Source organism: Nothobranchius furzeri, chromosome 7, assembly GCF_043380555.1.
Source record: "Nothobranchius furzeri strain GRZ-AD chromosome 7, NfurGRZ-RIMD1, whole genome shotgun sequence".
NCBI classification, from domain to species: Eukaryota; Metazoa; Chordata; class Actinopteri; order Cyprinodontiformes; family Nothobranchiidae; genus Nothobranchius; species Nothobranchius furzeri.
The window spans coordinates 49,664,732-49,953,089 of NC_091747.1; the positions used below are offsets into that span (position 1 = coordinate 49,664,732).

Sequence of the window (288,358 nt, forward strand, 5' to 3'; positions counted from 1 at the left end):
TCTCCTCTCAATCCTAAAGAGAAGCTGCTACCTGGGTTCATATATGAACCCAGGTAGCAGTAACCTTATGGCAGGTAACCTTATGAGTTACCTTTGAACTGCAGTTCTAAAATTTCTACCGACCGCAAAAACAGCGGAGTTCTCACTGCTTGCCGGCCGCATCAGTGATCAGTGCGTCACCGGATGACAAGTTGATGAGCCCCGCTTCACAGCAAAACGCATCAGGCGCAAATAAAAGACAGAAAACATCAAAGGAAATGAACCGACATGAACGATTGCGTGTTAAATAATTTGGCAACACCTGATTGTTACTGTGGCCATGCTCAGGAGGCAGATTACCGACCGCAAAAACAGCGGAGTGCTCCCTGCTTGGCGGCCGCATCAGTGATCAGTGCGTTGGAGGAACCGCGGTCAAGTGAGTCGGAGGACAAGGTGATGTGCCCCGCTCCACAGCATGCAGTGAAACACATCATGCGCAAATAAAAGACAGAAAACATTAAAGGAAATGAACCGACATGAACGATCGCGTGTCAGTACCGACGCACTGGCAAAGCGCGTTGCCCCCCCCCCACCCCCCACCCCCACCCCCCGAGCACAGGAGCTTGTCACCTGCTGTCTTTTCCGAGGGCTGCATCTTGCCGGTGATTATCACGTGACAGCGACTAGTCAACGAAAGGCATAAAAAGTCACTATAGTGAAGTCGACTAGTTCATACAACCCCTAATGCTCCCCAGTGTTCTGCAGCGCACATTCTTTCTGAACTTGATATCAAATTTTCGCCTCCTCTTCGTCTCCGCACGGTTAAAGTTACCCTCGCGGTCTATCACTGGCAAATCAAAAGTGAGACGATGACACAACCGCCCCCGTACTTGCTTGTTACCACACCCGGCCACAATAAGAGACCGGCCATTATTCACCTCCGCCGACTCTGACACCAGCCAAAATTGGAGACCCGGCCTTTAATTGAATACCGGCCTGTATTAGAGGATTTACGGTAGGCAATGCAAGAGGCAAGTAACAAAAACATTTTGTTTAATTTCAACATTTGAGTGAACATGAAAAATTATGAGCAGGTCACTGTTACAGTAATGGTAGTAAACACTACTTAGACAAAATGCCAGAAATTTACACTGTTAAATATTTCTGGAGTGTTGTGCTAAGTTCAACTTTATACAAAGATCAAGTGGATGCATGTGTGTGTGTGTGTGTGTGTGTGTGTGTGTGTGTGTGTGTGTGTGTGTGTGTGTGTGTGTGTGTGTGATACCTCATTTGTACAGAAATTTTGCCCTTCTGTCCTTCTGAGTGGCAAAGCTCTCGATGACCTTCTTATTAAAGTCAGGAATGTTTGTGACAAGCTTTTTTTCCATGGAGAGCATGGCAAGAGCATTCAGCCCATCCTGTGTCATGGTGTTCCTCAGGAAAGTCTTAATCCTCTTTAAAGTAGAAAAGCACCTCTCTGATTCGGCTGTGGTCATGGGTGTGGTGACAAGAATCTTCAAAAGAGTGACAGTCTCTGTGAACGTGCTTTGAAGATTGTTCTCTATGAAAAACTGGAAGAGAGTCAGTGCACCAGTGCAAGCCCTGAACTCATGGTTCTCATAGAAGAGGGATAGCTTTGTTCTGAGCTTAGCATTGTTCAGCATGGGGTAGGCCTCTACAGCGGTCGCCAGTGCTGCATCTGGGAACTGCGCTGTGTTGCACAAACAAGTCACTTTGTAGCAGAGTGGCAGCAACGAGGTGCTTGGTAAAAGAGAATGGCTCTTTTGTATGGCTCAGGATGGTGTCACAAACCTGTCATATGATAAATAAAAAAAACAACTGATAAGTACATAGGAAACACTTTCATAGGAAATAATGTCATCAGTATCCTCTTACAAATGTCATATTTCCCAGTTTTGGGGACAATAAAACATTTCTGATTCTCAATCAGATGTTTTTACATCTGAAGTAAAAACATCTAATTGAGAATCAGAAATGTTTTATTGTCCCAAAAGCTGGGAAATTTGTTTGCTGCAGCAGAAGTGTAACAAGTAAAATGGAATCAGATTGATGTATGTACAAATTTACATGAAATACACATTTACATGATTAAATATGTATAAGTATGTGTGTTGAAATGAGTTTTTACAGTTATTGCACATTAAACAATGTTATTAAACAAATGCCCCTGTTTGTGGGACAACCAAGGATTTCTGAATCTGATTGTCTTGTTCACATAAATGTAATGTACAGCTTACCTCTGCACCCAGCTGCTGTTGTTCTCCCTGGCCAAACGTCCTCCGTTTCTTCCGTTTCCCTCGTCGAGCTGCATGGCAATGTTAGCTCTGCCTAGCATGGCTAGCTTCACCGTGTTGTCCATGTGTGCCCGGGATGACTCGTGTTTCTTCACCTTCTCAGAAAAATGTTTCATGTCTGTAACTCCTGACACAATCCATGCCTTATCTGTCCCAGCCGTTTTGAATAACAAACACGGAAAGCAAAATATCGCATTAGCGTGATTGCATCCAGCTAGCCAAGCCTTCCTGGTGTACCAATTTCGGGAGAAGCCTCGTGTGTACAGTTTTCCCTTCTCTTTGTCCTGCTGGCTTATCTTTACTTCGGGCTGATCTGGTCCAAGCTCTTTGACATTAAGTTTTTCAACCATTGTTCTCCTCTCGAACGGATACTGGAGAAGAGACCAAACTGAATTCAGTGGCTGCTGAGATCCGGTATCCATGCTCGTTGTAGGCCCACTCTTGTCCATCACTGCATCTGCGTCACCACCAAATAAATACCTTGCTCGAGTCGAGCTCAACCCGAACACCAACGAACAGCCTTGGGCGGTAGCTCTATCGCCCTTCGGGCTTCCGAATCGACGACGCTGATTGGATGCATTCCCATTCCTATGCATTTGATTTTCTTGTCAGCAATTGGCTGGCTGCTTCTCTGCTGTTTGAGCGATCTCTCTGTCACCTCCACCGCTTGGCAGGGAGCTTCTCACCAATGATATAGATTAATATGTATGATTTGTTTATGTTACAAAACACACAATTAACTTAGAATATGTGATTATTGTTAATTTTATTTATTTATTTTTTAAAATAAAAATTAAAAACACTGGGGACAACTGGGGGGGGGGCTGCGGGGGGGGCGGTGCCCTATCGCCCTCTAGTGGCCAGCCGCCACTGTATATATATATATTTCTTTTTGTACACAATATATTGCTCGATGCACTGAGGGAACAAATGTGGGAAACTATCTCCAACAAACATGCTGAACCTTGCAGACCAGCAACCACTGGGGCCCAGCTTTACTGTCCTCCTGAATGACTAAATGCATCTAAATCTGTACACTCTTAAAAATAGAAGGATGTCCCTCAAATGTCACTGAAACACTTTCAGTAAAAGCTTCCTCAAAGCAGCATGCCCCAGGGAGGTCAACTCATTCTACACATAATGTGAAACAGATGTGCACAATGAAAAATGAACCGTCAACTCTTTAAACGTAAATATGAAAACAACCTGTTTCTTTTCTTGCTGTGGAAAATGTGAATTTATGTTAATGTATGGTTCCTTGTCTCTGTGTGCTTTCCAGCTGCACAGCATTTTCCCACCAAATAGCTGAATAATTAGGATAAATGTCACACCGTAAGATGTGCAGTTTTGAAAAGTGGAAGGAAAAAAGTTGTTTTGGCCAGTGCAGAAAGTAAAAAACAAAAATGATCTTGGCTTCTAATTGTACCTTGAATAAAGGTAAATCATTGCATCACACTGAGAACAAGGTGTGATACTAGTTTCTTCTGCTCTTGAGATTAAGTGTTGAATCAGCGCACTTAGACCGCCCAACAAAACAAGAATATTTGCACAATTATCAGCGATTTTATTCTCCATTATCTACCGTGGATTCAAGCTCCTAATGGGCGTGATACATGAAACGATCATTGATAGTGTTTATGCCCTTTTCTAATGTAATTAAACAAGCACTAGAGGCTAAAGGCTAATGAGCTGCAGCAGCAGGTGTGATGGAGATTAGCAGCCAAGTGAACACAGATATTAGGAGGAAATGAGTTGCCGGGCATGAACGAAAGAAGGCAAAAGGTGCACATGTGTGTTTGTATGTGCGTGCACCATGATCGGACCAGATGCACTTGGGGACTGATGCACGACAGTGTCACATGTTCATAACTATATGGCCCTTTTAATCCAATGAAAAACGAGAAGTGTGCTGTAACTTTGTTAAAAGTGGATAATGCAGCCAGGGGAATTGGATCAGGGGCCAGATTTGCAGGCCTCGTCCACATTCGGTGTAACGGCTAACCTGATTTGCAGTGTGCCAGCTATAATCCCAGTATCTGCCGTATCTCCAAAAGCCCATCAGGAGTGATTAAATAAACATGATGGACAGTTTTCCGAGGACCTCAGAACTGTGATGTCCGTTAAGCATCTACATGTTCTACGCTCCGACATGTATGAGCCTCCTACGCTCCTACTTCCTTTAGTAAATCATCTAGATTCTGTTCACAAACTACACAAGCACAGAGAGGGGGGCTGAAAGTATGAAAATAAGATGAGTGTTTTTCATTTTAAAGTCCACATGGAAGCCATCTGGGTTTAGCTCACATCAACTAAATAACGGGAGAGCGAGTGAAAACATCAGTGTTACTGCCAAGAGACGGGATTTGGTTTCTGTAAAAGTCTGGAAACATGCAACAGATTATCACCTGTCAGGTGCAGATTATATGTATGTGTGATGGGATGCTCCAACAAAGTGTAATTTCTGTGGCAGAGCCATTGTGTCATTTTAATTACAAATGTAGGCATTTATTCATCACAGAGCATGTAAAACAAACTTGAATAATTCTTGTTCAGGTTTATCCCTGAACAAACATAACTCTTCATTAATCTCATGTCAGAGATTATTACTCTACGTGGAACTGTATTCAGGTTTTTGTAGCTTGTGAGATGATCAGAAACCAGAGGTGTGGACTCGAGTCACATGACTTGGACTTGAGTCAGACTCAAGCCATTGTTTTAATGACTTCTGACTTGACTTGATAAAAACCTATAAAGACTTACGACTTGACTCGGACTTGAACGCCATTGACTTGCGACTTGAATAGACTTGCATCTGTTGACTTGATGATGACTTGAGATTATTTGATATTTTAGCACAAAAGTGGCACGACATGGACAAAAATCATAAATCATTCTTGGTTCTGGGTTTGATCTTGTACTGCTAAATGCAGCAGAACTTTGTTTATAATCAGTTTCAGTTGCACTTCCTGCTTGTTTGAGCAAATAAATGAAGCTTTATGAAGCTTTATGGATTTATTATCATTGTCATTAAATTGAAGTTGGACAGATGACTTGATTATGACTTGAAAATTCAAAGTTAAGGACTTGGACTTGACTTGGACTTCCACATCATTGACTTTGGACTCGACTTGGACTTGGTTGTCTTTGACTTGGATTTGACTCGAGACTTTACTGGAAAGACTTGTGACTTACTTGTGACTCGCAAAGCAGCGACTTGGTCACACCTCTGTCAGAAACAGAAGAGAGAAGAGAAATAAATGTGTTTTTGGTGTTTGGTGTATTTAAAACAGAATTATACTAGTCACTGTGAACAAAGCTGTTTTTTTTTCACTTACTGTGTGTTTCTCAATGAGTTGGGGTGCTTTGAGAGAACATTGACGTCGTAAAGCTACTGCATTTGTAACGTAAGACACCAGAATAATCAGAAAACAAGATGAAATTCCAGAATTACTGACAGTCTTGGTGACAGTAACAAATGAAATCAGGGAAGAAAAATAACCCATCTGACAGGTTTGAAATACACAAAAACATTTATTAAGATTTCCAAAACTGCTGATTGAGGCTGCCAGTCACATGGTGCAATAAGAAACAATCATTGGCTTTAGCTTAATGGATTAAAGATTCTGACATCGGGGAGAGAATTCTAGTAGAGCGGCTGCTCCTCCATATCGAGAGGACCTGGCTGAGGTGGTTCAGGCGTTTGATCAGAATGCCTCTTGGACACCTCTTAGTGGATGTGTTCTGGCGATTTCCTGTCTGGCATGAGCCTCTCAAGACCCGCTCGAGGTAATACATCTCTGGGTTGTTCTGGAAACACCTCACGGTCCCATCAAGGCAAGGCAGCTTTATTTACAGAGCGCTTTTCAAACACGGGCAATTCAATGTGCTTTACAATTAGCATGAAATGCCACAACAACATCAAACACGAGAAGACAAATTAAATATACACAAATAAAATTATAATTTAGAGCTAAAAGAAAAAGACAGAGTTAAAGTTGAGCAGTTACATCACAGATTACAGTGGAGACAATGTAGCATAAGAAACTATTCACATACATTAGGATTTTAAGTTTTGACTGAAACAACACTAGAGTTGGGGCAGATCTCAGGTCCAGAAGAAGCTGATTCCATATGTGAGCAGCATAGTAGCGGTTTGGTTCTGACCCGAGGTTCTACTAGCTGATAGTTACCTAAGGATCTCAGAGCCCTATTGGGTACATACAGGAATGAGATCTGACATGTATTTTGACCCCGTGCCATTGAGTGATTTATAAACTAGTAGAGGCACTTTGAAATCTATTGTGTAGTTTACTGGTAACCAGTGTAGGGATCTAAGAACGGGGGTGATGTGCTCTGTTCTCTTAGTTCTTGTTAAGACTCAAGCAGCAGCATTCTGAACAAGCATCAGTCGCTTCACAGCTTTTTTTGGGAAGACCAGTATTGAGACCATTGCAATAGTCCAACCAGCTGGAAATAAAAGCATGAATGACTTTCTCCAAGTCTGGTCTGGACATAAGACCTCTGATTCTGGTGCTGCAAGACTGTCTTGGTGTCCCAAAGTTTTTCTGCCCTCTCAGGTCCCTCGTGGCCCCAAGCAATTGCCTGCCCTGCCTATCGGCACACGGCACCTCTACAAATCTGTGGAGCTGATGAAGATTTGACGAGGACAATTTGGGACTCTCTGCTGGGGTTACCCCACCTGTGACCTGCACAGGTGGACAAAAAAGGAACAGACAGAACTCCAGTCTTGTGACTATATAACAATCAAAAGTCACGGGTGGATAAAACATTCATATTTTTAGAGTTTTTCCACGAGGTATTATTCAAGCTGCTCCGTGTCTGCCACTTGATATCTTCTGCTCTCTTTATGTTTTTGAAGGCGCAATGGCAGTGTTGTAGACGAAAGCCGCGTCCTGACCGATCACAGTTGCATTTTTCGTCTCATTAGGCAGATGTTCAGAAAAGTGATAATGGCGTTGCATGTCTCTGCACAGACGCACAAGCAGAAGTATAAACAAGGCTTAAGTAGGACTCGAACCTGCACCCCTCTAGTTACAGGGCGGTTCCTTGTCAGAGGATCTACAGCTAGCTGCTTAGATTGACAACAGGTGAGATTTCTATTCTTTAGAACATTTCCAAACCTTCATCAAAATATCCAAATGATTGTTTTAGTCAGTTAAACCAAACACATACCACTGGAAATCTTCCCGGGTGTAATTTCTTGATGGATGGACTAGGTACCAACTACATGAGAACCCTGAACAGGACAAAACAGGCACAGATAACAAGTCAGAATAAGTTATAGACCTCATCATAAACGTTTGCATGAAACATTTAACAGATTACTCATCGTAATTATGAACTGCTATCATCTATCCAATATCATAAATGGAAACCAACTACAATCTGTAAAAGTGGTGCAGAAAAATTCAGATTATGCTTCATTTATTTCTGCAATATTTCACCTCAAATATCTGAATTCTGAAATGTGAGCTACAAGACAAAAAACACAAACTACTATCAAGGACAAATAGATATTCCTAAACTTTGAAAACCAGCGTGTCCTGGGTTATTCACTGTTTACAGTTCAAGGCTATTGTGTACAGCGCGAGCACATGCTCAATTGAAGTGTGTCTGAAGACATGACAGGAATGCACACACTGTAGATATGGACTGAGTCCAAAATCAGCCGTGTGTCCGTTTGTCCAGTTACTCCCATCCCAGCCGTTATCCACTCCGCGGTGATTAATTAAGAAAGTGAGTAAAACCGGCCCATCAACAAGATGAGGGAGAAGATGAAAATATTTACAGAACTCCCGGGAAGGGATTTCATTAGGAGATGCCTCCGGGTGAGCGGCCTCCTCTCTGTTAATGCCGGCACGAAGGGAAAGTATGCGGAAACTTGACCCTGCACTGTAATCCGGTGGTAACGTTCGCAAAAAATCTATGAAACTGAATAATAGATGCTCATTTGTTTATTGAGAGAGCTAAAGCAAATAGCCGATGGAGATATTAGCACGTTCACTGCCTTAAAACACAACAAGCGCAGATCTAAAGCACATGATGGAGTATAATTGAAGCTACAGTGGGCACATTAACCATTCTTCCTCTCAAGGGTAAAGCCATCCACTCAGAGAACCCTGGGAAATTGGGGAGCATCAGTCTTTTGGCTAATGTTTGTTTCTCACTCTGTTGATTGGCACATAGGAGATACCCCGCTGCGGCGTTATTTCCTCCAGCCATTTTTCTTTGTCTTTTCACTCAGGCATTCCCAGCTGGGGTTTACTGACCTCAGAAACACACAGCACAAAGACCCATGAGGCAACCCAGGCCTCAGATTATCTGGAGGAAAGAAATACACAAATCTAATGAGCAAATTAGGCTTCCTAAGACTTTTTTATTCCCCTGTTTGTGGCTGCAACAGTGGTTATTGGGTAATCCGTTAGAGCCAGCATTTATAGGCTGGTGTTTAATAGGCCTAATACAAATATAGAAGATAAATTGGAAGTTTGCAAGGATGTTCAGGAAGATTTCTTAATATGCAAAACATCTGCAGTTCACATCATGGTCTGTTTTCTTCCACATATGAGTTCCAAGGGAAAACAAGCCATTAAAAACAGACTGTGTCATTTTGGATTTCTTCCTGAATCTCTGACTGAAACTCTGGAAGGAGGAGTCGTGATCCAGTGTGGTTGGGTGCATTTTGTTTACGAAGCAATCTGCCTGGGTAATAATATGGATTATCTGTTTTTAGAAGCAGACTGAGAAAGAATGAAGGTATTCTGTTGATTTGTTTTTCTAATGAGTAAAAAGTAACCTTTCACAGATATGTGAATATGTTCTGGAATGATCCTGCAGTCTGAGTTGCTTGAATTGTGGTTTTGGGTTTGGTGTCTTAACATTGATCAGAAACGGTTTTCATACCACAATCAGCCTTCGTGCATCTTCCATGCTTCCATTCATTTTCCATTGCTTACCCAAGGTCAGGTAACAGAGGTGACATGTGCAAAAGGAAAGCCCACACGTTCATCTCCATCTTCTTCTAAGGGTGCCGAAGTTTTCCCAGGCCAGAGAAAAAATATAATTTCTCCGGCCAATGCAGGTGGCTGAAATTCTTTTCTTCCACATGATCCCTAGGCTTAGACTTAGAGATAGGGAGAGAAGCTCAGACATAAGGGTGTTCCCTTAGAGCAGCGTCGCTGCTCCTCCACGTCTAGAGGAGCTGGTGAAAGTGGCCGTGGATATCAGTTTGGACTTCCTTTCTAGGGCTACTGCCCCCTTAAGGGGGCTTAGATGAATGGAAGATGGCGAACATGATTTTTGTGTGTACTCCGGGGACTACTACTAATAGACCAAGGTCATAAAATCTCCAAAGGGGAACCAATCAGGAAGCATCTTAAGCCCTTTTCAGATTGGCATTCTGGAATATGTGTGGACAATTCAGTCCGATTTTTAACCAGAACTGTGTTTTCAGACACACCACTTTTGTACCTGAACTTGTCCTTTCGGCTGCCTTCACACAGCAGGGAAAAGTTCCAGATGTCTGAGGGGGAGGGGGCGGGAAGGCTGTACCCGGATATTGTGTAAGCATAGTGCGGCGGGCGTACATGCGTCATTTACCCAAACAAAGCTATTCGGTCAAACATGGCCGACGAAGAGATAGAATTCCTCACACTGATCGGACTTATGTTAAGCATAATTCTGGCACACGAAGACTCATAAGAGACCTGGATGATGAAGCTCAATGGCTAATAAAGGAGTCACGGAAGCAGTGAGAAGCGCTCAGTGGCGCGTTTAGGAGACGGTACCGTAGGTGGCGAGCTGCCATGGTTTGCCACATACTACAGGAGCGAGCTATCTAGGTGCGCCCAGCGTCCCCCGGTCCCCTCCTCCTCCCTGTTCAGAACTCGACCTCACCAGTCTGAAGCAGCCACCCTGTCCATCAATCAATCAATCAATCAATCAATCAATCAATCAAAGCTTTATTTATAAAGTGCCTTCCGCAACCCTGTCAGGAAGCCCAAGGCGCTGAACAAGTCCGGTCCTGTTACTAGAGGCATTGTCTGGTTTAATTACGGAAAAAGGTTATCCAGATGTTTGTATTCAGACACAAAGGTCTTAAGGACAGAGTCCCGAACATTTCCGTTTTTCATGGCCTGTCTGAAGGGGGCTTTCATCAGATTTCCTACAAGCCTAGGGAATTATTCCTCACCTTGTCTTCAAGGCTGAACCCAGCTATCCAATGGGAAAAGGTCATGTCAGCCACTTGTTCTTTAATAACAATGATCATGATCAAGGGTAAGGGACTAAATCAAGACAGTTAAGTTAAAGAGCAAGTTAACCCCAAATCAACTTTTTTTGCTGATAAACAATATACAGTGGGGCAAAAAAGTATTTAGTCAGCCACCGATTGTGCAAGTTCTCCCACTTAAAATGATGACAGAGGTCAGTAATTTACATCATAGGTACACTTCAACTGTGAGAGACAGAATGTGAAAAATAAATCCATGAATTCACATGGCAGGATTTTTAAAGAATTTATTTGTAAATCAGGGTGGAAAATAAGTATTTGGTCACTTCAAACAAGGAAAATCTCTGGCTCTCACAGACCTGTAACGTCTTCTTTAAGAAGCTTTTCTGTCCTCCACTCGTTACCTGTATTAATAGCACCTGTTTGAACTCATTATCTGTATAAAAGACACCTGTCCACAGCCTCAAACAGTCAGACTCCAAACTCCACTATGGCCAAGACCAAAGAGCTTTCGAAGGACACCAGGAAAAGAATTGTAGACCTGCACCAGACTGGGAAGAGTGAATCTACAAAGGTTATGTTACAAAGTATTGACTTGAATTTTTGTTATTGACCAAATACTTATTTTCCACCCTGATTTACAAATAAATTCTTTAAAAATCCTGCCATGTGAATTCATGGATTTTTTTCACATTCTGTCTCTCACAGTTGAAGTGTACCTATGATGTAAATTACTGACCTCTGTCATCATTTTAAGTGGGAGAACTTGCACAATCAGTGGCTGACTAAATACTTTTTTGCCCCACTGTAAATGAGTGTCTAATCATGCTGTAGACACGTGTAGTCAATAATTTGACAAGCTAGTGCATCTTAGTTCAAATGTAAATATTCTGCCTAAAACTGTCAGTGTTGCGCCCTCTTCAGGTAAAAACTCTGCACTGCTTTTGAATTTAAATCTGCCATTGCAATTGGCTAAGAGGTACCCTATGACATTGGCTGGTACCATATGATGTCACAATGTCTTGATGTCTTCAAACACGAAGTGGGATTGGAGTAAGACTCTGGTAGAGGGTGACTTGCTCTTTAAGTAGAAGATTTACTTTTACCATGACGTACTGGTGCAAGACCCTGTTGCTGGGGGAATAGCAAGCTGGGATAGGTGCTTATTGGTCAGCATAGATTGAGCCTTGGCTGCTGGGGTTTGGTTGAGCCCATCCCAAAAAATTAAGTAATAAGCCACCTCCAAGTGCCCTTTGGGGAGAAGAGTCACGCTCACATGTATTATGTACCAGATGGGCAGCAAAGACAAGGGCCTAGACATGCAGGCAATGAAAAATGGAATTCAACTCTTATAGCTTGGTTTTCAGACCCAGTATTTTTGGGAATGACATCACCTTGCCAAATATCACTGCCAAGGTTACCATCAAATTTGTTTTAATGGCAATTGTTGGGCAAGTCCAAAACAGATGATAGAAATATGCATCAAGTGTTTAGAGCTAAATTAGTTTATTGGAATCTTTACATTTCAATTAACCCAAGAACTTACAATTAAATTACACCACTTATCCCACCACTTCTAGAGCTGTCACATCACCACAGCTGCTTGCAAAGCTGACCCTTTCCCATAAAGCTAATGCCATACCAACATTGCAAACACACCAACAACTTAGCTGCCCAAAACGGCCTCTCCTTCTGGGACTATGTGCTGATGAAACGACCTTGGTGCCATCAACAAACTGGCACTCGTAAACACAGCCTTGCCAAACTCCCACAGAAAAGCCACCTCTGCATAAAATGATGGGAACAAGCTTGCAGGTTACAGCATGTCTTGGACAGAAAAAGTAAACAGACACACCAGAGACTGACACAAAAATGCCCCATTTCACATGAACTTTGGACACATTTACTGTAAATTCAATGTGACGTTTGAGTTCAGAGTCAGAAAACTAGACGCTAGGGATGTACAGAGATGGAACAACATTCTTGGCCTGTTACTTACTTCAGGTCAAGTGAACTCCGCCTTTTTTTAGAGTGCCCAGCAAACTTGCAGGAAACGAATGACGAAGAGAGATGACTAAAAATTGCTAGTATAAACTAATTTGAGACTAGTTTAGTTTGTTTCTATAGAAGCTTAGAGCTTTGCAACTCCAACACAGAATGTTCTTCTAAAAGGTTATTGGCTCTGTTTACATCATTATGGCACACTGGGGACTAAAGTCTATAGAGGGATTACCAGAACTAATACTGGAGGGAACATAACAGTGTATTTAGTAGTTGTTTTTAAACATTTTTGTGGTTTTAGGCTCTTCAGCTGCATTTTGGAGTAATTAGAAGTAGATCTAATCATTACCATGCTGCGAGTAGCCAGTACAGGAAGGGCTGCAGATTGTGTCATCAGCACCATAATTCATTGGGAGTGAGGGGCCCAAAGTAGGCCAGGAAAACATTTCCCACATCGTTATACCACCACAAACAGCCTGCACTGCGTACAGAGTGAATTCAATAACTGACAGAATATTTGTCCAAAAAACGAAGTCAACTTTTAAAATTTCTTTTAGCTTTTTTATAAACGGTGTACATTGTGCAGAAATATTATATTCTATCTTCCACTGCTGGAAATGAGTCATGGGGGAACAGTTTAGGCAGAGATCCCCAGACTACCTCTTCCAGCTCACCCAGAGGGACTCCAAGACATTCCCAGGCAAACTGTCAGATGTAATTTCTCCAGAATCCCGGGTTTCAGAGCTGCTACCAGTGGGACATGTCTGAAGCACTTCCCATGGAAGGTAACCAGAAGTTGTCCTTAAATGTGTGGTTGACTGGAAAACCATTTTTATTTTCTGGTTCTAATCGGTCTAATAGGAGTTCGTCATGCAGGCTGAACATGAAAACAATCTCCTACACCTATCTCCTGCATTAGCTTTTTATGGAAAATAAATCGTGAAAATGTAGGATTTGACATTTTTCACAGATCTACATCACACTGTGACATTGACTCACCCATCTTGACTCACAATGAGCAATGGCGCCCCAAAGAAAAGAAAAATAATACAATGAGCAAAGAAATGATCAGAATAAAAATAATACATGTTTCTGCTGTTCATAATTTTAAAAAGGTTTTCATCTCCATTGTTTTTTGTGAACACAGCAACAGGTGAATTAAACAAAAAAAATCATTTTTAAATTAAAATTCTAACAAAATTTGAAATAACATTTGAAATAACTCAAGTATATGTTTCTGAAGTGTTTGTGTTTGTAAAATTTAAGTAAAATGTTTTGGATACGTACTGTTTTTTTTTTTTATAAAAATTAATTAAGGAGCAATGATATACATCGCCACAGGCTAAACTCTCCCAGAGTTACCACAAGGACCAATTTGGTGTGCCACCCCAAAAATTTCTTTGGGCCCGTCTGGCACCCCCTGTCAAAATTTTCTGGAGGCACCCCTGACAACGAGGAGGACATTGTTGGTTTAACGTCCAGGAAACCGCAGAGAACAATTCGGCTAGTTTAAGCTAACCGTTAGCATTAGCAACACCACCACACGGCAAAAGTTACTTCTGGCTTGTGTTGTTTGTGGAGATTAAACATCCACGTTGCAAGTCACAGTTAGGTTGCTGTTATCCAATCCTGGGTGAGATGTCCGAATAACAGACAAAAGACTCCGAAACTAAAACCTGAACCTCAGCTTTTTGATGCAGAGGTTATGTGACTCTAGTTCTACCCTCATCAGTTACTCATCACAAGATAATTGAACTCCTCCATCTGGTGGAGTTGGAAATCCATCCTTTTCTGGTCAAACGCAATACCAAGTAGACTCGGAGAAGATGATGCAATCAGAAAGCTCCTTAAACAAAAGGTGAGCAAAGGCAGTTGCAGTAGAGTGCAAAAATGACTGGAAATGGTGCAGAAATACTATTGATTACCCTTAAATTGAGTGAAATTAATGAAAGTTCATTGTGAGCTAAAAGAAGCGAGCGCACAGGCACGCATACTTAAATTGTGCTGAAGTGATAAAAGAATACTTTTCTGAATGGTCACATAAGCTGAGTATTCGGTTTTTAAGAGGCCTGAGTGTACAGATAATGAATTAAACTTCAAGTTGGAGGAATCATTCTAAAGGACCATTATTTCATCAATCGGGCCTTTATAGCAGCGCAACCAGAGTCTATTACTTGCTAAAAGGGTCACGACAGCCTTCTGACAGTTGATTAAAATAGCTTTCAAAACAAAGTAAGGAGGCTGAGTCCTGTGATGAAAGAAAGACTAAAGTATTTAGCCACAACACACAATACCTTTTCTATATAGAGAGAGGAAACCAAACACTGGGCATCATGCCATGAATACCATTCCTGTTGTCCAATCTTTTGAAGGTTGGCAGTTCAATCTCCAGACAAACTGACACATTCTCTGTTGTTCAAGAGTCCTTGAGATACTGAATTTCACTTGCATTCACTGATGCATTCATCTGCATGTGAGTGTGTGATGAGGAAAACAAAGTGCTGCTAGTTCAAAAGCATAGACTAATAAATGGACTGTAAATGAGCGGAGGTGAATGTGTGTAAAAGCATTTTGAATAAAGAATGCTAAGTGATTTACGAAGCATAAAAGGGTTTGAATAATGTTACGATTTAATGTAGAAAAAAATATTTGCTGTTTCCTTGAGACTGAAAGTTAACTTTTTCCCTTGAGATACCGGGTAGTTCTATTTTTTCAACAGAAGACAGATGAGAAGAATATGATGAAGATAAATAGTCCTGGCTGTATGGTGGAGCAGTTGGCAGCAGTTACCAACAGGGTTGCAGGTTCAAATCCTGGCTGATGCTAGCCTGGCAAGCCAGACTAATAAATGCATTATTTAGTCTGGCAATGCTCCATTGACGGCTTTCGGTCATGGGGCGGGTTCTACCGTTGTCTTTCAAATGATCTCCACATGCTACTGGACAATGAACAACATGACATACTCACCGCAATGGATGTCAGTAAACAAGGCAGTCCACTGTTGAAGAAGGCAACAATACATCCTTTTTACCAAATAAAGGACTTAAATACATCTATGTGCTCCTGATTCTAATAAAGCCCAAGTCCAAAATTGATGTAAAAGCTACTTCAAACAAGCTGTTGCCATCTTGTTCCACAAAGCACCATTGTGGACCAATCACAGCGCTCTATAGGATTGAAACCCCTATAGAGAGCTGTGATTGGCCGGCCAGAATGTTGCTAGGGGCTGCGGAGGTTCCAATGGAGCGTTCCTTGACCAAAGTTTGCGAAGAAAGAATTTGGTCTAGTTCACTAGGCTAGGGCTGATACCTTTCTGCGTGGTGTTTGCATGTACTCCCAGTACATGTGTGGGTTTTCTACAAGTATACTCTGGTTTCTTCCCAAAGTCTAAAATCATTCACGTTGGGTTAATTGGCTACTCTAATTTGTCCCTAGGTATATCTGTGTGTCCCTGAGACCTGTCCAGGTTGTCCCCTGCCTCTTGCGTGATGACTGCAGGTGAGTGACACCAGCTCCCTGTGATCCTATTGGTTTAGTAAGGGAGAAATTGTGTTCCTTGTCACAACTGGTTTCTTTATTAGGTATATCAGTCGTTATGTCATGAGATCATTTTTTATTTTTATCTATGACAGATGTTACTTGATTTGACATTTTCCAGCTGAATATTTTACCAGATTGGCTGTCTGAATTTGTGCTGAAAAGCTTTTCCTTTATAAATTGTGTATTTTGATAATGTTGTTAGTTATTAGAAAAACCAGCATTTTAGGTCAAAATAAATTAACATTTAAATTGTATTTATTAATATCTTTCTGTATAAAAACAATAACACAAAAACATATTTTTTAGAGTTGTCATCTCTTTACTTCTGTATAGTGGTAACGGAAAGTGCTTTGACTTAATAGAAAATCAGTAAAATAAAGAATATTTCACCCAAAATAGCCCAAGCATGTGGCAGAATTATATTTTTTAAATACTTTACAATGTTCATTATGTCCTCTTTTTTAATATGAAATGAGGTTCTTTTTGTTTCGGACATGAAGGTTTTTTGTATACAAAGGGCCATGACAAAACAACAAATCAACACAACCGTCAAACCTCACATGAAACTCAGACAGCTACTAGTACACCCAAGGACAAAAGAGAACCAGACAAGAAATGCAATGTAATCTATTAAATACCCTGCATGTCGTGCAATAAACATACATAGGGGAAACTGGCAGAACAAGTGACATAAGAAGAAAAGAGCACCAGAAGGAATGCGAGAAGGAAACAACATAAAGCCTCGCAAGAACAACAAAGAAAAAGCAGAGGAGCAAACCCTCAAGTCAGCCATCTCAGATCATTGCAAATGAAATAATCACATCATTGACTGGGATCAAGGAAAAATTATCAACACGGAGAACAACCGGTTCAAGCGTTGGGTCAGGGAGGCAATAGAAATAAGGAAACGTGAGCATTGGAACATGAATAGAGACGAGGGAGCCTAGCAGCTGTCTCGCACCTGGGATTCCCTTCTTCAAAGACCAGCCAGCTGAGGTGGGCGTGGCTGATCTGGTGGATCTGACGGATCCGAGTCGGTCGCGCCCACCAGAAGACCAACTGATAAAGACGCGTCACACAAACACCTGTGACATTTCTGAGGAAGACCGCAGACGACGGTCGAAACATGTCAATGTAACTCGAAACACCTTCATGTCCGAAATGAAAAGAACCTTGTTTAATATGTTTTTTGAAGACCATGTACAGTAAATGCCGTCTATTCAACAATAAAAAGACACTTTTACCAAATTTATAATCTGAGTCCTTACTGCTCATATTTAAAGGTCAGCTTTACTCATATTTTTACTATATTTGCAGTGAGCTCTGGTCGGAATGATTGTTTTGTAAGTCGTTCTCTGGGGGGGGGGGGGGGGGACACTGCTGTTAGAGGACATAGAAATCAGCAGTAGAAGAAAGTGGCAGAAGGCGGCAGGATTTAGAGTCTTATTTCCTGATATTTGGACATCTCACCTCGGATTGGTTAACAGCAGTGTGCCTTTATCACTGACTCAGATTGCTCTGCAATGTTTATGTTTTATCTCCGCAAATAACACAAGCCTGGAGGAGTTCTGCTGTGTTGTGGAGTTGCTATTGCTAACAGTTAGCTTCTACTAGCTGAGACATTCTCAGCTGTTTCCTGTTCCCTGTTGTGAGTTAAGATGGGTGGGTCCAAGAATGTTCAGTAACATTGTGACGTAGATCTGTCAGGCTTTTTTGAGCCAAGCATTTTTTGTCAATTTTCCATCAAAAGCTAATGCAGGAAATAGGGGCAGAAGACCGTTTTCATGGTGAACTTGGAGTGACTGATCATTTTCAAAAATAATGAGTAAAAATTATTTTCATGGTAAATCTGCTCTTTAAAGCCATACTTTGCAACTTTTTCAGATTTTTAAATAATTTTCTTGAGCCACTATGTGCTAAAAGGATTCTTTACAGGTGTCAAACTCCAGTCCTCGAGGGCCGGTATCCTGCATCTTTTTGTTGTTTTCCTGTTCCAACACAGTTGATTCACTTGTGCAGCAGTTCATCAAGCTCTCCTGAAGCCTGTTAATCACCTGCTGATTGAAATCAAGTGTGTTGAAACAGAGAAACCACTAAAACACGTGGGATAGCTGCCCTCGAGGACCGGGGTTTGACACCTGTGCGTGAGGATTAATGAAATGTCACTCAGACCCCACCACCCTCTGCGGTCAAAATCTCACTTGCAACTTCAGAGTGGCGGGCGCTCTGTTGGCTCTGTTGGGACTTAGACAAAAATGAGCTGACCTGCAGTCTGGTTCCAGCCAATTTCCTGCATGTTTTAGATCATGAACACAGCTGGTTTGTTTAATTTAGTGATGAATCACTCCTGTAGACACTAATGAAGGCTGGGGAGACATTTCAGCTGTTAGATTACGGTGTTAAAAAGATGAACGCACAGTGAGGAGACAGCTTTTGCTTTAGTTTTGACCAGGTGATGCTAAAAGCAAGCAAAACTGCCAAGAGTGCCTTTAAGCTCTTTCAGAGGTTTTATTAACTGTCTATTTGAATTTATCTACAGATTTCATATCATTTCAAATAATCCGACTAAAATGAAAGATTGGATAACCTCTAAAACTGTAATAAGACAAAACACACAGCTTTTGTAAATGTGCCCAATGTATATTTAGGTGTACATGTACATTGTTTTTGTATCTAGCCTCAGGTTAATCCCTGTTTGGTCGTTTTGTTTAGATGATAACTCTGCTAAATGTAAAAGTCATATCAACAGCAGAAAGTTTGTTTATTTTCCGTACCACAGAGCTGTCAAAGGATGAGTCATTTCCCTGAAACACATGCGTCTGAGATGAATCTGTTTGTTACAGCAGAACGGGGACATGACAGCGTGAGTCCTCCTGGAGGATGGGGGTGTTTATGTGGTCCAGAGGGCCCCAGGCCTATTGACTCAGCTGAGCCCAAACTCCCCAACACATCCACCGAGTCACCGGATGACCAGAAGGGTTCAGAAAGAGGGGGCGTGTACATGCTGAGGAACAGACATGAACTATTCAGTGAAAGATGCATCTCACAAAATAAATTTTAAAGCCTTTATTTTTAGGTAATTTCTTGGTGCTGCAGTTCTCATAAAGAAAGCCTAGAACAGGTTCCAGGACATCAGTGGTTGTGTATAACAGAGGTGTGGACTCGAGTCACATGACTTGGACTCAAGTCATACTCAAGTCATTATTTTAATAACTTCTGACTTGACTTGATAAAAATCTATAGAGACTTATGACTTGTCGGACTTGAACGCCAATGACTTGAATTGACTTGCATCTGTTGACTTGATGATGACTTGAGCATATTTGCTATTTCAGCACAAATTGGCATGAAAATCATAAATCATTCTTCATTCTGGGTTTGATCTTGTTCTGCTAACTGCAGCAGCACTTTGTTTAGAATCAACTTCAGCTGCACTTCCTGCTTGTTTGAGCAAATAAATGAAGCTTTAAGAAGCTTTATTTCTGGAATTTATTTATTATCATTGTCATTGAATTAAAGTTGGACAGATGACTTGATTATGACTTGAAAATTCAAAGTTAAGGACTTTAACTTGACTTGGACTTCCACATCATTGACTTTGGACTCGACTTGGACTTAGTTGTCTTTGACTTGACTCGAGACTTGACTGGAAAGACTTGTGACTTACTTGTGACTTGTAAAGCGGTGACTTGGTCTCTCCTCTGGTGTATAACTTTTCTATACACACTTGTTCAGGTTCAGGTAACACCATTTATAAAAGCAACCAGAGAGAACCACATAGGCGAACAGAAACACTTTTGGTTCTTTTAAGATGTGGTTCTGGAGAAAGGTTATGAATCGGTTCATGTCTAACCTAACTTAGGTAGCTATTTGGTAGCTTCAGTTTGAAGAAACAGTTCAGCAGGCAGGTGTTTTTGCTACTTAAAATAATTATCAGCTCTGCAAAGGTTTTAAAACATTTTTATGCAAACTTTATTTTAAACCTTTGCATCTCCATCAGTTTCTGATTACACAGGTTTTTACAGGGAGTTGCAGTAGTTCAATAATAATAGAGGACTACAAGGTGGCGCACTTTTTAGCACTGTTGCCTTGCATCAAGAAGGTTGTAGGTTCGAAACCTGGCTGCGGTATGTTACGGTCTGTGTGTTATTCCTGTTCCCTGATCCACTTTTCACTGAGTCTGTTACCCTGCAGGTGGGCATATCTGGAGAGCGGGTCCAGGCGACCTGGTTCTGCAATCAGCCACCAGGAGGATTTAAGGAACTGGCGGACACAACTCAGCACCAGATGATTACTCACACTGGGGAGTTTGCGTCACACTTGGACTAAGCCAAGAGTATCTTATGATTAAGATTCATGCTAAACTCAAGCCTTCATGCTATAAGTTTTGCCTAGACCAAGACCTTCATTCTGAGACCTACACCTCACCATGACCAAGGTTTCCACAACCACCTTCACTCCAAGCAATACTTCCTGGACTCCTGCCTTGTTCACGTTCGCCTTCCTCCTCTTGGCCTCCTGCTCTCCACCATCCACCTGACCCCTCTGGAACTCCTAGCCCTTCCCAACCATGAATTTGGATTCAGGCCTGGACCCTACATTGAATATCACACCGACCAGGACCTATCTCTCTTCGCCTCAACTTCCTTTCTGGTCACGTAAGCGAACACCTGTCCATCATCTATTGTTCTCCCCTGGATCCTGACTCGGAGATGCCCAGGAGATTCCTGCTCAATTCAAGCAGTGCTTTCAGTTTCCCGTTATAATAAATTATTATTTAACTTACCTTGTCCGATTCCACCTCTTGATTCTGCATGGCGTGGGTCAAGAAATTATCCCAAACCATGGCACGGTCTTTCTCTATGGAGTTGCATGTTTTCCCCATGCAGGAGTGGGTTACCTCCGGGTACTCCGGTTTCCCCCACAGATCACAACATGCCCTATAGTTTAACAATTGTACCTTGCTTTGGATAAAAGCTTCTGCCAAATAAATAAATATAAATATGTTGTAATAGATATTCCGGTGCAGCACAGAACACTTCCGGCAGGAATTTCATACATTTTCTACTGGGATGACCACACAATGTAAAGTTATTGCGTTAGATAAGATTGGAGTTGTTTTAAGATTGACTTTGATCAAATTTTCAGCTCAGATTAGCCATTGGCTCATTAGTTGTTCTACTTCTATATCAGGCTAACGAGCTATCCATATAATCTGTACAGAGCACAGAATGAATGTGGTCTGGTTTCCGTGTGACTTCTGGACGGACTGCCATTCACACTGACTGCAGTTTGTGTGCTGAACATTTCCAGAAATCTGCTCCCACAAGAGAACTAAATGATTAGAAATTTGACACGATGCGTTTAAACATATACCTGTAAAAATAACGGGTACTGTCATACATTAAACTGATATTACTGTCAAATAATAATAAAACAAACGCTGGCACAAATAATGCAACGCAAGTTTTCTTTTGAATTGTACCGGATGCAACTCACCAAACTACGTCTCAAATCCTGTTTGGCTCCTGTAATTTCTTTAACCCCATGACAATTTGCATGCGGCGATTTACGTCACACCAAAAAAATTGCATTCATGGTATCACTCACCTTGGCTTGCGACCGCAGAAGGCTCAGTTAATTTAGAATCCAGGAGAGAGTAGAGTGTGTCTGTCTAGTGGAAGCTAACCTTTAACAATAATAACTCCACAACATGGCAGAGCACTTAGGGCTTGTGTTACACAACAACGTTGCATTTTTTACCCAAGAAACAACTAAATGAAATGGGGCCAACAGAAATGTCGCTTTGCTGTTAGCCAATTAGAGATGAGATATTAACTCATCATGAATATTAATGTTCCTGATGTCTTCCACCTCCCATTTCCTGAAACAGGAGAGTTTTTTCCCACAGGAAACGATTCACAAGGCATTCAGTTTACTAAAATAATAAGTGCATGCCCTCTTTAATCATCTGAATTTGTACATGGGGAATGGGTTGATTGCACTATTCAGTTAGTTGATAAAGAAAGTTACACAATGCACTGATTTTACTGTGGAAAATATTGTGCATTTTGATTTGTCATATTATTTTCAGGTCATGTTGCAATACACAGATGGAAAAAGCTATTTGTTTTGGTGCCAACCCTCCAGATATCTCTAATGCCATAAAATAGGCCAAAAAAAATGAATACAACCATAAAAACAGTGGTAGAAATAGCCAATAAAGAGTCACACTCAGCACAGTCTTGGCCCCAAATGGAAATAACTCAAAACAAAAAGGCAATGGAGAGTCCTTCTAAAAACCCCTGTGGAAACTGGAGTGGACAAAGGTTAACCGATGTAAGAGCGGTTACTCAAGCACAGCCAACAAAGTCTCTGTAGGAATCGCTAAGAAACAACTGTTGCAAAACACTGACAGCAAGTCATCTTAAACTTGTAGTTTGATGCTGTTTTCCATAAATAAACACCATCACATCCCAGATTGTAGCGTATCAAGTTATGATTGGAGGTTTAGTCATTCTTATTGTTTGTTAGTGTTGATGGTGGCAAAGTTCAAAAACCACCAGCTTAAACAAATCACTCTAGCAGACAAAAACCAGACTTTGTGTTCACTTCCTATTCAATCAACCTGATCTTTATCTTGTGGTGTTCAATAACAGAGTACACAGGTTCGTTAAGGAGGTGCAAAACCACAAGACATCTTACTGCTTTTATCAAATTCAAATGTCACACCACTGATAAACTTCACCGCACTGGAAGGAAGTAGTTTTTATCCTCCGCTGATCTAATAAAGAACTTCAAATATTCATGGGAGAGGTTAGACTAAACGAAAAGTGGAAAGCCTCCCTCAATCCCCCCCTCCCCCCGGTATTTTCCCATCCCTCCCATATGTGTGAATGCAAGAAGGCAACCTTGGGGAGCTCAGAGCTAAACAATACGCCTCTTACAGGCCTTCCCGCTAATGTCCCTCCAATCTCTCACAAGCTTCCTGTTTGTGTAAAGGATTTGTTGTCTTTTACATATCTGTTATTTTGCTCCAAACTAAAGGAGTGTTGCCGCCACAAAGTTTGACATATCCAGGGTCGAGCTCTGGGTCAGCGATTTCCAAGATGTTGAGCAAGAATTGAAGCCACAATGATCACAGAATATACATGTAGTTCTGACCTCATACACTTGAGAAAAAAAAATATATATATATAAATACATGTGTGTGGGTATATATATATATATATATATATATATATATATATATATATATATATACATGTGTGTGTGTGTGTGTGTGTGTGTGTGTGTGTGTGTGTGTGTATATAATTTAAGATCCTCTGTCATCATCCTTAGTCTTTGAGTCACACATATGACTCACACTGGCCACAGTGCTAACAAGGCAGGTCCATTCAGACCAAGAGGTGCAGTAAATATTTTCTGAGCCTTGGGCGGTGCGACAATTGTCCTTGACAGCAATGCACTAGATTGGGAAAATAAAAGATCCGTTAGTAGTGTTGGGGTTATTAGGAGCGAACAATTCGTAAGCTTTAACTTACTTTTGGATTCTTCAATAAATTCTGTAAATATGGAACTATTTACTGATTTATTAATTAATTAAGATATTCTTAGATATCTTCGGGGCACCACCCTTTAATTAGAAAGGGAAATGAATCCAAAACTCTTATCAGTCTTTCTTGAAGTTCGTAGAATCCTCGGAGCAGAGACTTCTCTTCGACACAACAAAGCTACTGGACACAAAAATCTGAATTTTATAACATTTAATTAACAATTTGTCAAATGAATAAACAGTGGAATAGATGAATAATAACCGTGTGATATGATTGAAGATGGATGTGTTTGCATGTGATGGAGGATGTATGAATGGGGTCCTTTGTTCTCACAAAGGAGTAGTGTGTGTGTGTGTGTGTGTGTGTGTGCGTGTGTATGGATTCAAAATGGAGTCTTGAATACAAGATGGCTGACCCCTTTGTCTGGCTAAAGTGTGGGTGGCAACTTGCACTTTAACTTCCAAAGCACTTAGAATCAGTAGTAACTTAACCTTAAATCACTCAAAACATTTCAAAAGATCATGAAACAACACAAAAGATTAATCACAAATTAATATCTTTTAGTTTCAGCCTGGCCATGACAGAAACCATTTTAAGATACCAAACAATGATCAATAAGCAGTTTATTCTTTCAAAATGACCCGACGGACGTGTTTGGGACGAAAGAGGAAAACACGAAGCTACTTTTTAAGCAATAGCGCGGTTTTATTGCTTATTCTGGACTATAGAGTTAACGGAAGAAGAAGGAGAGAGAGAAAGAGATGAGTTGCTGATCACCAGAAGAGCGAGGCGTCCCTCCCTCTTTGATTTGACGGTTCTCCGTGTTTCTCCGCAGCTTTCGGCGTCGTCCGTCGGTTTGATGCTTTCTCCGTTGTTTGGCGTTCACGAGTGTTTCTCCACGGGCTGGACAGAGACAGCAAAGTTTCTTTCTGTGCTGAGTTATAACTTACAGCGTGCTTGATGGAGTTGTTGCTTTCCTCCGCAGTTCTGTGTCCTCAAACATCAGCTGGAGGGGAGCAGAAACGAACAGATCTGATGGGCTTGCAGTTTAGTTTCCAGCAGTTCCGTGGGCTCAACTTGTGCACTTAGAGCTTCCGCGTGCTCAAGGGAGTCGGAGCGTTGACAAGCGTGTCCTTACCGCCAGGTATCCTGGGCAAAAGAACGAGGATTCTTTGTCTCTGCTGAAGATTTATGGTCTTAGTTCGCGGGAAAAGCTCCACGGCTTCCCGCACATGCGCAGAACGTGTTTCTGGTACTAGGCGGTGACGTCATCACAATGCTTCCGTGTGCAAAGCATCATGGGAAATGAAGTTTCTTGGCGCTGATGTGATTATTTGCTTTTCAGAGCAATTTAAGCACAGTCATTTTGGAGAAAATCACTGCATAGTAATTTCCTCATGAGGTCAGACCCTCAACAGTAGCATTTGACATGTCCCTGTTGGGCCATCTGAGGATGATAAATCCTGTAAAGACTACTAGATGTGTTCAACTGTCTGCCTGTTCTTCACAAAGAGACATATGGTAGATGTATGTGGCATGACGGCGCTTTGGGATAATATTTATATCTTAATAATTATTCTAGCCAACAAAATATGGAATTACTCATTTCCACTGGACCACTAGCTGTATAAATTTTTACATAGACTGGTCGTCTATATTCAGTCAAATCACCAATGCTTTATCAATTACTCATTGATCTTTTGTTTTATTCATTAACCCAACAATAATTTAACATGAAATGGTCCTCTATTAGTTATCTGCTGACTTATTGGTTCATTTTGCCCAATCAAATTTTTGTTGACCACAATAAAATGTCCAGAACGGTAGTAAAATCTGAACTAGGCAAGGCAGCTTTATTTATGTTGCACATTTCACATGCAGAAGACATTTTATGTGCTTCCCAGGTGCAAGAACAGCAAGTTCATAAAACATAAAAATCAGAGTGACAACATAAAACAACAGATCATAAAATCATATTTCAAATACACAATTAGATGCAAGAATAAGGTAAAGGCTGAGAAGTTATAGTGCAGAAGGTGCAGCATAAGAAACATTCATTCAAAGGCTGATGATTGAAAGTTTTCAATTTTGATTTCAAAATTACTAGCGTTGGGACACATTTGAGGTCATGTGCAGTCCATTTGTGTGCAGCATAGCAGCTAAAAGCAGCTTCACCGTGTTTGGTTCTGAGCCGGGGTTCTATAAGCTGACCGCTTCCTAAGGATCGCAGAGCCCTGCCGGGCATTTACACAGGAAGGAGATCCGACATGTGTTCTGGCCTCATGCCATTGAGTGATTTAAAAACTAATAGAAGCACTTGACTTTGTAATTTTCTGGCAACCAGTGCAGAGATTGAAGAACAGGAGTGATGTGCTCTGTTTTCTTGGTTCTTATTATGAATTACTTGGTTCTTGCTATCTACTTACACAAATGACTATGCATTTTATGTAAAAAAGATGTCTACTGTGCAAACTTCTTCAATAAAAAGAACTTTCGTTAGCATCCATTCAGTGAAGCTTCAGAAACGTGGAAACCATTTTTTATAATTGAGATTCAGAGCAGAAACAAACAAAAACAATAAAAATATGTATAATAACTGACTTGTTAGGAGCTTGTCGCTTTATGGTAACACCTGGAGTGACTGAACTGTTTTTAAGTCTTTTATGCATAAAATGAAAACCGGAATTTTGTGCAGTTACAACATCTTTTTACCGTTTTCCCATGAAGCATGTTTTCTCTGAACAATACTGCAAATCCCTGTGGATCAACTGAAAACTCTTGGCAGCACCTTGTAAAGCCACACTGAGCTTTTCACACTGCTTACGTTCTGACCCACCAAAGTTGTGCATACATTGAAATGATTGCTGGAACGGTTTTTTTCACTTCCACCTGTACTTTTTGTCAGCCCTGCCAAGTCTAAATATCTTCAGTTCACTTGGGAGTGATGAGGAAAAACACACTTTGTAACCAGAACCTAAAACTCAGCACAAGGTAGAGCATGTTCAATGAAAACCCGATGGTGCTAATTAAGGGTCTGTCATTTATCTCATACATGATGCCTGTTTTGCTCTTTATGTGATGCAATAACATACAGAAGAGAGAACATGTTGAACTAATGTACACCATGTGCACAAAAAAACATGAACTTCGCGTTTCTGATTTGTTTATTATGATGGAATTTAACTTGACTTGTTCTTGAAAATTAAAAAGACAACTTTTTTTGCACAACATGCATTTGATAGAAACCATTCCACCATAACATGCCTGCCAGACTTGTGTAATTCCTTAAAACCGCTACTAACTTAACACCGATGAACACTTTATGGGTCTGCTTAGATACCCGTCTCGTCTCGTCTCGTCTTCCTCCGCTTATCCGGGTCCGGGTCGCGGGGGCAGCATCCCAACTAGGGAGCTCCAGGCCGTCCTCTCCCCGGCCTTGTCCACCAGCTCCACCGGCAGGACCCCAAGGCGTTCCCGGACCAGATTGGAGATGTAACTTCTCCAACGTGTCCTGGGTCGACCCGGGGGCCTTCTGCCGGCAGGACATGCCCGAAACACCTCCCCGGGGAGGCGTCCAGGAGGCATCCTGACCAGATGCCCAAACCACCTCAACTGGCTCCTTTCGATCCGGAGGAGCAGCGGTTCTACTCCGAGTCCCTCCCGAATGTCCGAGCTCCTCACCCTATCTCTAAGGCTGAGCCCGGCCACCCTACGGAGGAAACTCATTTCGGCCGCTTGTATCCGCGATCTCGTTCTTTCGGTCATTACCCAAAGCTCATGACCATAGGTGAGGATTGGGACGTAGATCGACCGGTAAATCGAGAGCCTGGCTTTCTGGCTCAGCTCCCTCTTCCCCACGACAGATCCGCTCAGCGTCCGCATCACTGCAGACGCCGAACCAATCCGCCTGTCGATCTCCCGATCCCTCCTACCCTCACTCGTGAACAAGACCCCGAGATACTTAAACTCCTCTACTTGAGGTAGGACCTCTCCCCCGACCCGGAGGTGGCAAGCCACCCTTTTCCGGTCGAGAACCATGGTCTCAGATTTGGAGGTGCTGATCCTCATCCCAGCCGCTTCACATTCGGCCGCGAACCTACCCAGCAAGAGCTGAAGGTCAGAGCTGGATGAAGCTAGGAGGACCACATCATCCGCAAAAAGCAGAGACGAGATTCTCCTGCCACCAAACTCGACACACTCCACACCACGGCTGCGTCTAGAAATTCTGTCCATAAAAGTGATGAACAGAACCGGTGACAAAGGGCAGCCCTGGCGGAGTCCAACCCTCACTGGGAACAGGTCCGACTTACTACCGGCTATGCGGACCAAACTCACGCTCCTCTGGTAAAGGGACTGAATGGCCCTTAACAGAAAGCCACCCACCCCATACTCCTGGAGCGTCCCCCACAGGGTGCCCCTGGGGACACGGTCATAAGCCTTCTCCAAATCCACAAAGCACATGTGGATTGGTTGGGCAAACTCCCATGCCCCCTCCATCACCCTTGCAAGGGTATAGAGCTGGTCCACAGTTCCACGGCCAGGACGAAAACCACATTGCTCCTCCTCTATCTGAGATTCAACTATCGATCGGACCCTCCTCTCCAGTACCTTGGAGTGGACCTTTCCAGGGAGGCTGAGGAGTGTGATCCCCCTATAGTTGGAACACACCCTCAGGTCACCCTTCTTAAAGATGGGGACCACCACCCCGGTCTGCCACTCCCTAGGAACTGCCCCCGATGACCACGCAATGTTGTAGAGACGTGTCAACCATGACAGCCCTACAACATCCATAGCCTTGAGATACCCAGGACGAACCTCATCCGCCCCCGGGGCTCCGCCGCTGTGTAGTTGTTTGACTACCTCATCAACTTCTGCCCCCGAGATCGGACAGTCCATCCCCAGGCCTCCCAGCTCTGGTTCCTCCTCGGAATGCGCATTGGTGGGATTGAGGAGCTCCTCAAAGTATTCCTTCCACCATCCGACTATAGCCCCAGTTGACGTCAGCAGCTCCCCATCCCCACTGTAAACAGTGTGAGCGAGTTGCTGCCTTCCTCTCCTGAGGCGCCGGACAGTTTGCCAGAACCTCTTTGGAGCCGATCGATAGTCTTTCTCCATGGCCTCACCAAACTCCTCCCACGCCCGAGATTTTGCCTCGGCAACTGCCACTGCTGCACCCCGCTTGGCTATCCGGTACCTGTCTGCTGCCTCCGGAGACCCACAGACCAGCCACGCCCTGTAGGCCTCCTTCTTCAGCCTGACGGTTCCCCGAACCTCTGGTGTCCACCAGCGGGTACGGGGCTTGCCACCACGACTGGCACCGGCCACCTTACGACCACAGCTAGCAACAGCCGCCTCGACAATCGCAGAGTGGAACAAGGCCCACTCGGACTCAATGTCCCCCACTGCTCTCGGGACGTGGTCAAAGCTCTGCCGGAGGTGGGAGTTGAAGACCTTCTTGACAGGTTCTTCTGCCAGGCATTCCCAGCAGACCCTCACTATGCGTTTGGGTCTGCCAGGTCTACGCGGCATGTTCCCTTGCCATCTGATCCAACTCACCACCAGGTGGTGATCAGTTGACAGCTCCGCCCCTCTCTTCACTCGGGTGTCCAAAACATACGGCCGCAGGTCAGATGATACGACTACAAAATCTATCATCGACCTGTGACCTAGGCTGCCCTGGTACCAAGTGTACCGGTGGGCATCCTTATGTTCGAACATGGTGTTCGTTATGGCCAAACTGCGACTTGCACAGAAGTCCAATAACAAAACACCGCTCGAGTTCAGATTAGGTGGGTCGTTCCTCCCAATCACACCCCTCCAGGTCAAGCTGTCATTGCCCACGTGAGCATTGAAGTCCCCCAGCAGGACAATGGAGTCCCCTGATGGAGCACTATCTAGCACTCGTCCCAGGGACTCTGAACTGATATTTGGCCCATAAGCACAAACAACAGTCAGGACCCGTTCCCCGACCCGAAGGCACAAGGAAGCTACCCTCTTGTCCCCCGGGGTAAACCCCAACACACAGGCAGAGAGTCTCGGGGCTAACAAAAAGCCAACCCCAGCCCTCCGCCTCTCACCCGGAGCAACTCCAGCAAAGTAGAGTGTCCAACCCCTCTCCAGGTCTCGGGTTCCAGAGCCAATGCAATGTGTCGAGGTGAGTCCGACTATATCTGGCCGGTACCGCTCAACCTCTGCCACAAGCTCCGGCTCCTTCCCCGCCAGCGAGGTGACGTTCCATGTCCCAAAAACTAGTTTTCTTGTCCGGGGATTGGACCGCCAAGGCTCCCGCCTTGGTCTGCCACCCGATTCGCATTGCACCGGACCCTTCATGTTCCTCCTGCGGGTGGTGGGTCCACAGTTGGACGAGCCCATGTATCCGGTTCGGGCTGGGCCCGGCCGGGCCCCATGGGCGAAAGCCCGGCCACCAGGCGCTCGCTCACGGGCCCCAACCCCAGGCCTGGCTCCAGGGTGGGACCCCGGTAACCCTCCGGGCCGGGTACTCCGACTCCTCGTTTTAACCGCCATGAAAGATCCTTAGATACCCGCTCTGTTAACCATAAGTCCTTCCTGCTCAATGATCTAATTGTCTCTAAAAACCTGGATTTTCTGTTTCTGACTGAAGTTTGGCAGCAAACATCTGATTATTCTGGTCTGACTGAACTCTGCCTGAGTGGTAATTCTTTTCTTAGCCAGCCTCGGGGTTCTGGTCGTGGTGGAGGCCTAGCTGTTGTTTTCAGAGACCATCTTCCATGTAGCTCTACAACCTCTGGTCACTTTGCTTCCTTTGAACTGCAGCTGATTAAAGCCGGGCGTAAGGACCCGTTCTACTGTGCTGTGGTCTATCGTCCACCTGGTCCAAACAGTTCTTTCCTTCAGGAGTTTAGTGACTTTCTATCCTCCACTGTGAAGCTGTCCAGACTGGTGATTGTTGGTGACTTTAACATCCATGTTGATGATCCCTCTGATCACTTTGCCATGAATTTCTCCAGCCTTATGGACTCTTCAGCTTTACCCAGCATGTTTCTGGCCCCACACACACCAGGGGGCACACTCTAGAGCTTGTTTTTACCCTGAGTCTAAATGCGGACAGTGTTTGTCCTGAGGACGTTTATATTTCAGATCACCATTGCATTTTCTTTAACTTGTCAGTTTCTGCGTCCCCACCTCCTGCTCGCCGTATGGTTAGTTCTCGTTTTCTTAATGAGAGCACAGCTAGAAATTTTTCTGCTGATTTTGATCCACCCTGTTCTTCTGATAACGACCCAGATTCCTTAACTTCTCAGTTTAACGAGCACTGCCTCTCCATTCTGGACAACATCTGTCCTGTCAGAACCAGATCAGTTCCTGCAGTGAACCCTACTCCCTGGTTTAATGACAGCCTTCGCAGCCTGAAGCGCCAATGCAGAAAAATTGAGCGTTTGTGGAAGAAAACCCATCTCCACGTCCATCTGCTGCACTTAAAGGATCTTCTGACATCCTTTAACTCTGCAGTCAGAGACGCTAGGGTTTCCTATTTCTCCAACCTGGTGTCCCAGAGCAAAGGGAACCCCAAGGTGCTGTTTTCAGCAGCATCGTCTCTCCTGCCTCTCCTACAGCCTCCATCCACTCTGTTGCAGACTGTGAGAACTTTCTGTCTTTCTTTGTGGACAAAGTCAATAAGGTTAGATCTAGCATCTCTCCTTCAGCCTTATCGCTGCCTCTCCCGACTCCAACCAGGCCCATCATCCTAGATAGCTTTGCTCCTGTTTCTTTGCCTGAGCTAACCAAACTAGTTAACTCTATGAAGACCTCTGCATGCCCCCTCGACATCTTACCCTCATCTTTGTTAAAAAAAGCTTTTCAGTCCATCGGTCCCAGCATGCTCTCTATAATTAATGCTTCTCTGGAGTCCCCTGATGGAGCACTATCTAGCACTCGTCCCAGGGACTCTGAACTGATATTTGGCCCATAAGCACAAACAACAGTCAGGACCCGTTCCCCGACCCGAAGGCGCAAGGAAGCTACCCTCTTGTCCCCCGGGGTAAACCCCAACATACAGGCAGAGAGTCTCGGGGCTAACAAAAAGCCAACCCCAGCCCTCCGCCTCTCACCCGGAGCAACTCCAGCAAAGTAGAGTGTCCAACCCCTCTCCAGGTCTCGGGTTCCAGAGCCAATGCAATGTGTCGAGGTGAGTCCGACTATATCTAGCCGGTACCGCTCAACCTCTGCCACAAGCTCCGGCTCCTTCCCCGCCAGCGAGGTGACGTTCCATGTCCCAAAAACTAGTTTTCTTGTCCGGGGATTGGACCGCTTACTTTAAGAATGCTGTAATCCACCCGCTTCTTAAAAAACCGAGTCTTGACACCTCTCTCCATAGCAGCTTCAGACCCATCTCTAAACTTCCGCTCATCTCCAAGATCTTGGAAAAGGTTGTGACTAAACAACTCACAGCTGCTCTTGATGAACATAACATCTAAGATAGCTTCCAGTCAGGTTTTTGTAGAGCTCATTCTACTGAAACAGCTCTTCTTAGGGTCTCTAATGACCTTCTGACTCACAGTGATGCAGGGGACTGTTCTGTTCTGGTCCTGCTGGACCTGACTGCAGCCTTTGACACTGTTGACCATCACCTGCTACTGGAGAGGCTGAGAGACTGGGTAGGCCTATCAGGATCTGCTCTGGAGTGGTTCTCCTCTTATCTCTCTGAGTGTTCCTTTTCTGTGGCCGTCTCCAAGTTTAGGTCCTCCACAACCTCCCTTACCCATGGTGTCCCACAAGGTTCTGTACTGGGGTCTCTGCTCTTCCTCCTCTATCTGCTTCCTCTTCAGCACATCCTGAGCTCCTTCAAAGGAATCTCCTACCATACTTATGCAGACGACATCCAACTGTACATCTCCTTTATGCCCCATGAGATGTCTAAGCTGCAGCTGTTACACACCTGCTTAGACTCTATCAAAACCTGGATGGCTGGGAGCTTTCTTCAGCTGAATGAAGATAAGACTGAGATCCTCATCTGTGCCCCAGACAAGCTGGTTCCCAAAGTCAGAGACTCTCTTGGTCAGCTTGCTTCTCACACCAAACCTTCTGTCAGGAATCTTGGCGTGACCTTTGACCCAGCTCTCACCCTGGATTCTCATGTCAGTTCTCTTGTTCGCTCTTCCTTCTTCCATCTCAGGAACGTTGCTAAGCTGAGTCCCATTCTGTCCCGCTCTGAACTTGAGACAGTTATCAACACCTGCATCTCCTCACGCTTAGACTCCTGTAACTCTCTTTTCACGTGTCTGAGCAGAACCTCCCTGAACTGTCTACAGGTGGTTCAGAATGCTTTTTTATATTTTTACATTTTTGTTTTTGTGAAGCGCCTTGTGATTTTTATCTTGAGAGGCGCTATAGAAATGATACTTTCTTCTTCTTCTTCTCCTTCTTCTTCTTCTTCTTCTGAAGCCTACAGACCTAACACAGTATTGTGTTTCTTCAGCAGGTGGCTCGCTGTTGGCTTGGCATTTCAGCACCTGTGTTGTTGTGCCGGAGAAGATCTGCCCTTCCCCGCAGTGCACCACGCTGCCAGTAATTACCTCAATTCATTCTATACCAGCTTAAGTGCTAACAAAGCTAATCTTGTTAGAATGATTTGATTAGCAAGAACATCACCCACTATCACACCTTCAGGGTACGAGCATGAAAGATGAAGCCTACACTACATGTCATGATCAAGATATTGTCCGTGCTAACAAATACTGGATTTAAAAAGGTGTCACAGCTGCCAGCCTAGGGAGTGAAAAGCAGGAGCCAGGATCACCCAGGTCTAGTGATCAGCCGGACACTGCCCCTCCTCCTCCTCTCTTCCAGGCTGCTGAGGAGCACAGCTGAGCTGAATCCTCCTGATGAGCCACACCTAGGATAAAAAGGCTGTGCCTTCAGCAGCCTGTGAGACAGCAGTGCAGGGGTTCTGCTGTTCTCCATTCTTCGTTTTGTTTTAAGCCCTTCGTTCGTTCGTTCGTTCGTTCGTTCGTTCGTTCGTTCGTTCGTTCGTTCGTTCCATCCTTCGTTTTGATGAGTTTAACATTTATAGTTGAATCTCTTTAGTGATCCTGTGGGATCTTGTGTTTGTGTGTTCATTTGTTTTAAAGGTTAACTTCATTTGTGGAAAATGATTGACTTCGGTTTTAAACACCTGTGTTTCGGTTGAACTTTTAACTAAGTTTTAACCAGGTGTTTTAATAGTTGATCATTCGTCTTTTAATGTTAACCTTTTTGAGAGTTTGTGTGTGTTGCATTATCTTTATAATGCTCGTCGTCTGTTTTGCTCGTTTTTAGAACCTTTTTATAACAATAAAACCCTTTTAATATCCACTGTCCAGTTTTTATGTTATCCCCATCCTTCACATTTTACCATCTCATGTCGGGGACGTAACAAAGGCCATGGAGAATATTTATCAGTGTTAGCTTATTTTGCATTCAAACTTTCAAACTTTATTTTTCTTTATTCTGTAAATTTATAATTATTTATTTGATGCTTTAAAAAAGTCCAATATGTGTGCAGGTGAGTGGGAGGGGCTTGTAGCCCAACATAAGAAGTGTCAACTCTGGTTTAAAAACACATGGTGGCACCTTTAAAGAGGACACTTTAACTTCATTTTTCAACATTAAATTAAAGCAGGGATGCCTGGTCTAACTTTATATGTCAGATTAGTTGATTAGCTAATGGCTAATCTATGCAGCGTTGTTAAAACTAGCCTAGAAATCTCGACAAACTAAGAATGTCAAAATATTTTTCTCTGCAGGTTGGTCAGCCCACTCTCCATTGTAGTGTAGCGTGGTAAACTACATACTAGGATTTAACACTGTTTGCTATCAGTTTGGTTAGATCCTGAGAAAAGCTCAAACAAGTTAACAAATGAAGCTTCTATCATATATAAATATCTAGGATATTATATATTCGATAGAAGTTCATATGCAAATGAGCTTGGTCTATTTTTAATCCAAAGATTAATTTTTAATTTTAAGATAATTAAATTTAATAGCAAAAGTTTATTTATTTAATCAGAAGTTTAAGGAATCTTTGCTTTTTCAATAACCAAAAATATACACCATTCTGTGCTTCATTTGAAAAAAGAGTCAGAGTTTTTAAAAAGTTAAGAATTTATTACTAACACTTTTAAAAATGACAATTTAGAAATGACAATTTTTAACAGCTTTGATATTAAAGCTTGTTTTTAAAGGCAAGCCTGTGACTGAATGGAAACTAAAATGAAACGTGAGTTTTTGGATGTGTGAATGAATCTCAGAAGGTTTCTTTCAGCGAGAGAAGCGTTCTGGGTGGAAATTTGTTTTGCAGCTAACTGAGTTGTTTCTTAGAACAGCATCAGACACCATCTGTGTGCTACCTCACCCAGCAAGATGACCCTCTGTGTGGATCCGGAGGTCAAGGAGGATGTTGTCAGCCTCAGGGGTACTCGGTCCGGTAGAGAAAACCCGAGTAGAACCGATCCTCTGGTCCAGAGATGTCGCAGGGTACACGGTGTCGAGTGTCTGGCTTAAGTCTGAAGGAGTTTTGCGTCAGTTGGTTACAGTTGCGTTTATTTGAAGCAAGACTATCGGCGTGACAGAATGCTTAGTAGAGACTTGGGCGGCCGTCCCTCGTCTCCTGGTATGGTTCAAGAACTGAACTTACAGCTGCGGGATTTGGTTTTAACAAAACCCTCAGAACACGCCCTCTCTGCGTCAGAAAGCTTGATGTTATGAGTAAAGACATGTGAGGTGTTTTAACTTTACCCTGGATACCCTCTGCATGAGGTGGTTAAACGTGCAAGATGACCTTCTGGCTTACTGAACACACATTACGGATTGTCATAAATAATTATGTTATTACCCAAAGCATAATAAGTCATTTCAGTAATTAAAATGCATTTATACTGAACCAAATTAGTATTATGATGATTGTAATAGACAGTAATAAAGTCAAAGAGTTTATTAAAATTATTATTTTAAATTATTATTGTAAAATCTTGAAGTGTCCTTCATCTTGGGACAGAACAGTAGCAGATAAAGATGTTTCAGCAGACATCACGGCTCCTGGCGGGTTAATCTGTGGGGCAAAGTTACAGTTCGACCCAGCTTGACCCAGCTGGGAAAATGTGACCTTTGTCACAAATTAGAGGCCATTCACGACGCTACAGTAGCCTCAGCAGGTCTACCATTAGCTCTTCTGAGTTTAGGCCGGGGCAATCGCAGTGTTCTATGTTTGTAAAGAGATGTTAGGTGGGCTTAGCACCATTATGGCAAAGCTTTATTTTATTTTTATAATGACACCTGAAGTGCAACGGAGCAAAACAACTACTACTGTAGCTCAGGAACGGTTTTTGTTAGAATCCAGTTTGACTTCAATTTTGGACAATTTAGACTTGGACTTTTCTTTGAGACATGAGTAAACAGAGGTACTTCTACTTCTTCCACAGTGTATGGCGGACTGCCTCGTCGGCTGATTTCTGTAGCAATGAATATGTAATGTCTGATTGGTCCTAGCGCTATCCAATTGCGGTCGGAACTTCAGGGTAAAAGCAATGACGGGGAAATGGACCAGGAGATCCAAAGGCCTGGTCCTAGCTGTCATGTCTCCATTTGCAGTTTGGCTCTGTAAGGAATTTGCTAAAATGTCAGCACATTGCGACCGCTCCGTTGTGAGTTATGTCATTGGTTGGTGCAGCGAATAAACCATCATTTCCGACTGAGTTATAACCAATCAGCAGCGTTCCCGCTCACCAACTGCACTGAGTTGTTTGTTACTCCAGGCTACTCCGAGTATCCCTGATCAGGTACACAAAAGGTTCCTGAAAAGGCTGTCCGGCCGGCCCGGTCAAGCAGAGACGCACTTGTCTGGAAGTTCCTGTAAATGTACTCTGATGTTCCGGTAACGAAAATGCACCTATAGACAACTGACATCTGTCTAACAGTTGTGGTCAGACTATATAATTACATTTAAAAAATGCCTTCCCAGGCTTTAAAACATACGGTGCCCGTCTGGTGACATTGACGAAAAAAAACGTGTGGCCACGAGATACTTAATGCATGGCAATGAGTTAACAAGGACTTATTAATGCGTTCCCACGACTTATTAATGCATTCCCATGACTTATTAATGAGTTACCACGAGTTATTAATACGTGGCTACGAGTTAACGACTTATCAATGCGTACCCACGAGTTATTAATATGTTCCCATGCGATACTTAATGTGTGGCAATGAGTTAACAACGACTTATTAATGCGTACCCACAAGTTAATAATGCGTGGCCACGAGTCATTAATGCGTGGCAGGGATGCTTAAAACAGGAATTTCGTTACAGTTCTGTTAGAATATCTGTGCCATGTGAAATTTATGGTTTATATTAGTATTTCCATAACTGAGGTGACGGTTTTTCAGAATAGAGTTGTTCCAAAGCCAGACTAATCTGTAATGTTGACCCTGCTTTTGCTAGCCGTTAGCTTGTCAACCCGATCCTAAAAAACACCTGTATTGTTGCCAAAATACAAGAAGTTTCATTTTATTGGTTCACGACTGTTCTTAAAGATTTCAACATTGTTTTCTCTCCACCAGTTCATGTCTGCTCGTGCTCTAGGGGTGCAAATCACTACTGCAGTTTCTCGGCTGTTGCAACAACATCCTGTCGCCACTAAAAAAAATACATTTGTTTTGTGGAAAATGCTGCTCCAGATTTGGTGCCCTGATACATAATCATCTCAGCGCTCTCCGAGAGGTCCCGTGGGTCACATATGAGTTGTTGATAGTTCTTTTGGCAACAAAATGTGCTGATAAAGCGATGCAGTCCTGACGCTCATTGCTGCGGCAGAAGATTGTGTTTGACTACTGGATGGATGACCCTAATCGTTTGCTGTAACTGAAGATAAGATGGATCATAAAGTGAGGGTGTGCCATTGCTGCACAACCCCACCCTTACTGAAACATGGCAGGCATAAAACTAAAGAGCCTTTTTCTTGCATGTCTTGTATTTCCAAACCCCTATTGAGATCTTTCTTTGTCCTTTGACCCCTCGCAACCTCCAGAAGGTTATCACCAATAGAAAACTTCTTAAACATGATTGTTGTCAAATGACAAGGCCGCACTTGAGGGAGTAAAACCACCAAACGGGCCTTTCGCCTTGCCCTTCTGTTTGTTTTTTCCTTTCTCTAATCCAGGTGACGGCTTTGTTCATCGCCAGCGCTGTTGGTTACTGAAACTGAAGGGGGGATTTAGCAGATGACAGCCAGGCAGCCTCTTCCATCACAATCCCCCTCCCAGGACGCTCAACAAGAGGTGACTTCTCAACACCTGTCAAGACCCTGAAAAAGAAAACAGCAAGAGACAAATAACTTCAGCGCCGAGCCGTGCTGGAAGCTTGTTTTCAGCACCTAAAATTAGACATTGTTTTGTAATACCGCCGGATTACAAATCAGACATTCCTCAAGTGTGGACGTTTCACATTCCTTCCTTTCAAGCTAAAGACCTGACATTGAATTCTTACTTGTGTCATGAGCTACTGTATTTTTCACTGATTTGACTTCTGACACGATGCACATAAACTCACACACAGTTTGTCTAGCTAATTAAAGCAAGGCAACATGCTTTGAACCATTTTTACTAGCAGATATCATCCCCAGCATTATACTTATGCTGTTATCCAATTTAACACTTGGTAATTAGATTGTTAAACAAGAAAATGGTTGATTAAATATGCATCAGTTGTGACCAATATTTAATATTTAATGTGCAAAGAATTTTAAAAAATGGATTTTTTTTTCATGCTTGTTTGTTCATGTTTTCTGCAAATATTTTAAATTATGTTGGACTTTATCTATTTTTTCAGGTTTTATTTGCTGTTCTTGTGTCTGGCAGCATACTGTGCAATTCCACTGATTGGTAAAATGGGAAGAGAAAGGACAAAAAAAGATTTGTCAGGATTTAAAAACCCCAAGATAAAACAAATAGAAAAGATATATAAGATAACTGGATCTAAGATAAGGATCAATCAATCAATACTTTATTAATCCCAGAGGGAAATTGGGATGTGGATGGGGTTCACCTTATCGGTGCTAAAATCTTCACCTTCTCACTATTTTTCATTGATTCAGCAAAATAACTGAAACACATTATGTGTTGTGACAACTAAGTGCCTTAAAAAGAGATTTAACATTTGTTTAAGTAAAGCATTTTCTGCTAACACTTGCTAAACTATGTAACATTGCTAAAATTCTAGATAAACAATGAAAATAGAAATAGTTTAAACCTAAATTGTGCCACCTATTTATGACTTTTATTGTTTTCTTGCTTTTGCATAAATTTTCTTTTAGGATTTGATGTTTTTTGTTTGATTTGATTCTTGGAGGACATCTCAAGACCAAGGGGCAGTAGTCTCAAATATGTGAGGCCAACCAGGAAGTGACTCAAATTGCAGTTCACGCCTTATCCACTAGGTGCTGGCTCAAAAACAGAGGAAATCGTCATTGACTCCCATGTTTAAAATGCCAGCTTCACAACAGGAATAAACATGTTTACAGCCTGGTTCGAAAACCATTTTAAGTTTAATAAGTCTAGTTTAAAGTCTGGGTGACATTTTTTTGTAACTTCCTTTCGGCATAATTAAATGATTGTAATTAGGAATCATTAGATTTGATTGACAGGCAGCATGAGCTGTCAGAGCTAGTGATAGCGGCAGTGAGTTGATGCATGCTTCACATTAGTCTCAGCCGCATTCCTTTGGCTAAAAGCACCCACAAACCTCTGTTAGCTTTGGTTAGCGCAGTTAGCTTGTAGCTTCGCACAATGGCGTACCCAGATCCTCAAAATTCTGCTCTCAGCTCCACCTCTCTTCCCATTTTATTTTGTCTGTGAATGTTGAGACGTGCGACACTGCCAAGATAGCGGTTATTCGAGCAGCCCGCTAGGCTTCAAGTCAAAACCTCAGAATCCTGTAGGTGACGTCGGGTTTGTCCATATTTTTTCAGTCATTGCTCAAGACCCTAAAATTAGTGTTTAATGACCCACCATGGGGCACTGACCCTACAAGGTGGGAGTTAAGGACCCGAGCTGTTGTTTGGTGTTTTAATTTCCCTGAGCTGTCAGGGATATACGTGTGATCAAACAATAGATAAAAAACTACATTTTTTCCCCAAGAGTTTTCATTTAAATCTTTCTGGAGACGCTTCTGCAGCAAATGAGTGCAAAAGAAGCCGAATTCCAAAGCAAAACTTCAAAAAAACAGTCCTGTGTAATTTACAGAATTGTTTTGTCATGTTTCGTTTAAAGAAAATTGCCCACAGTTCTTCTGCCTATTGTTTTTGTGCCTTGAGGAGAAAAAAGCTCATGAAAGAATCCCACACTGCAAAACAGGAAACGTTCCACGGACCCCCAGCAAGGACTGGAAAACCTAACTCTAGCTCCAGTTTGCCTTTCTAAAATCTATCTACCCCCCCCCCCCCCCCCCCCCCCCACACACACACACACACACACAAACAACACAAACCAAATTAAGCTAAAAGCCGGGTCATGGTGGCTATTATTACAAAGTGTTGACAGGTTCGGTCACTATCATTGGAACCATTCCTTTCATGATGAGACCAGGACAGGACACTGGGGACGGCTGGGGATGAGACACATTAAAAACAGTCTGTCTGCATCACTTTGAAGGACCGTGCAACAGGTCTGGGAAGAACTTCACCGTCTGTGTCTGTAGACCGTCGGCTAAACAGAGATGTGCTGGGAAAAAACACCCATGACTGGCTGCTGTAAAATTCATTCATCTCTTTGTGTGTGTGTGTGTGTGTGTGTGTGTGTGTGTGTGTGTGTGTGTGTGTGTGTGTGTGTGTGTGTGTGTGCGCGTGCATGCGTGTGTGTGTGTGTGTGTGTGTGTGTGTGTGTGTGTGTGTGTGTGTGTGTGTGTGTGTGTGTGTGTGTGTGTGAGAGAGAGAGAGAGAGGGAGGGTTTCAGGGGATGGGGAGGGGGCTGTTATGTTTGTCAGGCAGCAGTCCTGCTCATCTCGCTCCACAACTTAAGTTAAATCAGAGGTTTCAGAGGTAGTCACCGGATCACTGCAGTGGGCTCTCTTATCTCTCCATCTGTCCTCATCTGAGAGCATCATCCGCCTCCTGGTTCCACGCGGCAGGTAAGAGCTCACATCACTCCCAGAGCTTACGTGTTCCACTCACTTTTCATTTTCTTTGTGCAAAAACTTGCAAATATTTGTGTTTTTCTAAGAGCCAGATTTATCCATCAAGGCCTGTCATGGATGTATAAGTTAGTCACATGACTACACTGCTTTATTTAACACAGATCAACAAAGAAAACTTGATCCAATTCTGAATTTTGAACCAGAATCCTAAATGTAAAAGATTTACATCTTTTAAAAAATGATGAAAAATCATGAAACGGGATAAGGAGAGCAGATTCACGCCCTCTCCCTCTGATGTTTCTATATTTAAAACAGAAATCAGTTCTAAAGTGTGGCAGCGAGACAATCTTCCAGCATAAGTGGGTGATAAAAGTGTTGGAGTTGAACACAGCAGTATAGGAAACGTCTCCAGAGGCTGAAGTTTGACTCTTTAGGTCACGTGTACAGCAATAAACAAACAGCTTCTGGAGCCAATCGTGCTCATGAAGTCCATCACATGTGCTAATCCTTAAGTAACATGTGCAACTCTTTAGAAAGTTGAGACAGAACAAGAGAGCTGCAGATGAAATGCAGTCATGTAGTTCAAAAGCTGCCAGTGGCAATATATTTACTCTCCTGAGAGGAGTGAAGCAGCGCAGGATGTTGAAAGCCTCCATTGTTGCAGAACTTCCTGTTGACCAAACCGGCCTGAAATGACAACAAAACGAGGGAATGATCAGGAGGCTGGAAGTCGGTGCAGTGAGGTGAACCTCGCTTCGTAATGGGCCCGCATAAATCATTAACTCCATCAGCAGAACGCTTTAGTGGCCTTCCCTTTGCCAGATGGAGGTGCTCCAGACAGAGGCGGTTTTACCATTAGGCATAGGTAGGCGGCCGCCTGGGGCCCCCTTGTTTTGGGGGGCCCCCTAGCCCTGACGCCGGCATCCCTCTGTTAATGCCACAATATTCTTATTACCAACCTGTGGCCGCAGACGGGATTGGACATGCGCAATTCTCATTACCATAATTCCTGAACCGTTCAAGATATCATTAAAATTCTAAAAGTGCTGAAAAGATTAAAAATGGGGCTTTTCGTGCATATACAATGCATTACGGTAGCCACTGGGATTCCCTGTCTTGAGCGCAACGAATCACAACACAGATTCAGAGACGTGCTGTTTGTCATCCAAAATGCTCCGTTTTATAACTTTTGAACGGCTGATCAGATTCAAAAATTTCCAACGGTTCCTTCAAGTGCATAAGAGCAGCTTTCCAACGATCTATAGCATGAAGCAATCAGAGTTAGGGAAAATATCGCTAGGAGGGGAAATCCTGCTATACAGCCTGATTGAAACGGAGCGCAGCGCCGCGGTGAAAGCGGATAACGGAATGGGGAAGCTAATTAGCATAAAAAGCCAGCATGAAATTATCGAAATGCCTCAAAGAAAATCAACACGATCTATTAGGTGTCCCAGAAGGCTTATATTTGAAGACAGTGACCATGAAGAAGGACAGATCTCCGGTGAACCAGGGTATGAACGTTTGTTCAGTCTTTGTATTTTATTTTTTTATTTGAACAACCCTCAACTATTTGCTAATTGTAAGATTCAGCTTCATTCCAACATTATTTATCTTTTTACAATAAATAATTATTTTTCTAAAACAAGTTTTTGGTATAGCAGTGCACTTGTGCAAGAGAAACACCCCATGGCAGTATGAGGTGTGCAGGACTCTGCCTGCAGCTGGAGAGAAGCTGCTTCAAGGACCACCACATCAAATAAAAACGTCTGAAAGTTTACAAAAATAAATGGTCTTAAAAACAGCTAAAAAAGATACAAAGGTTCAAACTTTTCTCTAAGAATAGATGCATTACAGTTCAAAGTTTAAATTGTTTGCCCAGTAATTTAGAAGTTCCTGTTCAGTAATAACTGTAAAAAAATCAAATCTGTTTGTTGCTTTTTTCACTTTTAAGCTGATTTTTTAAAGGCTTTGATAGAAATAAATTCTAAATACAAACCATACACTGAAAGCTGAGGTTGTTCTGAAAAAAGGAGAGAGTTACACACACTTTGCACTTTTATTACAATCTTACAGCATAATATAAAAAAAATACCAGGCAGCCCTGTTATAATTATGGTCATAAGAGGGTTATTAAGACGGCGATGCACAAACTGGAAGTGGTTGGGAGTCATTCCACTCCAATCCAGTTGGTGGCAGTAATGCACCAAATTGTTGTTTGCTAAGTGCCATAAGACCACAAATAATAAGAAGAAGAGAGGCAGGGGCGTTCGTAACAAACTCAAAGCGATAGTCAAAACATTAAGCATGAAATTAAGATGTCCTAGTGGCTCAAATAAGAGAAAGAAACAGCATGCTTCATAAAAGCTTTTATTTTCACTTCTGAAAGTGACGTCATTTTTTATGTAAACATCAAAAGGAAGCAGAAAGGAAAGACAATGGAAAATGTTTCAAGGGAGGAATGAATGAATGAATGAATGAATGATCAATTTATTCAGTCAGTCATCTTAAGATAATGTACAATAACATGTCATAAAAATAGATACAAATACCATTTCTCACTAACATATGCTTTCATTTGTATATATGTATTGTATATAGGAAAACATGGACCAAAATGGAAAATAGAAAAAAAAATAACTAAGGCAAAAGCACAGGAGCACTGACAGGAAGAAGAAAGCAGAGCAAATATTGAAGGCACTCAAAGGGAGAGAAATACAGGAAAAAAGAGAAGGACTAATAAAAAGTGAAAATAACTCATGTCAGAAGAGGCGAGAGTTTCGCAAATCCAGTTAAAGTTAAGACTGTTGAAAATTTTGTGTAAGGGGCCCCATGTCTGTATTTGCCTTGGGCCCCCAAATTGCTAAATCCGCCCCTGGCTCCAGATCTGGGAGCATGATCGGAGTGCTTAGTTGGTGCAACTTTCCCCATTTCTCTTAAAGTTTTAAAGATTCCCATGATCTAATGCATGAAGAAGGGACACTTTAACAGCCCTAAAATGGGATTAGACATGGAATGCTGCAACTGTTGTGTCCGTCAGGGAACATTAAACTTCCTCTGAATGCGTATTTATCATCGTTCCTTGTGAGCAGCTTTTCTGTTTGCAATACACACGGATTCTCTTGAAGCTCTTTGTCTTGTCTGAGGATGCAGCTTGTGAAGGAGATGTTTACCTTCCTGTTCGGGGTCACCATGGGTTTATGGCTCCCACTCAGTAATGTGCCATCTCACTATAGCTCACTGGACGCAAGCAACACCTAATAACCTGCATGCTTCCTCCCGGAGCCACTTTACCTTTTTCATAGGACTCAGGCAGACATATGCACATCCGCACTATCAGCGTGGAAAAATACAGCCGTACAACTGTCCCAGCAACACATATGGTCGAATTTTTTCCTTTTATTCCCATTTATGGGCATCAAAACCAAAGGGATTTCCTTCATCTGATGTAAAATAATACATTCTGGTGCTTTAAGCTGCTCCTGTTTTTTTTTTTTTTTTTTTTTTGAGTAGTCTGAATGGAGTAAATGTGAGTGGCATCTGATCTAGTGCCCTTTTCCACAAAGTTGAAGTCTATGCAGGAAACCTGTTGCCCTTGGCACCCTCCGTAATCCTCTACGTCTGCAGCCGATACCGTTTGTTGCTTTAGCGTCCGCAGAACTCGCCCGGTGAAGGTGGAAAACGAAGAGATCCTTGAAACTACAGATAAAAATGTTCCACGTCAGAGCTCAGACTCTTTTAGCGCCAACCAAAAGGGCAGCAGGAAGGCACCCGGTGGAAGGGTTTTCAGTTTTGCAATCTGTTTTAAATAAAAAACATTCAAATCGTTATTATGCACTGAGATGCTTTCTGAGTTAGCAAGGAGGAATCTGCACGCTGGAAGAAAAATCATACAGTTGGACTGCCATCTGGTGGCAAAAACATGGCAAAGAACAATGTTTTGGCTTTTCTGCATCCCTGCTTATACTTGTTTTATTTTCTCAAATCAACCCATTTGAATTCGTATGAGATATTTGCATATTTTAAGTTTTAAAGTTCTAAATTTTGCCCAAAACGTGCTCAATTTCATGGGTTGGAGAACCCTAACCCTAACCCTAACACATAATTAGTAACAGAAGTCATCCTTTCAACTAAATTGTCCCTTCAGTTCCACTAATGAAAACCACAAAGCTATTATATTAAAAATAAAGACAATTAGCAAAATGGGACGATTTGCTTTTTACAACCATGTAACAACCTGCTCATAAAATGCAACCAAAAAAGAAAAAACGAAGCCCTGGGGCCAATTTTTTTTGCCGCATGCAGGTTTGGTTTTCTCACGGAGCGAAGTTTCCAGCGAGCTGAATCCCTGCTGTCCTGTTTGTTTAGGTGTGTGCTGATTAGCCGTTCCCATGTTGGGCACGATGTAGCTCCACACACCCAGGGTTTCTATCCTGACATGTCTTTTTTTTACAGTGACTGGAGCCTGAATCGCTCTCCTCCCTGCTTCCTCTGCTTTTAACGGCATTGCTACCCGAGATGGCGCTTCTGCACTCAGGCTCGATTGACATGAGGTGTAAACGATCTTCTGGGCCCTGTCACTCTGCCCGGACGGACAGAACGTTTCACAAACACCCAACGTTCATTAGCCAAGGGACGATTTAGAGGAAGCAGACGGTCTGAATAATGGTCTTTCAATAAGGCATTTTTGGAATAATGGATAACGTGCAACATCTGTTTCTCGTGGCTTGTTCATTTACAGAAATAACATAAAGCTTCAGGATGGCTTTAATGCGCAGGTCTTTAATGAGCTGGTGTTGGGTGAGCACTTTCATGGCTGCTCGTGTGGATTAGCGTTTATGGGCCATGCCAGCAGTAATGACGACTCCTCTTCCCAGACTGACTGTGACATGTTTCTGTTGTGTTTCTTTTATAGGACTCGCTGAGGCCCTCGCCCAAGGCCCATATCAGTCGCCACAGACGCGCTCCGCTTACTGGGTCCCCCTCCCTTCCCCAGCTTAAAAGTCTCAGGATTAGACACTAAAAAGGGGTAGGGGGAAATGTCGAACCTAACAGCGGGAGCGACAGAAGGGATAAACCTGACATGTGGCATGTCTGGAAGCCACGAGTTCATCTTCACCCTGGTACCCATCGTGTACGGCTGCAACTTTGTCATTGGCATCGTTGGGAACAGCATGGTGGTGGCGGTCATCTACTGCTACATGAAGCTCAAAACAGTGGCCAATGTTTTTGTCTTCAACCTCGCCGTGTCTGACCTCACCTTCCTCATCACCCTACCCATGTGGGCGACCTTCACCGCCACAGGGTATCGCTGGCCCTTTGGAGGGTTCCTGTGCAAGACCAGTGCAGGACTTGCCACCTTCAACCTTTATACCAGCATATTTTTCCTCACAGCTCTCAGCATTGACCGTTATCTGGCCATTGTGCACCCTGTGCACTCACGGAGGTTTCGTACAGTTGTGTACGCTCGGATCACTTGTGTGATGATTTGGCTGTTTGCTTTTGGGCTCAGTCTTCCTTCAGCCCTGACAAGGGATGTGATAAACATCAAAGACTCTAAGACCACCGTGTGTGCCATCCTGCACCCGTCAGCAGAAAATGCAGAGATGTTGAAAAAGCTCCTTCTGGCAATCAGCTTCTTGAAGAGCCTGCTGGGCTTCCTGGTGCCCTTTGCCATAATCATCACCTGCTATTGCCTCATTGGGCGGACGCTACTGCGGGCGAAACACATCCAGAAAACTTCGCATTCCCGGGAAGACGAGGTGCTGCGCATGCTCGCGGCGGCAGTGCTGGCCTTCTTCCTGTGCTGGGTGCCCCATCAGGTGTTCCACTTCCTGCAGCTGCTCACCCAGCTAAACCCGGGAAAGCACTGCGCCATCTTGGAGATCATCGACACCGCCATGCCCTTCACCATTTGCATTGCCTACTTTAACAGCTGCGTCAACCCCATGGTGTACGGCTTTGTGGGACGCAACTTTCGCAAAAACTTACTGCGCCTACTGCGCTGTTCCCCGAGGGGAGGAGCAAGGCCTCACCCGAGCATCAGCTCTAAGATGAGCGCGCTCTCTTTTCGGGCCTCTGAAGTACTCAACCTCACGGTGAAAAACAGTTCCACATATGATGTTAAATGACCAAAACGTGGTCAGAAGGCTTGACATGGGGATTATTCGTGTATTTAAGACCTCAACAAGCACCGAAACATTCAGACTGACTAATCCATGGGCCACGCCAGAATGTCAGAATCACTTCATTAGGAAAAAAAACGCCTTATCTGCTGGAAAAGACTACAAATCATTAAAAATGTGTTATTCCATCACATATAAAATGTTCTGCTGGATTTTGTCCCCATATTAAATGAATCTATTGTTCAGTTTTGTGCCTTTTGTTGGTCTTCCATTGGTTGGAATGGTGACCAAGTGCAGTAATCCACCTATGTTTTATTCTGTCATTAGCTGTACAGGGAAAAAATAAAAAAAATGTAGCTAATTATCATGTAAATATACCAAAATAAATAACGCCTGTATGAAAATGTTGTGAAAATGTTTATAAATGTAGTGAAATGTCTATACGTCACACCAACTGGTGATATTTGATGTTTTTGTGGTATTTAAACATGTTTTTTTACTGTCTAAGTGTTGTGAATATATAAAAAATGTAATAAAACTTTAAGCATCAGCCCTAAAATGTATATTTTTATCCTTATCAGTCGTTACTCACCTGAAACTTCTAGAAATGACATTAGATAATGTTTCTATTTTGAGTAATCTTGGTTAAAGTTTCCATGAGCTTCAATGAATCATTGACTATTCGTGCGTCTCCTGCTCCTCCACGTGGCACCAAAAAATGAAAAAAGTGTGAGTTTTTCAAGGGTGGATATGTGACATGGAGCTGCGTCGTGGATTAGGATTGGTGGATGGGCGTCAGGCTGAAGTTTATAAGCGATGTCCTCAGAATAGAGCGGCTTCACCACCAACATGAAGCTACTGTTGATATTTGGATTTGTGGCTCTGGCTCTGGCTGACGTCAGCCGCTTTGTGGGGTAAATGTGTTTATGTTTTACTACTGAAATCTTCCTGAGGATTAGGTGTATGTTTATGGAAGTATCAGAAGCTGGTGTGTTAATTATGACTACTTTTTTTAAAACTGAGAGTTAAGTGATTGGGGTAATATATCAAAAGTCTCATTTATTTATTTTTTGCTTCTAGAAAAACAAATTTTCTTGTAAATATTTGTGATTTTGATCCCTAGCTTTAAACATTTTAGTGAAGTTGTTTTTATTCCTTTTTTGTGTAGTTTTACCTAATTTTCATACAAAATATTCTTTTTTTTCCATTTTTAAGCCATTTCATGCAGACTTTTGATATAAAAAAAGGCATTAAAACTCAAGGGATGAGCCTCTTGCATCTACTCTGAGTTTTTAACAAATAACCAGTTTTTATTTGCATCTTTATACGAAGGAACGCCGGAAAAGATGAAAACACATTTTTATTTTGTTTATTCACCTACATGGGAAAATGACAAAGATGGCTAAGCAGTTGAGTCAACGTTAGAAACAAGATGAGGGATTATTTATTAGTGAGGATTATTTAGATCATATTTTTAATATTGATACATAAATATTAACAATGAACCTCTGAAACATTATTGGATGACATTGTTGCAAGGTGGGTTTCATCTCAAGTATGAGGAATGTCTGCTCACAGAGATAACACGTTATTTCTTTGTTGACTGTAGAAGTTCAGTCACGCACATGTTTGGAGGTATTTGAGAGTCACACATTTACTTTTTCTATATTTGTTTATTTCAATTTGATTTGCTCATAGTCGTAGAGACAAAACAGGATTTTATTTTTTTTTTACATGTTTTAACTTCATTTTCCTCATATTTTTGTTTGTTTTTTGTTTTACAGAGACAAAGTCTTCAGACTGAAGCCACGGTTGGACAAACATGTGACTCTCATTAAGGAGCTGGAGAAGAACATTAATGTAATACACACTGACTGTACATCTGCTATCATTACATTGGTTTGTGAACGTGTGTGTGTGTGTGTGTGTGTGTGTGTGTGTGTGTGTGTGTGTGTGTGTGTGTGTGTGTGTGTGTGTGTGTGTGTGTGTGTGTGTGTGTGTGTGTGTGTGTACGAGTGAATGACTGGTTGTTTTGTAAAGCACCTTGGGGGGTTGTAGAACTCTAGAGGACACTATATCATATACAGGCCAGTTGTCATTTACCATAACTAGTTGGTTAGCATTGAAAATTAGAACATTTAAACTTGGTTTTGAGATTTAAATGAATAAAGTTTTGAATTGTAGACACTTATTGCCTCCTAGGAAAACAAAAACTTCTTTTAGGTGTTCATACTGGAATGGTTTTTAAGTTGCTGGACTTTGGTGCCACCTGCAGGTTGATATGTGGAGTCCAGGGAGCTCTGAACAAGTCACTATTGACATTGATGTGGACATCCGCGTGCCAGCTATGTACCTTGACATTGTGTTCACCATGTTAGATCAGAGCGACATGGAGCATGAGTAAGTCACCAGACAGATGTGCAAAAAACAGGAGACATTACTCAAGACTTTATGACCATCAAGAAAAAATATTTCAAAGCTTTTTGATTATTTCGATGAATTTCTCTTTAGGATTCTGATTGAGGACGTTCAGGCTGCCGTTGATGGTCAGGCTGACAGCGGAGGGTCTCCTAGAGCCCACAGTTACACCAAGTACAACACCTGGAGCGACGTGAGACTGGAAAAACAACACAAATACCAACTTTCCTGATTATTTTGCATATTAATGCAGTCTTTTTCTTAAATTTCAGGTCCAGAACTGGATTAACTCCATTTCCTCCGCCAACCCTAGTCTAGTCAGCAAGCTGGTGATTGGAAACACATTCGAGGCACGCCCCATGACTGTCCTCAAGGTATTACATGAAGATATCAACATCAGTCCTACTTGTTCAGGAACTGTAGTTTATTGAGTAAATCTGCTCTACAGCTCGGTAAGGCCTCCAGCTCCACCAAGCCTGCTATCTTCATGGACTGTGGTATCCATGCCAGAGAGTGGATCTCTCCTGCTTTCTGCCAGTGGTTTGTCAAGGAGGTAGGACGGACAAGTAAATCTGAAATAAAGCACTACATTTAAGAGTTTTCTTGCAGAGGTGTGGACTCGAGTCATTATTTTAATGACTTCTGACTTGACTTGATAAAATCTATAAAGACTTATGACTTGACTCGGACTTGAACGCCAATGACTTGCGACTTGAATCGACTTGCATCTGTTGACTTGATGATGACTTGAGCATATTTGATATTTTTGCATAAAAGTGGCACAACACGGACAAATATCATGAATCATTCTCGGTTCTGGGTTTGATGTTGTTCTGCTAAATGCAGCAGCATCAGTTTCAGCTGCACTTTCTGCTTGTTTAAGCAAATAAATGAAGCTTTAAGAAGCTTTATTTCTGGAATTTATTTATTATCATTGTCATTACATTGAAGTTGGACAGATGACTTGATTATGACTTTAAAATTCAAAGTTAAGGACTTGGACTTCACTTGGACATCCACATCATTGACTTTGGACTCGACTTGGACTTGGTTGTCTTTGACTTGGACTTGACTCGAGACTTGACTGGAAAGACTTGTGACTTACTTGTGACTTGCAAAGCAGCGACTTTGTCACACCTCTGTCAGAAACAGAAGAGAGAAGAGAAAAAAATGTGTGTTTGGTGTATTTAAAACAGAATTATACTAGTCACTGTGAACAAAGATGTTTTTTTCACCTACTGTGTGTTTCTCAATAAGTTGGGGTGCTTGGGAAAGACTTGTGACTTACTTGTGACTTGCAAAGCAGTGACTTGGTCACACCTCTGGTTTCTTGTAAATGTATTCATTGTTTTAACAATATTTTTCAGGCTCTGTCCACTTATGGCAGTGATTCTCAGATGACCAGCCTGCTCGATGAGATGGACGTCTTTGTTCTGCCCGTCTTTAACATCGATGGCTACGTGTACACCCATACAAACGTACGTCACAGCCAATTCAAGTCCAAATTCACTATATTGCATAAACTATTCTATCAAGATTATGTTAAATATTTTTATTTGCTTTTGAATAATTTGGGAACTATAGAACAGAATGTGGAGGAAGACTCGTTCCAAAAAATCTGGATCCAGTTGCATCGGAGCCGATCCCAACAGGAACTTTGATGCTGGCTGGTGCAGTAAGTAGAAAAATTAAGAAAGAGTAAGGGGAGAACCAGATGAAATAAAAAAATAAACTCTAAATCAGTTCAGCAGATGCTGAATTATGTAGGAACATCATTAAAAACTTAGCTACTTAAACTTGTGAGCCACTGCAGAATAATACCTACAAAGTAAACGTTGTTCGAGATTTTAAAACCGCATTTACCTTGTCGTTGTTAAGAATGCAACTTGTGGTTTCCAATGTTGCATTCCAAAAAGCCTGTGCCGTCTCCAACCTGCTTTGTAAATTAATGATGTTAAAGCTGTAATAGAGAAACGGTTGGTTCTAAGAAAAGCTGCTGTAAAGCATCATAAGCATACACACCACCTTACTTTTATTTGTGCCGACCCACTTTGACTTTACCAATATATAAACATTGGTCATGGCTAACCACAGAGCTATGCTAGCCCAAGCCCAAGGGGGTCAGGTTTTTCCTTCGTGGGGGGTTTATTTGCTCGCCGCTCAAGGCTACCAGGGCGTCAGATTCAGATAACAAGAATTTGTTTGGGTCAGGCTGAGATAATTTTCCTGTCAGCCTTCAGTCTTTAAACTGGTCATTCCAGTCCTTCAGTGAAGCCAATTTTGGGTTTTTAAACCTGTCCTTACCGTCCGATGACTCTCTCCGAGATGACATCCATTTTGCGCACTAATACCGGTATCACAGCTAGAACATTGTCCAGCTTTCGATTCACCTCGAGTAACGTCCCAGTCTGAGAAGTCTCCACACGGACGGTGCTTTCCGTGGGTGCGGGTCGCCCTCCAATCGCTCCCGTCTTCCCAAATTTCCAGAAAACCAGATATTCTCCCACTCCAATCAGAAGAAATCCAGTGATCAACAGGCCGAATATCCACACATCTTCGATATCCTCAACGGACAGCTGGCTGAGGCATATGATCTTCCACTCCTTCCAGGAATCCAATATATACCCCACCGGGTGTGTCCCCTGTGGACATGTGGGAGGCCCTGCTCCGTTCTCATTGTAGAAAAAATCTTATCGATCGCATCGAATGACCAGTTTATCAAATCCATGGTTAAAAATAGAGTTTTTCAGAAGAAATGCAGAGAAGCGCTCTGTGGGCAGACAGGACAACGAACCTTAGGAAAAAAAGATAAGGGAGTGGAAGAGAGAAGCGTCTGTACTCCTCGAGTGCCTTGAAGAGAAAAAAAATTAAAAAGCACATTTGTAGTCCTGGACTTATTTTCACACAAAACCTAAATTAGAGTTTCCCCCTGTTTAAAAATAAGCGAGATCTTGGTATCAAAATGTGTCTTCAAAATTCACGGACATCATATGTGAAATCCATGGCACAAAACAAGTGGGATTAGAAAACAGCATTTTTAGTCCCGTTAACTTGCATTCATTTTTTCTGTTCTTCCGGGGACCCATGGTCCAGAAGTAAGTGGGCGTGACTTAGGTTCCCTATACAGCCATTTGGGTAAAATGGCCAATCAGACTGCAAATCATTTGCTTTTCATGTCCTGGCCGGGTGGGCGTGGAAAACCAGTCTTTCCATTTTCAGGCTTCTTATGGGGTTGTATTGGGCCATTTATCAGGGCTCCTGGGCCTTTTTGAGCCCCAACAAAGTTTCATACGCCATATAAATAAAGCAGTTTTAGAACATCGTTAGTTTCAGGCACCTTTCTTAGCTAGAACTGTAGAGGTATGAAATCACTTTGGATTGGATCGGGCCCCCACTAAAAGAATGCTGAAGGTCTAGGACTGGAAACATCTATGGTAATCACAGATGGTGCATTCACATTCATACCTCCACCCTACCCAAATGCATCTTTATTTTTATATTTGTCCTCTGTCTCTGCGCCTGTCCACTCCACATTCATGTCACAAGTTCAATAAAATGAACTATTCAACAGGAGGAGTACTTAGAACTGCTCCTGATTCAGAGTTTAGTGTTAATCTGCTTTGATATAGTGAAACATTCTGATCCACCATTCTACATGTTTAAGGTGTCGCTAAAGGACAGGGGAAAACAATCAAATTCATAATCTTCAGCTGGATTTGAACACTTGGAAAGCTTTCCGAATTCCAGGCAACAGGTCAAAAGAATCCATGAAACGGGCAAGAGTGCAAAAACAGGAAAGAAAAGAAAAATGAAATTAAACCAAACTTTTTTTAACGCAGTGAAAGTTTAATAGGAATTAAAAAAGGATATGAATGAGACAATCAGAAACAGACAAAAGAAGAACAAAATTTAATTGACAAAAATCGGAACTGTTTTAATCTTTTTGAAGCACGTTTTTCAAACTTCACTGAAAACTCTGAAAAAGCTGGTAAAAGACAGCTATCCAAGGACGTCCGGATGTCTCAGTCATTTTCCTGATGCATGATGACCCTCTCATTCTAAATAGGTTCACTAATTTGTCACTGCAGCTCTTGGAGCCTCCAGTAACCCCTGCAGCGACACCTTCTGTGGCTACAATCCTGAGTCGGAGATTGAGGTGAAGAATGTGGCGGACTTCATCCGTAGGAACAAGTCCATCATCAAGGCCTACCTCACCATACACTCGTACTCTCAGCTGCTGCTGTTCCCCTACTCCTACAAGTACGGGCTGGCTGCAGATCACACTGAGCTGGTGAGTCGAGAACGTATCAAACAACACGCCTGGATCTACACAGGAAATAACTGTATATTTGGGTGCTTTCCAAGTAATGCAACACATGGAATATCAGTAAATCTAATGTTTTTCAATGATTTGAGTGCACTAGACTAGAAACCAACTCTTATCTACAGGCCACATTAAACCATAGACTCCCTTCTCACAGATCTCCCCCTCACAGCTTTCTTTCCTCCCACTGGGGTGTCCGAGGCCTGCACAGTTAACGCACCCCCCCACTCCAGTTCTCTCACACTAACCGAGGCAGATCACACATCTCTGCCTCTTCTATTGCTCGCCTGGGATTTAGGGCTCTCTGCCGACACTTTACTGAACAAAAGAACCGCAGGGATCCATCGTAGCTCCTATGTGACCTTAGAAAAATCATTTCCTGCTCATGCATTGCTCTGGGGGTTTCATTTCCTCTTGCAACTCTTCCCTAAAGCTTTTATTTTATTGCAATAATGGAGGAAAATGTTTTATTAGAACAAGTGCAAATGGTGGTGGTCTAGTCTCAACTGCAATTATGTTTTGGAACATGTTACAAGCTGTAAACTCACAAACCAACATAGAAATGTCAAAATAACGAACTAAAAGAACTAGTGTTCTTTGATGGTATGCACATCACCCTGACCGTTTCATACCACAGTTAGAAACTAAGAACGTACAAATAATTGAGTTTTAGCTGTTTTGGCCAAAACTTGAAAATAATATTATACATAATATTTTGCAAACTGTTAGACCTCGTTGAATGAGTTACCATTGACTTTCAGTTAAATTTAAACAAAAAAAAACTGCAGAACTGACTGAGTTGGGGCCATTTTTGTGTTGGTTAACATAAATCCTCATCAATGGGTTGACTCCAAAAGTGAATCTGTTGTTGCTATGCGTCCGATGACTACTATGTAAGAGTCTCATTAAAATCCATGATGTAGTTTGTGAGGAATTTCGCTAACAGGCAGACAGGGTTTCCTCCAACAGTCATCCACATAGAAAAATGGGTCTGGCCCAGTTCTGGCCCACACCATTCCCACTGAGCCCAGATACCTCAATGAAGGACAGGCCAAGATCTAATTTTCCAAAAGTGGTGCACACATGGGCTTGATGCTGCCATAGTCAGGCCATGTTTGGCATGCCATCGTCTGGTTGACATACAACAAGCCAGTTTGATCTGGCCCAGACCTGTTTTCCATCCGGGCAATCACAAAGATGTAAGCAAGGGTCTTGGGCTATATGTAGCTCACGGAGTGTTGGGAATGACCCTCAAATAGCACTTGGGAGTATGTGTTGGGGATGCCACTTAACCACTATGACACCAACGTTAACTCAATCTCTGTAAAACTGACTATGTAGTGGTCGCCTTTGTGTTGGCTAAGGTTCATTGGCATTGGAGACAATCTTGACTTGGGTTGACCAAAACCGTAATGTATGAATGGCTATTTGAATGCATTTGATTGCAGCTGGACCAATGGTACATTGACATTAAGTTGATACATATGAGATATTGACAATGGAACAAAACGCATACAAATAAAAAATTCAGGCAATGCCAAAAGAAGAGTTCAAGGGTCCAAAAATCTTTCAGGAGAAATTCAAACAGAAACTTTAAACCTATTTATTTTTCTTTATTGAAGATGACAGTTGCTCAAGGAGCTGCTTCCGCTCTGCAGAGTTTGTATGGAACCCGCTACACCAGTGGACCTGGTGCCACAACTATCTGTGAGTGCATCAAAGAATACCCTATGGCCTATTCTCTAGTATTGTACATTTCACAATATCATCTTTATAGAAGTAGGACCCTCCAGAGACAACAAAAACCCCATCATTTATGGATGGAGCTCTCAATAATACCCTCTCTGCTCATCTGCCTCCAGATCCTGCTGCAGGAGGCTCCGATGACTGGGCCTATGACCTGGGAGTGAAATACTCCTACACCTTCGAGTTGCGTGACACCGGTCGTTATGGCTTCCTGCTGCCTGAGTCTCAGATCAAGCCCACATGCGAGGAGACCATGCTGGCCGTCAAGCACATCGCCGCCTACGTGCAGAAGAACCTCTATTAAAAAGCAGCCAGGACCCCTGCCAACGCAGCTTCTCTGAACCAGCACCACCCCCTCCTGCAGCCCCTTCCTAACCCTCTTAGCCATCTTCTGTTCATAACCATGGATACAGGCGCCACCCGCCATGTTTTCTCACTATGTTTGACAGCATGTCAGGATGAGTGCAAACAATAAAATCAATGATCCATCCCCATAGGCTGAATCAATTAGTTGTGTGTGTGTGTGTGTGTGTGTGTGTGTGTGTGTGTGTGTGTGTGTGTGTGTGTGTGTGTGTGTGTTACGATACACATAAAAGAAAATGCTACTGTAAATAATCGTTAAAATGTTAGAAAGGAGCTGGTTTGGGGGGATTTTAAAGAAAATATATCTGCATTCATCCAGTTTAAACCATGACAGTCCCTTTTGTACAAATGGCAACATGTCAATGGGGAAGGTCTGGCGGGGGGGGGGGGGGGTCTTTGAGGATTTCAGTCCAGCAGCTCAGAACGCACCAGGCTCTCCTTGGCAGCTTCTCCACTCTGCCACGCATCTGATTGAGTGTGAAGATGAAGGAGCCAATGGTCAGCAGGAGGGTCACTGGCGAACAATAACTGGGGCGAAAGTGTCTGAAAAGTTTGGTTATTTTAACCCTCTCAGGCTCAAAATAATTTTAGATAAAAGGACGAACAACGAAGTCCTTTAGGGGTACTTCTGAGTTTAAAATGCTCATGAAATACGTTTGTATTTCTTCTTTCCTGGCGGTCTGCTCCTGAAACGTTCTGACGTGTTTTCTTTTTGGATGTTTTGGGACTTTCCACTAGAGTCAACAAAGCAACAAGTTCCTCATTTTCACTCCCTCAAGTTTTCTGTCCTCTTCTTCTCTGAGATGGGTGTTCAGATCATCGATGATTTTGTTATTTTTTTCAAAAACATATTTCAATGCTAGTTCCACCTGACAGACAGCTTTAGAGATGGCTACATCCACGTGCACCACACCACACCTGTGGGAGGCCTTGCGCAGAGCCAAGCATGTGTCTCTTACAATTTTAATTTCAGTCTTGCAGGTTTTAAAGAAAGTCTGTTTTAACACCTTCTCAGTAACAAGAAATGTGCCCCCCCCCCCCCCTTGATTTTCACCTGATCTGTTTTATTTGTTTACTTTGCATAAAAAATAGATTGTGGCCTCATGTGAACTGAGGAAGTATTGTGATCATAATTTAGCCTCATGTTTGTATTGTGATGTGAGGAGCTCAATTTCCTTAACTACTGTTTTTCCTGTGCAAAATTACTATTATCGGCTGATATTTGCACGTATTATACATCAAACTCTTCCTCTCACTAAAAATATCAAAATATGGCATATATGAGATATAGATTTTAAAATAAATATATATGTTTTGTTTGGTCTGGCCTATACTAAATAGAATTAGCATTTATATTTTGCACAGATAATGTTTCAAGTTTAAGTATGCATGATAGGAGATATGTGATGCTATAGGTACCTAAAAGGATTTAGTTTATGAGAGAGGACCCTGCATATATTGGTGTAGCCTAGGTTTATATCAGTATCTGTTTGTAAGAGTTAGACTGTTCAGGTATATCAATAAAAACTGATATCAAACATCCCTGGTAAAATAAATGGTTTATTAGTTTCCTCCCAACCGCAAATGGTGTCCTGGCATTGAGCAATACCATTTAGAATGATCAGTAAATTTAACTTTTATGACTTAGGAACTAGTGATGCACCGATATGATATTTTTGGGCTGATACCGATATCCGATATTGAGATCACTGTTATGGCCATAACCGATATTTGCCGATACCGATATGCTGACATTAATGCTTCTGAAATCAGCAGATTTTGAATAGAATGAAAATTATTATAATACGTTATTATGTACACAAAACACACTTTCACGGTTCTGAGATGATTTCATCCACTGTTCGCATGACTAAACAATTACGCAAAAAAAACCTCACCCTCTGAAACAGGCAAACAAATGGAGACGAGATGGAAAAAATATCGGTTGTTAACATCGGCTCAGTTTTATTCATCGAACCGATATGTTAAAAATTGACTAACATCGGCCGATATTGATGCCAATATATTGTCTGTCCCTATTAGGAACCGAAATGTACCTTTTAGTCCCAAAAAAGACACACACACACACATTTACTTAAAATATTCAATCCACCCTAGAGAGTAAATAAGTCCAAAGTATAACTTAGTCGGGTCAAATATCTACTTCCTTTGTGCTCTTATTTTGACTGTACACACTTCCTCCTAGAGTAGGGTTATTTAGTCAGCTGTTATGGACGGTTAAGCTTTCTGGCATTCTGATTTAGCACTCAGCTGTGTCTTTTAGAAGAAAATGCAACTATGTCAAAGAATCACACTTTAAAAAATTCAATATATAACTTTTAGAGTTTCTCTCCTGTTCTTACTAGATTATGAGTCCCTAAAGTTTCTGATTCACCGTTTAATCTGACTCACAACGTGTTGTGCAACGTCATCAGGGTCAGAGATCTCAGCCACTGTGCAGGAACTGCTTGCTGTAACACCATTTCTCCACTAGATGACGCCAAACATTTAAATGGAACTTTTTCAAAATTAACTTTACACTCATTCCAGCCAAAAAAAAAAAAAACACCTACAAAGATAACGCCTCCCACCTAAAGGACTTAACATTTGTTTACTCTAAATAAGTTACATATTTAGACACTTTTGTTGATTTTAGAGCAGTTTAGGGCAACTAACTTATAAATATATAATTAGTAAAAGGTATCCTTTAATGTGTACATTTGGGGGTTGGTTGCCCCCCCCCCCCCCCCCCCCCCCCCCCCCCCGTCCCAAGGATCACATTAGCAGCAGGTGGGTGTGTGGAGAAGACCGTCACGTGACCTGGCTGTCACAGTGTTATAAATTCACCTCAGTCTGTCGCGTCAGTCCTTTTCTAGCCTCTCAGCTCGAAGCCGCTGTCTCCGAGTCTGGGACACCGTAGCTTCAGCCATGGCAGGTAGGTTCTGTTGTTTCACCTCACGCTTGTGTTTGTCACGCGCAGGTGCGTCTGCTCCAAAGTTTGTTTTTTAAGTCTAACGGACACTTTCTCGCGGATTTTGTGGCGTTCATGTTGTTGTTTGGGTTATTTTAACTTTTAAAAAGAGCAACCCCTAAAGAAATTTACTCTGTCAGCTCCACTTTGAACATTGTTATGCAGTATTTTTGTTTTGTTTTTAAAGCTAAGCCGTGCAATTGACTTAAAAATTCCAATAATGTCCCTTATCCTGAATGTTCCTGTTGAGAACTTGTTAGTTGATCAATTTGAATATTTGAGGTTACATTCCTGACCCCTTGTGGATCCTGGTCTGAGAACCACAGACGTTCTGCATTCCAAACCTCAAGAGCTCACTTCGGATATAATAAGTCTGGGAATTGTTCCTTCTCACTTGGAATTGGAGGAATCTTAAATCTGAACAGTCTCATCCTTTTTGCCCCAAACATGTCATGCTAAAGTCCTTAACACATCACTGCTTTCATCCAACAGAAAGTAGGTGTGAAGGGAAGGGGGTGTGATTCCTGGCATGCTCTGCTAATGGGAGCCATTGTTCTCAATCTGGCACTGATGTAATTGGGTTTCTGCTGTAGCCTGTCCTCTACCCATGCTTTGGTTTTCTTTGCTATGATTTTACAAGTAAAATGAACCTTAAGGAATTGATATTGGACGGTTTGCACGAACACTCCTGTTGCCGTGCTGACATCATCCAAGCTTATGTTCTCACAGGAGATCATTGTTGGATGCCATGGCTTGGCTGGTAGCTAGTTTTTCCTGCCATCAGTTTAAAGCGGTGCTGCAAATAAGTTTGTCATATTTCCAAATAAAAACCTTTTTTTTCCCCCAGTCTTTTTCTGAAAGGAACTTTTCCCCATATGTTGCACATTTGAAGCTTTAAGGTGTCCAAACAAGCTTAAATTTCCACAGATCAGGCCTTTGTGACACTGGCTACCAACGACAGCTATGCTCAGGGTGCCATGGTTCTGGGCAAGTCCCTCCGTAACCACAACACATCCAAGAAAATGGTGGCACTCATTGGCCCAATGGTGTCGGAGCCTTGCCAGTAAGTAAACATTCTTCACCAACGTGACGCCCGTTGGCCTGTCTGCTCTTGTTTTCCACCTCATTGGCACCATTGTCACTCATTAGGTCTGTGCTGAAGAGGATCTTTGATGAAGTGAAGGTGGTGGACGTGCTGGACAGTGGTGACACGGCTAACTTGGCCTTGATGATGAGGCCAGAGCTGGGCGTCTCATTAACCAAGCTCCACTGCTGGACCCTCACTCATTACTCTAAGTGTGTCTTTATGGATGCGGACACTCTGGTGAGCTTTTTCTTGTTGGAACTGTTCCACACAAGCATGAAATGGCTCTAAATCACAGCTGCACTCTTTTGGCTCCCTATCCCAGGTGCTTTCTAACATAGACGAGCTGTTTGACAGAGAGGAACTGTCTGCTGCTCCTGATCCTGGCTGGCCCGACTGTTTCAACTCTGGTGTGTTTGTTTTTCGGCCATCTTTGGAGACCTATGGCAGACTGCTTCAGCATTGCACAGAACACGGCAGCTTTGATGGTAAGCCAAGATGTGTACTTTATGTGCTGGGATGACCTGTCATTTAGACCAGGTCTGTTCCTGACTCTGAAAAGTTGCTTGAAGTGAGCAAAGTGTTTGTTTTCAAAATGTATCAGACTTTGAAAAGTTCATTACGGTAAAGTTATTTAGTTTGGCCCCAAGTTGATCACATTTGCTCTCAAGTCCCTTTCCTCTCAAATCAAGGATTTGATTGCTTTTAATCCCTCAGTTGTCTTCACCTCAGGCTTTAATGTGATTTGGGTGAGTCTTGGTAACGTGATGTAAAACCAGGCTTGTTTATCTTTAGTGCTGAGTAAGGTCTTTCCCAGTTCCTGAACACAAGGCCCTCCTGTCTGACTTTCTAGCTTTCCTGGGCTATTCTTGGAAGGCCTTGCCTCGGCGGGGTGGAAGTCGTGTTTGAGGCCCTGATTTGCAGAGTTCTGGTTTGTGTTTTCTCCTTGTAGCGATCGAGGCTCGATGATTAAACTAAAGCATCTGAACGGGAATATGAAGTCACTGCTGTGTTTGGTTCTAATAGTTTAGGAGAAATCTGTCTGCAGTGCCCGTGCAGATAACATTTCTCCTGGTACCTGTAAACCAAGTTAACTCTAACAAATGCATGATTCATATCACAAGTAAGTCTAAATGTGTCTTTCTTCTAAAAAGGGTCCTTCTACATGGATGTGTTCAGGCTTAGCGGTACAATAAGTGAGTTTTCTGGTATGTGCCTCCATGGCTACCGTAGAGTGCATGAGGTAGCAGGATGAGATTTTAAAAGTGCGGTCTACAATTCCTTTAGTCGGTAGCTTTATTTCACTGAAGTAGAAATGCAAACATGCAGAACAAGTATGAAACGATTAAACTCTAGACCACATCTACTTCAGCTCCTGATTTAAATCGATGCTTTAAGACTTCTGCAGAAGTTGGAAACTTGCTGAACGGGTTGCTCGGCTGATGGATCAGGTTAGAAGTGTGTAGGAAAGTGGTCCTTGACCAGAGCTTTACACTGACTAGAGTGTTGACTTAAACTGTCACCAAAAACACCAATAACAACTTTCTCACCTAAAGATGTTGCAGCAGATTTTTATTATTTGGAGTTATTATCTGCTCATGCAGCTACTGTCTCGGAGCTGCGTGTATGAAACGGGTTGAAGCGATGCCGTCTCAAGTCCTTGCTTACCAGTTTAACCATCAGTACTTCCATGTGTAGGGAAGGGCAGAGTTGGGTATGAGAGGATTTGGGTTGTTTAGCTAGTTGGGACAGGAATTGGAGCCTTGTTAGCGAAGGGAGACGGCGGTCCTTGTGATGCTGCGACAGACTCCATCGAGGTGATTTTCTTTAGAAAAACAATTAGTTTATGTGGGCCAGTTCTTTTCTTTTAGAGCACTGACCTGTTTCTGGGTGTAGCGGGCAAGCTGGCTGGTCATCTGCCCGCTGCAATCACAGCAACCTACAAAAACCTTTCATCTGCTCATCTTGTTTATTATGGGCTTTATTTTAAGCATTTCACCAGTGATTCTGCTGCCAGGAGACCCAATGGCACGCTTATTTATAGCCATGGAAGTTCTCCTCACGTGCACTGGGATATGCGTGCAGTTGCTTTGACTTTTTTTTTTTTTTTTAATTAATAAAAGTTTTACCTCTGATGGCTCGCATGTGCAGCTCCTATCTGCTGGATGACTGAATGAGAACAGAAGTCTGGACCTGGAGGCCGAAGCTGTACATCTGTGGCTTTCGTGCCGTCTGCTGCCAACTGAAAGCGATGGGGTTAGAGGCACATTCTTGCTGAGCTCGGCTCATCCCCTCAAAATGAACGTCCTCAGTCCTATATTAGGTTTTGAAATCCCCAGAGGAGACTATGGGTTTGAATAAACAGCTGTTTTCACAACTGAGGCACTCTTGAGGTTTCATGGACTTGAGCGGGTCAACAGGAGTGTTGTACATGCATCACTGAATGTTCTTGGAGAAACTCCGGCTGATTACCGTCGGGTATAAACGGACCCTGCTTACCACAGTGGGCAGTTCTTGGGTCTAAATAAGGGGCTCGGCCTTAACCTGAGGTGACTACAGTACAAAGGTTAAATTGAGCAGTGTTCTCCACCAGATAACCCGTCTCCTCTGATTATTTAAAGCTGACTGGGCTTCAACAGGGATGGGTGTCATTAGAAGTTGCAACACGTTGGTTTGGATTATTGTTAAAAAGATGAACAGTTGGCTTCTGGTCGATCAGCACTGCAGCTGTGAGCCAGGAGATGATCCTGGCTGCGGGAACATTTCTGTAGCCGAACACAAACATCTGGTTTTCACATGTCACTCCTTTGATTTGGCTCACTAAGCAAGACTAAGCATTTTTATGTGTATTCACTTAAAACCTTAAGTCTAAATATCTAATGGTGGCCTTGAGTTGAACTTAAGGATCTCTGAAAGCATCAGCGGAGACGGGTGGTGCTGTCAGGGTCTGGGTGAGGTTCCTCTCCTTCTCGGTTCATGTGGTGTAATCCACCATGTTTTAAACCTACTGAGGAACCTGGAAGTGTTCGTTTGTAGACATCAAGACTGTAGGATGTAATTTTTAATTAAGTCAGAATTCCTACAAATTGTCTGAACGTTGAATCAGACGTTTGTGTGGGGTCGAGATTTATTTTAAGCATTGAGTCTTTGGTTTAGTTCTCCCAAGACCAGTTCATGTTCCATCTTTCAGAGGATTTAATGACCGCACGTTCTCATGTCTCTGCAGGAGGAGACCAAGGTGTGTTGAACGGCTTCTTCAGCGACTGGGCGACTGCTGACATATCAAAACATCTCCCTTTCATTTACAACCTCAGCAGCATAGCGATCTACACTTACCTTCCCGCCTTCAAGCAGTAAGTAGTCTAAATGGTTCAATGTGGAACCTAACAAATACTGCAGCGGTCGGTTGGTGTGACAAAGTGTGCTCTGAGCGGAGGCGTAAGCGGAGACCTGATCACATGAACGTGTAGTCGCATTGTGACATGACATCGAGTTACAAGGGAGAGATGAGCGCTGGGATTCCAGACACTCAGCTGGAGCGTCACCCAAGCGGGCAACGGCTTTGGGCTAACATCATCCTGACTCCCAACAGCTGATCCCTCCTACTCCTAAAATAGAGCACTTTATTTAAAGACCAATGTTTCCATCCTGGTCTGGGCATTGTGTCCAGCCTTCAGCTCTCTCATCCACACCACTCTGCTCAGGAACAAATGGCATTAACGAGCTCCTAGGTTTGGTATTTCCTGCCATGTTGAGATCAGAGAGGTGGTAAACATGGTTTTTGTTGCTGGCTGTCAGCAGAAGTGGTTAGAAGTCAGGCTAAGGAAACAAAACCGTCTCCCAAGGGGCTGGGTTTATGTTCATTTGGCTGTCCGTGGCAGTCTGCCAGCTTTACAGTCCTTATCTGTACGGGCTTTAGAGTCCAAATCTACTTCAGCATCAGTTTTAGGGACCGCTTCATTCATATTGAGCCAAAAGCTCAAGATTCATGGCTTAAAGATGAGCAACAAATTGAATTAGGGTGTTTAAATGTTGCTTTAGTTTGGAACTTTAAAGTAGAGCTTTAATGTTTCATATTCGACACCACTCTGCAGTCGTCTGCTGACCAAAAAACACACTTGATGGCTTTGTGGAGCGGGTAGGTGTCCTGGAGGGAGCTTTACCCACTTTATGGCTGTTGGCTAGCGGTTAGCATATTAGTTTGCTAATCAATAAATAACTAGAAGCTTGCTTTTTCTGTTTGCATCATGGCAGAGCCTGGAAGGAGAAGCGAGGCCCAGTCCCAATAGTAAGACTTCCACCCGTGTGCGTTCACGTCCAGGTGTGGGTGCGTAGGGCAGGGCTATTTAATTCTGGGCCTCGAGGGCTGGTATCGGCTCTTTTTGGTTCATCAGCAGGTGAAACTGGCTTCTGCAGAGCCTGAGCTGCTGCACAGGTGAGTTTCAGTCGAAGCGATGCTCCCCGTCCCCATTTGGCACACTGGTGTACTACGCACTTAAAGCGTTACTGTGCACCTCTAGTGCATTTCACCGAAGGGTGTAGGGAACGGTGTGGACTTGGTGCCTAGTTTATGCTTCTGCGTCAGCGCAGAGACGGTCACAGACGTGCATCCCTGCTAGGGCTCTCCAGCAGACTCTCAAAGATGGATGGAGATGAGCCTGCTTTTCCAAACATCCGTTGAACAAGATGGAGAACGCAAGCTTTAACTGGAAGAGCAGAATCATAGTAGTGTGTTATTCGTGGATGGGAATGATGGAATGTGAGTGCATGAAGAGGTGGAGAAGCATAAACTAGGCAATAATATCTTGGGCAAAGCAGAGTGATCACGGGCGTGGCAGACACTGAAGGAGCACAGGGAGGCAGCAAAACCGCAGACTGATGGTGACCAGGCTTTGTTGCTACTGGACTTAAGGGTTTGTTTTTTGTGTTCGAAAGTGTTTCTCTTTACTTGGTGGCTTATTTAAATATTATCTGGCTCATGTTGGTGTGGTCGTCAGCACTAGCAGCAGCAGGGTTCTTTATGACCGTTGTAATTCCATTTTAAACCAGCAGGTGGAGGAGCAAGAAACTGCTCACTGTTACTTTAATGAGGAACTCTGCTGTGTTAAGGTATGGTGGAAATGCTAAAGTGATCCACTTCCTTGGGAGTACGAAGCCATGGAGTTGCACGTTTGACCCCAGCACTAAACAGATTTCCGGGGGTGGGCAAGAGGCCGCTGCACGCCCCTGCTTCCTGGTGGACTGGTGGACCCTTTACGCCAGCGCTGTGGAGCCGATGCTGCAGGAACAGTCTGAAGAGCAGCCTTTGCTCTCTGGCTGTGTGGAGGTGAATGATGCATGATTTCTGTTAAAGCAGGTCCAGCTTAGAGGGCCGAGCTGTGTTGCTGCTAAATGTCCAGTTTTAGTTTTTCTAGTGGCTGTTAAATGTGCTGTAGCTGCTTTTAAAAAATGGAAATGCAGTTGGACACCTTTTTTTTTATGCTGCAAGTACATCCTGTAATCCGTCTACCCCTCTTGTTTCCCAAAGTCCCAGCAAAGTGACTCGGTCACTACTGAGACTGTACAGGTATGGAGACCATTTAGTTTGTGATTAACTGTTTGGCACCTGGTTTAATACGGTCACTGCCTCTAAACTAAGCTTTGGTGTGTTTGCTTGTGACTGTTAACACAGAGAGGGTACACGTGGTGAGTTCTGAAATACTCCACTGGTTTTCTAGCCCCTCTAAACTAGTGTCACCTACTTCAGTTAACTGGGTTTCTTGTATTTTCTTTTTAGGAGGAGAGCAGCTCATCACATGCACCCCTGCTTCCCACGATGTCTTCAGAGGAACGCAAAGAGCAGTGGGAGCAAGGTCAGGCCGACTACATGGGATTGGACTCGTTTGACAACATCAAGAGAAAGCTAGACACGTTCCTGAAATGACATGGCGAATGAAACTGAATAATAAAGAGCACTTGCAGTTTAACACATGGTCACCATGTATCTTCAAGAAAATGCTTTCAGTGGGTTTCATCTTTTTCCCCCTCAACTAGAAATAAGACAGTCTCCTGTGAGCTCAAGATCATGCATTAAAAGTTGTGACATGGGTCTGAAAAGTTTTTACCCTGCTTCGCTATGAATGAGGACAAGTTTACAGTTTCACTGTACTGTTTCATATATCAAGTCTGTGCTTTATGTAGTGTTTTTTTAATTCAGTTTGTTGCATTTTCTCAGCTTCTGACTTTCAAAAATTAGAAAATGTTTACAGTACTGTTAAAGGCCTTTCAGTCATGAACTCAGAAACGTCTGTGCCTAATGAGATTTGCCTTCTCTGTTGCCTCCTGTGTAACCGGCTGCTTTCCAGTAGGTCAATGGGTTGAAATGTTTTGCATTTCAATTTACTACGTTAGCTTTATCAACACTTTCTTTCTTTTCCAATCTAGAAATAAAAAATTATTGAAGGTGTGGACAAACTGTTATTTGCAAATGAAAAGATTTGGCCGAGTTTCTTTACAACTGCACCAACTCGGACTTGAGCTGGCAAAAGGGAAAATACATAAAAACTTTCAGATCTGTTGACAGGTAATTTAAGTGTACATTTCTAAACTGGGCATTTATCAATAGCAATATGAGACATTGTGAACATTTTATAAAGTTTCAATTCTGATTTATTTGTGTATGTCTATTTGCATCATGGCTGAACTTTACAAGCAATATGCCGAAAACCGATTAACCGAAGAGTCGTTTAAGACAAGATGACTCTCAACCAGCTACTTCCGGTTTCACCACAGCCCACCTGCATCCTCGTTTCGGAACTTGACCGAAATAAACATTTACGTTCAAATAAAATCTGAAAGTAAACTTTATCCACTTGAGTTGAGGTTGAAATCTCATAATGCCAAAAGTAAATGTTTTCCTCCTACCGGCCGGAACTAACAAACTCGAGACTCAAAAATATATCCGCTACAATTATTTTGTTTTTCACCCGTTAATTTATGCAAAAAGTACTGCAAAAACTTGTAATTTTATATTTTCATAATTTTAGTACGCACAGGGGGCGTTATTTTCAGTGACGTCACGTCGCTCCGGTGGGTGACGCAGCCCCTTTTCTCAGGAAAGTAAACATTCAACCAAGATGGCTCCGCAGTCAATTACTCGAATGGTACTTCTGGTGTCATTTTCCGTATTGCTCACCGTCGCGCTGGGTTTCGGACTACCAGCTCTCCTGAACGCGCTCATGAGGCTGCTGGGACTACCGGAAACGAGTGTAACGGAGTGCATCGTTGTGATGTATTCGGCTTTCGTGCTGTATGTCGCTACACCTCGTATTCCTAGAGGCTCAGTGGAGGTAACGGCACAACGCCAAGTGTCCTGTTTCTGCGGGGAAACGGAATGTTTCCTGTTCCCGAATTCCTCCACAGGCTTAGTCGGGACTCAGGAATACCCAGATGTCTACTAAAATCCAAAATAGAGAATTCTAGAACTTAGAGCTTACAGAAAATCCTGTTTTAGGACAACAACTGAGGCTTTTTATTATACAACAGCATGCTACTTAGCTCAAACGCGTTGGAATCTCACCTTTTCCTGAATAATTTGTTGTCTGTGTTTAGGTGAAAGGAAAAGCTGTCCTAATTACAGGCTGTGACTGTGGCTTTGGGTTTGCTCTGGCTAAACATCTGCACTCGCTTGGCTTCACAGTCTTTGCAGGATGTCTGTTAAAGGTGAGCACACACTCCTATATGAATCACGGCTCATAGAACACCCAACAAAACCAAAATAACATGCTGCATTTGCCCTCAAAGTTGCTAAAAAAGATGCTTTTTAATCAACCTGAGTCCAATTCTGTGACTGAACCAGTTCCCGTGAATATATTCAGTTTTTATTTGTTTAATTGATCTCAAACATTTCCAGGACAAAGGCGGGGACGGCTCAAAGGAGCTTGAGGAGTTTCGTTGCAGTCGCATGAAGGTGGTTCAGCTGGACGTCTGCAGCGACGAGCAGGTGGGAAAGGCCGTAGAGTTCATCAGGGAAAACCTGAAGGACTCACAAAGAGGTAATCCGTTAAACTCGCAAGAATCCAGATTACAAGAAGATTGATTGAGCCATTCCCACATCTCTCTGATCCAGATCTGTGGGCGGTGGTGAACAACGCTGGTGTGTCGACCTTTGGAGAGGTGGAATTCACCTCTATGGAGACCTACAGACAGGTGTCAGAGGTCAACCTGTGGGGCACCATCAGGGTCACAAAAGCTGTTCTGCCCTTAATCCGTAGGGCAAAAGGTAAACCAGCAGGAAATGTAACTTAACATTCATGTCTAAAGTGCAAGAATCTAAGGAGGAAAAACACTAAGGATCTGTTTGTTTCAGTGTGTGTGTGTGTGTGTGTGTGTGTGCGCCCGTGCATAATCGGAGCACCGACCTAGCTATTCGCATCTTTCATGGAGCTCGTGATGGATTTTAGTGAAACTGTCAGAAAGATGTCGTTAGATCTGCAGCTGGTTAACTTTGAGTCAACTCCGGTCCAGAAAGGAGAAGTTCCCATTCACTCCTGTGTTAAAACACCAACAGCAGAAACAAACATGTTCACAGCCACACACTTTAGAGCCAGTAGGTCTAGTTCATCGTTATGAGGGGGATGAAATATTTTGTAATTAACTTGTTTAGGTGTAATTAAAGCTTTGAATAGTGAATACTTTGTGACGTGTCCTTTTGATTGGCAGATGAGCTGTCAGCGCTAGCTTCCTGTTTGCTCCAGAGATGGTGTCACGTTAAACGGGTAGCAGTCACTCATCTGTGGTTTTCTGGCTGAAAGCGCCTAACTCTGTTAGCTTCGGTTAGCTCGTAGCTACATCGGCTCTGCCCCCACACTCACAGCCCTGCTCTGAACCCCATTTTTGTTTTTTCTGGGAGTGGCACAGCCAAGATGGCGGTGATGGGAGCCGTCCACTGGGCTTCAGTTCAGCTCATCAAAAATCCACGAACCACGGCGTGGGGGTTCGTCCATCTTATAAGTGCAGTCAGCGGCTAAAGCACACACTCAGGTGCTAACGGATCACATAACAGAGTTCATTTAAAGTTTTTTTTTACAGCGTAAAATCATCACAATGCTGACGGGGGCAGGTTTTGTGCAGCTCAGAACACTCGGTGTTCAACATAACACACGTGCGTGTTGTCCCTCTGCAGGTCGTGTCGTGAACCTGGCCAGCATGTACGGCCGGATGGGCAACCTAATGCGGTCCCCGTACTGCATCTCCAAATACGGCGTGGAAGCATTTTCCGACTGCCTTCGCTACGAGATGAAGACCTGGGGGGTGAAGGTGTCTGTGATCGAACCGGGGAACTTCATCGTGGCCACCGGCATCCTCACCCGTGACATCGTCGTGTCTACGGCCAACAAGCTGTGGAGCGAGGCTCCGGCGGAGGTGAAGGAGGACTACGGGAAGAGCCACTTCGAGCAGCGCATGGCTCTGATGCGCTCCTACTGCAACAGCGGGCAGAAGGATGTGGCGCCCGTCCTGGACGACATCACGGACGCCATTGTGTCCAAGCGTCCGCACACGCGCTACAGCCCCATGGAGCCCCACTGGTGGGTCAGGGTGCAGGTGATGACCCACCTGCCTGACGCCTTATCCGACCTGCTCTACTTCTAGAGGAAAACATTCCTGGACTCTTTGGCTCAGTTAGCACGTTCTACGATGCCGATGTACAATCATTAACCTCACCTGGTTCTGATTTCCCTGCACTGGAGCCGTAATCTGTTTTCATCTTTAAGTAAACTGTTTTAGTTTGCTGTTCAAATATCTCTGGAAAAATATAGATATGCTTTTTTTTAAGTAGTGGTTACAGTTTTCCTGGCAAAGGTTTGTGTTTTTATTGGTGATGTTTTGCTTTAAGAGAACAGTTGGAAGCAGAAGACCTCCTGCAGACCCGGAACAAAGCCGAGGTCAGCTGCTTAAAGGGCCGCCGTGATATTTGGCCCAACATGCCACTAAAGTTACGCAACGACACAAGCTCGCTTTAGTCCCTCAGGCTCCACGGAAACAGATTCAAGAGCGGCTTAAGGGTAATAAATCATGTCAGGTGTGTTTTTTTTTATATTCAATTATGAAAATGTAGATTTATAGTTTTTAAAATACTAAAGCGATCGTCACATTTCTAAGCTGATTAAAAAAGTGACTAAAAATGTTTTTGTACGTGCAGTTTCACAAACTGTCACCAGGGGGCAGACATACACAAGAAAGGGAAAGATCTACAAATAAAGACCTTTATGGGTTCTTTCCAACAGAAGGTTCTAGATTTTATCTATAAACAAACATTTTATGAATACAAAAACAGTTAAAGCACTAAAATCTAGATTTTCTGAAGTTAAAAAGCAAAGACAAATGCTTTTTATGCTTTTTATTACAGCTTTTCAACACTCTAAAACTTCTAAGTTATTACACCTGAAGACAATCTTCCCTCCAATAAAAACAGTATTAAGACAAATTTTTCACAGCACTGCCTTTGTTTCATTCCACAGCATGGATCTGTTTTTAGTCTCAAACAGAAAACAGAAAGCTCCGTAAGACAAAGAACACCACAGAAATATAAGCAGCACATAAAAAGCACCAAAATCAAACCATGGGCCACTTCTCTGAATATTATCAAGACTTTCTCAGGCTTGTTCAGCAGACGGGGAGCCAGAGGTCCACCTGTACTGTAGTTTTCCATCAGGACCAATAATATTCTTTCACTGCAGACTTTATTTAAAACCGGTTCTGCACAAGGCTCTGCTCATGCAGCCTCGTTTTCCTCAGCATAAAAAAAGATCCCAGTAACAAAACGTATGCAGGGCGATGCTGTAGTTTTGTGTTTGAATATCAAGTTAAATATCTAAGGACTTTATTTATATATATTTAAGTGGCTAAACTGCACAAATGAAATCTTTACATAGACATAAAACCATGAAAAGGTTCCTCACAACCAACGTCGTGCAACTTTTACTTGAGGTGCTCGTACACGAGATCCAGGCCCTGATTAGATCACGACCTTGGGTTACATTTCTAAATGTACATGTAGGCGTCCACTGCTCATCCCAGAACACGATGAAGTCAGCTACGATAAGGTCACTTGAAAGGAAACGCAACAGAGGCTTCAAAGACGGGGCGGTTTGTGCACGGGCGTGACATCTTTTCAGAGTGATGGAGGCCTCGATCAGGAAATGCACTTTCCTACAAGGATGTGCTCACACCTGATCGCACACATGCAAAGCCTCCGCCAAAGCCGGTGATGAGAGAAGAGCGAAGCACGGAAAAAACATGGAAGCTTTGGTTGCCACAGAGAAGTGAAGGCACATTAAATTGAATATTTTAAAGTGAGGCAAGCTGAGGAAATATGGAGTTAAAATAAAAGAAAATGGTTGAAAGCTGATCATTACTCTGAGAGGTGGCGACACCACAGCAGGCAGGGACTGAAGGGTTAATAGGATCCTGGTAAACGGAAACAGGAACTAATGGTCTTGGCTAATAGAAATGCTAATTAATGACCTTTGAATAGCATTAATGGGATTTTCCACCCAGTTTGAAGCGTGCTTCTGTGCAATTAATGATAATTATGCTTAACTAGTTAGAGAGCTTCCTGAACAACCTCGACTGATTAGCTAAAAGCTAGTTCTACTTAAAGGTGAGCACACAGGTGAGCTAGTGGGTTTATCTCTGCACGTAGAGATTAAACCCACTGATAATAGCTTTACACCCACTAGCAATAGCCCTAAAGGGCTGCATCTATACTCATAGAATCTAGGATTATAGTATGCAACTAAAGTTTTGAAGTCAGCCAAGACCGATTTGCAATACCTACTTTTCCCAGTCACTCGTCATTGATTAGTGCAGGTTTATGCTAGGAATCATCACTTTTAAAGCTTTTCAAACATTTTAAGGTTTGCATTCTGTTGAAACCAGCCCAGATCAGCATCAGCAGGTCAGAGCAGTATAAGAATCAGAAATGGGCATCGGCCCTTAAAAACCTAAAGCCGTGCATTTCTACTCCTGTTGCTTAGGAAGTGCTACATTTTGCTGCCAAGTTCAAAATAACAATCAATTAAGGTTTCATTAAATACATTGCATCAGTCGTTTTCAGATGGCAGGAATATGCCACAAGTCTTGGCTGCACTCACACTAGTTGGGTGTAAAAGCTATTTCACCAAACATAGGCTGTTCAGGAAACACTACAATTCGTGTGAAACTAATTAGCTATAACCTTTACACATAAACACCCCTCAGAACAGCTAAAAGATCCCTTTAACACACGACTATTTAATCAATTTCCCTCTAGGATTAATAACGTATTTTTGAACTGAATTGACTGAAACTATTCCACAGTTTAATCTACATGTTGGTGCTTTAGGAACAGATTTGTAGATTTTTGGGAGTTGGAGAAAATAATGTTAAAAGTGCAGCAATAATAACCTCGCCCCAACCAAACTCTTCCATACATCAGCCTGTCTGTGGAGAACCGACTAGGCGTGGCCTTCCAGATTATCGCATACAGTGGAACATGCTCTCAAAGTCCCCCTTTCCTTTCCTCCTCTTTCACATCCCTCTTCCTCTTTCTTTTCGTGTGTGTGTGTGTGTGTGTGTGTGTGTGTGTGTGTGTGTGTGTGTGTGTGTGTGTGTGTGTGTGTGTGTGTGTGTGTGTGTGTGTGTGTGTGTGTGTGTGTGTGTGTGCGCGCGCGCGCGCGTCTACGGCCAGCCCACAGCTGGAAAAGTCATCACTGCAGGAATCGTGATCATCCTCCTCCTCCTCGTGCTGCTCGAGTGGCTCCCTGCCAACCCTGCAGCAGCTCTGGTCGCTGCCCTTCACCGCCCGGTCAGAAACCCTCTCTCTCCAGGCTCTTACTGTAAACATGTGCAGCTGAAAACATGGACGTGCTCTGTATTGTTTGTGCTCGTGAAGTGAACCTCTAAGGCATTTTACATTCGATGCCCGAATATCAGACAAAGCCATCTCAGACTGCCCGTAATAAGGGATTGTTTAGTGTGCCGGCTTAAGGAAGAGGGCGTCACTCAGATGATGTATAACTCGACCCACTAGTGACCCTCGCCTCCTCCGTTCCCTCTAGCAATCACCAACTCAGGAGTGGTGACATCATGTACCGGACTGCTTGGGCTGAACTTCACTTCCCCTGGCTCTTTTATTTTCCCGCTCTTACTCGGATCGTCCTTCATCCCAAAACCCGCTCCTTGTGTCTCGAGCCTCAGCTTTGAAACATTCACATGAGACAGCAACGTGTGCAACAAGCCGGCTGTTCTAGTTCGACTTCACACAAGATGGAGAAAATAAAAATAAAAAGCACGAGACGGTTGTGAGCAGAAATGAGAATTAATATTAATTGGTCACTTTGTTTTGTTTTGATTAGCAAAAGTTTGAAACACAGACGTGAGCTGAAACCTAGAATGGTGGGCATGAACGTGCTGTAGACACCTCCGTCGTGTGTGTGTGGTGTGATTAGAGAAAAAAAATCACATTTTACAAAAAACAAAAACAAAAAAAGATTATATATTATCAACAGAAAGAAATCTAAATGAAACTAATAGATATCATCGTGAAATACATGACCTAATGTGGATAATTTAAAATGTGACCAAGAGGTCTGTAGTCGCACTCTCGGGGGTCCATTGTCCTTCAGCCCCCTCCTTCATGTCTCTCCCAAACCTCCTCTTGGAATGCTCACAAGGTGTCCGTTAAAGTCCTGATGATGCTTCAGGCTTGGAGCTGAAATGTTAGTGTGGCGTAATAAGTATCTGTTATAAATGGAAGCCGTCGACGTGGAAGTGTGTGTGCAGGTGTGTGTGTGTAGGGGGGAGTCGGATCAGGAGGCGGCCAGGGCCTTGATCAGGTAGAGTTTGTCTCCCTGCTCGCTGGTAAAGATGGGAGCTTTTTTGTAGTGTTCCACAAGCTCTTCCATAGAGTTGAATTTGCGCTGTCCGATGCAGTAAAGGTCTTCCTTCAGCTGCACCTTGAAGTGCTTGTTCTTGCTCTGCGCCTTCAGGGAGATGGAGAAGTCGTTTGGCTGTGGAGGAGGAGGAAATAGTCACGGTTAGTGCTGCGGGCCTTCATCCCGCCCAGATTTTAGAATATTGCTCACTTCTGGAGACTAAACTCACGAGCATCTTGTGAGGTTTTATTAAGTCAGGTGGCAGAACAAAAGGAAAACACACAGGTGACATGCTTCACCTGCTCTGAGGGAAGGAGTAAAGTGAATTTTTCCTTTCTGGTAAATCTCCAAGCTTCCTAAAGCTAAAATTGTAATTTTTGCAAACTTACTCCCAGCTTGAACAGCTATGCTTCCATAGCTCTTCTCCGCTTTTGGAGCAGCACTGTATGTTTTGAGTGTGTGAGTGGCTCAGATTACCACGTCTACCTTGTGATTTCGAGAAGAGTTTAGCTGAGTAACCATTATGACCGGGTGAGGTACCGGCTTTCGTTACTTACTGATGACTCGCTGTCTCGGATGAGGAAGTCTCCCTCGGTGCCTCGCTGATTTAGGGCCACCTCCGCCTGATGGCGAGTCACCTTTCCGTAGTACCACTCTTTCCCCGCAAAGCGCCCGCTTCCTGAAGGTGAGATGTAGTCGCAGTCGGGTGTTGGAGGCCCGGCCAGTGCTGCTGTGGACTTCTGGGAGCCAGAGTCCAGCACAGTGACGTAGTTCTTAGGCACCAAGCCTAGCTGTCCGTCCATTTTGCAGCACTTCCACCACTCCGGGTCGTTCTCGGGCTTCTCTACCACCTCCATCACATCGCCCCTCTCAAAGTTCAGTTCCTCGTCGTTGCTAGAGCTGAAAGGGTAAAGCGCCTGCACCGTGTGCAGCACCCGATTTCCGTTGGCCGTGCTGCTCACCACAGCGGCTAGCTTCTCCGTCAGCGATCCGGCCAGGTCTCCGAGCCCGCCCCCTCCCCCCGCCGTCCCATCCACGTCCTCCGTCACATAGTTGGAAGGGAACCAACCAGAGCGTCCGTTGTAGCTGCCGCGCCACCAGCCGTCGCTGCACTTCTCCATCACCACCACCCGCGTGCCCTTCACCAGCGTTAGCTCGTCCTCGCGCTCTGCTGTGTAGCTGAACTTGACCAGAGCAGGTAGGTTAAGGTCATACAGCCTTTCGCCGTTATCTGTGCTCATGTCTGTTTCTACGTTGGAGGCGGCGTCCCTCATTCCTCCCTTTCTGCTCTTCACCTTTCCAATTCCTGCAAAAAAAAAGGAGAGATCAGGAAGTTAAGGTTTGCAGACGGATCACTGCTAACATGATATCCTGAACAAGGTGGAACAAATAGATTTTAGGGTAAATTAAAAGTCATTAGTTTAAGTTTCAATACAAAAAGCCACATTTGTTGATTGTTTTTGAATGAAAGTACCACAGAGTAATAATTAGGGTAAAGACTAGAGCTATGCTAAAATCCAAAGAGGGACTAAAGACCTCAGTGTTTAACCCCCCCCCCCCCCCACACACACACACACACACTTCAAATCCAAATACATTCTTGGGGATTAGGCCTAGATGCTGAGGAAACCAAAAGGCTGTGCTGGCACTGAGAAATAAAGACGGAGTGGGTTGAAAGCTTGTTTTGACTTGGACCAACAAATCCAGAGAAAACAAAACAAAAAAAAAGTTGCGTGGTTCTCTTTGTGTGCTTTAAGCCAGCAGTAAAAACAGTTCCTCTGAAGAAAAAGCTTCAGTCACATTTGGCTGTTGCTAATCTCACCGCGCTAATCGCCCTGGCTGCTCCCCCGGCACCTGAGGCTCTGTCTGCGCCGCGGCCTGGTTTCAGACACCCCTGGGCTGCTGCCAAAGCTGTACACGGTTCATTCTCCTGCTGACTCCAACACTGACCTCCCACTTTAGCTCCTAAACCTCAAGCACCACACTAAGATGAGCATTTGGCTTCAGGAGAACACGGAGAGGGCAAAAACTCATCATTTCTAATCTCCAATCTTAATTCGGTTTCCAAGCAACCACAAAGCTTTAGATCAACAGTAATGTCTTCATCAGCCACCATGACATTGTCTGAGGCCTTAATGAACGGACTCAACCCAACGCTTGTTCCGGGCGGCGCTGCCCTAAAGCCAAGCTCTTGTGGTCGACCGGACGAGAATCCCTACTCGGTATGCTGTTAGCTGGTTGAAACATGTAGCTAGCAGAAAATGAAAGATCACTTGGTTCCACTTTTTTCAGAGGCCTTAAAAGCAGCTCAGTCTAGATGTAATCACTACAGCGTACAGTCTCAGCGATGGCGTAAAAAGATGAAAAGATTCAAGCTAACCAGACACAGTGAACAGATTTAAACCGAGACCCTATTTTTGATTACGTTTGCAAGGCCATTGCTTGCACAATCAAAAGACAGCTGGGTGAAATTATACAGCGAGGCAGGGTGGAGCGCTGGGAGGACGCTCCTGTGTCTATCTGAGCCTCGCCACAGATAGACTGTTACTGAAAGGTGCCTCTGACTCAAGGAGAGCAGACAAATTTCACGGTAGAGCTCGGAGTCCGACGTCAAATTGCTTCCAGGTAGACCCTGTTATTAGTCACACCACGGTGCTTAACTACAGACTCCAGACAGGGTGTTAAGAGCTGATGTCTGTAGGCGGAGGTTAGGGATTGCACACATGCTAGTTATGCATCTTCACAGATGCACCAACTGCATGACACAGATATGGGTTTAAAACGTTCAGTGATGGTCAGGTCTCCATCCACCTGTTTTATCTCTCTGTGTAGGTAAAACTCTTATCAGTGAGCCTTCAGACACTGCTTTGGCTACATGAATGCTTTGCATTAAAAAAAAAAAGCAGTGCCACATTTGACTAGATTTGTGACGAGGTAAGATTTGCCTGTACAGCTACGGGGAGATGGTGAGCAGATGTGGACAGCTACTTCTCTGAAGGCCGTCGTGGGCAAATCAGGAGTCGGTTGCTTGAGTTGGAGCTTCTTTTTACAGTTTGGGATCTTTTTCACATCAAAAGCAGAATAGAAATGCCTTTCCAGAGGAGCACACGCGTGTGTGTGTGTGTGTGTGTTAACAAATGATTTTACAACATTCATGGGGAGAGTCTGAACATTTTAGTACAAAAAAATGTTTTATTAGATTAAAAACTTACAAATAATGGGAAAACAGTTAGACAGGTGCTGCATTAAACGCAGCAATGGCACAGTTTGCATCCTGCACCTGATGACATTCCAACACTGGCGACCAGGTGAACTTTGCTCTAGAAGGACACATGAGGTGTGGTGCTTTCAGCTTACCCTAAAAACCACAAGCATGGCTGCTGCAAGCAGATAAACGCTGACGGCAGAAATGACCAAATGCCGCTCTGTGGAAACTTCTCTCGTAAAACGTCACGCTTTTCCCTGCGTATTTCCTGAGAGATGGACACGTGGGAGGGAAATGATACGATGGGGGTAAATTACTGCCGACAATGACGAGGAGCATGTGTGAAACTCCTTTTCTTGTTTATGGATGATGTGCAACAACATGAGAAGAAGAAAGTCAGGGATTTGTTTTTAACTCCGGCCTGCCTACGCTAGCTGGCTGTCCATTGTCTGTCAGGACCCTTCCGACCCCACGGCTTCCCTCCATTCCACGGCTCTTCCTTTGTGGAGGACAACACCCTGCGTCAGCCTGTCTGACCGAGCCTTAACATCCCTTTTGCTTTGACACAGGCATTTTTCCTTGCCAGTACAAAACGGCCGACCAGCTATTCTGAAATCAGTTGCCGCCACAACCTACACTGCAACAGTTTGCTGCAATCCTCGTGTGGCAACGCTCATCTTCTGGTTTCTCGGGAAGCTGTGCATGTCGATAAACCAGTCGAGACTCATGACGGACAACAGAAACAGCAGCCCGGGGTCAGATTGTTTAGTGTGGGACGTACACATTAAATGAAATGACAGCATGTTCAGCCTAAGACACTGTGGCTCAATCAAAGGAGAGGCAACACACACACACTCACACACACACGAGGAGTGAGTTGGTGTATTCGTGGTTGGGGCTGCCTCTAAAGACCACAGCTTCCATCCAGCAGTAAACATGGCTGACAGAAACACAGGAAACGAGCCGCTCTTTCAACTCCAGTTGGCTGAGACCTCAAACGCAGGCAGCCATCGAAGTCGGTGATGGATCAGACTCCCGGAGAGGCTTCTAAGGCCTTTCGTTCACTTTGGTTCTGAACGGAGCAGACGAACGTTCAGAGGCAGCAGAAGGCTTAAGGCAGATGTCTCACCTGTTAGAGCGAACACGACAATTTAAACACGGCTGCCAACTGTCTCACAAACACACACACACACACTTGACTGTCTTCACACTCCACACCTCCTAAAGTGCTCTGCATCGACTCTTATCTCTCTGTCTGAGGTGTGACCTTCAGAGGTCATGACCAAGATGTGGGTTTGTGGCTGTAGAGGTGGAAGAAAGTTCATCATCATCGAACCATTTCAGGTTTTCCTCATTTCATGCATCCCTGGTTTTAGAGGGGCCATAATTAAAGAACACAGTTAACAGACAGCCATTGATTTCCAATGAACAGCCACATAAAATTTAAAGGTGTCTCTAGTAGGAATGGATGCCTCATAAGTCGTTCCCACAGGAAACAAATATACCAGTGCACCAAATCCAGAAACTAGAAGTGAGCCACATCACCGCTGAGCTTCAGACGGCAGGTTTTGGGTCTTACTTCCTGATATTTGGACATCTCGCTGCAGATTAGATAACAGCAATGCGACTCCTACTGACCCCAGCCTGGAGGATTTTCTGCTGTGTGGCTGAGTTGCTAATGCTAACAGTTAGCTTCCAGTGGTCGAGACACTCTCTGCTGATTCCTGGACGCTGAACAAACAACAGCCTTGCCCCTCTAAGTCAAGATGGGTGAGTCCATGAATGTAAAGACCGTGTGACGCAGATCTGTCAGGCTTTTCTAATCATTGAGCTTCACCGTCTATTTTCTACCAGAAGCTAATGCAGGAGACCATTTTCATGTTCAGCCTGCATGAAAAACCCCAAGTGACAGATTATAATCTGGAATATTCATGTTAAAATCGTTTCAGTGATCCAAGCTTTTAGAATGTTTGTATTCTCAATGAACGTAAACCGATTCAATCTGGTTAAATGAATAACAGTCTTGGACGGTTGCTCATCAGGTTAACAGGCAGACACGTATTATATGGAAGCCTATACTCTTCTTTAACAGCATGTTTACAGCTCTGGCTACCGTTCAACAAGCCCAGACCACTACTCACTTCCTCTGATGGAGACAGGAAAACAAACCGTAGACGACAACTTTACAGCAGAAACGTTTTAGACTAAAGTGACAACCTTCAATTTCCCTCTGGGATTAATAAAGTATTTTATAATTGAATTGAGTTGCTGCGGGCGTCCGACTGTAACCATGCAGTTTGAGTTGCTTTAGTCACACGGGTCCGAGTGGACAGGAGAGGAATAAGCAGGAGGGAGTGAATGAGATAAGCAGCCACAAAGTCCAACAGACAACCCGTTAAGCCATGATTCAAACTTCCTTTTAAACTTCACACTTCCTCTCTGGCTTGTACTTCTCCCTGGCTCGGAGAGAAATGTGGCTCAAATTAGAGTTTCCGCTCGCTGGGGAGGCTGAGAAACAGGAAAAACGGAGGGAGGGGATACGAGAGAGAAAGACAGAGGAACCAGCCGCTCTTCGTTTACACAAGCCAAATGTTTGTTAGCTCCTCTCCATCTTCTTCACTTCCCTTCTGAGGGTGAGCGAGCCGGTCCGGGGCCAGCAGCCAGGAGATAGCACTCAGCGGCTACAAGGTGAGATTACAGCGAGGAGTGTGAGAGAGTGTGTCAGTGTGACGGAGAAGTATCCAGTAAAGACATTCCTCTGATAACCAGAAGAGCTGCAGATGATACAAACCCAGGCCCCATCAATCATCTGGAACCCCGCGTCCTCCTGCTAGCACAATGACTACAGTGTCCCACATGAGAACCCTTCAGCTGTAGCTCATGACCGGTGGCGGGGTGTGTGTGATGTGTGAGAGAGGGGGGAGACCCTCTGAGAAACCGTGAGCCTGCCTTGAGGGTAGCATAAAAGAAAACAGCCACACGTCTTCAGATATGCCTGAAAAGAGAAGTTGGTTCCTCAAACAGGACGGTGTGGGATTAAAAAAGGAAGATAAAAGCTGGAAAACAAGAGAAAATCGTCGGATTTCAGTGTGTGATTAAAAGAGAAGAGTTCAGAGGCAATTACAGGCTTGGGCTCAGCAGAAGGCTTTTCCACCCAGCCGCTCTGTTCAGACACCCTCGTTAGTCTAAACACACAGCTGTCCCCCTCTGCTCAGATTTGGACACTTTCCTTTGATTAACTAGAGGCTGCAATTAATTTTTAACCAAAGTCTGAAAGAAAGAAAAAGTTGAGAGAACAGCTCAAAGTTCAGAGAGGAGACTTTCAGAGGGTTGGAAATCAACAAGAGAGTCAAAAAAGCTTCAACAAGCAAAGAAAAGGTAAAAACTCACGAAAGAAATGTTTGATTAGGTTAGCCATGTCCATGTTGGGCTGGCCGTCGCTCCCCCTCTCCTCTCTTTCACAGCCCCTGCTCTCTTCCCACTGCAGCTGTGGAGCTATTCCATGTGAACACCCAAAGAGCTGGGCGGGCCACGAAGAGGAACCGCCCCCTTTGACCATGTGGACAGGGGTTAGCCAATAAGGGCGCGGGATAAAGAGGCCTCCAGTCCAGCTCTGGAGGACTACAGTGGCCTCATGGAGAGGAGAAGGAGGAGGAGGGGGAGTCGAGGCTTAGAGAAAGAAAGGACAGAAATGAGAGTGGTGGGATTTTAAAAAGGAAAAACACACTTTTAAACTAATAATTACTGAATGTACAAGGAGAATGAGCCCAAAGACGCTGAATCATTTGGTTGTGTGTGGACGCAGCAGCGACAGTGACTCAGTGGGTGCTTGGTGTCACATAACAGCTGTTTGTAGAGACGCTCATAACTTTATAACAAACCCAGGAAACATGAGAGTCCTCAAACTCAGAAACGCTCACGCCAAACCCTCAGGCTAAGACATCCCTTCACAACCAACAAACACAGCAGTACATCATCTTTTCCTCCTACACACACACTCGAGTGTGATCTCACACACTTCCAAGACTGTCTGAGGTTCCAAACCAGGGACGGATGTTACAAACACAAAATCTAATCGTAATCATAAATAATGACTATTTTGCTTCCAGAATGTTCTTTAAAATTAACCATATTTTTATATCTGAAGCTGTGGTTCCCACAGCTGGGGTCGGGACCCCACTTTGGGTCAGAAAACAACAAGTGATGGTCACCAGATGAACTCCAGAAATTACATGAGATTTTAAAACTCAGACCATTTTGTACCATAACAAAAAAATAGTCATAAAATATTCAAATAATGCCGTCTTTGCTGTTGCCGTTTGTGTCGTCATTAAGCATCTGTTTAATAAAGTTAGCAGCTAAATTTGTAGCAGTGACAGTAACAGTGGAGGGCTAAAATCTCAGGTTGAAATGTTTGTAACCACTAAGCTAAAGGCTAGTCTGAGCACAACTAAAGTGTAAAATAGCTTTAGCATTTTGGCTAATACCATCAAATATGAGTGTAGGAGCCAGGGAGGGTCCATGTTGATCTAAATGTGTCTTAAAACATAAAAAATATATCAGTTTCCTGCTATAACTTGATGTTGATTGAACATACGGACACAGCAAAAACAAATGAGTAATTAGCATAGCCTCAGTTTCTAGTAGCATATGTTGCTAATTGATGATCAAAAAGGTTTATAAAACAGTAAATAAATGTTTTGGATTAGAGTCGTTTTAAAACTGCAGCGTCACATGTTGGTCTTTGTTAGGTTTAAACTAGCCATTAGCTCATCAATCCTAAAGATGTAAACTGTCAGAGGCTGTTCAGGAAGCTACCAACTGTTCTTCCACTTGTGAAAAGCCAAACTTTCCTTTCATGACGAATTTGTATGCTACTGTTTTATTAAATATCGTGTGTGTGTGTTTTTGCCTGGCGCCGGTATTCAGCACGACTCGCCCCAGGGCAGCTGTGGCTACATCGTAGCTCATCCCCACCAGGGTGTGAATGTGTGTGTGAATGGGTGAATGACTGTGTTGTGAAGCGCCTTGGGGAGTTGCAGAACCTAAGAAGGCGCTACACAAATACAGACCATTTTACCATTAGCACTGACTTGTTTTATTTAGAGCGTGCATCAAGTAAAACGTGTGTTTGTGTTAGGCAGCAACAGCGTGATGAATGGATGCAGACACACTTCTGGATCTGGTTCAACACAACCTCCCACACACACAAATACACATGACGCATAATTAGTCAAGGAAACCTGCACACCTCAGGGCACAGCGAGTTATACAAACTTCAAGTGCAGCAGTTCCTAACTGGTTCAAGCTGCAACAAACAGGAAAAGCCTCAGTAAAGGCACTGAGCTGCAACTACGAGAGAAAGTTCATCCTGTTCTCGTGCGCAGAAACTGCTTTAGTACTGAGCTCCTAAATGTGCACAAAAATATGAAAGGAAATGGGACGATGTAGTTCACATGTCCTGTGTGCAGCCAGATCTGCAGTACTTGTTATTAATATGAACCATGAGGATCTAGAGCAGCCACACTTTGACATTTTTAGGCATCTCATAAGAAGTGATAAAAACACAGTAAGGTGGTATTTAATGCCACAACAACATGAAGCCCTGCATTCTGCAGAGGGAGGTCCAACACTGAATTTATCCATAAACTGAGTTAAATGCTCCAGGCGGAGAAACGTTCGGGTGTTCAGTTTTCTAAACCATCAGTTCAGTTTATTTAGCCAGCTAAAGCAGCTTTTGTTTTGAATTTGTTTTAGTTTTGTTGATTTTCTTCTGCTAAATGTCCTTGCAGCACTTCTGTTGCAATTCCCTGGTTGGGACTCAGAAGTCCCAGTGCTCACCTCACATGGACTCAGCTTCAGCGGGCTACATAAACAAAGTACAAAAGTAAAAAAACGTTTAACAGTTTACCAATGAAGGGTTGAAAACATAAAACTGGAAAGAAGAAAACAGATTACTGCTGACGCGAAGAATCAAACCGGGAAAAGGAAAGGTTTGTTAAATTTAAAAGAGGCACATGTAATGACAACTTTATTGTCATTGCCCCAGCGTCCAGAAGCATGCGAACAGCATGCACGAACCCACCAAATCTTTACAAAAGGATGGCTGCTTACAGTAACAATGTGTAGTTTTAACCATTCATCTCTGGGAATATTCATCACAAAGTTTTTGTAATTGATTGAAATGATGCCCAGTTGTTGAAAAATGTTGGCGGTTTCATTACATATAACTATAAAAATCTGGTCTACAAGACACGGGTGCGGGTCTAATGGTGCTTACACAGGTCGGCACGGGCCCATACGGTACTGGACGGCACTGGAATTTGGTTTCACACACAGGTCCCATTTGCATTTTCGGTGCCGAGGCGACTCCTTTTCTCGGACCTACTCCCCAGCGGTCAGAGTGGAAGCGAGGCGACACTACGGACTGATTGGCTGGCTTAAATAAAGCCTACCGCCTTCGATCTGCAAGAAGAACGAGCCAGCGGGGGGTTCCCGCGTGCGCGGCTCATTTTCATACTGGATGCTGTTGAGTAAACTTCTGTCTGTAGCACGGAGCTGCCGATCCGGAGCTGCCATTAAGTGTGGGAACGGGAGAAAAGAAAGGGGAGAAATCAGTGTGTGTTTGTGTGTGTGTGTGTGGCACAAGATTATGAGGACACACACAGCTAATTAATAAAATAATGTGGTTCAAAGTCTTCAAAAGCAACGCAGCTCATGTCCGTCTTTTGTTTACCTATGGAGCGGACTTTCCTGCGCATATTAAGCGCCGCCCACAGGCTCGGGGATTTCAGCATTCTTGAGAAGTCCCTGGGATTTATTTGTGAAGACTACACCGCCCGTACCAGCCCAAACTCACGCCATCCAGCCCGACCAAACCCCGACCGTGCCGACGCTAAGGTGTAAGCGCCATAAGTCTCTGGGCGACGTCATATTGGATGCCATGTTTTCTTCTATGGAAGCCCGTGAGGACAAAATGCATTTACTGATTTGTAACAAATGGTTACAAAACTTTCCCCATTCATAAACATTTTAGAGCTTCAATCGTTGCCAGTGATGAAAGGGGATCTGATGTTCTTGTTGTTTTGCTGGAGGATGTGCTCCCAGCCATTTCTGACCCTAATGGGCATCTGTTGGTGAGGGCTTACTTGAACAAAAAAGTAATGCTTGCTTGCAATCATTTAGGTAAGTACTGCCCTCTATCACCAGGGAAAACACACACCGTCACTTTAAGACACGTCCTGTGCTGGCCATTACTTCAAGTCTTTACAGAACACAAGATTTTTTACAGGCAGCATTTGTCCCGAACGCAACCTCCTGACGTGATGTGATGATCATCTTAATGAGATGGGCCACAAAATAAAATTGCGCCTAAGTCACTCATGTGGCTAGCACCGGGCCGGGTGCGAGTGCATCAGGAAGCCATCAACCACAGAGCCCGGAAACCTTGTGCTGCGCGAGGAGGAAGTCCTACTTTAAGCCTAATAAAGTCATGCTTACTTAAAACAAACGCCACCTGTAAGAGATTGCATGGAAGTTTAGCCTGAGACAAAGATTTAATATTCAATTATTTGTCTTTAAATAGGTGACTAATCTCTAAACAACAATAATGTATATAATAATAACAGGTGGGCTAGTAGATGTGTGTGGCAGGAGAGTGTTACACCCCCCCCCCCCCCACTGTGTGTAAAACACGCCAAACTCAAAGCGGTGACATCAGAGGCAGACCTGATGCCAGACTATCTGAATGTGCTCCAGACTGGATGCCAGTGGTTAAAGTGAGTTTCACAAATTACAATGAAAATCTGTCATCGACGAGAGTTAAGCAAAGACAAACGGTAACCCTGGCTTGTGTGAAGACACTTGGCTGGGCGAGGCTTTTGGCAGACCCGAAAGAAAAGATGAAACCTCTTGAATTGTTTTACAAGCGCTACAGTCGCGTGTCGTCGCAGATGCTTAGAACATCTGAAAGGCTTCCTTACCTGTGCTGAACTGATGAATCTAAAAACTCAAACCCTCACATCAGAGAGGAGCAGCACAGATAGGAGAGTTTCAGTCTGAGAGCAAGAAAGTAGCCGTTTGGTTTTCAGCCAATCAGGTAACAGAGTGGTGACGTGTACTGTGGTTACTGCCACGTGTGTACAGGTGGCAGTTATGCGGTCAAAAGCAGACAGCGCTGCTCCAGATGACACATAAAAGAAATGCTTCTGAAATAAAGTCAAACAGACGTACCCCACCGAAGCTGTAGAAGTATTTAGTTGTCTGAAATATGACATCAGCCGTTAAAAAAAACAAGGAGTGTTTTTGTTTTTACCGAGCGTGTCTTTCAGGTTCTTGACTATAGAGGCTTTCCTTGCGCTGTTTTTCCTCTCCACGTAGTTGGACGGTACAAAACCCGTTTTGTTGGTGGCGTTGCGGACTCTCCACCAGGACTTGGAGTCGTCCAGCAGCCAGAGGCGCTCATTCTTCTTGATGTCCAGCTCCTGCTCCTGCTGGGCCATGTAGTCAAACTTGGCGATGACAATCACCTCGTCCGTCATCTTGCACTAAATAAACTGATGAAGAGAAGGGAGGCGTTAGAGAAACCGCTCTTATGTGGAGCAGAAGGTGCAACTGCTTTATTTGCTCCAGAAACAAACAGATGAGAGTACATTTAGAAACAACCTGGAGACGAGGAGCCGTACCTGCTCTGCATCAAAGCTGAAAACGTTGCAGGCTCTGATGCTTCTGTTGACCTAGAACACCAGAAGCGACAAGAACATTACAAACCGGCTCAAAGATCTCCTGATTATACTCAGAAGTTATCGTATCCATCTGTTTTAACTCAGCTGCTGTCACTGAAGGGGTAAACAGAATTATCCAAACTCCGTCTGAATCCTGCAGACATCTCCAGTTTACTTTCGTCGGACAGAATTTCCCTCCACCAATTGTGTCGCTGAAATAACGGATAAACTGCTTTTCCCTTCACTCTTCCACACCAACTGCTGTCATAATTCCTTGGAATTCACACATGGGATGATTTCATTTGACAGCGGTCCAATGATTGTCTTGGGTTGTTGAAACAAAAGCCAAGAGGATGGCAATGATTACAGTAATGGGTGGGAGTGAACTTAGAGCCAGGGAGGCGGCAGCATCCACTGGAAACCTGCAAAGCCTTCAATGGGATTCTGGATGTTTCTAATTTAAAGTTATTAAAACACATTTTATCTTATTAGCTTATTGAACAGCCTTAATTTGGAGAAATAGGGTTATTGTTGAGTAAGATGGATCTACTAATGCCTAGACCAGGGGTCTACATAATAATGGCTGTAGTTGCACCACCAAAATAAAAAAATGAAAAAAAAAGAACAAATCTACAAAACATGAATCAGAATCTGAATAAATCACTATAATCACTTAAGAAATGCAAAGAAAACATGTAATCTGCACATTTTCATATAATTCTAACTTTTACTTTTAAAAGACGTTGACAATACTTTAAATAATGTAGGCCACGCTGTTAAATTTAGCTCTTCCCTACAAATGTTCCTCATGCATGCAGCTGAGCTCTGAACATGCCCCGAGCGTTTAAATCTATTACTGTGGAAGTTTATTTACTATAAACAATGAACACATTCACAACAACTAGTCTTGTGACTCATCAGCCACCAACACAGCAGAAGCTAGGCATCACTTAGCTTAGCTTAGCGCTGCAGAGCCTTCAGGTCAGCACTGAGGTGGTTGCTTAGCTGCTCTGATGTCATGGGAGAGGATGAAGTTTCACCTCCTCCCCCCCCCCCCCCCCCCCCCCCCCCCCAACAGACTTCAGGGAGCAGACACTGACTTCATTGATAGAGAGCTCTTGGTTTTTATTTGGAGCAGCAGCAGCGTCTGGGTTTCAGTCACAGCTGGCCTTGAGATGGGAGCAGAACCTGATCTTGGGCAGACATGAGCAGACTAGCACCAAGCTAGCTTTCAGCATGACTGACCAAGGCCAAGAGGAACTTCAAAGATTTAAATGTGATTTTCTAACCAGTGCCACAAATAAAGGAAGCACAGAGAGCTTTGGCTGCTGTAAAGACTTAAGAAACATCCGCTGAACTCCTCTCATTAAATCAAACAAACAAGCGGGGGGGGGGGGGGGGGGGGGGGCTTAATGTACCAAATAACATTTGGGTGTACACTGTGGTTTAATCTTATGGCATGCTATTGCCTGCTTCTTTTCCATCAATAACAACATTAGTGAAGACTTGAGACGTGCGAGGGAGCGGCGCACAAAAACAAAGAGCTGATTTACTCTCCTCCAGTGTCTCGTTCACTCAAGACAAAAGCAAACGATCCCTCCACTCCCCGAGCTGGACTAAAATGCCGCCTGCCAAGGAGGCTGATGAGAGTACATGTGCCTCATCTCCATTTACAACATCCCTCCCTTACTGCAGGTTTTCCACTTAACACTCTTCCAACTATTTTAGGTTGGAATCATTTTTGTAGGGGGTTTCCTTTCCTGGCAATCTCTCTTTCTTCAGCCTGATTTCTACACCTTAATCACGTTTTTTGCCTGTCACCACTTATCTGTATCTGAAGATGGCTGAACACAAACACCACATTAAAGCCACAATGACTTACGACAGTGGAGATGTGAGAGAGGATCCCAACTTTTGGTGACAGATGCTCTGAGCTAATCACACAGCTGCAGACTGAGCCATGGCCGAAGAATAAATACCAGGACAGACGGGTCAAATGGTTCAATTTACACATGAACTATGAATCACTATCTACCAGTCAAGAGTTAACAGGTTGGTCAAATCCCTCCAAAACCAGCAGGAGGTCATCCTTACTGCTTTTGCAACCGTTTGTTTTGATTTCCGACACATAGTTATCTTCCTCTTTAGGTAAACAAACCATGCAAACATTTAAAGGCTGCAGAAAACATAAAAGAATCATCACCAATGCAAAATGAATAAGTGCAATATTATTACTGTGAATGAATTACTTGAGTGCAATATGTTATAATTTAAGAAGAAAGAGATGCCACAAACAGTCTTCAGCATTAATGTTTTAATCCTTTAAAGATGTTTTCCTTCATCCAGACCAGTTGGGCTCCAGAGTCAGTCACAGCCGTTTAAATTAATTCTTTAGATTTTCAACAAATACATAAATATATTTATTCATTCATGTGTTGCATTGTTGCAAAAGTATATTTACCGTTGATTATGAAATTATAATCGTGCATCTAAAAGCCTCTGAGCAAAACAAAACAGACTGCTGAACCACCTAAACCCTAGAGGTACATTTAAGATTACGTGGTGCTGCGGCGGCTAAAGAACAACGACAATGGAGCAGCTGGGTGTCAGCTTCTGTTAAAAGCACCACTAAGGATGCTGAACTTTGTAAATGTTGAATTATCGGAGTATCGCTTTGCTTCTGCTGTCAAAATCTGTTAATTAACTGGAAAATTTTAAATATCAGACTAAAACATTAAGTAACATCGGTACGTTTGTTAACAATTGAGCTCCAAAAGCTAACAAAGTTACATCAAATCATGTTTTGACATTTTTAAATGTCTAATCAACCCTGGGTAGTTATGTCCTTCTGAGATTTTCCATTAGAGCACGTGTAACGACTAACATTTAGCCTCTTGTTTGACTGTTAACCAATAACCCACATGTGCATGCTGATGGTGTAAAGGAGATGCACAGTGCAGCTCTACAGTTACTATAAAATAACAGCGACATGACTTCACCACATCCTGCTGTCTACAGCTGCTGCAGATAGGGACAAGAACAGGTCTGGTGAAAGAGCACACCTAGTGGTGGGTGAGGGGATTTAACTCGACTAGGATGCTGGTGGGCGTTTGCCACAGATGCAGAAATGATCTGATATCAGACAGATACAGGCTGAAAAATAATTTCTCCACACGGTGGGAATAAATGGTGTCCCGCAGGAATGCCGAGGCACTGAGACGGCAGCAGCATGAGCTCACAGAGGCGGACAGAGTAACCTAATCCCTGTGACAGCCTGCTAAAATCACAGGGCTCTGCTGCCTTCTGGAATGTGCTCTGTGTTCTAGCTGCTAACTCAGCCCCTCTGACACTGCAGCACTTCCTCCTACTTCCACTAAAATTGGTGTTTTTAGCCACAAGGAATCGGCACGCATGTCCGAAGAGAACCGGAGAGCGTGTGTTCCCTTCCACATGGAGGCATGTCAGCTGGGAGCCCCGTGAGACAGGAGTCTCATCCCTGCTGTCCGAGATTCTCTCAAAAAAAAACCGCAGCGCTGCAGCGAAGGGTCGTGGGAGACTTGGCAGGCCAGCTGTGAGACAGGATGTGTGGACACAAGGGTGACCGGATGATGGGAAAGTGATGCTATCTGACAGAGGAGTTCTGATAAGGTATCTCTGCACCGACGCGTGTAATGCTGCTAGTTAAAAGCTTCAGGACTAGTTTAAACTTCAACACCACCACGCTGAGTGGAGCTGCTCCTCATTAGAGGAGCGCACTAATTCAGGATCATATTAATGTTTCATTAGGGGCCCTCTGGTGTTTGAACTCAACATACAGAACACACTCATGACTGTGTGAAAGCGGTTGGTTATCCACCCCTCGGGATCACCCTCCGCAGCTGGGAAAGGCCCAAAATAGCTTGTGGTTCACGTCCTTTGAGAGCTGCCAGAAATGTACTCTCATAGCAGCAAGCAACAGCACAAGTTTCAAGCTTCCTTCCACTTCACATCAAAGGGCTCGCCCATCCTGCACTGCAAACACATCGATGCACAGAAATGCTTCTATCTGGAAGATGCTACTTCGATTTTTACCCAGAAAGCACAAAGCTGTGGAGCTGCATTTAACCAGAGATTATCTGCTGGTCAAATCTGTGACATCAATTTAAAGGGTTTGAATTTCAGTGGCACATTCAGCAGTGTGGAACGCCACAGGAATGCTCAGAAACATTCCGGTATGAACCAACTTCTGTCCTGGAGAAAGCACTCGGCTCACCCACTCCCATCCGGCTCAAGTCTACAAACCTCAGCTGATGCTGAAGCATCTCTTACTGAAAGTAGGCTTAAAGGTGACATAGGAGATGCTTTTTTACTTTTTGAAAATTCACAAGTCACAGGTTCTTTCTTAAGGCATCTCCTTGGCCACGCCCCCAGAACACAGGAACGTGCAATGCTCGGTTTTGAGGGTTTATTTTACATTTTCAAACCATTTTTGGACCTTTTCTGCCATTAATCCTAAAGTGATGCATACATAACCGTACCAATCTCAGGGTTTCAGTGAAGCCTTGCTTTTATTTAGCTAAGACAAAAGAAATCGAGCACGGAGACGGTGGGTTTTTGAAAGGTCCGAAACATTTCAGACACCAAGTCAACAAGGTGAATTTAGGCTAGAAGTGGAAAACAAGTCGTTTCTTGTAGGAGAAGCTGCTTCTTCAGCAAAATATTAGAAATTTTATGGATCTACTTAGCAGAAAAATAGTAAATATTACAGTTTTTTTTAAAAACTGCTGAAAAGTTTAAGAAAATGTTGAGTCAACTACTACATTTGAGCTGCAAGATTAGACATCAAATGAAAAAGCTTATTTCAAACCATAACATGGGTGAGGAGAAGAAAATAAAATACAACTCACGTCGTTGCATATGGCTTTAAAATATCACGTCCTTCGAAGGAATCTTAGTACAAGAATAAAGCTCGCCATTAATAGTGTCAAGTTGTTTCCTCTCCTATGTATAGAAATCACTAAGAAGTGGTAGCACAGCGAGAGATTTCCTGGCCCGGGTTCTCTTCTCCGACATTCTAATAATGCATTTCTAGTGAAATGTGATGGTGAAAAAAGTGATCAGAAGTCAGCTGAGGAACATTACCAAATAAAAACCAGTCGGGAGTGCTTTCACTTCCTTGTTAGAAGTTTACTCATCAGTAGAGTCCAAATTCCCCCGTCTGATCTGACCAACACGGAGACTCGTTATGACCTGGAGACAAGATGATATGGCAAAGAGTTCAATCATGCATGACCAAGTCAGCTTTCTGGTGTCTCATCTGCATGTCAGCTTAAACGATTAATTCCAACTCTTCAGGAACAACTTGCATACGTTCTCATAGTTATGCTCATCCATAGATGCTGCAGCTTGTGTTATAACACTAATGAGTGTAGAGAAAAACTGAATCACAACTCTCCTGGTGCTCAAAATGAAACAATCTGCTTCCTTTAGCTCTCAAACAATAAACACTGAGGTCCTCTATCGCTGGTGTAGACTCCACCACTGAGCTTAAACACACCAACACCTTGACACATCCATTAGTAGAATGGGTGTGCATTGGTAAGAATATAGTAATATGATAAATATCACAATACAGGGGAGACGATATGATGTATTGTGATTTTGAGGCCTGAATTTAACTCATTTCAGACGCTTAATAGACACACCAAGTGTTACTGCGAGATCTCGTTCATCCCAAATAAGCAGAAAGAAAAAAAATGTAATACTAAAAAGGAGATGAAAAAAAATAAAGCGCAAATTGCAGGTTAATTTTTTTTTCTAATTTAAATAAAATGCTGTCCAAAAAATACTATTTGAAATGTTTATCGTGGATATTTAATTTTAAAATACATAACGGCAGTTTTCTGGTAAAAAGTGTCCTTTCTCCGCAAAGCTTCTAAAAAGGCTCTTTTTTCTAAATGTGAACCTCTGACGTAACCAAAGGGAGTTAGAAGCTCGGCGCTGCCTCAGCTCAGTGTGGAGTGTGGCTAGTTTTAGGGTTGAGAGGTCATGTGGTCCTATGTGTGTTTACTAGTTTTGGATTGTGTTCATGTTGATAAACTATAGTTTGTGAAGGCTGTACCAACTCCAGCCTGTCCGGACATCGAGTCCCCGGGTTTCCAGATAAGAGAAACAACGCCTCTATCTCCGTGCCTGAGGAAGTTTTGTGCAGCTGAAAAGACGGACTTCTGTAGCCCGCATCGGGCGGTACTGGGACAGGGAGGTCAGCGCTGGGCTCCGGAGACCCGAGGCGGGGTTTATAAAATGAAATGTGGATTTCTGGAGCTCAGATCACCATCAGAACCAGGTCAGAACCGACCACCAGAAGAGACGCGCAGCTCAGCGGGCAAGTCAAGCTGGTTTCTGGGTCGGATCCAGCTCACAGAAGCCCACGAGCTCTAGAACCGGATGACAGGCGTGTCTCTCTCAGCTCAGCGGGCCAGTCGAGCTGGTTTTGGGGTCAAAACCAGATCAGAACCGCTCGGACCTCCAGGAAGGGTCCATGTGCAGCTTTTAAAACTATCAGCTCGACTGGCTTGCTGGTATCTGGGTCGGGTCCAGCACACAGAAGCCCGCATGAGCTCCAGAACCGGATGACAGGCATAGGGCTGGGCGATATGACGATTTTAGACCGTTTTACGATCTACACATCTAACGGTCTGTCATTTTTGAGAGACCGTTTTATCACGATTCACAGCTCTGCTGTTGAATTTCTGCCTCTGAATGAAAATGGAACTTACCTCAGGCGAATGACACGCCTTTGTTTGACCCTTAACCAATCAGAGTGAGTCATAGTAATGCATTAGTGCCCCGCTTGTTTTCACTTGTGTGTGAACAAACATGGCTTCGGCCGCGGCTGAGCGACAACGAGGTTTTCGTTCCGAAGAGGAACGCAGGGTTTCCTTAGCGCGCGGCGCTAACAACTTAGTGACGTGAAATGTCTCGGAGAAAGCGTAAAAACACGTTGGACGCTTCTTCTGAAGCAGGAAAATAACACTGCTTCTTAAGCAGAGCACGACGCCGCCTCGGCTCTGCCGAGCCGGTGTCGGTACCGGACTGAGCTCGGTCACTGGGTCGTTGAAGCTGCCCCGTGACTGCCTGATGGAAAACCAGCGGGTTTCATCAGACTCGTAGTTTCTTGTTTTTGCTGGGACCCCCTGTATTTTACCGCTCCCTCCTGCAGTCTTCCCCTATTAACATTTAAAATGATTCTGTAAACTCCGTGTATCAATAGAAACAATCTCTGCCTCTGCCAGCTGCAGTAAATGTAGTTTCCAAATAATAAGAGGTGCATTCATCTGTGTATCTCCTTTCATCCGCATTAGTGATATTTTCAGCACCAGAACAGTGAAGCAAAGAAAGATTCCTGAGTTTGTTAGTAATTTTATTTATTAGGGGCATCTAACCTGTTCTATTTTTCTCTGAAATGAGATCAAATCAGTGCTTCTATGGGTTGTCTCCACTCTGCACTGGAAATTTTTACTTTATTTAGAGACTTGTTGCAGAAAATATTCAGAATGCGCAGTTATTTGCTACCACAAGCGATCTCTGGTCCAGCCGCACATCAGAGCCGTATTTGAGCTTAACTATCCACTACATGAGCAATTGGGAGCTACATAGTATTTTGAACAAGTTAATGTTTGCACAATACGTTTGCAACTGACATGTTTGCGCTTTAAATATGTTTACGATTTTAATTTATGTGAAGTTACTTGAAAAACGAGAAAAACTGATTTTTGTAATTGTTTGTCAGGGCTTTTATCATCTCTGGTGTGAGTTTAAAATATAAGTGTGTTAGCACTGTGTTGATGATCCCTAATATGAATAAATGTTTATTTATTCAATGTTTCTCTTCTTTAATACACAATTGAAGTTATGCTATTCATGGATAAAAAATCGTGATAAAATCGAAATCGTGATAAAATATTGGAAAAATCGTGATATTCTATTTTTGCCATATCGCCCAGCCCTAGACAGGCGTGTCTCTCCTTCTCTCAAAGCGCTAAACTACGTTACGCGAACGGATATTAACGAGTATGAGACCGCTGACAGACGCTCATTAGTATAATATTATATTAACTGACCGATCCTATTTTAATTGTCTGGTACACGATAGTCTGTACAATATTGTGATGTGAGCACACGAGTTTAAGCTAACATCGTTAACTCACAAGCTGCTTCCCCGCTGCTCTCCTCACATCGCAACTCAATCTCTCTGCTTTGGCCGATCGTTTCTCCCTCTGGTTTGTCTCTGGGGCGTGAAGCAAACTCATAACTTTATTGTTTTGGTCCATCATAAGTAGAATTATAAACATTTAAAGTTTCCTCTGTCTCAGAGCCGGTGTTAGAATCCCTATTTTTCTCTGGATGAAGCTAACAGGACTCCCTCAGCTGACGTCACTTGGTTTGGCAAAAATAAAAAATTCTCACAAAAGCCTAAATAATTCATGTATGTGTAAAAAAAATTTTGTCCCGCAGCGCTCCTCTGTGACAGCAGGGGTGGGGTGGTTGCACACATTCCGCTGCTGATTCTCACCAGTATCAGCTGATGGAGGGCTCTAGTTTCATTGCGGCGTTCATGATGTCGTGTCAGCGGACACGGTAGGGTCGGGGAGGGGGAAGGGGCATGATGCTTAGACTGGCGGGTGGGCAAGTAAAGCCTGGCGAGCCGCCAGGCTTATAAAGCGCTGGGGGAAACCCTGGATTTTCTCTTATAAACCAGCACAAAGTACTAGAACATAATAGTTAAATGTAGAGGCCGACCGATATGTATTTTTTAAGGCCAATGCCGATACAGATTTTTAAAGAATTTTGTTGCAGACGGCCAATATCTAAAGCCGATTATTAAGGCAGATATCTAGATATCTATATCTATAGATATCTATATCTATAGATATAGATATCCAGGGATTTTCCTGAGTTCAAATTTGCGTGGCGGCCACCTCCAGCTATTTTTGTGCTGCCCCAGCCTGATTTCACTCTGCCCCCAGCTATATGGATGTTATTTTAACTGCAGTTGCAGAGTTGCGCCACTATAGGGGCGCTGTATCTGCAGCGGTGCACCGAAAAGCACTAAAACTGCTGCAGAAAGGAAGCAAAAATTGCTTTTCTCGCTAGTTGGTACATATCTATGGTTGGTGCTATTGTAGGCTGGCCATACGTCCTCTTTTCCCCGGACATGTCTACTTTTCACTCTCTGTCCGGGGCGTCCGGGGGAAGGGGGGTTTCCTACATTGATCAAAATGTCCGGTTTTTCATCGAGGAGCAGGGATTGAGTTATGGGGGGGCTAGATATCTTTCATGGAAAGAGTTTCTACCTATATTACAATATTTATGGACTCTTAGCGTAGTGGGGTTCTGTTGAGCGGAGAGGACGCAGAGCGCTGATCATTGGTGCGCCCGCTGTGTCTGGCGCATGATACATTCTCAAGGTGGCGCAACAAAACATTATTATTAACACATGATTGTTCATATCTGTTTAAATCCTCTGGTACTGTCTTTTAATCGTTCCTGACGCACTTTGCTCATCATGTGCTGAGGTGATTTCACCTCATTGACGCAGCATCGAAATGCGCACCACGCTTTGCAGTGAGGAGTTCCCTTTGATCTGCTCAAAAGTAACTGGTGAGGTGAAAAAGTAAGAATCCAGGCAGCAGTTTTTCTGGAGAATTTAGAAGAGATGTAGGAAGATGGGAGACAGACAGGACAGGAAAATAGTTAAATAAAAACAAGAAAACAAAGCTCGAAAGTCAAATGTAGGTAGATTTATCTCCACTATGCATTTTTACCTGTATAAAACAATAAGTTACACATGTAATATTTATACATTTCATTCAATAACTCTGTCACACACCCAGGGCCGTTTCAAGGCGTTTTGGGGGCCAAGGCAAAACGGAACACCCCTAACCCGTACATAACAGGCATGCCATCATAACATTGTTAGCAGCAGAAATTAAATGTTATTACCATTTCCAATACAAATGCATGTTAATGAAATGCATTACATTTTACTGGATATATTTGTGTTATTTTGACTAAGATGAGTGTTAATAATACAAACCTAAAATGTTACTGAAATGTAGGTCAAATATTTTAAAATATTTTTAACTATAAATATCAGATGGGGAAAAAGAGAACTAAACACTAATCTAATGGATATTACTGAGCCTTTTATAATATTTTGCCTTTAAAAAAGTGAGGCAGTTGAATGCACAGAGTATGCAAGTTGCATGTGCTGGCGCATGGTCAGGATGGTACCACCTCTGCCTCAATTTGAGCCTGGAAAAACCCTGAAAAACCTATCTATAGATATCTATATCTAGATCTAGATCTACATCTATCTATATATAGATATATACACGTTTTAGCAGCACATTGATTGTGAAAGACAACTGAATACTCACGGTGTGTAATATAAATTAAATAAGTCACTAAATCTGTTAATATTTATTGACTTTGTTGAAAAAACAAACTCAAAACAATAACAATGTGCAAACTGTTTCAGATCAACAGAAAAGCAATAGAAAATAAAACAGATTTCAGTTTTTTTTGTGCGTTTAAAATAAAGAAAACCATATATTTTTGTTGTGTTGTGAGGTTTATTATATGATTGTCATTATTATTATATTTATTTACTTAATATCTGTAGCAGCTCCTATTGAGTTTCATCACAAGCTGCTGATCTAGCATGATGCTCTTTATTTTAAGGGTTACAGATGAGTATTGCATTTGACTGTTGATGCTCCGTGTTTTTATTTCTGCAGCGAGCCTCAACCCTCACTCCACCCAGAGTTTCTTCTTTAAAACTCGTATTAAGTCTACTGTCTTGGCGCATTTTAACAAGCTTCCTCGGCACAGTATTTTTGTGGTAGGAGACAAACTTTACAACACTCACGGAGTAAAACCTCAGCTGCTGCACGCCTACAGTTTGAGGGAAAAGAAGGGAGGAGCGACGCGATGCTGCGTTCAGGCCAGGGTATCTCTAGGCTCCACAGTAGCAGCAACGGGTAAGCTGGTTTGACCGGCTCTGAGAGGCGTTAATTAGAATTTGCAGATCACATTTTTTTAACGAACATTGGCTGCGGATTATTCATCCGGTCGGTGGACTGGGCATCAAAACTAGAAATTGAAACTTAAAACTTTGAAGTATTCTGGGAAAAACGGACAGTAAGTACCGGTTCCAATGCCTTTATGACTTCATTTTACTAACAAACCACAGTAAATTTAATCATGCTGGCACTTGCCTTTGTTCCTGAATGGAGTGCTAAACAAACTAGCATCTGAAGCAAACATGTTTCAAGTCTAGTATGCTAAACAGGTTCCGTGACGAGTTTGATGACCACTTGATAAATACATTTAAAACCTAATCAACATTGCATCTTATTTCTTGTAAGTTGAGGAAATAAATCTTACCGCTTATAGGTGAGCTGGAGCACAGCGCTACTGAGTTGACTGGCTCACAGTGTTGGGGTCATTCGGGTCCTTTCTTCATTCTAGTAGTGGCGGCAGTTGGCCAAACAGGTGCCTGATTTTTATTTTTTATTTATCGGCTTTTAAAAATAATTTCAGCCGATGACCGATATACAGGTCCATCTCAAAAAATCAGCATATTGTGATAAAGTTCATCATTGCCTGTAATGTACTGATAAACATTATACTTTCATATATATTAAATTCATTACACACAGCTGAAGTAGTTCAAGCCTTTTATTGTTTCTAATATTGATGATTTTGGCATACAGCTCATGAAAACCCAAAATTCATATCTCAAAAAATTAGCATATTTCATCCGACCAATAAAAGAAGTGTTTTTAATACAAAAATAAGTCTACCTTCAAATAATTATGTTCAGTTATGCACTCAATACTTGGTCGGCAACCCTTTTGCAGAAATGACTGCTTCAATGCGGCGTGGCATGGAGGCAATCAGCCTGTGGCACTGCTGAGGTGTTATGGAGGCCCAGGATGCTTCGATAGCGGCCTTAAGCTCATCCAGAGTGTTGGGTCTTGCGTCTCTCAACTTTCTCTTCACAATATCCCACAGATTCTCTCTGGGGTTCAGGTCAGGAGAGTTGGCAGGCCAATTGAGCACAGTACTACCATGGTCAGTAAACCATTTATCAGTGGTTTTGGCACTGTGAGCAGGAGCCAGGTTGTGCTGAAAAATGAAATCTTCATCTCCATAAAGCGTTTCAGCAGATGGAAGCATGAAGTGCTCCAAAATCTCCTGATAGCTAGCTGCATTGACCCTGCCCTTGATAAAACACAGTGGACCAATACCAGCAGCTAAAATGGCACCCCAGACCATCACTGACTGTGGGTACTTGACACTGAACTTCAGGCATTTTGGCATTTCCCTCTGCCCAGTCTTCCTCCAGACTCTGGCACCTTGAGTTCCAAATGAAATGCAAAATTTGCTTTCGTCCGAAAAAAGTACTTTGGACCACTGAACAACAGTCCAGTGTTGCTTCTCTGTAGCCCAGGTCAGGCGCTTCTGCTGCTGTTTCTGGTTCAAAAGTGGCTGGACCTGGGGAATGCGGCACCTGTAGCCCATTTCCTGCACACGCCTGTACACGGTGGCTCTGGATGTTTCTACTCCAGACTCAGTCCACTGCTTCCGCAGGTCCCCCAAGGTCTGGAATCGGTCCTTCTCCACAATCTTCCTCAGGGTCCGGTCACCTCTTCTCGCTACACTTTGTCCTTCCCACAGACTTCCCACTGAGGTGCCTTGATACAGCACTCTGGGAACAGCCTATTCATTCAGAAATTTTCTTCTGTGTCTTACCCTCTTGCTTGAGGGCGTCAATGATGGCCTTCTGGACAGCAGTCAGGTCGGCAGTCTTACCCATGATTGCGGTTTTGAGTAATGAACCAGGCTGGGAGTTTTTAAAAGCCTCAGGAACTGTTTGCAGGTGTTTAGAGTTAATTAGTTGATTCAGATGATTAGGTTAATAGCTCGTTTAGAAAACCTTTTCAGGATATGCTAATTTTTTACAAAGGAATTTGGGGTTTTCATGAGCTGTATGACAAAATCATCAATATTAGAAACAATAAAAGGCCTGAACTACTTCAGCTGTGTGTAATTAAATTAACATATATGAAAGTCTAATATTCATCAGTACATTACAGGCAATAATGAACTTTATCACAATATGCTAATTTTTTGAGAAGGACCTGTAGAAATTTTTGAATATATCAGCCAGATATATCGGCCGGCTACAAAGATTTCTAAGGGAAACACTTCGGTCTATCACAGAAAATCCCAGTACAACATTTAAGTTTGTGGTTGTGAGGTATTAAAATGTGTAAAGGTTCATGGGGTATGAGTACTTTTGAAACACACTGTAAATCAGCTGCTCCTGCAGAAAACTGAAACCCATGTACTGAAAGCAGATACCTACCTGTACATGTAATACCTCTCTGAAAGAAAGGCCTTAATTTTCCTGCACCCCACCTAGATCTGCCTACACATCTTAACCCACACCCTGACCCTGGGTGGCTTGGTAAACCATTAGAGGGATTCATTCAGGTTAAATCCACAGGTGAATTTTCAAAATTAATCCAACTTTACATATTGCGGCAGAAGGATCCTGAATATTACATTCCAGTGATTTTAAGCAAATACTGGTTTGGTTTAATATACTTTCACCTAAAAAAAAACTAGCAGCATTCAGGAAACAGTATGAGACGATGTAAATGAAATCATCAATCAGAATGAGAGGACGGTGGAGGTTATGCGTGATTTTCTCCGGAGCGGTAGGTTTTTCTCTACTTGCATACTACTGACGCCACAAAAATCTAAACTTTGCACAAATCAGCATATACTAGATCTTTGATAGTAGACTCAAGAACCCTCACTGATCTTATGCAAGTCACAGACAGCCTACACACGCTTAAACAACAGGAAGGCTGTTCTTCACCAAAACTCAGCTTTTTTAGAAAGTCAACTACAGGAGAACAAACCACGTTCACATGTCGGACTGCGAATCATCCAATGAAACTTCCCTACTTAAGTTTTTGTGTCTTTCCAAGTGGTTCATCCCAGGACTCACACCCGAGGATCCAAAAAAGAACAGATTTAAGTCTTTTTAACACAAAATCTAAGTTTGACTTAGTGCCGACCCCCCCCCCCCCCCCCACCCACCCACCCACCCACACACACACACACACACACAAACTCAATGGTCTTTCAGATCTGTAGTTTTTATTTCCTGCATCTAAAAACAAAAACCTAGACAAACATGTTGGTCTCTAAGTACACAACTATTATAATGTGACAGTTGTGGTTTCACAAGTACTCGCATCCTCATTTTCAGTCTGCCAAACCCAACGACAGAAAAACCCTCCAACCCTAATAGACTAAGAATCACATAACCGAAACTACACTCTTCTTTTTACCAGGAGGAACAACAGGAGGAAGTCTGATCACTAACTCCAAATGAAAAATGTACCTCAACCGCACGCAGCTTACATGGTGAGGTTTTGCAGAAGTGGTGAGAATAAATGAAAACTAACAAAATCCATTTGCTTTATTCAAAGCTGAGCAGTCTGAGATCAAGAACTTCTTTGAATTTTCCTAAACAGTAGTAGAGCCCTTCCCTCCTAACCCTAGTGTCCTGTGCTTTTCCATAATAGTGTTCTTCATTCTGGGATGTTATAGTAATGCTTTTTCAAAAATAAAAATATTTTGAAATATCCATTACCTCCAAGAACGCAAAAATATTAAAATCTGGATTACTTCAGGGAAGAAAACAGGAGTGTTAAGACATGCAAGCACACATGGGCGGTCAAAAGAACACCTGACAAATGGAAAAATAGAAAAGAGGAAATGAGTAATTGCTTAAGCAATAACTAAGATTATGGAGATGACATGAGGAGAAAAACAAAGAAAATCCCCATTTTTCTCTTTCACAAGAGGCCTAAAAATCCTTCACAGACTTGGTTTGTCATTTATTGAGGGAAGCTTGGGCCAGCATTAGTTTTCTGGCCATCGTTGCATGCACAGTTGGTATTTTTCCTCTCGGCTATGGGGACACATTTGACTGCTGGAGGCCAATGACTGCACGGAGCCAGATACTGGAAATAGAGCAAGAAAAATACGTTCTATAAGGGATGATAACACAATATCCAGGATAAAATTCTGTTGTATCTTGTTACAAAAGCTGAACATCAACGGGAGATAAACACATTACGATCTCGATCTATAAGAGGGTGAAAGCTGTAGTTTAGAGGAAAACCACAATTGTTCGCCTGAGCTGGCAGATGACAGGTAGAAATTTTCCTAATCATGTTTCCCGACAGCTACTTTTGTAGGTGGATAAAAACTAAAATGTGTGCCTTCAGGCATAAATATGCTTGTGATTTCATCACAATGTTTCTGCAGAGATTACCAAGCCTTCTTGATAGAGTGCCATCCCCGGAGCAGTACATTTGCATATTATGAGACGTACGCCAATTCTGAAGTGGTCAGCTGTTATTGTCCAATAGCATGTCTCAGTCTGAGATGGTATGTAGCGGGATGTTCCACTTCTACCATGGTTATGGATGTCTGCTTGTATGAAATCACTACAGTAAACTTTTCTGCAACTTCTCAGTGGTGTGTGCTTCTTCGCAATTAAAATAGAAGTTGGGAAATGACTCATCTTAAAGTTAGACTGTTATGTTATAGTTATATTGGCATCAGTAATATCGCTATCAGCTGATGTTAGTCATTTTTAAACATATCGATTGGACTGATGGATGTCCATCCATCCTTTTTCAGCCGCTTATCTGGGGTTGGGTCACGGGGGCAGAAGCCTAGGGAAACCGAGACCCAGCCACTTGGGCCAGCTCCTTCAGGGAAATCCTTAGGCGTTCCCTGGCCAGCCGAGAGACTTATGGTGCTTACACATTAGTCTCAGTACGGTCAGGTACGGGACCAGAATTTGGTTTCAAACAAGGGTCAGTTATGCGTTTTCCATCCTGAGGTGACTTTTTTCCAGACCTCCTCCCCTGGGGTCCGACTGGGACCAAGGTGACACTACGGACTAATTAGCCGACTGAAATTATGCCTACCGACTCCAATTTGCGAGTAGAATCAACCAGCGGGGGTACCCGCATGTAGGGCTGTCGCGGTTGAGGAATTCCTCCTGCGGTGATTCAGGGTGGCTTAATATTGCGGTTTGCGATATTATTGCAGCCCTTTTTTATTGCAGTACTATCTAAACATAATGTTTACACATTTAAAAAAGGTTAAAAATTGCCGTGCCTTCTTTAATAACACTTTACTGAATGCAGATCAAAGGGCAGTAACAACGCAGATCGCAGTAACGTTTGTTTCTCCGACAGTCGGAGTCCGACTGAACTTAAAAACAACAAAATTCAGGAGGTTAAACTTTTAAATGCAAATTTGGCTGCAGCATCTAACAAATAAGAAACAAGTCCCCATTTTGTTTAGTTGTTTAAAATCAAGCATAAAAAATTACATGTACTGGGCGCGCGCGCGCGCGCCGGGGGGCGGGCGCACTATCATTTCACTTTCACACACACGAATGACGGTGATTTATAGCTCGGTCACGTCCTTGTTACCCACAAGGAAAACCAGCATGTTAACTACGGTTTGAGAGAGGATCTGAGAGGGGTGGCAACATTTGCAGCAACACTGAAAACCCTCTCAGATGATGCGCTCGTTGCACTAACGCACACGTACTTGCGTGCGACTCTGACAAGCAAAGGGAATCTCTCCCGGTTGTTGCTCCACCGTGTCACGGGGGTTTTCTTTAGGGTGGATGCATTCCTCCTGCAGGTAGCGAGTGAGCTCCAGCTCGGCTCAAACTCTCTTCGGGACGGCTGCAGAAGCAGTGCTTGTCCGGGACTTCAGCAGGTCTCCGCGCGTTTATTTATTTATTTTTGCTGCTGGTGGCAGCTCTGTCTCGGCCAAGGACTCTGGCTGCGCAGCAGCTGACGTACTGAAAACCAAAGTGCTCCCAAAGGAGCGAAGTAACGTTTCGTTTTGATACCAGTGCAGCCATCCTTCTCAACATGCATCATTGAGTTGAACCAAGTTCAGGAATCGCGGTGGCGCATGATGCAGCGCGGTGGGCTTCTTCATATTGCGATATTTCATTTTTGCGGTTACCGCGACAGCCCTACCCGCATGCGAGATTTATTTTCATGCTGGATGCTGTTAAGTAAACATCTGTCTGTAGCACAGAGCTCCGTGGGAAAGGGAAGAGAGAGCTGTACGTTCGTGTGGCCCTGTCCTCTGCGCATTGGAGCTCTCGCCCCAGCGAGCTGGCAGACAGCTGGGGCTCATCTGCACAGATTTACTGCATTTCTAGTATGTAGCTATTTTGACTCGTATTACTATTTATACTAACAACTCAGTGCTATTTAGATTTAAAATTAACATTTTCTTGCAATAATGCATCTCAAACTAGTCACTGCCTAGAAAAATGCCGGTTTTATAGAGCAACCAACTAAGTCATTGGTGCTAATGGGTAATGTGTACTACTTCAAAACAAGTCATACCATCTATAAAGAGAAACAGAATACTCAGCACACTTTAAAGCACTTACACCTAAAAAGTGATTAGTCTTTACCGTGGTCTTTACGTGCCATGCCTCAACTATGGCCTTTAGATCTTCAGCAGCTGTTAAAATATTCTTCATACAGTGATGTTGAAATTTTTATTTTAAATACCACAAAAATATGAGTGACAAGATCTTGCCAAATATTCTGCCTTATTGTGCTGCTGAAGCGTGGCATTTAGACTGGTGTGGGTTAAATTAGGTAGAAACAATGGTAGGAAAAAAACAGAGTGACCAACTGTTTAAAAATAAATAAATAAAAGCCACCAAAAACAGAATTTGTTTAAAGCAGCTGGTACATAAGGCTTCCTGTTATTGGTCTGTATTGAGCATGTTGTTCCCATCCTTTGATTTCCAGACATATTTAAAGTAAAAATAAAGAGATTTTGTAGATGTACTTTGTTTTAAATTACTGTAAACCATGGGTGTCAGAACGTTTTAAGATGAGGAGAAAAATCAACAAGTTACAAGTCCTTTTGTCAATTAAAAAATGCAAAAATTATTTTTATTGTGATTGATCTTATTTGTATTGCAAAAATAGGCCTCACCCTGGTCTTCGCAGGATACATAAGCGGCACATAACAAAATAGACTCATTTTGCTTGAGAGGTCCCTTCCCGCCAGGAGAGTTTCAGATTCAAAATGGCAGCAAAAGTTGGTTTTGAATTTTCATGCTCGCGATTGCCCCCTCAGGCCAAAAGCGTAACGGCAGCTTCAATAGTAGGCTTGTGCACGAGGCGCGCATGATGTACGTGCACACTCCTTAACGAAAATAACAGCTGAGACAGTCCCGTGTGTGTGTGTGTGTGTGTGTGTGTGTGTGTGTGTGTGTGTGTGTGTGTGTGTGTGTGTGTGTGTGTGTGTGTGTGTGTGTGTAGCCCGGAGGACAGAGGGCAGGAGAACGCACAGCTAATTAATTAAATAATTTGGGTTCTGTACCTTTCTCTTCAGCACAGCAGACAAAGGTTTATGATGGGTCAGTCTTCCTGCATGCTCAGATCATTCCCTTTCCTTTCTTGAAAAATTGTTCCAAAATGAAAGTTGAAACCACATCTTTTTTATCTGTGAATTCAATGCCGTTTGGCGAGTCTCAAATAAAAATTTGGGCATCTTACTGTAAAAAAATATACCATAATGTAAAAAATAAACTCTAAATAATCTATGTTCACACCCAGAATCGAACCCGGGTCTTCTGCACGAGAGTCTGACGTCTTACTAGGTGAACTAAAGCACCAGTGACATCTTTTGTACCTGTAACTTTTATATCCTTGATGATAGCTGAAACAACGTTCAAAGAACGGTTCTGAGTGAAAATGGCTATTTTGTTGCTAATTTGCAGGAAATATCTAGAAGAAAGTAGCTAAGGGTCCTCAGAAATGTAGCTACTGTAGGTTCATCACTAGGCGTTAGGAACAGCGACAAAGTCGCTGAGTTGGCACTACCTCACTCTCTGCTGCTAAAGCTACTGATAGCAAATGCTACAGGCGATGCCTGAGGGTGAACTCGCATGAAGCAGCCTGCTCGACCCGAGCAGCTCTCTTTTTCTGTGATTTTATAGAAAAACAGGCAATCACAGTAAAAATGCCAGGGCTCATTCTACAGGACCAGGGCATTGCAGGAGAATGTATGAAGAAGAAATGTTTTATTTCTATACATGTTTTGACTGTCAAACTTCCATAATGCCCCTTTAAAGTCCCAAAGACACCAGAAAACTGCAAGACCACATATGATTTTGGCAGTCATGCAATGATGAGCAAAAAGAAAAGAGTGCAGTATAAAAACACCTCTGATTTACTATTTTCTATAGAGGCTCACAGTTAATAGTGTAGTTTTTTTCTTAGCTAACTCGTTCACTGCCAATGACGACTAAAGTTGTCATTTGCATCTTTTTACTGTGTGGGCATCGGAACGAGCCCCCGCACTGTGAGAACAAACATCTCAGCTCTAAAGCCGATCTTCATCCGCATACATCACATGTCACGTGATCAGGAAGCAGAAAATCTGTTAGGAGATCGTTTTGGGCTGCTGCTGTAAAAAAAGTGAGTCGCAAACAGGAAAAGCTTCTACCGATTACAATTCAACAACGGATTATGAAAGAACGGATAACACTCAAACGTGCAGATTCTTCCTTATGTAAGAGGTGAGTCTACTCTTTGTTTTGGTAGTTTTGGCGTCGACATCATCCTAGCGCGCAACGTTCTGTGACTCTTAAAAAACAGTAAAAACGCTGAGAAACGCTGGCGGCAAACAGCTTTACCAATCAGAAAATGGCTGGCAGTGAATGAGTTAAGCAACTGGAAATCTGCATTCGACTTACTTTGAAAGTTTACGGATGTTTTACACTTCTTCTGTGTTTCACTTCCTGTTTGGCCTGACCTGAAATGCTGAGCTTGATGCCTCCTGGAAGCGCAGCACATAAAAAAATAGACTTCAAGTGTAAGCTACGTGTGCCTACGCTTATGGGACGCATCTAAAACACAGTGCTTTGTGTCTGGTGGAAATGTACCCACACAAAATTGCTGCGTACTACTTTGCGTACGCGGAAAGGCCTGGTCACACAAATAAAACTCTGAACACCAACAGCCTCCTGAGAAAGAAAATTGCACCATTCTAGAATATAGAATAGGGAGCCTAAGTCACGCCCACCTACCCACCCCGGAAGAATGAAAAATTGAATGCAAGTCAATGGGGCTGTTACATCCTCTATTGGTGGAAAAGGAGAAGGCCAGGGAGTAACACAAAGGCATGTGTTTCAGGTGTTAAAATGGTAAACAATGATTTTATTAAAGGATTTTAAAATGACAAAAAGCTCCAAATCAAAAAGTACTTAAAATACATTGTTAAAATGGCCATGGGTTTATGTTTAAAACAGACATCCGAACGCTCCCAAACATTCACAAAACAAAGTCCACTGACTTAAACACAAGTTTGGGAGCCAAGAGGAAACCAGCACTTAAGGATGCACCGATCAGGTTTTTTGCTGCCGATCACCCATACCGATATCAAAGAATGCTGAACACTGATACCGATCACCGATACCGATCACGTGGATTGGCCAGAAATTTTCTACAACATTATAATGAGTGCTACAAACTACATAATCTGGGAATAAAGGAAAGGTAACCTAATCTAAAATGGTCTGGCTGATCGGTCTGCTTTGATCTATTTTGAAAACTCTGATCAAAACCGATAGGGGCGCTATCGACCGATTGGGATCAAATGCCGATCCATCGGTGCATCCCTACCAGCACTCTGTTCCCTCGCCTGTTAAAAACCTCTAAAAGTTGTTAAGCTTCACCAAGCTTAAACACCATTTCCACCATTCAGACAATTAGCACAGGATCTCCACAGGGCTGTGTACTTTCTCCTCTGCTCTTCTCCCTGTACACAAACTGCTGCACCTCGAGCTATGACTCCGTTAAACTAATCAAGTTTGCGGACGACACCACCCTCATCGGGCTCATCTCTGACGGTGATGAGTCCGCCTACAGGAGAGAGGTGGAACGGCTGGTGTACTGGTGCAGCAGCAACAACCTGGAGCTCAATGCTCAGAAGACAGTGGAAATGATTGTGGACTTCAGGAAAGTCACAGCCCCATCTCTCCCCCTCGTCCTGTCGGACACCCCCGTCACCACTGTGGACTCCTTCCGCTTCCTCGGAACCACCATCACACATGACCTTAGGTGGGAGCCATCCATCAGCTCCCTGATCAAAAAGGCCCAGCAGAGGATGTACTTTCTGCGGCAGTTGAAAAAGGCCAAGCTGCCGGCCCAGATGATGGTGCAGTTTTACACGGCCATCATTGAGTCCATCCTCACCTCCTCCATCGCTGTGTGGTACGCTGGAGCCACAGTGAGGGACAAACATAGACTGCAGCACATTGTGCGCTCTGCTGAGAAGGTGATTGGCTGCAGCCTTCCATCTCTCCAGGACCTGTACGTCTCCAGAACACGGGGGCGTGCAGGTCGGATAGCAGCTGACCCTTCTCACCCGGGTCACAGACTTTTTGAGCCGCTTCCCTCGGGCAGGAGGTTATGGTCCATCCAGACCAGAACCTCTCGCCATAAGAACAGCTTCTTTCCATCTGCCGTTAGACTTGTGAACAGCTTATAAACACACAACCATGCTCGTCTTCGGTACTTGACATAACGTCACGTTATCTGCCATATTACCTTTACCTGCCATTTTTTATAGCAAAGTTTTATGCTAGTTTATTATATTTTATTCTACTTTATTCTGCTTTATTCTATTTTTTAATTATATTATTCATGGTATATGTAGCACGTTAGTACCGAAGCAAGTTCCTAGTTTGTGAATTGTTTGTTCACTGACAATGGCAATAAACCCTTTCTGATTCTGATTCTGATTAAAACACAAACAAATGGAGCGCATGAGAAAACTGGCACAAATCCAGTCTCCCCCTTCCTCCTGGCAGCTCTCCCTTTTATGCTGCTCAGGAGGCGATCAGCCCAAGTGAGTGCACCTGTGCAGGTATGAGGAGGAGGCAAAGCACTGATTGTCCTCTGCAGAGTCAGCTTTCTGGGACATCAGCAACAGCTGTAACAGGGGCTAAAAACGCTATTTTCTAATTCTGCTTGTTTTGTGCCATGGATTTCCCATATGCTCTCCGTGAATTTTAAAGACACATTTTGATACCAAGAATGTGCTTATTTTCTAAGAGGGGGAAGCTCTATTTTAGGTTTTGTGTGAAAATAAGTCCAGGACTAGAAATGCGCTTCACAAAAGTGACGTCATCGAACCAGACACGGAAAAAACTGAGGGGAAATGGCAGTAAATTCAGCAAACCACTCACAAAAAGAACCACCATAAATCTGGTCATTTGGTAAGTAGCAGCTACGTTAGGGGAGAGGAGATTATGTGGTGACGTCACATATGCAATGTGCCGATTTCTAGTTTGTAGCCATGCTAATTACAAACTTTTACAAGCTAATAAATCTCAAAGTACGTGACTGGCATGGTTGAAACACCCATCATTAGTTTTCATTTAAATTGTAATACAACAAATGTGTGATCCAGGGCTAAAGGCAAAGCGGATTAGAAAATTGTGTTTTTAGCCTCTTTGACTTGCATTCTTCTCAATCTTCCGGGGACCCATGGTGCGGAAGTAGACTTAGGCTCCCCTCTGGGGAGCCACAAGAGGCCCTTGGACCACACTTTGCATGTCAATTATAAACAACATTTAATTTTTTTAACCTGGCATCAACTTTGCAAACATTTTCACTGGCATCTTGTAGCTTGGTAATTGTTAACCATAAATGCCAACAAACAAGCAAAAATTGCTGTAAAAATAAAGATGTCTTTACTCATTCACCAGCTGTCTGTATTACTAGATTAATGCTGTATTAATTCACAAATTAAGAGCACAAGAACTGGAAAATACAAGCAGGGCTATGAATGCACCAGTATTGATAAAGAAGCTAGCGTTCGGACCCCACTGCGGCTCCAGTTGACGTCTTCTCCATTTTCAGTCTCAGACACGAGCGTGTTAAGGTGAAGCACATCACCACATTAAGTCCAATTCCGATGTACAAGCAAGAATCTTCTCAACTTAAGCCTGACAGCGAGTCAAGCCGCTAAACTTGGCTAACCTGTTTACATATATACACCAAAAACTGGCTAAGTGGTTACCAATTATCAAGTCGGAGCCCAATTAACCGCTAGCCCGCTCCGTTACAGTGCGTGTTCATTGCTACTGGCTGGTTTTGTCTCGGTTAGCGGCTAGCTTAGGTGAGCTTTAACGGTGACGTTACGCTGAGCGCGTCCGGTGAGACACTAGTGGTGCGGCAGCAGCCTGGGTCAGCGGCGATTCTGTTCAGTCATGCCACGTCTTACCTGACTGCTGATGGCTATCTCTTATTTTATCCTCCTTGCTTCTGGAAATAGGTGTAAAAACCGTCTGGAACAAGATGCCCGCGAAGTAAATCCACACAGCCCTAGCTAGCCGGCAGCCAGTTATGTTTTCCCCCCTATCCAAGATGCTAGCCTAGCTGATTCGATGCCGCCGTGCCCCGTTGGAATAGCATTTCTGCATCGGACCATGTCTGTAGCACAGCCAAGCTAACTGGCTGCAGCTAGACAGCAGTTCGGTCCCAGCTGCTCGTTCGTGATTGGATGTTGGAGAACTTGCTCTCTTCTGATTGGGTAAGATCACTGTCACTCAACCACACTGCAGCTGTTGATGTTAATAAAGCATAGCCTTGAGTTTTCCCCTTTTTTAAAGTAAAATATGCCATCTGTACTGTCAAATACTTGTAAAGAGGTAAATATTTATGCCTGTTTTTGTTAACATTATGCACTAAAAGAACACACCATGTTATCATCCGTACAGAAAACTGCCGTACAGAAAACTGCCCTGAAAATTGAGCAAAGATCTAATGAATTTGTTGATTTTAGGCAGTATCAGATTTTACAGCATTCCAAAGGGGGGAAAAGGTTATTTAATTAATTAAAACAAATTAAGTAACAAATTAATCAAACGATTGAATTAAAACCAGCTTGCATTAACATGAACTTTACAAAATCCTGGTTCATTCATATTTTTGCACAAGTCAGCACTACAGTAACAGTGGCTTTAAATGATAAATATCCATCCATCCTTCCATCCATTTTTATGCACTTATCCAGAGTCGGGTTGCGGGGGCAATAGCCTAAGGCGAGAGGCCCAGACTTCCCTCTCCCCAGCCACTTGGGCCAGCTCCTCCGGGGGAATCCCAAGGCGTTCCCTGGCCAGGTGAGAGACATAGTCCCTCCACCGTGTCCTGGGTCTACCTTTAGGTCTCCTCCTGGTTAGACGTGCCCGGAAAACCTCACCAGGGAGGCGTCCAGGAGGGATCCTACCCAGATGCCCGAGCCACCTCAACTGGCTCCTCTCGATGTGGAGGAGCAGCAGGTCTACTCCGAGCCCCTCCCGGATGACCGAGCTTCTCACCCTATCTCTAAGGGAGAGCCCAGCCACTCTTCAGAGAAAACTCATTTTGGCCGCTTGTATCCGCAATCTCGTTCTTTCGATCACTACCTAAAGTTCATGACCATAGGTGAGGGTAGGAACGTAGATCGACCGGTAAATCGAGAGCTTCGCCTTCTGGCTCAGCTCTCTCTTCACCACGACTGACCGGTACAACGCCCGCATCACTGCAGATGCAGCACCAATCCGCCTATCGAGACCCCGAGATACTTAAACTCCTCCACTTGAGGCAGGACCTCATCCATGACCCAGAGAAGGTATCAAGACCATGGTCTCAGATTTAAAGGAGCTGGTTCTCATCCCAGCTGCTTCACACTCTGCTGCGATCCGCTCCAGCAAAAGCTGAAGATCACATATGTGATTGCAAAATATAAAATCATTTAATATATTACTGCCTAATCAACTGCAGCATCAACTGAAATAACCCTGAACATTTCAGTGCAATAAAAAGATAACTTTATCTGAGTTCTCTCAGCCCCTCTTGGAAAATTGTGATACATCTAATAAACATGTCTGCGGTGAAGAGACTTGCAGAGTAATTTGGAAGGTTGTGCAGCTCGCTGCAGGATGCAATCTGTTTCCTGCTGAAACAGATGGGCCCTCGCTACATGTGCACTGCGTTTGCACCCAAAACCCCATCTGAAAACAAGCTTGTAATAAAAAAACTGTGTGGAATTTAAACTTTGCACCAGTTTTGTCTCACTTTACTTTAAAAACAATTAAGCTTTTTTTTTTTTAGAAAAATGCACAAAAAGCTGCAGCAATGTTGTTGCTTTTGTTAGAAATAAAAAGCTTGTGTGGATTGTGCAACATTTTCTTTTATTTATTGTGACAGTGGATTTTCATTTCACGGAACAGTTTATTATCATCAGAAAAAAACAGCTTTGGGTCTGAACTTCTCTTTTGTGCAAATATGACAAATTTATAACAGTCCAGTGATAGTGTGTACATCAGCAGTGACTGTGTGCCTTTACACAGTTTTTTGTGAATTAAAGAAAAAAATGGATCATCTGCTGGTAATTTTCACAAATGCCCATGATTTAGCTTCATAATTCAGTGAAACAAAACACTGGCTGGTTTTTTCTGCTGCAGTGTCAGAGGAAGGAAGTAGCTCGTGAGCGCCCCCTGCTGGGCTGTTAGTGAAGCACGCCTGTATGGTGTGGTTCCACGCCCTCTTTCTCATCATCACTGTGTCTCTATTTCATTCCATGGCTCTCGCTTTGCCTTCTGGCGAGATCTCAGAGACTGTTTATCTTCTGAAAAAGGAGAAAGGAGACAGCAGAGAGCTACGATGCAGGAAATAAAAGGCAAAAGAAGCAGATGGACTCGCGCTGTTAAAGGGGGGTTTAATTCAGTACACTGCGCGTGCCTCTGGGCATTAGTTTGACATTCACCTGAATGTAAACAGAAGCCAGATCCAGCGAGGTAATCACTGCTGCAGCAGGTTTTAGAGCTGCAGTTTCAGCAAAAAGACTTTCTACTTCCGATCTTCTCAGTTGCCCGGTGGTTGAGTGTCCACCCTGAGACTGGGAGATCAGGGTTCAAATCCCAGATGTGTCATTTCAAAGATCTTAAAAATGGGACCCAATGCTTCCCCACTTGACACACAACTTTAAGATGCTGGATTGGGGGTAAACAACCAAATAGCTCCCGAGCGCAGCCACTGCTGCAGCTCACCGCTCCTTAAGGGGATGGGTCAGTTGTGTAGATGTCATTTCACCAGTGAGTGATGATGACTAACGGGACTTTCACTCTAAAACTGGAGTTTTAGAATTACTCGAAGTTCTTTAATTCTTTGCCCCTTTAAATTTTTGTAAGAATTTAAAACATAATGAAGAACTGGTACCCTTTGTTCATGTGTTTATTTGGATGAGAATGAATGCTTTCTTGGCTGACATTTACACAAATTTGGCAGTGTGACAACAAAGGACCACGTTCGATCTTACAGTTGAGTTTTGACGCATTTTTTTTCTGCCTGCGATAGTTCGACATCGAAGCAGCGCCATCAGAGGGGAATGGTCACAATAGTACAACTGTCTTTTAATTCACACATAAATATTAAGACATCAGTTACACAAATGGCACTCGTTTGACAGCACAACATTACAAAATCAAAAGATCCAGACATTCTTTAAATTGCACAACCAAGCAACACTGTAAACAAGTAGACTGACGTGCGTCAGTTCATTTGATAGGCGAGTCCAGGATCTCTTGATAATCCTGCCGGATTGCTCGGCTCACTCTGTACAGCTTGACTCCTGTTAGAGTGAACACGCTGACCATGATGACCAGCCCTCCGATGACGTCATACACAGACGGGATCATCCTCAGCACAATCAGCTGCAGAAACATGGAGATCACGATCTCCAGGTGCTGCACGGTGCTAACTAAGGCTGGATGGAACTTATTCAGAGCATAATACACTCCGAGGAATGCCACTGTGGAGCAGATACAGATCCCAATCAAATAGCCCCAGGTCTCCCCATCCAAAGGGATAATAGGCTCCTGCATGACAAACATGGTGGAGGCTCCCCACACCGTGCCCGTCCACCCGAAGGTAAAGAGAGCCGTCCACATGCTGACACGCTCCTTGATGGCTCTGTAGATGATCATGGAGAGGGCCGCGGTCAATCCCGCCATCACTGTCATGGTGTAGCCAAAGGCCTCCTTCCAAAACCCCAGCCTGGACTTTTCCTCATCCGCTACATTCGGCACCATGACGAGGCACAGGCCGAACACGCTTCCCACCACCGTGACCACATCCGTGTAGCTCAGCCTCTCGTCCAACAGCAGGAAGGCCAGTATGCCGCTGAAGACCGTGGTGGAGGCACGCCACATGATGGTGCCGTTGCTAGGGGGTACTATGGCAAAGGACGTGTAGGCGCAAGTGATTGAGATTACGTTGCAGACACCGTAGAAGAAGAGACGAAGTCGGTAGCCTCTGGGCCCAAAGGGGGCCTCGTGGTAGTAGAGGACCACCAGGATGGACAACACTTGGATCACGGAGCGGATGAAAAGTAGCTCAAGAGAGGGGACTTTAGAGCGGTCCGCTGCTAGACGAGTAATCAGCGAAACACAGCCATGAGCCACAGCTGCCCCAAACAAGGCCATCCAGGTCACCCTAGAGGCCAAGACATTAGCCTCACCAAAGCTAGCCAGCTGGCCCTCAACCCCCTTGTCTCTTTGCACACTTGGCTGCTTAGGCTGAGTCTCCATGGTACCAAAGAAAGTCCTTCCTCCTTTAGCGTCTGACACCAGTCTCTTTCCAGCATTAGCTTCTGCAAAGGAACCAAAGTCCTCAAAGGATGGTGCATCATCGTACCCTTCGTCACCAGGCTGGGGGAAGTGAGTGGCGTATTTCACCGTCACCGTGTTTGGGTGGATCTTGACCTGCTTCTTTGATCCATACTGAAGTGAAGATGAAGCTCTGTCCATGATTTCAGAGTGTCAAACAGGCTAGTCTGGAAACACAGATTGCATAAAAACAGAATGGAGATTTTAGTTAAGTCTAGATATGTGGGCCACATCCTGCGTGAGCTCAGTTGAACAGCAAATACTCTGACGGGAATGCAGTGTGATGGGAATGAGATTACATAACAGGATTCCACGGAGAGGACCGATGTGGGCCACTTAGGAGATGAATGGAGCGATACGGGAGCTACTCCTGAATAAATTACTCAGTGACACTCAAGAATTTTTGAATACCTGTCAATTCTTCAAATAAATTAATTTTCTCAGCCTGTCATACCTAAAAATGCAAATGAACAACATTTTCAAAATAAAAGCCTGAAGCAAATGACTATATTTCTACTTTTCTTCTCATTTTTTAGCTGTCCATTCAAACACAGCAGGAATCTAAACCACCAGGGGGCAGATAGACACTCCTTTCTGGCTTCTCTGTCGCCCCCCCTCCCCCCCCCCCTTTTTTTCTATTAAAGATTAATTTTAGAATAACTATGCTGCAATAAATAAATGAGATAATTCTGACAGTTTGCTTTTGTAAAATGCATTTTAGTTTTTAGCAGGAAGTGAAGCTTATATGTTCTTAAAGATTTGTCTTTAGCTGCAGAAAATAATCAAAACGGAAATAATAATAGTTTCAGTTTATAACAAAGATTTAGCGACACAAATATGATATTTTAAACATTGAAATCGTTCATCTGGTTCTATTTTGTGAAATTTCCTACAAAATGTTGTAATAAAACGTTAATTGAGAGAGAAAATGATTGTTAACACCTTACCTTGTGTTCTTTAATTAGTTCCTGTGATGCATCTAGAAGAGATGTGTGTCATAAATGCGGATTTTGCCAGATTTGATTGCATTTGCCCGACTGCAACTCCCATTTCTCCATCTTCCTCCTCGAAGTGGAGATGGATCCAGTTTATTTGCCTTCCACGTCGTCGACGGGCTCTGCCTCTGCTCCCGCTGCCGATGAAGCTGCTGCTGAGGCGGGTGATGAGGATGAGGATGAGGAGGATGAAGAAGAAGCTGAAGAGGGGGGTGGGGGCTGAGGAGGGAAGCAACTGTCACTGTCGCAGCCAGCGGTTTCCTCTCGGGTCCTGCTCCCTCCTCTTCCTCAGTGGGAAAAAAGGGGAGAATCCTCTGCATGGGTCAGGCATCATCATACTAATGGGATTACATACAACTAATTATGCAAAGATTATTAATTTTAGTAATTCATTGGACTTCAAATATCATGCATTTTTGCATATTTTTAGCAGAAAAATCGGTTTGGCCTACATGTGACAAGTTTCATTCATTTTGCAGTCATTCTCATTTTCATAATCCTCCAGAGGCGATGCTGTCATTTGCTTCAACATGGCTCTCGTGAGACCAGCTGTGCACCGCTCATTTATTTCCCCACTTGCTCCCATCGGAATAATACAGCTGCTTTGATGCATGTTTATTAGATTTTTGCAAAAGAAAATAGCAAAACGAATTGATAAAACCAACTTCACATTTGTCCACCTTTCATTCTGTTGTATCAAGATCCTTTTATGTAGAGAAACTGTGTATTTAGTCTTTGCAATAATCCTTTTGCACTGTTTGTTGTTAATGACCCTCAGCTGCAACATTGAATTTTAGCCCAATATCTTAAAAACGGACTGAACTGAAGTCCTTTTTTTTGCATTTGTTAAAAGGTTAATTACCTATGATGGTCCTTCAGAACCAATGGGATGCTAACAGCTGATGTCAAAGTTTTAGCTATTTTGACACCAAATTCTAACTCAAAATGTAAAATATTTACAGAGTTCACCCCCTTATGGCTGATGTCGGCGCCAGCAAAAAATGGCTTCCTTACTTCCATTACCGTAACTCTTTGTGTTTTGACTGTTTGTGCAATCATACGTCACTCTAACCTGTTCCTAAAGCTGAGACTCTGCCCTCGCCTGGGATGTGTTACTTTGTGTTTTAAATTTGCATATGCCATAGTTACGTTAGTTTAGATTTAGACATATTTTAAAAAAACATGTTTTTGCTGCATTTGTTAACATAGATGTTTTCCACTGTAGTTCATATTTTTCTAAGTTTTATTCGATTTGTGTTAGATTTTGTAAATAAATGGAAGGAATACCACTCGGAAAATCTTCCAGAAAGAGACGACACCCCTCTAGATGTGTTGAGGAGGTTCCAGATAAGGACAAAATAATTTTGTCATTACAGCAGCTTTTTGCTTTTTCTCTGCAGACAACATGGGAGGAAAAGGAACTCTGTGCAAAAAAAAAAAAAAAATCTGCAAGGAGTGTAACATTGGGCTCTGTCTGCAGCTGGAACGCTCTAACAGGTTTAGGGTTAGGTTAACCTATGGCTAATTGACCTGCATGGTGACAGAGCTGGTAGCACTGTTGCCTTGCAGGTTGCAGGTTCAAGTCCCGGCTGCATTCTCCTCCCAATAACCAAAAACCTGCATGTGAGGTAAACTGAAGACTGTCAATCAGGGTTCTTAACCATGGTTGTCGTGAGCCTCAAAGATGTTTTAGGTGTTTCACTGCCTCAACACACCAGATTTTAATCAACGGGTGATCGAAACGTTTCTGCAAAGATTGATGACCTGCATAACAAGTAATTCAACCATTGAATGTGATGTGTTGGAGCAGGGAAACAACTAAAAGGTGCAGGACAGGGTTGCACACCCATGCTGTAATCCTGCTGCTTTACAGGACTCTTAAAATTAGATCAAACAAATAATGTCTTTAAAATACATCACAGTGGTTCATGTGAACCAAACGCAGATCCAGGCAAAAACATTCCCACCCACCTTTTTGCAGAAGGCGATGAAGTTAACTCGTTTGTGACGAAACCTAGAAAGTAATTCACATTCTCTTTTGGAGAACGTTGAGGACTCAAATGAGGTTTTGGAGTTTAGCCCCCAGGCGATGCAACACAAAGCCGAGCTGGTAATGGGGGGTGAAACTGCCACAGCATCTGCAGTGGGACTGTGACTTTAATTAACACGGAGCAACACAGAAGGTGAACTGGAACGCCGTGGCGATTAACTCTTATACTCCAATATTTGCACGGAGCTGCTTCCAGTTGCAATAAACCCAACAGCAATTGCTGTTTTAGGGTTGGTAAACGTAATTAGCTATGGGAAAGTAAAATTTGGGTTGAAATTTAATTTTGTTTTATATAGAATTTCTTAAGCTAAAAGGACCAAAATGACTCGGATCAGAATTTTATTTTTTTGTGGAACTTTTGTTTAATCAGTACATTTGCAGGAGTCTCTAGCAAGAACATACTCTGGGGAAGAAAACACAGCTGCATCATTTCCAGGAACTAGACGTGAGCCACATCATAGCTGAGCTTCAGACGACAGGTTTTGGGGTCTGGACTGGATAACAGCAACGCGACTATCACTGACTTGCAACGTGGATGTTTTATCTCCACAAATGACTCAAGCCTGGAGGAGCTTCTGCAGTGTGGTGGAGTTGCTAATGCTAACAATTAGCTTCTACTAGCCGAGACGTTCTTTGCTGATTCCTGGATGCTAAACCAACAATAGCCTTCCCCGTCGCCAGTCAAGATGGGTGAGTCCATAATTGCTAGGTGACAGTGTGATGTAGATCTGTCAGGCTTTTCTGAACCAGGCATTTTTTTGTTAATTTTCCATCAAAAGCTAATGCAGGAAATAGGGGTAGAAAACCATTTTCATGGTAAACTTAGGGTGACTGATCATTCATGGTAAATCTGCTTTTTAAAGCCATACTTCGCAACTTGTTCATATTTTTAAATCCTTTCTTGAGCCACTATGTGCTAAAATGATCCTCAGACTTTTTAAATCCTAGAGTTTCATCATCTATTTTCTATTAGACGCTAATGCAGCAGATAGGTGTAGATCACAGATTTTAATCTGCAATATTCTGTGAACCAGACCTTTAATAAAACAACCTACATGAAACTTTTCGAAGGAGATTTTTGTTTATCAATGCAACAGAATACATTTTATCTACAGGAGTCAAATGGAAAGTAAGTACCAAAGTCATACTCGTCTCAAGTTGAATCAAAATGAACTACTGGGGAAAGAGAAGATGAAAGAACTCCGATAGATGAACACCGTTACATGAAGAGATATTCCCTCATTTAAGGTTTTGATTAACGTGCCGAAGGGTGATGCCGTGGGTCCAAATTCTTCCATTTGTGGTAAATTGGTTCTAAACGTGGGTATCAAGGTCAAAGCATTGACTTTCATCATGCAGTGACCCCTTGCGCCCCGACAATAACGGCTCTCATGAGCAATGAGGAAAAAATATGAAGGAAAAACCAAATTAGATTTAGATATATTACCTGAGTTTTTAATATTATTAAATGACATCTATGCAATCTGGAACGAGCTGCATTTTCCTGCTCTCTGAAAGATGCACGATTTTCTTGAATATCGGTCATCCATCTGGATTTTGATGCTATCCCAGCGACCGTGGCAGTTTTGGTATCCAGGGATTGTGCCAGTATAATACATTAAGGCAGGATAAAAATCACAGTTGCTGTGTTGCTTCACAGCTCATTGAACTCCAAAGAAAGCAGGGAGGCAAAGGAGCCACGTCTTCTCATTTCACCATCCACGGTTTGAAGTGAGCTTTGATGATTCTGACTGCGGAGGTGTTAGAAGAATCATTCTGATCTAATAAACATCAGCAGTCTTCTTTGCAACAGTAATCCCAATTCTTTAGGTATAATAAACAGGAAAATCTATTTAAAAGCTGCATAAAACACTCCTCATTCTCCATTTTCTGGGGTCCTGGAATTCTTCTTGAAAATGTATCTTACATAGATGAGCCAAAGTACGGCTGAAACTTAAAAAAAATTAGAATAAGGTGCAAAAGTCCATTTATTTCAGTAATTCAGCTTAGACTGAGAGACCATCTAAAGGCTCGAGAACCCTTTGCAGGTATTTTGGATTCATTAGCTGATTAGAATGCGACACATCAAGCCTGGAATAATGAACCTTTTCTCAATATTCTAATTGTCTAATTTTGATTTTGGGGTTTTCATAATCTATAAACCATAATCTCATGGATTAGTTTGACCTTTTAAATTGGATTACTGTAATACATTATGTCTGTAATAATGAGAGCATCACTCTAGTCTGGTTTCAAATCTAAACATTCCAAAGTTGACGCCAAAGTTGTTTAAAACAAGTCGTCTCCATCTTTGCTTTTCTGCTCAGTCGCAGTAACCTCCACCCACCAAACCAATAGAGCGCTGTGATTGGCGAGACACAAGACCGATCAGCCCTGCTGATGCTCTGATGGAGCGTGGCTAGACAGACCGTAGCAGAAGCAAAACTATTTTGCCTTTTTCTGTCTAGATTTCTAGGCTCGTATGAAATGGCTGAGCTCAGGCTTTGAGCAGATTTGCCATCCACAGAGTCACTGCTCCTCTTCATCAGAAGGGTGAAGTGGTTCATGGCGATTAGACTTGTCATCACTGAATCGTCCAGGTCATTTTATTGAACATCACGGCGTGTGCAGGTCTCTATTTCAGCAGGCGGTCCGAAAGGATCACCTTCTGGTTCATTTGAGGGACCGACCGAGTACCTGAACTAGGTTGGTACTCAGAAGGGCCCCGTAGAGTCGCTGGGCAGGGCTTGTGGTTAACCTGTGCTGACTGGTAGGAAATCCAGCAGATGTTACAAAAGAACAAGCTTTTGTAAAACTGGACAGGTGGATCTCCTACAGAGCACCAAAAAAAAAAAAAAAAAACAACAAGGCTTTTTCTGGTCATTGAATGCAACATTTTAGAATAGAATAGAATACAATAGAATAGAATAGAGCTTTATTACATACACTCATGTGACACTATGTACAATGGTTGGATCTTGTTGTTTACATTGGTTAAGGATCATTGCAGCAACAAAAGACTTCTCATAGGGCACCCTGTAACTCCTCCCAGAGCTCAAGGGTTCAAACTGACAGGAGAGTGGATGACTTCTCTCAGTTCCTTTGTGTCCCTCGTCCTTTCAGCAGTTCATAAGGAGAAAGCTTTATGTGGTCTGCCAAGTATTTTGTCTTCCCATGAGAAAATTCATAAAAGTTTGGCCTTAGATCTGCAGTTCACATGACCAAACCAGGCCAGGAGATGCCGAGTGAAAATGCTCTGTATGTCACACAGCTGCTCTCCACGTCAGCTGATTAGAATAAATTACGGAAGTCATTTACGACATAAGATGAAGCTCTTTTAATGTTCTTGGATGCCTTTTGGCACTGATCTGAGATGTCGCTCACGGCCATAACAGCTGCGTTATGCCGATGTCTCAATAAAGTCCTGAAAGCACCAATTTTGTATGAAGACAACAGAGAATCGTTTTGTCCCTGTCCTCGTCCTTCCTCTGCTATAAGATATCTACTGGTCACCCTTTCATCGAGTTCTCCAAGCACACACCACGGATGTTCTGGAGGGATCACATATCCTCTCTGACGTGGGAATGCCTTGGGATGAAGAAAGTCTGGGCTTCTCGCTTGGATCTGTTCCATCCACATCCTGATTTTAGACTGCTGGATGGACAAAATCTTGTGCTTCTTCATGATAAAACCTCCCATTTTTTGCAGATATGACTCATAAAATATGAACTCAGATACTTTGCATTAAACCACTATTGTGAACCTGTTCTAGGCTGGCATTTAACATCCACCAGCACATGTTTCCCAAAGCTATTTTCTTGCTTTCAAATCTTTCAGTGAGGACTAAATTGCTTGCTGATATGGCTGTAACACCCTGCCTGCCGCCACAGCCAAATTATCCCTAAATGTGATATTTTCCACCTGAAAAGGATTTGTGTTTTTCCCTCTGCAGGCTGGTGGACAACAATAGGTTCATTTTGTATCGATCCCATGCAGGTCTCTTTTTCCTCGCTTGAACGTTTCCTCTTAGAAACGACAGAAATGGTGCTCATTTATCACCAATCTGCTTCTGCCATCTGCCATTAATTAGACACTATTTCTGTTTCATAGCAGAGGACAGAAAACCTTTTCCCAACGCACTGACATGAGCTTAGCTGAGCTTCAGCTGGTTTATCTGCTGGCACATCCCTCACGTTGACCTTTTATAGCATTCTTGAGTTTTCCGTGTTTTTACTGAAGCCAGAATCCAACAGGGCCTCGGTCAGGCTTCCACAGATCCTAAATAGGCCATAGCAACGCGTTGCTCTAAATGCAGCTGTTGTACATTATGAATGAGTGAAAGAGGTTTCCTCTGTGGCTGACCGAAAAATGACACTAGACCAGGGCTAAAAGTGAGTGATGCTATTGGTGCCTGTAGGAGTTTGTTGTGCTTTAGCTTCAATAGCAATGTTAGAATCAGTCTCGGATGTTATTTGTTAGCTATGATGAAAATACTTCGAGGATTCAATTGAGGTTCCAATGACACTCTCAAACATAATGTTGGTTTTTGTTCTAACATTAAATAAAAATTGTTTTGGGTTTTACTCCAAATAAAAATGGCACTGAATATTGGTTTTGTGAGGATGAAACCAGCGTTAATCCACTAGTTTCACTCTTTTGGATTCTATTTTTCTCCTAAAAATTTAGATTTTAATTTTTTTTTTAATTTATCTTGAATAATAAAATGTTTTGATTGTTGTACTGTATTCCAGCTTGATTAAAGACCAAGTTCACTGAGAGCTTGTTATTTTTAAATATAATTGGTCACTCTGAGTTTCACATGCAGGCTAAACGTAAAAATAGTCTACCCCTATTTCCTTCATTAGCTGCCCATAGAAAAAACTGAACTGCTGATTTAGTGTCCAGGAGACAGCATTGCACGTCTCAGCTAGTAGAAGCTAACTGTTTGCATTAGCAACTCCACAACACAGCAGAACTCCCCCAGGCTTGTGTTAGTTGTGGAGATAAATCATCAAAGTTGCGGAGCAAAGCGAGTCAGTGGCAGAGCCAAGTTGCTGTTAGCCAATCCGATGCAAGGTGTCTGAATATCAGGAACAAAGACTTCAAATCCTGCCATCTTCTACTCCCCTCTCCTCTGGCTAACTTCTACTTCTTAAAAAGGAGTACTGGAGCTTTTTTGCTACTTTAAAAACATTAATTTATACTAGGGACCACTGCAAATATATTGAAACAAAAACAATGAACTTGGTCTTTAAAAACTTTTAACAGTCAATGTTTATTAGTGCTAAGAATAAAATATTTGACTTGCTGCAAGTTGACTCATTGTATCCTCAAATTGATACAAGACACAGAATAACTTTTCAAATGATTATTTTATTGTTAGTATTTTCTGTGATGATTGGCAGAGAGATCTGCTGAACCTATCCCTGAAAGGCCACATTCCACTAATTCACCAGTTTTTGTTTTTATTAAAACCTATGCAGAGGTGAGGTCTTGGAACGTTAATGGACTAAAGAACAATTTTTAAAATAACAGAAGAACTTGTGGGAATGAAATATTATTTATTGCTTATAAAGGAGCATGAATGGAGTACCACAGGGAACTGTACTTGCACTGTTTCTTTTTTACCCATCACATTTATTCAGTACAGCTTTGAGTCCTGTCTAAAGTAGAGGTGTGTGTCTGTGGTGGTCCACAGACTGGATGGTTGAACAGTTTGTGGCTTTGTGTGGAAACAATCACTTGAACAGAACATTATTCAATCAATTATCGTTGTTGTACTTGTAGCCCAATTATGTTGAAGTGTCCTCTGCTTAGTGCTGTAAGAAAAACTAAATAACACACAAGCAACAAAAAAGGAAGTAAGAAGAAGAAGTTTTGTTGTTGTTCGATCTCCTCTTCTTTAGATTAATCCTGCAATATTTGCAGTAAATTGTTGCAAAACTTTAACAAGTTTGTAATTAAAACTGTACTTTTCTGTTGGGGCTTAACACTCTGCAGGCAGGCGTTGCAGATTTGCAACGTTAAAACTTACCTACCTGGTTTCTCCACATGCGTATTTCATGAGCATTTTTAAGGGTTAAAGCCAGCCTCAAAGAAACTAAACATTTTTTAACATAGTCTAAAGATGAAGGATGGCTTGCAGACCCATCTCTGATGTGATTCAGTTTGGTCTGTGAGCGTCGGAGGATTTTTCATTTATTTCATCTGTTAAAAATCACATGATGGTGTACTTTTACAATTCAGACAGACTTCTCCCACCTACTCCTCTCACTGACATGGTGTTTCTCACTCAGTGCAATTATCAGCTCATCAGAGCCACTGAGGCCAGGAATAATTGGATTCAGGAGCTCCAGCAGCTGCTAATTTTATTCATGCCGCTTTTCGCCGAGACTTCATTTGCCTGGGAGAACTATTTAAAATCCAATAACACAAAATTTGACTCATTGTAGATTTGAGTTCTGAGTTAACGTTCTGTTTAAAGTATAAAACAGTGTTCTGTAAGAAGGCGTGTGTATCTTTTTTCCATCAGCTGCTGACATTTCAGCTCGCTGTCTGTAATGCTGCTCCACGTTAAACGACAGCTGATGTTCTGCGTGGGCTCCACAAATCTAATTCTGCTGCCCTAAAAACATCCAAGTGGATGAGACATTTTCAATTTTGCATCGTGGATGGACGGAGTAATGTCCAGCCGAGCAGACGAGTGAGTGGCCGTGGGCGTTTAGCCTTAGTGCTCGGTAGAATGAGCGTTTGCTTCGTTCCATTGAGGCAGTCGTTTCTGGTTGTATGGAAAAAGTGGTTTCATAAATAGATGACATTTAGAATTAAGATGGAGCTGCACTTAATGAAAGAATGAGTTTTAATGGATGATTCAGTTTATTTACAGGAAATTGCAGCTAGTTTGAGGAGCTGTAAAAAAGAAATAAATCAGTTTTATTCAAATTCAGTTCAACTATTTAAAACCTCTTTTCATCAAATTTAATTCACATTTTAATTAAGTTTTTCAACTGTGGCCATTTCTAAAAAGGTTTCCTTGCAGGCAACGTGCGATCTATGCTGTCGTTCTGGAAATTATATTGTGACATTTTGACTTTAATCTGTCGGGATTTTCTAATCCCAGAGTTTCACCGTCTATTTTCTATCAGAAGCTAATGCGGGAGATAGGTGTAGGAGACTATTTTCATGTTCAGCCTGCATGAAAATCTCAGAGTGATTATAATCAGAAAGAATAAAAAAAAGTTTTTTCAGTGTTCCACACCTTAAAAAAATCAAAAATATTATTTTTATACTTTTTTCTCCATCCATCCATCCATCCATCCATCCATTTTCATCCACTTATCCGGGGTCGGGATCGTGGGGGCAGCAGCCTAAGCTGAGAGACTTCCCTCTCCCCAGCCACTTGGGCCAGCTTCTCCGGGGGAATCCCAAGGCATTCCCTGGCCAGATTAGAGACATACTCCCTCCAGCATGTCCTGGGTCTTCCTTTAGGTCTCCTCACAGTTGGACGTGCCCAGAAAACCTCACCAGGAGGTATCCTGACAAGATGCCCGAGCCACCTCAACTGGCTCCTCTTGAAGTGGAGGAGCAGCGGGTCTACTCCGAGCCCCTCCCTCATGACCGAGCTTCTCACCTATCTTTAAGGGAGAGCCTCACACAACCTGTGGATAAAACTAATTTTAAAGTGAAGAAATCTTAAGTATTGAAGCATTGGTTGTTGTTCCTGGAGGTCACCCTCACTTCACTGAGTCTGGCAAGAAAGCTTCTTCAGTTTTCTTGCTTGTTTTTATCGGTTTATCCCACCCCACATGCTGCTTGTGAAAGCCTTTGCCTTAGTTAAACCGAGCTACACAGAGCAGATCAGCACAGGAAGGGGCTGTCTTGTGTTGTGTAGCTGCCATCGCTCTGCATGCAGCAGCTTTTGAAATCTACAAGAAATGAGTCCACCGCTACACAAACAATGCTTCGGGACAATTAGTTGGTGCAAAACGGACCATTTTTCGAGAGCATAAATCACCTTGAGCATGAAAAAAGTACCACAGGCTCGGACTGTAGCTGATGGAGAAGCACCAAACAACAACACCGATCACCTGGAGTAGTGGCAGAGGCTGCAGGTTCTGCAGTGAAAAGATGTGTCTACTTTAGTAGTGAGACTGGATAGATGACTCAGCAGCTGGATCAGAGATGTTTACCCATCCATAAAATAAATCTGATGCCAAGAACATGTAATCAGGCTTTTTATAGACTAGATAATTAATCCATCATTTCAGCCTGACTTGCAAATGCATGTTAGCTCTCTGAACCGGATAAAAACGTAGTCAGTGTTGCTCACTTTGCAACTGATTCGGCTTTTGTTCTTGTAAAATTAAAATGTGAATAATATGCAAAAACATTTAACAAGAACACTTCACACACCAGTCTGTACTGTTCTCTTAACACTCTCTCAAATCTTTGAGGGCCAAGTCCAAATCAAGTCTCATGTTTGAAAGATGCAAGTCCAGGTCAGTCCAAAGGGTTTGAATGTTGTTGCTTAACGATGCTGAAACTACCGATGTTTCACCTTTTAGCACCTACGATGCAGCTCGGTCACACCCACCTGTATCTAATCAAAGCCACCATTCTAACACAATAGGACCTAACAACATCAATGAGTCGTCTGGGGGTATGGAGGAGGGGTATTCATAGGTAGTTTTAGCTTGTTGAGCAACAACAGACACTTCATAAGCTCGACTCTCCCTTTTTCCAGTCAGAAGTGACGAAGCTCCCCAGCGACGAGAAGAGAAACGTCTTCAAGAAGCCAAAGAATTCCAGTTGCCTTCATTTGAACCATTTGCATTACCACGACCTGGATGACTGAGAACCTTCACCAGCACAAATCCAAGTCAGGCCTCAATTTTTTGAGGGACAAATCCAATTCAAGTCTCAAGTCCAATTTTTTGTTATTCTTTGAGTTGAAAATTCAAAACAAGTCAGAGGTGTGAGTCCTAGACAGGTTTCAAATCTATACAAGACAAGTTAAATTCAGGTCACACGTCTTTGAGGTGCTATGTGTGTTCAAGTCAAGTATCAGCTTTTTAAGGGACATGTCCAAGTCAAGTCTCAAGTCTTTGAAGGATAAGTTCAAGTCAAGTGTCAAGTCTTTGAATTGCAAGTCCAAGTGAAGTTTCAAGTCTTTGAAAGGAAAATCCAAGTCAAAGCACAGGTCTTCAAGTTGCAAATCCAAAACAAGTCTGAGTTGTGAGTCTTATTCAGGTCTCAAGTCTCTGAGGACCAAGTTCAAATCAAGTCTTTAGTCTTTAGGGGCCAAGTTTATGTCATGTCTCAAATAGTTTAAATGAAAGTCTAAATCAAGACTCAAGTCTCTGAGGTGGAAGACCATATCAAGTCTACAATCTTTTATGGTCAAGTCGAGTCTTGAGTGTCTACAGTTGTTTATTTAAAACACGAGTTTCATGAGGACACTTCAAGTCTTTAGAAGTAGAGTCCTCATCAAATCAACCGTCTTTGTTTTTGCGACTGAGATGCAACTGGAGCCCAAGCAATAAGAGCTTGGCTTGATACTGACAATGAAGCAACACTGCCATGGTCCACGAAGGGAAATGAGTCAATAGAAATGTTTCTTTTACACATCAGCTGTATCAATGGAAAACCCACTCTGACGCACAGCGCAAAATAAAACCTCGAATGAACTCGATCTCACATGGAAATCAGATTGACTCTAGAAAATCAACAGAGTTGATGGTGTGTTCACAAAAAGATGCCCAGCCGGCCTCCATCATGTTCAGCACCTGTAAGAACGAGGGCAGAATGGACTCCTTGTGTTATGACTTGTGATGACTCCATCCTCATTCTAGCATCAGCGATGTGACACGCCACAGTAATTACAGCATCAGCTGGAGCCGGATTGTAACCTCAGCAGGGCGTATTGTTCGATAGGGAACTAATCACTATATGCAGCAGAGCAGGGTTGTCAGGAGACAGAGCAGAGGGAGTGAAGAAGGCCAGATCAGAGTGATTTATTATGGTGGCTCGTTGATTGACTGAAAACTATATTTGAAATGGTCTTCTTATAAATCCTCCCATTTATCATTCTCTGTGCTGTTTCTGCGTGGAAGGAGAAAACATGGTACTGATGCCTGCATAAGGAGGAGAGACATATGAGGCTTCGTGTCAAGGAGTGGTTTATCATGCCGGTTCTGAAAGTCAAACTTCTCATACGTGAATTATGTAACAAGTCATTGGCTCTTGTAGTAGCTACTATTGGATTACATCCCCACATTGAAAGGTGTGCTGAGATGGATAGATTAAAAGGAAGAGGGCCACATTGATTCTAAAGGGAATAAAACTGTCAACATTTGGCCTTTTATGTAAAACTAAAACAGTGTTTCTGCCTCTAATGCCTGTGTTAGATGGTTTTATTCTCTGGAGGAGATTCAATGATTTCTCCAATTGAGGCAAAGACTTGGAAAGAAGCGTTCAGCCCTTGAGGAGCTGAACCTGGCCTGCCAGACTCGTCCTCTGTTTAATTATGTTTATGTTTATTTATTTGGCAGACGCTTTTATCCAAAGCGACGTACAATTTATTTAACTTGTGGGGCATGTTGTGATCTGTGGGGGAACCCGAGTACCCGGAGGAAACCCACACATAAATGGGGAGAACACGCAACTCCACGCAGAAAGGCCGCAGCCAAGTTTCAAACCTGCAACCTTCTTGCTGCGAGGCAACAGTGCTAACAACTGCGCCACCATGCAGAGAGTTATTCTGGTTACACAGGCAGAGAGGCACATGAGGGGCGGGACTAGCCAGCTCACAAATAACCAATCAGAAAAAAGGTGGAAATGCAGACTATAGTGCTGCAGTTTTTTTTTTTTTTTAGCTGTAGTCAAAAATGGCGTCTGGCGACGGTGCAAACATCTTTCTTTAGAAGGAAGGTCTTTACAGCTTCTTCTTGCTGTGGTTTTAAAGGCATGTCCAAGTCATTTAGAACAGAGGAAAGAGCCTCGGCGAACTCCTCTTCAGACGCCGCCTTCGTTGTTTATGTGAAACTCAGCGTTGTGGTTTGTGACGTACGCTGCTCAGCACTGATTGGCTCAGCTAGAGCTCTCAAGGGGTGGGCTTATTTGAATGGAAGAGTTCCCAGACCTGGGCTGCACAGAGGAGCAGTGGTTAGCACTGCTGCCTTGCAGCAAGAGGGTCTTTCTGCATGGAGTTTGCATGTTCTCCCTCTTCATGCGTGGGGTTTCCCCAGGTACCCCGGCTTCCTCCCGCAGTCCAAAAACATGACTGTCAGATTAATTGGTCTGTCTGCGTTATCCTCGGTGTGAATGTGTGTGTGTGTGTGTGTGTGTGTGCATGGTTGTTAGTCTTTTGTGTCTCTGTTGCCCTGCGATGGACTGGCAATCTGTCCAGGGTGTACCCCGCCTGGCTACCCATTGACTGCTGGAGATAGGCACCCTGCAGGCAACCCTGCGTTGATAAGCGGGTTCAGATAATGGACGGATGGAGTTCCCAGGCTGGCCAGGCTAAGCTGAGCCTCCCTGAGCAACCTCTGCATAGAGACACAGTGGTCCCTCCACCAAGAAACCATCCTTTCCATGACTATACCTTGATAGGCTGTCTATAAGCAGCACACACAGAATCAAACACCCCAATGCTGCACAAATTCTTCACTTTCAGGTTCTAGAGGAAAAACACCATTACACATAGAGTTTTGCAACCAGATGAAGAATTCACCTCATGCTAACATTTTAATTTCCATTGTGAAGCCGAACCTTTTCATACTGGAATTTTTCAAGAGTAACTCATATCATGCAAAGCCTTGACTGATTAACTTTCTCACAAGGTTAATTGAATGTTAAAAAGAAAATGTGCAGCGACCTAAAACCCAACTAACCTCTGCACTAGTGATTTCACAGACTGTTTATCTTTCACTGTGAACAAAATAGACCCAGCTGCAACAGTCCATCACCCCTCACTTCACACATTTCCAGTTCAGCCTCTCCGATTGCACCTTCACCAGATGTTCTCTCCGTCTTTCAGTCTGGGGCCGGTTTCTTCAGATTTCAGTTGAAAGCACTGCTTTCTTTCAAGTCCTGCTTAATGCTCAGGTCAACCTCAAACATTTATCTCCGTAAACACAGTTGCCTTCACATAAAAGTCACAGCTGAGCTCATTTGCTCTAAGTGCTCAAGAGGTGAACAAAATTAGAGAATAAGAGTAAGGAAGCAGAGAAAATGAGATGTTATAGCCAGCGTTAACATCGAAAGGCAATCAGGAAGGGTTTCACCTGTTAAAGAAGCTGCGGTGCTTTATTATAACAGATTTTATTGCTGTTAAACTGCAGCAGTAGCTGTGTGCAGCCGAGCATCTTGATCAGTGAGTACTGAAGCGAGGGCATAACTGAAACAGTGGAAATGTTCGATTAAATGTGAATACTCAGTAAATTCAAAGCTTTAAAAAATGCTGCACTTCCAATTTTGCAGCAAGAAACTTTCCACATCGTGTTCTCAGGGATTTCTGCCAGGGCATTTTAATTATCCTAAAAATAAAGGTGTCTCAACAGTGGAAATAATCTTGGAAATAATTGTGAAGGTTGAGTTTTAAAGATATTGGAGTCATGCATTCCCCGCTGCTGTCCTTCCACCATTTATGACAGCACACTGTGTTTAACACTGCTCCTACGCCTCTGCAGCAGAGTCAGACAAAATTCCTCATCGACCTGTCCAACAAGCTCCTATTGACTTGCTACCCCTCTCAGAGGACCCTTTTCTTTACTGCCTTGGTACCAGATGGAGGCGGTCAACAGTGGCACACAAAAACACCCCGTACGCTCTCCCTGCGGGAACAGATGGACCAGGAGGAGTTGGACGATATCACATGGTGCAAGGATGCAGAAAGGACAGCTGAGGCTTACTGACTGAATGAAAGTGACAAAAAAAAGGACAGGCTGGACTGCGCTGCAATGAAAATAATACAATGTGTTGATCTGACAAACATACCAAAAGGCACAGTAAAGGTATGTTGTTTTATAGACTGATCACATCTTCAATGTACTAGAAAATCTTGGGTTCTGGTGAAGAACAACCTAACCAAATATGTCTTCATTTCGCCCTGATCTCAGTGGGGTCCATCTCCTGAGGACCAATCCGTGGTCCAATCATTCAGTCGGCCATCTGGTAAGCCCACAATGGTCAGCAAGGCTCATGGACGTAGTTTTGGGGGGGACATGTCCCCCCCACACACACTTTTTCCAAAATCAATTTTTGTCCCAAAAACAATATTGCGCTATATTGGATAGACACTGATTGAGCACTAGGACCAAGCAGAAGACAACTGCTTGTGTTGAAGCCTGTTTACCATTAGAACTTTCTGTAAAGACCCCCCACCCCCCCACCCTTCCCCAATCCTCATGCCGCTTGAGTCCCCCCTTCTAAAGTCAAAACTACGTCCATGGCCAAACCACATGCAGTCTAGAAGGATTTTGGGACTATGCGGAAAGTGCAATAATGAAAGGTGCTGCCGAGCAAACAACAGAGTAAGAAGATACTGAATCACCACAAGCATGTGCTGTACTCTGTCTAGTGGTTATTCTTTATTTTCATACAAGTATTCTGAGTCAAAACCCAAGAAGAATTAGCTCTTAAAGGAGAAATATTTTTCTAAGACTGCAGATACAAAATTTGACCACAGGATGTAATTCTTACATTTTGCACCTCTAACTCAGATGGTGATGTTTGTTGACCATTTAGATCTTGGGTCTTGTCCAAAAAAAGCTAAGTCCAGGTCACACGGCAGGATTTTGACATGTTGGCCGATTTTCAAAGCATGAGAGACCACACGTGTGGTGATAAAATATCACAGATAAGCCAGCTTTGGTCATACGGTGTTTGGCTTGCAGCAACTTGACAAATACTACAAAGAAACCGCTTTTATGACTTTGAAGTTAACAAACATGGTGGAGGAGAGGGCCGCATGCTTCCATCGCCTCGCTTTCTGATTAGCTACACGTCACATTCAACATGAAACAAGTGTGTTTGTCCCAGAAAATCAGAACGAGACAATCCAACATGGCTGAAAGCTCAGATTTATGACTTGGACGTCTTTCCAAGCAGACCAGAGTGCTCGTAACACACCACACATGGTAGAATTATCTGAAAAGATTATCTTTAGGGCACTTACAGTAATTGCACACAACCTCCTGGAAAAAACATTTTAAAATTATTATTTCTGATTGTAATCAGTCACCCTGAGTTAGCTCTAAGCATTAACTTCTGACAGATAATAGACGGTGAAACTCTTGGATTTGGAAAAACCTGACAGATCTACATCTCAACAGATCTAACATTCATGGATTCACCCATCTTGACTCACGACGGGGAAGGCTGTTGTTGTTTTAGCACAGGAGATGGCAGAGAATATCTCAGCTAGTAGAAGCTAACTGTTAGCATTAGCAACTCCACCACACAGCAGAACTCCTTTGGGCTTGTGTTATTTGTGGAGATAAAACATCAACGTTAAAGAATAAACAACGTTAGCGGTAGAGTCGCGTCCTGCCATGTTCAACTCAACTCTAATGTGAGTCCCTTCTAGTTCCTGAAACTTGTGCACCGGAGCTTTGTTTCCCCGGAGTGTGACTTAAAAGATGTTAACTTCCCCTAGAAATTGCTGCTAATTTGAGTAAAGCTGACCTCGGAGACTGTCAGAAGGGCTGAAGCTGGTCACAAACAGCATGATTGTCCTGCCGTATGAACCAAGCTTTAGCGACAAGCTGCGAAATCAGAAGTATCAAGCCACAGCTTCTCCTCATCGAAAGGAGTCAGTTGAGGTAGTTTGGGAATCTGATTGTCTTCTTCTGTGCTTTTTTTACTTTGTAGATTTGTTCCTTCATGCCTGCACCTAAAAATAACCTGATTAATTAGTCATTAAATAACAGTTCTGTGGTCCCATCTGTTTGAAAAGGGACTTGAGATAGAATGAAGAGATCAATAGATTTTTTACAATGAACAGAGCAGGAGAGACTGCTGCTGAAGTGTCTGCTGGATTCAGTGAAGCAGCACCTGCCATTTGTGGAATTATCTGCCACTTCATCCCAAAACACCCTCATTATGGAGGATTCTTCCCCAGCTGAGACGTTCCTTTTCGTTTTTGGATCTCGAACCACACAAAGACGAGTTTGCCCTCATTTCTGTTGCACCTCTTCTTAAACAACCCGTTAAATTGAGACAGATCCTCACCGACCTGATTCCACGCTCGTGTTTTTCCTCCATGCCGGCCTATCCTGGAGGATCCTCCCTTTTTTTTTTATTATTTGACAGGGCAGCTGTCAGCAGAGCAGCCTGCAGACTGCAGAGCATCTTGAAATGTGGAAAGCTATTTCTAGGACTTCACAGAATACACAATGAAAGCTCAGGAGGGAATAAGCCACACAGCAAACAGCAGAGTGAATGAGTAACCAGGTCAGGCTGCTTCATTGAAAACATCATCTTGATGTAGATTTTTGTACATTTTTGTCAACATAATTTGTCTTTTTTCCCCCAAAAAACAGTAGAAAACAGCACTTTTATGTTAAAGTGTTTCCAATGAGAGGATGGGGGGATTAGGAGGTGTGGTTTGAGAGAGAGAGAGAGAGAGAGAGAGAGAGAGAGAGAGAGAGAGAGAGAGAGAGAGAGAGAGAGAGAGAGAGAGAGAGAGAGAGAGAGAGAGAGAGAGAGAGAGAGAGAGAGAGAGAGAGAGAGAGAGAGAGAGAGAGAGAGAGAGAGAGAGAGAGTCAGGATGAAAAGAGGCATGAGTCATGTTCTCTGTGAAGTATGCAGACGGGTCATCAGGTAAGCAGCACCCATGTGTTGCATTCACTGACCCCGAGGCTGCAGGCAAGCAGAGGACGTGTCACCAAGGGAGAAGAAGATTGAATGTGAAAGCTCTCATTAATGAAACAAATTGCTTTCACGGACGAACCCATAGAGAAAAGAAAGGCTGCTTTTTAGCTTTATGATGCAATTTCTCCATCTTTATCGCAGCGGGTTTAGCTTTACAGCCTGCAGCTTTACTGTTTGGGTTCAGTCTCGCTGCCCTCGTCAACCTTTCCAGCAGGTTTATGAAGTGTTTTCTGACAAGGATCTCTATAAACCCCCTCCTGTGGGCAACATGTCCACCGAGACGGCAGTGGGAGACGGGTTTAACAAGTGCAGGAGCTAATAAAAACCTGCACTCAGCTAATAGTAAAGCTTATATTTGTTATTTATGGATGACAACATAACACGTGTTAAATGAAATATAAAACTAAATAATGACACGTATCAGGACATTTATTATTGGATGCTGCTTGTGAGATAATACAATAATGAACTGATGCATACAGCCAGATTGTTTATAGTCACCACATTTATTTATACACTGCCCGGCCAAAACAAAGTAAAGTTGATTCTGATTAATGTTTCACCAAGATCTTGCATTGATGATGGTAGTCTGACCTCTGCACAAAGCCTTCTCCAGCACATCCCAAAGATTCTCAATGGTCTGGACTCTCAGGTGGCCAGGCCATGTGTGAAAATTATGTCTCATGCTCCCTGAACCACTCGTTCATCTGAACCCAATGAATCCTGGCATTGTCATCTTGGAATATGCCCGTGCCATCAGGGAAGATGGAATAACCTGGTCATTCAGTCTATTCAGGTAGTCAGCTGACCTGATTCTTGTTGCTGAACCTTGACCTGACCAACTGCAGCAACCCCAGATCATAGCACTGCCCCCACAGGCTTGTAAAGTTAAAGTCAGTTAAAGTCCCATAGTTGGTGTGGTGAAAATCGTCGTCCACCTTTGACCCATCCCTGTGGGGAGCGATGAGCTGCAGACACGGCCACGCTCGGGAACTATTTGGTGGTTTAAACCCCCAAATACAGCAACTTAAAGCTGAGTGTCAAGCAGAGAGGCATTGGGTCCCATTTTTATGAACTTTTTAGTATGACCTGATTGGGATTTTAACCCCAATCTCCCAGTCCAAGGGCGGACACTCTACCACTAGGCCACTGAGCTGGTTAGTACAGTAAGTCTACGCATGATGGGTGCATCACTTCATCTGCCTCTCTTCTTACCCTGATGCACCCATCACTCTGGAACAGGGCCCATCTTAACCCAGTTTTAGTCGTTTCTGCAAACATCTTTCCCACAACCATCAGATGTGTCTTTCCACATGGTTGTTTAAGAAAGAGAAGCGACTCATTGCACCAATTGGGGTTAAATAACTTGGTGCAGCTGAAAGGAGGCTCATACCTGTTTGTTTAGTTTAAATCAGGGTAGCGACTTTTAACAATAACCATGTTACGGCTTAATTATTGATGTAAAATTGAGTAATATTGTTAAAAAAATAAATGTTTTTAACAAATTCTAATACATCAAGATCAACCTAAATGTTTAGATAAAAAAGCTAAATAAACAAAGGTCTATGTACAAAATTAAAATGAATCTGTGTGTTAATCAGATATTATGTTAAAAGTGTCTTTACATTTATTTATATTTCACCAATTTGGCTCAACTGTGTGTTTTTAATTGACATTTTACTATAAAATTTTAGATTTGGTCATATGTTTGGATTTGATTCTTAATTTAAAATCTATATTTTCAAATACATTGTTTTCATTTAGATTTGATTCTAAACATTTTGGTTGAACTTTGTATAGTTACATGATTTTTTTTACATTTAGATTAAATTTTATGATAAATTTTTTATTCCTAAATAATTCTGATTAGTTTAATATAGTTGGATTTTACTCCAAATATTAAAATTTATTTAGGTTTATTTCAGAAAATTGATAATTATATATATGTATATATATATATATATATATATATATATATATATATATATATATATATATATATATATATATATATATAGGTTTGGTTCTGCACATATAAATTTACATCATATTTTTAGTTTTAATTCTTAAGTAAATCAATGTTCACATTATTATTATTATAAGCGTAACATGATCAAGTATATATTTTTTAAAATAAAAAGAAATAAATGTATTACTTTCAAATCAGCTCCTCTTAATTTTCAATTCTGCATTTTGCGTGAGTGAAAAAAATGTTATTTGTTGGTGTCATTTTAGTTCAAAATGATTACATAAATACATTTTTATTTTTATTAAATAAGAATAAATCAGTGTAGTCTAAGAGAACAAAGTGAAGCCTCAAAGTAATGTTGTCTAGTTCCCTAAAACCACAGAAACGTGTCATTGTTTCGCTCTCAGTACATTTCCTGTTGTCCACGACTCTGATCTGTGAGAGATTATGTTGGAAAAGAAGTAAATGTGTGAAAATGGAAAATGAAAAGCAGCTGACTTAAGCTTGACTTTGATGTAGTGAATCACACGCTTGGATCTAAGCAGCTTAACTCCTCTGCAGAGCTCTCTCTGTAGGATGCTGTTTCAAAACAATCAGAAAGCTCCTGAATTTGCACATGTTCCTGTCTTCATATGCTTGCTGCGACTATTTTTAAGGATGCCATGTTTCATACTCTGCCACAGACATAAGTCCTATTTCCCCAGCGGCCGAGTTTGCACATGTGGTCTGTCGACATTACAGCCATTGTCTTATTAAATCAACAGACAAGATAAAAGGGTCCTGCGCTCACTGTAAGCAGCAGATGACGATAAAAGCCTCTGGCAGCAGCCTGAGAGCAACATCATCACAGAAGACAAATCCAATGGGGAGCAATTAAAGCGAGGTAGCTACTTTATGGACCGTAACCTCCAGACGATTGGATAGACTATCATCATTTGGGTGTTATGTGTAAGAAAACAATTTAGGTTTTCCTGATTTGGGTGTTTGGATGTTTGAAAAACTCTAGTATTGCATCTTTTTTTCATCACAGTTGTGTTTCTTTACATTTTTGTTGCTCTTTTATTTTGAAATAATGTTTTAAAAAAATCAGCTTTTTTTCTGAATCCTTTCTGTTTCCTGACACTTTGTGATTTTATCATGAAAGCAGAAACATGGCTACCATTAAGGAGTTATTCATTTCAGTTATGTTTTAGAGCAAACACACACTGTTTTATGTAAAACTACAAATACAACACACAAAAAGTGCCATTTTAGCAGCTAAACCCAGTGTGTCATCTTCCAGCTGCTTGTTTTAAATGTATGCTTGTTCACTCGCTTCACCACTGAGAGGCAGGCAGAAAAAGGACCACTTCGATCTGCCGGAGGCTATTACTTGAAAGCAGATGGATTCTACTGAGCATTTTTCGTTTGGATGATTGCTTTTGACTAGAACGGGCAGATTTTAGCAGAAACTGTGATGGTAAATGTGCTCAATTAGTATGTTCCGGAGTTGGAGGTAAACTATCTCCCAATAGGTTGAAAAATCATGCAATGTTCTTGGAATATTTTGTGCTTGCATCTATCGCAGCTCAGCATGCTTCTTATGATGGGAATCAGAGCAGCCGGAGAAAAATCAACATCTGCCAGCTGGCTAACTTCAGGGCACAACGATGTAGTCCCACCCACTGAATGAGCTAAAATAAGGTGTTGTGGAGAAAAAAAATTAAATGTCACCATTAAGACCATCTTCCACTAGATCAAAGTTCAGAATCTAAACAAGTGTTGTGCTAACTCGATCAGAACTTTGTGAAGAGTTCACATTTAAAAACATGACCAAACCTCAATTTCATGATTTTTAGACACCGCGCACAAGCCTGTAATCATGTCCTACATTGTAATTTGTTGTTGCCATGGGGATGTAGGCAAAGCAATCAATTATAGCACATGTGTTGGTTTGCAGGAGACAGAAGTTAAAGTAATTAGTTAAACATAAAGGTGGAAAGCTTTGTTTCTAAGAGACAAAGTGGGATATTTTTAGAGATTAAAGCGGGAACAGTGTTGAAAACCAAACACCTGAGTCTCATAATCCAATTTTTTGGCTTCAATTTTTGTTCATTGAATGTCTCTTTGAGAGTTTGGACACGCAGTTTGAGGTTTAATGGAGATAAACCGCCATGTTTGTTGATCATTTTTCCGGATTATCTCTTTTTATTTGTGCCCTGATAAAAAATACACGAAAATGAACAGAAATGCTAATATTATATACTTTTTTACGTGCAGCCAACTTTTCTTCTTTCTGATCGGCGTATGCGTGCAAGGATTGATGAAGTAACAGCTAGTTAGTTCAAAGTGGGATGCTGCTCCATTCAAACAAGTTGAATCATGCAAACACAAAAGAGATGAGAAAGGGGGCAGCACTTTGAAGCCATTGTGTTTTACTCTTCACAATGCATTCTGGGAATAGAGGATATATAAATTATATTACAATTTTAAAGCATTTTTTTCAGATATTAAAATATTGTCCATGTCTATTGTTTGATTCTGTGCCTCACTAAAATTACTTTTATTTAAAAAAGATGCTTTGGGAGCAAATTTTCATGAATGGTTGAAATGCAATTAATCTAGATTAATTAATTACAAAGTCTGAATAACTAGATTAATTTTTCTTTATCACCTCCTACCCCCAGTAAAAAGGAACTCCTTTCTGTTTCTCCAAACTGAGGCTATTTAAAGAGCTATTAAGATGTTAACTGTTTCTTCCTCAGAAATCTACTTACAAAGATTTGAACTATAACTTTCAGTTAATGTGTAATAAACCTCCAAATGCGATGGTTGTCATCTAAACCAATAAAGTGCTCCATCTTCTGCTGCAAAGCTACATCCCTGTGGGAGGCAGAGGTAAAATAATACATATTTGGAGACCTAAGTCACGTTGTCGGATGTCTCTGGAAAACCAAAGCGGAAACTTGCCATTAAATCCTGCCACCCACACGCGGAATCACACTCATCCAGATGCATGCAAATACTCCATGTTCCCTCCAAGTCATGAGGTTGGTGTTGACAGCTTGGGATATGCTGATGACTCACTGTCAGATAATGACTGGTTCTCTCTGAGTCACCTGAGTGCTCTGATCTTCATTTATCGCAGTAAGTGAGGTTGCAGGTGGAGGCAGGAAGCCACCTGCTCTTCTGTTTGCCTCTCATAAGGTAAACACAGTCTTCATTTAGCGGGTTGGTGTTGCTCTGACACATGCATGAAAGCTCTTTGTGTTCATGGACAGCCAACAGAAGAACTACCCTTTTGTTAATGCAAAACCTGCTAATTTCTATTACCTCCGAAATGATGATGGATGGCTAATTGGATTTAAAATGGACCGGCGATTTGCTGCACTTAGTGAGGCGGTTTTAATGCAGGTTCATTGGAAAACACTTAACTAATGTCCATGTGTTTAAAAGACAGCAGCAATCCAGAAGGCGGGGTGCACCTACCCACGCTCTGCAAAAATAATTGCACAAAGAGCAAATCTCAAAGTGGAGTGTTTGTTGCAGAATGTTTTAACAGTACACATAGTTTTGCATGGGGGGCTACTCTGATTTTGGCCGTGTGTTTCCTCTCAGCTCCTTTGCCACCTTTTGTATTTGCTGGTGTTTTTGAGCAACAGCAGAAGCAACCATTCTGCTTTTGATCTTCAAGCCTGAAAGGTTTTCTCCAAAAGAAGCATAATGCACATTTTTACTGGTTCTACGGGATCTTTTTGTTTGTTTTATTGGTCGGCGCCACAATCACTTTAATCCCTCTTTGAAAGTGCTTGAATTGATCTCCAAAAAGAGCAGAATATCCCTCCATCTTTCTGCTAATATGTCTTCGGTATGCACTTCTTCATGTTTAACGGATCTCTAGTGGTTCCACAAGGACACGGAGAGCAGAACCAGAAACGATTCAGCTGCTGGTCAGGGCTTCACCTTGTGCCTGAAACTGGGATTGACCAATTGAAATCTGGCACTGTAAAAGAACGAGGGTTCTCTTTATTACCAATAATGTAAAGAGCATCCATTCATCCATACAGAAGAACCCTAGAAGGTGCTATGTAAACACAGTCCATTCCCCATTTTTACCCTTTTATCCAAAAAGAAGGAAAACCACATTCCTCTCCCAAGCAACATTCCTCCTTCACTTCCTCCTGGAGAATTCTAAGGTGTTCCCTGGCCAAGGAAGAAATGTAATCCCTCCAAGGACTTAAAGGTCCATCCCCATGGCAGTGGGATATACGAAACCGACGTAGCGGTGACGATTAACTACATATTTGTTAAATGATCAATAAGATGTGAAATTCCATATAAATATGAATTATCAATCTGACTGGTCTTTGAATGTTTGATTTAACATTACCTTTAGGTCCTTTGACTATTCAGGGAACACACACTTCATATTAATTCAGACAGAGTCTAGGATATAGTTTATAGAAATGAATTTAATTCTATATTTCTAAACTAGTGATTATACAGGACAATGTATGAATGAGATGATGGTTGTACAGGAGAACAGACACTGATTGAAATGATGGAATGTAAGCTCGATGATTTTGTAGCAAAACCTTGTTAAGTGTCTGAGAGATCTTGTGATGTCTGGGTTGTAAAATCAGTTTGGCTGTATGGCTTGATAAGCTAGAGATTATTCATAAAACCCTCTGACACCATTTGTGCCGGGTCTACGAACCCTTTGTGTTGAAGGTCCTCATGCGATCCAGGGGGCCAAGCGGTCGGTGTGGACACCTCTAGGCAACGGAACCCATAGTTCAGCTCCGAGCATGACCTGTCTGGTCTGAGATACCCTCCAGGTGACGGTAGGAAGCTGGCGTATCTATTTTGCATCACAAGAGTTGCAGCGAGGCTTTGAGTTTGAGTCAAAAGAAAGGATGGTTCCAAATTGCTTAGCTCACCTGGGGAGAACTGAGGGATATCCATTTTTATCAACTGTTTGTTGGCAAATTTAGACAAATCAGAATTTGACAAGTTTAAAGGGCATTACCAAAATCCCTCAGAGAATCACTCCCTCACTTAGATACTTAGAGGGTAACTCTTAGTGTGAAGTTGTGGAGTTGTACCTAACACATGCATGTTGTCACGGGCTGTTTTTACTCTCACCATGTTTTAAGCCTGAGAGTCTGCAGGTGGGCATGTCTGGAGAGCGGGAGCAACGGCCAGCTGCAGCTCATCTCCAGTCATTCTCCAGGGGGTATTTAAGGAGCTGACTTCCTCAACACCCTTGCCGGATGATTACTCAACCTGGGTTTGTTTTTAGAACCATCTCCTCCAGCCATGTCCTAGTACCTCTTTCAGCTCCGCTTCACGCAGCTCCAACTCCTGGCTGTCCGCTCTCCACCAACCCCCTGCCGCCTGACCTTTTAAAGCTCACCACGCAGAATCTCTGGCTCTCGTCTTCATCAACCTGATGAGGAAATATAAAATCAACATTGTTTTACTGAACAATCACGATAATAAATCACAATGTATTAAGTGCCAACCACAGCCTTAAGACATGTGTTGAACGTGCCCAAGTCCATACTTTTGAGAGCACCATGTGAGCACCTGTGTGCGTACACGCGCTTGTATTTGTAAGGTTTCTCTAAAGGAGCATCCAATAGAGAGTGTGAGGGACCACAGATCTGCCACCCAAAGATGTGTAGGAGACGGAAGGAGCTCCAAATCTCAGAGATTCAGGAGCTGCCCCAGAGCGCAGGGACCCCAGGGAGACTGCGACCAGAAAAGCACCTACCCCTCTCGAGAGGCACAGAGTATTGCCCCGGAGGGCCACAACCAGCAGCCGGCAGAGTCCCGGGGGATATCAGCCTCCCACCCCCTAGCCGGCCGAGCCCGGAACCCATCGACCCAGGACCCAGAGGCGACCAGCCCCGCCGGGGACCCAACAGAGCCCAGGTACCCAGATCCCACCAGGCAGCCACCGGGATTAATCAGGCAGACGCTAAAAATCTTAAACCCCCTGACCCGGGAGCCGGAAACACTCAGGCAGACCAAGGCTCCACACTCCACACCAAGTGTGACAGGGGAGGGGAGGGGAGGCGAAGATGTATAGCAGCAAAAGAAGTTCCAGGAGAGGAGAGGAGTCAAAGGCCCCACCTGACATATACAGTCGTACACAAACACAGTCACACATTCCCTCCCTCATGCTCACACATACACACACAATCTAAGACTTACAAAAATGCTCTCCAGACACCCACCCATGCTCCCCATACACACCCTATTCACTCTGGTCCCGGTACTGCTGCACAAGGGTACACCATCACCGGTTCCCAGAGTTCAGCCCTTTCTGCTGGGGTGCTGATGAGCCCCCCCCAATGCCGAGCAAAGCGACCCACCACCCAGACCCCAGCAGATGGCCAGATCCCCCTCCTAGCCTCCAGCCCCGGGAAGCCAAGCAACAACAGAGGTGTGCTAGGACCCCTAGTCTCCCTCCGCCTGCTCCAATACAGTGTTGGTGCGTGTTGATGAGGTGTATTCATGGCTGTGGTGAGCGAGCAGTGCAGGCATCCTCTGGCCTATGCCAGCTGATGCCACCACACCACCCCTCTTCCCCCCACAGCCCTCTGTGTCTAAGTGCAGTTAAAAATTGGAAGTGGGCACCGGCACCTGGGATGAGGCTGAAATATCCCCTTGCCAAAAGCCGTTGATTGTGCTCACTCCCAAGGCCCTAAGTGTGTGTTTGCGTGGAATGTTGTTGGTGGAAGTGTTTAATGTACAAATAAAATGGGGGGGGCAGGTTGCCACAGGAATGCGGAAATGGGGTCCATGCCCGCACCCCCTGACTTGTCCAACCCCCAAAGTCCTATGTGCATGTTTGTGTGATGATGTGAGGGAGCAGGAGGAGAAAATTGTGTGGGGATGGGGAGGAATGGCTGGTTGGCCTAGGCCCTCCAGGGAGCCAGCTCCCCCACTGGCCCCAATAGGCACCTCCACTGCCAAAATGCCACCCAGGGCATGGAGACCTCAGCCCATCTTGCCAAGGCCCAAAGCAGCAGCATCACAGAGCTTCACGGAGTCAGAGGGAACCAACGCAGCCCCACCCCAGCAGAATATCTACTCCCATCCCTGCATTTGCACAGCTTCCAGAATATATAAGACATAGGACATCCAGGTATGGTTGGGTCCTCCCCCGTGATAGACAGCAGAGGAGCCAAGGTCTACCCGAGGCCCCTGTGCCCGGGCCAGACACTGCCGTATGTTCCCGCTTTCTTCCCGGCAACATACATGTCAGGACCCGACCCCCAAGGCCTCACCCAGATCCCCACACGGGGCTGGCCAACCCCACACCCCAAGCCCCCACCCAGACCTACTCAGGGGCTTTGCAGCCACCAGGCAGCAACCATGGCCACCGCCAAGTCCCCCAAGGGGCCCCACTCACAACCGCCAGTAGTCCACCCCCCAAGGCAACCCAAGCACCTCCAGAGAGAGGCAGCAGCCCCCCAGCCCCAGACACCCCCAGTGAACCCACCCTCAGGGAACGTCCGGCTACTCCAAACTCAGACCCTCCACTCCATCACCCACATCACCCCGCAGGACAATATCAATGACCCCCCATCATCGCTATGTGATGGAACCAATCAAAGGAGCCCAAAGAGATTGACTTGAAATGGAAGCAGAGGCTGTCCAAGTTCTAACAAATGTTTCCACCATTGTGAGGTTTGAGTCAACAGTTTGCATTCGTCTAACTGTGAATGTCATCAAATGTCTTGTTTATATGTTTTGGCAAAAGGAGTCTGAAACCAGGCATGTATTTGCTTGTTGGGTAACAGTTAAACGTGTGATGAGGTTCACTCTAAGAGACAGCTCCCTACAGGGTCAGAACCAAGGCAAGAGGGACGGTGGACACGTCACCAAATATGTCACAAACAGCAGGGAGGGTGCCGAGTCGTGCTTCTCCTTCCACTCATGCTCACCGCGTAACGCTGACCCAAACCTTTATCCGTCTGCCTCCTTTACTGCTTCTCACTGGAATCAGTTGCATGAGGATAAATGAAGAAAACACAATGCAAACATGGCTACTGAAAAAGCCATAACCACTGATGATGCTAATTGGGTCTTGGCCCAGGAGTTGAATGAATGTTAGGGTGAAATACAGAGGTCTTGGAAAGAAGACGTAACCCTGCAAACACTGAATACTCAAACCAACCCTCTAAACTATTGACATAAATGACTTTCATGGTTCTAGTGGAAACGGACTGAAACAAAACATTAGAGGCTAGTTCAGACACAGTGTTCCCTGTGGAAGCAGCACCTTAAAAAAACAATGTGGAAGTGATGAAAATCTGCTGTTTGAGTTGAACGGATGCAAACGGCCACCTAATGGATTCAGAGCCCTCAGAGCAGCGCTCCGGCTGCATAAATGAGTGTGATTACAGGTGGTGGTCCGACACGGAGGAGCACTCATTCCCAATATTCCCAGGCTCTGACGCACACACTGTGAAGACACATGGTGTGACTCTTTTATGCAAATCCACATCACAGCACTTCTAAATACAGCTTCCATGTTCCAGCTCCTGTGTGATGATGAAGGGGAGGTGAGGGGAAAAAAAACGAGTGAAAAATCTGGGAAGTTGTCCCCACACATATGGAGAAAATGGCTCTTTTTGCTGTGCTAAATCCCACTTTTATACAGATTTATGTCCATTTCACACCAAATCCACATCATTTAAATGTTGCCCAGGGACTGGCCTCCTTGCACCCAGATCTTACCCCTCTCTCTCTCTTTCTCCGTGTTTTTAAATGGTAGCTTCTCTGTTTCACGGTTTGTCATGCTGCAGCACGAGGCTGTGCTGCTGCCTGTGAACCTAGCCTCTCAGAGGGTTTGAGATAAAGCCGAGCTGACGTGTGGGTTCGGCTGCGTCACAGCGTCCTCTGAAACTGTTTCAGCAAAAGAGAGGAAAAAGAAGACGTGCTCCTCCTGATGTGGCCTCCTTGTTACTCACTTCCACGCTCCTCTTGACACACAGATGCTTTTTTTTTCCTGCTGGTGCAGAAAACTGGACAGAGGGAAAACACCCCTCCATCACCGTAGAGAAAAACCACAAATCCATCCCCTTCTAGACACTCTTTTCTTTCCCATGATGCCCATCCCCCCTACTGAGGAGTGCCCTGGTAAATAATTGAGGCACGTTTCCCACATTTTGCTTTTACTCAACCAATGTTTTGCCTGCAAATTCTACATTTAGGTAGATTTTCTGACAACACTTCCAATTAGAGAAGTAATCTCCAATCAGCGGGTTGAATCTATTTGATTTCCAACCATTCGTGTTTTTGTAGTTTATTTGCAAAATCAGCAATAAATGCACCGAGGTTAATTCTAGCAGACAAATCCTGCTGAATAAAGCGAGCTGTTATTTTGTTTCTGCAAACAAATCCCTTTGTTTCCAGGCAGCTGATGTGATTTGCAGCTTGTGCATCACTTCTGAGTCCTAATCTGTCTTCATTTCTGCAGCTGCAGTGAAGGAAAACCCGCTTGGATCCATGAGGAAATGTTTGCTGACACCTGCTGTCTGGAAGCGTCATTTCTACTAAAGTTAAGGATAAATCAGGTTTCATTTAAAACCCCAAAACTTCACATTTAAATGAAACATAAGTTACATTTTTTTTAATTCCTGTTGTTTTTTAAATCACATGCTGGTGGCAATGAGCTACAATTTAGCCAAGGCTGCCCTGGGCCACCGGTCCCTCTGACCACCACCAGCAGGCAGGGAGGGTTGAGTGTCTTGCCCAAGGACACAACAGCAGAGATCTCTGTCGGGTCCTGGGATTAAATCTGAAACTTTTGATTACTGGATGACCCACTCTACCTCTTGAGCTTCTGATGCCCCTCAAAAAAAAAAGAAAAGAAAAATCTGACCTTTTGATTTGTGAGAAAACAGAATCCTGAGATTAAAGTCAGAATTTTGAGAAAAAAAGTCAGAATTCCACGAAGTCAGAATTCTTAGATTAAAGTTGTAATTCTCAGATAAATGTCAGAATCAGTATCAGGTGTGACATTAAAGCAGAAGCTTTGATGCTCCACCTGAGGGTAACATCTGTAAGGCTTGTCACCAGCATTCATTCAGACATTAAATCTGTTTGCTTCACAGCCAGACAGGACAGGGGAAAAAAGAACTGATAAAACAAAAAGTGAGAAATCTGAGGTCAAAATTTTGAGAAAACAAATCAGACATTTCACTCTGAATTACAACTTTAATCTCAGAATTCTGAGATTAAAGTCAAAATTATTTTATTTCAGTGGACCTAATCTTTTTTTTTTATCTGAGAAAAAGAGAAAATTCTGTAAAAGATTTCAGAAGTCTGAGATTAAAGTCATTATCCTGAGAAAAATGTGAGAATTCTGAGAATAAATTCAGAATTGTTTTTCTTTTGCAGCGGCCCAATCCTCTTCTTTACTACAAATTTATTGAGATCAGCAAATAATTTAAATATCTTTATAATTTTGGCTAAAATTATTCTTATTTTATTAGGAATAACATGATGGGATTACTTTGGTTCTAATTTTGAGTAAATTTTATTTTAATGTATCACTGTCCACTGCTTGTTTAATCTCTTTACTTAAAGGAAGTAATTTTATTACTTTGTTACTTCTCCATAATTAGAGTAACTTTAAAAATGAACAAAATACATAAAATGATAATATTCTAAAAGTTGGAATTATTAAAGTAAACTTGATTTTAAATAGCACCTTATGATTATTTTTGAATCATTTAATTTAGAATAGATTTTTACACATTTAAAATAAAAAATGTAATAAAATGAAAAATAAACATAAAAAATGACAATCCAAGTAGATTCTTTAATCCTCAAACCAGAAACAAAATTTCACAAAAAAAAACTCTTAAAAAAAACAGCAGAAAGCCACACACACTCACCAATTTATAACGATTAAAAATCAAACATAGAATAAAGATTTTTTTTCTTCAATAATATTTAAAAGGCAGAAAGGTTTAAATATGCCTGAGATTAAAAAACAAACACATACATTCCAACGTGGATAAATTATAATCCAGACCCTCATAATAGTGGAAACATCAAAGCTGCATTTTTATTTCCATATTTAGACTTTTTTGTGCAAACAAGTCAGATATTTTCCAGTAAATAACTGAACTAAAGCTTCATCCAGTGTGTCTAAACCAAGAATACATTCAGTTTTTATTTCATCTTCATTTCTCCTGTGCTGGATAAGTAAAACATTCCTCCTAAATGTGCAACGTAGCATGCAGCAGCGGCACTGGTGGAAATAAAACCCTCTAAACAAAAAGTCCCAGTGATAAAAGGTTGGTTTTTTTTTTGCATCAATGATTTCTTTAAATCTTCTCTCACGCTTCTGCAGCATCAGCCTCCAACCTCTCCTCTAAAGTTTGACCTGAGCTGGAAGGTTCGGTGTTGCTCAGATCCAGCGTTTCTGGGATGTTCGCATCAGTGATGTCATCCGTAGCTTCTCTGGTCAGGTCCAAACCGGACTCTTCTGCCCGATGGAGGTCAGACTCCTCTGTTTTCTCTGGAGACGGAGCTCTCTGATCAAACGATGAATGATCTAATAAAGGAATATTAAATATTAGTTAGGATTGGTTCGAGGTGCTGCAGGGAGAGTGAAGGACGCACCGAAGATACACGGATCTGTGTCGTCTCTGCGATTCGCAAACATGGAGCTGTGGCCTTCGTCACCGATGGAATCGTGTTCAGTGAGATCTGGAGTCGTGGCTTTGGGTGCGTTGGAATCGTCTGACAACAGAATCACACAAAACCTTGTTATTTTCTTTTTTGTGTGTGAAAAGATACAAAATGATTGAGCTCGTATAAGATCTGGTTACCGATGTGCTGCGGCTTGGGAAAAACTGAACTCAGACTTTGCTCCTCCTCAATATTTGAGCCACTTTCAGCCGAGGAAGCCACCTAAAGAAATACTTGTTACATAAAAGTCTCTGGAAAAGAGGGCAGGACAGGAAGTGATGCTTACCTGAGCTTCTCTGAGGCCTGATGCCTCGTCACATCGGTCCAGCTGAGCGGGTCGTGTTGGAATCCTGTGCAAATAGCCGTAGCCGATCCCGCATCCTAAGCTAATAAAAAATAAAAGGTCATGCATGTGTTTAATGCACTTTCATGCAGGATTAAGTATGATGACCAACCTTCCCTCTCCTCCCCACGCTCCATTTGGCGTCACCACCACCTCCCTGCACTGATTTGTGTGTGTGTTGTACACCAACAGCTTCATAGGTTTCCCCTCATTAGCTTCAATCAAAGAGAAGATATCTTCTGACTGCAGGTTAGAATAAAAAGTGACTGTTTGTACAGCTGCACGGTTTAATGTTGAAGCTAAAGTGAGAGCTTACGTCTTGTAACACCTGGTCGGCTCCAACTATAAAGTCATCCTGTGCAATCAGACCAGCCAGTGCTGCAGGGGAGTCGGCTTCCACATCCTGGGGCAAAAAACAGGGATTTAATAAACATAATACCTGTATAAATTCCTGTGTTCTTTAGATCTCACCAAAACGTGCCACACGCTCTCATTGGCTCCCTCGAAGCTGCAGAAGCGAACGCTGGCGCCCAGCAAACCCTGACCCCCCCACATGTTGCTGGGCGTCACCTCCAGCTCCCTCACACGCTGGGTTTTAGAGTTGTACACTTCAAGTCGAACCGCTTTCTCCATGTTGGCCTTAAGGAGGTCCCTGAGCAAGTCGCTTTCTTTATTCTGGGGAAAACGTGCAGATGTATCCGACTTTGTTAGCGGGAGAAAATGGAATTCCTACAGAGCCACAAAACCTACTGGACTCTTAAAATTAAATCATCTATTTGTATAAAATACAGAAATAAATCATTTAGCTCTGTTTAAATGTATTATTTATTTTTAAATGTGAAAATGTAAAATAAAGAAGGTTGCAAACAAGAAAATTACATCATCTTGTAAAACATTGCAAAAAACTTAGAATATTTTCCTGTTGTTGTTCATAGTAACAGCTGCATGTTACTTGCAATTTATAAAAAATGTGCAAAATGTCAGATATGAACTGCAATCTTATTTTCCATTAATGCTGATTAATGGATTAGCTCTTAATTGGCATTAATCAATTGATAGTTTGATTGCTTATATTGACAACATTTAGCATACGAACTGCTCCAAGTAGTTTACTCACAAGTCTGGTGTTTCCTATCGAGAGGATGAAGTCAAAGAAAGGCTCCAGACCAGCCTTCAAGGCAGGAGAGTGTTCCTGAACCTAAAACATAAATAATGCAGATTCTGAACCGTTTGGAACACTGTCGCCCCCATGTGTCCGCTGCAGGTACCGCAAATGTCAATGTCTGCTAATTACGGGCACTGCTCGCCTTATACAGTTCAGTGCGCCACTTTAAGTAACTTGATTGTTTGTTTTAATTAGTTTTAAACAATCATATAGTTAAACTCCTTAAATTTATAACTTGTGCCAAAGAATTTGGGCGTGTGCCAAATGCCAACTCATTTGGGGCGGACACGACTGATAAATTCACAAGTTCAGCTTTTTGTGAAACAAATTGTTCAAAAATTTCGATCTGAGATTAGAGGAAATTAGCAAGTAGTCCAACTTTACACGTAATTCAATATTAATCTAAGACGGCTGGGACAAATGAACATGTTTAACCTTGTACCTTTTACGTACCCCATGGACGTGATATCCAGAGTTACTTCCGCCATCTGGCAGAAGCGAGCCTTGCACAAGCCCCATTGTTCCCCCCGGTTCTAATCTGGACTAAACGTCACTGAGGTAGAGATTTGTTAGCAGTCATTGTTGGTAAAAGTTACGGTACACCGGATTTTAGCTAGCTAGCCTAGCACTTGCATCACAGTGCAGGTTAACACAGAAAGGCATAGCGAAACAATAAAGATAACAGAAAAATCGAACCGCTATCCAAATTCTACAGAGCTGAGATTCGATACTTGATTAGTCGTCCTTCTTAGAGTTGTCACCTCAAAGTACCCCAGTTACTAAAAATTACATAATTATAATAATACCTAATACACATGCTTAATTTAAAGTATTTACATTACATAAATACTTAAATTTGTTAGCCTCAAGGACAACCTGCTGGCGTCATTGTCATTTATTGCATTGGACAAATGCTTCAGCTAAATACATAAACATAATTAAAAATGTTTTATTATTTTTCTAAACATACTTAAAGTTTAAATAAAAATAATACAAACAAATGCAGCAAAAATACAATGAAAATCAAAATCTTGTTATCAGACAACATCAAATAACATAAAGGTAATGTTTTATTTATTTTTTTAAGAGTAAGTTATTAATTAATGTTATTAAGTATGGCCTGGTGATGATTGTGACTTGTCTAGGGTGACTGCTGAAGATAGGCACCGAATTAGGGGTCATGGTTCAGTAAAAGAGTGAGCTAATAATACTATTTGAATTTTATATTATAGATAAACAGTTTTTGATCATTAATTGGTATAAAAGATTGAAGTCTTGATGTATAAATTACTATTTCTAAAATATCCTAATTTTAAACTTATTCAGTCTGCAAATGTACACAGTGTTCAAACTGTGAAGCTTTGGTAATTTTCCTAAAAAATAAAAAAACTGCTTTTTAGGTTATTTGTACTCTATCGTCTCTATGTCGAAGTATTTAAACATTTGACCATTTAAGCTTTTTTCACTCAATCAACATCAAAAAGTTTTCAAAACACTTAATTTTTGTACTTTAGTTGTACTTTTGCATGGATAAACACCACATATTTATCTTGTGCTGCACTGTTTTTTGAGGATTAATCTGAGGCCTGCAGGCTGTGGAACATTTTCCTCTTTACATTGGCAGATGAGCTGTTTGGAAAACCTGTGCGACTCGCACAATTCACAGGCGGCCTGGTTGACATGACACCAATGCACCTGTTATTTTCCCATCACTAGAATAAATGATACTGAAAAAAGTTCTCCTGCCTTTGATGTTTCTTAAAAATATGGTATAATTAACAGAAATGTTATTTTGAAAATGAATGTAGAGATTTGAAATGTTTGACAATGAAGCTGCATTTTAAAATCCATCTGTATATGTTGTGCTAATTCTAGAGCTGGTTTTGACAGGTGACTTAACACCTGTGTTTTGAAGGTCTTTCAGCATGAAACGGGTATAAATAGTTAATAGGTAACTGCATCTAGTCCTCATTCGTCCAAAATGATCTGGCTCCTGGCTCTTGTGTCCTGCTTTGGTAAGATCGCAGCAAGAAGTCCAAACTTTTCAAATTTTTTTGAATTTTTGCAAATTTTGAAGTTGCTGCTGCATCTTGTGTGTGTTTGTGTGTTCTCCAAAGGACTGATTTGTGCTGAAGAACCCTTCAGACACAATGACAGGGTGATAGGAGGAAGTGATGCTGAACCCAACACCTGGAAAACGCAGGTAAAGCCACATCCATGATTATCAATCATAATTCAGGATGTATTGATGCAGAGAGCATTTGTTTTCTCTTCAGGTTTCTCTGCAGTTTGACTCATCCGGTAATCGTTATTTCTCTCACATCTGTGGCGGTTCTGTTATTTCTAGCTTCTACATCATGACGGCAGCTCACTGTATCCTCAGGTTTGGGTTCTGACTGGTGTGTCATGTCTGCTAAACTGGATTAGTAGGATAATCGGGATTTTTTTTTTCTTGTTTCCTTCAGCACGGACGCCAGTCATTATCAGGTGGTGGTGGGCGAGTATAACCTGGCTGAATACGAAGGCAGCGAAGAGTTCATCTCAGTGAAGAGAATTATTGTCCATCCTGACTGGAATGGAGATCTCGGCAATGGGTAGAAGATCATCATCTTAAATTAAATCTCTTCAGTTTTTGTGTCATTTACAGCAGACTTCTGGTCAGGTTTTATTTGCGATGGTGGGAAACAACTTTCATGGCTGTTATAGGCATTTTCCACCTTCGTGCTAAAATGTCACTACATCGACGTCAGCTGAATCGGTTTTGAACACTGAATTTAACCGACTGTTAAATTTAAATTTTGTGCACTGATCAGTGTTAAAATCAGACATTTAATTAAAGTCAACCAAACAAATCAATTAACTGACTGAGAATAAATTCAAAACTGGTACATAAGAAATTTTAGTTGAAAATAATTTTTGGGAATTTATTATGTAGATGTTATTCAGGGATGTAAATGTACATTTAAATTAAATTCTGCAGCAGCACTTGGCTGTCCCGGGATGTGCCTGATCTTAAGAAGGTATATAAAAATGTTAAATATCGACTGGATCAATACCTTGATATATCAATATATTGATCTATCCTTACCTGGGCTCAATGCAAAATAAATAAATAAATAAATTGTTGAGTTCACTTTCACCTTCAAACCTGCAGACTTAAGAACTCACTTAAATAGAATCTGCCTGGCAACATGAGGTAGGCTGAATGACCTAAAAAAGCAACACATTTTGATAAATTTAAAGGAATTCATAAACAGTTAAATAATAAATGATGTGTGATCCCTGAGACTTTTGGCAAAATATTCAAGAATTGACTATACAAAAATAGAACTTTCTTAAAGGTGTGTCTCCCGTTCTATTTGGAGTACCATACCATACCATACCACACCATAGCATAGTTTATTTATAAAGCACATTTAAAACGCAGCATGGGAGCTGCCCAAAGTGCTGCACAGGCTAAAACAAAACACGACCAATCTAAGCAACTAAAACAGAAGATAAAAATACCGATCAAAAGCAGATAAAACATGATGAATACTAAGAACACATTAAAACAATGATACAATAAAACACTGAAATGAGTCACTGTCTAAAAGCCACATCGTAGAAGTGGGTCTTTAAACGAGATTTAAAAACCGCCAGAGATGGAGCCTGCCAAACTATAATGGGCAATGAGTTCCACAGCTTTGGGGCATCATGCACGAATGCTCGTTCACCCCGCGATTTGTAACGCATCCGCGGCATACACAGCAGCAAAAGGTCAGCCGACCTCAACGTGCGCGTGGGTACATAGGGAGTGAGCAGGTCAGAGAGATAGGGAGGTGCCAGGTCGCTGAGTGATTTAAATACAAAGTCAGTAACTTAAACTGTACTCTGTAAATGACAGGGAGCCAGTGAAGATGTTCCAGAATAGGGGTAATATGGCTACATCGGTGTGTATTCGTCAAGAACCTGGCAGCAGCGTTCTGGACGACCTGCAGCCGAGTCAGGACAGAGACCGGAACACCAACGAGGAGGGCGTTTGCGTAGTCAAGGCGAGAGGTGATGAAGGCATGGATGACTGACTCCAAATGCCTCCGTTTCAGGATTCGTCTGAGGCAAGTCAGGCGGCGAAGCTGATAAAAGCAAGACCCCACTACGCCGTTTATCTGTGGGGCCATTTTGAGTTCAGCATCCAGCTTTACATCGAGACTTGACACACACCGTTTGGGGTTGAGAGTTAAAAGGTCACAAACAGGGTGAGAGCCACGGTGGTTGCGGGGGTCAAAAACATTATACTCAGACGTCTTTTCATTTAACTTTAAGAAGTTGGATGCCAGCCAGCCCTTCACATCATCTAAACAAGCAGCCAATCGCGAGCTCACATTCTTCTCATCCATTTCTACATATAAACACTGCATATAAAAAAACAAGAATCCTACCAACATGGTGGTGGTAGTGTGATGGTCTGTGATGGAACCATTAATTCTGCTCTCTACTTGAAAATCCTAAAGAAGAATATCTGACTTTAAAATTGAAAATGACAAAATGCTTATTTTCTTTCAGGAATGATATTGCCATCTTGAGACTGGCTACTCCCATTTATGCTAACGGTTATGTGGAAATAGCCAACCTTCCCTATCCCGACCAGATGCTGCCTCACGGCTTCACCTGCTACATCACAGGCTGGGGATCAATGGACCGTGAGTATAGATGCACAAATTAATCATGCTAATTTCTGTAAATGTGTTTCTTTCATTCCATTTTCACGATCTCAGATTTTGGAAACAGCCCAGACAAACTGCAGCAGGCTCCTATCAACATTGTGGAGCATGCAGTCTGCTCTAAACCTGAGTGGTGGGGCAGCCTTGCTTTGAAAACTATGGTTTGTGCCGGAGGAGATGGAATCATCTCAGGCTGTCATGTACGGAGAACCAACACCGCTTAGTTATAAAAGAGTTTCCAGCACCTCATTTTTTTCTTCATTACTAATTCCTTTACTGCTTCTATCAGGGCGACTCTGGAGGTCCTTTGCACTGCTTCTCCGATGACGTCTGGAGAGTCCATGGCGTTGTTAGTTACGGACCAGCTGGCATGTGCAACCAAGTGTCCAAACCCACAGTCTTCACCAGAGTTTCATCCTTCATCTACTGGATGTATTCAGTAAGCATCCTAAAACATTACTGATAGCTATGTAAACCCAAACTAAAGACTGATTTCATTTTTCTGATCTTTTTCTTTTCAGGTTATGAATGAAAATTAATTGAATGCAGAGCTATAACTCCTAACTTTAACACGAAACAAATGAAATAAAATAAAATCTATGAGTATCTCAGACTTTCCTGTGTAACTTCTAGTTATTGAAGTGTCCAAATGATGGTGCTACCCAGGGGGGACCAGTAGGGGCTATGGCCCCCACTTTAAACATCTTGGTACACCCCTGGCTAGATGGTCATGTAATGGTTTTTAAATTAAAATCAATTTAAGATAGAAAATAAGTTGCAAATGGACTTATTTATGCTTTAGTCGTGTTTAATATCTTAATCAAAATAATGTTGGTAAAAAAAATGTTTTCAATTCACCTTTACATGAAAACAACACAATAAACTCTTGGTATAGTTTTTATTCTGCCATATGACCCCAAAGATTAATGGCTGCTTATTCCAAAAGTGCTCAGGAAGCACCCCAGCTCAATGCAAGCTGGTTGATTACAAAGCTGAGCTCTTGACCTCCTGAGCATGAGATGATGGAAAGTTCCAACAGATGCTTTAAATCAGAGATCAAGAAAACCAGCTTTTATCAGACTTAAGTAGCATGGAGGTAAATCTGTTTTTAAAAGCTGCTGAGGTAAAGCTAAGCCAAATGATTTGTGAAATGTTTGCCCAACAGGAACAAAATGTTCTTAACTGAAGCCAAATGTGAGTTTTATGGAGTCGCACTCTCGACATTGACTCCGTCTCTGGAATTTCTGGCCATGTGTTTGTGACAGTGCTCAGGAAACTACAGCATGACCTCATGTGAGGTGTTTTTCTTCTGAGTCTCAGAGACCAAAACCAGAGATAAACTCCAGAAGAATTATTTTTTTCTTTAAAGGAAATAGCTGATTATCCTGTGTTTTATATGTTCTGTAAGTAAAATTCTAACTTAACTGAATCTTTTAAACTCAAATAAATTAAAACCATCATTTAGCTCTTAGCTCTGATCTTTTGTTAAAAGATATACAATAATGATGTAGTAGAAAGTTATTTTTTTTCTTTAAACTGAGAGGAATTTACTGTCAGCTTTAGATAACTTTTAACTAATTTACTGCCATTGATGATTCAAGTCGTCAATTGCATGTTTTAATGGGGCGGGCATGGGAACGCGCCCCCGTACCATGAGAATAAATATCACGTCTCTAAAGCTGATCTTCATCTGTGTATGTCACACGTCACGTGATCAGGAAGCAGAAAATCCATAAATTAGGAGAATTCTATTAACTTGGCTTGAGCTGTTGGTGTGCATAACTATCTCCATGTTGGACTGGTTGTCATCTTGAATGACTGCATGTCATTTTCAGCTCCTTTCCACTGGGGTGTCCCACAAGGCTCTGTGCTGGGGCCCTTTTTGTTTTCATAATATATTGTCTCATTGGGAGATATTTTCAGAAAGCATGGGATAGTACCACCTCTTATGTTCCCTTCCAACCTCTAAATTTCCTTCAATCTCTATTTGATTGTTTTTCAAAAACATCAAAGCGTGGTTGGCTACCAATTTCTTGCACTTAAATGATTCAAAAACAGAGGCAGTCCACTTCTCCTCTAGGTGCACAGTGTGGTTCCTTGTTCTGTTCTCATTTGCTCATGCTTTAGCAACTCAGGTTGCTAATCTAGGGATTAAGTGTGACTCCTCCCTCCTTATGGACCACCTGGTAAATTCCACAGTGCAGTCCTGCTTTTTACAATTGTGGCAGATTGCTAAATTAAAATCTATGTTAAGCAAACAGCTTCTTGAAGCTATTAGCCATGAACTAATCTAACTCCTCTTTAATCAGCATTAAGAAAACCACTCTTGCCTCCAGCTAGTCCAAAATGCGGTGCCAAGGTTTCTGGTGCCAACAGGCATCAGCATGTAACTCAGATTTTATGTTCTTTACATCAGCTCCAAGTTTGTTTTGGAGCAATATCTCCATTTTAGCTTCTGTTTTAGATGTATTTCTGCAATTGTTTTCTTGTATTGACTCCTCTCTGGGTTGGTGTTAGCATGTTAGCAACTGCCTACAGCACTTCCAGCAGATTTGTTTTTGCCAGACAAATAATTGCAATATAATGGAGGATGCAAAGGTTTAAAAATAGCTTTGCATGCACACTTAGAATATTTTTGAGACTGGAGGTGTTTTAAGATGACATTTTACTTGTTAAACTACTTTATCTAGGGTTAGGGTTGAGTACAACTCTTCTCCAATGCCTTATGTTTTCAACACACCACAAAAAATCTAACCATCAAGCATTTACAAAATGATTTTTGTTTTATTATCATTATTCAGAGGGACAAGCTGTCAAAATGGCTTGGATGAAAGAAAGTTGTTTTTGAACAGCAGGTTAATGTGTGAAAATATGTAAAAAATAAAGCAGCTTTGTTTGCTCTGCAGGACCTTTCAAGCAGAAATATGCACAACACAAAAAAGGCAAAGAAGAGAAAAAAGTAAGACACATTTTGCCTGAAATAAAAAAATTGTACTGTAGTATATTACAATGATAAACACTCACTGTTGACATTTCTTCATGAGACTGGATGTTTTGTACAAGAGAAAAACATTTGCTCGCAAATAATATGATAAAATTAGTGCCATCTTTGTGGCGTACGAACACATATAAAATAGATTTAAAAATATTCAAAAAAGGCAAAAAGAAGCAAATAATACAATTCCAATGTGCACTTTGCACGTTTCAAAGTATACAATTAATCAGAACAAGTTTTAACAAACAGGACCTGCATGCATAATTTCTAAAGGGTCCAGAAAGGCTGTTAAAACAGCTGTAGGGAGGGAGAGATATGTACATCAGCTCTTCACAATCACCTCTGAAAAGGTCGTGTTTCAAAATTAATGAAGCAACTCTTCAAATTAAACCAGGGTTTTGATTTTCTTCTTTACTCTGGATAAAAATTGTATAATATATGCAATTTTTACCCGCAAAAAACCCTTCAGGTGAGTGTTTCATATTATTTTCTTAACCCAAGTCACAGACTTCCAAATACAAATCAGAGTACAATCAAGTTGATTTTTTTTCTTTTGCAATTTCAGTTTTAGTGGCATTTCTTAGTTAATCAACCATATGGCTGCCTATGAAAATACTTCAGAATGCTATAGAGAGCACTACCCTTCATAATAATACATTTCTCTATAATTCATATAGTACAAAGGCAGTCCCAGATTGAAAATTACTCATTTAAATTTCTTAATAAAATATTCAATTTATCAGTGATTAGAATTCTTTCCTCATTCTACATAAATTAGTTAGAAAATATTAGTGTAATTTTTCTATGGTTATATTAGAGGCAGCGATACAATAGACCCATCCTTTTGTTTCAGTGATTAGGGAGATTCCACAGTTTTCAGTCCCAAAAGCTTAAATGGAAGCACTGTGCAAACACATTCTTTCTTTTACACACACACACACACACACACAGCTGACAGGCATGGCTCCCCCTGATAAACAGGCACATCCAGTAAACCTCACAAACGCCCATGTTATTGCCCAAAAGTCTTAAATTAAATAACTAACGAAATAAATGACAGAATAACTTACAACAAAATGTTAAACACATATTAAATACTTTCTGATGGACGTGTGGTCCCGTTTCCCCTTGAAAATACCTTAATGAGAGGTGGAATGAAAGAAAACAAAAGAAGATTGCACTTTCTGGTAAACAAACCACAGTGCCGTTTGAATGAATGAAGGCTTTTTCTGAAATAAATAAACCATTAAGGAAATAATTTAAAGAAAACACAGATACAGCTTTTGCTTTTAAGAGTTATAGCAATGTAGTTTCTCTGCTCATAAATAAGAAATTCCATAATTTAGCGTTGAGTTGTTGGCTCCATCCCGAACGACCATAACAATGCCTATGCATACAGAGCTGTTTTCACAGATAAAGTGCTGATCGAGGAACTTTTAGAGGGATTTTCTTTCTGCCTTTCTTTACATTTTGTTCCATTTAAGACCCTTGGGATAGATCCTGAGAAGCACTAGCCTTAAAGTGCTAGCACAGATCTATTTTTGTTGTTAATAATCACCTTACCTGTCGCAGATAGCTCTTTGAACCAGAAACAAGTTTATTCTTAGAAGTTTCATACTGATTCTTGCCATTTGTATTTGCTAAACTCCACTCAGTTTCTTTTTAAATGGGTATTCTTGCAGAAATGTGATGCTAATCCACCAGAATGTGCTACAGCTAGCTACTGCTGCTACTTGCATTAGCAAGTGTTTACCACATCAACAACTTAAGTAAAACTATCACCGATAGATCGTGCTTACAAGAATTTAATGAAAATTTTTTATTGGACCTTAACTTGACCTTAGCTTAGCTCAAACGAGCCATTAGCTCCACAATTGGGGTGATTCAAAAAGCCATCTGCGATAAGAAGATATTAAGTGTGGTATGGTTTTAGGATGACTAAAGCCAGAGCGCAACTCTCTCAAGTTGCAATGTGAGGACACAGACAGAACTACGTTGGACTCGGGTTTCGTATGAAGGCAATCACAGCAATGGTCGCCACACACTGCCTCCAAAAGCAAGAAAGCTAGAAAAAATTATCCCTGAGGCGCACATTCAGCTGTGTTGAGATTCCCAACCTGGTTGGTGATCTTGGTTTGGTTAAAAGTGCATTCTTAGGATAGGAGAGCCATCATTGGTTTCTACGGGCCTGGTCACACTGATCCGTTCACTTTTAACCCCTAGCTGCCATCTCACACAGCGATAATCCCAAACTGCTTTGCTAACATTTTGAAGGCAAATCTGGAAATCTGAACATTTATTAGACGAGAGAGAAATCACAGCTTCCTCCAACACGTTTGACATCTTATGTGCATTTTCATTACCCTTCCAATACCGCCCCTCCTCTTTTTTTTATTTATTAAACACTGTTCACAAATGTTGTCAAACTTTCACAGACTCCATCACTGACAACTTCATGGCTTCCTCCATCAGCTGATTGTCCGTAAATGTGGCGGGGGGTTCTGGGACGGATTCCGAAACGCCAATCAGTGACTCCAGGAGACAGGTCCCGTGGTCGCTCGCTGCAGGGAAACTGGGGTAACTAGGCAACTGAAACTGGAAATAATTGTCCATGTGCTCATATTCCTTGAGGGAGTTGTAAAGTGAGCTGGGCCCCAAACACGGGAAGCCATCAAAGAACTCCAGGTCTGACTCAGACGAGAGGCTCAGGTCCATGTTGTAGCTCGCAGAGCGGTCGACAGTGGGGGAGGGTGTGTGTGGAACGCTGCTGCTGCTGTGGAACAGAGCGTTCCCCTGGTTGGCGTTCTCATCCAAAAGTTCCGACATGGCTGCAGCTTGATTGTCCGTGTGACCGTCCGCAGAGTCCAACAGTGCAGCGTCTATGTTGTCATTTTCGTCCGCAAAGTCCCCCATGCTAAAGCTACGGAACGCCTCTGTGGCAGGCTGCTGCTTTTCCTGCTGCTGGTCCGTGCAACGAGTGTTTTTACCGTTCCTGTCCTCTCCGCTCTCCGTGTCGCTGAAACACAATATCCGGCTCAGGCCGTTCTCGTCCACATCCAGCGGGCTGTTATGCCGGATCCCGCCTAGCTCCGATTCCTCACTCTGGCCCGAGAAGTCTGATAAGTCTGTCATGTCGCTGCTGCAGCTGTTCTCTCCAGCTGCTGCCAGCTCCGAGCTAAACGGGAAGGAGGGCACTGCCGGTAGGGAGTTGGCTCCCGCCTTCTCCTCCTCCGAGCTGGCCTGCTCCTCCAGCCTCTTCTCCAGCTCCAGCTTCATGAGAGTGTGAATGTAGTGCGTCTGGACACGGGTGGAGTTGAACTCGATGCGACCCTCTGTGTTTCCACAGCCGTCTTTGGTGCAGCCACATGGGAAAGATGAGTGGTCCATCTACGAGAAGCAGAAGAAAATGGTGAAATCTCGGAAACTCTTACCTTAGTGCTTCAACTTTTCGGGAACTTTTGACGCCTTACCTGACACTTGATGCCAGCAAGGCTGCAGCTGCACGTCTCAGGCTCGCAGAAGCCCTGGCAGTCGCAGCCGCAGTTCTCCCTGGAGATCCTCAACTCGTGGAGCTGCTTCTTCTCCTCCTTGTCAATCTTCTTCACACCAGTTGCTTTGAGCAGTGCATAGCGCTGTTTTGATGGGTAAGGCTGAAGGAAGGAGCCTTCATCCAGGTTGGCTCCACTGATGTCGATGTCCTGTTCTGGGATATCGTCAACCGTCAGCCGGTCCGCCTCCTCGCTTTCCTGCGTTCCATTCCTCGTCAGCTGAAACGCACGGTCACGTTTATTTGCCATGACTCACAGGAGAGAACATTTCAGCTCGAATGGTTTTAGGTTTCCTCACCTTCCGTTTTAGAGCCTCCAGCTTCTCTTCCCTGAGTCTGCTGAGAAGTTTCTCCCTGCGCAGGAGCCGCTGCTCCAAGGTGAACTCTGCGAGCGTGTACGTGCGGAGCTCACTGTGGCGCTGCACCATGCCTAGAGTGCACCCCCCTCGACTGGGAACGCTGGTGAAACCCTGGCACCGAGGGAAGAAGAACACCGTCACCTGGTCGAAGGTCACATTACTTCGTCTTGCTCTTTTGGATCTCTTGAGGATGGATGTCGCTATAAATGGACAAAGATTTGGGTTTAGAACACAGACCATTCAAAGTTGGATGATGCTGTATCTTGTCCCTGCCACTAGATGGCAGCATGGACCACTTTTATGTGTGCATGCTGCTGAATAGACTGTAAAAAGACACCCCTCTGATGTACGCAATTAAATGATACTGCCAACAGGAGTCCAACACACTTACATCCTGTTAAGTGAAACCTAAACTGCCGGGGATACATTTAGGTTTTCTTTCTTGTTCCAGTGTGCAACTAATGCCGCCCACTTCAGGAATTTTCCCTCCACAGACCAGCGAAGGAAGCAGCAACTCATAAAGCATTGTGGAAGAAGTAAAGCCATCTCGTGCCCGTCCGAGCCACTTGTTGAGCTGACGAGCTTCAGAATCCATCAGAACACACATTCACCGCTTGAGAATTCAAGTGGAACCATGTGTGGAAAGAAAATCTTCAAAAGACTTTCCCGCCAAACTCAGGCCTCTCTCTCTCTCTCTCTCTCTCTCTCAAGACAAGCAGCGTTTCCCAGGCTGTGATCGTGTGGTTAAAGGAAAATCTAGCAAATCCCTGTTATGTGGTGAGAATCCCCTCGGAAACCAAAGTGTCTTCGAACGACCGGCGTTGAGATTCACAAAGGTGAGGAGAAAACGAGTTCACCTGGGGGCGATAATTGAGACCCAAAGGTTATAAAGAATAACACAAACCCTAACAAGCAAACGTTTGCCTTAATAGCCATGCTATGTGGCGTACTCTGCTTCTAGGGGTGATCCAGACGCCAGGTTCGGCTTCACATCCATCACGTTCAGTCGGGTTTATGACACACACGTCTGTCTGCCGCTTCTAAATGAAACAGCTTTACAGGCTGTTCCCCTGCCTCCACTTCACAATGGCAAACAACTTTCAGTCCAACACAAACACTGGATCATAATAGTCCACTCCATCAGCTCCTCTAGTTGTGTGTGCATGCCTTTATTCTTGATTGCCCACCCTTTCCCTCCTCATTTTTTTAGTCCCTTCACCCAGATCCTTTCAGCACCTGTGTTGGGTGCACGCCCAGGTTTCAGACAAGGCGCTGTGTGTTCCCCAGTCTTGGCATCATGCCACGCTTCTCCTCCTGGCTTCCTGCCCCACCATCCTGGAAGGCTCACAACGTCCGCCCTTCTCTCCTGCAACACAACCCCTGTCCAACTCGTCCCTCCAGTTCCCTTAAGACCGACTGGTGTGCCCAGGTCCAGACGGAAACCCTACGAAGGCTGCATGACCTAAATCTCTAAGGCTAAAGGTGACGCACTGCAAGGTTGGAGATGGAACCAAGGTGAGCGGCCCCTGCGTCATGCAATTATCCGTTCTGCAGCTTTAGGGCATCAAATCAAAAGATGTGTTTGCTGCAAATGTCTGAAATTATTTCAAAGTGTTTCAGCCAGATAAATTGCTTAATCTCTTCCCGGATATTTGAAAGCAAGCATCTATTATCGGCTATTCGACCACAGAGAGGAGACACCCACTTTTGAAGTTGGTTGCTGGGGAACTGGGGTTGCTGGGAGTGGAGTCCAGAGTGTCGGAGTAGCAGCTCTCCCCCTCTGAGTCCCAGCCCGAGCAGGCAGAGGAGAGGGAAGAGGGTGAGGAGTAGCACGGGTCCTCATCCACCTCCTCAAACTTCCTCTTGCGAAGCCCACTCATGGCGTCAGCTAACAATCTGCAAGGAAAGGAGCAAACACAGAGGTCATTAACCAATTAGCCTCACTAAAGAACCCAACAAGCATCGGCACGCTGCATCAGAGCTTCTGCATACAGGGGACTTGAACAGTTCTCATGCGAGTCTGCAAGCATCTGAATCTGGTGCTGAGAAGGAGACTCAGGCACGGCACAGGAAACAATCAATCACTCCCATTTGCTTAAGTCAACAATTAGTGGAACCTTCAGCCCCTCACAAATCCCATCAGCTCAGCAAATGAATTGATTAGAGAAGAGACCAAACAAAGGTGAGCCAATCATCCAGCTGCAGACGTTTTAGTCTTAAAGCAGACATCATAATTAAATAAAGCAGGCTGCACACACACACACACACACACACACACACACACACACACACACACACACACACACACACACACACACACACACACACACACACACACACACACACACACACACACACACACACACACACACACACACACACACACACACACACACACACACAGGAAATCTGGTTTTCTTATTCAACCCATGCATTCTGCCTCCATGATCAAAATATAAAATGAAAAAGCGAGACAAAGCCTCCCTTTCCTCTTCGTTTGTTTAGTAAGTGAAATTAAAGCAAAAATTTCATGCATGAAAAATTATGTTCCGAGTCATGTTTTTTCCTGTTTCTATTCACTTTTACTATTTATAAAAATTCTGTTGCAAAAAACAAAAAGACATTTTTGATCAAAATCACTAAACGGTCTTGAATGACAGAATGTGTGTTTTATTGATTCATTCATAAAAACTGAGCTCTGTTTTTGCAAACAAACTCCTCATACACTGTAAAACCTGATTAGTTAACCTGACTTTAAAAAACATGCAAACCAATTGCACTTAAAACTAAGTAAAATGCACTTAAATGCAAGACACTATAACTAAGACAAACCAATATATAACACTTGGAAATTTGCATACTGAACTTGCATGTGCCTGCGTCTTAGTACTTCGTTTTTCTTAATAATTTGCATTTAAATGCATTTTATTTTGCATTAGTAGCTCCAACACATATTTATCTATTCCTGTCTAAATATTATTTTTAGTGTATTATATTATAAAAGTTAAAAATCTGATCTTTTTAAACAATGAAAGAAAAAAATTACAATTTATCCTCAATTTTTCTAAAAGATATCCTCATAGCTGCACGATGAAGTATTTACTTCTTATTTTATTCTGTTACCAAGTAGCTCAAACCTCAGGGGGTTCCAGGAAAAGAGTCGGGAACATGCGATGTGGAAAAACTAACATGCTTTACAGAGAAAACGAGTACTGCTCGTTTGCTTTATTGAGATAAAACTGGCCATAAAGTCTGAGAAGGCGACTGGCTGCCAGACAGGTCATCGCCTGGGATGGGAGGAGTGAGGAAGGAGGTGAGGGGAGGCAGGACTGGGCTCTGCTCCAGGACGGACACTCCCTCCGACGGTGTGGGATGGAAAAGGAGGCATTTACTTTTACCCATAAAGAGATCATCTCACCAAATCACTCTCAGCTGCTGCAGCTCAGTCTGCTTTCAGCTGTAAGTTGGGCTGCACTGTTTCCTCAAGGCAAGACTCGACAAAACTCTTCCAGTGGCTTTACAGGAAGTTCCACTTGGTGCATGACCTGCTCAGGCTTGCTCACATGTTATGTGAAACTCAGCACTTTAAAGAAATAAGAGGTTTGTTTCCAGCATCCTGCAAGGGGTGATTATGCAAGAAAAAAAAAGGCAGTGAGAGAGATAAAGATGCTGGAGTCAAGGGCAAAAGGCAGACAGCTTCATACCGGAGTACTGTTGGGTGGAGGGAGGGGGAGGGTGTATTGTTATTGCTGCAGCATGATAAATGAATCACCTTGCAATAGGTCAGGCTGGATCACACTCCCAACAAAGAAACAAAAGAACAGTAGCCGCCACCGTGTGTTTTATATCGCAGATCCCAAAAAAGAGGGAAGAGAAGCTTCTAAATTCTCAATCCACAAATGCACTCAAGCGCTAAATAATCCCCAAATGCCTTCCAGAGCTCCTCGCGTCACAGCGGGGGATTTGCATTGAAACAATTTACAAACACCTGGACCCAGCATCTGTTGCCCTCGCGTGCTCACTTATCGGACATGTGTGTCCCACACTCTTCCACGTGCAAAAATAAACACACACACACACAAGGGCTCACCTTGCCATCACTCAATTTTTTTTACAACAACAGAAGAAAAAAGCGGAAAACAAAAGCTGGGAGGCATCCTCAAGGGAGTACACAGCGCCAACTAAGCAAAGTCTTTCTAATTAAAAGCTGCAGTGAGACAGATGAGAGGAGGGGTGTGTGTGTGTGTGTGTGTGGTGGTGGTGGTGGGGGGGGGGGAGTAGTGGTGTCAGAACTGGGTCATTGTCTCTTGACTGCAGTCTACCTGACACATTGATTTGTTAATCCTGTTCAATGGGCAGAAACAATGGCGAGAGGTTAATCCTGGCAAAAGGGGGACGGCTTGCAGTCAATCTGGAGCTGCTCAGCCTCTGCAGCCACACACACACACAGAGAGGAGAGAGAGAGAGAGGAGAGAGAGGGGACAGAGGGGAGAGAGAGAGGAGAGAGAGAGAGAGAGAGAGAGAGAGAGAGAGAGAGAGGACAGAGGGGAGAGAGAGAGAGAGGAGAGAGAGAGAGAGAAAGAGAGAGAGAGAGAGAAAGAGAGGGAGAGAGAGAGAGAGAGAGAGGGAGAGAGAGAGAGAGAAAGAGAGGAGAGAGAGAGAGAGAGAGAGAGAGAGAGAGAGAGAGAGAGAGAGAGAGAGAGAGAGAGAGAAAGAGAGATGACTCATTTGCAAAAGGGTGGAGAAGCGATAAAAGGGAGACTCAGAAGTCTTTGAATGTCTTCCTTTAAATGGAGAATGGATGTGATCGGACAGCTGAGCCAGAGAGAGGCAGAGCAGCGTGTTTTCATCGTGCACTAAATTATGCATCATTGTCATTCCATCAAGTGCACACACACACACACACACACACACACACACACAGAGAGATAAAGGAGGCAGCCACTGAGGTGCTCCCCAGCCAGTTGTCGCAGGAGTTGGGAAGATAAATCTCCGGCGAGGAGATTTGTCACCAGGAGTACTACACCGCTCCAACGTCTGATGCGTAACTGTGTCAGTCGAATAAGATTATCTGGAAATAAGAAGCTACAGGCTGTTCACTTCGGAGTCGCTTGCACCTTATCTCGGAAACAGAACCTGCCGTCTTTATGAAACGGGATCTGGGAATTATCGGGACAAACGATAATCAGGAGGTAAACAAAACAAAACAAAACAACTTCCACCGTTAACAAGGTAATCAGAGCAAATAAAGGCTAATGAAAACTAAACAGGAAATGTTAACACTAGTGTCTGTGGCTCATTAGGGTCACCATGGTAACCACACACCAGGGGATTAAAGAGAAAAGCAGTGATGGAATTTCACAGGGATGAAAATCAAAATCCTCTTGCATGTGTGTGTTTAAACTACCCCCCCCCCCCCATACCCTTTGCAGCCCAACAGAGCAAGTCACAGTTGACTTTGCCCCCTTCGTGCTGCCTGTCCAGCCTCCTCTGCTGCTGATAACAGCGTGGGCGGGAGCAACAAGTTGTGCTAACCTTGGCCCGCAGAGAGCGTTTACACGGCACGCTGGCAACCTCGCAGTGTCTGAGCGACTGACTGAGTGCTCATGTGATAATGATGAGCCAGGGAGTCGTCCTGCACGTGCGCAGTCATGTCCAGGCAGCTCACACACACCTCTCTTAGGCTTTGAGGTGTTGTGCGTCTTTTATTCTCCCACCTCAAGAGGTAATTGATAAGAGCTGTCGGGCCGGAATTTCCTGTTCCCGCACAGCTGGGGTTTAAAACCTCACCAGCTGTCATCCCAGAGTGCTCCACCTGCTGGAGCCAAAGCGCGTGTTTTCCCCTCTATGAGCCTGTTGTTTTCAGAGCTCGCCCGTGACTGTGCCACAGAAACATTCTGTTCTTTAGCCCCGTGCACACGCAGAGTCCAAAAAAAAAGTAGAGAGGTAGTGGGAAGGAGAAGAACGGATCGTACAGAGCAAATAAATAATGTCATGTCTCCAAGCCGCAGGAATTCCACTCTGGCAGCGCCGCTCCAGCTGTAACAGTGAGAGAAGAACACAGGCTCTATCTAATCCAGATGTGTTTTCTGCTGCTAACCACTGGAAAGTCTTACTCCCTTAAGGCATTTGAGCCTTCTCCTGCAGCCGCACCTGACTGGGTACAAGCCTGAATTCCACCTTAAAAAACACTTCTGTAACGAGCTGTTTTTGTTTTTAACCTGAGAATGTAACCTAAGGATTACTGTGTGTGTGTGTGTGTGCGTGTGTGTGTGTGTGTGTGTGTGTGTGTGTGTGTGTGTGTGTGTGTGTGTGTGTGTGTGTGTGTAGGAAGGGAGGAGGTCGCCGGTTCAGGGGTCGTGCTCCAGTCTGGGACACTTGCTGTATGGAATGCTGGGAGAGGACAAAGCCAGATGGGAGCTCTCTTGCTGCTGTGTTCAAGACTATCAGCAGGCTCCCTGTTCCTACCCCCACCTTCCTCCTCCTCCTCCTCTTTCTCACTACGCCAGGCACAAAAGTGTGGGGGCCATCCTGCTGACCGAAATCAAGCAGACAGCCTCGTCTGAACCCAGCTTTTATTTATTTTTCCTGTTGCTACCGCTGCCTCCTCTCCCAGCTGGGAGGAAAGATACCAAGTGTGCACCAGCTTCCTGAGGTTGTGAAACAAAAAACACAGCAGTGCACAGGAAGTGGCCATCCAGATTATCAGTCTGACAGCTGAAGGCACCACAAGGTTAACTGAAGACAAGATCACATGACGGACATGAGGCTGTTTAAGGGGGGAGATGTTTGTTTTGGTGGAAAATTCCCCTCAAGCATTACAGGGAGCTTTTGTTTCCTTATAATAAATGATAAATCTAAAAATGGGGGTAACAGAGTGCTATACATGAATATGTGGAATGCATGCCAGATTACATGGAAGTGCTGAGTGGCCTCACAGTAAACAAAGGATCAGTCAGCTCCATGGCGCCTGATTCAGGAAATTCCAAACATTATCCGGGTGAGGTCGCGCTAGAGACGTTTCAATGATCCAAACCTGGGAAAACAACGCATCCATGCACAAAAGCTAAATTATAGGCTACAAAAATATATATTTCAATTACTTTTGATTTAGGAGAAAAAACGGTGGTTTTATTAGAAGAATAATGATAATCCCAACATGTGTGATCAAACAATACATCTGGTGCGCGCACCTGGCCACCTGCGCAAAGGTGTGTATAAAGGCATAAATAATCAATACGAAATCAGTGATCGGATCCGATTCGGACGTGTTGATTCCTCACACTCCCCTTCTCCCACACAAACACACACGCCTCCATCTCAGCTGACCCGATCATTCCTCATGATTAATCCTAATGACAGCAGCCCTGTCAGCTGTGCGCTCAGATGTAGTTCCTTCAGGAGTTACAAGAGGCGCATCAGCACCGCGTAAGGTGAACAACTCCAGCACACGCGCGCGCGCGCACACACACACACACACACACGAGCTCATCAACAGTTCAGAGAAATCATTCCTAAAACACAGAATGTTGTTTGAACCAAATCTCCTCACTGCGCGCGTTAAGTTTCCTAAAATAAAATGAAATGCAACACAAAAGCCCCATCATATAATAATAATAACAATAATCACAATAATAATAATAATAATAATAATAATTATTATTATTATTATTATTATTATTATTATGACTAAAACGATGGTTGTTATGAAACTTCTGAATGAAGCAACAACTATTTAAGTCGCGTTTCTCCCCTTTTACTGGGTGAAATAACAATAAACCACCTTAAGCCACTTAAACAAGCGTGTCAGCGCAATAAACCTCCAACTTCTAGCGGAGGTCAGAACTCCGGCACAAAAAGCGTCTAAATGAACACATGGCGTGGTTTCTCACAAGTTAACGCGTTTAAATGACAGCAACACAATTAAACACTCTCAGACTACTCTGCTGTCCTCTTCGGCTCGGGTCAACATGTAAACTAGAGCTCATCAACAGCGACTACCCGGTTTTAATTAATACTCACCACCAGTTCAAGTATCCGATCAGCATTAGGAATCACAACAGGGTGGATGGTGGAGCCGTGGGATTAATCCAGAGGGGTAGATTTGTCAAAACATAAAAAAGAACGAGCGTTTATCCTGGTGTGTGTGAGCTCCAGCAGCTCTCGGTGCTATTGTCTGTGACTGTGTATGAGAGAGAGAGAGAGCTGGACGGAGCTCCGCAGCAGCTGAAGCGCTTCCCTTGTCTGTAGCAGACTAGCGAGAAGCGCAGCCTTTTTCGTCAGTGGAAAACTCCCTCCTGGCGTCTGGTGTGACGCAGGCGGTGACACAGGGAGGCTGCTTCACCCACGCTGCTTCCTGCCTTACTGTACCTACCTGCGCGAGCACACACACACACACACACACACACACACACACACACACACACACACACACACACACACACACACACACACACACACACACACATCAATAACCCAATCCACTACAGATAAATATTTTATGATTTATTTTATGTGATAAGAAGAAACAAACAAACAAATGAATAAATAAATATTATTTTATTAGAAACCTGATTGTTTGAAAAAAGATGTTGCTGGTGTGTCTTATTTCCAGTGACTAAACAGAACTGACTCACTTCTTCTCTCTCTCTCTCTCTCTCTCTCTCTCTCTCTCTCTCTCTCTCTCTCTCTCTCTCTCTCTCTCTCTCTCTCTCTCTCTCTCTCTCTCAAACGGAACTAAAGTGTCTGGTTTCAAAGGAAACGCCATCTTTTACCATAACTGTGTCAGACGGCTACTTTATGTGACTAACTGGGAGTTTTCTGAAAAACAAGAACCAGTTGGTTATAGTGACTCTGTAAAATTTAGAATGTAAATTACTGACTTTATTGAATAATAACAGTATTAACAGCAATTCACTAATTGTTTAAAGGTGTAGGACACTGAAACCCCATTTTTTGACGATTATTCCTGATTATAATCGGTCTTTGTAAGCTTTCTGTACAGGCTGAACATGAAAATAGTCTTCCACACCTATCTCCTGTCGCTTCTGATAGAAAATAGACGGTAAAACTCTAAAATTTGAAAATCCTGACAGATCTACGTCACACTGTTGCTCACGACGGCAAAGGCTGTTGTTGGTTTAGCATCCAGGAAACATCAGAGAACATCTAGACTAGCAGAAGCTAACTGTTAGCATTAGCAACTTCACCACACAGCAGAATTCCTCCAGACTTGTGTTATTTGTTCATATAAAATATCAGCATTGCAAAGCAGTGGTAGTGTTGCGTTGCTGTTATCCAGTTCAAGATGTCCAAATATCAGGAAATAAGACTTCAAACCTACAGCCTGAAGCTCAGCTCCTGTGGGTCACTACTAGTTCCTGAAAATGCAACACCAATGTTTATTTTTTCTCCCCCAGAGAATGACTTACAAGGCGTTCATCCCCCTTAGAGACCACTGCAGATGTATTGATTAAACAAGTGAACCAAACCTTTAATTTACTGAATCTCTAGTGAATTAGAACTGGATTGAACTGAACTCTGTATCATTCGTAGAAATAGACCGAATGAATTGGACTGAATGGAATTGGGATGTAAATGAGGAATTGACCCCATCCATCATACTGCCTGAGATGATTTCTGTTGTAAGAAAAAAGTAACTGAAGTGAAATGGAACTGAGTTAAACTGAATCATACTATTTGAATCAAAATGAATCAATTTTAATTGAACTGAATCTAATAGACTCAAAATGATCCAGATTGCTTTTAATTACTCTTTGAATCGAAACTATAAAATGAAGAGACAGTGAAATAATTTCAGTTGACTGACTTGAATCAAACTTGTAATCGAACCAATTCAAATCAAACCGAAACAGGATGAAACCAAATTAAATTCAATCAAATCAGGGTGACTTTAATTTATTTGAATCAATTCAAATAAAATTCAACTAAAATGAATCAAATATAACCCATTGAGACAGGGATTCAATTGAACAGCACAAAATAGAATTTGAATCAACTGAACCAAATCAGCTTGAATTCAAATTGATCGTATTTGAATCAAACTCAATTCAACTGAATCAAACTGCTTCAAATCAAATGAAGCAGAGACAAAAATAAGCGACTTTCTGAACAAAAGACAGAAGTGTGAAGTGAATGAATGAAAGAATCCCTTCTAAGTCCCTTCCTTCTAAGGAAATAAAACATGCTTTGAACATAAATCACATTTAAACATTAAATACGGTTCAGGCTGCATGTTTACAGGAAGAAAAACAAAAAAAAGCAGCTGCTGTGTCAGTGACACATAAAACAGGAGTTTTCGACCTCCTTTCTGCGCCTCCTTCCTCATTCTTCATTCTCACCACAACATCTGCAGCGTTTTCAATAAATACCTGAAACGAGAGGAGCAGCAGCTGGTTTTCTTCCATACATTTTACTTCTTTGGACTGAAATGTTACTGATTTGTTTTGGAATGTATTTGCTGTGACAGCCCAGCAGTACGTGTAATATTTGCAATATTAGAACACTGCTAGTGTGCAGCTCTGTTTCCACACTAAACGCTAACTGGAGAACCACAGCCCTAATCAGCATGCTGTATCATTTGTTTAGTCTCCATGTAGGAATTAAAGGACCAAAATAACATGTTTAATGTACAGCAGCTGGTTTGCATGTTTAAGGTTTACAACTAAAACCAAATTTGCTTTCAGGTCAAAGAAATGTTCCAGTTTCGTCCTGCTGGACGAGTTTGAAGCCAGTTTTCAGAGGAATATCATAGAGGAACCTTTGAAAAAAGGGAAAATGAGATATTTTTTTAAGTTTTGAATGAGGTTTACACAGACTTTGACTCTCAACCTCAGTATCTCTAATCTTTTGCTACTATCAACAACCCTGAAGCTATTGACGCCATCATCATGAGTGAAATTTAACTCCAAAGTACAGCACTGATTTCTGTCCAGCCCTTAAATGTTTTAAATTCCTCTGTGTTGCAACAACCGATGGGATCCATCTGGGACCGTTTTTTTCCGTGGAAGCAGAAGCAGCGACACACACCCTTACACACTCAGGTATTTATGAGTTGAGCTGCCCATGGAGAGTCCTTTTGAGACGCTTCAGGTTCTTTCTCAGCAGGAACTGGACTCTGCCAACACCAACACAGGTGCTCCTCTCAGAGACTCGGGGGAGAGCTGTGTGATGCTAATCGTCCCCTGGTAATTGAGGGCCCTGTTCTCACATGAGCCGGGGGATTTCATAAGAGGCGTCACCCAGAATGACTAAACAAGCAAATCAAGCTGAATGACAGCAGATATTTACTCCCACCGGACCTGCAGTCGCTTTTCACATTAGCGACTGACACAATCAAATAATGTGGCAGCAAGAGGATTTTCTACGTGTCAGTCGTTTGCTCTGCTAGTTTCACCGGAGACATCAATTAGCATTTAAACAAGGCTTTGTGATAATGAACGTGCGAGATGAGATTAAATCTGCTGTGCAAAGGGTGAGAGTGGGAGAGACTTTACAGCCAGTGTCTTACCTGCTGTTGAAAATCAGAGAAATTTTATTTTTTTCTGACTGATGAGCTAACAGCTAGTCACAGAGGGGCAAGACATGAATGAATAGTTGCTGATGGATAGCAACACACACACACACACACACACACACACACACACACACACACACACACACACACACACATATATATATATATATATATATATATATATATATATATATATATATATATATACATATATATACATATATATATATATATATATATATATATATATATATATATATATATATATATATATATATATATATATATATATATATATATATATGTATGTATATATATATAATGGAAGATGGAATAATCTGGTCATTCAGTATACTCAAGTGGTCAGCTGACCTAATTCTTGGAGCACATCCTGTTGCTGAACCAACCTGATCAACTGCAGCAACCCCAGATCATAGCACTGCCCCTGTTTGTACAGTACGCACTAGGCTTGATAGGTGTGTTACTTCATCTGCCTCTCTTCTTACCCTGATGCACCCATCACTCTGAAGCAGGGTCCACATGGCCTTCTCATTGCTGTTCCGTTCCAGTCCTTTGAGTTCCCTTTACGCTGTGCGAGTGGAAATGCTCTTACTTTCATTGATAAACATAGCCCTGAGTTCTACTGTTGTTTTTCTTCAATTTGATTTCCAGAGGTGTGGACTCGAGTCACATGACTTGAACCGAGTCAGACTCAAGTCATTATTTTTAATGACTTCTGGCCTGACTTGGTAAAATTTATAAAGACTTACGACTTGACTCGGACTTGAACGCCAATGACTTGCGATTTGAATCGTCTTGCATCTGTTGACTTGATGATGATTTGAGCATATTTAATGTTTTAGCGCAAAAGTGGCATGACATGGACAAAAATCATAAGTCATTCTTCGTTCTGGGTTAGATATTGTACTGCTAAATGCAGCAGAACTTTGTTTATAATCAGCTTCAGTTGCACTTTCTTCTTGTTTGAGCAAATAAATGAAGCTTTATGAAGCTTTATTTATGGAATTTATTTATTATCATCGAGAGGAGCCAGTTGAGGTGGCTCGGGCATCTGGTCAGGATGCCTCCTGGACGCCTCCCTGGTGAGGCTTTCCGGGCACATCCAACCGGGAGGAGACCTAAAGGTAGACCCAGGACACGGTGGAGGGACTATGTCTCTCACCTGGCCAGGGAACACCTTGGGATTCCCCTGGAGGAGCTGGCCCAAGTGGCTGGGGAGAGGGAAGTCTGGGCCTCTCGACTTAGACTACTGCCCCCGCGACCCGACTCCGGATAAGTGGATGAAAATGGATGGATTTATTATCATTGTCATTAAATTGAAGTTGGACAGATGACTTGATTATGACTTGAAAATTCAAAGTTAAGGACTTGGACTTGACTTGGACTTCCACATCATTGACTTTGGACTCGACTTGGACTTGATTGTCTTTGACTTGGACTTGACTCGAGACTTGACTGGAAAGACCCTTGACTCACTTATGACTTGCAAAGCAGTGACTTGGTCATACGTCTGTTGATTTCACCAAACTTTTAAGCAATTGATGATCACAATCACTCAGGATTTTTTTCCAGCCACATTTCTTCCTCGAAGACGATGGGTCTCCACTATCCATCCAGTTTTTAATAATGCGCCGGACAGTTCTTAACCCAATTTTAGTAGTTTATGTCACCTCCTTAGAGGTTTTCTCTGCTTGATGCATGCCAGGGATTGGACCCTTCTCAAACAGACTACAGCCTGGACTGCACTATGCGTTTTCGGCCATCACACAGGACGGCTCACGCCACACTGTGAGGACTCGCGAGAGGTGGCACCCTGTATGGCTCAAGATTTCAGTGAGCCAAACTTCACGACTTCTCACTGACACTGCGCGCCCTCCAAAAAGCTTCTAGTAGCAGACAGCTAACCAAAACAACAATGTCGTTACTGCATGTAGCTTCCACTGTTGCTAGTAGGGATGGGTACCTTTGACATTTGAATCGATCCGGTACTAATTCCCGGTACCTACGAATCGATACCGGTACTTAACGGTACCAATTTTCGATACTTTTGAGTGTTTAATATTTTTAATTCTCTTTTATAATTAAATATATATTTTTCTCAATATATAACCATATTTGATTAATATCACGATAAATAACATACAACTGTTTGTATTTTAACATCGTCCTTGTAGTTTTATAAGTTGATAATTAAACTGAAGCAAACATCTTTACTGTGAACTAAATTTACTGTGTATCTTCATTTTTGCCGTCCTTTTTCAATTGATTTTTCCTACTGGGAAGTTAGAATTTCCGAGGATAAAGCGAACGCACCATTAGATGATAACAACGGTGGCAATGGAAGCTAACATATCAAGCTAACGTTATCTTAAACAGTTTATTTAACTGCTGGAGCAGATTTAAACAATGACGCCTCACACTTAAATCGTTGTCGCTGGTTTCATCTTCACCCAATCACCCATCGCATTTAGTAAAGTGAAGCCAAACTAGAGCGCGTTCATGTTCTTCTAGTCGGAGTTTCGGAGTTCCGAGGAGAAAACAAATGCACCATTAGTGAAACGGAAGCTAACAAATCAAGCTAACGTTATCTTAAACATTTTATTTACCTACCGGAGCAGATTAAGATGAGGATGTCTCACTTAGATCGTTGTCGCTGGTTTCACCCAGTTACCCGTCACATTTAGTGAAGTGGACCCAAGATTTAGCGTTCGTTCTTTCTACCCATGCTGCTCTGTTTACAACTCGCTCGCAGCGATCGATGACATAACGCTCTTGCGCATGCGCAGCTGTCTAGGCAAGTTCTCGTTGTGAAGGACGGGTACCGAAACGAGGCACTGTTTCAAATGAAGTGAATCGGTGCTCGGTCGGTACTGTGGAATTCGGTCGGTACCTTAAAAAGTACCGAATTCGGTACCCATCCCTAGTTGCTAGCTTGTTAATTCTACTCTTGTTTTGTACATTTTTTTTACTAGTTGTTTGCGTCAATCCCTGGGTGTATTTTCATTGGTCGATCGCAGGCGAGAGACGTAGGATTTTAAGGTGTGCTTGAAGTCTGTTGGAGGCTGATTTGGTCGTGAGGTTGCTCAAAAGGCTGTCGCAGAACCGGTCACACTGGACAGCCTCTGACGTGGAAATCACTCTCATGTTTACCGTTTTTTTTGTCACGATTCTGTTCACGACAAGGGATTTATCCAGAACGGCTAAAAAACGCACAGTGTGGTCCATGCTTAACATATTTTCCACAACCATGAAATGAGAAGCAACTCATTGCACCAGTAGGGGTTAAATAACTTGTTACCAGCTGAAAGATAATCACCCGTGTGGTAATTAACCAATAGGAGGTTTCTATTTGCTTAGTTAAATCCAGGCGGAGACTTTTCTTTTAGCCAGGCAATGTATTTAATGTTGTTTAGTCGTAGTCGTTTAAAATATGTTTCAATTATCTTCCCAAAGATTAGCCGAGTCCTGCGATATAAAACCAGACCTTAATAATGCTTTATTGGCAAAAAGCATTTTAAAAATATAACTCCTGTACTTGTTAAAGAGTTTCAAGAGTCGTATGAGAGGATGAAAAAAGGAACAGGTAAAATGTTTAACACAATAAAAAACGGTGGACTTATTTTAATGACATTAATCCCCCTTAACCAGTCAGACTAGTAGTTAGCTCATCAGTCTGATGCTTTTGAATTAGTCTTTATTTGTAAGTGCTATTTTAACAAGCGAGTAAATAAGCATATCATTGTGTCTCCACCTAATTTGACTTGGATCAGACTACACGCGCTGATAATAGCACTGTCTAGGAGCTTGTTTTTTGTTTTCCAAGGTGTGTCACGTAGAGTAGGTGTGTGACATAGCAATGCTGCAGCGAGAGCCTGCCAGGGAGCCTGTGTGTCCAGACAGACTCCACCCGATCCGCTTCCCCTCGTCGCCCCGGCAACTCTTTAAGACAAAACAATGAACCATCCATAGCCTAGAGGTGCAGCCCGACAGTCACATGAACGGCAGCAGTCACACTTATTACTGAGGAATTCTGTTCACCCCACACACACAAAAAAAAAAAACAACTAATAATAATCAGTGCTAACAACTAGCCCTCTGTTCCCGACTGCTACTTCTGTGGGTTCTCTCCTGCCTAATTATAGCAGCGGAGTTGGCAAACATCAGATCACTCGCTCACGTTTAGCAAAGTTGTTTCAGCAGACGTGTTTTACTCTGCAACCAGGCAAATCTGGGCAGCATGAAAGCGTCCTGCACAGTTTGAGAATGTTTGATGAAGCGTCCTGCACAAAGTTCTCATGAGATAAACAGGAAACGTCTTGGCTGTAGAAGTCATGCCTTTTTATGCCGCCCTTTGAAGTCCCCCCCCCCCCTGTCAGACCCATCAATTCCCTTTCTGATAAACATGGAAAAGTTCCAGGGAAGGCTACGACTCACACATGTTTACCCCTCACTTCCCTGAAAAAGTTATGCAAGTGTGTGTGTGTGTGTGTGTGTGTGTGTGTGTGTGTGTGTGTGTGTGTGTGTGTGTGTGTGTGTGTGTGTGTGTGTGTGTGTGTGTGTGTGTGTAGAGGACGGGGGGAAGGGAGTGCTAAAGCCACTGTGAATCTGGCCTGAATACATTAAGGCCACTCTCTTTAAAAGTGTGCCAAAGAGTTCATGGTGGAAGACGCCCCTGAAAGAGCACAATAATGGGCTTCAATGCTTTCCATCTGCAGGGAGAGAAAGGACTGCGACTGCACGTGTAGTGGCCTCAACAATGTTTTGCTCAATGGCCATCAGATGCATCATAGAAACAACCTCTTAGATAATCTGTTGGAGAGCAAAATCATCAATACCTGTCATAATTTACAAGTCAAAGTTCAGATGTTCAAAAAAATGTAAACAAAATCTGACCTTGTGCACATCGATCAAGCTAATGGCTAATTTGACCAGACTCCATTTTTACAGTTTTGAAACAGCCTCAATGACAAAATGTGTAACGGTGGATCATGCTAAGAGCTGAAATATACTTGCTGTTTAACGACACGTACGCATGTTTAAAATGGCTGCCACGCATAGCTTGCTTTGATTTGAAGCGTCGTTTTTGTGCGTCCCTTCCTTCTTCCATCTCAGGAAGCTGAGTCCCATTCTGTCCTGCTCTGACACCTTCATCTCCTCACGCTTAGACTATTGTAACTCTTTTCACGTGTCTGAGCAGAGCCTCCCTGAACCGTCTACAGGTGGCTCAGAACGCCTGTGCTCGGCTTCTGACCAAGTCCTCCAAACACACCCACATCACCCCGCTTCTCCTCCAGCTCCACTGGCTGCCAGTCAACTTCAGGGTTCATTTCAAGATCCTGGTTCTGGTCTATAGGGCCTTACATGGACAAGCACCATCTTACATTGGTGATCTTCTTAGTCCCTACACCCCCAGCAGGTCCCTGAGGTCCAGTGATCAAAGCCTACTGGTTGTGCAGCACCAGGCTAAAGACCAAAGGTGACAGATCATTTGCTGCTGTGGCCCCCAGACTCTGGAACTCTCCCCCCCTGAGCCTGAGATCAGTGGACTCAGTGGACTCCTTTAAAAAGCAGCTGAAGACTCACTTGTTCAAGCTGGCTTTTGTATGACCTTCTTCACCTCTCTCTCTTTATTCAGCTCTCCCCACCTATTCCACCTTCCCCAGGATCCACTGATTTCCCTCTTTGCTGTTCACTCTCTCTCTTTCTTTTCATTTTTTAATCACAATTGTCTATTTTTTGCCCATTTTAAATATATTTTTAACCATTTTCTAAATTCTTTTTTATATTTTTACATTTTTTGTTTTTGTGAAGCGCCTCGTGATTTTTATCTCTAGAGACGCTAAAGAAATGATATTTTCTTCTTCTTCTTCTTAAATCTTTTAAGGGTTTTCTGCCTGCTCATGGATTGTTTATGTAATTAAGTGTCAAGTGGGATTTTTATTAGTATAATTATTGTTGTATTATTATGGAATTGCTTGATAAATTTAATATGAAAGTTAATGATTGTTATATTATCATTACCAATAAAATGTTTAAAATGTTAATAAATGTGAGTCTTCAACTATCGTACAAACGATTTTATTGCTAAAACTACACAAGTAGATGATACAGTTAGCTCTGTTTCAGTGGACATATTTATGTGTTCTACATCCTTCTGTGACTAGCCGTTAGCTTGCCAATCTGCCAGATTAAAACTCTCTTTCTGCAAGCTGAGGTTGTTCAAATCTGAGCTAAACTGAATTTAGTTTGATTCAGCCAACTTTAATCTCAAAGAAGACCCTCCACATACTTCAGCAGACATCCAAACTGTTTTTGTAGAAAAGGAGAGATTTAAACCGCTAATCTGACAATGCAGGAGATAATAATCCACATCAGTGCTCTCCCAGGAGCAACGCCTGTCCAGATGAGGTATGGTTGTTGTTGGGGTGGTCAGGTCGAGCAGACGGACAAAACCGGGCTGAAACGGGGGGGGCTGATTGATGGCTCCAGCTGTCCCAGAGGAGGAGGAAGAAGGGTGGGCGGATGGGGGCACTCGGGCAGACAGCTGGTCACCTGTAGCCCCAGACATGAGTGCCTAGAGGTCAGTCTGACATGCACATAAATATTCTTTTAGGAATTCTTCACATGCATGGAGACTTTCCTTATTCCTCTTCCTGTAGATTGTTTAGATGGGAGCGACGGCTCCAGTGGTGCGTTTTAATCCCAAGGAGGAGCAGAGACACATTCATGAGCTGTTCAGCTCTGAGACAGGCACCACTCACACATTCAGATACTTGCCTCTGCTGTCTTCCTTTGTCGCCACTCCGCCGTGGCAAGAAAACGTTCAGATCTCAAAGCTCCTATTCACTCCCAAACAAACACTCAGTGTGTCGGGGCTGCCCTCGCTGCATAGTGTGTGTGTGTGTGTGTGTGTGTGTGTGTGTGTTTATGGCTTTAGGGTGGGAAAAAAAAGCTGTCAGTTTGGGTTTTGTTTACTTGGCAACGTCACAGAGCTGTCTGACTAATACACTCTCTCAGAGGAAGCTTGTTCTATGTTTAATTCATTTGGTGTGATGTGATATGACCCCAACCCCACCCAACAAAATTTTATTGATTTCTATTAAAAGAAGGTCTCAAGAAATCAGCAGCTTTTGTGTTTGTTCATAAAGAATTGAATAAAACAACAAGGAAACCAGAAACATTAAAGGCAATCTGCTGCTTGGATTGTTCTAATTTCATTTTGCATCATCATATAGAGTAACCTGTGATCAGCTGATAAAAGTCTGATCAGTATGTAAGACAAATGTTTAATACTCTTAGAGTTATTATTTTCAAAGAAGTCTGGATTTGGTTTATTTTTAGATAAAGGGAACTTTTCCTGAAACCGTGAAACTACATAATGTATGGAGGACTGATGCTGCCAAACTGACAAAACAGTTAGGCGTTTGTGGATTCTGAATCTCGTAGCTGACCAATGACAGTTTAGTCCAGCGGTGGAAACACCCACCTCGTACACAAAAGTAAAAAAAAAAAGTTGTTATTTTCAAAATAAGTTTGTTAAATTACATTCCTTCAACTTTGTTTTGTTTTTATTTATTCAGTCATTCATTATTAACAATTCTGGCAGGTTCCTTCCCCTATAGCAGAAAAAAAAAGTTTTCAGGATGATAAATAAAGTTTTAACTCATGTTTGGCCTTCATTTGTTCATTATTTTAGCATGCTTTAAGTCTTTGTCCAAGGGTTAGGGTTGTGAGGTCACAATCTGGGAAACTACAACAGAACCACTGCTGGAAGAGCAGCAGTTCTACTCTGAGCCCCTCACAGAAATGAGAGCTTTTCAGCTAATAGCAGCCTGAGTGGGAAATGGGTGGGTGTGGCCAGCTCCAGCTTTTTTCTTCAAGGAACAGAGCCCTGAAATGACTCATTTCGGTAGATATGGAAAATGTCCAGGAAAATACAACTGAAATTGTGTTATATCAGAGAGATTTTGTGCAAAGAACTTCATAAGCATGCTTGTTATCAACCATAGAATGGATATAACTTCAGAAGAAAAGTTGAAATGTGCATTTTAACAGACACTCAGAAAATCTAATCGAGCAATTTGCAGGTAATTAAAAATGGGAAGTGGCTTGAAACTTTTGCACAGACTGAACAGTACCTAAAACCTCAGAAAACAGTTAGCTGCTTCTCCCGTTCTGCACGACACGCTCTTGTTCTCTTGATGATGACCGATGCCTCGTCCAATTACGTCTCTCGGCGACACCGCCGGTCATGATTCACAGAACGCAGCTAAACTTCACTGTCCAATAACCCACTTCATCACAGAGACGTTGCGATCATTATATACCTCTAAGCTGTCATCACACACTCGCCGACGGCTCGGGCGGCGGTGGTGCTGGGACACTCACGCCTTCCAGAATTTACGGCCCCTGATGGGTCCCTGAGAAATCAATACGTGGCGGCTCGGTGCTTTACGGCTACACAACAGCTCTGGGAGATATAGCTGCATGCTCGCAGAGATATTAGGTCAAACAGAGCCAGACAGCTAAAAGCGAAACCACGCATCAGCCTGTTTTTCCTTCTGACAGCAGCACTTCCTGGCTGCAATGTTTACATGCAGTTCACATGCTTTCAAAGAAAAGACAGAGGCTTTTATACTGCTGCAGGAAAGATTCCCTCTAGAAATCAGATCATGTTTGTTTCTATTTAGTCGCTGCAATCTGAACTTTCCCTCACTATTAATGTATGTTCTGTGGAATCAGACTGTTACGAGATAAGACTCCACTTTATGGTAACGGAAACCCCTTTTCGTCACGGTCTCTCTGTCACAAGAAGAGGGAAATCACTCAGTGGCGTTTCCCGTCACAAACTGAGCACTTCCTTTTTTTATTTGTTCTCGTCTGTGAACAAATTTCAAAGTAGCACTGCTGGCAAAAATACCCTGAGACTAAACACCCAGAAGAAGGCGATTATTCACACAAAGGAAAGCTACCATCTGACTTTAACTGATTGGAATCACTCGTTTCATCTTGCGTGATTCGTTTGTGTTTAATAAAACTAAATTAATAAAAAGCATCAGTTAATCATTTTAAAGCCCTGCTTAACTGCAAAAAGCATCAGACTTCTTCCCTTTGGATTTTCAACACACCTCTCTCCTGCCAACTCTGCAAATGCCGTCGTTTAACTTAATTTGCTTGTGTGTAATTCACTCATTTATGCTCCTGCGGTGTGATCACCCGCTCCTCTGCGTTGTCGTGAGTTGAAATTTCATCTTTCGGCGCAGCAGTCGGCAAACAAAATCACCACCTAGCTGCTAAAGAGTGATTCTCTTTCTCCTTTACTCTGGGAGTGATGGAGGACAATGGTGTGCCGGTAATAGGGGGAACAGCAGGGGAGAAGCAAGCTGGAGGGGGGTGCTTGGAGAATCAGCATCACGGGGAGTCACTGTTGCCACGGATACAGAGACAAGCAGGCCAACTACAGGTGCCCAATTTCAACAGGAAGGTCCAATTAGAGATCCTAGGAGTAAAATATACAAGTCGTCAGTTAATGAAGTAGAATCAGACTCATTTAGGCTGAATTCCAATTCTGTCACTCCTTAGGCCTACGCCTATGTTTGCTGAGTCTACTCCAGTGGCCATGGTGCCCCGATTCTTTTGGTGATGCGAAGAGAACCAATAAGCACACTCAATGTAAACAGAAACAGGACATACTAATGCAACCAATAGACTTGCTGCATATGTTTTAAGCCCCGCCCCCTCCATGAGAACAAATGGACATTCTTATTGTTGACTTCTGTTGAATAATGCATCTCTTTTTTACATTTTCAAATATTTATTCTTTTATTATATTTATACATAAATAGTTAAACGATGCTTTAAAACCACCATAATTATGTGTTTGAGGTGGGCGGGGCTTTTAGTGCCACAGCTGTGTCCCTTTCCAGGGGCCAAATCCTTCAAAGGACCAGATCAACTTAGATGGACATGAAATCAGACGTATCTATGGATGGACCTCCAGGTGTGTCCCGTTGCCACTCAACTGTGACAAAACTAAACAAAAGCCAACGAAAAGGGAGCTCAGAATTCTTTGGAGCTTTTTTAACAAAATTTACAAGTTTGTGTAAGTGGATTCAATAACAGAAGCCAAACAACACAGCTTTTAATTTCTGTGTAGCCAGATTTTAAAATGTTTACATTTGAAAATGTAATCCCATCCCACGTCATCCGCTATTGGTACAAGAGCATAAATCTCCCATTCAGGCTGCAATGAACACTGGGTAGGGTAGGCAACAAAGGATTCACCAGACCCATCCTTCAAATCAGGGGTAAAGAAGGATGCACCTGAAGGAACCTTTGATTTAGGATAGCTTTCATCGCATCACTGTGACATAATCAAACTTCAAATGCAGACTTCGAAGGACACAGCCCACAAATTTGGACACAGCCCACATCAGGGTATAAAAATACAACATGGCAGCAGTAATAAAACAAGAAATGGTGTCTTCATGCTTGTGCAACAGAAGAATGTGGTCCATGTTCTGTCCTGTGCAAAGACCCAGTTTGAACATCCTACAGATGTGGTATGGACCGACAGACTCAATATAGACATGATCTACACGTCCATACGACGTTGACTCATTTTACAAAGCTCAGTGGCCTAGTGTAGAGTGTCCGCCCTGGCACTGGGAGACCAGGGTTAGATTCCCAGTCGGGTCATACCAAAGACTTTAAAAACGGGACCCAATACCTTCCTGTTTTACGGGGTTGGATTGGGGGTTAAACCACCAAATAGTTCCTGAGTGCGGCCACAGCTCCCCTCCAGGGATGGGTCAAATGCGTAGATGAATTTCAACAGTGTGTGATGATGACTTTGGGACTTTAACCCTCATGGGCTGCATGGTGGCGCAGTGGTTAGCACTGTTGCCTCGCAGCACGAAGGTTGCAGGTTCAAAACTCGCCTTTCTGCGTGGAGTTGCGTGTTCTCCCCATGCATGCGTGGGTTTCCTCCGGGTACTCCGGTTTCCCCCACACATCACAACATGCCCTACAGGTTATTAAAAAAAAAAAAAAAACTTGTACGTCGCTTTGGATAAAAGCGTCTGCGAAATGAATAAACATAAACATAAATATGGGAATCATGATTCTCCAAAAGGCAAGATAACGGTTCTTTGGATTTTTGAAGGAGGTATCCTTTCATAGTTGAATATTTTAATGGCTACCTTTTCTGTTTTCAATTAAAGGGTTGAGTGGAGGCACTAGGTAGGCGTACCATAGAGGTGGTGGTGGGGTATCACTGAGAAATCATTATTCATAACAATGACTTGTTGGATGTCAGAAAGAACAAAAAGTGGGAAAATATGTAAAAGATTTCCTCAAATTTCTTTAAATCCTCAGTTGTGATTTCATTTATTTGAGTTGTTTCTCAGCCCCCTGCCCAGCCAGTGTGCAGCCTCCGGGCTAGCCGGTGCTGAAAAGCCTCTGAATGTGAGAAAGGGACAAGTAGCTGTGTTTACCGAGGACTACTGTCCACACATCCGTTCCCACAATGGCCCCATTGAGGGTGGGCCCAGGTTAAAGCCCATTTAAAAGGCTTGTTTAACACAGAGAAGAGGGGCCGCATACCCTAACCGCAGGGAGGACGGCGGGGCTCCTCCACTCAGAAGTTTTCCTCACTTTACTTTTCCTCCATCTGTTTTTTACTGTGTTTCTGAAAAATGGAGTTTTCTCCACACGTGTTAGAAAGGATGCATGTGAACAGCGTCCTCACCACGCAACAGTGAAAAGGAAGGGGAAGAATAAAGAAGCATGGATGGGCAGAGTGAGGGAAGGAACGTGTAGAGGACAGCAAGAGAAAAAAAATTCCCTCCGCCCTCCCTCCTTCCCGCCTTTCTCATGTGAAGGACAAGCCTGGCGGGGCTGCGGTCTGGCCCGGTGATTGTGTACGGCGCCTAGTGGTGCCTCACACAGGAACCCCATTAATCACTGGAGCAGGTCTCTCACTCCTGGACACAAAGACCCCACACGCCGACACAACTGCATACACTTGCTCATGCAAACACAATGAATGCTTAGGAACAAAAGAGGAAGACTAACAGGACTGAAAAGAGAAAGAGAAGGAGGAGAATCCAAAAAGCAGTCGCAGAAGAGCACATAATTATTTCTAAAATGTTTTGGCAGCGTTCAACAGAGAGAGAGCGGGAGAGCTGAGAATGGAATGCCAAACTGGAGTCACACCAAAAGTGCAGACTTGAAATGGTTTAGGATTCAGTCATGGAGTGAATTTAGTTTCTACAACACGGTGCAGCCCTGATATTTAAGGCGTTTAAACAGCTGTGATCTCACGCTGCAGAGAATACCCGTCTCATATGAAGCCCAGCGCTGTAAAAACGTGCTCTGATTTCATTACGCCTGTGTACTGAAATAGTAGATCAGCGCACGAGCGTGACAGACACGTATTCTCAAATAAGTCGAACAAATCATTTTTTCCGAGTCATTTGATGGAGAAATTGTTTCAGCAAGTGTGTTTCAGTTAGAGTCACTGAGGTCACTCCCATTAAAGGGACACTTCAGATGTTCTAAAGAGTGGTTCTGTTAACATCATACCTGCTGTAGGAAGCTCTTTCAATGACCTCAGTTTGAAGAAATAGTTCAGTCCTGACCAGACTGACAAGCTAACGGCTAGTCTGAGTGGAGCAAAGGCCAAAGTGGATTGCTGATAAAAAGTAAAAGCAGTTTACGTGATTGCAAGCTCACAAACCTTAACCTTGATTCAATTTTTGAATAAAACTTTATTGGTATTTGGAAATGAAAATGAGCAGTTAGCCGTAGCTCATCTGGTGCCGCCTGGAACACATCCTGCTTGAATATCTTATTTCTTCTTATTTAATAATCATAAATAGGTATTTAAAAATAACATAGCTTTTACTTAAACCATGTGGTTACAGCTATTTACTTTCATCTCAGTCCTGCTTGATTTAGCGGTTAGCGTCTCCTATTTTCATCTGCAAAAACCACCACAAATCCATACTTTGCAACTTTTTCACATTTTTAAATCATTTTCTTGAGCAAGCATGTGCTAAAATGATCTATTACAGGGTCAATGAAAAGCCACCCAGCCCATATCGCCCCCTGTGGCCAGAATAATCCAGTTGCAACTTCAGCCTGGTGGGCTGCTCTGTTTGGGACTTTAAAAAACTGGAGCTGACATACCTGGCGCTGCAGTTTACTTCCAGCATGTTTCCTGCATATTTTAGATCACGAACACATCTGATTTGATTAATTTAGTTATGAATCACTCCTGTAGACCCTAAAGAAGGCTGGGAGATGTTTCAGCTGTTAGATTAAGGTGTTAAAAAGATGAACGCACAGCGAGGAGATAGATTTTTGGTTTCGGTTCTACAAACAGACACTGGGGGTGCTAAAAGCAAACCAAACTGTATAATTCCCCTTTAAGATGGCAAAAATCTATCCATGTGTTGAGTTTGTTGTGAATAGATGTTAGCTTGTCAACACACTTTGATTTACTCTCTATTTCTTCAAACTAGGGTTGATGATAAATATAACTTGATGAAAAATTTACCACAGAAAGCCACATTAAGAGATCTGAACCATCATGTGTTTGTGTTGTTCCCTGAAAAATCCATTTTAATTATTATTTCTGATTATAACTGGTTACTCTGAATTTTACATGCAGGCCGAACATGAAAATAGTCTCCTGCATCAGCTTCTAATAGAATATAAACAATGAAACTCTAGGATTTGAAAATGCCCACAGATCTACATCACACTGTCACTTAACTTCCATGGACTCACCCATCTTGACTCACGACAAGGAAAGCAGTTGTTGGTTTAGCATCCATGAAACAGCAGAGAACATCTCGGCTAGTAGAAGCTAACTGTTAGCAATAGCAACCCCACCACACAGCCGAACTCCTCCAGGCTTGAGTTTTTTTGGGGAGATTAAAAATCCACGTTGCAAGCCTGTGGGGGAGTTGCGTTGCTGTTATCCAATTAGGGGGGAAGATGTCCAATAATCAGGAAATAAGACTCCAAAACCATATGTCTGCAGCTCAGCTCTAATGTGGCTCATTTCCAGTTCCTGTAAATGGTGCGCCTGTGTTTTCTCCCCCCAGAGAACAACTTACAAGGCATTCATTCCTACGAGAGATCACAGCAAAAGTATTGATTAAACTGGTGTCCCACACCTTTAAGAGTTCAAAGGTACATGTTTGTGGAAGGGATTGAAGGAATATATTAAGTTAAGAAAAGAGATGTTCAAAGTGGGCCATGTTTGGCTCTTAGGGTGATTTAGTGTGATTGTAGAATTTTTGGCCGCCATCATAGACTGTTGGTGCAGGCAGTTCTTCATTTTAACTTAAGAGTTTTACTTATCTAAAACATATTTTAAAACACTGATAGTAGTACTTATGAGAACCCTTCATACAATAAGACTTTTTTTCTCATTAAAATGTAAAAAAAATCAGTAAAAATTGAACTTGTGCTTTCCTCAGCAAGGCAACATGCTCCTGATTTCTCTGTATGGATACAGAATGTGTCCGTTGCAGCATTAGAATGAGCTAGGCGCTTATTCAAATCTGTGCATTTGAAGACATAAAACACAAGGACCGGAAACCAGATTGATTGATGGCACAATCTGCAGGTGGGGAAGAAGGAGCTGTAAACCGTGGAGTCGTCTGGCATCCAAAGAGACAATCATCTGTGTGTGTGTGTGTGTGTGTTCCTCTACTCTACATGCCTCAGACCTAATCCCAGCCCAGCCACTGTAATTTACTGCCCGTCCATGTAACTAGCCATCGACAGGGAAGGAGATGAGGAAGAGAGAAGGGACGGCAGGAGCTGGAGGCAGGCTGAGGGTCAATGGCTATATCGAGCACATAAACCCCCATGTAATGAGCAATATTTGTGTACCAGGAGGAAGGTCGTCAGGGTGAAATAGGGAGGGAGTTGCACAGCACATGCAGACGTGGGACTCCATTTATCAGGAGCTTGTGTAAACTGTTTTTGTTGGTGTAAGCAAATGCAATGAAACAACCTATCCAGACGTGGTAATTAAGCACAATTTATTGTGCATCATTCTGTTTTCCCTGTGATGCCAAATGCCACCGAGCTGCAGCAAATCTAACATCTTAATGCGACTAATCTAGATAAGCAAAGATGAAGCCGAAAACAAAAGTCTAAAAGAGCTGTTTGCCGCCCCCAGAATCATTTTCCTAATTATGTGTCATTATATAATCAATGTGTATTTGGTGATAAAGTAGATTAGCCTTATCTAAAATACATGCCACGAGGTAAAAATGCAAATGAAGGTTGAAACGGCGGAGCTGACTGTCCATCAGCCCTTTAAATGCTTCTGCCTTTTGGGTTTAATATTTGCTACGTAAAAAAAACCACAAAACAAAGTCGATCAGCTGACCTCAGCTTCCGTAAACACAGTTGACGTCTTCAGAAGGAGTCAGAGGGCTCGTTTTTTTTTTTTTTTTGTTCATGGAAAAGCTGCCCAGATTAGGGCTGCAGATCCCAGTGATGTGTTTGAGATTTGAAGCGGGTTGTGGCTACTTTAATCATCCCGGGCCTTGAGTGACATCACACTGTACCAGCATATTTTACATATGTGTACATGAAGTCATCCGGCCCCTATGTACTCATCTGCTGGTGGTGCGAGGGCATCCCCCACCCTTCTCTTCTGGGGCCGGCCCAACATAAGCCCGTCTCTAACTGATGGGGCTCAGGGATGCGAAGCGACTGCGTGTGTTTTATTATGATTAAACGCTGTGAGAGGAGCTCATCATTGACTGAGACATCACACCTCCAGGCACTGTTAATCATAAACAGCTTCTATCCCCCACACAACCGATCCAAATACATAAATCTATTAGCCGGTCGTCACTTATGGTAACAGCTGTAGCACCATTGATGAAGGGTGTTTGTTTAGTGAGAATTGATGTAATGACCGACAAATGAAGGGGTTGGCAGATCAACATCAATGTGCTAAGTACTCTTGGATAATTACTCTGGTACGTAAAGATATTTTAATTTATAGCAGACATTTTCCTGGTCGTTAAACTCCGATTTTTATGTTCCTTTATTTTCAGCTTTCAAGAGGTTTCTCCTCAGAAGATCATAACTGAGTCTGAAGACATGTCTTTATAGCCTGGTAAGCCATCCTATATACAGTACTGTGCAAAGGATTTCGGCAGGTGTGGAAAAAATACTGTTAACAAAGAATGCTGTCAAAATGGAAGTGTTAATCCCATAGAAAAAGCTCAGTCATTGGACGGGATTTACTGTTGTCTTTCAAACTGCCTCTGCATGCTATTGGACAACACTAGGACCAATCAGAGCAATGAACAGTGTGACATATTTATTACTATCAGTTGATGGGGCAGCCCGCCATCAAGTAGAAAAAGAAGAAGGAAACACATCCTTTTCTGGAATAAATGACCTAAATACCTCTATCTGTTCATGTATCAAAGAAATGCCTAAATCATCCGAACCGGATTCAAATGGGCACTGTTCCTGAGCTGGAGCCCTCTTTGTAGTTACTCTCCATCACAGCTCTGGGGCTAAACCTACCCAACAAACATAGAGTACTGTGATTGGCAAGACACAAACATGTTTGGGCCAATAGTAGACTTGCTGAGGCTGCAATATAGCATGACTAGAACAATCCGGAGAGATAAATCTTTTGCTACTGCAGCAGTTGGTCTAGATTTCTATGTCTGTGTCTTTACAGATTGACACAAGACTTTGTTATTGGGCTAATGTTGGCAACTAGTTGAAGACACAAAAATTGTATGAATATTTACATATTTTCAGTTGGACTCTCACAGGAAACACAAAACACTTTCGCAACAAGTTTTATACAACCTGCAACTTATGTTGTCACAAGATCTTCTTTTGAATTTTCAGTTTGTCTACAATTGGCCAACCCCTTCCACATTTGTTCCACATTTCTCGTACCCTCTGATGGAAACTAAATTGAGGAAAATTTAAGGCAGGTTCCAAAGCTCAGCAGCTACAATTTAGAATATGTTAAAAAAACACAAGAAAAGCACCTTGCGACTTAAGAAAGAAAGTCGAGAAGCCTTGAGAACATGTGAAGACATTTTAGAAACTCACTTGTGAATGCTTTTTGCTGTTAGCCGCTGCCCGGGTATATATATGTTTACAGATAACATTGTTAACTTCAGAGAGCAGGCGCTTTTGGACCACTTAGTCGTCCTAACCATTAGAGTTATTTTCCATCTTGGACTGCCATTTTTTTTTTTACATTTTCAACTATATTTTGGGTCGTTTTTTATTATCTTGAAAGTAAACTGAAAGTCTTGACTTAAAAAGTATAATATCCCAGGGGTTCCCAGCCCTATACAGTAAGCCCATAGACGTTTTCTAGCTAACATAAGCCTCTTTTTGTAAACAACGCCGCCAATTTGCCGCACTGCTGAGCCGGCATCAGGGAGCCTTAGGTCGTTTACATGTGGTCAGACCTTGGCGGTACTGTGTATTACTCATGTCCTTTTTACAAAAGATTACGCGATGGCGGTACAAAAGCGGTATTGGGGTGGTCTCTGTTGTTGCAGACTTCTGTTTATCTTGGACATAACTTGCTTTTTACTGCGATCGAAGCCGCGCACATTAAATTTTTTTTGACAAGAAGCTCCTAAAGGTGTATGTCTTCCACTGATCACAGGCCAGGTGATCTGAGCTCTGCATCGCTCCAGTTTATCATCTCCAGCCGAAGTTCGGCAGTTACTACCTACGTAATCATGACACCACCCTCTGCTGCACCAAAGCATAATATGCATTCACAAGTCCAGCGCTGCAGCAATATCACTACCAAGCGCGTAGATACGAATGCCGCAAAAATCCCGAATTGCCATTCTGCCATGGCACGTTCATAACACACAATGGCAGCAATATTATGCTGATTTGCCAGCATAGTGTGTCTTTTAAAAAGAGCTATAGAGATTCAATTCCTTATGCATGCCCTGGGTTGACAAAGGGAACTCCTGCTGGCAGGACATGTCTGAAACATCACCCCTTAGAGGAGTCCAGGAGGCATTCTGACCAAATGTCCGAACCACCTAAGCTGAATCCTTCAGATGAGAAGTAGTGGCTCTGCTCTGAATATCTCCCGGATGTCTGAGCTCCTCACACAGTCTGTGAGATCTCCTACAAATGTATCAGAATATTTGTAACACTCTTTCAAACTCAGCGTTAAAAATTAAACCAAAGACCCAACAGTTCTAATTACAATGACTTGTGCTGTTGGTGAATTTAAAGGGTATAAGTGTCATGGGTGAGTTCACCGTAAGGAATCTCAGCGTTCTCTTGCAGGTGTGAAAGCAAATATGAAGGTCTGTTTGAAGTTTTTAATAACTGTTTGGTCCAACGGGTTTAATAGCAAAAAAGAATCAACTTTTTAGGAAGAGACACGCATTAAACATTCAGCCTTTTCCAATTTATTACCGAACAGCTTGGAAAATCTTCATCTGGATTAAATTTAACAGTACAATTCATTTTGAGATGAATCAATAAGACATAAATTTTGCATTGTCTAGAAGAAAGAAACCAAGCTGAAGAATTCAACAACAGTGGCTTTGGACAAGGGGAGAATTATAGAGAATAACATGTTTCCGTTCTGTCTGATTAATGCATCAGTGACAGATGCTGAGGGGATTACTTCTAGATTAGTATCCTTTCCACCGAGTCTGTTTTCCTCTGCCACAATGCCTTTCTAGTGGTCCTTTTTAAGAAATAAACAGGATCGGTTTTCCTTGTTTTTCTCCCTGCTGGTTATTATTGTTTTATGCTGTTGTTTTTCTCCCATTGATCTTGGACAACAGATTACCGGTATGTTTCCCAGCCTGGCAAATTGACCACTGGAGCAGTTTTAGACTTCATGTTGGAGCATCAAGCTACATAAATCCAACTAAATACCCTTCTGAGTATTTGCTGTATTTTCCAGGCCTGATTCATCATTTCACCTTTAATAAAGAAACTCATCGGAACACTTCCTGATGCAGGAAGTTACGCTTTTCTTGGTGAAGCTTGGATGTGCCACTTCTGAGCTCATTGCGATGCCTGTTTTGCCACCAAGAGATAAAGCTATCAGGGACAGGCTCTTTTCTTTATTGTGGAGGGGAACACTCAAATGAAGTGCATGTAAGTGGAATAAAAGGAACCAGGGTGTGTTGCTTCCCCTCCAGACCAATGGAACAACACTTTTCCCGGTCCAGCCTGAAAATTGCATTCAGAAGCAGATGTCTCTGGCAGGGCCTGCCAGATAATGACAAAGGATTTAATCGGCTGATTCCCACACCGCCTGCCCAACGTGTTTGTCTACCCTCTTTAGCCTCAATTTATGGGCTCTGCAGAGCTGAGATAGATTGACTGCTGGAGTATAAACCTTTGAGGAATAAAGAAGGGAGCTAATCTGGGAAGAATAATTCATATTCAAGGCAGTGATTTGGGATTAATGAAAATGCAAATTTACTAGTGTGATGGAATGATCGTTTTAGTTTCTGTTTAGAAGCTGTCAATCTTTGTTGCATCTCAAGTTCTATATACAGGACATGCTCTGATCTGCTTTGGCTTCACAGGTTGTGTGTTTTGTTCTAGAAATAGACCAAAAAAAGCTAAAATGGGATAGGTTTGGAATTTTTATTAATGGTTTTGGAAGAGCTAGATTTAACCTAACTGGGAAAAATTGAAAGGCTTTATTCAAATTAAATTCATGTTTATATATTTCTAATTCCCAACAGCAGAAAATATGTCTTATATCAGGACAGAATGGAATCCTTTAGCAGAAAAACATTTAGTCCATGTGATACGTAATTGGGGTTTCTAGAAATGTAGCAGCTACATAATTGTTTAGAAAGTAGGCAGACTAGATAATAATGTAGTTGTTACTGAACTGGAAATGGTAAATGGCCTGTATTTGATATAGCACCTTCTAGAGTCCTGGAACCCCCCAAGGTGCTTTACAACACAATCAGTCCTTCACCCATTCACACACACATTCACACACTGATGGTGATGAGCTACGATGTATCCACAGCTGCCCTGGGGCGCACTAACAGAGGCGAGGCTGCCGAGTACAGGCGCCATCGGTCCTTCCGACCACCACCAGCAGGCAAGCACTTAACTCCTGTGCCACCGTCGCCCACAAAATAAAGAAATAAAGCAGGTGACATCAAAAGAGAAGATCAAACGTAAGACTGCTCGGTCATGAGTCATTTCTTGTGTCTATCGGATTTTACATTTTATTCTAGCGAAGGATACAACGATGTTTCAATAGAACATAACACAAATCAACCTTATGTCAAAATATTTTTGACGCAAAAAAGCAGAATTCCCAAGATGGCACCACAAAGACCAGCATCTTTCCTGGCCAGCTCATCCCTGGTAGGGCCTTCCCTATGTCATAGCTCATGAGAGCTTCTGTCCACTGAGGTTGGCCTCTACTAGATCGCTAGGAAAGGAGATGTTCTTGTTTACATCTCTTAGATTGGATATTGGTTGTCTAACAGAAACCTGGCTATGACATAGTGTCACGCAGTTCTCAGAATGTTTCCTTCCCAGTTACAGGTTTTTCCAATTTCCTTCAATCACAGCTGGAGGGCTAGTCTTGCAAGCTGTTGTTATCTGATGCATTTTGTTAATTTTATCGTATCAATCAATATTGCAAGGACATAATACCCCCCTGTATCTGTTTTTGATTTTTTTTTATAGATTATTATTTATGCATTTACAGTAACTCTTTCATTTGATATATACCTGTTCTATGTGTTATCTATTATGAATGTACTGATTTGTTGTGCCAGTTGTATGTTTACGTGTGTGTATGTGTGTGTGTGTGTGTGTGTGTGTGTGTGTGTGTGTGTGTGTGTGTGTGTGTGTGTGTGTGTGTGTGTAGGTGTGTGTGTGTGTGTGTTTGCTCTCGTCCCATTAAGTTTGCTTGGAAGTGTTTTGTATGTCATATTGGTTTTTAATTTTCATTGAAACTTTCAGTGGAGGACCCACTAAACAAGACAGTTCATCTCAAGCGGCTGATCCTCCTTAAAGATAAGTAAGTAAATAAATTAATTTATTCCACTCACTAAGACACAAACGCTTAGCCTGACTACTAACAGATAAAACTTGGCAAGGATGAGCCTTTGCTCAGCCTAGCTGTGTTATGGCAGCTCTCCCTGGGGTAAGCTAACACTAATGTCACAAAAGCAACGTGATATTTCGTCAGAGAAAATTTGTCAGTCAAATGAAGGCAGAGGAACCACTGATCTGATATCTCTCACAGAGGAAACCCCTAATTCTCTAAAACTCATTGTTTTTATTTCTCTCGTTGTCACGAACATTTGTGAAGACAATACTCACATTGTTTTATTTTGGACCAACCAACATCCTTGCAGATTTATTACTTTGCAATAAAAACTCAAGTTATTTGCTTGGCTGGAGTTACATTATTTTTTGTCTCTTTCCTACACCCAATGATTTGCTTAGAGACAGTCAAAATTATGTTCAGGCAAACTTCTAAAAAAAACAAAACATAAACGCAACAAAGTCATTCACAAATGGCAATTTTAAATCAAAACATAGATTTTTTTTGAGGGGCTTTATTTGAGAAATGACGGCAATTTCTGTCTAAACAAGGCTGAACACACACTGCTTATTTCCAGAGGAAGATTTGTGTAGTAAACCTGGCAGACTATCATTTGTGTGTCTTTTAATGGAGAGTCCTACTGACTGCTGTAGCTTTGCGGATTACCCAAAATAACACTGTGTGTTTATCATTTAGGGATAATGTAGCTGGCTGGTAAAAGGCGAGCAGAGCAGCAAAGCAACAATTACAGAGCTGTTCTCATCGGCTTGCGAGCACGACGCGAGCGGAGGTCGCTGTTTACATTTGGTCAGCTTTGCTTAGCCGTAGTAGAATAATCAGCCAGCACACTGACTGTAAGGCAACGGCGTTCCGAGAGTTGTCATCAGGACGGCATATTTAGGGTTAGAGTCTATCAGTGTGAAATTGACTATTTGCATTTTTTTTCAGTCTACTTTCTGTCTGAAATTTGTTGATGTAGATTTATAATTAGAATAAGAGGCAACACTTTCCGCCAGTTTGTGTGTGTTTGTGTGTGTAAAAGCAAAAATCCTGACAATCCCTTTCTTTGTTTGCAGTAAACTACAGCACTCACCTGTGACTGCAGTGGCATTGGCTGCCATCCAGATGTGTGTGTATGCATGCATGCATGCGTGTGTGTGTGTGTGTGTGTGTGTGTGTGTACAAAAGACTGAGTGAGGGCCAGTCAGGCGCCTGTGTGGTGGTTTGCCTGTTTCCACACAGTCTGGACCCCAGAGGAGGATTTGCAGACCAGATAGGATTAGGCTCCCTCTCTTTACACAACGGTGTTGAGGATAAGGAGTCTGCAGAACTCAGGAGTACTCCAAAGCCCCATTAACACACAGCAGCATAAACACCTTAAACAGCTAAACCTGCTCTCTCCATCTTTGGTAATTTCTGATGCTACACCATTGGATGGTTTCACCTACACGGTGCAAAAAGACAAACTAATAGAAATGTGTATTATTATAGGGAGTCAAGGTTTAATGAAAGAAAGATCAACATCATATCTTAGCCAGCCCCTGAGTCGAGCCCTGACAGTCTCTATTTGACACTTTTGCACTAACTTTCTCTTAACATTTACAATTTGATTAAAAATTTTTTTATCATTTTTACGGCCCTTCACCAAAAGGCAGCAGAGTATATGTTTCCCTATTTGGGTGTTGCTCAGCAATATAACGCATAAATCACAGGGCAGAGTAACAGTAATAGTGAAATAAAATTAGCCCTCACCATGTATGAGACTGAATATTGCAGGTTTGTGATTAAGGTGCTAATACCAGTACTCCAAACTGGGCGCTTCATACCAGGTAGATTGTCATGTGGCAATGGTCCACGAGGAGTTAACTTTTTAAGTTACTCTGATTGAAGATGGTCCTCAACGCAAATCAACATTAGGTAACACAAAAATGTCAATTTTGGAGTCATAGTAGTTGAATGTTGCATTGTGGTGATGTAATGTTCAAGAATGAATCAAACTTTTTGCATACCTGCAAACTCGGAGAGTGTGAAAAAGTTTTCTCCATGTCTGGTTTGATGACGCCACTTTTGTGAAGCGCATTTGTAGTCCTGGACTTATTTTCTCACAAAACCTAAAATAGCGTTTCCCCCTGTTCGAAAATAAGCACGTTCTTGGTATCAAAATGTGTCTCTAAAATTCACGGACATCATATGTGAAATCCAAGCGGAATTAGAAAATAATGTTTTTAGCCCCGCTGACTTGCATTCATTTTTTCGTTCTTCCGGGGACCCGTGATGCGGAAGTGACTCAGGCTACTTGTTTATGCTACTTCCTGGTACAACGGCCGACCATAACTACGTTCTTCAATCTGCTCCATGTCTGCTGCATGTCTTTGGCACTCGTTTAAATTTTTTTAGAGGAGGAAATGACGGTGCTGTTGATGAAAATAAAGGAAGCAGCATCCTGACCAATCACAGGCTTGCGGTCTCCGTCACTTTTGACGGACAGTTAAAAAAATTGGTCATGTCTCCATAACCCTCTGCGGGCACACCATAGAGTCCTTGGGTCGACATATGATGGCGCCGCGTGTCTCTGTACCTCGGGCTTACCTCCAGCATTAATTTGACCCCTTTAAAGCCCGATACATGAAATAACATTTAGAAAAAAAAAGTTTTTTCACTGATCTATTTATAGGGTAATGTTAATGACAAAACTACATAAATATTGCAAACATTTCATTAGGTAAATACACTAAAGTCACTTTTCTCCTTTGATCTTTGTCTACAACTGATTACTTTTTGGAGTCAGTCCTACTAAAGATGGCTTCTCCAACTTATCTTAGCAAACACAAATATAAATTTGTACAGATATCAGCGACAATTCGATGTAATAGTAATTTTGCAATGTTGTAAGAGGTCATGTTTTACGTTAGCTAAAGCGTGATAGATTTTCCCAAAATGACTATGATTCCATCTTTTCCAACATGAGGTGATCTTAGTTTACAACCCTGCATAAAAGCTAAATGATATATGTTCCTTTAATGCTAGGCTAGTTATTTTAAATTATTTTTTATTCACAAAAACAGGATTTCCAAATAACTGACCCATATTTCAAACTAGCAAACCAATCAATGGACTGTCCAGTAGGAGTCTATATGTTAGATGTTACATGGACCAAGTGGGTCATTGGTGCTCCGTGGGGGGTCAAAGAGCTCTAATCTCATTAAGACAAGCCACTTATTGCCAAGTTCACTCCAACAGCAAACTGATCTCAGATCTGATCAACATTCAGATATGACTAAACACAATATGTTTGTCATCTTGCTTCAATTTGATATGTTGATAATTCTTCTCATGGGTTTCAAGAAAGCCCCTTAAGAAATACTTCATTAGAAGTTTCACAAATTCAATTTTAGAAGAAATTTGAGATTAAGTTGTAACCTTCTGATTATCCTGCTTCTGCAAGCATTACCCTCATCTATCTAATCTTATCCTAAAGTGTTTTTTTGCTTATCTCCTTCATTTGCTGCCTCCTGCAGAGCACACAGATCTCTACACAATCTACAGCTTAATCAGTGTCTGCTGGGATTACTGTACACCACTGAAAGTTTAAAGAGGGGACAGATATTGTTAAGCCTGTTCATGAACATAGATTTTATCCAACATTTTTGATGGATTATAATTCATCAAGTTTATTGCAGCTGCGGATTTCTTACATAAATAAAACCGGTAAAGCTAAACAAGAAAATCTGTTTCAGAAAAATGCTCACGACTCTGTTCAAGATTTTACATGATTGCATGTGATACAAAAGTATTCTTTTGTATTAATAAACCCACACACAACTGCTATCCTTCTTTGTAGTAGAGTTGTTTTCAAGGGGAAACATTCTTGAAATAGTCATACTTACTGACATGTAAAGCCTGATTTATACTTCTCTGTGAGCTTCGCAATGGAGAGACGCACACGGAGCGCTGGAAAAGTTTTCACATTTGAACTTCTGTTCAGGCAGCTGAGTGTTGCAAAGCCATTCCCCGCCAGGACAACAAAGGGCGTAGCATTTTTCTGTGGTATTCTGCCACCATAACACGTATGTATCTGGTCCTCGATTGTGTATTTACTAATGTGTTTATATATTTCAGAGATTTTATAACATGGAAATTAAAATTTTGGGCATGCCACCCTCTGTGAGCCCGTGGAAGAGGATTTTTTGTATTGTCATAAACCAGCAACTTAAAGCTGCAATGGCTAATCGACAAAACAAGCTAGCTTTTAAGCATAAACACAGTCACGTAACTCTCACCTCTACCGTTGGCTATTAAACCACCAATGCCTGATTCGGGAACACACATAGCCATGGTAAACGAGATAACACAAAACACCAGTCACTGTTTTCTAGGTCCAAACGCCTTTTTTCCTCCATGACTTCAAATGGTGATTTTCTTTTTGGTACTCTGGTAATTAGTCTTAAAATTTAAGTGGTAGTAGATGGCTGTTTCTTCTCTGATTTATTGTGGGCAGCAGTAGCTCAACAGGTTGAGCGGGTTGTCCAGCAAACGGACAGAGAATGCTGCTGTTGTGTCCTTAGGCAAGACGCTTAACCCACTTGGCCTGCTGCTGGTGGTAGGAGGAACCACTCTGTGAGTGCGCCCCAGGGCAGCTGTTGCTACATCGTTGCTCATCACCATCAGTGTGTGAATGTGTGTGTGAATGGATGACTGATACACTGTAGTGTAAAGAGCTTTGGAGTCCTCTGACTCTGAAAGGCGCTATACAAGTGCGGGTCATTTATCCATCATTTATATTACTGAAGGGAGAACCTCTCACACCAGCAGTGTTCTGCTGAAAATGCACAAGCTTTTAATGAGTGGAGGACTCAAGTAAATGTGAAAGTGTGGTGACCCGATGAAACAGACAGCGTGATGGTGTCGTCGTTGGTTTTGGACCGAGTCCTGTTATTGGCTGAGGTTTTTAGACAAATGCCAGAAAACTACTTCTCTAATTTATTTCCATTTTTAAATCTCCATATTATAGTTATAGCTACAGTATAGTATGTTACAATGTTGTTAAGAAGCATGAAGAAATGTTTTAAATTCATTTGTTTTGCATATTTGCTATTGTATGTTTAATGGGAATAAACTGCTGGCTACCGTGTTAGTCACAATTTGGCCGCCAACCTCTCCCCCGAATGACATTTAATTCCTCGAGATTAAATTCAGACAATGAGGAAATTTTTCTTGGCATTTATTTGAACAATGGCAGCAACAGAAGAATGAGGTTCTGCGACTCGTCCAAGGAAACTTAGAAACATTGCAAACATTTTGAGACATTTTGGAATCATTTTTGCAAATACTAGTAATTGGTGACAGCCCAAGCCGAGTGAGAACTTGCCTTGATTTACCGGTAGTATTGCTTTGTTACTAATCAGGTTTTACTTCAGAAGCATATGATAAGTGGAATTCTCATACTGGACTTTATTATAGTTTATACTTGTCGTTTTTGTCAGTGGCAAAATGCTAGAAATTAAACTTCTGAAAGTTAGATAATTATTCATTTTATTAATTCATTTTCAAATTTGAACTGGCCAAGCTGGCATAGCCGACTTTCCGATATATTCATAGCTTTGCTGATGTTGATTAAAGTGTGCACATATATTTTAGTTTCTGCTATGCGTTACCATAAATAAAGTGTATTTGTGGCTTTTCTTTTTACAGAACTCCAAAATCTATCTGCTAGCTTTCAAAACAATTCAGGAAAGATATTATATATTAAATATACTAAAACTAAAGAAACAAAATTATACCCATGTCAAGTTAAGTTACCCTGTTTCTATTTAAAAACATTTATTTTTTTATATTTAGTATGGTGATGTGATGGGTTTTTTTAACCACAGCCTCACAATAAAGAATGAATCTTATCTCTATATATCAGAGGTGTGGACTCGAGTCACATCACTTAGACTGGAGTCATACTCGAGTCATTATTTTAATAACTTCTGACTTGACTTGATAAAAACCTATAAAGACTTACGACTTGGCGCGGACTTGAACGCCAATGACTTGCGACTTGAATTGACTTGCATCTGTTGACTTGATGATGACTTGAGCATATTTGATATTTTAGAACAAAAGTGGCACAACATGAACAAAAATCATAAATCATTCTTGGTTCTGGGTTTGATTTATAACCTGTTTCAGTTGCACTTCCTGTTTGTTTGAGCAAATAAATAAAGCTTTAAGAAACTTCATTTCTGGAATTTATTTATTGTTATTTTGACTTGAAAATTCAAAGTTAAGGACTTGGACTTGACTTGGACATCCACATCATTGACTTTGGACTCAACTTGGACTTGGTTGTCTTTGACTTGGACTTGGTTGTCTTTGACTTGGACTTGACTTGAGACTTGACTGGAAAGACTTGTGACTTACTTGTGACTTGCAAAGCAGTTACTTGGTCACACTGCTGCTATTTATCTTCTACAGGTTATTTCAGTTTAGGGCTGGAAGTTCCTCTGGAGGCTGCAGAGATCACCGGAGTATCTGGTGAATTCACTTACGCTGCCAAATCATCTGGTAAATTTCACTGGAGTACCGTGTGAATATCTTTAGATACTCCAGTGAATACTCTGGTAAAACTCCGAAGACATGCAGAGAATACACTGTTTTTACCAGAGCATCTGATGAATTGGTAATGTGGAAGCATTGTCATAGGCCGATTAGAAATTCTTGAAAATGGTAAATGGTATTTGATATAGCGCCTTCTTTTAAACATTTTTGAAATCTTTTTATACTTAAATTTTTTTTGTTTTTGTTTTAGCGAAGCACCTCGTGATTTTTATCTTGAGAAGCGCTATATAAAAGATCATCTTCTTCTAGAGTCCTGGAACCCCCCGAGGTGCTTTACAACACAATCAGTCATTCACCCTTTCAAACACTGGTGGGGATGAGCTACGATGTAGCCACAGCTGCCCTGGAGCACACTGACAGAGGAATTCTTGAATAACAAAAAAACTGCATTATGTTTTAAAACTGTTAAAACTCCTTTTTGTTAGTTTTATGTTAATTTCTTAGCAAGTTTTATATTTTAAGATTTTGTGTAATAGATTACTAATACTTTTTACGTTTACTGTTACCTGAGAGATTTGGCCATTTGTTTTATTTTTTAATGTGGTACATAAAATACAAAGATTTAACTTTAAACTATCCTTAAAGCTGCTGATACTAGAAATTATATGTAACCAGTTATTTTGCCATGTTTTTTAAATATAAATGTCCTCAATAGTTGACCATTATTGCTAAAAGGTCTCTTGACTGTTCGAATGAGCAGAAGAAAATCTAATTATGGACTGCTTAATCTAAGATTTCATTTCGTAAAATGACTTTTTAGTTGCCAAGTGCTGATGCAGACTATTTTTCATGATTCAGCTAAAGTCAAAGATGTTGACATGCACAGAGAGCACTCTTGAGATAACGGCTTCTCTCCAAGTATGTTTTGCAATTTAAAATTAAGAAAAGAAAAAAACTGCCAACTGGGGTTCCAGACGGCGTTAACACCCAGCGATGTGCTCAGGACTTCATTTCAGCACTTTTTCTTGGCGTCTCTCTATCAATATGTCAAAGTCTGATAGTGAAGCTCCGCTCTGGATCCGGAAGAAATTTCCAAAGAGAGCCATGAAAAGAGGAGGGAGGTCATAAAGAATGCTGTTTCCGACATCACAGATCCTTTTTTTTTTACAGAGTCTCTGACATGGAGGTGGAGCTGTGAATGTGTATGAGCGGGGTTAGATCACGGTCATGGGCATTTACAGATAGATCAAGTCAAAACAATGACTTGCACACAGTCTAAAGCTGAGAGCTCATTAAAACTCACAGCTGCAGGGAGGCAGAAGAACAGTAAATTATCAAAATGGACCAAAGGGAGGTAACTTTCACTGTCTGTTCTCTGTTCGCAGACCTGCAGATGGAGAGGGGTGGCTCCATTTAGGAGACGCTTCCTGTGCGTGGGCCTCATGGCGCCGAGCGGGGGGGACAGGATCCACAATCCAACTTGCTGTCTCCACAAAACACCCTTTGCTACAAAACACACACCCTCTGGCACAGATTCTGCTCTCAATTTCCTGCCTGCAATTCTGGCTGCTGGTCAGAGAAAAGCTCCTTCCTAACAGTGGAGGAGCCCTCACCCTCATGGATCACGTGTGAACAATCATGCTTTATGATACAAGAGGGTCATTATGTAAGAGCAAGAGGGAACAGATGTAATCTGATTAAAACATAGACTGATGGAAATGTGAAGTACTAAGGTACTATTTATCAGCAGACATTGTGATTTGCTGTATAAAATCATATATAAAGAAGCTGTAGATTATTTTTACCAGATTACCCTGTTCTATTATTCTTGTATGTCGCTGCAGCTTCAGTTGTTTAGACTTGGTTGTTTTATTCCATTTGAGTTTTATTTGTTTACAACTGTGCAGCATTCATGAAATTTGAACACAATTTGTTACTTTCTGCTATCTTCTGTGAAAATATTTTTCATACTTGTTGCAGCTGATGAAATTTTTTTTGTACTTGAAAATTTCGGTATCAAGATTATTGGCAAGTTTATAGTTGTTTTCCTTTGGCCATTTTCTTACTAGTTAGTAACCAGATGCTGGATTATCCCAATTATGTGCAAAATTCTTGCCAAAGTCTTGCTGTCCATCCATCCATTCATTTTCGTTCATTTAATCGGGATTCGGGTTGCGGTGGCAGCAGCCTAGACTAAGAGACTTAGACTTCTCTCTCCCCAGGCACTTGGGCCAGCTCCTCAGGGGGAATCCTAAGGTGTTTCCTGGCCACCCGAGAGACATAGTCCCTCCAGTGAGTCCTGGGTCTTCCTTTAGGTTCTTCTTCCAGTTGGACATGCCCGAAAGTCTTCACTAGGGAGGCATCCAAGAGGTATCGGAGCAGCAGATCAACTCCGAGCCCCTCCCAGATGAACAAGCTTCTCGCTCTATCTCTGAGGGAGAGCCCAGCCACCCTGCCGAGAAAACTCATTTTGACTGCTTGCATCCAAGATCTCGTCATACCCAAAGCTCGTGACCAAATAGCTGATTGAATTACCATAATTCCTCTTTCTATGAAGGGTACCACATACACCACTGGTGTTCAATCCTGTGTGTTTTAGATGTTCTTCTGCTCCAACACACCCAATTTCAATCAATGGGTGACTAGCAAGGCTTCTGCGGAACTGTGGGACACAATAAACTTAAATTCAGTCATTAAATCAGCTGCAACAGAGCTGGGAAACAATTAAAAGATACAAGATAACGGCCCCAAAACCAGAAATGGACATCAATGATAAATGATCATGTTGGCATAAATTCTCCAAAGGAGACAAAAATGATTAAAAAAAATGAAGTTTGATCTAAGAGACTAACTCATCCATCCATCCATTCCTCTATCCATCATCCATCCATGCATTCACCTATCCATCCATCTATCCATCCATTCTTCAATTCAATTCAATTCAAGTTTATTTATATAGCGCCAAATCACGACAAGAGTCGTCTAAAGGCACTTCACATAAACATTCCAATACAGGTCAGTTCATTAAGCCAATCACTAAAATGTTTCCTATATAAGGAACCCAGCCAGTTGCATCAAGTCACTGACTTGTGTCAGCATCTTTACAGCAATCCTCATACTAAGCAAGCATTCATGCATCCATCTACCCATCAGTCCATTCATCCATCCTTCCATCCATCCATCCATCCATATATCCATACATCAATCCATGCATCCATCAATCCATGCATCCATCAATCCATTCATCCATCCTTCCATCCATCTATGCATCCATCCACCCATCTATCCATCCACTCATCCATCCTTCCATCCATCCTTCCATCCATCCATCCATCCATCCATCCATCCATCCATCCATCCATCCATCCATCCATGCATTCACCTATCCATCCATCCATCCATCCATCCATCCATCCATCCATCCATCCATCCATCCATCCATCCATTCTTCAATTCAATTCAATTCAAGTTTATTTATATAGCGCCAAATCACGACAAGAGTCGTCTAAAGGCACTTCACATAAACATTCCAATACAGGTCAGTTCATTAAGCCAATCACTAAAATGTTTCCTATATAAGGAACCCAGCCAGTTGCATCAAGTCACTGACTTGTGTCAGCATCTTTACAGCAATCCTCATACTAAGCAAGCATTCATGCATCCATCTACCCATCAGTCCATTCATCCATCCATCCTTCCATCCATCCATCCATATATCCATACATCAATCCATGCATCCATCAATCCATGCATCCATCAATCCATTCATCCATCCATCTATGCATCCATCCACCCATCTATCCATCCACTCATCCATCCTTCCATCCATCCTTCCTTCCATCCTTCCATCCATCCATCCATCCATCCGTCCATCCATCCATCCATCCATCCATCTACGCATCCATCCACCCATCTATCCATTCATCCATCCTTCCATCCATCCATGCATCCATTCATCCATCCACCCATGCATCCATCCATCCATCTATCCATCCACTCATCTATCCATCCATGCATCCATCTTTCCATCTTATCATCCATCCTTCCATCCATCCATGCATCCATCTTTCCATTTATCATCCATCTTTCCATCCATCCATGCATCCATCCATCCATCCATCCATCCACCCATCTATCCATCCACTCATCCATCCTTCCATCCATCTATGCATCCATCCATCCATCCATCAATCCATCCATGCATCCATCTACGCATCCATCCACCCATCTATCCATTCATCCATCCTTTCATCCACCCATGCATCCATCCATCCATCCACCCATCCATCCATCAATCCATGCATCCATCCTTCCATCCATCTATGCATCCATCCACCCATCTATCCATCCACTCATCTATCCATCCATGCATCCATCTTTCCATCTTATCATCCATCCATCCTTCCATTCATTTAAGCCTCCATCCATACATCAATTTTCCACCTTTTCGTCCATCCAAGCATTCATCCATCCATGCATCCATATTTCCATCCATCCATCCTTGCATCAATTTTTCCATCTTTCCACCTATCCATCAATCCATCCATCCAAGCATTCATCCATCCATTCTCAACTTTTTTGGAAAAGTTGATTGCTAGAGAAATGTATGGGTATTTGCAGTGAAAATTAGCAGTGCAGCTATTTTTGTGACTTCTGTTTCAGCATGCTCAACATTTCTACTGGAATGATCTTGTTATGCCAAAATTATGGTTACTTAATGATTTTTAATAGTAAGTTTGCTTTAAGCACTACAGATTTTTTGAGGATTACAATTTTAAAATGTTAGCTTGTTTGTAGACTGAAGCTATCTACAGCAGATGATAATAACGACTTTTTAATCTTTCTAGAGAAACCATCTTTCAGAGCTCAGAGCTAAATCTATAGTTAAACGTATAACAATACCCAGAAGAAAAACACTCAATAATGAGAGGCTCAAGATACCAAACCTCTAATTTGCCTTTGCTCTGGCTCTTAAAACTGATAAACATTTTATTGAGCGCAAGTCTTATAATTAAGCTTTGTTTCCTCATGCTATAAAACAAACTTCGTTTCCACACTGCTTCTAAATTTACACACCAGCGGTGACCATCTCTTCACAAAACAATTCCTAATTCACGGACATTAAAAGACCCAGAGGATGTTCCTGATTACAGGGCGCGTGCAAACCAAACCGAGCCTGGTTCCCCCTGCAGGAGTGAGACCACGGCAAGTTTTATTATTGTTGCCAGGGCTGAAGAGAAAAAGGACGGAGGAAGTCCTAAATCAATCCCACTCACCGAGGGCCCGCAGTAGGAAGGAGGCTGTCATCAGCAGGAGGCGGATCTGTCACGATCAATTACAAATCCATGGGGAATAATGTTAATGAATTTAGAATCCAACATTTGCTCCATTTCTTTAGGAACTTTTAAGTTATAGTATGAACTAGAAATACACAAATCGTGCATTAATTTGCAAATAATTCATATCATATAAATGCACTAATTAAGTCTGCTTTGCAGCCTGCTAAACAGGTTGTTTCATGGTATACAGCCGCACATTAAACACTTATAAACTATTAAGTAACTGACAAGAAAAATGCAATTTATTCCAGTCAAATGGATAATTCCTCAGCCCATTGCAAGGACAATTGTAGTGTATTGATTCTGCAAAGGCTTATCAATGTCCCCCTGAAATTTAGGTCAATAAGGCTGCAGACTCGCTCAAGTGCAGCCACAGTCAGATATTTAGGTCACACCCCAATTACAACGCAGCAGAGATGAGCTTTGCAGGAGAGATATATTTATGGAATGAAACCATTTCTTTTGAAATTTGAATTTTTTAGAGTTATTCTGTGGCTGAGCCCTGGCAGGGGCTTAAAGCAACAAGCAGGGGTAGCAGAAAGACGACAGCTCGGGTGATTGAGTCTGAAAGTGGACATGTCTGGCCCCTATGCTAATGCTCTGGCTCCGAGACAGGCTTCTGCTGGCAGAGTGTGTTTGGGAACAGCGACATAAAGGTGGTGTTGTCAGTTCATACATCGTTCGGTGTGCGCTATTGTTCCTTGGAACAAGACGATTTCTCCATTTGCATGTTGTCACCACTGCTAAAAATCGAGATGCACATCAAAACAAATCCATGGATTCTTCCAATGTGCTCTCACACACACTGCGAGGTTTTGCAAGAACCAAAATGAGTCTGCCAAACCCTTTTCTTTCCATCTCTCCAAGGGAAGTCCTGGGAGAGTAAGCAAGCTGAAAGTAAAGTCAATACCATCATACACAAGCTCTGCATGTGGTCCACACCAGATCTGAGTTAGCAGAGCCGCTCAGCAAGGGGGCTAATGGTTGGGTGTGTGTGTGTGTGTGTGTGTGGGGGGGGGGGGGGTAGAAATTCTGGAATACACATAAAAAGTTGAAGCATATATGTTGTGGATTGTGAAAGCGACCACTGCGGGTGGTGGGAATTAACTAAACCTCATTATTTAAACCCTCTGGAGGCAGGCGTTGCACATGAGCAACTTTAAAACCTACCTGGTTTCTCCACATACGTATCACATGAGCATTTTTTAACTCAGAAGTGCCCCTGAAGGACTTAGTTGTTTGTCCTTTTATCAAAACTTATTTTGAGCCTGAGAGGGTTAAAAAACACAGAGAAAAGCAATGTGATTAATCTCTTAAAATCTGATTAGCAGGACAGATTTAGCAAATTAAAAAAACACCTGAAACAATCTTGATTAAGGGTAACGATTAAATTAGACCTCAATAAAAACACTATCATGTTAAAACAATGTAATATATATATATATATATATATATATATATATATATATATATATATATATATATATATATATGTATATTTACTGTAGTAGTTATTTTATCTAATCTCATTTGCATCGTCGTTGTCGTCTTCCTCCGCTTATCCAGGTCCGGGTCGCGGGGGCAGCATCCCAACTAGGGAAACTCGACACTCCACACCATGGCTGCGCCTAGAAATTCTGTCCATAAAAGTGATGAACAGAACCGGTGACAAAGGGCAGCCCTGGCGGAGTCCAACCCTCACTGGGAACAGGTCCGACTTACTATCGGCTATGCAGACCAAACTCACACTCCTCTGGTAAAGGGACTGAATGGTCCTAAACAAAAGGCCACCCACCCCATACTCCTGGAGCGTCCCCCACAGGGTGCCCCTGGGGACACGGTCATAAGCCTTTTCCAAATCCACAAAACACATGTGGATTGGTTGGGCAAACTCCCATGCCCCCTCCATCACCCTTGCAAGGGTATAGAGCTGGTCCACAGTTCCTAGGCCAGGATAAAAACCACATTGCTCCTCCTCAATCTGAGATTCAACTATCAATTGGACCCTCCTCTCCAGTACCTTGGAGTAGACCTTTCCAGAGAGGCTGGGGAGTGTGATCCCCCTATAGTTGGAACACACCCTCTGGTCACCCTTCTTAAAGATGGGGACCACCACCCCGGTCTTCCACTCCACAGGAACTGCCCCCGATGACCACGCAATGTCGTAGAGACGTGTCAACCACGACAGCCCTACCACATCCATTGCCTTGAGATACCCAGGACGAATCTCATCCACCCCCTGTTTGACTACCTCAGCAACTTCTGCCCCAGAGATTGGACAGTCCATCCCCAGGTCTTCCGGCTCTGGCTCCTCCTCGGAATGCGCTTAGGTGGGATTGAGGAGCTCCTCAAAGTATTCCTTCCACCATCCGACTATAGCCCCAGTTGACGTCAGCAGCTCCCCATCCCCATTGTAAACAGTGTGAGCGAGTTGCTGCCTCCCTCTCCTGAGGCGCCGGACAGTTTGCCAGAACCTCTTTGGCGCCGATCGATAGTCTTTCTCCATGGCCTCACCAAACTCATCCCACGCCCAAGATTTTGCCTCGGCAACTGCCACTGCTGCACCCTGCTTGGCTATCCGGTACCCTTCTGTTGCCACAGACCAGCCACGCCCTGTAGGCCTCCTTCTTCAGCCTGACAGCTCCCAGAACCTCTGGTGTCCACAAGCCGGTACGGGGGTTGCCACCACAACTGGTACCGGCCACCTTGCGACCACAGCTAGCAACAGCCGTCTCAACAATCGCAGAGTGGAACAATGCCCACTCGTAGTCGATGTCCCCCACTGCTCTCGGGACGCGGTCAAAGCTCTGCCGGAGGTGGGAGTTGAAGACTGTCTTGACAGGTTCTTCTCCCAAGCCTTCCCAGCAGACCCTCACTATGCGTTTGGGTCTGCCAGGTCTACGTGGCATCTTCCCCTGCCATCTGATCCAACTTACCACCAGGTGGTGATCAGTTGACAGCTCTGCTCCTCTATTCACTCTGGTGTGCAAAACATACTGCCCCAACCCCAACCCCAACACACAGGCAGAGAGTCTTGGAGCTAAAAAAAAGACAACCCCAGCCCTCCGCCTCTCACTCGGAGCAACTCCAGCAAAGGAGAGTGTCCAACCCATCTCAAGGACTTGGGTTCCAGAGCCAATGCTATGTGTTGAGGTGAGTATGACTATATCTAGCTGGTACCGCTCAACCTCTGCCACAAGCTCCTGCTCCTTCCCCACCAGCGAGGTGACGTTCCATGTCCCAATAACCTGTTTCCTTGTCCGGGGATCGGACCGCCAAGGCTCTCGCCTCGGTCTGCCACCCGATCCACACTGCACTGGACCCTTCATGTTCCTCCTGCGGTAGTTGGGTCCACAGTTGGATGAGCCCATGTATCTGATACGGGCTGGGCCCGGCCGGGCCCCATGGGCGAAAGCCCAGCCACCAGGCGCTCGCTCAAGGGCCCCAACCCCAGGCCTAGCTCCAGGGTGGGACCCCAGTAACCCTCTGGGCCAGGTACTCCGACTCTTTGTTTTTACTTCCCTGAAAGAGCTTCTGAACCGTTCTAGGACTCACCCTTCACCTAAGACCCATTTGTCATGGAAGACCCTACCAGGGGCACAAAGTGCCCCAGACAACATAGCTCCTAGGATCATTAGGATACTCAAACTCCTCCACCACGATAAGGTGACAGTTCAAGGAGGAGTAATCTTATTTGCCTTCAATGTAAATTTTAATTATTTAAACTTCCTTGATCCATGTCACGTTTTTTAGTTTCCTAATTGTTTTCTGCTCTGCCTTTTTTTTTTTCTTTTACATTCCTTTGACTGCTTTCTACATTCCCATATGCACAACAGCCAAATATGCAAATGAAGGTGGCTGGCTGTCAGGGTGTCATGAGAGGAATGCAAACATTGCAACCATGGATTGTATATATTAGAACTAGACAGGGGAATGCAGGCAGGAGTTGAATCGGACGCAAAACATCCCCCTAGTGGCTGGTTCCAGTACACACCTTTAGCATCACCTCCTACATTCAAAATCAAATCATCTTGTTACAAATGTTGACTTTTGCTGAATAACGTAGCGTAAAAAGTTAAAATATAAACAATCAAATATATTTAAACGATATTTTATGATCAAATTATGTAGAATATTTCATGTTCTATGAATGGTCAAACTGATTCTCATTTTGAAAGTTAAATATGTTATGGGCTCGACACATGGGAGGCGCCAAACAACCGCGATCAGCGAAATTTGTCGCTGTCGCTTTTATTACCTGACACACAGGAGGCGATCCGCGGCAGCGGCAAAGCCGTCTACGCGTTCTGTTCCATGGTGAAATCGAAACTTCCATTGTTTTGCTTGGCTGTGTCAGGTTGGAGGGAATTAAGGTTATTTAAGCGGTTCAGAGTTAAAAAAGTGGTAGATATGATGTTTCACAAGGTGCTGCTAGAGTTACGTGAAATCTTACTTCTGATTTTACTTTATAAAACATAATGATAATCAACTTCTTCTCCATGTGCGCTCGGAGATGTACGGAGCATCATGCCCGCTCATTGGTCAGTGAATGAAACGTCCGTTGATTGGTCCTCGTCCGAGCGACAGCGATGAAAAGTTGAAAATATTTCAACTTTCTGGGATCGCGTCACTGGGTCGCCTGTGCACGGCACGTGCATGAGCGCAAAATTTCACACGCACGTTTTTAGCGTTTTGCTTAGTAGGAAGGAGACCCGCGATTATCGCTTTGTTGCACATGTCTCATTGAAAATGAATGGAGGAGAGGCGATGTCGCCTCTCGTGTGTCGAGCCCGTTATGATTTTTTGCACTAAACCCTTTTTGTCCTACAGATTATTTTCTTAGACCGGCTGCTTTTTTAACATTATACATTTTTCATACCTGATGCTTTTTGTCTACCACCTTATTTTCTGTTACCGGCTTCTTTCTGTCTGCAGATTGTTTCTGATACTTGATGCATTTTGTTTTTTTTCACATTTTTTGATACCTTTTCTTTTTTCATAATCCCTCACATCTGAGACCAGTTGGAATGACGTGTTTTGTTTGTTTTCTTTATACATCTAAGGATATCTTTAAATGGACACCTCATGTTTGCATCACTTTGGGCCACCTTGATTGGTGGGGTCAAGATGCTCTATAAAAAAAGACGATGATGATCTATTTATAAATGTATCTATGACTGCAAGAATGGTCAACTGTCCTCCTTTAAGCCCCATGAGATGTATAAGCTGCAGCTGTTACTCACCTGCTTAGACTATTAAAACCTGGATGGCTGGGAGCTTTCTTCATCTGATTGAAGATAAGACTGAGATCCTCATCTGTGCCCCAGACAAGCTGGTTCCCAAAGTCAGAGACTCTCTTGGTCAGCTTGCTTCTCACACCAAACTTTCTGTCAGGAATCTTGGCATGACCTTTGACCCAGCTCTCGCCCTGGATTCTCATGTCAGTTCTCTTGTTCGCTCTTCCTTCTTCCATCTCAGGAACATTGCTAAGCTGAGTCCCATTCTGTCCCGCTCTGAAGTTGAGACTGTTCTCCACACCTTCATCTCCTCACGCTTAGACTACTGCAACTCTCTTTTCATGTGTCTGAGCAGAACCTCCCTGAACCGTCTACAGGTGGTTCAGAAGGCCTGTGCTCGGCTTCTGACCAAGTCCTCCAAACACACCCACATCACCCCGCTTCTCCTCCAGCTTCATTGGCTGCCAGTCAACTTCAGGGTTCATTTTAAGATTCTAGTTCTGGTCTATAGGGCCTTACATGGACAAGCACCATCTTACATAGTTGATCTTCTCAGTCCCTACACCACCAGCAGGTCCCTGGGGTCCAGTGATCAAAGCCTACTGGTTGTGCAGTGCACCAGGCTAAAGACCAAAGGTGGCCGATCATTTGCTGCTGTGGCCCCCAGACTCTGGAACTCTCTCCCCCTGAGCCTGAGATCAGTGGAATCAGTGGTCTCCTTTAAAAAGCAGCTGAAAACTCACTTGTTCAGGCTGACTTTTGTATGACCTTCTTCACCACTCCCTCTTTATTATGCTCTCCCCACCTATTCCACCTTCCTCAGGATCCACTGATTTCCCTCTTTCCTATTCACTCTCTCTTTTCTTAACATTTTTTAATCACAATTGTCTATTTTTTTCTCATTTTTAATATATTTTAACCATTTTCTAAATTCTTTTTTATATTTTTACATTTTTTGTTTTTGTGAAGCACCTCATGATTTTTATCTTGAGAGGCGCTATTGAAATTATATTTTCTTCTTCTTCTTAATTGCTCAAACAGCTTGAAAGAAGTAACTTTTTCAAAGTTAACATTTTGTAGACAGCTCCAAACAACGACATATAACCATTACTGAGATCGGCTTGTGTTGAGAACGTAAATGATTGCAATTAATTTAATAAAATGTTGATTTATGTAAAGTAGAAGCAGAGTTAGGGGAAAAAAAAGCTATGCTACAAGTTTGACTGTCTTATGACCAGGGGTGGGTCCAGAGGAGGGGCACTGGCCACCCCTCCAGAAAATACTCTTGACCCGTCCCTGCTTATGACAGTTTCAGTGGTAAATGGCCTGTGTTTAGCACCTTCCTAGGGTTCTACAACCCCCGAAGGCGCTTCACAACACAATCAGTCATTCACACATTAACTTGCTAGTGATGATGAGCTACATTGTAGCCACGGCTGCCCTGGGGCGCACTGACAGAAGCAAGACCTGCTGTAAACTGGTGCCTCCAGTCTCTCCGACCACCACCAGCAGGCAAGGTGGGTTAAGTGTCTTGCCCAAGGACACAACAGCAGTATTTTCTGGTGGGAGCCGGAATCAAACCTGCAACCTTCCAATTACTGGACAGCCTGCTCTATCTCCTGAGCGACTGCTGTCACTGTTTTGCATTCTTGCATTCTTTCATGCCCTCCCTAGTTAAAATGAAATCTAAGTAAAAAGTGTGCCAGAATGTAAAAAGAGAAACAGAAAGTAGCGTTCTCAAGGAAGCAAACTATTCATTAAAAATACAAATACCTCTAACAGGTTTGAAATATTTAATTAAAAATGACATAAAATAAGATCAAAAATAGGGGGGAAGGTTTAGGGGCGTAAACATGCATGTAGCCTTTTCTTGTTATGGAAACCTGGAAAAATACATTTTAGTAAGAAACTAGAAAGTATGGAATGACAACTCATAACTCAATGTAAACAACTAGGGGGTGTTTGTGGGTTTACAGTGGGATTTTCTAGTTGTTTATCTAGAAGTTTGCCTCAGATGGACTGGTTCTGCTCTGGCTTAAGGCCTTGTGGTGTGCAGATGTGAGCTGATAAAATAAAGTAGTAATATCCTACAACAAAGAGTTGATTCATTCACGAGGAGATATATTGTAATTTGTGCAGGAAACATTTTTAAAATGTTCATGGGAAGTATTTGCCCATTTATGTGCTACAAACATAACTTAGGGGAAGTCCCTGTGTGTTGGTTTTCAGCTGGATTTCCTCTCAGCTGAGAGCTTTGCTTTGAAAATGAAACTGAGTGTTTGGTTCATTATTAGTGTTTTCATTGCTGTCCTTGTTAGCGGGGTGGCTGGTCATGGCGGTTGCGTTCGAGGGGATTGACAATGGTTATAATTTGTAGAACACACATTTTAAAGGGAAAATATTTCAAGAGTTATCATTTTTCTTTGACAACAAAACACAAATTAATGTTCAGTTGTGTGTCAGCTAATATTTTGAGGGTAAAATTCCCTTTTGTAGTTCACAGAAGAAGAGTTATTCAGATTTGAATTTAGAACTGAAGAAAAGATAAAAGATGGAGGCATTTTTTGTTGTTGTTGTTGTTGTTGGTTTCTTTTGCAAAGCAAGAACTTTTTTTTTCTCTGCTAAAGACAAATTAACAGTTTTTTACATGATAAAATTAGGTATGGCCGAAAAGCAGCCTGAGGGGCATTTGTGGTCCATGGAATGATTTTGTGTGGCTCCTGATGGCATAAAATGGTAGAAATATGTGGTTAATGTTGATCAACACTTTTTAACATTCTTATGTTCAAATATGTCTCCTACACCTATATACCTCCTGCATTAGCTTCTGATAGAAAATGGACAGTCAAACTCTAGAAATGGACAGTCAAACTCTAGGATTTGAAAAACTGACAGATCTACGTCACACTGTCACGTAACATTCATGGACTCATCTTGACCTATGATGGTGAAGGTTGTTGTTGGTTAAGCTTCCAGGAAACAGCAGAAAACGCCTCAGCTACGAGAAGCTAACCGTTAGCGTTAGCAAACTCAACACATGGCCAAGCTCTTTCAGGTTTGTGTTATTTGTGGAGATAAAACATCAAAGTTGCAAAGCAAACAGATTCAGTGGTAAAGTTGTGTTGCTGTTATTCAATCAGAGGTGAGATGTTCAAATATTTAAATAAGACTCCAAAACCTGTCGTTTGAAACTATTTTCTCCTCAAGCTGAATTCCCCTTCCGTAAAATGGTGCACCAGAGCTTTTTTCCCCAGAGTGCTACTTACAGGGCATTTATTCCACTATAGACCACCACAAATGTATAAAAATATGGGCGAAGGACCTCTTTAAAAAAATCACAATTTTTATGTCCAGCAAGGACTTTTAATTTGAAGGTTTTAACTGTCGTCTTGAAAAGTTTTACTTAAGGAACTTGTCTTGTAAATCTGTGATTCTCAAAGTCTGAACTTTGGACCAAAGGTGAGCCAATCCAGACCTGGGGTCTCATTTATCAAACATTGCGTAGAATCCTTACTAAAACCGTACTTAAGCTCAGCAAAAAAAAAAATGTACTTACACCAAGTAGGTTAGTGATCCATCAAACATGGAGTACGCACAGCTGCACACAACCTCCGCTTCATAAATCCGAGACTAAAGAGAATGTTTCTCATCTGCAATTTAGTCACATCCCGCCCTCACCACGTCCACTTACCGCCATAAATAGTCAATGCAAAGTGCCTTGTGGATCTCATGCATATGCATAAGTAGGCTGTTGCAGCGCTCCGCCAATGACATGGCGACCGTAGATCAAGGAAGCGCAATTTCACAGAAGCAGAAATTGAGGTACTTGTGGGTGAGGTGGAGAAATGAAAGGAAGTGCTTTCGCAAAACAAATAAGAGAAAATCCACGGAGTGGCACAGCGTTGCTGAAGCCGTCAATGTTGTGAATTCTTCAGAGAGACCTGTGGCGGATATAAAAAAAATGGTCCAATCGGGATCTGATCCCCAGACTCCTGGGTGAAAGTCACACGCACTAACCAGTCACTCAAACTTAGATCTCCCTTATCCAGGTAGGCAGGGTGCATGATCAACCAGGTCACAGTGATAGGACACACACTGTCAAAGACGCATGACATTCTGTCTGAATATGTCCCCCTACTGATTTTCTGCATTCCATATTCTGCGCTTCAGGCTGTGTGCGTGTGTGTGTGCATGCGCATGTGTGTGTTTGAGTATGAGTGTGCGCACATGTGTGTGTACATGCGTGCGTGTGTGTGTGCATGTGGGGGGTCTTGTTCTGTGTGAAAACGAAGCAGTACAAGTGATAATGTTGCAGGATTTCATATTTTATCCTTCTCAGCAGCAGCACTGCAGGTGCTCTCCATGTCCAAAATGTGTGTAAGTAAGGTCCTTAGTCAACTTAAAGTTGCACACATTTTTTCACAAAGTTTTCTTTCATAAATCCCAAAGTTTGAGTGGAAAGTTGCTTATGCAGTTTTCCGACCCCGTTTTGTGCGTAAGCAAGCTTGATAAATGAGGCCCCTGACCCTTGAGATGAGCTGTATCTGTTTCCTGGGTTACAGATCAGGCAATTGGTGGCAAACCTTTTATTGTACTGTGGTCAGTTTTACTTGCTACGGATGTCTTATTCTAGTGAAAATGCTGATAAAAAGTGCACACAAACATTAATACCAGGCTTTTTGGTTGAGCATCTTTATTTTCCCAGTAGTGATAATGCAGAGATAAAGCTTATTTCAATCCCTTCACAATAAGAGTCCCACTCAGATGTACTAGGTGCTTAAAGCCTAATTTATACTTCTTCGTCTGCGTCGGTTTGGAGACATGCAACACCATTTTGCATTGGCACAAGGGCTCTCCGACAAGCTCAGAGAGGCTGACAGAGACATGTCTAATCTTTTAACTATCCATCAAAAGTGACAGAGACCGCAAGCTTGTGATTGGTCTGGACGCCACTTCCTGTGGTTATTTGCCTCATTCGTCAACAACATCACCATTGCCCCCTCAAAAAAGATATTTAGTTGCAGACATGGACCCGATTGAATAATGCATCATGGAAAAAGTCTGAAAATATGAACGCTTATTCACCCGGGACTGAAGGAGAACAAAGATACGCAGCAAACATTTTTATTTGTGGATGGAAATGGAGAGAAACATGAGTTTAGAGTTGCCAATAGCATGAAGAGGTGGATGGGGGACAAATTTGTCCATGTTCAAAAGTCACTGAAATACATTAAAACAATTTAAACATAGTAGTAAATACTAGGGATGTGTATTGGTGAAATTCTGGCGATACGATACGTAACACGATACAGGGGCAATGATACGAAATATCACGATATAATATGATACATTCAGCCAGACGATATTGGTGATTTTTTTTAGATGTTTAGACTGAATTTACTGTAGAATAAACAGCCCAAACTTATACGTAACATGTTTAACATGAGGTATCTGAATCATGGTAAAGGGATTTACATTTCTATTGTAGAAACACGACCCATTGCCACTGCTGCCAACTAGCGGTCTGCGTTTGAATTGCACCAAAGAAAAAATAAATACACAATGTTTGGATGTAAATTCTTCCAACAATTCAATACACAGCTTTTGAATATTGATATAATATTGCAGGAAAGTTTATTACGATATTACGATAAAATATTTCCTTACATCCCAAGTAAATACACTATCGTGGATCAGATATGTGACTTTAATGGTGGCAGGATACCTCAGAATAGAGCTACGCCCTCTCTTGTCCTGGCGGTAATATTGCCGCAGCGCCAGACTTGTGAAATGCATATTACTCCTTGGCGCAACAGAGGGTGGTGTCAAGATGACTTGGGGAGTTACTGCCGAGCTCTGGTCGGTAACTATATTGAAAATAAAAATAAAAACGGGCCGTAAGTTTCAGAATCAGCTGAGAAGATGCAGAGCTTCCCTCCGTTAGAGCTGGGGGTCAGATCACCAGAAACCAGTGGCGGATTTAGCAATTCGGGGGCCCAAGATGAACACAGACATGGGCCCCCCTGACAATAAATTTTCGACAATCTTATCTTTAACTGGATTTGCGAAACTCTACCCTCTTCTGACACGTGTTATTTTCATTTTTTATTAGTTCTCCTCTTTTTTCTTGTCTTTCTATCCCTTTGAGTGCTTTCTTCTTCCTGTCAGTGCTCCTGTGCTTTTGCGGGTTTTTTTCTCTCCCTATTTTCCATTTTGGTCTATATTTTCCTGTCTTTAAAAGTTTTCTATTGTCTTTCCTTTTCTGCTTCCTTTTGATGTTTACATAGAAAAACAACGTCACTTTCGGAAGTGAAGATAAAAGCGTTTATGAAGCATGCTGCTTCTTTCTCTTATTGGAGCCACTAGGATAACTCCATTTCATGCTTAATGTTTTGACTACCGCTTCGAGTTTGTTACGAACGCTGCCGCCTCTCTTCTTCTTCTGCTGCTTTTTCTTCTTATTCTTATTTGTGGTCTTATGGCACTTGACAAACAACAATTTGGTGCATTACTGCCACCAACTGGATAGGAGTGGAAGGACTACCAATCACTTCCTTTTTGTGCATCGGCGTCTTAAAGGAATAGTCCATTGTGGCATTAACAGCGGCGTGCCGGTGGTCAGGGCTAGGGGGCCCCCCAACATAAGGGGGCCCCAGGCGGCCGCCGAACTATGCCTAATGTTAAAACCGCCACAGCCAGAAACTGCACACGGACTGTGGCGGACAGACACTTTAGGAGTAAAAAAAATACTTCATGAGCATGGCTTCAATTGCAATAAAAAGCAAGTCATGTCCAAGTTAATTGGAAGTCCTCAGCAGCGCAGAGACCGCCCCATACCCACTTCATACCACCGTAACCGCCACGGTCTGACCACCTATAAACGGCCTAAGGCTCCTTGATGCAGCCACAGTGTTGCAGCAAATTGGCGGCACTGTTTTCTAAAAAAAGCTTTGTTGTTTTATTCTTCTCTTCCTGAAAAAATCCTTTAGCAATAGAGGTGAAAATAGCAACAAATACATTTCTTTCATTTATATAAAGATTTCACTGAACTCCGTGTTAAAGTTTCCCAACAGTGAGCCAATACATATGTGACTGACTGTTACCACTAGTAATAAAATAATAACTAAAGTAAAGTAACAATTTAGCTAGGAAACCCCAGTAATGCTAAAAGTAGGAGAGCGGATCAGGTTCACAAGCTAATAACTGTAGGAAAATCAAGTTTTAGTTTTACGTTCAAAATCCATTAAATTAAGGTGATCTGCCTCATTAGCAACCAGATTAGCACTGTTTAAAATAATGTTTGAGAATCCCTGCAGTAGCTATTCATTTATTTAAAATTCTTACTGGGGTTTCAAAGGTTTCCTCCAAAGTTGGAAATTCCAAAAAACTAGCCTACTCAAAAAATAAACTTACAATATAAAAGAAAGTAAATCAACAGAAAATTAAGTTTTTACTCAACTTTTGCACAATTGTTTAGCAGCTTGATGGGGATGTTGATCTTCCACAGGTGATGCACCGCCTTCCTAAAAATAGACGTGAACACTCCACAATCTAGCGCCGAATCATGGACTGTTTTTCTGTTGCGTAACCACACATTCAAACACATTGAACTCTATAAGAAGAAGAAGAAGAAGAAGAAAAGATCTTTTCTATGGCGCCTCTCAAGGTAAAAATCATGAGGCGCTTCACAAAAACAACAATGTAAAAATATAAAAAAGAATTTAGAAAATGATTAAAAATGTATTTTAAATGAGCTAATTAAAATTAATGATTAAATAATCAATAATAATTAAAACCTACCTGAATATATCATTTGTGTCCTCAAATAAGCAAATAAATAATGTTTTTTCTGCAAGCACAGTGAATATTTTTCACTAGTTTCCTGTAAAAAAAGCCGTACTAAGATTATTCTACAAATCGTTTCCTTAGGCAAAAATGGGAAACAAGGCTCACTGAAAGGTTTTCCCAGTGCCTTCTTGGAAATCTTGACTATATTTTTATTGGCATTAATCGAGCTATTTCAGCTGTGATATCAAAGCAGCACAAAGAGCTCAGTACTTTCCTTTTTCAACACAAATGGGTGATGAAAAATCCTTAAAAAGCTAAATTACATCACATGGATTTGACAAGTTCGTCGAGATTGCTTGTGTGACGAGGTATGTGTCAGTGGCACATAATTACATGGTTAGATCACCCGCACACACTCACAAGGAGTGTGTGTGCTTCAGGAGGTGATTTTCCCAAAATGGAATGTATGATGTCAGTATTCAAACGAAGGGTAAAACCATAGAGTGGGGGGAAAAAACCAAGCCCTTAAATAAGTGAGAAGTCAACAACATGACAAGCGAGGTGGGGTTTTCCGACAAACATTCCCATACTCATTTTGTTCCCAGTTCTGCTGATGCAGTGGAAACATGAAAGAAGTCAGAATCTGAGGAGAAGGAAGAGGGAACTGTTTTGTTTTCCTGCTACCTGGTAACTTGGTGGACTTCCAAGGAAAGGAAGCCGAGTCTCTATCGTAGAGGAGGTAACACCTCATTCAGAACTACTTGTGCCCTGATTGTCTACTCTGAATGTGAGTCAAGCCTGAAAAAGCCTGAAATGATATTAATATATAAAAAATAATTTTTAAAACTGGCCAACATGAATCCAGCAATATAGTAGTTATATTTTAACATTTCTTATTAATTTATGAATCAACACAATAATAACATGTTCATTTTTTCAGCTCTTGTAATTATATGATGATTTCTTAAAATGGGTAAAAAAAAAAAAAAAAGCTTTTTGGCTGCAAAGTCAAACACATTGTCTAAAAAGTAAGTAAAATTTATTAAACAACAAAATTAGGGAACAAACATGCAGATCTAAAATGCAACATGTTCTAAGGCTCTGGAAATAAAGGAAAATTTAAGAATATAAAATTCTGTTTATCCATTTTAAGAATATTTATGACACTTTAACTCCTTGTAGACTACTGTCTCAAATTAAACTACTTTTGGCCCTAAAGCATGCAGAGTGAGTTTTAGTATTAGGGCCTTCATATTAGCCTAGAAATCTAAACAAATTGTAGCAGTAGCAAAATATTTTAATCTGTAGATTTGGTCTAGTTTACGCGCTATTGTAGCATCAGCAGGTCGACCACTGGTACGGCTAAATTTAGGCCGGCCCAATCACAGCACTGTATTTGTAAAGGGACATTGGGCAGGCTTAGCACCAGAGCTGTCATGTGGTAAAACAACAAAGATGGCGGCATCTCTGGAATGGCACTAGTTTAAAACAGCTGTGGCATCAACTTTGGATAATTTAGACTTGGGCTTTTCTTTGATTTCAAATCAAATCAAATCAAATCACTTTTATTGTCACATCACATGTGCAGGTACACTGGTACAGTACATGCGAGTGAAATTCTTGTGTGCGAGCTTCACAGCAACAGAGTTGTGCAAAAATACAGTAACGTAAAAACAAGCAAAATATAAAAATGGCTAATCTAAGTAATAATATGTATAGTATGTAAGGTATATACATTACTAAATGTGTGTGCTAGTATTTTTTTTCTACGTGTGTGCGTGTGAGTGTGTGTATAATGTGTATATGCATGTTTTACAAATGAATAAAGTAAACAATAAGATAAGAGATATAAAATATACAGAGGTTGGTATGTGTAAAACTGTGGCATTAATGTACAGTATGGATGTGTAATGTTGGAGTTTCAGTAGTGAGGGTGAGGTGTCTGCGAAGTGTTCAGCAGTCTGATGGCCTGATGGAAAAAGCTGTCTCTCAGTCTGCTGGTTCTGGACCGGATGCTGCAGAACCTCCTTCCTGATGGAAGTAGTCTGAACAGTTTATGGCTGGGGTGACTTGAGTCCTTGATGATCCTCCCCGCTTTCCTCAGGCACCGCTTCCTGTAGATGTCTTGGAGGGAGGGAAGCTCACCTCCACTAATCCTTTCTGCACCCCGCACTACTCTAGTGAGAGCTTTGTGGTTGTAAGCGGTGCTGTTGCCATACCAGGTGGAGATGCATCCAGTGACAACATATATGATATATGAACAGATAGAAGTACTTGAGCTTCTTTTTTATCTTCGAAAGACCGCACCATTGACTGATTTTTGTTGCTATAAATATGCAGCTCTGATTGGTCCAAGCGCTGTCGAGTTGTGTGCAGAGATGAAAACGTTTGTTTAGAATAAAAAAGTATCACTACTTCAACAACCACAGGTGACTTTTCAGACCTTGACCTTCAACAAACTGTTGTAGCGTAACATTCACTACCCTGTCTATCCAAGACTTTCTTTTAGTTAGTCTCTAAAGTGCCACTGATGGCAGGAAACACCATCATTTTAAAAGTAAACACGACATAAAAAGCCTTCTCGATTACACAGAAAGCAATGGGAACGTCTTGGCTCGCTCTCAGCCCCATTGTGCAAAGAAAACACCGAAAGGCTTTCTCCATCAGGCTGCATTTCTACGCTCACTCAGCAATGGCATTCAAGAGAAGTCATAATGACTAGCTTAACGATAGAAACCGGTGATTACTGAAATGTTAGTACAGCCACTGTGGCAAAGGCTGGCACATCTATCACGCTGCAAAAACGAATGTGTGTTAAACAATTTCTTTATGATGAGATAGCCCTCCATTCATTACTCACACAGACACCGAGCACCCTCATGTTCCTTTGATGCCGCTTCATACAGGCAGATCAAAGGGAGGAGACCCGGGAACGTTGGTGCGTCAGGGGTAATCAAGCTCCTCTGTAGACAGGAAGAATGCTTCACCAGGTTACTTATTTTAATGAACTCTACCATCTTCTTTAAAAACATATTCTTCTATTATCCCACTCAATGAAAGGAAGTAGGAGTACTGCTGCTCTTTGAGTTATCATTTAAATATAATTTCACTTCCAAGGTTCTACGTGTAGTGCAACCCAACAAAATGTAAACAGAACATCTGTTTATCTGCCTCTTTTATCTCTCTGTGACAGCTGTGTGAACCCAAAATGGTGGGACCAAAAGGAAAGGAGGCCGTTAAATGGAGACTCGACAGCTTGCGCCAGGTCTTCTGAGGGACCAAAGTACAAAGTCAAAGTTTGTTTTAACCCTGCTGGGTGACTCTGCTCCTGCTCCTGAAACATGGAGCCAAATTTGCAAATGCTTGCATCAAGCCAATATAATTACTTTTCCAAGCTCTTCCAGGTTTCACTTTCCCTCACAAAGCCGTGATTCTCAGATCCTGACACTTGTGTGAAACTCCTGACTGAGGTCCCTTCCTTTCTCTTGGATGAAGCTGGTGGTTTCATTGGGTTTATTGACACACTGACTGAAACAAACCAAAGCAGAATTTCCTCTGTTTAAGAGGAATAAGACCCCTTATCAGCCTACATCACGACCCATCACATTGTGCTCTACTGTGCATACCCTAGCGTTAGCTTTGAGCTGAGCTGCTATCTCGCCATCATCTTGTTGTGTTGTGTGTTGCACAAACCGTTATGCTAAAAACAACAAGGTTAACCGAATTCCATCAACTCGGACGTCTTTCAAGGTTAGCATTACACTAACGCCGTGGTAGACTCAGCCATGCTAGTCACTGCTAATGATTGTCTGTCACGTAGCTCTCCAGGCTCTCCCAGGGATAGAGACTCGGTGTGTTGATCAGGTAAAAGTGGATATGCGGCCATTGCAGTTTGGGCCATTTTGTCTCGTCGTTTATCCACTCTCCTGCATGTAATGCGCAGGGGTCTTTAAGTTGTTTCCCATTCACGAAAGTTAACTTTGCTGCATAATCCTTCTGGTCACTTGGTGACAAAAGGCTGTAGTATGTTGAAAACATTGTTAGCTAATAACTCCAACACAATGACCACTGAAAATAATACTGTCTTAAAGGGCCGGCGTCTCTTTCTGCCTACGCGATGTGCACGCATCCGCCGTGTTCGTAAACAAATACAAGGTACATAAAATCCCAGCTAATTTTCTGCAAAGCCACACAATACATTGTCTTCTGACTGAGCGAACACTCAGCTTCGTGTAAGTCTCTCATATGCAACAATGTACCTGTTGAACACAGCCTTCAGGCACCCTCATAACACTAAAAACAAAAGCCTGTGATGGCAACTGTTCCAGAGCTGGGGTGTTTGTCCTCTAGCTGCTTGTCCCCTCTCAGATGATGCCAGCGGCTTCAACCTTCTCGAGATGAATAAAACACATTCAAATATTAATAAGATAAACCCCAAATGTCTAAAATCCCCAGGTGTCTCATTTGGATGGGTGGGACTTTTACTTTTCAAAGAGCACCAGCTCCTCCTTCCTTCCATTCTAAACCTTTTGTCTTCCTCCTTCTGCAGGTTTTGTAAAAGCCGGTGAAAGTAGCGAGGGAAGAAGGAGCCCCAGTTGGCACGAGGGGAGGTTGAATCCCAAGCAGCCTGTCGGCTCCACTCCCTGACGCTCTTTCGCCTGCCCCACTGACTGAGATTTTAATAAATGATGGCATGCGGTATAAATAAACCACAAGGCAGTGCTAGTGCCAAAAGGCAGAGAGAGATACCAAGGTAACACAACAAGAGGTGATAAATAAGTCAACAAAGACTCATTTGCTCTACTTGGTTTCTATCACTGTCATTCTGGCCTTGCAGTCAATTGGATGTGAGAGGTAGCAAGTATGTCACTGCATATGTTTAAAATCCTTCTGGTGCAAAAGCAGCTAAATTATGTTTTACTTTCACAGGACTGATAAATATAACTCAAACAAAAAGAGCTTCGCCCTTTTGGTCTTTACTTTGTTCCAATCATTTCTGCAAATTAAAGCTCTGGAGATTCAGAGTGGATCTAAGTATGACATCTCTCACAGTCGCTGCACTGACTAGTTTAAAAAGGATCTTTTGTGATGCAAATACAAATGATGCAATAGCTTAATGCTAATTATGTGACCTTACAGGTAATTTTTAATTTAATAACTTATAATAGATCAGATGTGTGTGTGTGTGTGTGTGTGTGTGTGTGTGTGTGTGTGTGTGTGTGTGTGTGTGTGTGTGTGTGTGTGTGTGTGTGTGTGTGTGTGTGTGTGTGTGTGTGTGTGTGTGTGTGTGTGTGTGTGTGTGTGTGTGTGGTAAAGCTACATGTCACGCATATGCATGGCAAATAATAGTAATAAACAGTTAAAGCTCAACATGCAAAATAACTTTTTTAAATAAAATGTTTATTTGGGTATTACAAAATTCAAAGCCCGTATTTTGAAGACCTTTTTTTAAATTAATTATTTGATTGATTCATTCACGAAACACTCACCCCTCCCCTCGGATGTCTCCATTAGTTCTGCATCCTCCAGAACCGGATACCCATATCTCCTGAGGAAACGGGACAGCGATAAACCCCAGTTGCCGTTTTCTAGGTCCAAACAACTTTTGTTGTCCGTGACTTCAAATGGTGTTTTTCTTTTTGGAACTCTGATCGTTTTTCCTAAAGTTGAAGAGGTAGCAGCTGGTTGTTTCTCCTTCTCTGATATTACTGAGCAGAGAACCTCTCACATCAGTGGTGTTTTGTTGCAAAAAGAACAAGCAAGTAAAGAATGGATGACCCAGGGAGGTGTGGCGATACCGTACGTCCGACAACAAGATGGTCCCACAGTTGCTTTTGGTCCCAGTTGGTATTGAGGACAGTTTTGTGTGTAAATATTCTGAATGAACGATGACATTGTCCTAATTTACTAATAAAGTGTTTTAAGTGTGTCCCAGTTTGTTCATTTTTCACTTCATTTCACACAATTTGGTCACCAAACTCTCCCAAAGTTGTCTCATTTTCCTTGCACTCATCTATGACAATACTGACCTTTTTTTTTGAGAACTAAAAATGTAGCCAAAGTTGTTTGCATTAACTAATCGGACATTTTCAGTAACTCAAGAGGGAGGCTTGTACAGGTCATGTAACAAAACTCTTGAGAACATTTTGAGACAGTTTGGAAATACCTTTGAGCCAACAGCTGCAGCCCAGTAAGCTGTACCTCCTATGATTTACATTTATACAAAAATGTAACAGAAAACTCAGGAAAGGAACAGTTGAAATTAAACCTTTATTTAAAAAATCTGCTTTATTGAACTAATTTTCAAACCTCAGGATACAAATGGAGTGTGGTCTCTGCCACTGAATTAAAAGAAAGTTGTCTCACATAAAAAACCTCAAAAGGCTGTCTTTTCTGATTAATGACATTGTCTAACAGTGCAAAAATACAGAACCTCTGTCATTTTTGCATCCCTTCTCTTGCATTAAGTCTGAAACTTGCAGTTGACACATTCAGTTTTATTAGCAGGATCCTGTTTTACATTTCAAGATGTAGTCAGACAGCGCTGACCTCTTTATCTTTGGCAAAACAATAGAGTTGTGCAACGCGACTGCTCTCTACTCCAACTCTGTCTCTGCCACTTTTGCTCCAGTTATGTTCTGCAAATAAAGACAGTCCTTGTCCTAGATTCTGCAAGCTGGTACAGAGTGAACTTTAAAAAGTAGGGGAATTTAGACTTTGTTGTCTATTGGTTTTTCACCACATCATCCACTGGACAACAGCAACAAGGAGCCATGGGAGTCAGGTTGTAGAGTAAAAGAAGAAAAGAAATTATTGGGTTTTTTAATTCCCATCTTATGCTTACAAACATCATAATATGTATTTTTTTTTACATCATGCAACAATTTTTTAATAAGTAAAAGAAATTCTACCAGACTGGTCACTTTTGTTTGGCCAAAGATGGACAAAGCCAAAAGCCAAGATGAATCGAGGCTCAAAATTGCGTAGCGTATCGAGATCCAGCTTTTGTTGGTGGAGCTAGAATGATGAAAAAGATGATGAAAGGCTGGAGTGAAAAGCTGAAATGCAGGTGGGGGGTGGGTGAGTGTTAAAAATGTCCTCCATTTCATCAAAGTGATTATTGGGGGTACTTAGTAGCTTTCATATTAAAATGATTAAGGTCTCTTTGAAAAACGAAGCGCGGGTGGGGCTTCAGTTGGTGGGAGGCCTGGAATGAAAGGTTCTGATGGCAGGAGAATTATACGGCTTAAATACTTTCCAGAAAGCACACTTTTCTTTTCCTGGTGCTGATTCGGCTTTCTTTCAGGTAGCTTCTAGTTTAAGAGTGAATGCAATGGCGTTCAAACTATCACCATCCGTCTAAAGACAATAACTGAATGTTAAAACTAAGAAAAAATTATTTCAACATTTTATTAAAAGAAAGAAAAAATTGAGAGGCATTGAGAAAAATCAACTGTTGGATCATTTTACAACAATCATTGACAAAGGGCAACAGATCATTGGTGTTGTTGGGTATTAAAAGATCATTTGAATAATAATCACAGAGTTTTATGCTAAATGCTTTAGATTAATATTCAACCTGTGGACCTAACTGTGGGTCATCAAACAAAACAGATGGTCTTGACGTGAAATCTCCTGCTTTACTATTAAAGACCTTTAAAGGTGTTGAGCACTTGTTTAATCAATACATTTGCAGTGCTCTCTGGTAGGAATCAATACCTTGCAAGTCGTACTTGGGGTGAAAAAGCCCAGAAGCACATGGATCAGCATGGACAAGTCTGCTGCAGCAGAGAATGGCAGCAGACAGCAGGATTTGGAGATTTATTTCCTAATATTTGGCCATCTTGCCTCCAATTGGATACCAGCAACACAACTCCACCACTGACTCTGTTTGTTCTGCGACATTGATGTTTTATTTCCACAAATATCACAAGCCTAGAGAAGCGTCTGCCGTGTGGTTGAGCTGCTAATGCTAACCGGTAACTTCTGCGAGCCGAAACGTTCAATGCTGTTTCCTGAATGCTAAAACAACAACAGCCTTCCCCGCCGCAAGCCAAGATGGGCCAGTCTAAGCAATCATTAGACGCAGGGTGTTTCTCAATGCCAAGGAACCTTGCCTTGATGTCTTGGCCCCGCCTCAGTTGCCTAGGAGATACGTCATCGGGAGCCGCCAAGACATGTTCCAATGTTCATGTTCTACCGAGGCGTGTGTTCTCCGTTTGTTAACCGTTTAGCTAGCTGAGCAAGGATACACGGGATGTGTCTTGTAGCCTAGCCTAGGTCAAAAATTACCCAGAGTACACCACGGTATTTTCTAAAGGATGGTGGATCAAAACCCAGCAGCTACTTCGGGGGCAAATTTCAAGTTTAAAAGTAAGTCAACCAAGTAAAAAAAATTTTTTTTAGATCCAAAGAAGTTATCTATTGTTGGTTAGTTGCTTGTTAGTTGCAGTTTCGGTGGCTAGCTGGTAGTAACTCACTTATATATTTTATTTAACAAATATATACACAATTTAAAAAGTAAAAGGCTCGTTATATATTTATATTGAAACTAATACGTATAAAATTTACTGTTATCTCCCGTGTCACGTGACGTTACGTGACCGCCATGGAAGCCGCGGTCAAGTGATGCAAGTCTGTTCCATTTAACCGTTTTCTTTGACCAAGGAAGGACAGTGTCCTCGTAAGTAAGGCGCCTTGACATTGAGAAACGCAGAGTGACTGATTATAATCAGAAATAATCATTAAAAATAGATTTTTCAGTATTCCACTCATTTAAGGATAAACTGGGCATGAACAGCAGTCACATAGACTCCGGGACGATTAGTAAGTAAGTAAGTAAGTAAATTTTATTTATATAGCACTTATCACAGACATAGAATCACAAAGTGCTTCACATAGATCAAAACAAAATAAAACAAAGTCATAAAGTCATAAATGGATGAAAGATTAAAAAAAGATTAGCATCTAATGTGACTTTGCTCGGCTGAACTTTAACAGTAGTGAACTTTTCTGTGTGAAGCACAAACTGAAAATCTGTATTAACATGTTTCATAAAATAGCTGGCTTCATTTTAACAGGAGAAATTAGGCATAATATCTGGGCGTGATGTGACCGACACCGGATAACAGATTTTTTATAAGCCGTAAAATAAACCAAACAAACGGTTCCTGGAAATGCTTTTAATAAACCATCTAAAAATGTAAAGTTCGCCCCACAAAACATGACATGGTGTTTTTTCCTCTCTGCAGGTGGATTATGGGGCTTGGAAATGAAAGTGTGTAGAAATAATAAAATCCAACCTGGTGAGGAGGAAAGACGTTTCGTTGAGTATTCACAAAAAAGTGGTGTTTAATATAGTTGCCAAGTCCCACTGAGAGGCAGTAAAAGTCTTACAGGATGAAATTTATAATATTTGACAATGCTTCTCAGAATGTAATCCTACTCTTTTTGTTTTATTTGATGCTTATTTAGAGGATTTGTCTGCTGTGATGTCCAAATGGTCTTTTAGGCAACATTTCAAATGATAATTTTGTACTTCTTTTCACACTTTAAAGATCTCAATAACTGAGAGACTGTGTAATAATATTTCTTTTTCAAATATGGTCGGTCACACCGAGTTGCATATGCATGCTGAATGTCAAAATTGTCTTCAAACTCTATTTTCTGCATTAGCTGTAGAAAGGAAATAGTCGGGGAAATGGTCGGGTCAGAAAAAGACAGTTTTATTTCTGTCTTTAAGCCCAAATCCACACTGGAGGCATCCGAAGCGCAGAACGCCGCTGCTTCAAATGCAATCCATTACAGAGTATGCATGTCAATTTCCACAGTTAACAGCTAGACAATAAATCACACACGGCTTCAGTGTAAAACGTCCAGTAATTTTCAAAATAAAAGACTACTGCAGAGATGCGATTTCTTATCTATGTAGATTACGTCAAAACATTTAACATAAGGGATTATTTACTCCCAGCACCTTTCAGAAAGTGCAACACTGTGTTTATTCCTGGCAGTTATATGTGACATCAAACTGTGATATTAATTGTGATCTTCTTAATGGCTTAATGGCATATAAACAAACAGTGATCTTTGAAGTCTTGAGGGATTTTGTGATCTTGCGAGTCCAGGAAGGAGGATGGCGGAAAAGACACTTTGTGGCTGAGACGCTCCCCCGGTGTAGATTGACAAACCACGAAGCTGTCCCACTATCATTCTGCGCCGCTGATGCCTCCAGTGTGGATTTGAGGTAACATTGTAGAATTTGTATCCATAGTCTTGGCTTGTGACTACAGAGAAGCCATGTTCATTTTGCGAAAAGGAGAGAGAAGATAACGTTTTGGCTTGTAGAAGTTAACCGTTAGCATTAGCAACTTCAAAACATGAAGAAAAAAGGTTTAGGTTAGGGTTATTTATGGTGATGACACACCATCGGTGGAGGAGGAAACAAAGGCAGCAGAAGAGTTGCATTGTTAGCCAATCAAAATTAAAATTATTGAGTTAGACTACAAATTCTGCCCTTTTTTACTAGCCGCTTGTCTAGTATTCTTCTACCCTTTTTCTTTTCACTAAAAACTACTCACAAGGCAGTCGTTTTTGTTGGAGATTACAGCAAATTGTTTTGAAAAGACACATGTATGACTCCTTTAAAATTAATCTTCTGAGTTTACTTTCTTGTCTTTTCTTACTTGGGGAATACTAAAAAGTGTGACTAATAGAGAGAAAACAAAATCCAGTATTCCAAATCACTTTGTCAAGGACAAAAAATATATTTATGATGATAAAGAAATCACTGATGAGATTAATGATTTTTTTGTAAATGTAGGTAGGAGTTTGATGGAAAACAAACCAACAATAGAAGATAAATTTACCACAATGTTTAGAACTGACAATAGTATTGTCCTTGACAAAGTAGATAAAGAAGAAATACGAAACATTCTAAAAAACTGTGGAAACAAATGATCAACCAATTATCAGGACCTGGACATGATAACTGTTAAAACCATCATAGAATCTGTCATTGGACCATTCACTTACATTTGTAATCTATCACTTTCTACTGGAAATTTTCCTGACGCAATGAAAACAGCGAAAGTCATTCCTTTGTTTAAGAGTGGTGATAAACATAGTTTCAATAATTACAGGCCGGTGTTACTGCTTTCACAGTTTTCTAAAATATTGGAAAAAGTATTTGTATCAAGGTTGGATAAATTCATCGAAAAAAATAATATTTTAAACAATGAACAATATGGGTTTAGAACTAAACATTCCACAGCAATGGCAGTAATGGAATTAACGGATAAAATATCAACAGCAATTGACAATAAAAATGACCTTATTAGTGTTTTCATTGATTTGAAAAAAGCATTTGACGTCATTGATCACTCAAGGTTACTTCGAAAATTAAGTCAGTATGAAATAAGAGGTGTGGCTCGTCAACTGGTAAAAACTTATTTAGAAAAAAGGAAACAGTTTGTTCAGATAAAGAACCATAAATCAAAACTATGTGAAATTAATGGTGGAGTGCCGCAAGGGTCGGTCCTCGGACCAAAACTGTTCATTTTGTTTATTAACGACTTGGCAAATGTATCTAAGACACTTGGTACCATTCTATTTGCAGATGATACCACACTGTTTTACTCAGGATCAAATATTGAGGAGGTGGCTAAAGTGATAAATGATGAACTGATTAAAATTAAAAACTGGTTTTATATAAATAGATTGACACTGAATGTTAATAAAACAAAATTTACACTGTTTAATGATAAAAAGAACAGTGATGTGTCATTGAAAATAGATGGGATTGAAATTCAAACAGTAAAAGAAACTAAATTTCTTGGAGTTCTTATTGATGAAGACTTGACATGGAAATCCCGTATTAGTTACATAAAAGGCAAAATTGCCAAATCCTTAGGAGTATTACAGAGTCAAGTTTTTACTGACTAATTCTGGTTTGTTGGCATTGTAGAATTCACTGATTGTTCCATACTTGACTTACTGTGTAGAAATTTGGGGAGCAACATACAAAAACTATACACAACTCTTATTTGTTTTACAGAAAAGAGCTCTGAGAATCATCAATTATAGTGGCTGTAGAGATCCATCGAACCCATTGTTTATTAAATATAGATTACTGAAATTTCATGATTTAAAAGACCGGAAAATCTTACAAACCATGTATAAAGCCAGTTTAAGTACTCTGCCAACAAACTTTCAGGGGATATTTGAAAAGAACACTAGTAATTACATGCTGAAAGAAACTGATGTGTTTACAAAACCTAGATTTAAAGCTAAAATTAAGGAATGGAATATATGTGTAAATGGTGTTAAATTATGGAATAACCTTAAAAGGGAAATAAAAAAAAAACTCTGTCATTTAATATATTCAAAAACTGTACCAAACTGAGAGTACTAAATAATTATGAAAATGTAAATTAAATCAATGATCATGATCGCACTGGAATTTAGAACAGGAACAAGTTTAAAACGAATCTGTATGTGTGTCTGACAAATGGAAATTGTATATAAATTGAAGAAGAAGAAGAAGAAGAAGAAGAAGAAGAAGAAGAAGAAAATATAACTTCTGTAGCGCCTCAAGATAAAAATCATGAGGCGCTTCACAAAAACAAAAAATATAAAAAATAAAAAAGAATTTAGAAAATGATTAAAAATATATTTAAAATGAGCAAAAATAGGCAATTGGGATTTAAAAGAAAAAATGTTAAGAAAGAGAGAGAGTGAATAGGAAAGAGGGAAATCAGTGGATCCTGAGGAAGGTGGAATAGGTGGGGAGAGCAGAACAAGGAGAGAGTGGTGAAGAAAGTCACACAAAAGCCATCTTGAACAAGTGAGTCTTCAGCTGCTTTTTGAAGGAGACCACTGAGTCCACTGATCTTAGGCTCAGGGGGAGAGAGTTCCAGAGTCTGGGGGCCACAGCAGCAAAAGATCTGTCACCTTTGGTCTTTAGCCTGGTGCGTTGCACAACCAGTAGGCTTTGATCACCGGACTTCAGGGACCTGCTGGGGGTGTAGGGACTAAGAAGATCACCAATGTAAGATGGTGCTTGTCCATGTAAGGCCCTATAGACTAGAACCAGGATCTTGAAATGAACGCTGAAGTTGACTGGCAGCCAGTGAAGCTGGAGGAGAAGCAGGGTGATGTGGGTGTATTTGGAGGACTTGGTCAGAAGCTGAGCACAGGCATTCTGAACCACCTGTAGATGGTTCAGGGAGGTTCTGCTCAGACACGTGAAAAGAGAGTTGCAGTAGTCTAAACGTGAGGAGATGATGGAGTGGATAACTGTCTCAAGTTCAGAGCGGGACAGAATGGGACTCAGCTTAGCAATCTTCCTGAGATGGAAGAAGGAAGAGCGAACAAGAGAACTAACATGAGAATCCAGAATGAGAGCTGAGTCAAAGGTCACACCAAGATTCCTGACAGAAGGTTTGGTGTGGGAAGCAAGCTTACCAAGAGAGTCTCTGACTTTGGGAACCAGCTTGTCTGGGGCACAGATGAGGATCTCAGCCTTATCTTCATTCAGCTGAAGAAAGCTCCCAGCCATCCAGGTTTTGATAGAGTCTAAGCAGGTGTGTAACAGCTGCAGCTTAGACATCTCATGGGGCTTAAAGGAGATGTACAGTTGGATGTCATCTGCATAAAGATGGTATGAGATTCCTTTGAAGGAGCTCAGGATGTGCTGAAGAGAAAGCAGATAGAGGAGGAAGAACAGAGGCCCCAGCACAGAACCTTGTGGGACACCATGGGTAAGAGAGGTGGTGGAGGAACTAAACTTGGAGACGGCCACAGAAAAGGAGCGCTCAGAGAGATAAGAGGAGAACCATTCCAGAGCAGCTCCTGATAGGCCTACCTAGTCTCTCAGCCTCTCCAGTAGCAGATGATGGTCAACAGTGTCAAATGCTGCAGTCAGGTCCAACATGACCAGAACAGAACAGTCCCCTGCATCACTGTGAGTCAGAAGGTCATTAGAGACCCTAAGAAGAGCTGTTTCAGTAGAATGAGCTCTACAAAAACCTGACTGGAAGCTATCATAGATGTTATGTTCATCAAGAGCAGCTGTGAGTTGTTTAGCCGCAACCTTTTCCAAGATCTTGGAGATGAACGGAAGTTTAGAGATGGGTCTGAAGCTGCTGTGGAGAGGGGGGTCAAGACTCGTTTTTTTAAGAAGCGGGTGGATTACAGCATTCTTAAAGTAAAAAGATTGATTATTTCTTCTGGAAAAGGGCGCAGAAATTATAAGTTGTTTTTCTTCATTCTGCTCCTTTTCGTTCAAATTAGATTTTTTGTTATGTATTTCTTATTGTTTATACGTTTTATTTGTTTTTATTTTGAACTAAATAAAAAAGAAAAAAAAGACACATGTGTGACTCCTTTAAAATTAGTCTTCTGAGTTTACTTTCTTGTCTTTTCTTTCCCTGATCTGTGTTTTCAGATTGTTGAGTTCACTCTTAAAATTCTGTGTAATCTGTCATCCAGTAATTTTCTTGGTTAATTTTAGCAAGCTGCTTCTCTCCAGTATCACGTGTGACTGGTAACTCAGTCTAGGTCCCTGCTAGATGTGTTTTATAGATAATAATGATGTTTAACTGCACTCAGAAACCCTTATGAGTACATTAGATCTTAATGCTGACATTGTTTGTTTCCTTCGAATGCTTTTTTATGAACCCTTACCTGGGCCCTCATTTATCAACCGTACTTACGAGCAGATCTGTGCGTATTCAATGCGAAGGACCGATTTTACGCGTTGTGCGGTGTTTACCAATTTCTACTTGTGCGTGGAAATGTTCCTAAATATAAGAACAGCTGTGACCATGCGTACGAACAGCATCTAGTGGCAGAACGAGGGAACCGCAGTACTGAATGTGTCAGGCGTTCACATTTGTTCCTCATCCATAGTAAGTATTTTACCAAATAAATAATTATGTTAGTGGAAAAACAGCTTTTTCACATAATTATTGCTAAAACAAATAAAAGATACATGTGACCGACAGGAACCGGACATCATATCACGACTGTTTCTTTGTTGGAGGACTTGGCAGGGCGTGCACTCTGGAGGGAACGTGCCCTTTGTGAGCGCACTGATCCCCCAAAGGAGATCCTTCTGGAGCTGTGCTGTAGGACCCTTAATGGCCTCACGAATCTGATACCAGTTCATATTTTCTTTTACAACTATGGGATTTCTCCAGAACCTCCTCTTTCATACACGCCGTGTTGTCAAGGTAACTTAATGGCAGCTCAGAAGAGGCTGCACTCTCAGACAACATTTCAAAATCAAACTAAATCCAAACAGAATGATGTAAAATGTGATGTTACTCTACAATTTAATTAAATTCTTTATTTATTCCTGACAGAAACTTCTCCTCTGTCCCAACCGCGTTTAACCTGTTTGGTTCTCTTGCGCTTCAGCAGCCAAGTCTCGATCTCGCTTTAAATAAAAATATTTTTTGGGGGGAGGGGAATTCCCTCACATGCTGAGGACAATCATGGTTAATTGAGGGTGTTTCTGTATGTAAATAACAGAGAACGGACACGAGCACCTGGGTATGTCATCAGACGATTGCGGAGGAACATGCGTATGAGAGGCCACCGCATGTTTCATAGATCAGGATTTTGACTGGTCATACACACATTCTAAATTTCATTCGTAGAAAAGAATATAGGACAGTTTACGAACCTTGGACAAATGAGGGCTCAGGTCTTTCACTTCTCAAGGATTAAGAACCTCCTCTATGGTGGGATTGCTGCTTCGTATGGAAGGATTCTTCTCCCACGCATCTGGATAATATGAACTAGGGTTGTTCATCTCTGGTCTGTGGCTGATACAATAATCCGATTCGATACCGATACACCACATGATTCAGCTCAATTTCATGATACAATTCAATATGTGCTCTTCAAACATAAACGTATCGCTGCTTTTTAGTTTTGTTGGTATTTATTTAAAGCAAAAGCAAATCTATAAAACTACGTCCAGATGGGATAACAGATCAGATTTTATTGTAATGCCTCTGGATTAAATCCCAACGTTTGGTGCAGGATTGTAAAAAGGTAAATTAAAAAACGATTAATATTTAAATCCTCAGAACAAACCCATTCACAAAACCTGTTAACGTTATCAAAGTAAAATTTCCTTGTGCAGTGTGTTTTGCTGTTACGTACATCTGCTCTAAAACAGAAAACTGGGTGAAGGAGATTTAACTATTTGGAGCTGAGAAGCAAAGGTCAGTTAAAAGAAGCTTCTTCATTCCAGAAAATGTCAGACCTTTAACCAGTGTTAAAATGTAATGTTTGATTTAATTAAAACAACAATTTTAGAGATAAATCTGTAGCTAACAAACATAATAAACCCAAAGAAGCTTAGCAGCTACCAGCAGCTGCTGTAGCTCGAGGGGTGATCCGCAGGATGTCAGAAAGCTCTGGGAATCAGAGGGGCTGTGTGTTGTCCTCACCTCGTCCATACACACTCATATTCTCCCTGGGGACACAGAGACGATCAATCATCCTTGGCAACTAGGGCATTTTTTTCCCTACTTCACCCTCTGTGGTTGGATGTAGGATTTGGCTTTGGACCACAGAAGTGGAAACACGGGGAGGGGAACTGTCCTCAAATAGCATCAAGTAAAAGAGATGGCTTTGGGACATGGGATGTGTGGAAAGACTATGAACAAATAATATCTAACCTGTTGTAAATTACCTCAATTTAGAGGGTTTACTTCTGACTGGATTGATGAGCTAACGACTAGTAAATCCCCACCACTCAAAATCTTGGTCAATTTGAAACTTCACACTGAAATTTTATTGTTATTCATGCTGGAATTTCCTCCGGCGGCACCATGGGAGCCAAAACAAGCTGTAAGGGTGGGTCGTGGGTCTTCGGTGCACCAGTTTCAGGAACTAGAAGTGACCCAGATCAGAGCTGAGCTGAACGTGAATGGATTTGGAGTCGTATTTCCTGATGTTTGGACATCTTATCTTGGATTGAATAACAACACAACTCTACCACTGACTCTGTTTGCTCTGCAATGATGATGTTTTATCTCCACGAATAACACAAGCCTGTAGGTGTTCTGCTGTGTTGTAGAGTTGCAAATGCTAACAGTTAGCTTCTACTAGCCAAGACGTTCTCTGCTGTTTGCTGGACATTTAAACAACAACAGCCATCCCCTGTTGAAAGTCTAGATGGGTGAATCCATAGATGTTTAGGGACAGTGTGACGTAGATCTGTCAGGCTTTTTAAATCCTAGCGTTTCACCGTCTATTTTCTATCAGGAGCTAATGCAGGAGATAGATGTAGGAGACTATTTTCATGTTCAGCCTGCACGAAAGACTCAGAGTGATGGATTATATAAACAATACAAAATATGTTATCCGTGAAGTACCACTTTAAACATTATCTGTGCAAAATATGACAACTGACATAGATCATTTTCGATATTTTGAAGCCAATAACGGCCGATGATAATGGACATGACGTAAGGGAATAATGTTTAACTTTTAATGTCCCACAAGTATTTTTACCTTTGGGGAGTTTATAGTTTTCTCTTTTTAATTGAAGTTTAATCCATGTTTTAAAAAGGTGTGTAAGCTAAAATGTGTTCTATTACAAGGTTGACTAGAACATCAAAAAGTTGAAACCAAAATCCTTATCCATCTATTTGTCTTCATATTCCTCTGACTAGCCGTTAGCTCATCAATGTGGTAAGATTTCTGTTTCTCCAAACTGAGGTGTCATCCATAATCCTTCTAGAGAACACCACTGTTTTGGTAGCCCTCCTGCATATAATAGCAGCAACATTAACGAGACTGGGCCAGCTCTGTCTTAACGTAGCAACTCCATTTATTGCCAAGCTGCAACTACCCAATGCACACACGGCACAACCACCACCAGAGGTGCTGCATGAACAATTGAATTAGTCCTTACCATAACATCCCCCCTTCTGAGTACATTATAAACCATGATGTTTCTGTATTATCCACTTTTATGTCAATACTAAAATTACTGCAACTTAACTTGTAGCTGGGTACTCCAAAGCTGTTATCTTAACTCAAATCTGTAACAAACATTTGTTGCGTTTACTTATAACTATTATTTTATTTAACTGTGTGAACTTATTCTAACTATGAAGGGGGGGGGGGGGGGGGGGTAGACAGCCCCGTCCTTCAACTGAGTGAGGGGATTATTCTGCCCCGAGCTGGTCACTCAGGTGCTCGTGAGTACCTTCTACCTAAATCAAAGTCCTTAAGGTACCTCGGTGGGTCTCTTTCTCTTGTAGGATATCTTCTTTCAGTAGTCTGCTTACTTGGTGGTATAAGAGACTGCTGAACCTGGTTTGAAACAGGGCTGCTGCTGTTCTCTGGCAGGAGGGACTTGTTGTTCAGTTGGTTCAGTCTTGGTCCCTTTTAGGGTGATGAGATGGCTCCTGTTTCGACGTAGAAGCCCCTTTGGGGTCTCAACAAGGTAAGACCATGGCGTATCTGCTCTGCCTGTTATAGTCCCATTTGTTTTCATATCTGTGATCCAAACTTGATCTCCTGGGTGTAGTCCAGTGAGGTCTTGTGCTCTGTGTCTGTTATTGAACCATATCCTCTGTTTTTCTCTCTCCTTCCCTTCTCTCTCTCTCAGTTTAGCGATATTTGTCCAGCCTGGGTTGAGGCAGGATTTAAGTATGGGAACTGTGGTACGAAGTTTCCTCCCCATCAGAAGCTCTGCAGGGCTATGTCCATTGGCAAGTGGTGTGGCGCGATATGCCATAAGAGCGAGATATGGGTCTCCTTCTTTCTGTAGAAGGCTCTTTACCGTTCTCACTGCTCGTTCAGCCTCACCATTGCTCTGAGGGAATTTCGGGCTGGAAGTGGTGTGGGCAAAGCCCCACTCTGAAGCAAACTTTTGAAAGTGTTCTGAGGAGAATTGTGGGCCATTATCCGACCTTAGCTCTGTTGGTATGCCGTGACGTGCGGATATGGACTTTAAATGGTCAATCACTGCTGCTGATGTGGTAGAGGACAGCTTAGCTATTTCTATGTACCGTGAGAAATAGTCCACTGCAACCAAATACTGGCTGTTACTCCACTCAAAAAGATCAGCACCAACTAACTCCCACGGCCGTGTAGGAAACTCCGTTGGCATAACTGTTTCTCTGGGTTGCTGTCTTACCTTTGCACACGTCTCACAATATGCTACCAACTGTTGTAGTTGAGAGCTCGTGGTACCCTTGAACTCGTGGTGGCAGTTCGTCTAAGTTCTTGGAGCCCAAAAGTGGTACTAAAGGCTTGTGATCTGTCTCAACATGGAACTCAATGCCTATAAGAAAATCAGAGAATCGCTCGCATGCCCAGGTTATGGCTAACGCTTCCTTCTCTATTTGAGCATACCTTTGTTCTGTGGGGGTTAATGCTCTTGAAGCAAAGGCCACTGGCCTCTTGTTTCTGAAGTAGCACCGCTTCTAGTCCATAGGAGGATGCATCAGCTGATACTGTTGTTTGTGCCTTGGGGTTGTAGAGTGCCAAGTTTGGTGGTTTACTCCGTTATGCCTTAATGTTGTCAAACGCTGTTTGTTGAGCCTCACTCCAACACCACATGTTTTTGGTACTGAGCAGTTCTCTCAATGGCTGTGTTTTCTCTGCTAAGTGGGGAAGGTACTTGCCTAGATGATTAACCATTCCTAGGAATCGTCTCACTCCACCCACATCGGTGGGTGCCTCCATGTTGCTGACCACTTTCACTTTTTCTGGGTCTGCTTTGACTCCTGTAGAGTCAAGGATCTGTCCTAGGAACTTGATTGAGGTCTTTGCAAACTCACATTTCTCGCTTTTCAAAGTCACCCCTGTTTTTGTGAGCCATTCGAGGACTGCGACCAGTCTCTTGTCGTGCTGGGTCCGTGTATCCGCATAAACCAGAATGTCATCCATCTGGCAGACAACTCCGTCAGCCCCTCCAAAAGCTGAGACATTCATTTTTGAAAATGTTCAAGGGCTGAGGATATGCCGAAACAGAGTCTATTGAAACAGTACCTTCCGAATGGTGTGATGAAGGTTGTGAGAAGAGCTGACTGCTTGGACAAAGGTATTTGCCAGTATCCTGAGTTAGCATCGAGTTTTGAGAACACCTTTGCGCCCTCCAGCTGTCCTAGTGTGTGCTCATCTGATGGCAACATGTGTCTCTCTCTTTTCACAGACTTGTTCAGTTTGGTCAAGTCCACGCACACACGCACTTCATCTCTGTTTGGTTTAGGCACTGGAACCATTCCTGCACACCAGTCAGTAGGCTGCTCTACTCTGGAGATTACTCCTAACTCTTCCATACGAGCAAGCTCTCTTTTGACTTTGGGCAATAGGGGAAGCGGGACCCTTCTGGGGGTAGACAGGGCGAATGGCTTAGCGTCCGCTTTAAGCTCAATTTTGTATTCCCCCTTCATTCGGCCTAACCCGCTGAATAGTTTTGGAAACTGCTGCTTTACTGCCTCTACTGAAGTGAGGGACACTGCTTCTACTCTGGCTACTAACCCAAGTGCTACACATGCTGAGCAGCTAAGTAACCCTCCCGTCAGATCTGCTACTACATACACAGGCTGTACTGTAGTTTTGCTTGGAGTGCTCAGGTTAGCAGTAAATTTCCCTCTAACTGCTAGTGGAGACATTCCTGCCCCATACAGTTTCAGATCTGTGGGTTGCAGCTGTGCTAGAGCGTTGTACTCTTTTTCAGGCAAGACAGTTACATCCGCTCCTGTGTCAATCTTGAGCCAGCGGTCTACATTGTTAACTTTTATTTTAGTCAGCCACGCATCCTCAGTTCTCTCTGAGGCTACTGTTCCCAAAAATGCTACCTCTCTTTCTACACTGTCACCCCCTGCTGCACGTATTTCTCCCACTGCCCAAGACCTGCACACTCTTGCATAGTGACCTTTCTTTTTACACTGATTGCAGAGTGCCTCTTTGGCTGGGCACAGGTTCTTGCTGTGAAAGGGTGTCTTTCCACATCAGTTGCATTGGCTTTTCACATTCTTCTCTGTGTTTTGTGGCATAGTCTTTCTTGGTTGACGTGTTTTACTTTTGCTTTAATGATGTCCACATTACAAAGATTTTCCTGCTTGAAGTTGTTTTTAAGAAGATCCTGCTGCTTCTTAACAAGCTCACTTTGACAAATCCGTATCACTGCTTTTTCTAACGTGAGCTCTGCGTCCATTTGCAGTTGCTCCGAGAGCCTCTTGTCTCTTATTCCGACCACGAGTCTGTCCCTTATCATTTCACTGTGCAGCGCCCCATAGCCACAATGCTCAGCCAAGGCATATAGGGATGTAATAAATCCATCTGCAGTCTCTCCCGTTTCTTGCTGCCTTTGGTTGAACTTTGCACGTTCAAAGATAACATTTCTTCTGACTACGAAGTGTGCCTCAAGTTTATCTTTGAGAGTGTGGTACTCACTCGTCTCCTCCTCGGTCAGGTTCAACAAAGTAATCACGTCTTCAGCTTCATCGCCCATTGTATATATCAGAGTGATAACCTGGTTTTCGTCCGATTGTAGCTTAAGTCCGGATGCTATCCTGAACCTCTCAAAGCGTCGGATCGATTTCGGCCACTCTTCTGGCTTTGAAAAGTCGAACTTTGGTGGCGGTGATACCTGGAAGGCTGTCGGCGCGGCTGCCATGCTGCTAATCGCGAGATGCTAGTTAGCGTTTGCTAATTTGTTAGCTTAGCTCTTACTGTGGCTGTTAATGCCAACTTGCAAGGTGAGTTCTCTCCGGTGAGAAAGCTTTCGTTGTTTTGACGTTCTTCCCTCCAGAGTACTTCTGACACCATGTTTTGGTAGCCCTCCTGCTTATAATAGCAGCAACGTTAACGAGACTGGGCCAGCTCTGTCTTAACGTAGCGACTCCATTTATTGCCAGACTGCAACAACCCAACACACACACTGCACAACCACCAGGGGGTGCTGCATGAACAATTGAATTAGTCCTCACCATAACAACCACCATAAATGATCTGAACTATTGCTTCAAGGGTTCCCATTTTCCCATGGGCCCTTGGCTACACAAAAGAATAAAACTTCTACATGTCATTTCAGCCACGAGTAATTTCAGAATGAATGTGTGACAATAACAGATGTAAAATGCACAATTCACATAGTTATTTTAAATTTTATTGCATTTGCATACATTTTTCAATAATATTGCATAAAATAATGCAAAAATATTGGGGACCTCCGCCTTGCGGAGAACTTTTTTATTTTTAATTTCCTTTAATCTGGCTATTAAATGCTAATTACTTTCTCTGTATTTAAAAATAATCCAGATTTTAACCATTAAAATCTTTTTACACTGACTTTAGTAACTTGATCTGAAATGTAACCACTTTCGTTACTGTGACCCGTGCCAGACTGCGACCAAACCTCATCAATAAATCAGACTTTCCCTTCAGAATTTCAAGTCTGGGATCAAACCAAAAAACTTAACTTAAAGTGAGGCCATTTCTACCTCCAACAAAAATCTATTTATTTTCAACATTCTGGCACAAAGCAGAAAAATGGAGAAAACGTCTCATCTCTGGTGCTTTTCCACAGAGAGCCTCGACGATCGTCTGGAGACGGTGCAAAGTTCTTCTACCAAGGCTTATTAATTCACTGCTCTCATCTCCCCGAGCTGGCTATCATTACAGCCCTATATATAGAGCCACGTAGGGAATAGTGAAGGATGCACACACGCATTAACATTAATGACTTTAGGCTCTGCTCGTGTGCCGTGTGTGTGCACAGACGTACTCACATGTGCAACTGTTAAAATCATTTTTGAAAACGTGCTCACGTCCCATGAAGTAAACTCTGCTTTGTTTACAAACAAAAGAACGACTGGTTTCCTTTTCACGACCTTATCAGCTCTCGTTTCACTACTGATTGTGCGTACGATTACGCTGCAGGGCGAAAGCCAAGTCCAGGATCTTGAGCGGATTGGTTTGACTGCAGGCTCCTACTGAGTTTTCCTAATGAACAATCATCAGAGCCTCCCCCTGTGGCTGTTGTTAAGGACTAGTGCGCTGCTGCATTGTGAAAGCAGGATTACGGCGTCGGCCCTTCACTGGTAATTCTATCCCCATCTCAGCAGGAGCCCATTTCATTTTCCACTTTGTGCTAATCAGGATCTAATGTCCAACGTTGCTACTCTAGGTTTTGTGCACAGATCGGAGCACATCTTATTGAACGGTTTATGTTCAAACACCCCCCAACCCCACAGCTGCCCTTCCTCAGGTCCTATCCTCGGTGACTCAGTAGTGGGACAGCAGATGGTGATCATAGAGAGGGAGGGGCAAAGCACACATACTCCTGTCCCCCAGCCCGAGCCTTTTAATGGGGGTGGTGGTGTTTGCAGCGTAGCAGGAGTTTTTACCCAGCAGCAGCAGAATGTGACCCCACTCCCTCGCCTGCACTGCCCTCAGGCCTGAACACGGTCAGCCACGCAGAAATCAAAGACAAGGCCAATGCCTCCCTCCTCAGCAAACACAAGGGCTGCAAGGATGGGTCGATTCCCAGCCATCGAAGATCCTTTCAGTGTCTCCTGCATGGGTGTCGCTCACACGTTACAGCAGGATGCGTGATTTATTGGGGGGGGGGGCTTTGCAGTTGTCAGAGATGGATGGCATCAATAGAGGTGTTGTCCTTGTTGATGAATCAGGCAGTTTGCTGCTTTAAACAAATCTATCCTCATGCTGTTGTACGAGCAGGGAGAGGAGGCAGGTGAGATGAGAAATAACTGGATGCACGTCACATTGCTCCACTTATGCAAATGGGAGCCAGCTGATTTGGGAGTATGTGGAGGATTAAAAGCTCTCTGTGGGGAGTTTAACATGCCACCAGAGCCCAGTGGCATCAACTGCATGTCTCCAGGTAGGAATGTGAGGAAATAACTGGTGTTTAAGATGCCAAATAATTGTTTTCTGAATACTCATAATAAAACATTCTTGTTTGTTAAGAGTTTCTTATTAATTAGTCATTTAAATGCTTTTAATTTGGCTTTAACGTGTAACCTCTGCTTATAGATTTCCCTTTGGGATTAGTTGACTAATTTTACCCAGAGGGATTATATAGATTCAAATAAGTCTGTGTTTAAATTATTAAAATACTAGAATAGAGCGCGACAGATGAGAGTTCATTAGATAATTTTACATATTTTATTTGAAATATTTAGTTTAGGGCATACAAACATTTAAGATGAGACAAAAACACTTAAATAAATTAATAAAATTTATGACGTTAAAGGAAGAATATTTATTGGATGGCTAAACATTTTTCAGACACAGATGGAAAGATTTTTAAATGCTACTTGTTAGCAACTTCTGTGGTGTAGATGAATTTTTCTGAATATTTAATGGTAATAGAGTCTCTCAAACAGAGAGAAGCTGATAAAACAGCAACAAAAAATATTTTTATTTAAAAAAAGAAGCAGTGACAAGAAATGTGTAGAAAGTGCAACTGAAAATGAGTAAAACTATCAATAAAAACAGCTGAACCTAAAAACAAATATGCTAACAACAGAAAACCTGGTTATAGGAAAACTATATGTTACAGAAAAGTTTTTTAAAGAGTGGTTTTGAAGGTAACAAAAAGAATCTAAGAAAGAAATAGCAGAAAAATAACTAACTAAAAAAATACTAATTAATAATAAAAAAGGGAAAAATGTTATCATAAACCTTGAAATAAATTCATAATCAGAAGATCAATGAAAACAGCAACTAAAATTGGTAAAATTATTTTTTTAAATAACAGAAAAGCTCTAAACCCGGTCAATCTCCGCTCCAAAGGGGCTGGGTCCTGAAAAGGTTCTAGGGACTAAAAGGTTTCTACAGTCCAAAAGCACCTATTGTCTATGGTCACGAGCTTTGGGAGGTGACCAGAAGAATGAGATCGCAGATACAAGTGGATGAAATAAGTTTTCCCCGCAGGGTGCCCTTAGAGATAGGGTGAGAAGCTCGGTTATCTGGGAGGGGCTCGGAGCAGATCCGCTGCTCCCCCACATCGAGAGGAGCCAGTTGAGGTGGCTCGGACATCTGGTCAGGATGCCTCCTGGACGCCTCCGTGGTGAGGTTTTCCAGGCACGTCCAACCAGGAGGAGACCTGAAGGAATACCCTGGACACGCTGGAGGTACTATGTTTCTCAGCTGGCCAGGGAATTTCCCTCTGGGATTAATAAAGTATTTTTGAATTTGAACACCTTGGGATTCCCCCTGAGGAGCTGGCCCAAGTGGCTGGAGAGAGGGAAGTCTGGGCCTCTCTGCTTAGGCTGCTGCCCCCGTGACCTGACCCCGGATAGCGAATGATAATGGATGGATGGAAATCCCTCAACATACCAACAGAAAAACAGTTGAAAAGATAACCAAAAAAAGAAAAAAATAAGTAAAGACAAAACCAGTAACCCTAAAACATAAAACCAGTACAAAAGACCATGTTATAAACAATAACTAAAACATGGGAATAAATCAACAGATAAACTAATAAATGAAAAATCATTAAAAACAATCTATTTGGTTAAAAAAGGGTTCAAGTTGCTTCAGACACAACTTCTGACACGTGCAAACCAGACTGTGCAGTCACCGCTTCCCTACATTTATGTGGCCCTTTACCTTAAAATCATCCTGTATACATTTTAGATTTTTCATTCAAACACACAATTTATCAGCAGAACAATTGAGTTTTTCTAAATATCCGTTAACGTGGTCAACGCTTTCATCCAAATGAGTGAAACAGGAGGAAAACGGTGTTTCTCGAGGAGTAACATGACTTAAACATGAGGGTTTGATTTAATCTACATCATCCCACAGCGAGCATTAGATTGCAGTGAGCTGTGCAGAGTACACGCAATAAGCTGAGCTTGTGTTTTCCTGGAGGCGCTCTGCATGCTCTCGTGTCAGCCTCGCTCACTGCTGGCAATGACCAAATCCATCATGACATGTGGACAACAAAGACCTACAAGAATGCACGCCTTATTGTTCACACTGCGTCTCAGAAGGCTGCGTGCGCCGCACTATCTCCCCAGAACACGAGCCTGTCCCCATTGCGACGGGGAGCACAACATGTCACGGAGCACGGTGAAATCTTTAAGCACCATATCCAAACAGACCGTCCCCACTCCCCTCGTGTCGAACAGCTCTGCTCGACATGAAAAACGGTGAAGCCCACGATGGTGGTGGGGCTGAACCAGTCAGCTAGTGTGGGAATTTAACGGATAAAGCTTTCTGTTAGGAAAGCAGGGAGAGTCCAGTCATCAGTATGTTCCAGGCAATTCTGTAAATTAGCCCGAGATTAGGGAGTGCACGGTGATTAAGCTCATTTGAAGTATTGAGGATCCGTCTGGGCATTGGCAAAAGCCACACTTTAATTAATCTGGTAATGGATGAGAAAAAGAAGCACTCTCATATGCACATATCAGCGTTTTGCTTAACAGGAGGAAGTAGGGGGGGCTTTTTAAAGGCAGACACTGAGAGTGAAATGGAGCATGTTGCCTACAGGGAAATTAGCACTGAGTGTAGTCTGATGAAAGCACCATTGTATCTACGCTATGAGGGAAACGCGGGATTGTGCGGAAGGTTTTTCTTGTGTTGCGCCGAAGTTTTCCCTGGAAACAATGAACGTGTGAGGGTTCGGCATAATTTAGAGAAGCGCTGCACTGCAACATTTTAACTATCACAACTGATGTGTGGCAGAGAAACTACGGGGATGTGACTGCTTTCACTTCGAATGTGTGCTCTAAAAATAACCGAGTCAGATTTATGCTGCTATTGACCTACAGAAACCTTATCCATCCAGTTTGACACATTTCTTCTCCTCTCTCTCTCTCTCTCTCTCTCTCTCTCTCTCTCTCTCTCTCTCTCTCTCTCTCTCTCTTTCTCTCTCTCTCTCTCTCTCTCTCTCTCTCTCTCTCTCTCTCTCGCTCTCTCTCTTTCTCTTTCTCTCTCTCTCTCTCTCTCTCTCTCTCTCTCTCTTCAACAAGGCTTGACAAAATAGCTGCGTGTGCAAAGACAAAAGTGACATTCACTTGCATGGTCTGTGAGCCAAGCTGGTGCTTGTTAAATTACTGAGCTCTGGGGAGGAAAAATAAGCCCTGGAAGAGGTTAACAGAGACTGCAGACGTCGTGGTGTTCCATCATGGTGGTCGGGAATCTGCCAGCACCAAGGCTTCTCGCTCAGCACTGCCCCGGGAGTGGACTTCTTCAACTAATTAGGCTTCCGTCCCTTTAACATTTAATAACGGCCAGCTGGATCTCCAGTTAAATATTTAATCCGAGTCGATACTGAGGGATTTCGCTAAGATTATTGGGATTACGAGACAAAAGAGTATCCCTTCCTGTTTGGGTTTTGTAGACACATAAATATAGCTCCACAACTCCTACGGCTGTGCAAGCAGACATTTTTAAAAACAAACACGATTACAGTTTCTTGTTGTCATGCTGCAGGAACTCGGACATCAGCGACGAACAGATGCACGCTCTGCGTCACGCAGCCGGTCGGATCTGCGCCAGAGTTGTGGAAGCTATAAAGAGCAGCGAGTGAGAGATCTTCTGAGACGCTGTCCTAAAAACCCTCATCACATATGGGGAGGTCAGGGGACCATCTGCTGACTGATTGTTATCTTAGACAGCTTTCACCCATTCAGTGACATCAGTACTCTGAATATGTTTCTCCAATGCAAGAATAAAAGTGATTTAAAAAAAGTTCATCAAAAGAAACTATAGTGAGATTTTTTAGGAAGATTTAATAAAAAAGTATTTATTTCCCTGAATTGTTCCTCCCAATTAAGCTAAATTTACACCCAAATCAGCAGTTTACCTACCCATCTGGATTAGGCTACTGTCGATTTGGTTTCCAGATAAACGAGTCGTTGCCTACTTGTTCATTTCTGCCTTTTTCCTTTTCACTAATGTTGAGTTTTAAGTGAACCAGGTGTTTTTCAGTCACACCTGATTCACAGCTCTTTAGTAGCTTTGGAGTTACAGTATGTGCTAGTCGTGTGTGTCCAGCGTGTGTGCTAGACCTCACCACGTTGGTTCAACTCTTGGCTGAGTGATGGCATATGATTCCACAGGAAAATGGGATCAAATTGGTGATACAAGCTATTGTGGCTGTGTGTGAGTCTTCCACATGCTACTGAGAGTCTTAAATGAATAAATTGTATGTAGAATCATCCAATCCACCAATCAGCTGATAACAGGAGTAAATACCAAAGTGAGAAAAGTCAGAAACGTGCAAAACTAGACAGAGGTACCGGTATGTAACTCAGAAGCCGAAGCTGAAAGAAAATGGCACATCCCCTAGTGGCTGGCTGCAGTATAGGTACATATTTGGTGTTTTTAAAAAAACAACAGGATGATGTGCAAGTGAGTAGGTGTGACCTCTAACCCTTGAACCAGAGCACAGAGTCACACAGCAGTGCCTGTAAATGGGATATTTTGATTTAATTTTTCAACAGAAAAAGTAGGCAGCAACTTTTTGTCTATCTTCACTTATGTCAAACACTTTTAACCCTCTCAGGCTCAAAATAAGTTTTGATAAACGGATGAACAACTAAGTCCTTCAGGGGTACTTCTGAGTTTAAAAATGCTCATGAAATTATATGTGGAGTAACCAGGTAGGTAGGTTTTAACGTCTCAAATCTGCAACGCCTGCCTCCAGAGGGTTAAAATCATAAAATTACTCGTAACTAATCATATTCCAAAAACTCTGTGATGGACTGGCAACCTGTCCAGGGTATGCCCCGCCTGTTTGCCCCAGAGGCTGTTGGAGACAGGCACCAGCCCCCCACAACCCTGCGTAGATAAGCAGGTGTAGAAAATCGATGGATGGATTAGTGAAAAGTTAAGAACTGTGGAACTCACATAACCTTTTTGTATTTGTATTTAGACCGATGTCTCATCTGTTTACGTCAAGGGGGTGGGACTTAAAGCATGTTGCAGCTCATCATGCAGCTTAGAGTTACAAGAGCTAAGTTACATTGATTTTAAATGCACTCTTTAAAGTGTTTCCTGTAAAATAAACACATTTCAAGCAAAACTTACTGTTTTTGATACGGAGAGCTGCCATGTTGGATATTGAGGTCGGGGTTCTAAATATTTTCTGAATTTCTGACTGGGAAGTCCGACTTTGGGAGGCATTTCAGTTGGTTTATCCTATTCGGAAGTGTGAATTCCTGAGTTTTGAGGACAAATTGAACGCACCAAAAGATAAACGAAACAATTTTAAATAACAATAACTGGTCAATATTCATTTGAGATAATCCACTAATAATATTTGCAGATTTTTATGATTTCTTTGTTCATTTGTTTCAGACTTCATTCCCAAGTTTAATATTTTCACTTGTTTTTTAAGTAACCTTTTTTCATGCAACTCTGAAAGTGACATTTCAAAGAATAAGTCACACCAAAGGTTGTATAATATCCCAGATCTTTAGAGTGCAGAAAAAGTTTACAGTTTCTGTTTACAGACAGTACGTATGGAAAAATGCCCCCCCCCCCCACCCCCACCCCCCCACCCCCCCAGTTTTTACAGAAGCTGGTTGCACCTGAGGATTTGAGATTATCAGTTGAGCTCTGTAACCACAGGACCACGGACCACAGAGCTGTGACCACTAATGCTGAACAGATGTTCATCAGCTGCTGGAATGGGATGGGCTCCTCCTGCCTGGTGGCTGCTGGCTTCACTGTGGGTTTTATCTGCATTAAGGCATCGCCACAGTTTATTCTCCTGCTACATTAAAAATCACACGAGTTAAACGGTCATGACTCTAATTCAATCGCCAATTCTGCAGCATTTGAAATACACTTGTAACACATGAGGCAAATTCGTGAACAGGAAGTGTGTGTGTGTGTGTGTGTGTGTGTGTGTGTGTGTGTGTGTGTGTGTGTGTGTGAGGGGTATTAGCATTAGGTTGTGTGATGTGCCTGTGATTTGACCGAGATCTGGGAACTGATTCACTCTAGAACCGTGAAGTAGGTTTGATCCTGTGACCCAAAAAGAGGTTTGAGCGGTGACTAAACCAGATGGGCTGTGTGAGATGACAAGGCTAACGGATTTCTGGATAAGATAAGAGTTTTGGTTTGCCCAGAATATAGAATAACCTCTGCTTGTTGTCTTTTTCTTTTCTGTTAAAGGTTCAGATAAGCAGTTTGGTGTCTGGAGCCTAAATAACGATTGAAACAGGAAATTATTTATCAGTCCACACAGCAATCACTGAGGGGTGGGGAGAAAATCCTTAATCAACCAGGAGATCGGAGGACATGTGGTGGTCTGATTAAACAAGCACTCACCTGCTGAATTAAGACATCCCCCCCCCCCCCCCCCATTAGGAAAGGGACGGCATCCCAAGTGTCTAAACACAACCACCTACTTATGGTCAAAATCCTGTTTTTAAGTCAGAGTCATGTGACATGGAGACTCAGATCAACAACTGTGACACAAATGTAGGTTATACTGGGGTGTGTGTGTGTGTGTGTGTGTGTGTGTGTGTGTGTGTGTGTGTGTGTGTGTGTGTGTGTGTGTGTGTGTGTGTGTGTGTGTGTGTGTGGTGTTTTATACAACAGGCTTGTTGTGGCTTTGTTTATGTAAGCAGCCCAGGCGGCGGTGTGGGTCAGATGACCTAATCCTGATTGTGGCGAGTGGCTGTCTTATCCACGGCCATTTGATTGACTTGCACAGATCATTTGGTGAGGTGACCCATAAAGTAGCTCAGGTTGACTTACTTCCTTTCATATAGGCTTCCACATAGACGTAACATTGACTGTTCCTTCATCTTCTGCTTCAGTATCAGAATAGAAACTCTTAAAAACAGATTTTTTCATGCTTTTGTTTTTTGTGTTGGAAAATGGAACAAGAGCATTCTTCATTTATTTGTATAGCTAATCCAGTTTTTGTAACATTGGTTTTGTCAAGCTACAAAAATGTTTAAAATTGAATTTAATCTAAGTAATAATAAATACTCCTCAACAATCCCCAGTGTGACCTTTTCTGGACTTGAGCCTGGTTCTCAACATTTCTGACTCTGACGGTAAATCTCATGAGATAAAACGTGAATTTGAAGTAAACAAACATGGTGGACGAGTAGCACGTGCATGCTTCCATCACCTTGCTTTCTGATTTGATATTGTCACATTTGTTAGTCAGATCCACCATGTTTATTAGCAGAGCGGTCTCAACATCCATCCAAGCATACTAGAGTGCTCATAACACACCACAAAATGTAGGATTATCTTACGCGATTATCCTTAGAGCCGTTACAGTAATCGGGCACAACCTTAAGAAGGGGCTGCGTGAACCGGGCTTCAAGCTAATTAGTTTTAGGTTGGTTGTCTGACTCCAACTATAGGAGTCAAAAACAGCAGAAACAAGTTAGCTAAGAAGCTGTTTGGGCTCTTTTGGATCTTGGTTTGTGTCACAGTTAACATTCCTTAACCCAAGTTTGAACAATAAGTTAAAAAAGGATAAGAGCCATCTTGTTAGCTGATTAGCTAGTTAGCTGATTCTTTAGCAGCTAGCTGTAAAAGAGCTAACCTTGATAGACATGCTTCAACTGTAAAACATCAGTTAAGTCAAAAAGTCTTAATTGTGTCCGTGCATGAAGAATGGACGTCCTGTAGGACACGTTTTACAGCATTAAACGCTTCTGCTACCATTTCTCCTGTTTAGCTGTACCGGATCCTCATTACAGATACCTGCTGGTCAAAAAGAGAACTGCAGCTGCAACATCACGAACCAATAGAATTAGACCAAAAATAGACTTTCAAAAGTGAAGAAAATGTCTTCTTGTCACATTATGGTTATTTGCTACTTTATACGGAGGATTTCTTGGCTTTATTTTCACGGTAATGGATAAATAAATCCATGTAGACACAATGTGTTTCTTGGTCAAATTTCTTGCTATTGTTCCAATATTCTTCTTCAGCCAAACCCCCAGTTTCTGCTCAGGGTTTTATTACTTCAAGCTGACGATCAAAGAAGCTAAAAGTGTTTCTGTCCACAGGAGCTCAGATTGTTGCAGCCAGCGGTCTCATTTTGTTTTTGTATTTTTGTTTATCTGTGTGTCCGGGGGTATAGGTGAGCATTCCCGTGTGTGTGTGTGTGTGTGTGTGTGTGTGTGTGTGTGTGTGTGTGTGTGTGTGTGTGTGTGTGTGTGTGTGTGTGTGTGTGTGTGTGTGTGTGTGTGTGTGTGTGTGTGTGTGTGTGTGTGTGATTCACACATTCCACAGGTTTTAGGAAAGGTCACGATGAGCATATTTCTACACTGGTGTGGTTCCTCCTTGTTTGCGTACCAGACGTGTTTCGGCCTCAGTTGTTTCTGCGTCACACCAAGCCCTTGGTACATTACAGTCTTCTAATGTGAAAACAAATGATCCAAAACAAGAAGTTTAAAAATCCCACAGTCTCAAGTGGACGTTTAAGTGTGATGGTTGATTAATTGACTTCATTTATTGCTAAAAAAAGAAAAACAGCTAAACAAAAAACCTTCACATACAGCAAATGTTTTACTTTTACTGTCTGCTCGTGACAAACACGGCTTTTTCCCCTCATGACCAGGGTTATTGAAAAGTTAGACTGACCCTTGGTTGAGACGGGCAACCTTTAGCCTCTTTGAACCCTGACACCTGACCTGCCTCTTTGTGATCAGCTAATTGAGAGATTCGGAGGAGCGTAAAAGCTCCCATGGAGGATGAGGACAAGCCTTCAGGCATGGAAAGGAGCCGGTCCATTTCAGGAGGAAAAAAGCCTGAATAATTCCTTTGTGCAGTTGCGACAGATACACACACACTTGAGGAACAAACGTGAAAATCATCCATGCAGGTGGGGTGCCACAGGCTGCACAAGATGACTCAATAAAACAGGCAGCCGACAGAGTTTGAAACATTTCCGTCATCAGTATTCAGATGCTCTGCACAGATTTATGAACCACAAGACTGCAATACCTTTCACAGGCAGTTATCTTATGAATAATACACACACGGGCCATATTTAAGGAACCATCTACAGGCAGTCATAAAATGATTTTATATGCAATGCAGAGGCTGGTCTGTAGTGGCTGCACTTCATAAAAATGGGATCTTCTCTCCTCTGCCTTCGTGGAGGTAACGGCACCATTTGGATAATGGCCCACTAATATTTTACATCAGCGAGGGAGGGCTGATTTACTGCAGTGATGCTGGGAAGAATCTTATGCAATCAAGGCATTGTTCTTCCTCCCACCGTGTTACTTGAAAGATGGCTATGAAATCAGAAACCTTAGCACCCTGAAAGTGGCTTGGTTTATTTTTACTTGCAACTGCACCAGCAGGTTCTGCTTGTGTAAAAGTTTGTGTTTTTGTGATGAGTGGAAACATGTGAACTTTCCATGTCTTTTTGTAAAACCAAACACACAACTTTCAGTAAGAATGGAAGGAGCTGGGAAAAAAGATGCATTTAGGTGCAATAAAATAAGCAAAATAAGCAATTTATAGAGTGATAGGAAAAGTTCTAATACAGTGATCTGAGGTATGTTATGACAATCTACAGAATTATTCACCATTCATCTAATTTAAACCCAGTTTTTATTTGATTTTTCATGGTTTGCATCATTCTGCATCATGCAAATAACCTATCTGACCTTTGACAGCAAAAGCACACACAACCTGTTGATGATCAACCGAGTGTGTGTTTAAGATAAATTATCCAAAAAAGTCTCCAAATGTCCACTGAGTAAAACAGCAGGCAGGTTGTTTCAGATGTGCTTTAACATTCATTAACTAGATGACTCTGATCGGAGTGTGTGTAGCGTAACACAACACACACGTACACACACACACACACAGGTGCAGATGTGGGTGAAGGTGTGCACATGTCACACCCAGCTGTAGCCTGATACAACTGGCCTAAGTTGTGAACTTTGATCTCCAAACTCGTAACAATCAGCTTGACCTGCTGCATGAACACATAATCTAATTATCTTATTTTGAAACATAATTTTTAGCACCAACACCTTTAGGTGAGCAGAAGATAAACATATTTCTTATTTGCTGGATCATTTTGATTTGAAGACGACATCAGGAGCATCTGAACCTTGAAACACCTTATGAGCAAAAGAACTAGGTACTGATTGGGTAATCAGCAAATCAAAAACGTTCCATTCTTTCTTTTTCTTTGCTTCTTTTTCATTGTTTTACAAAGTAAAATTCTAATTGACAGGCTTAAAGGTACCTTAAAGGGACAATGTGTAGTTTTTATTGTTAATCTCTGGAAATATCCATCAAAATGTTGTTGAAAATGAAATGAAAGATGCCCAGTTATTCAAAAATATTGGCAGCTTCTTAACATGTAACCATAAAAATCTGGTCTAAAATGCATGGGAGTGGGTCTAAGTCTCAGGACGACGCCATATTAGATGCCATGTTTCCTTCTACTGGAGCCCCTAAGGACAAAATGCATTTACTGATTTGTAACAAGCAGTTACTAAACTTCACCATTCATGAGTGTTGTTACATTACACATTCACCTCTTTACTCATTACCAGTGATGAAAGGGAGTCTGATGTGCTTGTCATTTTGCTGAAGTTTGTACTCCCCAGGGCTTTTTGACCCTAATGGGCATCCATTGGTAAGGTATTATTCCCACACAAAAATACAGCTTGTTTGCAACAATTCAGATATCTACTGCCCCCTATCGCCAGGAAAATACACACTGTCACTTTAAGTAAGAGGGAAATAATCGGTCTAACGTCTGTCATTTTGGAAGGACGGTAACAAACAGATTTCCTTCTCAGGCTAACGTTGCAGCGCTGGAATTTGTCATTTTGATACCAGCAATCAAAACGCAGCAGCATTTTGTAAAAAGCCAGTTGCTGGAGGGGCCCAGATATTATTTCTTGTACCCCCATTAAGCCACCGCATCTTTTTGATTTACTCTATTACTGTATAGAGTAAAGTAGGCTGGAGGCTAACGATGAGCTAACAATACAATGCTAACGGCTATCTGCTCTAAATCAACTCAAATTACTTTTTCAGTTACTAACACTTCAATATTACAGTGAAATGTTTAAGTCTACTTATTAAGTTATTGTTTATGACTTGTCTTCACTTCATCTGGTGTCATCTAGAATCTTCTGGACCTGAGCCATGAAACTCCTGGAACGTCACTTGTGTGTTTGGAAAATGGTCTGCAGTACCGAAATTTGACCAACGGATGTCACCATTACTTAATTTCTAAAAGGATGAACCTTTAAATTTTTGTCTGTAGACCAAAAACAAGTTAGATTTTAAAAATCTCTACGTTGCTAACTCAGTTTGTGTGTAAATGTTCAACATAAAACGTAACAAAAATTGCAGTTTTGAAAAATATCTGTAGGAATGTTGCCAGAGTTTAACCTGAACATGTTGCACTTGTACGCGTTTATTTGCGTAAATGGCAGATGCTTTCATCCAAAGAGATTTACAAGTTACCTAGTTTCTCATTGTACTCATTTTACAATTTCACAAAGCATGAAGCACTACACTTGTATTGATAAAAAAAATCACAGATATACTAGTTTCGCTTCCACAGCGTGAAGTGTGCAGCAACTCAGCAAAAACTACACATGAATCTCTGTCACTCACAGAAAGTTTCTGTTCAGGCGTGAAATCTTGCTAGGTTAAATGTGACCTCAAAGTAAGCAAACATAGTGCTGTATGCTTCTGTCATCTTTCTTTCTGATAGGATAAATGTCACATTCAACAGGCAGAGCTTGTTAGTTTGTCCCCCCAAATAGGACCAAGAAAATCTAGCATGTTTGAAAGCCTGTATTTCGGAGCGGTCCTGATGTCCTTCAAAGCGGATCCGAGCATTCTTAGCACACCACACATGGTAAGATTATCTGATAAGATTATCTTTAGAGTTGTTATGGTGATCGTTCACAATTTAAAGATTATCATAGTGGCGGGGCTTGTCAAAAAATGCATATTTATTCTGTGAACAGGACTTAACATGCAGGTTTTTCAGAAGTACCTGGAGCATACCCAAGGAGAGTGAAAACTCCTCACAGAAAGGCTGTAGCTGGGATTTGAACTTGCAAACTGATTGCTGCAAGGCAATAGTGCTACCAACTCTAATGCCACAGCTTGTCATCATAGCAAACAAATATTTTTCTACAATACGGAAATTCATTGTGCCATGCATTGATCACCAAAATTGATTGGCTGCACCTGGCGGTAAGGCGTTTCCTGTTTCCTGTTTTCAGTGTTGCACTACGTGTAGCTGTTTGGTGTTTGGGGCTCGCTAAAACTGATTTAATTTCTCTGTACTAGGATATCTCTGAGTTATTGTAGCACATAAGCATGCTAAAACACACATTTTCTGTTGTTCCACCTAGCTTTTAGGGAACCATTTGAGTTCGCACGCAGTTTATTTGGTGTAGAACAGTTTGCTCGTCCAGTTAGCTTGGCCTCAGCACGGCTATGGCTACTTTTGTCTCTGCTTCTCCGTCTCCTATCTCTTGCTCTCTGTGTCAGATGTTTAGTTACTCCTCTGCCTCCTTTAGCAATAATGGTACGTGTAATAAATGTAGCATTTTTGTAGCTTTGGAGGCGAGGGTGTCGGAATTGGAGCCCCGGCTCCACGCTGTTGAAAAACCCGTAAACAGCCGTAGCTACTTAGCTAGCGTGGGGCTAACTAGCTCAGAACCACCCCGTAGCGATCCTCCAGCAGAACCCAAGCAGCTGGGACCTCAGGCCGGCTGGGTGACAGTACGCAGGAAGCATAGAACCCAGCCTGTGGGCCACCACCAACCCGTTCACGTTTCTAATAGATTTGCCCCGCTCAGTGACGCACCCACTGACAAGCCGACACTGATCATTAGCAGCTCCATAGTCAGAAACGTGGCATTAGAGGCTCCAGCAACCATAGTTAAATGTTTACCTGGGGCCAGAGCGGGCGACATTAAATCTTATTTGAAACTGCTGGCTAAGGATAAGCGTAAATACAGTAAGATTGTTATTCACGCTGGTGGTAACGACGCCCGGTTACGCCAATCGGAGGTCACTAAAATTAATGTTGCTTCGGTGTGCAAGCTTGCCAAAACAATGTCGGACTCCGTAATTTTCTCTGGCCCCCTGCCTGATCGGACCAGTGACGACATGTTTAGCTGCATGCTGTCCTTCAACCGCTGGTTGTCTAGGTGGTGTCCTGAAAACAACGTGGGCTACATTGATAATTGGAAAACTTTTTGGGGAAAACCTGGTCTGATGCGGAGAGACGGCATCCATCCCTCTTTGGATGGTGCAGCTCTTCTTTCTAGGAACATGGCCAGTTTTATTAGTCCTCCATGACTACCCAGGGTCCAGACCAGGAAGCAGAGTCGTAGTTTAACACACCCCTCTGCAGCTTCTGTACTGTTACCCACCCACTACCCCATAGAGACTGTGTCCGGCCCACGGCCAAAATCACACAGATTAAATATCAGGCTTAATAGAGCAAATCATGGAAATCTCATAAATATTAGAACAAATTCAACTGAGCAGAAAACTAGAAAAATTAAATGTGGGTTGTTGAACATTAGATCCATTTTTTCTAAGACTTTGTTAGTTAATGACTTGATTTGTGATAATCAGATCTCTTTGCTCTCTCTCTCACAGAATCCTGGCTGGAGCAAGAGGACGATGTTAGCTTAAACGAGTCGACTCCTTCAAATTATTTAAATCATCATATTGCTCGAAGTACAGGACGAGGAGGAGTAGCAACCATTTTTCATTCAGATTTATTAATCAGTCCCTTACCAATTAATAGCTACAGTTCGTTCGAACATCTTATTCTTAGTTTTCCTAATCCAGATTGCTAAACTGTAAAACCACTCTTGTTTGTAGTTTTATATCGTCCACCAGGCCCTTACTCTGAGTTTTTGGATCAGATCCCTGATTTTTTAATCTCATTTGGTGCTAAATACTGATAAGGTCATTGTAGTGGGGGATTTCAGTATTCATGTGGACATTGAGAATGATAGCCTCAATGTAGCCTTTAGTAATGTCTTAGACTCAATTGGTTTTACTCAAAGAATACATAGCTCCACCCACTCCTGCCATCATACATTAGACCTTGTGCTGACTTATGGCATAGAGTGTGAGGAAATAACGATCTTTCCACATAATCCAGTCCTCTCGGACCACTTTCTGATAACCTTTGAGTTTTTTATAACTGAGTTCTTGAGACATGAAAGTAAATTTCACTATATTCGGTCTCTATCTGACAACGCAGTTGCATCTTTTAAATCAACTGTTCCATCTTTACTGTCCTCAGCATCTAAGAGGCATGTAGCAGAGGGCAATATTTTCAGTTCTAGCCCCTCACATATTGATGCCTTAGTTCGTCATGTTAATTCCTCTTTACGTGTGGCATTAGATGATGTTGCCCCTTTAAAAAAGAAGGTAATAAGGGACAGGAAGTTGGCTCCTTGGTTTAATTCTCATTCACAAGCCTTAAAACAAAACTCTAGGAAATTGGAGAGAACATGGCGCTCTACGCACCATAAGGAAGCCTACCTACCCTGGAAAAATAGTCTTGTGCTTTATAAAAATAAGCTTCGACAAACTAGAACTGCTTATTTCTCAGCATTAATTGAGGAGAATAAGCATAATCCTAAATTTCTTTTCAGTACAGTTGCTAAACTTACACAGAATCATAGCTCTGAGCCATCTATTCCCTTAGCCCTCAGCAGCAATGACTTCATGGGATTTTTTACAAGTAAAATGAATTCTATTAGAAACAAAATCTTTAGCATCCTCCCTAATGTGATTTCTTCTTCCTCAGTAAGTGAGGCAGCATCAGAGGTGACTGTAGAACCTCATCTGTGCTTGAACCGTTTTGATCCAGTTGAGCTTTCAGAGTTATCAAAAATATTAGCTTCATCTAAACCTTCAACTTGCATTTTGGATCCAATCCCAACCAAATTATTTAAAGAAGCATTTCATTTGGTTACTGCCCCCATTCTAGAAATAATCAATCTATCCTTAGTAAATGGATATGTACCACAGGATTTTAAGGTTGCTGTAATTAAACCTTCACTTAAGAAGCCTTGTCTGGATCCAGATGATCCGATGAATTATAGACCAATATCTAACCTTCCATTTTTATCCAAAGTCCAGGAGAAAATAGTGACCATCCAAGTATGTGAGCATTTAAACACTAATGCTCTGTTTGAGGAATTTCAGTCTGGTTTTAGAGAGTATCACAGCACTGAAACTGCGTTAGTGAGAGTTATAAATGATATTCTCATGGCGTCAGATAAGAATCTCGTGTCTGTTCTAGTCTTGTTAGATCTCACACAGTTGATCTCAATGTTCTTTTAGAAAGGCTTGATCATGTTGCAGGGATCAAAGGAACAGAGCTAGGCTGGTTTAAATCCTACCTGTCTGACAGATTTCAGTTTGTAAATGTACATGACAAATCATCTTCATATTCCAGGGTTACTTGTGGAGTACCACAGGGTTCAGTGCTTGGACCAATTCTTTTTGCTATGTATATGCTCCCAATTGGTAAAATCATTAGATGGCATGGGATAAACTTCCACTGTTATGCTGACAATACTCACTTATATTTATCCATTAACCCTGATGAAGCTAATCAGTTGGGTAGATTACAGTCTGTGTCTTGAGGACATAAAAAACTGGATGACTCTAAACTTGTTGCTTTTTAATCAAGACAAGACGGAAGTTCTCATCTTTGGACCAGAAATCCAGAAAAGTAAATTGCTTAGTCAATCACCTGACCTGAATGGCATTACATTAATCTCCAAGAACAAAGTAAGGATCCTTGGTGTTATCTTTGACCAGGACATGGCATTCAAATCCCAGGTTAAACAGGTTTGTAGGATTTTCTTTTTCCACCTTCGGAATATTGCTAAGATTAGAAGCTTCTTTTCCAGGAGTGATGCTGAAAAACTAGTTCATGCATTTATTACATCAAGACTGGATTACTGTAATTCATTACTCTCAGGAAGTCCACAGAATGTAGTTAAAAGTCTTCAGCTTGTCCAAAATGCTGCAGCTAGAGTTCTGATGAGAATTAAAAAGAGAGATCATACCTCTCCTGTCTCCTGTCTTAGCTTCCCTACATTGGCTACCTGTTAAATTCAGAATAGATTTTAAGATCCTTCTTCTCACATATAAAGCTCTTAATAATCAAGCTCCATCATACATCAGTGATCTGATTGTTCCATATGTTCCTAACCGAGCACTTCACTCTCAGACTGCAGGTCTACTGGTGGTTCCCAGAATATCTAAAATTAGGATGAGAGGCAGATCTTTTAGTTATCAGGCTCCTCTCCTGTGGAACCAGCTCCCAGCTTTAGTCCGTGAGGCAGACACCTTGTCTACTTTTAAGACTAAGCTTAAAACATTTTTATTTGATCGGGCCTATGGTTAAAATCTGGTGTTATCCTAAATCTGGACAAGTGGGGGAGTAGAGGGAGGTGGAGTGTACAGTCGGTAAAGATGGCTCTCCCTTGCCCTGCCGCCAACATGCCTCCATCTAAATAGGATAGATTATCCAGAGTTATCTCTGTAGTTATGCTGCTATAGGCTTAAACTGCTGGAGGATACACTGACCACTTTTCACACTCTACTACTTTCTTCTACAATCTGCTCTTTAACAGTATTATTTTCTGCAATTTCAGCTGTTAACTTTATTTTCTCTCTAAGTGTTTTTCTCCCCAGAAGAAGCTACAATGATGTTCTGCTGAGCTGTGGTGGCCTCATGGAGGGGGCCATCGTCCAGCACACTGCTGCTAACTACTTAAACATTCTCCCTCTCCTGATAATGGCTTTTTGCTTTCCTTGACATTGGATGTGCTACTGCTAGTTTATCCGTTCAATTATAGATCCACTAGGATAAATACAATAAAGTTTATCTCTCACCAAATTGAATATTTACTAAGAAGTCACAATATAACTATAGACACATTACTTTCTCGTGTGTGTGTGTGTGTGTGTGTGTGTGTGTGTGTGTGTGTGTGTGTGTGTGTGTGTGTGTGTGTGTGTGTGTGTGTGTGTGTGTGTGTGTGTGTGTGTGTGTGTGTGTGTGTGTGTGTGTGTGTGTGTGTGTGTGTGTGTGTGTGTGTGTGTGTGTGTGTGTGTGTGTGTGTGTGCTCTGTCTTCTCGATCCCCAGTGAGTCGTGGAGGATGGCTGCTTATACTGAGCCAGGATTCTCTGGAGGTTTCTTCCTGTTAAAAGGGAGTTTTCCTCTCCACTGTCGCTGCATGCTTGCTTAGTATGAGGATTGCTGTATAGTCACTGACACTCGTCAGTGACTTGATGCAATTTGCTGGGTTCCTTATATAGGAAATATTATTTCTGATTGGCTTATTGAACTGTGAATTGGAATGTTTATTAAGTGAAGTGCCTTGAGACGACTCTTGTCGTGATTTGGCGCTATATAAATAAAATTTTAATTCAACCAGATTCAAGACGGCTCTCACACATGGACCTTAGTCATTTCATTTAGTCTCCAAGGACAACACATTGTTAAAACTTTGGTGTTGTAAAACTTTGGTGTTAACAGTCAGTTACTCATAGTCAATTTCATTTGAGAATGGGGTTTTCAATGTTTGGAGATTTTTGAGAGGTTTGAACAAATTTGCGACACACTTTTTTTGTCCCCAGGGGAATCCTGTTTAATTAATTTACTTCAGGAATTGTGGCAAGTTTGGGTGACATTTTAGATGAAGAAGAGATTTATTTTCATCTAAGTGCAAAAAATTTAAGACATAGTAAAAAACTAAAACATTTGCATGAACTTTGCACATATGTTGCAAACCAGCTCAATGGCATAGTGTTATGAGTGTCCACTCTGAGACTAGGACATCGTGAGTTCAACTCCCCGGTCGGGTCATACCAGAGAATAAAAAAATGGAACCCAAAGCCTCCCTGCTTGGCATTCAGCATTAAAGACATTGATTGTGGGGATAAACCACCAAATTGTTCCCGAGCTCAGCCATGTCTGCAGCTCATTGCTGCCCCAGAGGATGGGTCAAATGCGGAGAATGCATTTCACCACACATTAGCGTGTGTGACAGCTAATGGGACTTTAATCTTTAATTACAAAGTTTAACCAACTATTAAGTTGAATTTCAACTAAATATTTGTAATTTTTTTTTCTCAGCCGTGGTCCAATCAGATGCTGGCTTAAAATGAAAAACTAGTAACCAGCACATTCGTTCTATCCAAAGTTAGAAGAATAATTATTAAAAAAAATGGATCTGTTTAGTCTGGAAAGTAGAGCTGATGGGAAAGCAGAGTTTGTCCAGCGCATGCTGAGCCCACACCGCTACACGTAGGAGGCGTGTACTGAGGCTGAGTCACGGACGAGCCAGAAATCATACAGTCATGAATCCGTCTGTGTTTGGGCGTACAGAGGCACATATGAGTCACGGCAAAGAGAGAGACAAAATGCTGCAGAAGACGAGTCTTGGGTCACGCATACATTAGTTCCATGGAGTTTGACACAGTTTCAGTCGGTTTGCTCTGAATTTGGCCTAAAAATGTAAAAACAAATCTTTTGAGCAATGGCATAGTGACACAGTATTTATTGTCTCCATAATTACAGACAGCATCAAATCTGGAGATATACGGAGAAGGTCCAGCGGTAGGCACAACGGCTCGATTCTTCCTACATTTACCAAGACTCAAGGCTGCTCTCCGACTTCAGCAATCTCCGGAACAATATTTGTCACTGTTCTGTCTCCATGGTGACTGACGCTCCAACGAGGCAGCGTGCAACAGAGGAGGGGTAACTATAGGTGCAACAATCAGTCAGGAGCAGCTGAGCCTTTTGTGTCTAATTATAGGTTCAAAGCCTCTGCCGTATGGTCCTACCTGCTTCCTTTTTACAATTAATCCACTTTAAACTGTAATTATTTAGCTTTATCCACTTTTATATAACTCAAAAATGTGCAACTACCTACTACAGGATTGTTTTTTCAGCTGAAGATAGGAGTTTTCCCCATGCTGTCATTGTAACCAGCAGAAAGGGCAGCTTGGTAGTGAAGGCGACACGCTGTTGGTTCTGCAGATGCAGCCGTCGGTTCCCAAGAAAGTCCCTAGGTGGTGAGGAGTGAGTGGTGTGTCCCAAGGGAATATCGCATTTCAGAGCCAAAACAAGCCAACTGGTCTCGGCCAAACACAATCACTCAACGCAAAATAACCCTCTCGTTTCCAAAGGGAAACCTCCCAGTAGCTCAGGGCTTGTTTCTTTAAAGAGTAGTTTAAGGAAATGTGCTTCTTGTTATTACATTCTGGTATGTTTGGGGGGAAAAAACGAGAGGAAGGCCTGCTTGTTATGGCACGCCACAAACCATTAAAAACATCAAGCGGAGTAAAAACGATGAAAACAGCTACGTGGCTGAAAAATGGAACTCCAATATGTGATCTATCCATTTTGTGGTGATGTAAGCTGTAACTAATACACTGCAGACGACACATTTTGCTGGCTTTGATATAAAAAGCAACAGCTCCTATAAATAGGCTCGCCTGAGGCCACAGGGATGACATAAGGACCTCAGTTTTCCACAGTGATGCAGCGAGTTTCCTCTTTTAACTTCTCTGTGTACTTATTGCCACATATGGGACAGCTATTTGCCATTTACATCCCAAAACAAATAGCGCTAACCCCAGCGGTGTCACTACAAGAGCTGCAGTTCGATTAGCTGGTTGTGGAACGCGTTTGAATCACCTCTGCTGCACTAATAAGCTCTCTGGGTGTCTCTCGATAGCTGTGAGTAATGCTTCCAGCAGGCACTGCAGACTCCATGGACGTGTGCACGATTTGTTTTTCCGATTAGGTCGATGATAATAGAGAAGGTTTTCTGGCAGGCCTCTTTCACGAAGGGCACACACTTCCTGTAGCGCGTGACTCATGCCCCCTCTACCAGAGGAAGAGTGGGAGACAACAGCTCAGATGATGAAGCTGATCTCACCCTGAGTCATAATATTACTGCCGTGACGTGTTTGAGCTCATCCACAGGTCCTGAATCTTACAATCGATGCTGTTCATCGGGTTTTAAATCTTAAAGTATCAATAAATGTGGTTCATTAGTGACATCCAGCTCTAAAATATTATGCTTTGGAATTTTATGGCCTTTTCAGTAAAGTCCAACAAAGCAGATTTGCTGCTTAAAGGCAAAAGCCTGTAAACTTGAAGAAACCCGGCTTGTCCAAAGTCATGGGGACATTCGTGGCCCTTAGAGGGATTTTGTGCGGCGCCCAGCTGAATTTTTACAATGGAGAAGTTTTGTGTCTCCAGCAGGTTGTTAAAAATTTACATTCAGATTTTTACTAATATGAGGCAGATTTATGAGCAGTACAGATAGATAAAAAATGACTATAAAATTATATTTTGTGTGTTTTTTATTTTGAAACAATCAGTGAGGAGTTTTAATCTGATGATTCTGGCCCTACATCTGAAGATTACAAGGCTGAACCAGGAGTTTATGTGGATAAAACGATCCAGACATATTTTTCTGCTGTTCCAAATTCAGGTTACAGTCCCCATCAATGCTCTCAAGCTTCTCCTGGGAAAATCCAAGGTATTCCCAGGCTAGAGAGAATATTTAATCCCTTCAACAGGTTCTTGGTTTGACCCCGGTGTCATGATCTGGTCAGCCTGCTCTTGTCTCCATGACTACCAGAGCTCACCGACAATTAGCTCATCTTAACCACCTGTGCCTGCTAATTACACTCATGCCCCTCACCTGTTTCACCTGTTAGTTAAGCCTCATGCAGCCAACGGACTGTTCCAGTTTAAATTGAGTATTGCCATGTCAAGTCAAGATATGGCATGACATGTAATGTCACTGCAAGTTAAGCCATCGTGTCATGTCATTTCATGTCATGTCAATTCAAGTCAAGCCATGTAATTTCCTGCAATTTCAAGTCATTTTAAGTCAAGTCAAGCTGTAATGTCCAGCAATGGTCAGTTTTTAAGTACAGTTTGACCCTTCAATATCTGGTCAAAATGGAGACACAAGACTGCATGTGTTCCCTTTAGGCCCTGTCCACACGTAGCCGGGGATCAGCCAAAACGTAGATATTTTTTCTACGTTTTGGCCTGTCTTCCACACGAAAACGAAGTTTTTTCACACGAAAATGGATCTTTTTAAAAACTCCGGCCAAAGTGAAGATCTGCGTTTTCTCCGTTTTGGGTGTCTGCGTGTGGACAGACAAAACCGGAGTTTTAAGGTCCACAACGTCACTTTCCGCGACAAAAAAATGCTGACATCACGTGTGCGACCTGTGTTTACACTAGCCGACAGCATGGATGCCCTCAGAGCTGCCCTCGCTTTATCAATTGTCCAAGCGCTTCTTGCTTGTTTGTTTTTGCAAGCGGAATTACTGCTCCTTGCGGAAGACCACAGATGAAGGACGAGGTTAAGGACGGGGGAAGTACTGCCGCCTACAGGTCTGGCATGTATTTGGCAATGTATTTATCCAGGTACGTGTGGACAGAGTTTTTTTTTTAACGAGGTGATGTGGATGCAAGTTTTTGGAGGGGCGGATATTCGTTTTTTAAAAAACCGGCTACGTGTGGACAGGGCCTTAATCTGCCTGCCTTCATCCCATCAGCTGGGGTTCAGAGCCTCTCTGCAGCTCTGAACACATGATAACGTATTGTCAACAATGTTGTTCCCTCCTCAAGGTCTCAAGGCTTCCCTTATCGTCCTACAGGATTCTTCATGCCTCTGAATAAGTGAACACTCGCAGCTCGGATTAGTTGCTAAATCAAAGAATCATTTCTTAAATTAAATGAGATCATTTAAAACGTAAAAGTTAAATAATCATTAAATAAACATTTGTTTATTGTTACTTATAATAATTATAATATAATGAAATGCTTTCTGTGCTTGAATGACTGAAGTTTGAAATGAATGTTATGTTATGATTATATATGTTTCAGCATGTTGATGTGACACGGCCATCACCATCCACACTCACACAAGGACAAAGTAAAGTTAAGTCAAACGCGTGACACATAGATATTATTTTTATCCCAGATAGAGCATCCAGTATCTGAGAAGGCGTGGCTGCTGAGGTTGTCTTGGTAATATTCCTCAACAAGCCAACCTCTGGTTGGCCACACAAAACATTACATGAGAACATTAAAAGTGATTCAGCAGTTGCAGTTGCAGTTCGTTTGAGTTCCAGCTCTAAAGAGGAAGCTACGGAAACAGCAATCGGTGTGAAGTCTTTGACTAAGCAGCTTTGACACGCTGTCAAGGTTGTTGCAAGCTGACACAGCAAACGGTTCCTGCAGAACAAAGCTGATTCTGTTCCGACTCCTTAAGAGTCTAGACACAAACGGTTCCATCCAACCTGTGTGCCTGGTGACATCTCTGGACGGGAGAAGTCGGCGCTGTGGTCAATCTACTGGACCTGGGTCCAAAGAGGTCATCCGACCTCGATGACCTCCTGATCTGTGAAGGGTGAGGTACAACACAGTGTGATTGCGTCTGATGCTTTTTGATAAGAATTAACTTCATAGCTCAACGCAAACCAAATTATTTTACACGCAGAACTCAGCTTTCCTAGATACGGAAGTTCTGATAACATCGCATTCACACATAGGCACCATATACTACATCTAGATTCATCCATCACAGTAAATGTTCGTTAACTTGTCATGTTTTAATTGTTTGTGAATTAAATTCTTACTTTTACAAACCTGACTCTTTCTTGAATCAAAACGAAGTGTTTACAATCCCTGAATAAAACAAAGAATCCTAGAATCTTCTGATTAAACACAGTAAAGACCAAGCAGGTTGATATTGTACATTTATGTAGAGTATCACAGCTTATTAGTCATGAGTAGAGGTAATATATATTGAGGTCTTAAAGCACTCAATTTACCAAACCCTGCACAATCCACATCATGTCATGTCATTCAAGTCAATTTAAGTCAAGTCAAGCAATATCATGTAATGTCAATTCAAATCAATTTAAGTCCAGTCAAAACACGTCAAGTCAAGCCATGTAATTTCCTGTAATTTCAAGTCATTTTAAGTCAAGCTAAGCCAAGCCAAGCCAAACCGTGTCATGTCATGTAAATTCAAATCAACTTAAGTCAAGGCAAAACATGTCATATCATGTCAATGCAAGTCAAGTCAAGCACATCCTTCCATTCTCTTCAGCTTATCCGAGGTCAGGTCATGGGGGAAGCAGCCTAATGTGACAGTGTGAGCGTCCTGTCACTGTAACCCGATTGACCATGCACCCTGGCTACTTGGCCAAGGGGATATCCCTTTGCCTGACTGGTTAGTGCACATGACTCTCACCGGGGAGTCTGGGGATCAAATCCCCAGCCCCTCGTTTCTCCACCTTGCCACACTAAGCATGGAGGCCCAGACGTTCCTCTCACCAGCCACTTGGGCCAGCTACTTTGGGGGTATCCTGACATTCTCTGGCCAGCCGAGAGACATAGTCCCTCCAGCGTGTCCTGGGTCTTCTCTTGGGTCTCCTCCCAGCTGGACGTGCCTGAATAACTTCACAAGGGAAATGGTAAATGGTAAATGGCCTGTATTTGATATAGCGCCTTCTAGAGTCCTAGAACCCCCCAAGGTGCTTTACAACACAATCAGTCATTCACCCATTCACACACACATTCACACACTGGTGTGTGTAGCCACAGCTGCCCTGGGGCGCACTGACAGAGGCGAGGCTGCCGAGCACTGGCGCCACCGGTCCCTCCGACCACCACCAGCAGGCAACGTGGGTTAAGTGTCTTGCCCAAGGACACAACGACAGCGACAGACTGAGTGGGACTCGAACCAGCAACCTTTTGATTACGGGGCGAGCACTTAACTCCTGTGCCACCGTCGCCCCAAGGGAAGCATCAAGCAGGCATCCTAACCATATGCCCAAGCCACCTCCACTTGTACCTCTCGATGTGGAGGAGCGGCAGATCTACTCTGAGCCCCTCCCCGATGCCTGGGCTTCTCGCCCTATCTCTAAGGTGGAGCCCAGAACCTAAAGAGAAAACTAATTTCAGCTGCTTGTATCCGTGACGTCCTTCTTTCAGTCACTACCCAAAGTTCGTGACCATAGATGAGGGTAGGAACGTAGATCAGTCGGTAAATTGAGAGCTTCGCCTTCCGTCACAGCTCTCTCTTCACCACGATAGATTGGTAAAACACCTGCATCACTGCAGATGCAGCACCAATCCGCCTGTTGATCTTGTGTTCCATCTTTTGGGTATTCTATCAAAAAGCAGCTGAAAACTCTCTTTTCCTCAGTATGGTTAAAAGAAGATTGTCACTAACTCCAATATCCATCGGATGAGGCGAGGGACACCTTGGATGGGTCTCCAGGTCTATCACAGAAACAAACCACACACACACACACACCTAGGGATAGTTTAGGATTGCTAGTTAACCTAGCATATTGGTCTGCATGAAGAAATCAGAGTACCCAGAGAACAGCATGCAAACTCTGTGCAGAAAGGCAGCAGCTGGGATACGAACCTGCAACCTTCTGCATCAGTGCTACCCACTGCGCCGCCATGAAACCCCTCATCAGCATTTAGTCTAAGACAAATAGGACTTGATCTGGACAGTGTCTTTGAGGACTCATTCAACAACTGGAAATGTGAGCATATAGGTCAAAGGGAGTCTGTTGTTCAGCAAATCACCAGAATTGCAAAGTCATGCGCTTGCTCTAAAATAACTGCCCTGCATTAACAAAAGACATCCTTGAGACTTGAGCGCTACATTAAGGAAATAAATGAGAGGACGCTCGAATTAAGTGTTGAAAGTGCGAGTTTCAGCAGGGCGTGCATTACGAGAAGAGGTTTCTCAGAGATTAAAAACTGGGGCACAGCACATTAAGAATCAGAGGGGAAAATAATCCCACCATTCCTCCTCCTCCCCCCCCCCCCCCCCCCCCCCCCAACACCTTGGCCGTCTGCCCCATGACTTCCTTGACTCCAGGTCGCCTAGCAACCAGCCCCCCTGCTATTAGACTTTTCATGCATCACTTTGTCTGCATTGATGTCACGGTTGCCACGGCAACCATATATATAACTGAGACACCATGACTCTTTGCCACGGGTAACTGTCTATGAGCCTCACTTTCACCCCTTGCACGCAGCAGGGGTGTCAGTGTGCAGGACCGCTCATCTGATTAGCCAAACAGCATCTTTCCACATTTATCAGAACAGCTGCGGCCGTACGGCATCTTCTCCTGTGATTTCTTAAAATTAGGCCTTCAAAGAGAGTAAATTATCCCCAAATGGCAACAATCCAGTACAAAAATTCATGTCTATGATGTGAATCTGAAGTGCGACTGCCAAAAACCAACAAAAAAAAAAAACACCTGTGGTAATTTCAACCAGTGGTGAATCTACTGAGTCAGTCATAAAGCTGTGGGATGGTGCTTTATTTAGATCAGGTCAAAGTTAACCCAGGCCTTGCTCCAAATATTGTCAGTTAATCTCAAGATACTAAAAAAGGCTCATGCATTGGCAAAAGATGAGGTTCAGATCTTTTGAAATGGAGTTCTGTTGGAAGTTTATGAACAATTAACATCTTACCTGTTGTAGACATCCCTTTGAATGACTTCAGTCAGGAAAAATAGTTTGGATCTGGCCTGATTGATAAGCTAACAGCTAGTCTGATGGGAGCCAAGACCAAAGTGGGCTGATGGTGTTTAAAAACCTTCTTAAAATCTGCTGTTTTGTAAATCTTTAAGATAGTTGTAAAGGTCTCAGTACATTAGTATTCTAGCTGAAATGTTGTGATGATATTAAAGGAAGTGGTCCAAGCTACATCAGACATATTATTTCTAATGCAAATATCCATAGATTCTATGGAAATACCCCAAATAATGCAACATTATAACATCATTTAACAGATTTATGAAATAACTTCCACATAAATCTCTATAGGATTTCTGATTTTAGTGACTTTTTTGGCTTCATTGGTGCTTTGGAAGACATGAAAATGTGATTTCTGCCGTTGGCCTAGTCCCACTGCACTCACAGGCGGCCCAGTCACAGCACAGCTGTCCCCTTCTCCAAGCTGCAGTCAGAGCAGGAGACGTTCACCACTCTATGGCCAGACGGCAAATTAATGGCGTATGCCCCCGGATTCTGCAGTGGCTCTTTGTGAGATGCAAATGTGAAAGGTAATTTAGTTACGAGAAATCATAGAAAATATACAAATAAACTTAACTAACTCAGTGTCACATTTGGGTAATTTTTGAAAATCCCAAGCTAAAAAAAGGGGACATAAACATATTTGTGTCATGCCCAAGGGTAATTGAGCAAATTAGCATGATTAAGAGACATTATTTAGGACTTTTACAACATCCATTAGCTACTTTGCTTAAAGAGGGATGCTAGTAACGCTGACAGAATTATCCACTTTTGTCTTGCCGTGACTTTCCATCAGATTTTTGAAAAAGTCCAAGAGCAAAATACAGAACTAATATAGCTGCAGTTACAGTCATTGGATGCGTTTCCACCGGCTGCGAAGTGGCATCCCAGAAGTGTGGTGTCTTGTTGCTAAATTTCCGCTTCTTGTCCATTTTTTACACACTTTGGATTTAGAACGCTTCAAGCTCAGCAGTGCAACTCTCTCATTGCTAACCTAGAAAATAAGTTTATCATGACTGTGAAACCTCCACAGGCGAGATAAACAAAGCAGAAAATAAACCACTTATCTTTTTGGGCAGGCTGCCATCTTTCCCCATGTTTCCTATTACGCTAACTGACGAAATCACGTGTGATGTTGCAATTCTCTGGTGATTTCGTGATCTAGCGGAACCAGATGCACGGAAAGCTTTCTCTGTCGATTTGTGTCCAAAACACTTGCAGTGGTAAAGCGCGAGCCACTGACCTCATGGAGAAAACTGGGATTAGCTAATCTTGTCCATTCAAAACTTATCCCCATTTCTCCAAGCTGAAGTCGTTCAAAGAGCAACGCACACTAAGTAAAATTTTAATAGTTAATTTTTCCGCTTTCGCTTTAAAGGTGTGGAACACTGTGAAAATATTTTTAAATCCTATTTCTGGTTATAATCAGTCACTCTGAGCTTTTCACGCAGGCTGAACATGAAAATAGTCTCCTACACCTATCTCCTGCGTTAGCTTCTGATAGAAATTACGGTAACTCATTCACTGCTAATGACGACTAAAGTCGTCATTTGCATTTTTTTACTGTTTGAGCATCGGAACGAGCCCCCGCGCTGAGAGAACAAACATCTCAGCCCTGAAGCCGATCTTCATCCGCATACGTCACAGATCACATGATCAGGAAGCAACACATCCATGCGTTAGGAGATTGTTTTGGGCCGTTCCTGTAAAAAAAAAGTGAGGCGCAAACCGGAAAAGCGTCTGCCGATCACAATTCGACAACGGATTATGAAAGAACGGATAACGCTCGAAACACGCGGACTCTTCCTGATGTAAGAGGTGAGTCTCCTCTTTGTTTTGGCATCGACATCATGCTAGCGTGCAACGTTCTGTGACTCTTAAAAAAAACTGTAAAAACGGTGAGAAACGCTGGCGCGAAGGCCGTTAGTGATCAGGAAACGGCTGGCAGTGAATGAGTTAAACGGTGAAACTCCAGGATTTGAAAGTCCTGCCGTCTGAAGTTCAGCTGTGATGTGGCTCATTTCTAGTTCCTGAAAATGGAGCACCTGTATATTTGCTCCCCCTAGGAACAAATTACAAGGTTTTTATTCTTACTAGAGACCACATTGCTTAAACAAGCGTTCCACACCTTTAAAAATCTAATTGTGGATTAAAAATGATAAATAAAGAAAGAAATGCTAAAATATGTTAATCCCCAAACTTAATGAGTCCAAAGCAAGAGACAGAGTTAATAACAAAAACTGATGACTTAATAATTAACATCTACAGCAAAATAGAACAGAATTGAGATTAGATTTACTTGTGTTAATTATAACATTTTGTCCCATTCCGACAGTTTTAGATGATTAGTGTGATGCATCTGTACTCCCAAAGTAAACCATTTTGATTGGAGCCATCTTCTAATGAGCCACTTCTGTTTTTTGCTGAAGATAATCCGTATTAGTGAAAGACTTTTCTTGCATTCCCTGGAGGAACTGAAATACTGATGCTGAGTACTGCTATGTGATAATCTGTCTCGATCTCTTCCTTCGACAAAGATAATCTGTCTAGTTCGCCGTGTACCATGCCTGTTTGCCTCGGAGACTCCGTCCCCAGGCCGGCTGCGGCACTGAAGCAAAGCTGTGTGGAAGCAGATAAAGGACAGGGAACATCACTGCTCACCTGGAGTTAATGGTGGTCTGCAGACCGGGAAGCACGCCCACAGTGTGTGCACCAGTAGATAACAATCTATGGATCATTTTCCTCTCGCAGCAAGCAGGACGAGGGTGACGGCGTGGTGTCACAGGTGACCGTGGACGGGGGAGAAGCAACTGATTTTCATCCAGAACGGGGGATTAATCTGAGCTGGATGTGCAATCAGTTCTGTGTGTGAAGGTTCAAGCTGAAGTCGGCCGGGCTGGGCTGCCAGATCGTGGCATGGCAGGATGCCATCAGCCTTCCAAGAGCTGACTCTGGATTCTGAACCAAAAAAACACATGTAGAGGATTATCCAATCAAACTACTTTAGATCATCCACCAACTGAACAGAAATCACTTCACTTAAAATCAATAAATATAAATAACTTTTTTTTTGCACTGAAGCATGATTGAACAGCATGAACAATGCTGTTAGCTGGAACTGAGGCGTGACATCATGTGGGTGGCTGTTCCAGTGCAGTCAGCACTTTTCTCTCCTCCCTGCCCCTCTTCTTCCTCTCCTTTGCCTCACAGCTGCACATCACACACTGACCTCTGGTCACCCTCTGAGGCCCAGAAGGAAGGGGGGTACCATCAGGAACCCTGCACACACAAGTCAAGGGAAACCTGTGCAATGGTAGAAAGAGGTTTTTTTCTTTTTGGCGGGGAGAAGGAAGGGTAAAGGTCATTTTAGTATTTTGCAGACAGGCTGATCAGAGAGCAGCTAGAGGCACACTCAGTCTCTGCGTGTGTGTGTGTGTGTGTGTGCGTGTGTGCGTGCGTGCGTGCGTGCGTGCGTGCGTGCGTGCGTGCGTGCGTGCGTGTGTGTGTGTGTGTGTGTGTGTGTGTAAGTGCCGTCCAGAGAGAGCGACAGACAAAAGAGTGAGAAAGACTAAAAAGCTGCAACCTGGCATGTCTTTTCTCACATGCTCTCCCATGTGAGAGCGGGAAAGAATGGAAGCCGCTTTATGTAAGTGTCTGGGAGCATCCTGCCGGACTGCTGGGACAACCTCACATGGCTCAGCAGGACTGGGCCACAGGGCGTCGCGGCTCACAGCACTCATCATCCATCTCCATCTCCCTCTGCAGCATTAGCTGGTTAGCTCCTGAACCCATTTGCTGTCTGCCTCTCTGCTCTACACTCATTTCTTTCTTTCATTCATGCTGCTGCGCCCTGGTTCACCCCAGAGTGAAAGGGCTTGCAGCTGGGGATGTTGGAGGAAGAGGCAGGAAGAAAAGATGAGTAAAGGTGGGAAGGGAGGAGGACAGATCAGAGGTGCCGACTTATGTTCCCTGCAGACACGCTACAGATCAAACGTGAGCCTAAAAAGCAAACAGTGGAAATAATCTTCCCCATTGTACCTTTTGCAAAATAGATACCACCTACAGTAACTCGTGTACCACTTGAGAACATGACAAATATCTCTAAAAGATGTAACTCACATTTAAAACATTTAGAGTGTGAATGCAGAAAAAAAATACCACACACATTCAGCTTGACTCAACCCCTCCTCCCCCTCTCCTTCTCTCAGGGCAGCTGGCAAAACACAAAAGGGAGAAGTGTGCAACTGGTGCGATAAAGCTGGGAACATCTTGCTATTCAGGCGTCAGCATAATAAACTGGAGGCACAATTAAGAGGGGGTAGGAAAAAATATCCCAAAACCACAAGAACAAGTGCTGCAGCAGCATTCAGAACCTCCGTCCAGCTGTGGCTCATCAGGAGAAAAAGGACAACTGTGCTTTTTATGTCCCCCCCACTCTTGGGAATGCAAATGATCAGACAGTGACACACTCATTGAGTACAAAGCACGTGTGTTTTAACGTCAGATGTGCTGCACTGATGCTAGCTGTGCAGAAGCATGACTCTCTTTGTCTGGAAATTTCAACCGATTGTTCAGCTGCTGCATGCAAACAGGGAGATTTATGCATAAAACTAATTATTAAAACTTAAACTGGAGAAAATAGTTCACATAAAAAAGAAAAGGTCATGATAAGTTTGCCAAAGCCATAAAAAAAGCACAAGAGTTTCTCCTTGCACCTTTCCTTCCTCCTAAACCTCATCTCTCTTCTCACAATCCCCCAAAGAGGCTGGCGCGAAGTCTGCCTGTGTCTGGCTGTTCCCATGGCAACCACCAGGTGAGCAGACAGGCTTGGAAAGCACGGCGAGGAACATGTGACTCCCTCCACATGCTCAGGCAGCACACACTCTCCGCTAGCACTCCCCTCTTTCCTCCATTCAAACTTGCAAGTACACAGTGTAGTCACAAAAAGGCAACGTTTGGAGCCGCCGAGCAGACGATCAGTCTGCCAGCGCGTCTGTGTCACTGCTATCTGTCTGCCTCCCCGTGTGCTGTGACACATGCACACACATGCGCATAAGTAAATGTTTAGTGGAGGTCAGAAGATAGGAGAGGATGAGGAGGCTGTCCTTGAAGGGGGGACATGTAACCGGTGAGCATCAAGAAGTTGTGTTTGTGTAAGGGTGAAAGAAACAAAGCAGCATTTGGTTTGATTAGACAACAAGAGTGACTGGAGGACCGGAGGTAAGTGAAGGCAGAGCGTCTGCAGGTGATCTGCCGGAGCTGCGGCGTGCTCGTCACACCTGAATTAAAAAAAAAGCCCCAACGGGCTAAACCTAACTCCAGACCAGTAGGAGATGTTCTTAAACAGAAAACCAGAGAGTTCAGAGGAGAAGTTAAATACAAAAGGTCCAAAAACACCCCCTAGTGGCTTGTTCCAGCCAAAGTTTCTTCTTCAGGCACTCGAGGACGTACAGACGCTTCCCTCTTTCGCTCCCTTATCTTTTTTCCCAAGGCTCTTTGTCCTGTCTACCCACAGAGCGCTTCTCTGCATTTCTTCTGAAAAACTCTATTTTTACTAACCATGGATTTGATAAACTGGTCATTCAATGCGATCGATAAGATTTTTTCAACAATGAGATCGGAGCAGGGGGCTCCCACATGTCCACAGGGGACGCACCCGGTGGGATATATATTGGATTCCCAGAAGGAATGGAAGATCATTTGCCTCTGCCAGCTGTCCACTGAGGACATCAAAGATGTGTGGATATTCGACCTGATGATCACTGGATTTCTGATTGGAGTGGGAGGATATCTGGTTTTCTGGGTTGCGAATGACCACAGTCACCAATTCTTGTCAAGTGTCTTGCCCGTTTATGTCTGATCTCTGAATTGTGTGTACTGAAACTCTAATTTCCCTCTGGGATTAATAAAGGATTGATTGATTGATTGATTGATTGATTGATTGATTTATAAGCCCCACCCCCTCCATATAAACTGGTGGAGCTCAACAAATGCATGAAGGGGGCGTGGCTTAAAGGTAATGCAAAGGATCATTTTATTCCGGATGGATCATTTGAACCATTGGTCTGCATAACTGTCAATCATTCTGGTGAACCATTTGCGCAATGCCGTCGTCGTACGTGCTCGTTGGTGGGTAGTTTTCTCTTCCTGCGCATTAGGGTTGGGCCATGGGGCGAATGATTTGACCATCAACGATGAGCTGAGCCGTTACGATTGTTTTTAGAAGCGATTTATTTATTTTTTTATTTGGTTGCCCGTGAGTTAGTTTGTAAATGACAGATATTTTACACGTTATGCAAAGAGAACATTGCAGTGGTAGCAATTTCCGTCAGCGCATCTGAGCATTATCTCACACTTTCTCCGCCTCTCGCTGCTGACAGTGCACGCAAGCGGCACACTGAAAAGGAGCTCAGAGAGCGTCTGTGAGGCACTCGACATCGTGCACAAGAGCTCAGTGTGGAAAGTGGAAACCCTTCCATCTTTCAGAGAGTCTGGAAGACTTCTGGTTATTTCATTTGGAGTAAACTTTGGCTTAAGTAGCGCTCGTTATTCAGGACCTGCTTCGAGTGTGTCAGCGGATTAATCCAGAAAAACATTCAAACAGAGTATGCCTGAGGCAAAAATCCAGAACCTCATAACCTCTTCTGCAAGCTCCCTGGAGACATTTGATTATGCACAGGCTGCAGGTGATCAGCTCAAGTTTACGTGGAGCAGAAGGATACTGCGTTCGGGCGCAGCAGGTGAAATGTTCCTAATTTAAGTGAAACTGTTTAATTGTGTTGTTTTTGTTACTGGGGCACTCTGTTCAGCTTGTTTGAGATAAACATTAATAAAAAGTTAAAGGAAGTTTAATGGTGTTATTGAATGATTATTTATTATTTTAAAAATGAAAGTGACAGGATGAATGGATCATGTGACCTCTGGCTATGAGCAAATGCTCCCTGTTAAGAGAGCGTCCAAATGCAGCAGTGATTAATTTCATTTCCTACTCAAACTCAAAAGAAAGAAACCCAGTAGCCTTTGTTCATGAAAAAAACATTTAACCAACTTTAACCGTGTTTAACACAGGCCATTTATACGTCTCTCTACCTAACTACAAAAACAAAATTAAACAAAAAGAAAATCAAATTTTCTCTTCCAGCAAATGCTAAAAAATGCATGAAAAAATCAGGATTTGTCCGTGCATCATGACGTCACATGCACAAATTAATCGCCCATTTATTGCACCATTTATTGGACTGATGATTGGCAGTGGGAAAATTATACAGGCGAGCTCTTTTTGAATTGAATTGAATTCATCTGCTTCACAGCTGTTAGATGCAATATTAGCAGTTAGCATTTTAAGTTTTCTGATCATCAATAAAAAGCACAAGAAGAAGAAAAAGATTAAGTTTTCTTTTTCTGTTGGCATCATGGAGGAGTCTGGAAGTAAAAGTAAGAAAGTAATGCTTTTGGAGGCGAAGCAAAGAGCTGAAACCAGAGTGAACATCGGCGCAGCCTACACTAGTTTGAGGAAGCTGAAGAAGGCTACAAAATCAAAAACTGATGATGACCTGGCTTTGTTGCTACTGGACTTTTAAGTAATAATATTTTTATCCAACGGTGTGGATCTTTTTACTTCTTGGTTTATTTTAACATTAGGTGGCTCAAGTTCGTGTTAGCTTGTTGTTAGCGCTCGTTACAGCAGGCTGCAGAAGGGTTGTTTACAGCAATTGTAATTCCACTTTCAACCAGTAGGGCAGCAGAGCAGGAAGCTGCCCACAGTTACTTTAAAATTAACCAAAGTTTTCAACAAATTAGAAAACTTTTATAACTTTAAATATTCCCGTTACAGAAACCACAATAACACAGCTGCCATCTGAATAGTCTGGTTTACATCTGGTCAACTTTTTTTTACTGTCATCATAAAATGATGTTTGTTTGCTGCAAAGTGTATCATGATGCAGCTGCTTTGTGAAACATCCCAGCCTAAACAAGCGCTTCTTTCTTTGTAATTTGATGCACTACTGCAGCTGCTGGTTTCAGTGTTTGTGTGCAATTTTTTTTACTTAATTTCTGAACTGAAATGTTCTTTTGAAATAAGGAAAAACATCCAAAGTCTTTTGAAGGCCCTGTAAGAACTGTTTATTGAAGATTTGAAGTACTGTGTACAGCATAACACAATGTAACTGTCGGGAGGAGATGTAGCTGAAGCTGTCGGTGAGCCCCCACAGGAGAGCAAAGCGGGCTCAGCCACCTAAAGGGTTTGCTTTTAGCTTTAATACGGACCATTGCTCTGTTGCCTTATTTAATCCTCCCCGCATCACATACATGAAGTCCCCCTTCCCACAGGCATCCAGTGACACAGAGGACTGCAGCCAAGCAGCTGGCTGTGATAATGTAGCAAATTAAGCACATAATCATGCAGGTTAGTAGTGGTTTTATCTTTGAGTTCGAGTTAGAAACACAGACATGAGGTGTGGTGATTCCAGCCTAAAGGACAATTAACTCATTTGAACATTTATTATAATATTACTGATGTATAGTTTCAGAGATGTAGATCACGTGTCTTCCTTACACTGTGGCCTCTGTTCTGCAAACACACTCATAGCTGTTGGGGCTTCAGCCTCTAAAGTGAAATATGCACCAACGCTATAAAAGCTGCATGCGGCCAACGCACTATAAATTGCCGGAGCATTCTGGCAGCCCGGCGTGATTAAGACGAGCATGTTTTAGAATAGAAGGATCCCCAATTAGCCAAATCTAATTGTTACGATGGGAGACAGTTGTGAGGCCGTCACGAGCAGCTCTTATTAAAATGTCAGCGGTGATGAATGAAGTTAAATCAGCTCTGCTCAGGTCTCTGCTGTGGCTCCAAGGAAGGAAGGAGGTGCTGCTTTTCTCCTCCCAGCTCTGTTTGGGATTTGCATAATCAAGGAGGTGACAGAGTTGCTTTTCATTATTCATCTATCAGCACTTCTATGTCTGTTGTCCAGATTCTCAGGATGACATAAGCCGCCTGTGGGGAAAACGAGGGTTAGTCCAGAAGCTGACCTGCCTTTGACACTGGTGTCGCCAAACCGGATCTCAAACATCGGATAAAAGTCCGGATCCAAATTACTTCAAGTTCCCTGAATCAGAACTACTATTTATGTATAGGATGCCAGATGTTTAAATGCCTAGCAATGCTTTTATGCTAGGCTGAATGAAGCCCCGCCCCTCCCATCTGTGACACTCATAGGTCAGCTTTAACACAGGTGGAAAGAGGAGAACCTCTGGGACTCATTTTGACTCAAAAGCAGAGTCCAGGGATGGACTGGGATGATAATTACCCTAACCCTAGAATTCCCGCAGAACAACCAGCAGGCATGGCTGCAGGAAAAGAATACAGCCCATGTTAATATATTGGTACCTTTAAAATTCTTTTAAGTGAAAATGCTCCGAAAATAACACTCAATAATATTCCCACTTCTCCCCCTACTGGTTTAAAGCAAAATTACAACAAACAACCCCACCACAGCTTACCGTCGCTAGTGCTAGCATTGAGCTAATGCTTTTTTTTTAGCTAATGCTAACATGAGCCAACTGATACTAAAATGAGCAATGAAGTAAAAAGATCCACTCTGTTGGACAAAACAATTACTTACAAGTCCACTAGCAACAAAGCTAGGTCACCATTGGTCTGTGATTTTGTAACTTTCTTCTGCTCCCTATAGGCCACACCCATGTTCTCTCTGGTTTTAGCTCTCTCACTCAAAAACTTATTCTTGTGCTTTTATTGAGTTGCCAAACTTAAAAAGCTAACAGCTGGTCTGTATATTAGCTACCGGCACAGTAAACAGATGCTGCTGTAAAGCAGGTAGAGACCTCCACCAAGTTTTTCTACTCTAACTGTGTGGCAGGGTGGAGAGGTGAGGGCCCGGGCAGGACTCGACCCCCAGGCTCCTGGGTGAGAGTCGCGCACGCTAACCAGTCAGCCAGCCAAAGGGACATCCCCGTGGCCAAGTAGCCAGGGTGCATGATCAACCAGATCACAGTGACAAGACGCTCACACTGTCACATCCGCAAAAGTTGTGCAGTTTCTGGTCAACCGAGGGCTACAGAGAGCTGTCTAAGTTGAGTTGCTAACTTTTCTGACTCAAGAAACACTGAAACCAGTTTGTAAGCAATAGCTTAAAGCGTTAAAACTCCTCAGTGTTGCTTTAAAATGGCCCATCAGAGGTGTTTTTAGATGGAAGCAACTCACTTTAGACTTGGCCCCACTCAACCTACCTGTTAGCTTGTCAACCCAGTCAGAAATAATCAGTTTATCTGAACTGAGGCTGTTCACAGAGCTGCTAAGATTTCTCTTCCCACAATAACCAATTTTATATTAGCTAGACGATCCCTTTAAGCAACGTTACACACATATTTAACATTTTTATACAATTATGCAAATCTCTGGTAAAAGGTACATATGTGTGTCTGTGAAATGTGTAGCAAACAACTGCTTGAGTCACAGTTTTTTCTCACACAGCAGCTTTTCCTGTCTACAACTGTCATAAGAGGTCTCTTTCTTTATACAGTATATATATATATATATATATATATATATATATATATAAAAACATGGCTAAGTTGTGCCCCTAGCTTCAAGGCTTTTTTTTTCTTGCAGTTCCTTTCTGCTGAGGCGATTTCTGTGGAACATGACTCCAGAATAGACTGGATCGTGTTGCTGTGGATTCGCCCGTTCGCCTGCAGGCTCTATAAATAGTGTCTGTTAGATATTTTCACTCCTGTGCTGAGCACACTCAGTGGCACAGCAGTGTATTAATATCCACAGTGACCAGAGTCGTGCTTTGCGGGTATGGTGCGGAGGTGTGAGTGTGTGTGTGTGTGTGTGTGTGTGTGTGTGTGTGTGTGTGTGTGTGTGTGTGTGTGTGTGTGTGTGTGTGTGTGTGTGTGTGTGTGTGTGTGTGTGTGTGTGTGTGTGTGTGTGTGTGTGTAGGGCTGTACAATCAGAGGTCCTAGACGCGACCAGCAGGCTTGTCGATTCTCCTCCAACCTCCCTCTTCAAACTTAAGTTCCAACAATGATGTCTTTATGTCCCACTCTTGTCTCAGTTGTTGCTATGAACCATTTTCAGCCAGCTTTTCACTTTTTCTGCAGCTCTAAACAATGTCTCTATTTTGCAATCAGATATGCTAAGCCTCCAGAGGTTATCAGGGGTCACAAACTCTAGCTGGATTGTGCAGGAAGCTAATATCCCAGGTGCACACCTATAATCAGCCCTGAGAAATACAGATGAGCAGATAAACCTTCAGCAGTGTGAGGAATAAATTAGGAGAACAACTGAGATCAGATAAATGCAAAAACAATAAAATCAAAGTCCCAGTTTTATAGTTTGGGGTTATTTTTTTATCAGTTTCCCAAGTTTACATATTTGTGCACAAACAGCTTGTTTTTTGTCTGTTTTCCTGCTCAAGCAGCAGTAATTAATCATTTCGGTCCTGGTCATGTGTTCCTCTAGCCTTCACAACTCTCACACACACAAACACATGCACACATCCAGTGATAGCCTTGTGTAACAGGCGGAGGATTGTGCATGTGCGGCTGCAGAGCGTCACATGTGCGTCCGGGCAGCCTGAGGCCACAATACAATATTCATACAGCGACACGAGCTGAAGCTCCACTTCCAAACTCAGCCCCTGCTTTCAGATCACTAAAAATACTCATGAAATTGTTTTATCCTTATTAATTAGAAAAAAATAGCAGTTATTAATTTCGTTTAGAGCAAACAATCTTAAATTTAGCTCAGTATTTTCACATAATGCATATTTAAGTGGAGAGCATGCTGCAACAGTGCAGAGACGTCCACAATAATCCTCTAGTCTTGTTCAACAAAGACAGGGTGGAGAACCTGGAGCACAGTGCCTCTAGTGGTGGAGACAGGAATAACCAAAACAGATCACAATGACAGGGCAGCACAGGGGCCACGGGGGGGGGGGACAGAGCTCTGAAGTCTTGGACAGTAACACAAAAGAAATCTTTATAAATAAATAAAAAGTTTTGTAAGTTTTTGTTCTGTTGCTAAAAGTGAAGCTGCAAGTTGTAAGGAATTAGTTTATATCAATTTATTTTGTGGACTGAATTTTGTGGAATATTCCAGACATTTCTGAGTCAAACACACACAGAAAAACACATTCCTTTTACTTCTCTTCCACCAGATTGTTTCTTCTGATATTTTTCTCTGTTTCATAACAATAAATAACAAAGAAATCACGTAGATTTCTATATTGGATTTTTAAAAAATCTGAGAAAAGATAAAATTTAGTTTTGATATTGGGATTTTATTGATGAAAGGGGTAAAAAAGGTACAAAGTAGCCTGATTTGATCTAGAAAATTGGGAAAGCTGAGCTGAGTTTCATTAGATTGACCCCGACCCGATTACTGCAGATCTGTAGAAATGACAAATCACTTGGGTGGAAACATAAAGTAGGTTGAAAGATCTCAAAAAGCAACACAGCATGCCCAATTCTAAAGGATAAAAGAACCCAGAACAACTACATCTCTGCAGGCCTCACCTGGCTCACGATAAGGTTAAAGGTCACAATTCAATAATAAGTAAGAGACCAGGGTGAAAATGACACCATCAACACTGCATTTCAGAAAAATAAACATATGAACACGGTGGTGGTAGTGTGATGGTCTGGGGCTGCTTTGCTGCTTCAGGATCCACATGCTGTGAATAGTTTCCACAACAGGAATTCTTGTAAATTCCTGAGAGTGGGGAAGGTGACAGGGAAAATGCAATGGCTCGATCCTCTCAGATGTCGTGTCTCGGCCCTTTCGGGACTTTGCTAAGACGTCGGCTGCTGTGGTTGGCGTCACAGTGCCAAACGTTGTCCACGGACATTACTGACATTAAAAGTGAAAGTACGCCATAATGAATCTATTCAGGCGAGCGGGAAAGTAGCGGTGTGATAAAAAATGGTGTTCAGTGATCAGGAGCACCGTTTCTATGGCGCTCTTTAGGAGATCACCAAACAGCGTAAATGATGGCGCTGTGGGGGATTTCCATCACCCTGGGAGTTTAAGAGTGGCGATTTTTTAAACAGTGTAAACAGTGACTACTTTCTCGTCTTTTCTTCTGCTTCCCCAGCTACTTTTCTAAGTTTACAAATGCCGTTTCACCAGGACGGCCCGGTGAAATGGAGACACATGCATGCCAGGAAGGTCTAGGTAAATTTGTTCTGACGGTGGAAACAATCAAGTCCGCTCTCTACGCCTAAAAGAGAAAATCTGAACAAAAGATATGATTTAAAAACTGGATTTTATATTTACTCAGCTTATCTCTGTCAGGTGTGGGAACCTGTTGATCTGAATCAAAACAGCAAAACACAATAAATCTCTAAAGAGGGCTAACACTTTTGTCCTACAGCACCATAAAGTCGTTAAACTAAACTCCTCCACATCAGGATTTTTTTATTGTAAAGTTAAAATAATAGATAAGAGCTTGCAGATAAATAACTACGTTTTGTGTAGAAGCAGGCTAAAAACTTTTCCCCAGCTGTGAAATGTCAACACCGCCGCCTGTCTCCAAGTTCTGTAGATACGCGCTCATTTGATGATGTTGCAGAACAAAGTGTCACGGCCAGAGATAACAGAGATAAGGGCCGGCCTCTGTTTCACTTTGCTCCGTCTACGCAGGACATTCCAGGAGCGACGCCGTGTGACGTCTCACACCCAGTGTCACATTTCAAAAAGGGCAGAGCTTCATGAGAAACTCTTTCCTGGAGCCACTGATTCCTGGCACACATTAACCAACACTGGGACTATTAGATGAACTGAAAACACGCCGAGGAGCGATTCACTTCTCGGATCATCACTCTGGCTTTTGACTACGTTGTTGTATTTATTCGTGATATATCCTTTTATGCATTAACCTAAAGGTCATGCGATGTCAAACAAGAGGATTTGTGCAACATTTTTGCAGAATAAAGCCATAAATGAACCACACACATACACACACACACACACACACACACACACACACACACACACACACACACACACACACACAACTCAGAATGCCTCTGCAAGCAAAACTACAAAAGCACACAGTGAGAAAAGCCCAATTAAATCTTCCAGGATTCATTGTTGCTCATATGTTCCCAATTATCCAAAAACATATTATTTTTAAAACACTGTAACACTCTGCATTATTATCTCCTTGCATGCGGGTTTGCTGGATCCTTAGAGAGCAGGAGAGTGAGCTGACTGAGGAGGAACAAAGGTGAAGAGAACAAACTGTCCACATAGACTGGAAACCTGATATTCCAGCTCCCAACTCACGCTGATCCCACTGGGAGGGAGACTGCGTGCCTGTTTGTGATATCCACAGCAGCAAAAACATTAAGTCTTGCAAAACACACCCTTGTGCACACATGCATGTGTGTGTGTGTGTGTGTGTGTGTGTGTGTGTGTGTGTGTGTGTGTGTGTGTGTGTGTGTGTGTGTGTGTGTGTGTGCGTGCGTGCGTTTCTGTGCTGTACTTGTGCTCTGCAATTAATCATCCCCAGCCAAAGTGTGTCAGCGCAGAGCTGAGCCTGCTTCTTCACATATCAGATTACCAATTTTAATGGCAAATGAGCCAAAGAGGAACTCTTTAAATTATGCACTCCTGTAGATTTGAGTTGTGGTTAAAATAAAAAGAAGGAAAAAGTTTGTTTTTATTTAAAATATATATATAAAAATTTTGGGTTTGTGACCGTGAATGGCTCAGAGGAAGCTGTAGCTGACCCTGCATGGTCATGTGAGGCTCTGGGCATCAAGCTCCAGCACTCAACTATGCCTTCTCACACACACACACACACACACACACACACACACACACACACACACACACACACACACACACACACACACACACACACACACACACACACACAGAGAGAGAGAGAGAGAGAGAGAGAGAGAGAGAGAGAGAGAGAGAGAGAGAGAGAGAGAGAGAGAGAGAGAGAGAGAGAGAGAGAGAGAGAAAGAGAGAGAGAGAGAGAGAGAGAGAGAGAGAGAGAGAGAGAGAGAGAGAGAGAGAGAGAGAGAGCATGTAGTGAGCAGCAGTCTTTGGAGTAGCCAGCAAGCTGCAGCCCTCCTAAGCTTCTCAAAGCAGATTAGAAGCTCCAGCTTCCTGCACTGTAGACACACGTGTGAAACTCTCACCGTCTGACACACACGCGCACACACACGCACTGTGCATGGCTAGTTGAGAGAGGCCGGCATGTGCTCTCACAGACACAAAAGGGGACGGACTTAGCCGTAGCCCCTCCCACTCAGCTGTATGCACTCACGTTTTCTGTAAAGCACACACTCGCACAAACACACCTGCAGAACAGTGCAGGACACACACACATGCACACACGCTCACAGAACGCTCTGCTTTGGAAAGGGTAGGGGTGACTGTTCTGACAAATCGTGTGGTCAGAGAAGCGGACAGTGTGTTCCTGAACCGAGACCTGGAAACAGAACACTTTCCTAATGACACATAGATTCCCACTCAAATCCTCTAATCATCTGAGAAAATATCTTGCTTTGTTTGGTTTCCTTTGCTGTTCTCCAAAACATCAATTTAGTATCCCGTTCTGACGGGAAAATACAGCTAAACAAAAGCCTGGTTTCTCTGACAACTGAAAGAAAAGTACAAGTTGGTGGTTTCGTCCAACCTCTGGATTCCCTCCAGTTCTCTTTGATTTGTGACTCAGCAGAAGAATAAATAAACACCTCATTTTTCATTCTTCCTACTCATGTTCTGCTTCCTCCTCCTCACTTGTATTTATTTTTTGGGCTAGGATAAAGATTGAAGTTCAAATCAGGTGTAGAAAACTCACCAAACATTAAAGACAGGGAAGCACGTTGTTGCAGTTAATCATTAAGAATGCAAAAACAGGTGCAAACCGTTTAGTTTCACAAAAAGTTCAGGTATAAGAACCAACATGGAAACTTGAGTGTCAGACTCTGAAACCACAATATCCTTCAAAACTTTCACCAACACCAGCAACCATGTTACGTGTAAATGTGTCAGTGAAAGATAAAAGCATCAGAACGTTCTGCTCTTTCGAAGCGCAAGGACGAGAGACGGAAATTTAAGTTGCTGTTAAAAGGTTCTTGAAGGACTTCCGTTTTGAGAAACGAAATTTTTTTCCGTGCTAACGGCTAATCTAAGCGCAACTGCCACCAAAGTGGGTTGCTGTTGTCTCAAAATATCTCTAATCTCAAATTTTTATGGTTGTTCATGTTTTAAAGGTCAACTTTACCCATATTTTTAATAGACTGCAGGGGTCTGTATAGGAATGACTGCCTTGCAAGTCGTTTTCTGGGGGGGGGGAGCTTTGGTGTGCCTGTTTGAGGATGTAGAAGTCAGCTGGAGGAGAAAGTAGCTTCAGACGGCAGGATTTGGAGTCTTATTTCCTGATGTTTGGAACTTGACTCCATAAACATGAACACGTAGATGTGCCATTGGGTACTGGAGCGCGTAACTCTGTATTGGTTGGGTTCCTCACTAGCTAAACACTACTGGAGTCTAAGCAGAGTGAGCAACTATACCTTTTTTTTGTGCAGCATACGGTTGCAACAACCAGCTTATTATTCAAAACAGATCATTTCGGATTACTACTGACTTTTCTAGCCTACCGTTTGGAATTTTATATTTTAATTCCTTTCAAATTTTTATTATTTTTGAACTATCATACCATACCATGTTTCTGATTTTTGTGAAAAAGCTTGATGAAATGCGTTTTTAGTTGGGTAAGCACAATAAATGCACTGGGGTAAATAGAGACCCATCCAAGATGGCAGCCTGCTGCTATGCCAGCTCCAATAGAGAGCTCCAGTCTACGTCGATAACTGTACTCGACTCTACCACAAACTGTTTGCGTTGTAATGTTGATGATTTATCTCGACAAATAACACAAGCCTGCAAGAGTTCTGCTGTGTTGTGGATTTGCTAATGCTAACGGTTAGCTTCTACTAGTTCAGAGATTCTCTGATCTCTCCTGGACACCAGACATGCGCTTTAAAACGTTGAAACCATTGTTGTTTTCAAATTGCATGAGTTTTTCACAGAATTCTGTGATCATTTGCCCTAGGTTGGAGTTGAAATGTGTTATTTACAAAGACTTGGAATTAATAATAAAAGTTTTTTTATGAACAATTAAATGTTCAAAAACTGTTTGATTTTTATGTTTATGGGGTCCTGCCAGTCTACGGGAAATTTAAAATGCTAACTGAACAAAGAAGATAGAGACATTGATACATAACATTTTAATGAAATGGTGTAAATGATTTAATCACTCTAGGAGATTAAAATGGAGTCATTTTATTATTTAGTTTAATCATTTTAACTCATTTACTGCCATTGACGACTAAAGTCGTCATTTGCATTTTTTTACTGTTTGAGCATCAGAAAGAGCCCCAGCGCTGACAGAACAAACATCTCAGCCCTGAAGCCGATCTACATCCGCATACGTCACACGTCACATGATCAGGAAGCAGACCCTCCATGTATTAGGAGGTCGTTTTGGGCCCTTCCTGTAAAAAAAGTGAGGCGCAAACCGGAAAAGCGTCTGCCGATCACAATTCAACAATGGATTATGAAAGAACGGATAATGCTTGAAACACACTGATTCTTCCTGATGTAAGAGATGAGTCTCCGCTTTGTTTTGGTTGTTTTGGCATCGACATAATCCTAGCGCGCAACGTTCTGCGACTCTTAAAAAACAGTAAAAACGGTGAGAAACGCTGGCAGCGAAGGCCGTTAGTGATCAGGAAACGGCTGGCAGTGAATGAGTTAAGGAGGACATATCGTGCCCATAAATACCATGTGGGTCTCTATTGCCTCTAGAATCACTCCCAATGTGAAAAAAGTCCATCCTTTTTCTGTCAGTGTATGGTAACAAACTGTTGCAAGAAAGTACTCGTTTGTGATGTCACAAACAGGGAAAGTAGAACACAACCACCTCTCACGTATTCAGGCTGAAGGAGCAGTGGCATTACTCCAAGCCCCTCCTGGGTATCGAGCTTATTGACTAATACCTGCCTGAGTGGGGACAGGTGGGCGTGACCAGCTCCAGCTTGTTTTCTTAAAGGGACAGAGCCCTGAAACAGCTCATTCTGGAAGGTACTAACATTTTCAAGAATAAAATTGCTGAACTTGCTTTATGTGAGAGGGACTTAATGTAAAGAACTTAATGACTTTTATCAACCATAGAACTATTACGGCTTATGAGGAAAATCATAAAATATCTCCTTTAAATATTCTGTTATTGCATAACTTTAAATTAGCAACAAAATATTTATGTAAGCCTCAAAATTTGAACCAACTTCATAATTTATCCTATGTATCAGCTAGAACAGGTGTGTTTTTGTAACTAGTGTGTTTGCACCTCCAATAATATGGTTTTAATTGGTTTCTATGGTTACGCAGCACCACCACACAAAGTACCCAGATAAGTGTAATAATTAGTTTAATCAGAATTAAAATACATCGTACAAATGGGAGGGTTTTTTTTGTTTTGGATTCATAAAACCAACATTCAAATCAACAAATGTGTCACAACAAACATGTGACTGTGTGATGAAGATGATGATGTTGATGGTTTCTATTTCAAATCCGCTGAGTCACTCATGGAATAAACACGCATGACAGTCAGCAGGGGAAGATATGGTGAACTATCCTTTTGTAATGTCACCATGACATTTCTCAAAGCTTAAAATCTACTTTCTGTTCTGTTTTTACAAAATATTTTTGATTTTTAAAAGGAAACCAAACTTGGGACCACTGATTAGACATTTTGAGCCAATTGGTTGAAACAAACTGCAGATAAACAAATAAAATACTTTTTAGAAAACCTCTTTGTGAAGATTTGTTACATAAAATATTAAAGCAAACTTGTTTTCTCCTACATTCAAGAATGATGAGTCTGTTTTTGTCAGAATTAAATGGCTTGGTTACATTTTAAGCAGCTTCCTGAATCAGACACACACATCGTTTTAAACAAACTCCTGCCCGCTGGCTGTGTAAGGTGTGTGTGGTCAGCCTCCAACAAACACACAAATGAGACTATTTACTTTAAATGCACTCTTTTGCCCAAACAGATTGAAGGAACACAGATTTTTATCCGTCTCGGTTTTGTGACTCTGAGACTCGATGTTCCGGGTTATTTTGGAGCATTTTTCAAAAACACAACATGGCCTCAGGTAGCCTCACCATCATGTTCCCACATAACCCCACCAGCAGGGTTAGGAAACAGAGAGGAGCTGGAATGGTCTTCAGCGCCCTCTGATGGACTCAAACAGCAACCTTTCTTCTACTTTCATGCAAAAACATCAATCCTCTCTGCATTTAATAAAGAAACTCCTGAAATGAAAAATAAAATCTGCAGATACCCCCTCTCACTGACTAGCCCCAGATCCTCCTTACTGGTGTGTATTTTAAATGCAGACAAGCCAGTAAAGTTCCCCCTGTTAACGCTACAGAGTTCACAGGCGGCACATTGCTGATTCCCTTTCATCTGACTGGTGCCTTGGAGACGGAGACAGAAGTGGGTTCAGAAGGATGAGGGCTGTAGTCAGAGGAGGAGCGAGGAGGAGGGGGAGACACCGAGGCTGGATCTCTCTCTCTCTTTGCCCCAGGGGTGTGTGCTGCTGCTACTGCTTCTCTTTGTCTGAACACTGATCACCAGAAAGCCAAAAGGAGTAAATATGAATGATGCAAAAGGAGAAAATGCATCACTATTATCAGCAGCTGTTTTTATTGTTTAACCATTTGGCTTTTAAATTTCTTGCATTAAACATAATGTCTCCTTCTGCATAAATATATTATTTTATTATTTTTTAAACAATGGTAGATAAGGTTTAAAAATATGGAGATATTCATGCTCTACTGCCTCCAGCTGGCAAAAAGGTGGAAAACAATCCCAGAAATGTTGATTTTTGTTCCATTTATAGTGTGGAGTTACTGCAATAAAGGTATGTCACCACACGAGGGTGCAGTTGTCAAAACTGGAGTCTTTTTTTTTCTTTTTCTGTAAAGAAAATGATGTAATCTTGGCCTGCAAAACAATAATTTGAATGTTTTGTTTAGCCGTTTTCCGTATTTAGTTAATTCTATGAGTGAGCACACCAGGAACCTTAATCCTGTTCTCTCAGCCCTCGGAGTTAAAAGCTCTTGGAATTCCTGGGTGGAGACAAACTTCCTCAACATTTGTTCCTTGCTGACTCAAACTGAATACACTCCAATGTTTGCAGTTCATTTTAAGAAGTGAATGCTCCTATTGAAGCAGCAAAATTAGTCCAGTCTACTTAAGGAAATCTAAAGAAGCGCTGCTGAGTTTTCTCTTCTGTTTTTATTCTGCTAAAAGATTAATGTTTTTTTTTCTGGTAGCATTTTTAAGTCCAAATTCATTTACAAACCGTTTTTTATTTGTTATTTTTGAAACATGATCAGTCACTCTGAGTTTAACATGCAGGCTGAAGTGAAAATAATCTCCTAGCCCTATTTCCTGCATTAGCTTCTGATAGAAAATACATGGGGAAATGCTCAGATTAGAAAAACCAGTCTGATCTCACCCTTCTTGGCTCATGATGGGGAAGGCTGTTATTGATTTAGCCTCCAGGAGAGAGCAAAGCACGTCTCGATGAGTAGAAGCTAACCATTAGCATTAGCAACTCCACCACGTGGCAGAACTCCTTCAGGCTTGTTTTATTTGTGCAGATAAAACCTCAACTTTGTAAAGCAAATTAAGTCACTGGAAGAGTTGCATGTCTGCTAGCCAATCAAAGGTGAGATGTTCAAATATAATGAAAGGGAGAGAGGGGGGGGGGGGGGGGGGGGCATCTCCAGCAGTCAATGGGCAAGCAGGCGGGGTACACCCGCAGGGCAACACATGGACACACAGGAAAAAACAACCATGCACACACATTCAAACTTAAAGTGACAATGTGTATTTTCCTTGGCGACATGGGGTAGTTCATACCTGAATCATTGCAAGCAAGCAACATTTTGGTGTTACAGCAAGACCATACTAACGGACAGCCATTAGGGTCGAAAATCCCTGTGAGTGCAACTTCCAGCAACATGACAATCACATCAGACTCCCTTTCTGTCAGGTTCAGAGCAGGAGGAGTAGGACCCGATATGCAGAGCACCAGACGACATGAGGCAGGAGTTGTTGAAAAAAGGTAGAATCCTTTATTATGGGAGTTTACCCAAAAACGACGGACAGGAAGACAAGCCAGGTATCCAGAAAAATATGAACAAGTGCAGGAGACATCAAACGAGCAGGAGTCTCAGGTTTTACACAGCGGAACAAAACACGCTGACAACAACAATGAACCGACAAACACTGAGGGACAAGACAAGGCTTTTAAACACAGAGGAAGGTAATCAGGGGAACAGGTGACAGGTGTGAGGAGTGAGATACTGGAGGGAAGGCAGGTGCATTCAATAAACTAAATGGGGGGGAAAGAACTGAGCAGGGGGGAAGATAAACATTAACCTATAAAACACGGAGTAACTAAACCTAAAGACTAAGAGGAAATATAAACAACTAATAACTAGAGGGATGAGGAGGACTAATTTAAAAATAGGAATTACCGGGGAGAGACTAGAAGGAAACCTGAGGGAAGCCTAGAGAAAGCTGGGGATGCTAATGAGACACAAGAGGAGAACCTGGAGTGAGAACAGGAAGGGGCTGGGGACCAGGGGGACACAGAACATGACACTTTCACCACTGGCAACGAGTGAAGAAGCAAATGTGTAAAAAAAACTATGTTTATTATTGGTGAAAGTTATGTAACTATTTGTTACAAATCTGTGAATGTGTTTGTCCTCACGGGCTTCCGTAGAAGGAAACATGGCATCCAATATGGCGTCACTCCTGCTCCAACATATATTAGAACAGATTTTTATGGTTATACGTTATGAAATTGCCAATATTTTTTAACAACTTGACATCTTTTAATTCATTT

General features: G+C 42.3%; 9 protein-coding genes and 2 long non-coding RNA genes across 17 annotated transcripts; 6 read left to right on the forward strand and 5 right to left on the reverse strand.

The window, feature by feature from the left end:
- The first annotated feature begins 40,650 nt into the window (after positions 1–40,650).
- LOC107382808 (type-1 angiotensin II receptor A) lies at positions 40,651–47,055 on the forward strand. Its single transcript, XM_015955118.3, has 2 exons — positions 40,651–40,779; positions 45,698–47,055. The coding sequence occupies exon 2, from the start codon at positions 45,822–45,824 to the stop codon at positions 46,911–46,913; it is 1,092 nt and encodes a 363-aa protein (XP_015810604.1). The 5' UTR covers positions 40,651–40,779; positions 45,698–45,821; the 3' UTR covers positions 46,914–47,055.
- A 619-nt stretch (positions 47,056–47,674) lies between these two features.
- On the forward strand, positions 47,675–55,889 carry cpb1 (carboxypeptidase B1 (tissue)). Its single transcript, XM_015955109.3, has 11 exons — positions 47,675–47,821; positions 48,692–48,767; positions 49,183–49,307; positions 49,419–49,518; positions 49,598–49,699; positions 49,774–49,878; positions 50,693–50,803; positions 50,910–51,000; positions 53,414–53,616; positions 55,272–55,356; positions 55,512–55,889. Exons 1-11 carry the CDS (start codon positions 47,757–47,759, stop codon positions 55,697–55,699), a joined length of 1,251 nt encoding a protein of 416 aa, XP_015810595.1. The 5' UTR covers positions 47,675–47,756; the 3' UTR covers positions 55,700–55,889.
- Positions 55,890–58,558: 2,669 nt separating this feature from the next.
- gyg1b (glycogenin 1b) lies at positions 58,559–66,258 on the forward strand. Of its 3 annotated transcripts, XM_015955116.3 has the most exons (9): positions 58,559–58,693; positions 59,657–59,792; positions 59,879–60,053; positions 60,139–60,301; positions 63,040–63,166; positions 64,923–65,139; positions 65,341–65,379; positions 65,485–65,498; positions 65,590–65,779. In XM_015955116.3, exons 1-9 carry the CDS (start codon positions 58,687–58,689, stop codon positions 65,717–65,719), a joined length of 1,008 nt encoding a protein of 335 aa, XP_015810602.3. In that variant the 5' UTR covers positions 58,559–58,686; the 3' UTR covers positions 65,720–65,779. The 3 variants fall into 3 exon arrangements, with proteins under 3 accessions (XP_015810602.3, XP_015810601.3, XP_015810603.2); XM_015955115.3 differs by lacking the exon at positions 65,485–65,498 and having other exon boundaries at positions 65,590–66,258; XM_015955117.3 differs by lacking the exons at positions 65,341–65,379; positions 65,485–65,498 and having other exon boundaries at positions 65,590–66,258.
- Positions 66,259–66,736: 478 nt separating this feature from the next.
- bdh1 (3-hydroxybutyrate dehydrogenase, type 1) lies at positions 66,737–69,626 on the forward strand. The gene is made up of 5 exons (XM_015955120.3): positions 66,737–67,141; positions 67,404–67,514; positions 67,705–67,846; positions 67,921–68,073; positions 68,977–69,626. Exons 1-5 carry the CDS (start codon positions 66,929–66,931, stop codon positions 69,441–69,443), a joined length of 1,086 nt encoding a protein of 361 aa, XP_015810606.3. The 5' UTR covers positions 66,737–66,928; the 3' UTR covers positions 69,444–69,626.
- Positions 69,627–73,435: 3,809 nt separating this feature from the next.
- Positions 73,436–109,254, reverse strand: nck1b (NCK adaptor protein 1b). 4 transcript variants are annotated; one of them, XM_015955111.3, is made up of 5 exons: positions 109,073–109,254; positions 85,598–85,648; positions 85,228–85,468; positions 74,266–75,014; positions 73,436–73,843 (listed from the first exon to the last, which is right to left on the reverse strand). In XM_015955111.3, the coding sequence occupies exons 3-5, from the start codon at positions 85,451–85,453 to the stop codon at positions 73,643–73,645; spliced, it is 1,176 nt and encodes a 391-aa protein (XP_015810597.1). In that variant the 5' UTR covers positions 85,454–85,468; positions 85,598–85,648; positions 109,073–109,254; the 3' UTR covers positions 73,436–73,642. The 4 variants fall into 4 exon arrangements, with proteins under 4 accessions (XP_015810597.1, XP_070409269.1, XP_070409271.1 ...); XM_070553168.1 differs by lacking the exon at positions 109,073–109,254 and adding an exon at positions 90,758–90,837; XM_070553170.1 differs by lacking the exon at positions 109,073–109,254 and adding an exon at positions 90,523–90,542.
- Positions 109,246–143,997, forward strand: LOC139070604 (uncharacterized). Its single transcript, XR_011521091.1, has 3 exons — positions 109,246–109,381; positions 139,096–139,208; positions 143,861–143,997. It is a non-coding gene; the product is annotated as an uncharacterized lncRNA (long non-coding RNA).
- slc35g2b (solute carrier family 35 member G2b) lies at positions 112,227–114,611 on the reverse strand. The gene is made up of 2 exons (XM_015955121.3): positions 114,446–114,611; positions 112,227–113,665 (listed from the first exon to the last, which is right to left on the reverse strand). Exon 2 carries the CDS (start codon positions 113,637–113,639, stop codon positions 112,389–112,391), a length of 1,251 nt encoding a protein of 416 aa, XP_015810607.1. The 5' UTR covers positions 113,640–113,665; positions 114,446–114,611; the 3' UTR covers positions 112,227–112,388.
- Positions 143,998–145,431: 1,434 nt separating the features above from the next.
- LOC107382812 (Golgi reassembly-stacking protein 1) lies at positions 145,432–148,256 on the reverse strand. 2 transcript variants are annotated; one of them, XM_015955123.3, is made up of 9 exons: positions 148,047–148,256; positions 147,546–147,626; positions 146,900–147,103; positions 146,745–146,831; positions 146,541–146,671; positions 146,372–146,471; positions 146,226–146,307; positions 146,017–146,136; positions 145,432–145,948 (listed from the first exon to the last, which is right to left on the reverse strand). In XM_015955123.3, the coding sequence occupies exons 1-9, from the start codon at positions 148,110–148,112 to the stop codon at positions 145,731–145,733; spliced, it is 1,089 nt and encodes a 362-aa protein (XP_015810609.3). In that variant the 5' UTR covers positions 148,113–148,256; the 3' UTR covers positions 145,432–145,730. The 2 variants fall into 2 exon arrangements, with proteins under 2 accessions (XP_015810609.3, XP_015810610.1); XM_015955124.3 differs by having other exon boundaries at positions 148,036–148,167.
- Positions 148,257–149,477: 1,221 nt separating this feature from the next.
- LOC107382814 (chymotrypsin-like elastase family member 2A) lies at positions 149,478–152,909 on the forward strand. Its single transcript, XM_015955125.3, has 8 exons — positions 149,478–149,608; positions 149,711–149,796; positions 149,870–149,976; positions 150,059–150,187; positions 152,139–152,275; positions 152,351–152,496; positions 152,586–152,735; positions 152,818–152,909. The coding sequence occupies exons 1-8, from the start codon at positions 149,575–149,577 to the stop codon at positions 152,833–152,835; spliced, it is 807 nt and encodes a 268-aa protein (XP_015810611.1). The 5' UTR covers positions 149,478–149,574; the 3' UTR covers positions 152,836–152,909.
- Positions 152,910–157,127: 4,218 nt separating this feature from the next.
- On the reverse strand, positions 157,128–167,448 carry csrnp1b (cysteine-serine-rich nuclear protein 1b). Its single transcript, XM_015955122.3, has 5 exons — positions 167,220–167,448; positions 160,903–161,093; positions 159,138–159,397; positions 158,762–159,058; positions 157,128–158,678 (listed from the first exon to the last, which is right to left on the reverse strand). The coding sequence occupies exons 2-5, from the start codon at positions 161,075–161,077 to the stop codon at positions 157,713–157,715; spliced, it is 1,698 nt and encodes a 565-aa protein (XP_015810608.1). The 5' UTR covers positions 161,078–161,093; positions 167,220–167,448; the 3' UTR covers positions 157,128–157,712.
- Positions 167,449–248,861: 81,413 nt separating this feature from the next.
- Positions 248,862–269,324, reverse strand: LOC139070605 (uncharacterized). The gene is made up of 2 exons (XR_011521092.1): positions 269,036–269,324; positions 248,862–263,201 (listed from the first exon to the last, which is right to left on the reverse strand). It is a non-coding gene; the product is annotated as an uncharacterized lncRNA (long non-coding RNA).
- Positions 269,325–288,358: the final 19,034 nt, after the last annotated feature.

What these genes read in the sequence shown, in the direction of transcription:
- cpb1 (XM_015955109.3), top strand. Translation starts at nt 47,757, where the DNA reads ATGAAGCTACTGTTGATATTTGGATTTGTGGCTCTGGCTCTGGCTGAC. An exon ending in GCCAGTGGTTTGTCAAGGAG is followed by an intron (nt 49,879 to 50,692) that starts GTAGGACGGACA and finishes AATATTTTTCAG; the next exon opens with GCTCTGTCCACTTATGGCAG. An exon ending in ACCTGGTGCCACAACTATCT is followed by an intron (nt 55,357 to 55,511) that starts GTGAGTGCATCA and finishes ATCTGCCTCCAG; the next exon opens with ATCCTGCTGCAGGAGGCTCC.
- csrnp1b (XM_015955122.3), bottom strand. Translation starts at nt 161,077, where the DNA reads ATGAGTGGGCTTCGCAAGAGGAAGTTTGAGGAGGTGGATGAGGACCCG. An exon ending in CCCAGCAACCAACTTCAAAA is followed by an intron (nt 159,398 to 160,902) that starts GTGGGTGTCTCC and finishes GTCCATTTATAG; the next exon opens with CGACATCCATCCTCAAGAGA. An exon ending in TGGAGGCTCTAAAACGGAAG is followed by an intron (nt 159,059 to 159,137) that starts GTGAGGAAACCT and finishes CGTGCGTTTCAG; the next exon opens with CTGACGAGGAATGGAACGCA.
- nck1b (XM_015955111.3), bottom strand. Translation starts at nt 85,453, where the DNA reads ATGACGGACGAGGTGATTGTCATCGCCAAGTTTGACTACATGGCCCAG. An exon ending in GAACCTGAAAGACACGCTCG is followed by an intron (nt 75,015 to 85,227) that starts GTAAAAACAAAA and finishes TTTTTTTTGCAG; the next exon opens with GAATTGGAAAGGTGAAGAGC. An exon ending in TCCGAGACAGCGAGTCATCA is followed by an intron (nt 73,844 to 74,265) that starts GTAAGTAACGAA and finishes CCTCCTCCACAG; the next exon opens with CCAAACGACTTCTCCATCTC.
- gyg1b (XM_015955115.3), top strand. An exon ending in TGCTCTCTGGCTGTGTGGAG is followed by an intron (nt 65,140 to 65,340) that starts GTGAATGATGCA and finishes TGTTTCCCAAAG; the next exon opens with TCCCAGCAAAGTGACTCGGT. An exon ending in TCACTACTGAGACTGTACAG is followed by an intron (nt 65,380 to 65,589) that starts GTATGGAGACCA and finishes TTTTCTTTTTAG; the next exon opens with GAGGAGAGCAGCTCATCACA.
- LOC107382812 (XM_015955123.3), bottom strand. Translation starts at nt 148,112, where the DNA reads ATGGGGCTTGTGCAAGGCTCGCTTCTGCCAGATGGCGGAAGTAACTCT. An exon ending in CTGGATATCACGTCCATGGG is followed by an intron (nt 147,627 to 148,046) that starts GTACGTAAAAGG and finishes TTTATGTTTTAG; the next exon opens with GTTCAGGAACACTCTCCTGC. An exon ending in CCGACCAGGTGTTACAAGAC is followed by an intron (nt 146,672 to 146,744) that starts GTAAGCTCTCAC and finishes TCTAACCTGCAG; the next exon opens with TCAGAAGATATCTTCTCTTT.
- LOC107382808 (XM_015955118.3), top strand. Translation starts at nt 45,822, where the DNA reads ATGTCGAACCTAACAGCGGGAGCGACAGAAGGGATAAACCTGACATGT.
- slc35g2b (XM_015955121.3), bottom strand. Translation starts at nt 113,639, where the DNA reads ATGGACAGAGCTTCATCTTCACTTCAGTATGGATCAAAGAAGCAGGTC.
- LOC107382814 (XM_015955125.3), top strand. Translation starts at nt 149,575, where the DNA reads ATGATCTGGCTCCTGGCTCTTGTGTCCTGCTTTG. An exon ending in CCAACACCTGGAAAACGCAG is followed by an intron (nt 149,797 to 149,869) that starts GTAAAGCCACAT and finishes TTTTCTCTTCAG; the next exon opens with GTTTCTCTGCAGTTTGACTC. An exon ending in GCAGCTCACTGTATCCTCAG is followed by an intron (nt 149,977 to 150,058) that starts GTTTGGGTTCTG and finishes TGTTTCCTTCAG; the next exon opens with CACGGACGCCAGTCATTATC.
- bdh1 (XM_015955120.3), top strand. Translation starts at nt 66,929, where the DNA reads ATGGCTCCGCAGTCAATTACTCGAATGGTACTTCTGGTGTCATTTTCC. An exon ending in TTGCAGGATGTCTGTTAAAG is followed by an intron (nt 67,515 to 67,704) that starts GTGAGCACACAC and finishes AAACATTTCCAG; the next exon opens with GACAAAGGCGGGGACGGCTC. An exon ending in CCTGAAGGACTCACAAAGAG is followed by an intron (nt 67,847 to 67,920) that starts GTAATCCGTTAA and finishes TCTCTGATCCAG; the next exon opens with ATCTGTGGGCGGTGGTGAAC.